This window comes from Cololabis saira, chromosome 21, assembly GCF_033807715.1.
Source record: "Cololabis saira isolate AMF1-May2022 chromosome 21, fColSai1.1, whole genome shotgun sequence".
Taxonomy (NCBI): Eukaryota; Metazoa; Chordata; class Actinopteri; order Beloniformes; family Belonidae; genus Cololabis; species Cololabis saira.
In genome coordinates this window covers 16,115,059-16,403,416 of record NC_084607.1, presented here as the reverse complement: position 1 = coordinate 16,403,416, position 288,358 = coordinate 16,115,059, and the positions used below count along the sequence as shown (strand labels likewise).

Here is a 288,358-nt window from a genome sequence, read left to right as displayed (position 1 = left end):
TATCTCATAATTATGAGTTATCGTGGGAATATTTGTGTTGATTAGTTTTTTATTTGCAATTTACAGCAAATCAAAAAGGACATTCTTACAGGCAAGACAACAGAGCAAACTTTTTCTCCTTATTCTCCCTCCCTTCCCCTCGCTAAATAAGTAAAACATTAAAACTAAAAAAGATAAGATGAAAATAAAGCAAAAAGAAAACAAAATAACAAAAAAATTAAATAAATAAATACATTAATTACATAAATAAGAGTAGACATATATTGCTAACAGTTATATGAAGAGTTTCAAGGGCGTTTCTCAGTTATTTACATTATATCATATCAAATTTTCAAAAATGCTTTTAATGACGATTGGGTTTTTTTTGTGTGTGTTTTTAAAGGTACAAACCAAAATTATAGTGTTTCTTGGCTATTTTTTTGTTTAGGTAATTGGCATCTGATTTCACTATTTTGTCCCAGTAAGGGTGTAAATTATGAGTTCCTTCACCATAAGATATTTCTTTGATTAACTACATGGCATTCAATGTTTGCCAGTATCCCAAAATTCAATTTGCTTGAGGAGCTAAAGATCAATATGAGATGATCACTCCTGTTTTGTATTTTCTGTTTGCACTTTAAAGAGACTTGAAAGTAAATATGGATATATGGATGTAAAACTTTGATAAAACAAGATAACCTCATGTGTATCGGATTTGAGTACAGTATTATACATTCAACATTTTATTGTTTTGCTTGACCACCAAAGAAAATATATTGCCTGTGAAAATAAAGCAGTCAAAATTAAATTCTCTTCTGTCATTCTCTTCTGACTGAGTATTCACAGATATGTTATATACCAATTGAGGAATCAGTCAAACATGCAACTAATTATGCTACTAAATAGGAAAGTGTTTCCAAACTTTTGATATTTGATAAAAACGATTTTTACATCTGACATTACCTTGTATCTTAGCTGTATTAGTTTAATTTCAACCTTAAAACTGTGGGAGTGACCACACCTGATGAGATATCACTTTCATGTTGTTAATAGTATTAAACAAGCAGTTCTAATCTGTTGAATGTTACAGGTGGGCCAAAAATAGTAAAGCAGTACTGCCTTTGGTGAATTTTAAATTTAATAAGTAATTTGCATTGCTGTACTTTTTGTGTTGTGTTCCAATGAGGTCCACATTTATTGATTTTTACCTCTCTTTCTCTTTTAGACAGATAGTGTAAATGGTGTACCATTCCCCTCCACTTCTACTCCAGCTCCCTCCCATCAAGAACATGAAAACAGATTAAGTTTGCCCTGGTCTCACAATACACAGGATGATCCTTTTGCACTGATTAGTTGTGCCCAGACCGCCATTAAAAGCAGGTATTCTCATTAATTAGGCTCCAATGTGTTCACATTAAATATGTTTTTAATCTGTAAATGCCTGTGATCACATGACACTACTGTCTACTCCAATAAAGCTTAAAGGCTAATTCTGTTATTCAGAGGTGGTGACAAGTACTGAGTAACAAAAAGAACCGGCTGATTGTTTGTCCAAGTCATGTTGAATGAATGTTTTCAACATTCAAACACTGCAGTTTTCAGGACATGTTTACCTTTCATTCTAGGAAACCAACTGACGGTGCTGACTCTAATAGTGACGCAGATCTGCAGGATCTCGTTACAAATATTTTGGACGAAGGACAGTCAAGGGATAGCAGCTACAGTGAGAGGTACGCCACATTCTGGGTTATCTTTTTACACTGTTCAAACAATATAGGCAAGGCAAGGCGAGTTTATTTCTATAGCACAATTGAACAACATTACAGAAAGTAGGTGTGACCCTGACGACCTGAGGGTTCTGGTGGGTTCATATTGGACTGGGAGATCAGACACGTATTTTGGCCGGAGAACATTCAGAAAGTTAAAATCTCTTCTGTGATGACAGTAAGCCAATGTAAAGATCTAAGAACTGGAGTTATATGGTCCACTCTGGTGGTCTTAGTGAGGACTCGGGCGGCAGCGTTCTGAACTAACTGCAGCTGTTCGATGGATTTTCTTGGGAGACCCGTGAGAACAGCGTTACATTCGTCCAGTCTACATAAGATAAAAGCATGGACAAGTTTTTCTAAGTCCTGCTGAGATATCAGTCCTTCAGTCAATCTACACACATATAAAAGAGCTGTGTGATATGGAAAAAAATTTAATTTCCCTTGGCTTAATACAGACACACAATATACATTTATATTTTCTATAAATTAAGTTCAATGGTCAATTTGAACTTAACATATGGTTTAACAAATATTGCCCATTATTTATTAAAAGGCACCTGAAAAGCTAATCATAAAAAAATGGAAAATAATTAAGTTAAATTAAAAATTAGATATATCTCTGCTCCAACCAAATTGTGCATTCGTACGCTATGATTCTGAAACTAGAAACTCAGAAATTGTGACTACATCAAGTCAGAATTTGTCAGAATAGTTTAATCTTTTCAAGTGACGCCAGCATGTTTGACAATGTAGATTTATAGATGTAGAGAAGGGATGAGATTAAGTAGACGGTATGAGCAGAGGTCGGTCAGTTGCAGTCTGAGGGAAAAGGAGAGCAAACGGCTTAAATAAAAAAATAAAATAAAAAACTCCCAGCACTAGCTTGGATTGTCTGTAACGGCCGCATAGTTTTTCAGTTAAACACATGCAAAAGTTATATGAACTGTGAAATTAACTTTAATTCCAACTTCTCTTTTAAAAGTCTACAGAAATGCAAACCTATCTGGTCTTCCATGACACCGAGAGAAGAACTTCTACAGTATTTGCAGACAGAGGCTAAAAGGCTTCATAGCCCTTCCTTTCCTTCATACCATCTGTCCCATGAGAATTCTAGCAAAACGCACGAACCACCAGTGGACAGAGGGATTGATGAGATGAATCAAGAGTCCATTCGCCAAGCGGCCAATCAACAATGGCTTTTTAATTTGCCCAATGGAGACAACCATTCCTTCCATCCTCAGAGACTGCCACCAGGTCTACCAATACCCAACGCAGTGAACACTGACCCATCACAGATGCAGCTCAATAAATACCCCAGTATCCCAGTTTATAATGACGGAGGGAATGATCAGCGTATGAATAATAATGACATCTTCAGACCAAAAAATAAAACTAACAGCTCCCGTTTTGATGCTTTCTCTGAAGACCAGTACATCCAACGTAGTGTAAAACCTGTCCGTGGAGAGGAGCGTGTGCAAGAAGACATGAACCAACTTGTCAACAGTTTTCAGTCAGTTATGGGTGATAGCATTTGCCTTGGAGAGTTTCCAAACATGCACAAGCAGACAGTGGGCATGCACGAGGAAGATGGCATAGCTGAACAATATAAAATCAACAGTCCTGTAATGTCAATGCCGAGTACTCCTACTATGGGAAGACAAGAAGGAGGGAAGAAACAAACATTTAAACTTGAGACTTTTCAAGATCTGTCTGATTTCCGCTCTCACCACATAGAGTACTTTCAGCCAACAAAGGAATTCTCCACACCTTTAAAAAATGCAAACCAACATCCAAACAAGATGACAATGAACAGAGAGAACGTCAGTCTAAGCAAGAACCAGCATTCAAAGCGTCGCCTCCAACAAAGCCAGGTACAGAAAAGTATCAAACCACAGATGCAAAAAGAAAAGAAGAGGATGCCCATGCCCGGATTTCTTGAAGATGGCTTTCCAAGGAAGCAACAGAACAACTCTCACATGTCAGAGGGAGATAAGCAGTCACAAAATCCATACTTTGATTTCTGGAGGACCATGCAGTCTCAGAGACTTGATGGACAAAATTACATGTTGGGTGCAGGGAACATGCAGCAGTTCACGTCTTTGATGTACCCAGTAAATGACCTGAGGAGAAACTCCAGCATCCCCGTGGCTTTGAACTTCAGCCCCAACAGCCCTCTGTCTCATGGAAATGGGGTTCCTGGGATACATATGGGAGGTATGATGTCCGTGAACGAGGCTGCAGCTTCAAACTACTGCGTTGGTGACAGGAGAAGCCCCAGAGGAGACAACACTTTTCATGGAACAACTTCAGCTCTGACTTCTTCACTCATGATGAATCAAGGAAGACCTATGATGCAGCTTTACTTCTACCTGGACGAGTGTCACAAACAGTGGAAGTGTTTGGAGATGGAGAGACAAAAGGTATTCTTTGATTTTCTCTCTACTAAGTTTGTCTGTTGGTGACTAAAGTAATCCTTTCAATAGATTCCCAATGAGAGTATACAGTTGTCTTTATTCCCAAACAAATGCTCCTAGCTGCCTACAATATTTCCTTAACATGGAAATAGAAAGTAAGCTCTGGGTATGTGTGCTCTGAACAGTCTCATTACTAAGGGAGGAAAATAAATAACTCTGTTTGGGTCGAGGTAAAACATCTGAAACACATGAAATTGGCTGGATATAAGGATAAATGTATTGATTACAGACATTTCTGATGTCTTAAAGCAGGACTAAGGAACTTTCACAATTTTTAACTCGGAGGCCCCCATTGTAATGTGGAAGTTAAGTGACTTTTATGAAATAGTCTGGGATTTACTCTTGTTGAGCATCTTGTTCGATTACACTTTTCTTGGATCCCTTAGTTGCCTCTGTGATGATGTGACTGTGGCTCTGTGAGCTACTTCCATCAATGTTGATGTTTGATGTAGTTCTGTGAAGCAATATGTAGCTGTTTCACAGAACTTTGCCAATCGCAGGCAAAGGACACTGTGAGAGTTAGATGGGACTATTTAAAAGTAATCAAATATTCTCCAGCCATCCATTTTCTATACCTGTTAAATCCTTGTACAGGGTGACAGGGGTCTGCTGGAGCCCATCCCAGCTCATTACAGGGAAAAGCCAAGGCTACAGTGTGGACAGGTTGCCGGTCCATCACAGGGCCACATATAGACGAACAGCCATACTTATTAATACAGCCTATTTCCTTTTTGGTTGCCATGGGGTTGGTTATTAGTGTGAACATAAACAAAAGCAGTAAATAAAAATGTCATCTTTATTATTCTCTGCATATTCTCATGTGTTTTCAACCGCAGACAGAGATGATCCTCAGAAAAACATTTCCTGGAAAAAAGATCACAGACGAGACCAAAACTAACCTTCAGAGCACGTCATCAAATCCTACGAGAGTTGACCACCTCACCATCAACCTGATGAAGGAACAAGTAAAGGTGAAACTCCTGACTCCTATACTGCCACCTCCTGGTAAAGTTTGTCACAGCTGCATTCTAGTGTGGTAAAGGTAATGTTTGCACTTTCATGTAGCAAACACAAGAGTTTTGTTAAGGAAACTACTATCTGCTACAGCCACTATAGGGAAAACTGTATCATAGCTGCTTCAAAAAAGAGGAAGAAAGAAAGGGCCAGAACTCAAATGTGATCTTTTTTACTCACCAAAAACACTTAACTGAAATTCAAATTAACTTGACCAAATACTTTTTTGTTTTAGAATGAAAATTGAAACACGATTTCTGTGTTTCTTTTAATACATTACCCTCTTTAGGAAGTGGACGTTATCCTGTTTAGACTTTTTTAGAGTTTTTGCTTGCATTGAGCAGGACAGCAACGCATCACAAAGCAATGCAGATAAAGAACCATGCACACTCGCGCTTGTGCCTGTGGTCACTTTAGTTCAATTATCACCCCAGAACATGCGAACCACACACACACAAAGGCATCAGTAGATATTTGACGTGGGAAACTTCTTCAGTGCTAACCATAAACACCACTGTGTTGTCTTGCAGGCACATCAATAGACTTAATGAGGGTAGCTTTAAAAAAAAAAAAACGTTCTGATGTCTTCTTGTGCAGATAGTATCTTTGAAAAAGGCTTTTCTAAAGACAGTTGTAAGAATGTAAAGTTTAACTCTGTGTGCTGCAGGTGGCAGATCTTCAGGATTTAATGGAGCATCTGTGTGGCGTTCCCTTACACATCCAAATCCACACAGCGCTGAGGAGGCATCATGCGGCTGTTTGCATTATGCAGGAAAGATGCACGGAATACATGACCAAACACCAGCAGCAGGGAATGATCTTCACAGAGGACACAGGTAATGCATAATGTATTCTTAGACCGGGGAACAGCAGCCAGATGTGGTCATTGTGGTCATTCTAGTTGATGAGTGATCCCAGCAGAACACTGCGGTGCAGGTTAGACGTCAGAGGTTTAGCAGCCACTCTGCTCCCCTAAAGAATCAAGTCTCAGTCCATTCTTCAACATTGCACTCACATGTGGAGGCCATGGTTTAACAATTTAGAGCATCTCAACAGGACAGGTTCATTTTAGATGTCAAACAAGCACATTTTATTTGACACAGCTCATCAAGAGCAGACTACCACGTGACTCATATAATGTTGAAACCGTCAGTTCAACTCATAATTTCGCTGGTTTAGCCGAGCAGGAAGCACGCAGATCTGCTCTGCTTCTGAAACGCTCCTGGGGGGACTGTATGAAAAGCCACTGCAAAGCCAGACCGCAGCACATCTGCACCCAGTGGGGCCCATGGGGGTGAGATATATTGTAATTCTCTGTGAGATGCTCCTGGGCCTAACTTGCTTTCTGTTCCACAGATATCTTGTTGATGGTCATGGCACTGGGCGACCTCACTGCGACTACCAGGAGGCTCCGCACAGCCTTGTGGTGCGCCCTGCCGGGCCTGCTGCCAAAACCTGTCAAGACGCACCATCATGTTTACAAGGAAGCGTCACACACACAGAGGTGCTCTTCTCCATTTCAGTGTTACTCTTTTCACTTATGAATTAGCTGGCTAAAAGTATGAGTTCAAGATATTAGGTGATAGAAATAAATGTTCTTACAGTAATTATTTCCTTAAAGAGAATGTTTTATCCGAAACACCACCACTGCAAAAAAATAAAATAAGCAATTTGAACTTGATTATTGAATTTTTTTTGACACCAAAGAACTTCCTTTTTGGTGCAAGAATTGAATGAAATGTAAATAAATCTGCTGCATCCTAACTTAATTTCATTTAATTAGTGTCACCTCTAAGTCAAATCAAACCTGTACCACCACTTTTCTATTTAAAGACACTATTTATGTGGAAGATTCCTTTGAAATCTTCATTTTACTTATTTATTGGAATATAATCAAACCGTAGTTCTGAAAATTCCCAAGCATTGATTGAATCATAAGTGCAGTAGTTTAAAGTTAAAATGCTAAATGTTCAAATGTTTTCCAGCATTAATTAATCACTTTGTGCTTGTTTGGGTTTGGATTTTTGAACATTGGCGTTCTGTGATCAAATGTTTTAATCTGTGATTTGATTTGAAAAGTATCAACGATACTAAAAGGTTCAGTGTGCTTAAATGTTTTAATCACATTTCCCATTAGAATGTAGCGTTATTATACTTTATTCATGAATAACATAGCAACGTTAAAATCGTTCCCTCTTTGCATGTAGGCTTTTTAATTCTTGCTTTATCTTAGTAGTTTGCAAATGAAATGCTTTTGAAACTAAATATTTACTGTTAATTCTGTAATCATATACGTGTTTAACTCTTCTGAAATTTGGTCAGAACCTTTATTATAAAATGTTGACATCTCAGCACCTAAAAGTAGATTGTGATGGTTTGTAACAGATCCCAACATGCATCCTGTCCAGAGCAGATTTCTCTCTGGAAGCATTTTTGTCAGGATTTACTTTACATCGGTGCAATGTTGCACCATGATAGCTTGTGTGGATAAATGGAGCTGTTCATTGTTATTTCAATGTTCCTGTTTTTCTTGCTAACTGTTCTGTGAGCTTGAGATTAAAAATACACAAACAAATTGTTGAAAATGTTTATTATTTTTAAAAAGATGGAAACAGACATTTCAATGTAGGTTTGTGGTATATGTCAGGTATTATTCAACATTCTCGATTTTTAGGTTTTAAATCATCTGAAAATCAAACGAAAACCTAACCCCTTTCTGTTGTTTTTCTCACCAGCAACATTTGCAGAAATATAAGGCATATTCTTGAAGTAGTTACAAATATCGGCAAAAAAAACTGAACTTTGTAGCCTTACAAGCGTTGCGCCATTTCACTGCCATCTTTGTTTTCTAGTTGCAGATTTTTATCTTTTTAAAAAGGTCAAATGTGAACGCCTAACCAAAGAATTTGTAGCACAATCTGAAGAAATTTCCATAACTTCTAATGTCATCCCAGCTGTCATCATGTACAATGCGTTGCCTTTTTATTTTTTGGGAAGAAATTTTTTTGTTACATCAATATTGAAAGAAAAACAATGCATATCTAGATTTCAGTTTGCACAACGTTCAGCGATTTGTCTTTCATGAATTTCAGGAGGTAAAGACGAGCATGCCGTTGCCTTAATGAGCGAGGTTTCACGGGGCTAATTGAATATAGTCTTTGATCTTCCTTTTATTTTCCACGTAACAAAAGTTCTTCACGAAAAGTGTCCATTCTTTTTATTTTATCTTTTGCGTTCACCTTTCTGTGTGCGCTTCTTCTCCTTGTCTTTCCTCTCTTGTTTAGCTAGTTTGTCCTTTTCCCGCTGCATCTTGTCCATCTCTTTCTTCTTATGAGAATCTTCACGAGCCTGTTCCCGCTTTTGCTTCTGGCGGTTAAACACCTCCTCCAGGTTGGTGTTCTTGAATAGAGCTGGCCCTCTGAGTGAAGGACAACTCGTTGAAAACCTCAGCACTCGGATCATTTATCATTAACAGATGTTACAGTATTAGTTTTTTTATTAGTTAGTGATTGGAACGCTACACAAGCAATTTTAATGTTAGAATTAAGTAGTAACATTGCAAATACGTTAAAACAAAGCTGTGATGACCATTTCCAGAAAGGATACATTTATCACTTGGAGTAAAGTCATTTCCAGTTGCAGGCTCCTCTTCTTCAGCTCCAGTACTTTTGTCAAGGAAAGAGCTCAACGTGTGTTTAACTTGAGTATCTCTTCCCATGAAATTGCTGGACTGTGTCCGCATGGCACTGTTGATAAAAGTGGAGAATATTGAACATTTCAAATGCAATTGCAGCCGTGCCGTCAGCTACTGAGTAAAGGATATTCCTCCTCGTCCGTGATGTTGGCGTACTGGGCCAGTAAGGCCTCTTTCCTTTTCTTTGAGTCCACAGACATCTCCTTCTGTTTCACCACAATCTGAGCCTGTTTTTCTATCATGCTGGCAATGGCCTGGACTTCAGCTGCAGAGAGGGGGAAAAAGAAGAAGTAAATGAATCTGAATAACATTTTGTGGCTGTGATACATCCTGTTACAAATGTAGAGTTAATATTATTCAAAATATAATACTGAAAAAAGAAGTCTGGTTGGACTTGTTTTTTTTTTTTAAACCACCAGTTTAAAACAAAAGTAACCAGAGTATTTTAAAGTCAAATTTAGTACAGTATAGTTCAATTGATTTAAAATTCAAATCAATTAAGTAATTAAAAAAATGTCTAGTTAAAGTCAATATAGTCAAATTCAGTATTTAAACAGTGTTAAAGTGCAGAATTTATACAAAATTGTCTATTTGAGGAATCTTGTTGATTGCACTGAATTTTAAGTTAAATTATCATTTGCTGTGAGCATGCGTGCAGTGAGTAAGGAGAGGAAGACCTGACCAGACTCAGAAGCCAACTCAGGGTCAAACAACCCCATAACTATACATTTGAGAAAGTTAAAAACCCAATCTCAAATGTGGAGCATGTTCCTGATCCCTAAACTCAAACTAGGGGCCAGTTCTTCAAACAGAAACCTGATAGCTGAAGGTTCTGCTTCCTGTTCTATATTTGGAAACTAAATGAACCATAAGGAATTTGAAGTGTGCTCTTGGGAAAACCTGGAATTAAAAGACCTTTAGTCCATGGAGGTGGTTGGTCAAGAGGATTTTTTATTGATATCACTATTATCCAATAGTGACAGACTAAAATTAATGAAATTCTTATTAACAGAACTCTCACTACAGCGTAATTGATCATCTCTTAAGATTATAAATAAAAAATATGGACTACTTTTGCTGTTTCACTCTGATACAATTTGGCTTTATTACATAAATGAAAGAAAGCCATCCAAGAGATTTGTTTTATGTGCGAGTTAAAAAAAAATATCGGTATATACGGTAGATATGGTATTTCTGAAGCGTACAGGTCCAAAAACAAAAACCTTAGTTGTACTGGAATTTAGAAACCCCAAAATATGTGACGTTCTTATCTCTTAAAGTTGTGCTTGTAGTCCTGGTAACTCATTTCCTCAATCAAGTTTTAGATGATTGCCACCTGGATAGGATTTAAAACGTCACATGCATGTTCTTATGATATGACCTTATATTAGGATATATAGTTTAGTTTATGAACAAGTTACAATGCATTGGATAAATGTCTTAACCAAACAAAATGTAGAAAAAATAAATAAATGAGAGGAGTATACAGATACCGTCGTCAGCTCTTGCTGCAGAGCGGCTGGAAAACTCTGCCCACTGCTTGATGATCTGTTTGCAGACATTTTCCACGGTGTCTTCATCCTGCACAAATAAATTTAAGTCAGAAGCAAATTAGTCATTCATATAGGGAATGATACATGACCTGGTACTCCGATCCAGAGGTGTCAAGTTACGAAGTACAAATACTTTGTTACCTTACTTAAGTAGAAATTTTGGTTATCTATACTTCACTGGAGTAATTATTTTTCAGACAACTTTTTACTTTTACTCCTTACATTTTCACGCAATTATCTGTACTTTTTACTCCTTACACTTTAAAAACAGCCTCGTTACTCTATTTCATTTCGGCCTTAAAAAAAACAAACAATCCAGTTAAATTGCTCCATCCGGATAGAGTGAATTTGGTTGTGGTTGTTTCAGATGTTCTTGTCCAGTTTTGTTCTTACATCCGTTGCCCTCAGATTCCTGCAACTAAACTTGGATGTACATTCCAATAAAGGTTAGGATAAATGATAACATGCCTCTGAAGTTTGACTTTTTGCACCATTACAATACTTATAGTCAATATATTTGCAATATACTAAGATACATTCATTTTCAATGGCTTTTGTCCTTAATGGCTTTTTCCCCCCTTACATTACTTTTACTTTTATACTTTAAGTAGTTTTGCAACCAGTACTTTTATACTTTTACTTGAGTAAAACACTTGAGTTGATACTTCAACTTCTACAGGAGTATTTTTAAACTCTAGTATCTATACTTCTACCTGAGTAATGAATGTGAATACTTTTGACACCTCTGCTCCGATCTCATAACTGATGGGTGTAAATTAGGGCGATGACATAATGCAGGCAGCACACGGATGGTCACATAGTTAAGTTGCAACTATTTAAATTCATGTATTTTACAGAACTAATTGGACTATTGATTATACTGATCGCACTTGGATCTCTGATCAATAATACTGCTGATTTTACATCAGTCAAGAAACCCAGAAACCCAGAAACCGACCGCGTCCTCGTAAGCGTGTTGGGGAAAGCCGCTGATTGAAGGCTGATTTATGGTTTCGCGTTACACCAACGCAGAGCCTACGGCGTAAGGTACGCCGTAGGCTACGTCGATTTAACGCAGAACCATAATTCAGGCTTAAAGCGATGAGCTAAAATTAGATGTGTGGCACCAGGAAAGCTCTCATAGTTGAGTGACGTGGAGCTCAGTTTAATAGCCAGACCTGCAGACCCCCAGACCTGCAGACTGACAGCAACAAACGAGAGCCGCTGAGCGTCAACGCGCCGCTTCTGATACTCACCAGAAATGCGGATAAAATTCCTTGAAGCGCATCTTCTTTCTCCTCGTCGCTCTCCTCCTCTTGCAGGATTCCTAAGATGTAGGCGCTGTACACCTCTCGGTCTACTTCCAGCTCGTCCAGTCGGTCATTTAACCAGCCTTCAAACTCCCCGGCGTCTCTTACGGGCGCCGCCATCTTGGCGCTTTGGGGTCTTTCGTTTTCCGCGTGGCTGCCCTTCGTTAGTGCCTGTGTCAAAAACCGTCAACAAATAAAAAAAATAAATAAAAAAATAAAGAATTAACAAATAACAACCAAGAATATTATCAAAAAGGGTAGAAACATGTCATGTTTTATGTCTGTGGATTGGCCTACCTCAAGACCAAAGAGCAGCAGTGGACTCTTAAAAGTAAAGCTATTAGTCTTATGGTTGGATTTTCGCTTTTAAAATAATTTTCAGTTCATAATTGAACTTTCGAGTATTTACAGGTATTTTAAAACTTAACAAAAACTACAAGCCCTTACCTGCTGTGTGTGTGTGTGTGCGTGTGTGTGTGTGCGTGTGCGTGTGCGTGTGTGTGTGTATGTATCTGTGTATCTATCTGTGTGTGTATGTATGCATGTATCCATGTAGCCTAAACATGTGTGTGTATGTACGTAAAGAATCGTTGTCTCTTTATAGAAGTTTTAAATTCTATTCTATTTGTCTCATCACCTTTTTAGTCTCTCTCGGTGCAAAATAACAGTAATTCCCCCCTTTTCCTTTTTTTACAATCTTCCCTACAAAGTACTGCTTCTTACCTGTATGTCATTCAATGTTATATGAGTTTAAAAAAAAGGTCTCCAATGTAAACAAGTGTAATGCTTTCTTGGAATAATGCCTTTTAGTTGACTTTGTATCAGCGAATCTGTACTGTCATGAAACTGTACCTGATCCTATGCAATTCTTCTAATACATTCTTCAATCAATCAATCAATCAAATGTCATATCTTTGCGCAGTTCAATCCTATATAGTCATGGGGATCTACCAGAGTCTATTTCAGCTGTCGCAAGACAATGGTCAGGGTACAATCTGGTCAGGTTGCCAGTCCTGTCAACTGTTTATCTAAGTGGGAATGGCTTTAACAACTCCTTTCTGCTGCTAATCTGGCTCATTATATCAGTTTTAGCAGTCAGAATTTCTGGCAGAGCAGCATGCCCAGCATTGGCAGTCACATAAGTTCCCAGGGATACTGCCACAAATACGAATGTTGCTGATTAGAAATCATTGTTGGAACATCCCACAGTTTACAGAAGTATTATGAACTCACTCCAAAGCTTTAGGCATTAGGTGTGCCAGTCCTACTCTAATGGAAAAACTGGTCTCAAAATAATGAGCTATTCTTTGAATCTTACAGGAAGTTACACAACCATGATTTCAACATGACAAAAACACAGCAACTGTTCAATGTTCGTTTGTCTGATGAGACAATGTTTTCTTATATTGTTTATTTGTGTGATTGCAAATGCTTGTTGCTCGGAGATGAAAAATATAGTTTTCATTGTTATCATACCCTTTTTTACGATCTCTTACCCAAAGTACTTCTTTCTTTTCTTTTCTTTTCTTTTCTTTTCTTCTTTTTCTTTCTTATTTTTGAATTACAGCACTCATTGTGCAGAATGCACTAAATTCAGTAGTAGTACTTTAAAAAAGGGTGACTTTCTTTATTTGGCCACTGGGTGGAACCAGAAGACAGAGTTGTTTATTTCTTTCTTATGGAGATGTGTTACCTTTGATGCGTGACAGTAGTTTGGACCTTATTTCGTACGTTATTCATTTCTGTTGCTCTATGCATATTACAGCCACTTTGTTAAAAGTATAATTGTAAGCAGAGCTGTTGGAGCAAGAAAATGCCCTGCCAGATGTTTGTTCGTTCTCTTTCATTTGACACTGAGGCAACAGATAACACCTCCCAGCTGTTTGAATATATTAAATGGTGTTTCCATGTGAATGGTTTGATTTTGCTTTTAGCTGGCAGTTTGTGCAAGGGTGCTTATTAGTTCCCCTACATCCTCTAGTTATAGCATTAACACACAGTCGCAGCTTCACATACGCATGAACACAGACACGCTGCCTTTCCCTTGCGCCAACATAAAAGCTTCACACGTTTCTGGCCTTACAGTAATGAAGTGTGAAGCTTCTGTGACGCCACAGGGAGGTTACCATGTGGAACTGTAACCTCTTTGTACAAAAACTTGTAGCCCAGATACACGGGCTCCAACATTTGGTCTGCTTTACTTCTTTTTTTTAAGGCAAAGTCATCAAATGTTCATCAAACACCCTTTAGCAATGCTAAAAAAAGAAGAAAAAAGTACTGTTTCTTTTTAAAATCCATTTGCATCACTTACTGTTTCATAATCGTGCTTATTGATGATAATTGCCTATATTTGTTAAAGATTTAGTATTAAAGCTTTAGAACCTTTAAGCTTTAGAAAAATACGTTTTTAAATACTATTTTTCAAATTAAAATTTGAAAATGAGCTTCTCCAAAGTTTAGTTTCAATGATATTTTTTGGCTGTCGGGTTTTTTTAAATACTGCAGCCAGTATTAAAATGGTGAAGTACATCCATTTCATGTAACTTACTGCCAAAATAGCTCCCTGTTCCCACAGAGTGGTGCACTAGTGAGAGGGAAACTTCCATTACAACGGGGCAGTGTAGTCATATTTCAAGCCAAGGGGTCCTGGGGTCGATGCATAATGCCATTGCCGCTCATAGTAGTGCGTAGCTTCAGGACGCCTGTCCTATTTATATTGAGGGGCTGTGGATTGATGCGAAATGACGAGAGCCGCGAGGCTGCTGAGTGGGTGGGCATCCACATGCTCTGCTCCACAGGCAACCCTCTACTTCTGTAGACGCATACACACACACACAGATGCACACTTGTCTTCATGTCCCAGTGCCACCAGCTCTGGAAGAGCCCTACAGTCTCAATGTGCAGTGTCCTCTCTCTGTCAACATATCGTATATCCCAGCCCTAATGTGACAGAATATAACCAGAGCCCTAACAACCAGGCAGTGCAGAAAAATGAAAAAAAAGAAGAAAAAAAAGTGTACCAGGCATGTTTGCGCATCTTCTCGAGGATTCAAATTTTTTGATCACATGTAGTAATATAAAACATTTAATATACTTGTAAAGCTGTTAAATGGCTGCTGATTTCCCCCCCCATTTCCTTTTCCTGTTTCACATTTCATTTAACACCATAATCAACTGTAATTAAGGACTTACTAGCAATGTTGCGACAATGTAAAACTGCTTGATACAAGTTATTGTACTGTTAACATTCTTGATACATTTTTCACCAATTAAGAGTGTCATTTTTGAAAGGAAACATATTTTTTCTTTGGCGTCTTGTTGTAAGAAGAGACAGAAGAACTTGGGGAGGTGGTTTTACAGTACAGTCATGAGTTGTGATGTCATTGTGATGTCAGTGGTGTCGTCATGTGATTTTTACACGTCGTTACGGTTTTCACTTGTTACTCCTCTGAACTACAGATGCAGTGTTTACTTTGAGAATGCTGATGGAGTGGTACAGGGAAGATTCAGGTGGAGTTTCACTTTGTTCTTGTAGAATTAGAGAAAGATTATGACAGAGAAGTGAAAAATTGTGGTTTTGAATGGGAAAGTCCGTAGTGGCAGAAAAGGAGTAGGGACAACAGATGGGTTTCAGGTGGAAGTGGGACTGCATCAAGGGTCAGCTCTGAGCCCCTTCGTGTTCGTCATGGTGATAAATAGGTTGACAGATGAGGTCAGACAGGTGTCTACTTGGACTTTAATGTTTCCAAGTGACACCGTGATCTGTCATGAGGGTAGGGAGCTGATAAAAGAAAAACTGGAGAGGTGGAGATCTGGACCAGAGAAAAGAGGAATGAAGGTCAGTCGCAGCAAGGTGTGTAAATGAAAGGGCAGCAGCAGGACACTGAGGATGTAGAGGTGAAGAAGGGATATGAGTTTGAGTGATAGCTCAGTAGCCATGAAAGTAAAGGGAAAGGTTTACAAGGATAGTGAGTCCAAGAGTTCTTTATGCTCAGAGACGATGGCACTGACAAAGAAAAATATTAAGATTTTCTTTCAGAGTGACGAGAATGAATAGGGTTAAAAACAACCACATCAATCATCATATATCTACCTCATTCTGCTGCACCTTTCACTTTTGTAATTGTATATATGTTAATAAGTGCCACATTTGTTTATTTACTGCTTGGTACTTTTTAAATATGGGTACAGTGAGCGAAATAACCAGAGTCAAATTCCTTGTCGGGCATGTTCAAACTTGGCCAATAAAGCTGATTCTGATTCTGATTCTGATCAAAGAAACTGTCAGGGTCAAACACCTTGGAGACAAAGGAAGAGAAGCCAGACTGAGACGGTGTGGACATGTAAAGAAGAGGGATAGTGAATGTATTGGCAGAAGGATGCAGGAGATGGAGATGCCAGGCAGGATGAAAAAGGGGAGAGGAGTGGAGTGAATACTTGTATATGTTGCGAAAGAGGATATGTTGTTAGTTTGTGCGACAGAGAAAGATGTAGAAGACACAGCAAGATGGAAACAAGTGATCTCCTGTGATGAACTCTAAAGGGAAAAGCTGAAAGAAGAAGACGACAGTTGCCACTCATCTGACTCTGCTGCACTGCCTGCCTTCAGGTGGGAAGTACACAATAACAAGACAAAAAGCCACCCCTGTTTGGACAATATGAAAGAACTATATAAACTGTATTCCCCCTGCTAAATGACTGTTTTGTACTTTAGATGTGCCTCTATATTAGATAAAACTACATATTCACCTGTTCAATATGCATATATCGTCGAATATGGAGATGGTTTCTGCCTTTGTTTCCACTGCTCCTTCTGCTGGAGCTCCGTATGTGACTTTTCTTAAACACTGTTGACATTTCAGCTTCACTGCATTAGCAAACCGGTAATGTGTATGCTAATGTTAAATAGCCACACAGTATAAACCTTGTTCTCAGTTCTCAGCCCAGGCTTAGCCTCTGGGTTTAGAGATGAGTTTCTTAGGTTTATTACATAATAATAATGATAATAATAATAATAAATCTCAATCGGAATCTTGGTTTTTCAATCTTTCTTTACTGGCAAGGTGAGGAGGCAAGGAGACAAGGCTTTCATATTGTGTAAAAATAACACAATATGGACATGTTAACAAGGTTAGACCAGGACAGACAGCGTGGTCCGTCTAGAAGAGAAGGCTGTAGCACATTGCTCAGTGTCTTTATTAAATGTTGCTGATGACTTATTGATTTTGCCACTCAACATGCGGATTATCAAATCCTGGTTGCCAAAAATGCCTCTCCCCATTTACTGTGCGAAGAGCTCGCTGATGTCATGTTAAAAAAGTCGCGTCTCAGCTTGAAGGTCTTTCTTGAAGTGTCACAACCGAGCCCCTAGAGCTTAAAGCAATATTTTGACATTTTTGTACACATCCTGTTGTGGAAATTAAATCACACTATCAGCGGAGATGAATAAAGGGAGAGCAGAATATCCAACATTTGTGTCTCGATTCAGGCCCAGACTTTATAAGGGGGTGATCCAACACCAGCAAGGTTTTAAAGTGAAGAAAAGCTATAATTTTAAATAAATAAATAAAATACAGTTATTTATGTTGCCTGAACATAGCTACGGCTTTTGGCGTGCTTCCCGTGGTTTCAGACGGCGCAGAAACCAATGCATGATATCAAATGGTGCCAATATAAGAAACAGAGAACACTCTGAAGAGAAACGATCTCAGTGAACTTTCATTTCTTCGCTACTTCACAGAATATAAGACATTTAAGGATTAAAGGCATGAGCTGCCACTAAGTGTTTGTTTTCCACCATGTACCCTAACTTACTTTTTGGCAGATCAAACAAGATCAATACTTTTCTCGTGCTTGTACAGCGTGAGGCTGTTAACTACCAGCTGGTTAACATAATGTAGCAACAGCAAAGAGGGAACTGCCTAACTGTGTCCTCTCTTTCTCTGGTGTAAAGCACTAATTGCACCAATTTGTTTATATCTAATAATATATTAAATATTTAAAGCCCAATATGTGACCCTCCTTTGAATATTAGTCATGAAGCTTCCATCAATGAGTTTGTTCTGATACACACATTCAGATATTTTCAGAGAGGTAAATTGAAATGTCCAATTATGAAATTCACATATAAAAAAGTGGCTCATTAAGATGCTTTCTTAAAAAATATTTTTGAAGTGTATAGGATGAGATGATCTTATTAAATATTGTGACTTTTTTTCTGAACTCATTTATGAACAAGATTTCTTTCAGAAAGTGGCAGCTGATTCTTAGACCCGTTTCAGACCTGGTATTATTTTTATGAATACACTCTGATCTCAACTGAATGAAGTTTAGAAAAAAACTGGGGGTTTTTTTGCATACTTTGGCACACTTTTTTCCAGCTGTTGGCTTTGGCAATGAAGAATAAAAATGTGTTTGGTGTTTTTGGTACACTTGGAACAAAACATTACATTTCTAGTATTTGCACCTGAGTTTAGCTTTTTCAACGCTGTTGCAAGCAGCTGACATGTATTCTTGGAATTTAGTTGAGTCTCCTTTTCTAGCCCAGTTTGATGCAATGAAGTTGCCTGTTAATTATTGAAGTTAACTTACTATATACAACATTTTAAACCTTATTATTACAACACATACACAACTGGTTCATGGGTTTCTGATCTTTGCATTTCCATGCTTCATCTTTTAAAGCTGTATTTCCTGTTTTATTTTGAAACATCATATGCTTTTGAGTTTTTTTTCCTGCCCCTGCTTCACACGGTTTCAGTTACTGATTTCTGCACCTGTATCATATTAGGCATCACTTCTCTGGGGAATACCAGGTTTTATTTGCTTGCGATCTGCCAGATCTTTGTTGTTGTTCTTCATGTGTGTTTGCAGGCCAAGTTGCCTTGTTCTGCTTCATGTTGAAGCCTTTTCTTTTCTGGGCTCCCTGCCACCTCAGCACCTTAAGTTTTGTTTAAAATTTCTCTCTTTCTTTTCTTCCTCCACCTGTGTGTTCCTACCAGACAGCGAAGCCTACCTCTCCTTGTCTGCCTCTTACTTTTTGCTTTGCTTTCCGATGAGGGATGGCCACAAATGTGCTTGTGTTTGAAAATCTCTACCCAGAAATTCAGACTGGTTTTAGTGTCCCAAATTACTTTTAATTTTTGCTTGGTTTGCTTTGCAGTTAAAATTATGTTGATTGCAGAAAGGCTTCACCTGAGTATCATTAAATCCGATAATCATTCATGTTTACTTGTTTGGAAAATCTGCGCGCTTCATTCACTTTTTATTCAACTGCTAACCAAATTTGAATCTTTGCTCATATCTTTGCATAAATTGAACAGATGTGAGACATCATATTGATCAGCTTTTTAGAGGACTCGGGTATTTTCTGAGAAGATTGACTCCACACACACACACATTACAATTATAATCACAAGCTACTAAATTTACACTTCCTCCATATGCTCCTGTCTGTTGTCCATCCACACGTGTCTTACATTTAATCAACAAGATATATAGTGTTGAAACACATCTTTTCTTCTTGAAATAAATGTTTATAGAAGTTAAATGTTTCACCTCCCACACTCCAATATAAGTATAAATACTGTTAAGTAATAACTTTTTGATTTTCTCCCTCACTAATTGCTTTCAAAAAGAGAAACAGAGCAGAGAGTAGACATTTTTTTAGCAGCTAAGTGTACATTTGAGCATATTTGGCTTTGGTATTAAACTTTTTAAAAATTATCAGTAAATTATCAGTAAATCTTTTATCTTATTACATTTGTCGTAGTTCGAGGTTGGGAATACACTAACAAACAGACACAACCCCTGACGAATCATATAGCATCAGCAGTCTTGAGAGACGTTCTAGCCACTAATAAATGACAAAAAACCAAACCAAAGATCACAGGTACGACAAAACTGTCTTACTTAATAACTGAACATTCTGGCTCTTTTATTTATTCACTTTATTTTGAGAAAAACGAATATAATTGTTGGAGATCTTTTGGACAAAATCTAATAACGGAAAAGGAGAATCAAAAAAATATGGAATAACTTAATTACGAGGAAGAAATATGGATCGGTGCAGTTGAAATGAGACAAACAAACCATTTCAATTAACACTTTGTCGGAAAAACAAAAATTCTAATATTTGTTGTCAATACAAATTGTCAGTGACCTCAATATTAAATGCCAAGTTCTGATTGATGGAAAAAGAAAACTGTGTAATTGAGCTGATTTTCTTTTCTTCATGTGGTCGTTTTTATCTGCTTTCAATGTGCATCATCTGTATGCCCCGTGCAGCGTCATCATTCATCACTGAATACCACTTTTATCCATCACCCACAGCCCCTTACTGCTCCTCTTCAGCCCGTACTTATTATCTTTCTCTTTAGGTGTAAATTATGGTTTATGCGAAGCTTTTCCGTAACTCCTGTTACCTCCAGATGATTTTGATCCCAGACAATACAATGCAATATTTTTTTCATATCCTTTGATGTGCATTTTATACTTTCAAGGCCGATCGCTCCGACTTCTACCCTTCCTGGGTCTAACTGTGTGTTTCCTGTATCTTTTTATAAGCTTTCCAATGTTTTGTAGGCGCTTCAGATTTTAGGTTGTTTCAGATTAGAATCTGAACTGCCGACATGGTCTGCCAGACTGGTTGTTGAATTGCTGTGCTGAATGACTTTAATGATCCTTTGCACTGTTTCACCTAACGGCTGCCATGTTGGGTTCATGGTTCCTGCCAATCAGCTGGTGAAGCGGCTTGTTAAAGTCTGCAAACTCGCTCTTGTACTTGCACCACTATTTGCACATTTGGACTTGTTTAAAAAAGAGTTTGCTTTAGAAGTAAAAATGACGATAATGTGGTCCTAATGATTATTTCAATATATTTCTCCTCTACTTAACCTCCACCACCAGCAATTTTATTGTTATCAAACATTCCAAATATATTCTTAATTCTTTTAGTAAGTTTCTCAAAACCAGACTGTCTAGCTGTTAAATAAAAAGGTTATCTGTCGTATCTGAATTCTTCTGAATTTTATTTAGTTTGTATTATCATTTTTCGCTCCTAAGCTCTTAATCTTTGTCATGAATCCGATTTGTGTGTAAAAAAAGAGAAAAAAAAATCACATTAGTAGTAAATATATTTATTTATTTATTTATTCTACCATTTCAGCTCATATTTTTAATCATAATAGCGCCACAGCCATGAATAAGTACTATTTTACTGTTGGCTGGTTAAATGCAGCGACATCCAGCCAGCCAACCGACTCAGTCTGAGGTTATTAATGCAGGAAGAATAAAAGACAAAGTCCAATCACACACTCACACGAAAGAAACAAACAACAATTTTGCTTTCTCTAATCTTTGTGCATTGGGTAGTTCAATTGTAGCTGTTTAGACTGTGAAACAATGTGGAAATTTGAGAGCAGTCATTTCTCATCATCGAGGAAATCTAAAGAGTTGATAGTTTTGGTAAGAGTTGTGATGACCTGCGGGTAGTGACCGAAAGAACAAGATCATGGGTACAAGTAGCTAAAACAGGGTGGACTCTGGCGTAGTGATGGGATGAGAAGTTCATTATGGGAGTAACTAAAGAGTAGAGTCGCTGCTCCTCAACGAGAGGAGCCAGTGGAGGCGTTTAGGGTATATTAGGTGGTCTTCCTGTAGCAAAGTGTTTCATACTTGTATAACAGAAAGGAGACCCTGGGATAAACTCCTACTCACAGGAATATTCAGGCCTAATTTAAGGATGTATGTATTTCAGTTACATACATTTCTATTGATTTTACATAGATTTATCATAAAAAGGCTAATAAAGTCAATGTGTTGCATATTTGTCATCCCTCCATCCATCCATTTCCTTCCGCTCATCTGTTACTGGGTCGCCGGGCAGCAGTCTCAGCTTGGTATATTTGTCAGTCAAATATAAATGAAACAATTAAGAATGAGATTTATGTATTTTAAATACGTAATGATGCATTTATGTATTTATTTTTAATAAAGCTAGTTTGTTTCAGAACCAGTGTACGATTGAATACATTCACTGGCTAAGAAGTAGCTAATGGATGGATAGCTTATATTTCAATAGACATTTATAACTTAAAAGTTATTAGTTTGATGGTGGGAGTCAGATAAATACTTGTAAGTACTTGGACAAGTGGAACACGTCCTTGGCCGCTCTTCCTGCGTCTGGTTCTGCCGGAGTGTTTTCCTGTCCACAGTCGCCTGGTGCTTGCTCAGGACGGGGGATTGTATCAAAGCAAAGTTTTGTTGTAATCTGCTGCTTTCCTTAGCGAGGCAGTTAATATCATTGTAATTTTAACTGTATTATTTGGACTAATTTGAGTTGAACTCTACTATCCGAGTTCCTCGAGATGACATTTATCGTGATTTGGCGCTTGTATAAACACAGCTGAATTAAACTGTCCTTTCACTAGAATGAATAAACCCTCCAGTGCTCTTGATGATAAAAACCTAGGTAAAATTTCAGCAGAGTTGCATAGTTTGAACAGGCAAAGTTCAAGGAGTCTGTGCTCTCACCTTCGGTTGAAGGAGACGAGCCCAGTCATTAAGTGGAGGAGGCTTTGTTTGACTTCATAATTTTCTTCATAATTTTGTCGGAGCCCATTGACTTCGAGTGTCTCGAGAGGAAAAAAATTAACTCAGCACTGATAGCGGAGGGAATAATCTGGTAATGTGTAATGAGGGTTCTTATTAGTAGTTATGCGTCTGTCGGGTTGAGTGTGCTGGTGGTGGACTTCCCATATCTCCCTCTCAGGAGGCCTGGCGCTTTCACTCCACTCATCTAGCTTTTTAGTCTGAATTGGAAGCAATTAAAACTTTACTATGTAAGTGGGGAGGAAAGGTAATGAATATGGAACACTAACTCAGAGAAGTCCAGGGAGACTGCTCGTTGAGTTCTGAGGGTTCCTTTCTCCAAATCGTCAGGAAGCACAAAGAACGTTTCAGAGTGCTTTTTTTCCCCTCCTTTCCGTTGCTTGGTGTGCACGTGACTTCACAAATGATGGCCCAGAGGTTTTAAAAATGCAAAGCCCATCCTTTCCAGGTTTCTGAACTTGCGCGACCTCTGGTAGTGAGGGGGAAAGTTTTTGGCAGCTTGCCCGGGTAACCATGCCAGATCTTGCCACTTCGAAGAAAAAACGGGGAAATGCCGGGAAGGCGAGTTTAGACGGTGCATCTAGACGGCCAAGTGGAGGAGGTCAAATATTTAGCCATGCCACTTGACGAGGAAATCCAGGACTTCTCCCCACTCCGAGCCATGCCACTTAGCTGCAGAATCAGGCCATGTCTCTACCCCTCCCGTGCTGCTTCCTACTCTGTATTCAGGGTCACGGATCTCATTTCTTGGATAGTATTTCAAGCTGGCAACAGATGGGGAATTAAATTGAAGACCTGGCTTGGTATGGACTATAAAAGATAGATTTTGGTGATTTTTGCAGAGACGATATGAAAAGGAAATGGATACAGTAGATTTACTTGTACAGAAGTCAACCATCAAGGGTCTCTCTGTGAATAAATGCAGGAAATGTTGACTTACTGTAGCTGTGAGCATTTGAGAGCAGAGCAACCCCCACAGTTATCCCCTGTTATCCCCCGGGACACATGTGTCACCTCATTTTAAAATGAATTGTTATTTTTCTCTTGACAGCTGACTGCGATTTCCCCCACTTTCCTTCACTAAACAGTGTCGGGGTGGGATTTGACAGCGCTGTGAGTGTTCACATGTAAGCTCCGTAATGTTTCCCAAACTTCCCTGCCAAGCCAAGCAAAGTGCTGCGGATTTTCTCCCCCCGCCTATGCCACATTTGATTGGTTCTGTAATCAGATGAATTGTCATCAGATGACTGCCTAACAAGGCTACACAAATCAGGGTAGCCACTGACTGAAGCAAATCTGGGTGTGACAGTTTGGAGTAACGATTTGCTATGCTGACAACACACTTCCTCCTATCGCCGATCTGTTGGTGGTGCCACAGAGGGGAAGCAGAGAGCAGTGTGACGAGCTTCATGCCGCCCTGTGCTACCCTGCGATTGTTGGTGGATGCAGCAGATGGGTGCTGGCTTTGCATCTGCCGATGGGCTATGTCAACCCTGCTCTGCTGGTAGCCGTCACTCACCGACATATCAGACAGGGCTGTGCGGTCTCGTGCCACCTGTGTTCTCACCGCTTCTCTGTGAGGATCTGTCTCTCTGGCTTCCCATCCTTTATTTGCTCCCTTTGGTCAGAACCAGCAAGAAAGGCTTTCCTCCTCTGATTTGAGAGACGCTGATGCAAAACCCCGGCTTCAGAATGGGGACGTCCATTGGGTGTTTCTTTAATAATCATTAACCTTCAAAAAATACAGAAATAATGAGCAAATCAATCATTAACAATCAGTCTATCATAAATAATGAATGACTGATTATCAGAAAATATCTGCTGGCATTTTATTAGATTAAGTGGAAGTCGAAGCCCCTTCTGGATGTTATCGTTTTAAGTTCTGATCATGTTAATCTGTTTTTTAACAACGATTACTTTGACATTCTTTTATAAATAATGTTTATAAAAAATATGATTTAAAAAAACAACTATTTTAACAACATGACCTGACTACTGAACAAAGACAACACATTTCCGTGATGACAAGAGACGCTGCAGCAGTGTACAGCATCAGATCAGTAATTTGTTTGTGGGAGTCTGCTATAATGAGTCTACATGTTTTTAATGTTTCAAACTATGATAATTAACCTGTAACTGGGTGAAGTATGGGCTCTTTAAAATTACGCAGATTTAATTAGAGTGTCATTTTAGCGGTTGTGAATTTCCTAGAAATGAATTTAACTCTCAGAGGTGTACGTTTCAACCTTTTTATTACTACGGAAATAGGGTTAGGGTTAGGGTTAGTATTACCATGTAAAATAAATGCATTTTAACAGTTTTTGCTCAAACTCTAAGACCCCGTCCACACGTAGCCGGATATCTGCGGATATCTGCTAAACCGGAGATATTTTCCTACGTTTGGACCTGTCATCCACACGAAAACGCAAATAAACGAAGGTTTAAAAAAACTCTGGGCAAAGTGAAGATTTTTGAAAACTCCGTTTATGTAGATGCGTGTAGACACACACAACCGGAGTTTTGCGTTTTCGAACGTCACATTATGCGCCAAAACAACAACAAATCTGCTCTGACGTGCGACTTTTGTTTACTATAGAAATACAGATGATCCAGCATCTGTTCTCCAAGCTATTTATTAAATAAATGGTCTCTTGACCGGCCGCTTACTGCGTTACACCGACACAGAGGGCTCCGGGGCTCCGCGGAGGCTGAACCTCCGCGGAGCCCCGCCGAGCCCCCCGGAGCCGCGGAGCCCGCGGAGCTTCCCCGGGAGCCGCAGATTATCTACAGGTTAGAATGCTTATGAATGTGGTCGAAAACGCAAATCTTCGGTTACGTGTGGAAGGGTTTTTTTTTTAAAATGATGTAATGTGGATGCAAATTTTTTTATAAACGGAGGGGGGAAATATTCGTTTTTAAAAATACCCGGCTACGTGTGGACGGGGTCTAAAATGTGGCTTTGCTTAAGTTTGTAGGTAACGCTTCTTTTGCACAAACCAATGAGCTCCATACTGAGATTCTTCACTTACTGTACAATTTCAGTTAGATGTACAACTTGTAAAATCACTCTTCGAGAAGATTTAAAAAAAAATTTTTTTAGAGTTGAAGTCAATACAGTCAAAGTAATAAATAACATTCAGTTCATCAACTTGCCACTAGGGGCTCCTAAAGCAGGTGAAGGTGCTTGCTTACTGACATTCTGTAACATCTACGTAAAAATGTTTGATACCGATTTACATTCTGGCTCGAGCAAGACAGAAAAATCCAGCAAAAGCGTGTCCTTAAAAACTCGAAACCACATTGTACTGCGTAAAAAGTGCGACCGAATGACGTTGTGAAATGTGACATAAGCGGTCATGTTCACTGTGGATGTGTGCGCACCAGTAAATCAAAACAACAATGACAGAGGACACAAGAATGATACCGTCAGCTTTCTGCATAGTCACGTGACTTTGTATGAATTAAATCACTGTTTTCTTCCTTTTGTTATTTAGTTATTTAGAGCTGACGAGTCAGAATAAAAATGCAAAGTGTTTTCCCTGTTTTCTTCTGCATCCCTGTGACGTGTGTACGACTTGATCTGAAAGTTGTTAGAAGTTCTCACATGTGTCACTCAGTTATGGGTTGGTGGCATGTCCCTTACATGCAAAAGGAGTTTTATTATTTATTTATTAATGCTTTTGTTGTCTACCTTGGGAGGTGGGAAAAAGAGGGGCCTTTCCAGAAAGTGGCTCTTGTATACCCACATTGTGACAGTGGAAAATAAACAAAAACACTGTTGTGGTCTCCATAGTTAGATTTCACATTCATGACAACTGTCTGGGGGGGTGATGTTTTATGTACATCATCAGGTAAAATCATGTAAAGCCACAAATGTATGCACAGCATGGTCTCCTGATCAGCTGCACATGTCTGTTGTGTTAAATGGCTGGCTAAACATTTCTTATTTAAAATATAATGTGCTTGCTGTCCTCTTAATTGTACAAAGACACTGCTGTGACTGGTTCTGGGATCTCCTGCAGGGGTTTCTCAGCAGCTACTGTATCTTCATCCGCGGTCGAAGCCTGCAAGCCATGACTAAATGGAAGACACCGCTAGCACATTAGCTTTTACCCCTTGCAGTAGCGGAGTCTTCCTATGTGGCAAGCTTCCTCAATTCATTTAAGGACCTTTTCCAAGTTGACTAACTGGACCCATGAGCCCATGATATCCAGCTGAGCTGACAGAACTCTGTCAGAGCTGAGACCACTGCCATGACTTTGGAGATGAGGATATTTGGACAGATTTGATCAAAATGAATGCACATGAGTTAGCGCCATCATGTGCTATGTTAGCATGTGCTCAGCCAGCCAGACTAGAACAGGTAACTTGTGTTTAACTGTCCCAGCTGGCTTTCAGGATCTAAAGAGTTCAAATCATATCTGAGGACTCTCAGATTCAGCTGGTCTGAGTTTTGTGCAGTCAATAAATCTGGTCTTTGATGATCGTAAAATTCTTTATGGGATTGTAAATTTGAACCCCCCCCTCCTCCCCTGCACATCGCTGCACGTGTAGCATAAGTGTTTCCCAGGCCCAATCTCATAAACTCTACATGCATTTGTAACTTCCACCCCTCCAAATTAATGGAAGCGTTTCTGCCACTTTATTGTAAAAGCTTGTAGGTCGACCCATCTGTCTCCACTTGAGCTGTTACAGTGTGCATCATCCGAGTCTGCGGCAGCAAATTACCGCTTATTAGTACCAGTACCAGCAGTGACAACATTTATCAAGGAAAACATCTCCTACTCTCTCTTAATTGTCCCCCTCAGGGCCCGCGGTTACGCGGACCCGTATCGACGGCCAGGCAGTCATTAGGACATCACACTTGAGCTGACGAGAAGAGATTTCAGGGCACACGTCCATCCTGATTGGTTAATTCGATGTGAATAGAATGACACCATGTCTGTATGCAAAGGAATATTTATAGTGCGGGCGAGGATAGTCAGACAGCCACAGTAAGTTTGTGTACATCTGTTTGTGAACTCCTGAGAAAGATCTGCCCTCGGGGGCTTTTGGCTCAACCGAGGCAGGCTGGGATGTGAATAGCAGAGGAGCTGGCAGGGAACAGGGTGCCAGAGGTTGAAAAGACACTGAAGTTTATGTTACTTGAATTTCAGCAAGTAGCTGATGTTGGAGTGTATCTGCCAGTGTCTCTTGTGGTTCGGCCCAGTGACTGAGTGACAAAGCGCAGGTCAAGTCAGCCAGCCGAGCTTTTCGATCTTTTTTTGCCTTAACAATGGCATCTTGTCTGATACAGATATGCTTCTGTCTGTCACTTTTACTCCGTGATATTTTGTCTCTTTTGTCTCGCTTCACGCAGTCCTGGGCCCTGTGCGAAGTGGACCTGTTCACCTTCGCATGAACGGCTGCGTGCGTATGTGTGTCTCTGTCCTCAGATTGTGATCTCCAGTCAGGTAGAAATGTTACCGCTGCCGCCGCTCTTTCATGGCGATGCCTTCCCCTCCGCTGCCTTCACATGGCTAACATCCGCAGGGATTTACCGATAGAGATCAAAGTCTCAGGCTCGCTTTCCGTAACTCAGCACCCATTCGAGATCTACTCCCAAGTGTGCTGATCTTTTAAAAGGCCTTTGGCTCTAAATCCTGAGCTCACAACCGTTCGCTAGTTCTCACCGCCATCTCGGACTTTGGGATTGTTGCCAGTATTGTATCTTCCACCAATATGTAAATACTTATCCTCAAGTAGTCTGGTGATCGAGATGTTTTTTTGTTTTTTTTTGCCACAAATGTAAAACATTGATGTCTATCAGTGGAATGAGTGAAGAGGGAGAAACCGCATGCTCTGCTTTCTCTTGCTAACCGAAGGCCAGGCTTTTCCTGCCAGAAGATAATCAGCATTTTTCAGACAAACACGATAAAAAAATAAAAAATAAAAAAGTGAGAGGGGAGGATTTACTCCCATCCTGCCTGTCAGGCAACCCACTGAAGACAGGGAAATTATTTTGGCAGCGGCACTAATGTGGCGACGGTTCTTGTTTCCTAAACTGATTTCCTTAATCCCCCACTTGTTCCACGCTTTGTAAACATGGGGACCAGATATTTGAATCTGGGAGGTCCCATTGATGCACACGAAAACACACACGCTCACACACACACACGCACATCAACAACATCCTTCTAACCCCTCTTCGTCAGCCACTGCCCTAATTAGTCAGAATTAAGACGAATGCCTGGGCCTCCCACGATCAATTGGTATCGAGCGGACCTTCGCTCGCCCCTGCCTCAGGGCCTCTCTCGGCCGGCAGATCATTTATATCAATCGCTTTTGTTTTTCTTTCCATCCACCTTCACATTCTCCCTTTCACGGAGAGCAAGATTCACTTTATTGGTCTGCATGCAGAATTGGTGGCAGGCGAAATGACTTGGCGCGTTGAGAGTTACTGTTGCAATGATGTCACACTCTTCGGAAATGCTCGGGGACAGATCAGCCTGCGGAAATGTGGCATGTGTCATGTCCGGTTGAGTACTGGAGATGTTCTTTGATTATCTGTTGTTTTAATGCCTCCTTTATTAAGAAGCTGACTCTTCTCGTGTTCATCTCTGCCTTTATTACGTTTGAGAGACGGTTACAAGACGCAGTGACGAACAACCTCCGAGACGTTCTCCGTCATGCAGGTAAAACAGTTCTGACCTGCTGTGGCGCAGACTTGAGTCGTGTCGTTGTAACATCCCATGTTAGAACCTATTGATTCCCCAGCAGAACATTGTTTTGTAACAAGAAAATCAATGATATTCATTTGACCTGTTGGTGGGGGGTGGTGTGGGGTGGGGCTGTGATTCAGGTGATAGATTGGTCATCTTCTGACCGGAGCATCGGTGGCTCCATCTCGAGTCCCTGTACGTGTTCCACATTGCTCCTGATGTGCACACCGGCGTGTCTGCTTGTAAATGTTGATCATTTACCATTTTACTCTGAATCTTGTGCCTCGTTGATGGATGTACCCCTCGCCGTACTGATTCATCACACGTGGTCCAAGATAAGAATCAGCACAACGCCATATTTTTACCTCCTGTTTTCTTTAGGAGCCAGCCTTCTCTCCTTGTAATTGCTCTTCTGCCCTCTCGACACCAAAGCTGGTGATGTATGCAGAGTTTTAAAAGACATCCTTTTACCATCTTGATGAGAGGTGGGCGGCACAGCACCGCCCCGCCGACCACGAGTTACGACATCAACTATTGATTGTCTTATGACATTAAAAAAGAAAGACATGTTCGACTTGTAGCCTCATGAAACCCAGTCGCTTTGACCTATTAAGCTGGCCATTACTAAATAATAGTGGCGGCTCCTGTTTTCTGCTTTATTCTCTGCACAGTGTCTTTTTTTAAGCTTTCCACTGCTTCTTCTTCTTTTTTTTATGGTCTTTGATACACATCAGAGTGGTATTTTCTGAGGCATGCCTTGTATCTAAGTGTATCTTGTATCTGAACCTTTCCAGACAATTTTTTTACTCTGCGCACTTTTACTTTCGAACTCGATACTTTGGATTTAGTCATGCCAATCTTCCAGACAAGGTAACTGTATTACTCGTGAGTCATTCTGAGATTAATATCATTTTTTAAACAAGTTCTAATAAGGAACATACTTTTACTTGGTACTCCCTCCGAGGTTGATGGTGCAGGGCTGAACTGCCACTTAGAGCAGATATGGCTCCTGTTTGTCCTCTGTGTATCTTCACAGGTCACTGAGTGTGTACTTGAGTGTACCACCTGTATATGCTGTTAGTACGAGACAGCGATGCTACCCTGGAGACGCGCTCAGACATCTTACTTCGGCTCTCTGTTCGCGTGGCCCGGGTGCAGTCTTGGTGCGTTCGCGATGCTACAGAAACCAACGTGATGCCAAGCTTGAACAGCACTCAACGCTTCACCCCTGCGTCAGCCGGGCACTGGCTCCATCACGAGGGTGCACCACCATGTAGTGGCACCAGCTTTTAGTATAATTCCCATGCAGCTTAAACCTTAGCTCACTTACTTAACTTATAGCTAACCTAAACCTCAGACTGCTTTAAAAGAGTATGGACACACTGTTTGTCGCTGTTACATAGATAGATGTCTCTTGGGGGGCAGATTTTGAGGAAATGTTTTGTTCATGATTGTCCGTGGTGGTTGAAGGACCCGGGAGAATGTTTTTATCCCCCTGCGTCTTTCCTCCGTGACTTATCCCTGAAGACCCAGCTGTCCTGGCATAACAAACCCCCCATCTCTTTCTCACGTACTCTTTTGTTCTCTATTTCTTTGCCACCTTCTCTTCAGGCTGGTTCCCTTCATATCCTGCCGGAGAGCCCTCATCTGTGCAAACACAAGCCCTTCTCTGTATTTCCGCTTTGAACCCAGAGTCATAGGGGATATAAAAGAGAAAAAGAAAAACACAGACACGGGGAGTATGCTGCTCTGTGGCATCTTCTTGGATTAATGGGTGTAAAAGTGGGACTATTAATCCTCCTCTTTCATTCTGTGCTGCAAATGGTATAAATGTTGGAGGCGAAGTGTCATGTAAATATTAACCTGTGTATGTGCTGCGAATTAGTTTATTATCAGGTCTGTAATGAGTCACAGAGGAAAGACACACTCGTTCTCCTTGTGGGTGAGCATATTTCTTTGATTTGGTTGGCAACCACTTCTGTTTTTCTGCCTAATTTGCAACTGTGGATGCTATTGAGTTAAGTGGCCTAAGTTTGCTCTACTCCCCAGCTCCCTGCTGCACTAGCATTATTACACCACTTCAGTAAGAAGTATTCAGAGAGAGAGAGAGAGAGAGAGGGGGGACTGAAAGGAACAAGAGCTGCAGATATCAGGAAAGGAAGCAAGGGACATACAAAGTGATGCTGAGATAGAAGGAAGACATGTCAGGGCCCGGAAATGCTGGACCCGTCTGGCTCTCAAGTGGTGGAGATGAGAGTCGTTCGTGGTAAACCTGAACCTCCTGCCAAGCCGAGTAGTTGTTTTAGTTGTCGCAGATGGCACCGACAGCAGTTTACACACAGCAGAGCGCACATTATGACCCATCTAGAGAAGAATATACATGTGGAAGTGAAACCTCGGAAGGATGTTTGCAATGGCCTCACATCTGTTTGATTATTCAATTGTCTACAAATGGGCAGAGGTGTCACAAGTATTCACATTCATTACTCAGGTAGAAGTATAGACACTAGAGTTTAAAAATACTCCTGTAGAAGTTGAAGTATCATCTCAAGTTTTTTACTCAAGTAAAAGTATAAAAGTACTGGTTTCAAAACTACTTAAAGTATAAAAGTAAAAGTAATGTAAGGGGGAAAAAGCCATGAAGGACAAAAGCCATTGAAAATGAATGCATCTTAGTATAATGCAACTATATTAAAGAACCATATATGTGTACTATTGAGCATTAACGTGGGTTTCAGAGAGCAGAAGATATGATGACTAGTTGCCTATAAGTATTGTAATGGTACAAAAAGTCAAACTTCAGAGGCATGTTATCATTTATCCTAACCTTTATTGGAATGTACATCCAAGTTTAGTTGCAGGAATCTGAGGGAACAGATGTAAGAACAAAACTGGACAAGAACATCTGAAACAACCACAACCAAATTCACTCTATCCGGATGGAGCAATTTAACTGGATAGTTTTTATTTAAAGGCCGAAATGAAATTGAGTAACGAGGCTGTTTTTAAAATGTAAGGAGTAAAAAGTACAGATAATTGCGTGAAAATGTATGGAGTAAAAGTAAAAAGTCGTCTGAAAAATAATTACTCCAGTGAAGTATAGATAACCAAAATTTCTACTTAAGTAAGGTAACGAAGTATTTGTACTTCGTTACTTGACACCTCTGCAAATGGGAAGAGGTGAATGGGTTACCAGGTATTTAATGAAGGGATGTTTCTTTTTTTCTCAATATTTGGAACATATTTGGACACAGTGTTATGACAACACTATAAAGGTACTCTGTGTAACAACAGAGTACATAGATGAGATGGTATTTTATGTATCAGCCCACAGTGTGCGACGCAACGGAGCACACCTCACGTGGGGCGAAGTGGGATTGCAAGAGGTGGCGGAACATCCTCCCTCATTAGCACAGTATTCTCAGGGGCTTTTCTGTCGGCACAAAGGAATGAAATTTCTCCATAAATCACACTGGTTGATAAACTCCGTTTCTAACTTTGCTTTAAAAAAAAAATCTAATAAATACATATTCATCATGCACGATGCTTTAACTCTTGCAGTAAATAACACATGGTGGAGTGATGAACCAGTAAATCAAACTGCTTTCAGCAGCGTGTACTTGGTGTTGTTGTTTTTTTCTTTTCGATGGGCAGAATCTGTTTTCTCCTGGAACATTGCTTGACTCAGTGAGATGTTAATGTGTGACAAACTGTGAATCTGATCTCATCGAACCCGTGTGTGTCCACGCTGCAACTCTCTTGGCCCTAAAGGGCTTGTGAGATGCAGCTACTTAATCTCCTTCTCAGATACCAGACCTGAGACTGACGAGGGCTGATCTGAAATTATTCCACATGCTTCCGTGCGCCTCTCAGGTTCGAGCAATATTTGCATTGAATGCCATGTCTGTTTTTAGACTGTTCATTTATGGATCCTAAAGAAAGAGATTTATTGAGTTTTGCGGAGCTGAACTTTTAATAAATATCAACCACAAATGATTTCCCCTAAAGTTTATATCAATATTTACTCGATATGTGATTTCATGGAGGAACAAGAACTGTTTCTGGTTGGCGGTGCGGTGCACGTTACCGTGAAGCAGTTGAGGGGCGTGCTCCTATCTGGAACGGTTTCGCCTGAATCTGCTCAGCAACGGAAAGTGCAGCACATCCAGCGAGAAACGACGCAAGACAGCCCGTTCCCCCGCTTCATGATGTATTCACAACCAGAGCATGTTTTGAGATCCACATGGCACATTCTTGTTAGCCTCGGTCCTGAATAATCAGTTGTTGCCGGTGCACCCGGCGGCAGCCTGTTGGGCCACGGAGACACGCCGGGGGAGCCGCGTAGGCCCCTCAGAAAGGGGTGAGGGTGCTGTATGACTGCTGCGTCTGTCTGTCAGGAGATTTGTGTGCACGCTCAGGGCACGGAGTGGAGACAGTGTCAGGGCAATACCCTTGACGGTGATGTGATTGAGTAGACAGCTGCGACCCGTTCCTTTCTTTACCCATCACCCATCCCTTTCCCCCGGCGTCCCAACCCAGCCCTCCTTACACGACAGCTCCCCAGGAGTGAGTGATCACTTAAAACGGGTTATTATACCTAAGAACATCCTGGTAATTCATGCATGATTGCCCGGCAATCTGAAGCAATTCATCATCCTCTTTCCTATCTTTCTTTTTTTAATCTGTTGGTGTCTTGTTCCTCTGGACTTTAATCTTTAGGGCTATTAAGAATGCCCGTGTGATAATGGCTCAGCTCAGGTGACAGCATGTCATAGGCGTCGTCAGGTTTCTGATCCTGGAGGACTCCGAGCAGCAAAAGAGGGAAGATTTGACTCCCACAGCTGAAAAGTAGTCGGGCTATTCTTTGTTTGCTTAAAAAAAATAAAATAAAAACAAGACCTCAACTGCAGTCAGGCAGATGGGAAAATCTATTTATGGAATTGAAAAAGGTGTTGTTTCAGTACTTTTTTTTGCAGTAAAAATAATAATATTTGCATGTAGATGATGGAATGTCGAGTCTCCTGTTTGCTGTTTTTGTGGGGACTTTCTGATGCAGTTTACCCATCACTGAGAAGTTTGTTTCATATTTCCATTTACTGATGAGAATGAGTGGTTTCACTGGAGCTTATTCTTCAATAACTTCATTTTCCCCAAATTTACAAAATAATCATTTTGATTTTCATCATCAATGGTGGATAAAATCTACATCAGGGTATCTTGCCAGTTTTGCTCATGCCACAAACATGCGGCATCAGTTAAGACGATTCATATTGGTGTTTGTTGCGAGTCTTTGTCTCTTCTCTGCATGTCTGTTTTCATGCATGCTGACAGACATAATGAAATGCGCAGTGTGGTTCAGGTGTGTTAGCAGCAGCGCGCGCTGACCCTTATGTTGTGGGGTTATCCATCTGCGACTTCCAGGCATGGCTAACGAATGCCGACCTTGCTTCGTGTTCTCCATTGGTCCTCATTCAGTATCCATCAACCAAGGGATGTGTCTTGATTTACCTCTGCGTCCCTCCACTACTTCACGCCAGCAGAGTGGCGCACCAGTGCGCAGCAGGGCCCGCGAGTTGCAGGCTAACGGGGTCTGTATGGGCTCAGTGGAGGCTAAATTAAGAACTAAACAGCATGAGGAAGAATTAGACAGCAGACGGCAGCAGCTCAGCAGACAATCAGAGAGAAAAATGGGCCCGGATAGTAACTCTGGCTTATCTTTATGATAATATTTACTTATCCACTTGGTCTGCTTTTGGGCTATTTATTCAGTGTCGATGGAAATCTGTCTTGCATGACAATAAACATGTAGCAAATTAAATTATACTTGGGTAATGTGTAGCGTCTCACACTTGCCTTCAGGTGTGTCTATCTCTACAAAGTGTTCAGGGCTGCATCAGTAAAGGGGAGCTCAGAATAGCTTCTGGATGCCGTATCGACAGAGTCATTTTTTCATGTTGCTACTGAAACATTACTATGACATTTTGGGAAATATGTATATTTGTTTTCTGGCCGAGTCTAATTGGAAAATCAATACCGCTCTCACCGGCGGTCCAGTGGGTGACCCCTGCAAGGCGACACGTTGAACTTTTTAAATGGTAAATGGTCAGAACTCATGGAGGGCTTTTTCTTTGTTTCTTAGACACGGCAAAGTGTTTTTCTCATTCACACACGCACGCACGCACGCACGCACGCACGCACGCACGCACGCACGCACGCACGCACGCACGCACGCACGCACGCACGCACGCACGCACGCACGCACGCACGCACGCACGCACGCACGCACGCACGCACACAAACAATACAACAGACATTTTTCTGTCAACAGAAGCAAATCGGTGGTCACAGCCTCGCCAAAGAACGTTCAGTTTTTTCGCTACTGAGCCTGGGATACCAGTTTTTGCAGTGTGAATGTGTTTGGTGTTTCAGTTTTACTTTAATCATATTTGTGAAGTTGCAGTCGTATTGAGGAACGTGCACACTGACACAGATGGCGAGGGTTACGTTATAAGCACCCAGACGGCGTTCAGAAGCAGTCATACTTCAGTCATTGTCACAATGCGGAGCTGCATCTTTCATCTGAATAAAAGACAGCCGTGTCCACAGGTGATGTGCTTAGTAGAAACATTTTAAAAGTTCAGTTTCATGCCTTTGTTTGAAACTGTTGTGCATTTTCTCATAATACAGAAGCACTTAAAGACAACCATCTCAAGGCTCCGAAGTAATCTATTATGAAGACACCCCATTGATTTGTTTCCGACTCAATTGTTGGTGTGTGTACGTGTGTAGCTGTATGAGACGTGCGTGCCCTTGTTTGCTTGTGTTTGTCAGCCACGTGGGGTTTTTTTTTTGATCGCATCTCCAAACATTTCATCGACGCTCACAGCAGCAGTCAGTGTATTGATTTCCCATTGGTCGATGCTGGTTGAGTTTACAGAAGGAAGTACAGGAGGAGAATGCATGCTTCCCGTTTCCACCCACTTTTTTTTTAAAGGCCCTTGTATGTAAGTTTCATAATATTATACTTTCTTGAAGACAAACAGCAAGAAGTGAACTTTTCAAATCTTTATGGAGGTGACTTTTACGAAAAGTACGAGTCAAATCAAACTACAATTGTACATATATTCCTGAGACCCTGTGGGGGAAAATGAGACCTCTAAATTGAGCTTAACTTATAGAATCGATCTTAGTCATTTCGTCCCATAAAGAGGACATCCTTGCTTTTGATACCCCGCATGTTGGGGGGGGCTTTCACAGCTCCTGAATGTCTCTTCAAAATGGCAGCAATTTCAACTTCCACATTTCAAGCAGACCAATTGATGTTAAAAATAAAAAAAAATCCAAAAAGCTACAGTGATGTAAACCTTTTTGAGCTGTCTGAGGATGAGGTGGAGGAGGGCCAGAGAGAGGAGGAAGTTGAAAGCTCAGAGGAGGAAACTGCAGCTGTGGAGGAACCTGAGCTACAAGAAAGTGATGGCACGTATCGTATATTTTAGATCTGGAGCTAAGAGCTCTGAAAAGTTGAGAAAGACAGAGTTTAGAAATGAGAGCAGGTTTAGGTTACACTGTTGATCACACACATGCTCAGAGTCACACTCACGGTCACAATCAGTTAAAAACCTAACTTGGCAAACTATGTCATGTTTAATGATACAGCTGCTAAAAGTGCATACACATATACTTCTGTCTTTACAACTGATATCAGTTAAAAAACATGGGGCACTTTTTTTGCCGAAGATTTTGGAGGCAGTGAATGCAGCATGGTGCAGAATATGTTTCTGTGTTTTCAAGAGCCTGCTGTGCTGCTCACGATCTGCTGTAACTTCCATTGTTTAACTCTAAAAAGTGAATTTACTTTGAGTTTGTAACTGTAAAACATTGAGGAGCGTTCTGCCAAAGTTCTGTTCTCTACAAGGGACAGCCAGTAAAACCTGAATAAATACTGTTTTTGAAAATAGAAAACCCCAAAAGAATTAATGCAAATTATTCATTTTAACCGCAATACTATAAAGCAAACATATTTTTCACTGGGACTCATTATAAAAATGAAGATAAATGTTTTCTTAACCATTTTGCATCCAAACATGTCCACGTTTCCTTGCACGTTTTGTTTTCTTGTAAGTTGCTAGGACTTAGTGAGTGTAGTGAGATAACTGCAGAGCAGGGTTAGCAGAGAGCATCTGACGGCAGCCAAGACTCGGTGTTAGAGCGAAGAAACCCATCAATAAAATAAAAAGAAGAGGATTCAATGGGAAACATTCAGTACCTCTGGTCAATGTACGATCCACTGGAAAACCAATAAAATGTTCATATATATATATATATATATGTGTATATATATATATATATATATATATATATATATATATACACACACATATATATATATATATATTTATATACATATATATATATATATATATATATATATATATATATATATATATATACACACATATATATATATATATATATATATATATATATTTTTTTTTTTTTTTTAATTTTTGAAATCCAATAAAATGTTCATATATATATATATATACACATATATATATATATACATATATATATATATATATATATATATATATATATATATATATATATATATATATACATATATATATATATATATATATATATATATATATATATATATATATATATATATATATATATATATATACACACATATATATATATATATATATATATATATATATATATATATATACACATATATATATATACACATATATATATATACACACATATATATATATATATATATATTTTTTTTTTTTTTTCTTTTTTTTTTTTTTTTTAATTCTGAAGGGGCAATAAGAATTTTAACATATATTTAGATAAAAACAAAGGTTTTAGGGTTTTTATATACAAACAGAAGCTCCTGTAGTTCCTGTTCTCTACAGTTTGAATAAATATCATGAGTTCAACTACAAGAGGAGTAGGAGAGTAAATATTCGACTGACGCACAGCTTGGTTTGGGAACCTCAACCGGCTGAAATGCAAGAGGCCAGAGGGAAGCACTGTTGCTCGGCAGTGTTGGGATGGGCTCTCGTTGCCCCCGGAGCATGGCTGCTCTTCTGAGGCGATTGTTGTGCACGGCATCATCCTCTCACATGGAGCACCGAGCCTGCCGGACACGCGGGGCTGCTAGGTGGCCCCGTGACAACTCGGTATGGGACTTTTCTTTCATCTGCATCGAGCAGTTTCTTCTCATCTGCGGTCTTTCATCAAACTTTCTCTCTGTATCTTACCCCCCATCGTTCGGTGCCTCCACTTGAGGGCCCCCCTCCCTTCACTCTGTTTTAAAAAGTGAGAAAAAGAGGACAGAAAAGGTGGCTGGGGTGCTGAGAAATGATTTGGGTTTGTACAAACACCATCTCCTGTTTCCCTCCTCACGGTAGCCTGCAGCTGACCTGATCTGTGAGCAGTTTTGGTGCTTGATGCGTCCTGCTGGTCGCAGGTTGAAGTGTCGGTAACAATTTGACAAATTCAGGGGCTTTTGTCACAGTCTATCCAATCCCACTTCACCTTTCCCTCTGACATTATGTCAGCTCTCCTCCGCAGACTCAGTCGGCCCTGGCAGACAGCTGCTTTTAGGACGTTTAGACATGTGATGTGGTCACAAAGATGGAAGGGTGATGCCAGTTACTGCAGCCTGAAGGCGCGCTAGATGGACGGAGGCTTGTCTCTTCCACCTATAAGTGAAGTTATTTTCATTCATCATCCAGCTCTAGCCTCCCACCTCTTCTCTTTAATATCTTAGTGTTAGTCACTAACAGAAATTGGACTTTAAAGTGACAGCCAAAACAATATGAGTCACACAATTACTTCCTTTTTGCAGTGAGGTATCCTCAATCTTGGAAGACACTCCGAAGGTTTCATTTCAAGTATACTTAGTGCTAACCTGCAAATGCCTCTTTGGCTTCAACACGCATAAATACAGCAGAAACTGATCACTATTTCATTGATTTTATAGGTATTTGATTAATGAAAGGGATTTTGATCATCCTAATGGTAACGTGATTATGCGATCAGGAGGCCATCATGGGACAGATTGAGAAAAATCACAATAACAATAACAGTGGGGCTTGAAGTTATAAACTCACCTTTTCTCCCTATCGCCCGGGGGTCCTGTTTTGGAAAGCACCTCGAGACAAACTCTGTTGTAACAGACGTTATATAAATAAATCGAACCTTTCTGTGGCAATCTTTTGGAAATAATAGACCAACATTTGGTGGCGTTATATAAAACATAGATCCTTTTCTGGTTTAGTACTTTATCAACTATTATTATATGGCAAGCGTTGCAGCTTATGCCCAGCTCATGAATGTTTTATGGTTTGCTATCTAAGCAACTGCTGTGTGCGGGAAGTAATGCATTTTACATGACTGAAATCAAGAACACAGGTGGGGGACTTCACCTGCAGATGCCAAAAAGAGAGAATAAACAGAGAGCCAGGCGCTCTGGATCCCCAAGACGAACACTCAGCTCATCAGTAATGGCCGCTCAGCTTCAAGGATGTGATAGAAATGTGAAAAGCTCTTGGACATCTTGAAAATAAGTATTTGGGCTTAGAAAAAAACAAACCAACTGGGTTTCAAAAAACGGCACTTAAGTCTGATAGAAGCTGGAAATAAAAGGTTTCAGTTCTATGAAATGACTCAAGAAGAGCTGCATTTATTTGAACATTGACGTGTGTCCAACTTTTCACTGTTTGGTTACAGTTTTTAATCAGCCGGTGTATCTCTGCTGTTGGAAGTTGGAAATGAATTAATTCAACGTTTTGATGGTATCAGTTCCTCAAAGCTTTAACTTCCAGCCAGTTCTGAAGTTTTGGCCATCTCGACAGCCGCAGTTGTTGTTGTTGGATCAACCCAGTCTCACACAAAAACGTACCCTGCCTACGTTGGTCCAAAGTGCAAAAACGTAGAGGGGCTACAATATTAGCCCTTGAAATGTATAACTGTTACGTTTTTTTAGCCCTTAAAACGTATAACTGTTACATTTTTCTGCCGATTCGTTTTGAGCCCAAGTCACGTGACTTTTAAGATTCTGGCCGTGATACCAACAAACACGGTGGACATTTTTCATTTTTGAGTGAAGAAAATCAATATTTTGAGTTAGTTTCTGCATAGAAATGCGTTTTGATTACATTTCTAGCAATACATATTTCACTTTCATAATATTCACTCAGTAAATGTATATAATCTCTTGCTTGCTCGTGGTTGCAAGGTTTTTTCAGATCTCGTCAGAATAATGTAAATCTGGAACGTTTTAAAAACGTGAAATGGTTACATTTTTGGTTGCTGTACACGCTGTGAAGAAAATCAATATTTTGAGTTAGTTTCTGCATAGAAATGCGTTTTGATTACATTTCTAGCAATACATATTCCACTTTCATAATATTCACTCAGTAAATGTATATAATCTCTTGCTTGCTCGTGGTTGCAAGGTTTTTTCAGATCTCGTCAGAATAATGTAAATCTGGAACGTTTTAAAAACGTGAAATGGTTACATTTTTGGTTGCTGTACACGCTGTGAAGAAAATCAATATTTTGAGTTAGTTTCTGCATAGAAATGCGTTTTGATTACATTTCTAGCAATACATATTTCACTTTCATAATATTCACTCAGTAAATGTATATAATCTCTTGCTTGCTCGTGGTTGCAAGGTTTTTTCAGATCTCGTCGGAATAATGTAAATCTGGAACGTTTTAAAAACGTGAAATGGTTACATTTTTGGTTGCTGTACACGCTGTGAAGAAAATCAATATTTTGAGTTAGTTTCTGCATAGAAATGCGTTTTGATTACATTTCTAGCAATACATATTTCACTTTCATAATATTCACTCAGTAAATGTATACAATCTCTTGCTTGCTCGTGGTTGCAAGGTTTTTTCAGATCTCGTCAGAATAATGTAAATCTGGAACGTTTTAAAAACGTTAAATGGTTACATTTTTGGTTGCTGTACACGCTGTGAAGAAAATCAATATTTTGAGTTAGTTTCTGCATAGAAATGCGTTTTGATTACATTTCTAGCAATACATATTTCACTTTCATAATATTCACTCAGTAAATGTATATAATCTCTTGCTTGCTCGTGGTTGCAAGGTTTTTTCAGATCTCGTCGGAATAATGTAAATCTGGAACGTTTTAAAAACGTGAAATGGTTACATTTTTGGTTGCTGTACACGCTGTGAAGAAAATCAATATTTTGAGTTAGTTTCTGCTTAGAAATGCGTTTTGATTACATTTCTAGCAATACATATTTCACTTTCATAATATTCACTCAGTAAATGTATATAATCTCTTGCTTGCTCGTGGTTGCAAGGTTTTTTCAGATCTCGTCAGAATAATGTAAATCTGGAACGTTTTAAAAACGTGAAATGGTTACATTTTTGGTTGCTGTACACGCTGTGAAGAAAATCAATATTTTGAGTTAGTTTCTGCATAGAAATGCGTTTTGATTACATTTCTAGCAATACATATTTCACTCTCATAATATTCACTCAGTAAATGTATATAATCTCTTGCTTGCTCGTGGTTGCAAGGTTTTTTCAGATCTCGTCAGAATAATGTAAAACTGGAACGTTTTAATAACGTGAAATGGTTACATTTTTGGTTGCTGGACACGCTGTGGAAAAAATCAATATTTTGAGTTAGTTTCTGCATAGAAATGCGTTTTGATTACATTTCTAGCAATACATATTTCACTTTCATAATATTCACTCAATAAATGTACATAATCTCTTGCTTGCTCTGGTTGAAAGGTTTTTCAGATCTCGTCAGAATACCCTGGCTACGTTGGTCCAAATGCAAAAACGTAGAGGGGTTACAATATTAGCCCTTGAAATGTATAACTGTTACATTTTTCTAGCCCTTGAAATGTATAACTGTTACATTTAAGGAAAAATAAAATTGCTGCCATTTCTTTGATTCTTGGTCTAAATTGCAATATTTTAAGATAGTTTCGCCATGAAAAGCAGATTTTATCATATTCATAGCAAGAAATATATTTTGGTTATTTTACCCTCATTTAATGGATCTTATTGACGGAAATGTATGAACCATGTGCTTGTTTTACTTCCTTTGAGTAATAAAACCACCAATTCTCTTGCATGGCCCCGTTATTAAAATATATGCCAGGCCCAGTGCTTAATTTCTAAAGTGGGAGGTCCCGGAGCGCAGACGATGAGTGGCTCCGGTGCGAGAGAAAAAAAACACACACACACACACACACACACACACTGTTGAACTGTCCGTTTTGACGTTAACGGCGATTTTCACAATGATATCTGCAACATTTCTTAAGGCAGAAACACCACTGTATCATTGTTAATTACACAACATTAGTGGGTTAATTTCCTGCACACCAATTTTCATGTTTTTCCCTTCAATTGTGAGAAAAAAAAGAGTTGTTTCACGCTGAGAGCATCATGCCAGCCAATCAGAATCCTGGAAAAAACATCAACAAATGACACGTGTAACTTCCAGGCTGATTTATGGTTCCGCGTTACACCAACGCAGAGCCTACGGCGGAAGTGATACTAGTAGCTGATTGGCCGATATGTGATCATCATCATCATCATCATCATCATCATCATCATCATCATCATCATCATCACCATCATCACCACCATCATCATCATCATCATCATCATCATCATCACCATCATCATCATCATCGCTACCACCATCATCATCATCACCATCACCATCATCATCATCATCATCAGTCAAGTCAAATTGCACGTGCGAGGTCCCGTTCATCGCTGCTTGCAGCTTTAATTTATATATAACTATTTTAACATTTCTAAACACAAAAACACGAAAGTGTCCTTGATAATTCAATAATACAATAGGTTCATGTTAAGGACATCCGTTTTAATTAGTTCTCCTTCGATTATGAGATGTTATTAATGCTCAGTAGACACAGGAGGTTTGTTATGTATTGTTATGAGGCCTATTTCGTGTCTATTTTTGAACAGTTCACTAATGCTTTGAGCTAGGAAGCTGAAATTCTAGACTCTGTATCAAGAGGTGACTTTCATCCACTGTGCGGATTTTCAGATCTCTGTGACCTTCGGAAGTGTCAAAGGTCACCCCGTCTGTTGCTTTTCGGCCTGCTAAGACTATTTCGTGTCTTTTTTTGCATAGTTCACTAACGCTTTGAGCTAGGAAGCTGAAATTCTAGACTCTGTATCAGGAGGTGACTTTCATCCACTGTGCGGATTTTCAGATCTCTGTGACCTTCGGAAGTGTCAAAGGTCACCGCCTCTGTTGCTTTTCGGCCTGCTAAGACTATTTTGTGTCTTTTTTTGCATAGTTCACTAACGCTTTGAGCTAGGAAGCTGAAATTCTAGACTCTGTATCAGGAGGTGACTCTCATCCACTGTGCCGAGGTCCAGACCCGTGCGACCTTCGGAAGTGCCAAAGGTCACCGTGTGTGGTGCCTTTTTCGTGCATTTTTTGTGTGTTTTTTGAATAATTCACTAACACTTTGAGCTGGGAAGCTGATTTTTGACTATGTTGCAATGCAGAAGGCCCTTTGCTAGGATCTTTTGGTCTTGTGGCTGTACGACTTCCACAGAGCTAGTTGGCATTGCAGAGGGTTTACAGAGTTGAGACTTGGTAAGCCCAATTTAAGCCCCATATGGAGGCCACAGGTCAAGTTTTACTTGGTTTGGTCAAATATTGTGGCAACGGTGTCCGTTCGAATGTTGGAAAAGGTGACGTTTCAAAGCCCCGCCCATCGAAAAGTACAGGTCTGATCTGCACCAAACTAACGTCTGTCTGATCAGGGGATGCCCCCAAACAACATATAAAAAATTCAGATTTCTATGACTTCTGCAACAGTGTTTCCTCTAAAACGTTCTGGCTGGTTAGGAGGGTGTAGAAACCTCTAGCTCTGAGAGCCTCCTGACTAATGGAACAGGGCCTATTTTGTGTCTTTTTTTGCATAGTTCACTAACGCCTTTAGCTAGGAGTCTGAATTTTTTATATGTTGTTTGGGGGCATCCCCTGATCAGACAGACGTTAGTTTGGTGGAGATCAGACCTGTACTTTTCGATGGGCGGGGCTTTGAAACGTCACCTTTTCCAACATTCGAACGGACACCGTTGCCACAATATTTGACCAAACCAAGTAAAACTTGACCTGTGGCCTCCATATGGGGCTTAAATTGGGCTTACCAAGTCTCAACTCTGTAAACCCTCTGCAATGCCAACTAGCTCTGTGGAAGTCGTACAGCCACAAGACCAAAAGATCCTAGCAAAGGGCCTTCTGCATTGCAACATAGTCAAAAATCAGCCTCCCAGCTCAAAGCGTTAGTGAATTATTCAAAAAACACACAAAAAAGGCACGAAAAAGGCACCGCACACGGTGACCTTTGGCACTTCCGAAGGTCGCACGGGTCTGGACCTCGGCACAGTGGATGAGAGTCACCTCCTGATACAGAGTCTAGAATTTCAGCTTCCTAGCTCAAAGCGTTAGTGAACTATGCAAAAAAAGACACAAAATAGTCTTAGCAGGCCGAAAAGCAACAGACGCGGTGACCTTTGACACTTCCGAAGGTCATAGAGATCTGAAAATCCGCACAGTGGATGAAAGTCACCTCCTGATACAGAGTCTACAATTTCAGCTTCCTAGCTCAAAGCGTTAGTGAACTATGCAAAAAAAGACACAAAATAGTCTTAGCAGGCCGAAAAGCAACAGACGCGGTGACCTTTGACACTTCCGAAGGTCATAGAGATCTGAAAATCCACACAGTGGATGAAAGTCACCTCCTGATACAGAGTCTACAATTTCAGCTTCCTAGCTCAAAGCGTTAGTGAACTATGCAAAAAAAGACATGAAATAGTCTTAGCAGGCCGAAAAGCAACAGACGGGGTGACCTTTGACACTTCCGAAGGTCACAGAGATCTGAAAATCCGCACAGTGGATGAAAGTCACCTCTTGATACAGAGTCTAGAATTTCAGCTTCCTAGCTCAAAGCATTAGTGAACTGTTCAAAAATAGACACGAAATAGGCCTCATAACAATACATAACAAACCTCCTGTGTCTACTGAGCATTAATAACATCTCATAATCGAAGGAGAACTAATTAAAACGGATGTCCTTAACATGAACCTATTGTATTATTGAATTATCAAGGACACTTTTGTGTTTTTGTGTTTAGAAATGTTAAAATAGTTATATATAAATTAAAGCTGCAAGCAGCGATGAACGGGACCTCGCACGTGCAATTTGACTTGACTGATGATGATGATGATGATGGTGATGGTGATGATGATGATGGTGGTAGGGATGATGATGATGATGATGATGATGATGATGATGATGATGATCACATATCGGCCAATCAGCTACTAGTATCACTTCCGCCGTAGGCTCTGCGTTGGTGTAACGCGGAACCATAAATCAGCCTGGAAGTTACACGTGTCATTTGTTGATGTTTTTTCCAGGATTCTGATTGGCTGGCATGATGCTCTCAGCGTGAAACAACTCTTTTTTTTCTCACAATCGAAGGGAAAAACATGAAAATTGGTGTGCAGGAAATTAACCCACTAATGTTGTGTAATTAACAATGATACAGTGGTGTTTCTGCCTTAAGAAATGTTGCAGATATCATTGTGAAAATCGCCGTTAACGTCAAAACGGACAGTTCAACAGTGTGTGTGTGTGTGTGTGTGTGTGTGTGTGTGTGTGTGTGTGTGTGTGTTTTTTTTCTCTCGCACCGGAGCCACTCATCGTCTGCGCTCCGGGACCTCCCACTTTAGAAATTAAGCACTGGGCCTGGCATATATTTTAATAACGGGGCCATGCAAGAGAATTGGTGGTTTTATTACTCAAAGGAAGTAAAACAAGCACATGGTTCATACATTTCCGTCAATAAGATCCATTAAATGAGGGTAAAATAACCAAAATATATTTCTTGCTATGAATATGATAAAATCTGCTTTTCATGGCGAAACTATCTTAAAATATTGCAATTTAGACCGAGAATCAAAGAAATGGCAGCATTTTTATTTTTCCTTAAATGTAACAGTTATACATTTCAAGGGCTAGAAAAATGTAACAGTTATACATTTCAAGGGCTAATATTGTAACCCCTCTACGTTTTTGCATTTGGACCAACGTAGCCAGGGTATTCTGACGAGATCTGAAAAACCTTTCAACCAGAGCAAGCAAGAGATTATGTACATTTATTGAGTGAATATTATGAAAGTGAAATATGTATTGCTAGAAATGTAATCAAAACGCATTTCTATGCAGAAACTAACTCAAAATATTGATTTTTTCCACAGCGTGTCCAGCAACCAAAAATGTAACCATTTCACGTTATTAAAACGTTCCAGTTTTACATTATTCTGACGAGATCTGAAAAAACCTTGCAACCACGAGCAAGCAAGAGATTGTATACATTTACTGAGTGAATATTATGAAAGTGAAATATGTATTGCTAGAAATGTAATCAAAACGCATTTCTATGCAGAAACTAACTCAAAATATTGATTTTCTTCACAGCGTGTACAGCAACCAAAAATGTAACCATTTCACGTTTTTAAAACGTTCCAGATTTACATTATTCCGACGAGATCTGATAAAACCTTGCAACCACGAGCAAGCAAGAGATTATATACATTTACTGAGTGAATATTATGAAAGTGAAATATGTATTGCTAGAAATGTAATCAAAACGCATTTCTATGCAGAAACTAACTCAAAATATTGATTTTCTTCACAGCGTGTACAGCAACCAAAAATGTAACCATTTCACGTTTTTAAAACGTTCCAGATTTACATTATTCTGACGAGATCTGAAAAAACCTTGCAACCACGAGCAAGCAAGAGATTATATACATTTACTGAGTGAATATTATGAAAGTGGAATATGTATTGCTAGAAATGTAATCAAAACGCATTTCTATGCAGAAACTAACTCAAAATATTGATTTTCTTCACAGCGTGTACAGCAACCAAAAATGTAACCATTTCACGTTTTTAAAACGTTCCAGATTTACATTATTCTGACGAGATCTGAAAAAACCTTGCAACCACGAGCAAGCAAGAGATTATATACATTTACTGAGTGAATATTATGAAAGTGAAATATGTATTGCTAGAAATGTAATCAAAACGCATTTCTATGCAGAAACTAACTCAAAATATTGATTTTCTTCACTCAAAAATGAAAAATGTCCACCGTGTTTGTTGGTATCACGGCCAGAATCTTAAAAGTCACGTGACTTGGGCTCAAAACGAATCGGCAGAAAAATGTAACAGTTATACGTTTTAAGGGCTAAAAAAACGTAACAGTTATACATTTCAAGGGCTAATATTGTAGCCCCTCTACGTTTTTGCACTTTGGACCAACGTAGGCAGGGTACGTTTTTGTGTGAGACTGGGTTGGTTGGATGTAGCAGAAACTCTGGCCTCTGAAATTTATGGATGCGCCATCTTTCAGTTTGCTGGAGTCCACTAAAATTCCCACAGAACATTTGGCCTTTCTCTGATTTTTATGATTATGTTTTGATTTGTTAGCTTGATAGATAGACCGCCGGTGCCAGCAAGCCTCATTTTAACTTTCTCCGCCTGACTTTGTGCTGCAATTAATCACCAACACGGTACTTATGAGATTATTAATACCTCAGTAATGGACAGTTAATTCTTACATCAGAGACAGGAAATCAGGTCGATTTTTTTTTTCCTGGATTGCTGTGACTCATTTTTCTGGCTGCACAATATTGACTCTTTGATTTTTCCTCCCTTAAAATTGCACCCGGTGCTTACAATATTCCCAACACAGATAGATCTTCATTCTTTAAGTCATTTCTTTTTTAAATGCTGTTATCTCTCCATACAAAAAATTGACTCCAGACAACAGATGAGTTTGAGTTTCATCCCATCCCCCTCGGTTTTTTTTTTCTTGAACCTTCCTCCTATTTTCTGCTTTTCTAAATTTCCCCCACCGCTTGGTCGTCCTCACCGTCTCCACACATCAAAAGGGCTTGATGGCTTTGACAGGATGGGCCCAGGAAACTGGTTGCGTCCCTCCAGACCTTCCAGTCTCTGCTCCTTCATCGAAACGTTATCTGCCCCATTTCTGGGCTTTTTCCATGGCAACCGCGAGCCAGAGAGTGAAAAAGAGTGAGGTCTCCGGTGGAAGCGGCATCTTGTCTCAGACAGCTGTCTGCAAGAAAGACAAAGGGAAAAGGAAAACAAAAACAGAGGAAAGGCAAAGTTTCAGGAAGTTAATCCCTCCTCTCCCCATCTCCTGTTTGAGATATAAACAACGTTAAGTGGCTGCATTTCACTGCACAATGCACATTTCCTGCTGACCGTCCCCGGTCATTGGGCCAGGGGGATACTTGCATTCCTGATTATCAGTGCTGATTATTGATATATCTCTGCTGACAAGTGCGCTCCACTTGATGGGTTCCTAAGCAACGTGCTCACTTGACACGAGCTGCAGCTACTGACTGACAGTCCTCAAAGCTGCATCCATGGGACCCCCTCGGTAGAAGTAACCCACATTTTATTCTATTTCCAGCTCAATGTCAGATATAAGGTCTCACCATAAACAAATGGGGCTCTCCCCTCAACACGGATCAAAATACAGACAGACCCTGGAAGCCAACGTGTACAACTGATTTGCTCCCCCCATGCGGCTTTGCCGCTTTTCACCCGGTTCTTCACTTGGATGTAGAGCGACAGGGCGACTTTAAAGTCAGGTTACGCCTGCGTCTTCTGTAGGATTAGACCAGAATCCCAATGGTTTTAAACAGTCACACTCTGCCACTCAAAGCTAGACATTTTTGTCTGGAGCATTTATTAAAAGAGCTTGGGATTCGGAGGTGACAAGCGAAGCGTTTTGCAGGAGCAGAATGAGGAATAGAGAACTCAGCAACAGGGTTTTTTTTTCTTTTTTCGAAAACTTTCCATCTCAGGACTTTAATTTCGTTCGTCACTCAGTTTAAGTTTACAGACGCAAACACAACGCAGGGATGCGGTGGCCCCGGGGACAGAGAGGTCTGTGGGCGGTGATAGCTGCGAGTTTAGCAGGAATGCTTACGAGGGTGGAGTCCTCCCTAGTGTCCACAGTGTTTGTAAAGCATGATCTAAGTGCATGAGTGCATTTCTTTCCCTTTTCACAGCCAGGATGATCAGAAAGGAGCAAAGAACCACACGATTTAAGATTTCCAAACTTTACCATCTATCTATCTATCTATGTAATAACTGACCATTTTTTGTAATTAATCTCATATCATATGACATTTGATCATATAAGTAATATGTGACCAGTTATCAAATTAACTGGCCTGTTTTGGTCGCTGGTTGCCTCCATGTCTCTGACTTTAGGTGGCATGTTTTTAGCTGAGTGTTGTTCTGAAATCATAGCTCATAGCTCATAGCTTTGGTTTTGTTTTTGGGTAAATCTTAAAGAAAATATCTGGGGTTTGCACATAATTAGTGACAGGTTCCCATCTCTGTGGCCGGTTCCGTATCAGTTCACACGGATTGGTGATCATCAGACTACAGAAGGAAACAGTGTTGGATATTTGGCCTCGTTTAGTTCTGACCCACGTACCATTATTCTTTTGTTTAGTTTTTTCCAAATAATTTTTATCACTCTGAAACCAAAGGCTTCACCATAGATAGAAGAACTACGGTGGCCGAGACCCGCCATTGCTGAAAATAAAAGTAACGCTGCAAACAGAAACAAACGCTGCTGCAAATAAAATAAACGCTTAGCAAATAAAATAAACGCTCCAAACAAAAAGAAAAGCCGCTACAAATAAAAGAAACGCTGAAAATATAAAGAAACCCCGCTGCAAATAAAATAAAAAAACGACGCAAATAAAAAAGCCACAACGGAAGTGAATTACCGGGGACTATTTTTGCCGATGCACCGGTGTTTTTATGTGAGAGGAAAAGAACACTCACCTTTTCACTTATTTTCTCGTTCGTTGTTCTTCTTATTCCTCGCTCTTCTTATTTCTTCCTTTTCACTTACGTCCTCTTCGTCTTCTTCTTCTCCTCTCACGTATAAAACACATCGGTGCATGAGCAAAAATAGTAATTCACTTCCGTTGTGGCTTTTTTATTTGCTGCGTTTCTTTTTATTTGCAGTGTTTCTTTAATTTGCAGCGGCGTTTGTTTCTGTTTGCAGCGTTACTTTTATTTTCAGCAATGGCGGGTCTCGGCCACTGTATGAAACTAATCATGATCTATTCCTCAATTCGAGAAAATTGCATTAACTATCCAAACAGCAACAACAACAAAAAAGGGAGCACATCCGTGTTATTTCTGGAGATCATTATTTGTGTTTACTTTTAGTCAGGAAGCGTCACAGACATGTTCACCCGCTGTGGACAGGTTTCACAGGTCACTGTACTATTTTTTTTTAAAGGTTTTTCAACAGAAGCAGATACTGCCTGCGGCTGAAAGGAAGCTTTGACGGCAAACGGAGAGAAACACCAGAAGATTGACCCCTTAAAGGCGGACAGATAAACAATGAGCTGCAACTATCTGCAACGCTCCGTTAATGCTTTTGGGAACCTCTTCCAGACCCTTAAGTTGTTTTCAGCAGGATTTCAGACATTATTGCTGTACAGAAATATTAATCATTGTCACTTTGTAGCATTCAAATAATTAAAGGTTGTATTCATGTACTTCATTCTGTACTTCACCTATGTGAGAGTAGTTAAAGAGAACATCAGAAACCCTGGTTTTTGAAAGTCTTCATGACCTTAAATATATTTAGAAAAAATATTTACAGTAGGTTTGTTTTTCGAAAGATATTTACTTTAGTTGTGTGTAAAATCAGTGGTGAAAACACTCCATAAAAAAGTAATTAATCACATTTACATCGTCATCTGTCTGGCTCGGCTTTATCAATCCAAGAGAAAAAGGGAAAAAAAGCCTTTAATTTTTCCTTTCACCACGTTTAACCATCTCGTCTGAATTGCAGCACTTATCACAGAAGATGCACAGCGTCAACTTTTGCCTCGCTTCACGGTTCCCTCGGTGTCTTCCGCCATGCGTCGCTCATGCAAGCAGCCAAACTCCTGCAAACTGCCTCCTCTGTCAGCTTTATTGTGTTTATCTATCCTCTCTGTCATTCCCATCAGCAAAATGGTTGGTGAGAGTATGGATCCAGTTCATTACAATCTATCATTCATGACAAGTCTACACAGTAATCTATTTTAAACAGCAGGGAATGATGCTGATGATGCATGGCAAAAGGGGCTGTACGGCGTTATGGGAGTGCATATTGAAAATCAATTTTCTTTGTTTTAACCACCAAAATGATCTTTCTCTCAGGTACAATCTGAAGTCTTTTAACTAACGTGCGATGTGATTTTTGTGTACTCTCACCGGGTAGCATTAAACAAACGTCGTCATGGAGATGTGACTAATAAAGTGCTTTAGTTGGCATCCCTCCGATTAGTTAGAGCACGCTGGAAGAACACTTTCCTCTGAAATGAAAAATGAAGCAAATGTGCCCAAACTCTTATTGTACATTGATCTGACACACACACACACACACACACACACACACACACACACACACACACACACACACACACACACACACACACACACACACACACACACACACTCAGATAAAACAATCAACCTCTCTTTTTGCAGTTTTTCCTGCAGCTTTTCTTGGTTTCCTTCTTGTTTAATTCTTGCTTGAATCAATAAAAAGCGTAAATATTACCATGGCAACCTGGCAAACCTCCAGCCACACTGTGCAACAGTCCTTGAAGTGGCCCGCATCATTTTTTAACACTGACAATACATCATCCCTCCTGGGAAACAAGGGCGTTACGAGCATGTATAAATCTGCTTTTTACATCTCTTTGACTGATTAAGTGGTAATTGACAGGTTTCCTTCAGGTTCGGTGTCCTCTCAGCCACCAATGCTTTTTTCCTCCCCGCGCTGTCCCTCTCGGTGTCCCATCGTCCCTCTCGGTGTCCCATCGTCCCTCTCGTCCCTGTGCTCTCTGTGGCGGCCAGCCCGTGAATTCCAGACCATTCTTTGGAGATACGGCTGGGCTCTCTTCTTGCTCCCAGTCTGCCTGCAGGTTTGAAGGGGCTGCCAGGTGCTTCTCGCTCGACCGTATGTCCTCTGCTGCTCAGTCTTGGGGGGATGGGGTGTGGTGGGGGGGTAACAGATGAGGCTTTCTGGAGCTACCTCTGAGAAAAATGTGCCCCAAGACTCTTGGCCGACATGAGGCGAAAACACAACTCACCAAAAACTAAAACTCTTTTCCTCATTTTTTTTTTTTTTTTTTTGCAGTTTCAGCCCTGAGAGGGGTTCAGATGTTGGGATAGTTGCGAATGCTTCAGCAGTATCCCCACGGGGTTGGAACAGCAGATCCTGTTTCGTGGAGCCAGTTGGCTTGGTGTGGCGCAGTGACCGCATCGCCATCTTCAGCTCGGGGTCTGTCAGTCAGTCACAGTCTGCTGGTCTGCGGCTCCAGCGCTCGGGCGAGAGTTCACTCTCTTCTACTTTCTACGTGTCTACATTACTCTGACTCGCAGACGATTCTGTCAACTCGCAAACTTCCTGCTCCGCTTCGGATCCAGGGATGTGATTCTGTGCTGAACTTGTCTCGCCCCGGTTCCAGCTGCTCCTCTCGCTTCCAGGTGAGGCCTGTGAGCCCACAGATAGTTCTGCTTGCACAAAGCCGTGCTTAATCACAAGCACACACACACACAAACGTACAAACACAGCAGAGGTTTAAGCCACTCACTGAAAAGTAGTCGCGTTAGCATCCAACAAACCTTTTTTGGATTTGCATCCTACAAGCCAGCAGCGCCAGAACCGACGGCGACCGTGACGGAGATTCCACCGCTGACACCGGCACGCAAGACTGTGTGTATCTGCCGGCAGAGGTGGACAGAGTACTCGACCCCAGTACTTGAGTAAGAGTACAAATACTACTGGTCAAAATTTACTCCGTTACAAGTAAAAGAAGCTCAGTCAAAATATTACTCGAGTAAGAGTAGAAAAGTACTTGCTTTTAAAGGTACTTAAGTATCCAAAAGTAAATGCTTTTAAATTTACTTTAAGTAAAAGTAAGAGTAAATTTCTTATTTTCCACATCAGTAAATTACTATATTTTTTCTAAATTAATTTAAGGATCTTTTAACTCTTGTTTCTGAGAATTAACTCTTTGAAACCAGCTGCACTGATGTGCTGCTTTTAGAACCACAATGTTATAAAACCTGCAGAAACACCAAAAACCAATCAAATGAATGGGATCATAAGAGGACAGCAGATGATGCAGAGTTTATTAACAATTATGAATCATGAGTCCGGCTCATTATCAGACTCAGACGACTCAGCGGATTGTCTTTCTTCTCCTGACGCAGGCGTAGCCATTGTTGCGGCTATGTCTTGACTTGTTGCGGCTCTGTCTTGACAAACGCAGGCTACTTTGGCGGTATCGTTTTGAGGAGGCTTGACGTATTTCCGCTTTACGTACATCCCAGTGGAGAGCGTGCACTGTGATAGGTCTCCTCCTTTGACAAAAACAGCTTGTGTCCAATAGGATTTTAGGGAAGAATAAAAAAGAGCAGACCTGAAAGTAACGAGTACTTTTCAGCCTTCCTAGAAATTTACTCGAGTAAAAGTAAAAATATTTGTCTTGGAAATGTATTCAAGTAAGAGTAATAAGTACCAAAGAAATCTAATACTCAAGTAAAGTACAAATCCTCTGGATATGTACTTAAGTACAGTACTCAAGTACATTTACTCCGTTGCTGTCCACCACTGTCTGCCGGACGCCCTTTTTTTTTTTTTTTTTTTTACATCCCTTTGTCACACCAGATGCACATTTTTTTCCCAAAAGGTCAACGCCGTCCTGAAGTTACCAGGACGGCAGAATGGCTTGTGACAGACGTTAAATGCGAGGAAGAGCCGTTCATCACCCATCACCTCTGTGAGATGAAAGGTGCCGAGAGCAGCCACCCGCCCCCGCTGGACACAGCTCAGCTGTTCCAGAAAGTGTTTGACAGGAGTGGCAGGTACTTGACCTTTTCTCTTGCTTTTTCTGACTCTCAATTCCTTTTTTCTTTTAACTCGAGCCTGTCTCACACACTGTTGTTCGGTGTCACTGCTGCTCAGCCGCTGGCCGACCACTCCCGTCCCCGGGCCTGCTGGGTCGTTGTCAGAGAGCCAACCGTCGCAGTCCGCTCTGCTGCGCTCACATCTGTTGTTTGATTATTCTGGTTGTTTTCAGTAAGAACTACTGAAGAAGCCTTGCCATGGCGTTGATCTCGCCGCTGTGCGGTCTCGGCTGTCGCACCGCGTTTATGCAGAGGACGGCTGGCTGAGTGACGGGTGAGAAGGAGAGGACAGACTGATTTCTGGATAAATAAAAGAACGCTGGGGAGTTCACGCTGCACATGCAGAGTTATATAAAGATCATGGAATTGTAATATGATCTGCCGACTCAATCATGAGCCTCGCAGTCCCAAACATGTTAACGTACCTACTGTATCCTGAGCTGAGATCTGCCTGTCTGCCTGGGGAGCGGAGCTGAATTTTTAACAGCCTTGATGCACATTTTCATTTCTCCAGCAGACAGCGTGCCATGTATTCATCTCTCCTAACAATGGCCAAATGTCAGCATACTTTCAGGCAACTCTAAATTAAACATTTATCCCCTCAGAGCACACAGATATAGAGCCTTTCTTGCCATTCCCTCCCACACTTTTTTTTCTTCATTTTTTATTTTCACAGATTAGGATTTGTCCAAATAAGTAACAATTCATCCTGAAACAGGTCGATAAGGTAGTTCTTAAACGGTTCTGAAGTTTTCCAAACATCACATATGTGAATTGTCTGACTATCCTTCATTGTCACATCGCGGTCACGTCCTGAAGGTCCCGGACCTCGATACGTGAGGAGGCCCAGAAAGTTGAGGACAAGACTTAGGATGAGAAGTGGGATATTTTATTAATAAGAACTATTAATATTCCATCGCAGGGGGACAATGGTGTGTTTCGTCTTGCAGAAGCATAATGAATAACTGAGTGCCTCCCTGGAACCTGATTCGTCAGCATGAATATTCAGGCGTTGGTGGTGGGTGATGGGACTGTCACATCTCCTCTCTGTCCCAGTCGTGGGTCACACCTGAGCATTTTGTCTCACTACTATATTCGTCTTTATTGCTTTCGAAGTCCACTCAGGTAACGTGAGGAAGAACCGGAGGTCTCGGGACAGGTACCTATATATGGAGCCAAATCAAGGCCAAAAGTTTTGCTAATTTGAAAATAAAATTTGAACCTGAAAATTCTTTTTTACAGTTTCAATTGTATTTTTTTCAGTATCAGATCTTTTTTTCAGTTTCAAATCTTCTTATTTCAGTTTCGAATCTTTTTTTTTTCAGTTTCACGTCTTTTTTTTTCAGTTTCACTTCTTTTTTTTTCAGTTTCAAATTTTTTTTTCAGGTTCAGACTTTTGGCCCCGATCTGGCGTGGGGGCGTGGCATCAACTGAGAGGGGCGTGGCATCATGAGTGACAGCAGAACAGAGAAGGCGGGGGACGTTCCTCAGTCATGTTGCCTTCAGGAATCGTAGGTTGCAGAAGTTATCAGTAGAAGTTTGAATCAACACTGTATATACACCATATTCACGTGATTGGCAGTGGAAAAAACTGATATTAGTGACACATTTCTGTTTAAAAAGCTGTTTTAGACGGTACTTGGTAGTATGTGGAAGTGGGAAATGTCAAACTTTAAAGTGTGGCTGTTGAACTGTACAGTCTGGCATAGTTTATTGCTTTTATACTGCGATTGGTGCCAAGTACGGTCTAAAACAGCTTTTTAAACAGAAATGTGTCACTAATATCAGTTTTTTCCACTGCCAATCACTTGAATATGGTGTATATACAGTGTTGAATCATACTTCTACTGATAACTTCTGCAACCTACGTTTCCTGAAGGCAACATGACTGAGGAACGTCCCCCGCCTTCTCTGTTCTGCTGTCACTCATGATGCCACGCCCCTCTCAGTTGATGCCACGCCCCCCACGCCAGATCCGGGCCAAAAGTCTGAACCTGAAAAAAAAAATTGAAACTGAAAAAAAAAGACGTGAAACTGAAAAAAAAAGATTTGAAACTGAAAAAAAGATTTGAAACTGAAATAAAGATTTGAAACTGAAAAAAAGATCTGATACTGAAAAAAATAAAATTTAAACTGAAAAAAATTTTCAGGTTCAAATTTTATTTTCAAATTAGCAAAACTTTTGGCCTTGATTTGGCTCCATACCTATAGCGCTAATGGTTGGTTCGGACTGATTGATTACACTGCTTTGGTTTTGGGGAGGTTTTTAATTGATTGATTAATTGTGGGCCTAGGCTGGGATATGATTGATCCCGAGTGCTCGGCATCGGGTCGGATCAGGCCGTCAAAGCCCCGGGGTGAGAGGTGAGCGTTTCTCTCCTGTCACTTTATGCAGCGACGCTTTGAAGAGCCACTCTTCGTCCTTGCCCTGGTCACTTCTCCGGAGCCCATTGTCCTCCCTCGTTTCCACAAACATGTGTCCGCACTCACGTGTGCTGTTGCCCGCAGCTCTGTACGTCCTGCTCCTGCCTGGAAATTGTTCAGTTTTTCTTGGTTTCAGACCTCCAGCACTCAGCACATGTGACAAGGACTTCCTTAAAAACCTCCAAGACCCAATCCCTGATGGAGCCCAGACGTGGAAACAGAAACATTCTCCAAAAGAAGAGAGAGGAAGAATGGAGCAAGGCTGTGACAGCGAGAGAAGAAAAATGAGAGTGACCTTTAGACATCCCATTCTGATATGACGGTGAATAAAAAGGACAGACACAATTGAAGGACTGAAAGAATCAACTGGATAACACAGACGAGAGAGGACAGACAGTTAAATACAGCGAAAAACAAGCATATCAACAACTGGACTGCCAGTCACATAAAACAGCGTCCTCCGAGGTGAATAAATGACAAAAGTCTACGCTTATGTTAAGTTTTGACCGGGGCGGCTGAGACTGAGGGCGCTCGTCAAGGAATAAAACGCATCACAATTATTTTGTCAAGTTCTACTGAAATATGATCAGTGTTTACTTCAGGCTGCGTAGAAGATTTCTTAGGCAGCGATGAAACAAACAGAGCAAATGTAGGACCAACAAATAACCAGCTGACGCAAAAATAAAGGGAGTGATAACAGATAAATGAAATAACGATGGGACTCTATAACTATATATCCTGGTCCAGGTTCTTATATTTAGATTTTTTTAAAGCTTATGTGGGAAAGTTGCAGATCAACAGAAACAAGATTCTGTAAATTGATCAGTTTACTTGTAATCAATGGTAGTGCTCAAGATAATTAACAGAAGAATGGATTTAATTAATCTACACTTCTGCAACACGTGTCACATGTAACTCTTGTTTGGGTTTCCAGATTTAATAAGATCTGTGAAAAAGTCTTGACACTGCTGATTATTACAATTTCATGAAGCACGTTATGCATCTCCCATTTAATAGTCTCACTTTATTAAGTCATGCATCTTAATGAGATGTTATTTGGAAGGGCAAATAATATGATGCATTTATGGCTGTAGGAAATTAAATTCTCCTTTCAAGGCACTCTCAAACCAAAGCTTTTTAAGGGGCCTCGCAAGCTCGTGAGGACTGAGGATTTCTCCGAAGGCCAACTTATGTTATCATATACTTGTTGCATTTGTACTGCAGATAATAACATGAAGGTGACAACAGTTTCCTGATGTTTTCTTCAGGTTTTTAGAGGTTAGTGTTGCTTAGTCTCCATGTAATTCCAAACACAGCAAGTGTTGATGCTGAGAACATATATTGTGCCTTGGAAAATGCATGTTTGGTTAAAAAATGAGTAAATAAATAAAACCTAAGAAGGTGCCTTTAGGTGCTACAACCCTCATACGAGTATCTGAGAACTGATGGGGCCAACAAATAGTTGTGAAATGCTTCTACACTCTTCTGTGACAGAGAGTTTCAGCTGCTCAGCATTATGGAGACTCTTTTTTTGCATTTTGATCTAAAAATATGCCAAATGTTTTAAGGTTTGGACTGTAGGGAGCCCAGTCCAGTACCGACAGCTACAGCTTAGGTTACCCTGAAAACCTTTTATAGTGCTTAGCAAGGAGAAGATTTGTGGAACCAGCTGAGGTGGTTCAGGCATCTGATTAGATTCCCTCCCTGGAGACGTGTTTCAGGTACGCCCAGCTGGGAAAAAAGGCCTCAAGGCAGACCCAGGACATGATGGAGAAATCACATTTCTCAGTTAGTCTGGAACACATCGGCACCCTCCCAGAGAAGGAGGCGGAGGGACGAAGTTTGGGCCTCTCTGCTTGGTCCCAGGACCTGGAAGATGATGGATAGATATTAAACCAAATGATGCTTTAACTGAATATAGAGATGAAACGTTTTCAAGTCAGTGCATACTACATAGTCTCCAAACTTTCTTTAATTATTGGCTTGACTGTCACTGGAGGGAGGGGAAACATGAATTTGATGAATCATGGGAGATAAACTCGATTTTTACTCCAAAAGTCAACAGTTAACCTCTACTTTATTGAACATCTACATTGTGGACATGAGCTGCAGAGAACTCACTGAAGTTTTTCTAATCTGGCTTCGGATGGAGGCCTGGTGAGGAGGTGGAGGAGGGGATTCAGGTAGATTGGAGGAAAAACAGCTGTTATTTCAGTAAAGGTCGGCTCATGAAGGACAGTCTCATCTTATAGTCGGCCAATAAAACAGTCACGGATCCACAGAGACGTGGAAAATAGGAGAAATATCTGTGCTCGTACGGTCTTATTTTAATTTCAAAGTCTCTGCACTCACGACCCGTCTCCTTCAGAATTGATTCCAAGATCCTTTTTATTAGTTTCTTTTCTAAAACTCTTCATGGTCTTTGTTCTACTTATCGGCGTTGTTTTCATTTCATGACCCTCCTCAGACACTCAAGTCTTCTGGTGGCCAGGTTTTAATTATTCACAAAGTCAGAACTAAAACATGTGTTGAAGCCTCCCTTTAGGATCGTGACCCGCCCCCGTGGACAGATCTGCCGTGAGACCTGAGGACGGCTGAGCGTCTGGACATTTCCAAGCCCACCTTTCACTTTTTCTTTAAATTGTGTTTAATTAACTTTGTTTTATTGTTTTCTAATTCAGTTTTGCCTCGACCTTTTTAGTGCTCTTATTTTAAAAAAAAACAAAAACAAACCATCATCCAGAAACGTTGCTGTTTTTATCTTAATCATCAAGCTTTATCAAATCAAAGTGTGCAAAACTATTCATTATTAACCCAATATTAGTATAACATCCAGCTAAATTAAGTCATATAATATAGCTAATACAAAGATGAAATAACATCGTATAAAAGATATATGAAAATATATTGTATCTGCATAGCTAATTTATTTTTATTTCCAATTAGAAATATATCTTTGCATTTGGCTGATCTTTGCCTTGACCTTTTCAAATCAACATATTTGTTGTCTCAACTATTTGTACAGGCCATCACATCAACCTTACTCATCTTATAAATTTTACATCAGTAAAGCAGCAGAAAAGCTAAAAATGCAAGAATGTATTCAAATCTGACATTTGTGCCGTTCAGCCGGGCGGCCAGAGGAGATGCAGACTAACTTTTCAGGAGCTTAGAGAGCATTAAATTGCTCATGACTTGCTTTAAACTCAAAGTTCCCCACAAAAGTCCACAAGACTCACAGGCACCATGCTCACATTCTGTAGTATTGACTGATTTTTTTCCTTCTGGACGGCAAGAAGAGATGCATGAGCAGGCCATACTGTATATCACAGCCATCTGCCAGCCTCACTCTGCCAGATGTGTTTGGTGGGCTTAAAGATGGCATCACAAGAGAAAAGTCACATGAACTCATTAAAACACACCATTTCAATGTTTCCTTCCTTAACAGTACAGTAATAAAAATGCCTTCACTCTAGGATTACAACTTTGACTTCCAAAGTATGGATTCCTGCAGTCGCAGCAGATGCTGCAAACTGATGCTGCAGAACAGCATCGCACACAACGATATGGGGCACATTCATATATTTCCCACAGTCTGAGTGGAAGTTAAAGCTCCTGAAAACACTTTCAGTTTTTAAATCCCACGAAATTTCTCAACAGCACCAAAGGCCCTCTTTTAAGTGCAGGAGCACTGATCGCACTATTCAAGCACGTCCTTCTCTTCTGCTTAATATATGTGCAGGAACATGCGTTTACTCAAGCGGGTGCACAAACAGCCGATCACGTCACCCCGCATGAAGTCTTACAGATAAAAGTATGAACTTTAATTTCACATTAACATCAAAGATCTCGCTCGGGAGAATTAAAAAAAAAAAGAAAAAAAAAAGGAAAGTGATTTGTGTGGTCTAGTAAGCTGAACAACACACTGTTGTAAGCTAAGAAATTTGAGGAGTATAAAGCAATAAATAGTCCAGTCAGGAAGTATTTTTTTTGTTTTGTTTCCTTATTTCAACACATTTGATAACAGTAAAGTGATGAAACTTTGGGTTTATCTTCCATTTCCACCATGATACTGCCCGATATGACAAAGAGATATCCCGGCTGGGTTGAGCTGAAGATGACATTACGCCCAGGGAGGCCACTGATGACCATAATAAAGAGCATTTGACTATATTAACATTAATTTGGCGCTGTGGAAACTGCTGAAAACAACATTTGAGGCTCCTTTAATAGCAGGCCTAAAGTTCCTGACAAAGTGCAACGTTAATATAGATTAGTGATGAAATATGTGGACAATTACGTTCTCCTGTAGGACGCCATTACTCACAGTTAGCAGCTGAATGAGAAAATAAGCCGTTTTCACCTTTAATCTAACCAGGTGCTCACAGCTGGCTGCTTTCCATACATTCTTTCCGAGTGAGAGACGTAATTGCCTGATCAGATAGCTAATGACAGCCCCGACCCACCCTTGGACCGTCATGCATACGATTTGCACTTGTCACCAAGTGCGCTGTAGGTTTCATTGACAGCTTGTGGACTAGCTTGAGCACTGCGGACAGGAAAGGTCCTGTCATGTGTTGCAACTCAAATCAACATCATCAGTATATAGCCTCGGGTCTGCGCTCTGATGGATAATGTTGCTTCAGTTAATCAGTGTCTGATGTTTCGGCTCCGTCCCCTTTCATTCCAGTCGCCAGTTGTTTGTCTCTCAGACCTGTTTTGAGTCCGGTATCGCTTTGAACAGCAGGTTCACGGACTAGGCTTTGTCTGTGGACCGTCTGAGGGTTCCCCGCGGGGGCCCAGCAGCAGAACCAACAACAGAGGGACTGTTGCTAACCCTTCCTGCTTGTATTAGAGACAGAAACCAGAGGATTACTGCCAGGGGCAAGGCTAATGACTGTATTGGCCACAGAAAGCCGATTTACTGAAACTGTGGCAGGAAGGCGTGACGCCAAAATCTTCCACTAAGTCCCAGTGTGAGGGGCCCTAATAAAGGAAACAGGAAACACTGCTCTGTCATCTCCTGTCTTTAGTGGAAAGTTGTAAAAATCATACAGAAGGGAATTTTATGCATCTCTCAAGTTTTTTCCACAAGCATTACATCAAATTGGAAGTAGGAACACAAATAAATGCTCATGTAAGATCATCGTAAATGACGCAGACTGAAATAGATGACAAACGTGCTCTTACACTCTTCTTCTCAGTGAAATCTCATTTTTAAAGTTTTCAAATTCCTTTTTAAATGTTCAAAGGTGAGAGCATACAGGAATCAATACTCCCCACGACTCACAAGACATAAATCACTAAAACATTTTCCTGCAATAATTCAGTGGGATAAAAACCGACAACGTGCCCCCTTCCATGTTACAGTAACAGTACAGCTGTGAGTCGCATGTGGTAGATGAGTTAAAGCGCTCACGCTGTTTGAGGCTGCAAGCAGGAACTTGACACCCTTTGTGTTTCCTAGGCGTGAGTTCGCTTGAGCAAATCAAAGCGTTTTTATTATCTAGGACATACTCATTGAAAATGGAGGAGATGGGATGACAAATTGGGGACATGAAAAGGTTTCTTTTATTTTTTGGGGGGTGGGGCATATTAGGAAGCAATACCCAGTGTGAAGGATGAACACTAAAAGAGACATCGCGACCACTAAAGACGCCTTTATGTTCCTCACAACAGCGTCGGGAGACACTTCAGCTTGGTGACATTTAAGAATATCTGATCTGAGGAAACTCTTATCATTTACAGCAGCTCATTCTTTCCCTCCCCCTCACTCGGTGTTGCACTCTTTCCTGCTCTTTTTCCTTTTTCTAAATAGCGCGCACGCACATACACACATACCTGGGGATCGATTTGACCGGTTCAGAATGTACTGGGGCAAAAGAGGGCACTCATGGAGAAGTTTGTACAATTGATCACTGGAGGGCCCGAGATGCGAGACTTTCACTGTTTTTTTTATTTATTTTTTTTATTCAGTCTCAAAGAAAAAAAAAGAAATCACAGGAAAAACAAAACAAGAAAACCTCTTCTCCCTGGAGGAAGTGTCTTGGTTGACTTGACAAGACAGCAGAATAGTGATTTCGCCTGTGTCTCTTTTTCAGAGAATTAAGGGTGCCGTGGTTTTTAGGTTGTTTGTCACGTCTCGTATGTACCATCACTCAAAACAAATGCTCAATCATTTTATAATAGCAGTGACTCACATGAATGTTTATCTTTGAAAAGCGATGCTGAACAGCTCAATGAGACATTATAGTGTTGTCACTTGATTGTTCCTTATTTTAATATTTTGATTCCCCATCATTACGGGTTAAAAGAACAGCAGGTACTTGGATGACCCTCAATATGACTCAAATGCTAATGCCAGTATGTCTCTCCGTTTACTGGATGCACTCAGAGATCTTCAGAGATAAGATGATGCGTTTCGAGCTTCACTATGAATGATGAAACGGCATGTACTCCTATTGAAGCATCGTGAACAAGGACGGATGAAAGCAGATTCAGATGTGCAATGCTGTTTTATTAACATTAGTAAGTGTGCTAATGAGTAAATCAATGTTTTATAATAGCAGGCTGCAGGTTAAGTTAATGTCACATACTGTATTTAGATTTCATTTTGCCAGGAGATATCTGTCTCATCAGACTTTGTAAGAGAGGGCTGCTGGGACTAAGACGGGCCTTTTTTTCCCAACCGAAATGGGTAAAGTCAGGCTTAACGGCGGGTTTCCTTAAAGTGGCCGTAGTCTGCTGATTTTCAGCAGACTAAATCTTCTAATCTCTTGTACCTCTAGAGTATGTTTGTACTCTGCATAATTCCAAACATATGTAATTCTTTCTGAACAACAAAGACCGAAAATCACTGTGACAGATTCTTCCTGCAAGCGAAGAGCTTTGCCTCAAGTGTTTTCTGGAGGAATTCCTCGAGGCTCGCTGATGGGCAGAGCTAATGGTTCATGAAGGCAGACACACATGTTTTCAGCACATAAATATGCTATCTGTGCTACAGCACCTCAAATCTTTCCATCCGTATTTGAACCGGAATCAGATCCAAAATACAAAAGTAGACACAAGACTCCCACCAACAAAAATTACAGCTGGATGTGTCTGTTTCCTAAACATTAGGCTCATTCCTGGCTCTGTGTTACGTGATGGGTTGTATAATATTTCAGTGTATGTTTTCCTGCAGATACCCATGTTAACAGGTGCGTATGTAGGAAGCGTGATGAGATGTCAGTGGAGTCAGAAAACATCTGCAGCCAATTCAGTTGTGTTTGAATACCCCTGCACTTTAGGTATGCTTCACGTGGATGTCACGCTATAAACATGTACCGCAACGTACTAGGCCTTGTTCAGGAACCGTCCTCCGGTAAGTGTAGCGTAAAAACAAACACGTTTGCTCCTTTGCTGGCTCTGGATGAACAAATTGCATCCACTGAGCTATGCTCCTAAAACACATCTCTATGGCAACATCAAACAAAGTCCCTATGCGTTGTGTAATGTACTAACAGATCTACATCGGTGTGCCGGTGTAAACCTCCACTTTCAAAATGACCACTGAAGCTCTTGCTTTTGTGGATATGCAGTACCTGGAGACTATGACCATATAAGGTAATTCCACCCTTGATGACATCATCAAGGGCTTACATTACAGTTCAGATGTTATCAGATAAATTTGAGGGTCATGTTAAATACTCAGCCAGGGAACCACTCAAGAGGTGCATTACTTTGTTTTGTTCCTTTCTTTAGTTTTTTTAATAAAAACTCTCACTTTCACATTGTTCACGTTATGTACACTGCAACCAAAGGATTTCTTTTCTTTTTATTCATATACAGGCACTGCAAAAGGAGCAGTTGTAAAACAGTAAATACATTTTTCTGAGTGCCACGAGCCTCACACAAAAGCCCTTGAGATCTTAATCTTAGCAAATTAGATTATTATTTTGATTTATCCATTTCACATGAGTTGGAAGTCAATACGACAGTCAAGTCTCTTGATGGGAATTTTCTGTGCAGTGAATTTTCTTGAAAGTGACAGTGCTTGACATTGTTTTCAGGATTTCTGGTCATATTTTATGCAGTTCACTCACAGTGGAAGGATTAATGTTATTACGTTATTGCTTTTTGTGATTCGGGCTTTAAATCTGAAAAGCCTGCAAAAAGAGGCCCAGCTATAAAATCAGAGTAGGTTATTTAACGTATAAAATAATCAACATTTAAAGAAGTGACACTTGTTTTTGATCAATTTAAAAAACTGTATGCAACAAGCTGGAACGTCTTTGTGACCATCTGATGTCTGACTGCGTTTGTCTTGAAATCTTTGTGTATTTGTGAAGGAGGAAAGTCTGGCGAAGGATTAAGGGAGAACAACGAACTGCCAAAATCTGCACGGCCTGTCAGAGTTTGGAAAAGAAAGAGACAAGGGGAAAAAAATGTCAAGAAGGAGACTGCAAATGAGGGTTCCTTCAATAAGAGGGATCGATGGGGATGCAGGAAAAGATGTTGTGTGCATTGATGAGGAGTGTCCATGGGCCAACACTGTGGGGTAAACTGTACGGCAGGATACACTGAGCTGTGAAAACAGAACTATAGAAATGAGAACAGAGAGTGCAGCGTGTAAAATTCTGCAGATATATAGCAGTCTTATGACGGGATTTCTGATGGCTGTGTCAGTTTAGGGCTTTTTTTTACGAATGTAAATTAAGGCCGTGGTGGATGTTAGACAGGAAAACAGATCACATCAAATAAATTCAACAAGACATGGGTTATCAATATAAAATACAGTAAATCAAAATTGGAAGTGTCCTTGTTGATGTAGTGTCGCTTTTGTGCAGCATTGATGGTGATCACTCATGTCGCTTTTATTTAGTGCAGAATCTCTACAGGCTCGATAATTATTTTTAAGGCTGTTGCCCTTTGTGTTATTCAGCTTCCTGGCCTTGGCCCTTTGTAGGGAGATGTGATCGTTAAGGACAGCCTTTCAGCAGTCGTCCATGTCACGAGCCTTGTGGGGTGTGCACAGACGAGCCCCAGCAAGCAGCTTTGTTCACCGGACACCTCACGTCCTCCTAGCTGCTTGGGCTTCTCCAGGCGCAGTTGAGTTTACTTGTGCATACGTTCAAGTGGCGGCTCGTGTTGGAGAAACCACCCTCGTGTTCCGCCAGCTCTGTCTGCTGTGGTACTCAGCTCAGTTTCTAGGTGTTGTCAGCTCGTATGATGAGAAGCTGCTGCCCCTGAGGTTATCCATGCACATTAGTCACTGGTGGCCTCCAGAACCTGGTCTAACAATGACTTAGCAATGGCTTTATTAACTGCGAGCTTGAAGACCAAAGAATTATAGTGCTGCGTCTGTTGACATTTAATCGTGATTATGTGCTCATTTAGGCCAGGTGGGTTTGCATGAGGAATATATAGTACAGTCAGAGACGTTCAATAAACGAGACAGCCCACTACGGTTCGGTTTCCTGTATCTGTGTCACGTGACTGCCACGCCCCTTTAGGAGACAGGAAGTAGGTCCTGAGTCTGTCCTATGGGAAAAGTGAACGTGAGCACAGATTATTACCAATTCCTTCGCCCCATAGTAACCTAAGTAAATATGGGACCCATTTTCCAAAAGCCACAAACCTTCTGAACATTCTGACACCAAAATTTTCAGACCGACAGATTAGGAGAAAATGAACTTTGTTTGAGACCTGTCTCTGTCTGAGCAACACACTCTCGCGAGATTTGGATCTCATTGTTTTCCCATCGGATAAAATGAAGTTTAAAACGAAATTAAAACTTGCTTCTTTGCTTAATAATACTGTTATTTTTATTATTTAGGTCTTTTTGGAAGAAAGTTGTACTGTATCTAGTGTTGTATGTTCCAAAACAATGTGGGGAGAGGGGCGGCCACGCCCACTTAGGAGACAGGAAGTGAGGTCAGAGGGGCGACCACGCCCACTTAGGAGACAGGAAGTGTATACCATTTCATACCATTGGCAGTAACGGTAATGCGCTATCTTCTGTATAGAGTATCTTTGGTACAGTGTATAAAAGAGCACTGCAGACTGTTGAACTAGAGGATATTAATGTTGTAACCAACCATGACGTGGGAAAGCTTCTTCTCTGATGTAGTAGCTAAAAAAAGACCCTAAACATTATCTTAGGCTTAAAGTTCTATGAAGCACAATCACCTGATATTCTACCCAGAAAACCAGTGAAACTTCCTCCAGTAGTGATCAGAACTATGAAAAGTACTTACCGTGTTTTTTCTTTTGGTCTGTGCTTACGGCAGAAGGAGGTCTACTCAAAGGTTCCCACTGGTCGCCACGGCTTATTTAAAAATAGCCACACAAACACTGAGGATGAGCCATCACGCCATGTTATTCTGGGAACGGCAACGTGCCAAGAAACCAAGGGAAACCTCCTGTTGATCCATCGCTCAGAAGGACAGAAATGCCATCCACCTGGGTCACGTTTGAAGAAATAGGCCAAACAGTGAAAGTCTCGGTTGTGATTATGTCATAAGAATCATTAACAGTCACTTCAGGTTTTACCTGGATTCATATTTCTACATTTAGTCGATGTCTGTTGATAATATTGTTATGTAGCACCCTCAGACTGTTGCATCTCATTCTCTTTTATTGATAACTGCCCCTTGGAGAGTGTCCATTTTGAAGAAGTAAAGCATTTGTGGGAAAACATTAAGCTTTTCTGTGGCAGTAACAACACCATCCTTTCATGTAATGCTCACAGAATGAAGATGGAGATGGCAAAGCCCAAATGTTCTCTCCTCTCCATCTACTGCCTGCAGTGGGGCTCTCGAACATGTTGTTCACACAGAGGCACATCCATCTTCTTTTTATCCCAAATTACTTGCCGTCTGTGATTTTCACTCCCCGTATAAATGGAGTAGGTGTAAGTGGGTGGGAAAGCAGAGGGCTGATGGATCTTATTAAAGGTGTTGCATTGATAATCAGTGAAGAGAGAAAAAGATTGAGGGTGAGAGAGGAGGTGAAAGAGAGAAGGAAGGATGCGAGAATCAGGGGAGAACAGCTGAAACGTCCCTGTTCGCAGAGGCAGGGTGTCCTTGAGGAAACAGACACAGAAAAGGGAGAGAGGATGATGGGGAAAAAGGATGGAAAATGTTGATCTGTCTCAAATGTAGCAGTGATGTCACTTCGGTTTATCTCCATCAGTGCGTCTGACTGACCAGAGAGGCATCTCACATGTGTGAGCTGAGTGAAACTCCGTGTTTATAAAGGGATAAACGTGTCTTCCCTCACTTTCCTATCCCGGCTGTCCTCTGGCTTTCCATTTAGGAAGTGAGAAAGTACATATCTTTATTCATAAATCATGGGAACTTACATATTTTCCACTTGGCCTATTTGGTTACAATAACTCCCTGATTCATTTGCTTCCCTGCATGCTCTCCAAGTTTCTCCTGCTTTTGCTAAAAGAGGAGTTTTTGTTTTCTTTGGCTTTACTTTGATTCATTATCGTAATTCTCTTTCAGTATTTATGTTGAAAATCGTGCCTATACATCAGAACATGTCAGCAGAACCTTCGCTTTACATTATCGGTACTCTGCACCGAAGCAACCATCATTTTTCTTTATTTTTTTTTTAAGTACGACTGTGACGGAGCTGGCTGCTTTAAGGGTTGTGTGTCATGCTCCCCCATCACTCAACAGGATCATCTCCACCTGCTAAGGTGTTTGCCCTGCAGAGTTTGTCTCTCTTTTATTTTTTTATGAGGAAGAAGTGTGTTTTCGGGGCAGATAGATTACGGATTCCTCATATCAAACTACAACGAGGTCACATTTTCCCACATGTTTTCTTCTCTGTGAACAACAAAGACTTGACCTCTTAAGATGTTGTTTTCGCTGACTTTCACTGACATTTTTGGGTGTGTTTACACACGCAACTTGTGACTTAATGATTAATTCATTGGTATTGATTATTTATCTCTTGCTGCTTAAGGATGTTATGTCACCATGTTACGCAAAAGGAAATCACATATACAGTAACAACAATTGTGTCATACAATTAAAAATATCATCACAAAAATGCGTCGTTAAAATCATCATTTACATGTTTGTAGCGTTTAACTCATTATGTAATGACCAAACTTTTCAGGTCCTGGAACTTGAATTGAAGTAATGTGGGATCAGGGGGTACGAAGAAGCACTTGTTCAGAAAGTATTATACACACCCTGCTACACTGCATGCTAGAAGAGGCACACTGAGCCTTTGAGCCGGGCTTTATTAGATCCAAGCATAAAGCAATGTCACTTACAGCTGGTGTGAAGACTTTATGTAATCACACAGCCTGAGACGGTCAAACAACTGCAAATGCACACACACAAATTTCATTTAATGTTGGGGGGCGGGGGGGCAGGAAGATGAAAGTTTTCTCAAGAGCAAATGCCGAAGGTGGGGAGGGGGGCACTGTTGGTGGCAGTGAGGTTGGAGTCATCTGCTGTGCCCTTGTCCCCTCGTGCCGTCACCTGAAGTCCCAGGTTTTCACCCTGACTCATACATCCACGCTCCTTACCGCCTTTGAACAGAGCGTCTCAGAATAGATGTGAGGTTTTTTTTTCTCCCCCCATACTTGGAAGCTTCTAGCACACCATTCAGCACAACAGTGAGACTTCTGTTCATGAGTTTGCGATTCTGAACGAGAAAGAGCCAGAAAACTTACCCAAGTCTCCGTCTCTGGCTTCTGTCTGATCCCAGCTCTCTTGTGTGTGCCGCTTTCTCCCGGCGACGCCATCAGGAAAACGTTAGGCCAGTAATCCTCAATACCGGTCCTCGTGGGCCGGTGTCCTACACGTTTTAGATGTTTCTCTGCTTTAACACACCCGATTCTAATTAATGGTCATCATCAGCATGTCATTAGGGTCTGCACACATCTCATAAGGACACATTGTCATTTTTATCACGGTGTGCTGAAGCAGAGAAACATCTAAAGCGTGCAGGACACAGGCCCACGAGGACCGGAATTGAAGACCAGGGCGATAGATGACGGTTGTGTGGACACCTTACTTACTTGGTGTTTTGGCGCACCAAAAAATGAAAGGATGCTGTTCTTAACAACAGTTGAACAAGCATAAATTAAAAAAAATAAACAAACATGAAAAACAAACAGCAGGAGAAGCAACACCTCTTAAACGGGGTAAATTAAACGTAGATTAGATAGTTTTGTCTGCAGATCACTAAAGCTTTTCACTCAGTTGGTGTTTTAAAGCGTTAAAGTGAACAATATGGAACCAATCAGACTTAACAACTAGCTGAAATGTATGATTGTATTGAACTTCATATAGATTAAACGATCACATGTGCAGAGTAAAACTGTTTACTAAAAACAATGTTTTTGAGTTTTTGCACAAAGGTTTCATTTCATTTCCAATGTGTCTTACTTTGTCTAAAAAGAAGTTTTTCAGAGTTAACCTTTCCAAAGAAGCTGCTCAGACCCTGAAGAGTGGAAACAGTTGAGCAGCCGGCTGAACCAGGGCCGCTGGCTCGGTGCATGTGGGTGGAGGAGCGCGGAGACCCTTGCAGCCACTTCCAGACATGCACTGCTCTCCAATAGTCTGGAGGCTACCCGACGCGGCTGGGTTGGATTTTTTTCAACCCATCGCTTTCGACGCGGCTCAGGTCCGAACTGCTGCTGCCACACGAACAGTCGCACACATCAGTGGCCGATCGGGTTTCTGCTGCCTAGAAGAATCCAACAGATTGTTTTGTTAGATAAATAAATAACAGCTTGGTCTGTACTTTCCTACTCGCTGGTTTTTACAACAATGATTAGCAGAGGCACCAAGTTGTTTTCTTCTTCGGCATCTTAGTTAAATTGACAAGAAAAGAAAAAAACAACTTAAGAGCATTTGAGGTGTAAATGAACCTTCTGCTCCCCGTCTGATTTTATTGGCTATCAAATCTTTCAACTGCTTTTTCAGCTCCTTCCATCCGCTCCCGTTTTTACACAATACACTGTGTTTGTTAGCCCATTAAACATGAAGGACAGTGATTATTTTAGCTGCTGTGCTTTACACAGCTGGCATGATGCTGCAAGAAAATAATTTATGCAGTTACATCTCACGTTATTTACTGTCCAGTCTTGTGCTGAAGGCAGGAAGTGCGCCGCAGATCTTTACGTTGCTTTCACAGCTGTGTCTGAATGAAGCTGCGAGGAACATCAGCGGAGTAGTGATCGGCGTCTGAAAGACTGAATCATTAATGTTGCATGTCATGTTTAAAAGGGCTCATTATTCCTCATAGCGAAGCCAAACTGCAACTGGTCTCCTCAGAGTTCAGTGGTTACTCACATGAAAAGAAGAAATGGATAAATACAATCCTCTGGATTAATTGAATTAGAACATATGGATAAATTATCACAATTCTTATTGCACAGAGTTGTAAAAACGGCATGATTAGGTGCACAACAAATAACTGTGGATTCTGGTCATTCATCAAAACTTGAATGAAGCAATCAGCGTCAAAGAAGATGAGCGCCCGCATCTCAGCTGTGGGCAGGGAGGATGTTGTAGTGGGGAGGACGGCATTAACCTTTCTCTCACATCACATGCACGTGTGTGATCCTGTATTTCATGGGCACCAACATACAGCAGAGTGAAAGTGTTTTTCCTGGTAATAAATTACACATGAAAACGCGGGGTCACCTTACGTTCACAGACTGCACACAAATGTCATTAAGTATTTAACGGTGTGTCTCTTAGTTGCTATCTATCACTGCTGCTGTTGTGCTGCCAAGTCTCCAACCTTTTCCCCTTCTTCACTTTCTGTTTTTTTTGTTTTAATATTCTTTTCTCCAGAGGAGATTAGAATAGCAGCAGTCGCAGGGGAGCTGTTACACGGGTTCTGTCCGTGATTATTTATGTCGGTTATCCACAGGTTAATGATGATTCCCTTGAGGTGTTAACACTGAACCACCACCGGACTATGTTTTCAAACTACAAAACACATTTAAAACCACATTGTTTCAATGGTATTAGTACATTTGAACTTTTCTGCATGAAACTTTTATTCTGAAACATTTACACTGCAAAAACAGCCCCTGAACAAAAAAAGCCAGATATTCCCACAATCTGGTCAAAATGGTCTCATTTTAAGTACAAATATCTTTGCAGATGAGGTAAGAATAATTTTAAATTACCAAAGATTTCTTGGACTTTTCACCTCAGGAATGACTTTTTGCAGCGTAGCCAGCGATGTAGCCTTATTGACATGCTCTTTTGACTGTGTTGTGCTACAAAACATCATTTAATGTGCTGTTTACAGGATATGCACAATCAAGAATGAATTTCACAAGTAACTGCAAACAAAGTCTGCTTTCTCCAGTTTGCAAGTGCTTTCTTTCTGGCGCCGGGATGAGCATGAGGGTAAAACAGCATAAATAGATGTTGCCCCTGTTTTTCAGTCCTGGTTCCCACAGCAGCACATCGGTAAAGGTCTGAATCTGCTCCTTTTGATTAGAGTAACAGGGAAACAGACCATAAGCAAGCCAGCATTATTTAGCTCTCATCTTTGAAACAAGAAAATTAATTACGGTATTATAGAGACAAGTTTTCTGCACTTTAATATCGATTAAGTTGATTAATGAACCTTGTGACATTTGCTGGAGGTTGATGCTGAAGAATGTCCTCAGATGCTGGTGGGTGAGAACGCGTTGAACAGTTGAAAGGTATTTAATGTCGCCGTGCCACATTTGGACGTCTCCCCAAGTTGCCCGTGAAGTGAGACGTGTGAGCAGACGTGTTCGGCTCCGTGGAGCGTGACTGCAGGTTTTCTTTTCGGAGGAGAGTAACGGCGCCTCGTGAAGTCAGCAGAGCGTGATGCATCTGTAAGGCAGCGAGTTGGGCCCCTGCACTCGCCGCCGATGCTGCGACACCCTGCTCCGCAAATGTCAGCCCCATCCAATTAGATGGTTGAGGGATGCCATTGCCCACGAGGGGATGCCACCAATAAAGTTCTATGTTTGCCATCAGACTATTGTTTTTCCCTCACAATTTTCCATCTTTCTCAAAGAAACTTCGCGAGCAACACTGCTGTGGGTGCCGGCAGAACACTTTCAGTGACAGAGAAAACCTGCGAGCTGTTACTGTGTCATATTTCACGCCACACCATCCTTGTATATTTTCTCTGATTTTCTTGGGTCATGCCTGTACTTGTTTTTCATTTGCAAGCAGTTTGGACCACCTACACGTTGGCTATATTTACAACAATGTCTGCAGTCTGCAGTTGACTTTACTTTGATTACTGTTGCTCTACTTGTTGTCAGGCACCTACATCATCTGGCTCTGATGCATTAATGAAACATTTGCCCGCATCCTCTTCTTATAGGAATAGATAGTCCCCGCTGACTGATCATAGACCAGTGAAAACACGGCTCAGTTATTTTCCATTACTGCTTCAAGACTGTTTTGTCTCTGGCAGTAGACAACTGCAACTGCTTGTTTTTCTTCCTTAATCTATTCTTCCTAATCTATTCTTCTCATATTGAAAGTCTGTATTAGGGTGACACACTATTAGAAATTGCATGAATATTAAAATAAGTCACTTTAAATTTCTCCTTTCATCTGTACTCCAGTCCATCTATTTTGCAGCATTTGGTTGAATATAAGCAGAATTTTGCCATAAACGCCTGTGAACTCATCGTAGCCTACTTCTTCTTCTACTGCTACTTCTTGCTGTGTCAGCTGTCATCAGTAGCCGTTTCTGACATGCCCATACCATCGCGTTTTTTTGTTTGTTTTTAATTTTCAGCCTAACGATGTGCTCTGTCACGCTCCGTGAGATCTCCTCCGACTTCATATCGGTAGCTACAGTCAAGTGGCTGCTAAAAGCCAAACTCGGCACCTTTCATTTTTCTTCAAGAGGAAACGAACCACTGCTGGACATTTTACTTAATTTTAGTTAATTAAAAACCTTTAAACCCCTTAAAAATGTTAGTCCTTTGCTTCAAATGGTTGTAACCCTATATGATAAACGTCATGTTTTTTTAAAACGTCTTAAATTAAGTCTGAAAGTCTACTATGATTTAAAAGTATGAATGAAACATCATAAAAACTCCGTCATTGTCCAATTACATATGTACAGTAGCATGACCATGGCGCCCAACCATTCATTTTTTTCTGAACCCAAACAAGTTGTTCTGATTTTGAGCCTGGGCCAATTAGTATTCAATTCAATTTCATTTATAAAGTGTATATTACAATATAAGTTGTCCATTCCCTTTCCAAAGACCAAGAGCAGAGTTTCATCGCCTAAACATGGAAAAAAAAAGTGTTGGTCTTGTTTCTCATCAATAAAGTAGTGTTTAATTTTGTGAACAAAGTCAACAATCCAGTTAACATGAGCTCAAGTCAAGGTTTGAAAGTGTTGTCAGCATCTGGACTGTCGATGCAAAGTTCATGTTCTCATTGGACCAACTTCTCTTCTCCTTTTCTGTCCTTTTATATATTAGAGATGTTGCCGTGAAGGACTTAACTGTTTGTTGTGTTTTCACATATGTACTTGACTTCAGTTACGCTTGTCATTTTGAGACTAGCGGTAGCTTGAGCTTGGCTAATGACATTTACATCAGGGGTCTCGAAATCCTCGAGAGCGGCTGCTTTGCATGTTTTACATATTTTACCTCAAGGTCTGCACAAGCCTGTTAAAAACACAGCCTTTAGAGGGAAACCTCTAAAGTGTGAGGACTGGAGTTCGACACCCTGCCGTAAAAGCTCGTACCTAACCAATGTACACAGCTAAAATGTTAATCGACTTCTTAACACATATTCTCTGTATGTAAACACCAAACTATTACCATGATGATACCTTTGCCTATGTGCTAACATCCATACCAAAGCAGGAATATCTCAGAATTTATCCTGCATGTCTCACGATTTTGAGAAGAAAAAAAAAAGAAATCTTACACATAGCTTGTGAACCGTAGCTTATTCCTTCTTGGCTGTTTGTCAAAGCAGAAAAGTGTTATTGGCGAAGGGGGAACGTGTGCTCATGCAAATCCATCATTACCCACCACAGTCATTTCCACACACTAATTAGTACAACTTACAAACCTGCTGCTGCTAGTAATTGTGCCAATCTGCTTCTCTAACACTAACAACAAGGAGATAAGGCAGAAGAGGAATACACAAGCTCTTGCTGTCCTTTAATAAGAGATTCTTAATTGGTAAATGTTGGAAACAGCATAAGGCAACGCTCGGATTCCAGGTTGTACAAATGCTACACTCGTCTCTCCGTCAGGTCTATGTTTCACACCTGTAGAAAACTCATTAGCCCAGCCACTTCACGTGAGCACCAAAAATCCCCCAAAGAAAACAGTTTGAGTTTGATGTTTTCCACCTTTGCTTGGTTTACATTTATTCCCAGAAAGGATTACCCAGAAAAGGAATGATTAAAAAAAAAGACCGCCAGTGTGGGACCGGGCCGGTTTTTAGCTCCCTAAAAGGAATTTGATGTTCACTCCGGCACGTTAACGGTCCCACTCTCCGAAGGCAGGGAGATGTTTTTTGAGAGGGGTGTGTGCATGGGTCAGCGGCTAATGCCAAGGAAAAATAAATAACTGCGAGGTTGACATTTATTTAGGGCTTGTTCTAAATCTGTTTTAAGTTTTGACTTGGAGGCCGCTGGTGTCAGTTTTAAGAAACACAATTCTCTTCAGTGCTTTCAGATTGATTTGTTGACAAAGCAAACATATCGAACAGCTCCAACTGTGTGTATTACAATGCTGTTTTGGGAGAATGTGTGCAATGAGCCAGCAGTTGTAGACATTAAGTGGTCCAACACTGGATTTTCACTGCTGACTCATGAAATGTTTGCTAATTGGTGGTGAAAATGCTATGCTGTCCTTGCCTTAGAAATGCTCAACCACCTTGGGACTTAGTTGTCTGCACATTCCAAGTTTAAGCTTAATGGGAATGAAACAAATGCTTACTCAATAAAAGTGTTAAATTGATGACTAAGAATGCTTCAACTAGATTTATCAAGACGTGTCCAAATAAAGAGTGTAAATTTATAGTTGTGACCTTTTTTCCACACATACAGTAGTAAGCAGACTACAAACATGTCAAAATAAAAATGATGCCCTTTTTCTGTTTATGACTCTGAAACTACATTAGCTGACTTCAAGATTAAAAAGCAAAGACTTGTCCAACAAGCTGAAGTAGACAAATAAAGCAAGTCCCCGAGGGGTTACAAAGTGTCCGTCAACTGTCTGTCTGTGCATCAGCCCCAAGCCTTTCCCATCCTCCATCAGCACGCCACCCTTCAAAGTGTCAAGTGGGTAAAAAGTTTCCTCAGACAGTGGAGAGTCCGGCGAGTGCAGCTGTGGCCTCGGGAGGATGTATTACATTGTAGTCTTTATTTTTCTCAGAATTGAATTAGACAGGAGAAAACAAAACACAAGTGACAATCAAGAGTTACGTTTGACGATAGATACAGTAGACTGTCTCACAACTCCTGAGCTCAACTTTTAATGGATCGACCGAAATGTAAAACGGTACAACACTGGCTTTGCTCTGAAAACGTAACAGATTTTTCAACCAGGAGCGATCAGTCGGGCAAGAAAACCAAAAACAAAAAAATGGAGTTCACTAAAAAGAAGGTTTGATGCAACAACTTTCCTCTTTGTGGTTGCCTATGACGACTTGAGCTCTCTCCTCACTGGGAGCGGCTGTGATGATCAGCACTCCTCAGGTTTATTGTTTGCACTCAGGTGATAACATTTCACAGATACCAATGTCTTTATTGATTCTACTTATTGATCTATTCTCTATTGATTTTCCTATCAATTCCAGCTTTTAGCTTCAACAAGGAAACAATTACACGTTCTCTGGTTTTCACAGCAGCATCACCACTATCTACTGTACACTCAACTGTGAGTCTGTCGCTCGATCGTTTCAAAATAAGTATCTTAAATCTTATTGATTTGCAACGTGGCATTTGAGCACTCGTTACCATTGACAGAAGTGTTAGTTTGGACCTTTTAGAGGCTTGTGGTTATGATGCCTCTACATATTACTTAAAGGAAATACTAAAAACAGATATTTTCACTCAAGTTGAATGTTATTTTTTCTGCATATATCCCAACTCAAGCTTACATCTCGTCTTAAATTAAATAAGTTGTATTTAAAATTAAACCTAAACATTCCTTGGCATTTTTATTGTATTTTTATTTTTTTGCAGATGTTTGTGCCGTCAGATGGTGAAAATATAAGTAAATGCAACCAAAAACCACACTAAGCATAGAGTTTATTCATCTGAATGTTGTAATCCAGATATTACCTCCATTTAATTTGACAAATACTTGCCAGGGGGATCAAAAGCATCCATCACATTTAACTCAGTCCAAATACAAGACCCAAGGTCTTTTCCAACATGTCTGAGAGGCTTGATCTGAAACATCAATAGATGTAAGAAAATATAATTGTGTGGTCTGTTTTTCTCTTTTTAGTAGTTTGTTCTTTCTTCTTTATGTTTTGAGCAAAACAGAACAGCTTTAGGAGCATGTTATTCACTTATAAACTATGACAACTTATTCAATGGGCAGAATTTAAACATTCGTGCATTTGTTAATACGCATATCCGTGAAACGATGGCTATTAGTTTATAGACGATATAACTAAAGTTTTGAATAGAGTCGGTTTAGCGGCGTAAAACAAGACTAGCAGGACGCATGGGAAAGCATCTCTGCTTTCGCCTCACAGTAATCTATATCAGCATGGATTTTCAGTACTTGTCCTGACAATTTCATCACGCTTCACCCTGTTACATCTCTCCGTACATGACTATCAGACTTCAGAGACAGTGCAGCCCTGCTTATCAAAGATTTCAGAGCCTAAAAGTCTTATCACGGTGCTGCATCACTTCTCACAGAAGCAGGGCGTTTATGAGCCATCACGCTTTTGATCAACGATAATGTAAATAAACCCGCTGCAAGTTGTTTTGATAGATGTGTTTTGTAAAACTGCCAAAATACGACTGAGTGTAAAGCTATCATGAAGCAGTTTATGGTCTTGCTTTGTTGGATTTAAAGATAATTCACACAACTGTATACGTATATATTTGACTGGATAATAGAAAATGATGACACACTCTTTCAGCTGGTTTTATGTGGTTAAAAAAATATCTTTTTTAAAAACCTTTTTGTTCATCTGTGACTTAAAATGTAGCAAATATAACCTCTGATGAGTAACTGAATGCACTACACAACAACTCTGTCCTGTTTGAGGACCAGCCGGAGGATGAGATCAAGAAGTAAAATCAAATTAATAACATTTAGATACAAAATTAGCTAAAGATGGTGAAACAATACGTGGAGCAATGAAAAATCTCAAGAGCTCTAGGACACAATTAGTTAGCATATTTCGTATGTCATTGGGTTAACAGTTTTATTTTGTCAGAATTCAGCGAGTCCGTATTAAATTGCTTCGGGCCTCACATGAGTTTCTCTATCTGAAGTCGGACCATTAGGCTACTTAGATGCAAGCGATAGTCAATCGTTTCAAAACCAGCCCTGGAAGTGGAGGCACATGATTAAATTTATGCAGGCAATTATGAAGCAATGAAAACTATAAATACTCTCCTTCAGTTTGCTGTCTCCCCTTCTCAGATGCTTCAATTGGCAGTTTTGTCACTGCGGGTGAATTAAAGTGTGATCTAAGAGAGGAAGAGCAATATAGAGCAAGAAAAGGTGAAAGACAGGGGAGAAAGTGAGACGACAGGGGACGGCGACGCAGACACATGCCTTTAGATAATGGAAAAGGCTTTGAATGAGACTCTGGGTAAAATGTCAGGCTGCTTTCAGCTGAGGGACTTGATGTTTTTCCAATTAAACACAGGTGCAAAGGCAGCGTTTTCCCACTTGCTATCATGTAGTCAAATAGCCAAATAGCGTAACCTCCGCTGGCGTTCTGTAAATCACAGTGTGGTGATTGACATCTTTCCGTGGTGTCTGTGCCAAACTTTCATCAGTGAAATCACCTTTGCATGAAAAAGAAGGTCTGATATATATTTTTAACAGAATATGGGAAGAGGTGATGAACCATTTATTAAAAATGGAGATTATTAGACAAGAGAAACTGCTTTTTCTGAATACCTCCTCGAAAGTAACAAAACGCGTTTTATCCGTCTCCAGTTCCTGCTTCTTTGGGTTCACTTTTTTACCAAGCCGCTGCCACTGCGACTAGCAGGGTCCGCGAGAGTGACACGTCCAGGTGCGGGCGGTTCAGCGGCGCTGCTTTGGAAGTGCTCGTAGGTGCTGAATTTGACTGTGTTTGGCTAGCTTAATGAAACCTTGATTTCCCAAACTCCCCCTCCCCGTATGTATGTTCTCTCATCTCCCTGCCGAAAGTCTCAGATGGTGCCAGGAGCTGCCATTTGGTTTTGTTTGTCGACTGCTCATAGCCAACTGAATCAACAAGCTTACTGATTAAAATGAAAATGGGCCCTGGCTCTTGGCCCTCCGTTTACGTCTCTTGCTTTCTTCCTACTTGGCTGACGGGACCTCGCTACAGAGATTTCTGTTTCTTGAAGGACATCGATGAACCTCGATATCTACTGTTCTGTCTTTTCAATAAAAATTCATAAAATATAAGTATAAAGTGGATGTCAGCGTATGGAACTGCTGTGTTCAGGGATTTCACATGCAGCAATCTGCAAGACTGGAAAAATAGTTCTGATTCAAACAGGCTAAAATCCTCATTTCATCAATCACCGATGATTATAGAATATTACAGATAGAGCTCTGTTGCAGTTTTTTCATTAAAATATCAGTTAGAAAAGTTAAAATTCGGTTCGATTCTTCACGGGGGAAGCTTGTCCTTTTTCATTTATTTAGATGTAAGAGAGCAAGTGGCAGCTTCGTCCACAGACACAGAAATCAGTGGGATGTTACACATTCTTCACGCATGCTTACCACATTAGAAGATGTAGGTTGAAGATTGGAGGTGTTTCAAAAAGCCTTTACGTCAACTCTGAGGCTAATTCATCACATCAGTGACTCCTGAGGAACCAGGGTAAATGGATGTAAGCTCTTCACGTTTCTGATGTAAAGCATATAATCATGCCACATGTGACTTTATCTTATTCAAACGTCATGACGATGTCTGGCCAAGCAAGGGTTTTTCTAAGGGTGTGTATCACATCACATCCCAGCTCTTTATGAGTTTTGTCAGACTGCAGATGCACCAGTCTGAAAGCTGGAAATCCAAAAGTTAAATATATTATTTCCAAGTGTTTTTCTCTGTAACAGCACTCCAAATGCTTATATACCCTCTCAGGTTCATGTTCAGACAAGTACGACGAGCCTCTTCAATCTTTCTGGGTGGCGCGCTCATGAAAGGACAGCCACCACCCACCTTTCCTCAGTGACAGCAGGCAATACCATGAACAGGTTCATCAGAACCATCTGCAGGTTTCAGTCGTGTCCGGTTCGGTCGACTGCACCGGCTACTCGCTGCTGCCTGTGCAATGGTGCTGAGCACACCCCTGCTGCCGTCACGCAACTTTGTCAGCGACTTTGTCCAGCGCAAAGTTTTATGGCTCCCTAAAATCATTCTTTTTCTTTTCTTTTTTTTCCCCTTCTGAATCACTTCTCTTGCTTCTTCTTCTTTACTTCTATAACCTCTTATATCTGCTTGCCAAAGCAAATACACATCTGTTCTGTTCTGGACGATGCAGTCAACTTCCTGCCTTTTGAGATTAAAGACATTTATTACATATATATATATATATATATATATATATATATATTAGGGCTGGGCGATATATCGAGATTTTAATATATATCGATATATTTTCAAACGCGATATGGTACGAGACAATATCGTTTATATCGATTTAAAAAAATATTTTTTTTTTAATGATTTTGATATAGCTTATTTTGTGACAAATTGACTTGAATGTTTTATTTGAGATTTGCACAAATGTTTTGTTATTTGCACAACTGTCAACCTCAGTGGAAAAGTCTGCCTGTTACTGTCTACATTGTATTATTTGCACAGTGTATTTTAATTTAATTGTTATGCAGGAAAGGGATATTTGTTTTATTTTATTCAAGAAGCATTTTTATTCTATATATGCAGGCAGTTTGTTTTTATTTCATTTGTTTTATACATTTTGATATTGTGCAGACATCTGTTAATAAAGGTACCTGTGTGATATTTGGCACGAGGCTTTGTATTAAAACTGACTGTTTTTTTAAGGGTTTGCCTCAGAAAAAAATGATGCTAACAGAGATGCTATGCTATAATGCTTTGGGGGAAACCGCAATTATGGCACAGAAAAAATATCGATATATATCGAGTATCGCCATTTAGCTAGAAAATATCGAGATATGACTTTTGGTCCATATCGCCCAGCCCTAATATATGTATATACCGTATATATATATATATATATATATATATATCTATATATATATATATATATATATATATATATATATATATATATATATATATATATATATATATATATATATATATTAGGCTATATAGTTTGCATGATCTCCTTGTTGCCGACATGGTTTTGTTTTGTTTTTCTTGGCAGTCCAGTTTCTTCCCACGGTCCGAGAACATGCACATTAGGCGTGAGCATGCATGGTTATTTGTTTCCTCTGTCTCTGTGTGACCCCGTGACGACCTGTGCAGGGTGTCTTGTCCAGTAGCAGCTGCCGTAGCCTTCAGCCCGCCCCCAGCTCTGAACATTATGAAATTTAAAAAAACGGTGTCCCAAATAAAGAGCCATTTTTACACAGAAACAGCAAAACACTTAGCTTAAAGCATTACCTATGTGTGATAGAGTCTTGCAAATTAACCATTATCGTGCAAGCACTTTTCCTCCGTCACCTTGTGGGACCGAGCTCACACTGAGCTTCTGCACTTGTCATGAACACAGACCTTTGTGTGATACCACAGACCACATGGGTGACATCCTTACTAATCAGCACCTGCTGTCTGCAACAACGGAGGTACATCGGCGGATGACTTGTCATGTGGTTCCATACTGCGTCTCGATGTGTGGGTTTGATAGCAAAGCGAAATAAGGTGTGAGTCTAGACATCGCAGACAGGAGAGCTCAGTAGGAGACGGAGAGGCAGGGGCTCACATGCAGAGCTGGAGGCTTGTGTGAATGTCTAATGACGAACAAAGTCATCCTGCAATTCTCATATGGGACAGGAAGTCATGGGCGTCTGCTAGCACCCTTCCAGATGCACCAAAGCGTGAATGTCTCCTGTTGGCAAACCGTAACAACACCTCCCACAGCTTGCTCAGATTTGTCTTTTTGTGCTGGTTGATGCAGCTAAACTTTCCTTATTTAGGCAAACCCTAACCATGGTGTCCAGTAAGAACAGTTTGTTTCACCTTTCTGAAAATAAAACCAAACACAGACCAGAAGTATTCATTAGGAAAGCGATCATCTGTGCTTCAGTTTAGGATTTCTCACCTTGTTCCCCAAACATCTTATTTCCCATCCAGCGCACAGGGTTTCAATTAAAACCATTTTTACATACCTTGGGGTTGTGAAACACAAATGTATCCTTTCTTTTTTACACATTATTCAATAAAAAAGTGAAACTGTTTGTCTTTGAAACGAAGAAACCAGCTGGGTGTGCGTTGCTGCCTCGCCTCTTTGTGGGAGAAAAGCTGCAGTATCTGATCACTGTGGAAGGTTTTGACTTTGGGAGGCTTTGACCCTCTGTTACTATATATCCCTGGGTGGAAATGGAGTAATTGGCTTCATTTGAGCTCTGAAGGAGTACAGACACAAACCCCCCCACAGGCTTGCACCGTCTGTGAGTATTTACTCAATGTTTTCCAGTCACAACGCAGAAAAAGTTAGTACAATATGGGCAACGCAAATGAACGGGAGCGAAAAGGGAACTTTATTCCATTTGTTACACTACACTACTTTCATTTCAGTCCTGCAACACGTGTTATCAACATAAATAAATGAAGTACAGTAAAAAAATTAGGTTGAAAAGCAGTATTTATGAAAGGCTGAGGAACAAAGATGGGCAACGCATCTGCACTCGGTCCACAGATCCACCAAATAGCACCACATTTCCTTCTGGCTGAGGAGCATTTAAGAAAAATATAAATTGTGAAATTTTTAAGTTTTTTCGGCCCATATTAACATTATTACCTCATTGATTTTAGACATTTCTAATGAAAAATAAAAGCAGCATCAAATACCTTATTTTCGGTTAAATATTGTTCCAGATAAATCATCAACTTTTAAAGTTATCTTTCAAAAGAATTGAGATTAAATAATAAGCTGGCATGAATTTCATGTCAATGATGGCTGTGTTTAAACTACCAACCATCATTATACTTATACATGATAAAGTGTGACAGTTCAGTAGGTCCAGATGTAAATGAATTTGTCGAAGGTGCAGATTACGGTGCAGCACCTCGTATTCACGCCATTCATTCCAGCACATCTGGCTATTAAAGTGCAGAGTACCTCCTGGAGCAAGCACTCGCGCTCTACTTCAGACGCGGTCTCAGCTGTGTGACGATCACTGAGATGCACAGAACTAAAGATACAGCTGCCAAGAGGCCAAATGGAGGAGCTAAGTTCAGCATGAGGTCAACCTTGAAACAATTCATAGTAAAATAGACAGCTCTGTCATCGAGTACTGACATTTCAGCGAGGCATTAAAGAGAATCATTAGGGTGTCATGTTGAATGTCATGTTGGCGACGCATGTGCTGTGAATTCATTGAGGCTGATGTTATTTTACTATTTTTGTAGTCCTGGTGCTTCATCCCGGGGGGACAGCGAAATCCTGCTGATAACAACAATTAAAGCAGTACCAATGCTTTTTTTCCCTGCAGTTCAAGTGTTGTGCAGCGCGGATGGAAATTCTGTGAAAATACAGCAAAACATTGTGATGAAACCACTGAAGCAGCATTTACGGAAGCTGCACTTCAATCCTGATCATTGAAAAGTCGACCTGAATTGAATCTGCCTCTGATAATTACTTATATTTTTTTTTTCCAGACACTAAACAAACCATAGAGGCAATCAAGGTCCATTTAGCACACCATGCTCCTGATTACGTATCAAATTAGTGTATGAGAAGGCATTCAGCATGCGTCACCAAGCCCTTTCCACTGATATATGGTTACCATTTCTGTTTTGCGTCCAACATATGTCGAGAGACACCGAAACAAGGGGTGTGAAGATAACCAGAAAGCAATCAACATTTGCTGGTGCTTGTCTACCAGTGAATGATTTATGCCGGATCGCGGCTCTGTTTTACCCCGCTGCCTGCCAGTCAGCGGCTGGTGTGTTGTTTTGAAGCAGACGTGCTCCTCACAGTTTGATTGGAGTGGCGTGGAGCTGCAGCACATGAAAAAAGAGCCAGTGTCACCTTGTCACTCTCAGGCACGCCGCCAAACTGCCGGTGGGGGGTTGGAGCGGGCATGTTGCCGAGGAGGGGTGTGTGTTGAGCTCTGTGGCGATGAATCATTGTGCTGTCTCTCCTGCCCCCTCCCTCCCCGGTCCCTCACCCCACCCTCCACCTCACCCCATCACTAACACTGTAATTATCCGCCTGCAGAGGGTGGGACATCTGCAATAACACTAGAGTTTGATCATTTGCATGTGTTGAAGACAAGGGTGACTCGCTTAAAATAGAGGAGGATGTTGGAGAAGGCAATTTGGGACTGAACCGGCGACTCTGTTGTTCCGTGGGATTGAGCAGCCTCATCCTCCTCTATTATTCGATCATTGTCAAAAGCAATCCAGTGATTCTCAATTCCTGCTTGTCAGCAGCAGGTGCACTGTTCTTACATCCTGTCAACACGATCCATCAGAGGGCCTGCGTGGCTGAAATGAGGCTCGCCACGACCCAGAGCTCTGCCCATTAGAGGCTCTCTCCTGCTGAGGCCCGCACGTACCAGAGACAGAGCAGCTGATCTGTGCGGGGTTTATGTGTGGCACATCTGATTAGAGACTGCAGGTCGAATGTGAAGTCACCCAAGATCAAGGCCTGTGCTGAAATAGAAGCTCCCATGGCAGCAGGGCTGTCACAACAGCCACAGCTCCGCGGTGAAGACGCGGGATGGGTGGAGGTGACCCTGAGGGTCTCTGGATATTGCCAACACACATGCTCAGTTGTGGCAACTGCTGCTGCTGGCGATCAGGAGCGAGAACTGCTGTTTCTGGTATTCAATCATCCGGTAACTACTGTCACTGGTTTACTGAAACAGATGAAGACATTCTTCTTCTGTAACACTTTATCAATCTGATTTAACTCACTACGAACGTTATCAATGCACTCAGGAACTTAGTTTGCTGAGCGACTCTTGGAATGTGGAAATTAGGGTTGCCACCTTTCAGAAATAGAAATAAGGGATGCCCTGATTTCAGCAGCGCAGGAGCCAAAAAAAAGCCCCTAAACTTCTAAACTGAATAAAAATGTGTTTATTTTATATGAAAAAACAAAATGCTTTGATTTAAAGTTTAAAGTGTTTTAATAGCATTGAACTTGCATGACTGTACAGACAGCCAGCCATACTAGCAACTGAAATAGCCTCCTATGCTATGAATGTCCACATCAGCCCAGATGTATAATATAGCCTACAGGTGAAGAATATGGTGTAAAAGTTAATTTATTTCAATAATTCAACTAGAATATGGTGTAAAAGTTAATTTATTTCAATAATTCAACTAGAATATGGTGTAAAAGTTAATTTATTTCAATAATCCAACTAGAATATGGTGTAAAAGTTGATTTATTTCAATAATCCAACTACAATATGGTGTAAAAGTTAACTTATTTCAATAATTCAACTAGAATATGGTGTAAAAGTTAATTTATTCAATAATTCAACTAGAATATGGTGTAAAGGTTAATTTATTTCAATAATTCAACCAGAATATGGTGTAAAAGTTACTTATTTCAATAATTCAACTAGAATATGGTGTAAAAGTTAATGAAAATACGGTACAAATCGGGACGGGTGGCAACCCTAGTGGAAATACATGTTAACGCTTCCCGAAGGACTAGAAGAAAAGATCATCCAGAAGCTGCTGGGTGAAGGATTACTGTTAAAACATAAAACAAACATGCACATGAATTACCGAAAGTTAATAAGAACTAATTACTTGACTGATTCACTGACACTATCGTTACTTTTTGTGATTATTGTGTGCTTTGTTCCACCGAACAGTGTTCACGGAGCCGATCCCAGCTCACAGGCCTGCCCAGTTTGACTTTGACTCATTGTGTACTTTATTTCTGTGTTCTCAGCTCAGATCAGCAACAGCTGTCCGCACGTTCCCTAACTTTCTTCTTCATGTGGGAAAGTGTACTGAAGCTGGAAAATTCCAGCGCTTTTTTTCTTCTCCTGGTCAAGCCCCAGCAAGGTCACTGAACAGCAGCGTTTAATTATCACCTGAGGGTGCTAGCTCTTCTCAGAGGAACCTGGACCCCCCGCCGCCCGCCACCCCCTCCCCCGCCGTCTGCCCAACTAGCTCAGTGCTGGCGCTTTCAGCATCTGTGTCCACTGCATGTTAAGTTTTTACTTGTGTTGCATGAGTTCAGCGTCTCTGCGGTGTGTTGTTTTGGTTTTTTGAGTGCGTGTATTACCGGATGAACCCTCTCGGATCGTCATGGTACTGATGTTAGTTAAGTGCTTGCTAAGACAGCTGCGCTATCTGTCTTGCCTCAGCGGATTACCCCGGTTTCTGTGGAATGAGACAATGTGAGAGACCGGCCGACATCTCATTTGAAGACTAATTAGGTTATTGGGAGGGCGGGTGGGGGGGCGGGCGTTGCAGTGATAGTTTAATGCCTGCTCTTTTTAGCTGACGAATATTGAGTCACATCTTTGCTACACGGATGAGTGAAAATCCATGTTACATGTTGCTGAGGTCCTGGTGGAAGCGTTTGTGTCGCTCTCAACTTTCATCTTCTCACAGAATAATTGGAGTCATAACCTGTATATAACAGCACAGCTTGTTTGCTGACACTTTACTAGTTTTTTAAAGTTGGGGAGAAAAAAAGGCGACTGTGAAATGTGTTTAGACAGAAAAGGCAGGGACATCGGTGATGCTGAGTGGAGATCACTCGTTTATGTGAGTCTCCTGTCTGACATCCTCTCGTTACACCGCGATGACAAGGTTAAGAGAAGGTTAAAGGAGCTTTTAACCTGTTATGTTTTCGCTCGACATGTGGGATGTTTATTTAGTCATCGCATGAGGGCGGAGGGCACCTGCTGCCCTGAGTGAATATCTTCATCCAGGTTGTCACTTTACCCCTGTTTCCATCTTCTCTGGAGAAAGAGCACATCACGGGACATGACTTTTCTTTAAACACGCACAAAAGGAGAGAGACAGCTACAAAAAGAAGATGCTTCAGAAAGTATCCCCGTAAAGGAGCAAGAGAGGAGTTAGAGAGAAAATCCACCTGGAGAATAAACACGAGCATCACTTCCAAAAGATTGGGACATTTGTAATTCATGCCATCTCATGAATTTCATATTTATTTATAGTCAGCTGAGATTACCGATGTTCTGATTGATCCGTAAGCACCGGCAGACAGGCTGAGAGGCTCTAAATACAGACAAAATAGTGGTACAGTTTAAAAACAAAAAAAGGGAAAAGAGACACTGATAACCTCATCCTATAACCTCCTCTGTTCAACCATCATTCTTTGTGACGCTTGTAATTAACACACAAAGCACAGGGCTGGAAAGCGCTAGCTTCAATTAGTCCCCGTGAGACTCTCCTCGCAGCCTACAAATAAGATATTGCCGCATAGACAGTATTTTACTGAAAGCAAAGAATAGATTTGTCTCCTGGCAGACACTGCAAATATTTCATCCAGGATATCCTTGCAGCTTAAAGCCTTGTTGGTATTAGCGCTCCTAAAACTTGTTGGGAGCTCACAAGTCCACATGGACTTATTTTCACAGCACTGGTTACTTCAAACACAGGCCAGGCACTTGCAGGGATTTGCACACAAATTCTCAGTAAATGGTGAAAGCTGTGAAAGTGGGTAGGAGAGTGCCATGGCAACTTACCTTTTTTTTTTTTGTTTTTCTAATTGGCAAAATTTGTAATTCCATTTTGTTACGGTGGGAAAACGACTGCGATGCCGCCGGGCCGAGGCGGCTCCGCGCTGCAGCCGCAGGGAGCGGAGGCCAGCCGGGTGCAGTAATTGAATAGCTAACAGCAGATCACTATTTGGCCGTCTCCGGTTCATTGAATATACAGGAATGCTTAGACAGCGAAGGCTGGAGAACAGCAGACGGTAGGGAGAGCTGCTGGAGAGAGCCTGCGCTTCAGACTGAGAGGGTGCACTGGCAGTCGTAGCGGACAGAACTACGGTAGAAGAAAGAGGCAAGAGGCAGTAATCTCAGAAGAGACTGCCTTAAGACCTTTTCTGAATACTTCTTATCATGTAATGACCATAATAATTTGTAGGAAATTTTTGAAGACAGTAAAAGTTTAAGTGAGTTTAAGGAAGAACTTTCAAGGGCAGGGATTTTCTTTCTCTCCCCCCCTCTCTTCATTAAAACATATCAAAGCCAATACCGTCCAGTTTTTGTGAAGTAAACTCAGAATTGTCATTGCAGCAATGCAAAAAGAGAGGGAAGTGTGTTCTGGTGTGGAGAAATGAGTTTATTTATTCATCAGGTTTTCACGTTCTGGCGGACACAAGGTTTCCTTGGGATGATAAATGGCATTCAGAGGAACAGGTGGATGTGGAAGAGGAGGGGGTAAATAATGGAATGGCCTGACAAACAAAGAAGACTCTGTGATGCATTGTCTGGATGTGAAACAAAGCCACAGGTGCACGTGTATGCGCGTGGGATCGTGTGCATGAGCAGAACTGATGGTTGTGGAAACTTTCCTGGTCTCTCCATCCCTGCCGGACCCCCGTAGGAGTGTTTGGGCGGATTTTGAAGTGAGCCTTGCGGCACCACCTCTGCAAAGTGACTGCCTGAATGAAGATGGTGCATCTGGGCAAGGATAGAAACATGGAAGAAATATATATATATATAAAAGACAGAACACCCCCCCCCCAAGAGTGGAAATGTAACTCTAATGCAGCAGGAGGAGGTGGACAGGAAAGCTATTAAGGCTAAGTGAGGGCCTAGGGTCCACTCAAGTTTTACACTCCTACTCTGAGCTGCATCATGTGTATCCCTGATACATTCACTGTCACACACACACACACACACACACACACATGCGCTCAAACGCACACATCCTCCCTTTCCAGCTCCGTTCCATCTGAACTCTTCTTCAGCGCTGAGCTGAGCAGACTCAAGGAAACGGTTCATTTAAATGTACATAATTTGCTCTCGAAGGCTCACTCATGGTCTCACTGTTCCCCCGTGGCGCCAGAGAGAAACAGCCCAGGAGAGATAGACATGGAGAAGCGATTTTATCCTGGAAAAATCCACTGGCCTGGACAGAAATACAGGCTGGTAAAAGCCAGGCAGCATGAGAGTTTCAGATACACTGAGCATTTACTCCCCGGAGACTGAGACGCCAGCACATGTTTTCATCTCGTCTGGTCCTTTTGATAAAACCCAAACGCAATGCAATGCAATGCATTTGTCTCAGTAAGGTGAAAACAATTAAATTTCAGACACAATATACACCTCATTATAAATATCCCATGTGCCTACATGATGTATAGCACCATTGACTTGCACAACTGTGGAAAAACTCTGTTAATGTAAATTATCTGGTTAAAAAAAAAATCTCATACCCCTTGAAAATATGATAATTTCTTCATTTTACCTCACTAAAGTCTAATTGCTCAGACAAATTTTCACCTTTCAGTCCAAGAACATAAGATTTATTAGATTAATAATTTCTTAGTCCTCTGACATTTTCCTAATGATTATTTGAGAAAATATTCAGCAACTACCAGGTCATGAAAAGAATACTAACCTCCGCTCTGAAAGTCTACCACTGGAAATATGCAGATCTGCCAACAGTATGGAAAAAAGGTTAATAAGTCGGCCTTTGGAGGTAACATAATGAAAGAGGGAGAGCCCAGGGTGAAAGAACAGAAATGAAAAGGATTCAAAAGAAAGTGGAGAGCGATTTGGCCTTTGTCAAACTCGACACTTGGCCTTTTGAGGATCAGATGGTGATTGTGTTGACAGTGTTGGACAAGCTAGCGCGTTGTCAGAATGTGAGATGCACACTGTGCAGTTGCTGCACGAAATCACAATATCTGTCATCTGTTTGCTCGTTTCACTGTGTGAGGGTTTTCATGACCTGTGGATTTGAAAAGCCTCCGTCTCTGCACTAACATCACCCCGTATTAGCCAAGGGAGCAGCTGAGCTTTGAGCACGTGTTTTCTTCACCGGGAACAAAGCAAATAGAGCACACAAATCTCTCTGATTGATTGGATTTTGGCTGAGCCAAGTCATATCAAACGAAAAGCAAACAAGTAGTGGGATAAGAGGGATAAAAGATGTGCCTTTTGTACATTTTGTAATTATTTTCTACAATCAGGGTGGAATTAAAAAGAATCAGCACCAAACTCCTCAAGTCCTTTCTATTCGTATTCATTAATGTGTTGCAGAAGTACTTACCATTTCTTTTACCACTGACAACTGTAGTGTGTGTGTGTGTGTGTGTGTGTGTGTGTGTGTGTGTGTGTGTGTGTGTGTGTGTGTGTGTGTGTGTGTGTGTGTGTGTGTGTGTGTGTGCGTGTGTGGAGGCCTGCCTATGAGGCACTGCCTGTACAGTTTTAGGCAGAGCCTCATTTATTAGCTTGTCTCATGGGAGAGAGCAGTTTAAATGGTCCCTGGACCTCCAAGGGATCAGACACACATCTAGAAAGGGTCTGAAAACGGTCCATGGGACGTCCCCGTCTCAGGGGCGGCACCAATGGTCGAATTTAGATCAGCGATCTACTCTTTGCCGGTTAGCACTACGACACGAAGACACGAAGAGTGTTGTGTAGAAGAGTAAATTAAACTTTAGCTGTAGTCTGTTGGCAAAACAGCAAATACATCTACCTTTCAAATCAATGATTTGAGCACTGTCTTCCAATCAATCTTTGAAGAGAATGTCTGAATCTTTAACTGTTGATGCCAAAGCCGATTCAAGCGGCCGCCAATCCTTAGCTGCAGTCTTAATCTTTTTTTTAATCTCTAACTTTACTTTTTCTGTTTGCAAATTGCCTTTATTTTTAAAATCTGTGTTTGTGCTTGAGTTGTGGGGTTGAAAACAATGCTCAGTCCCACTTTGAAGTGGACACTGATTGGCTGTCCTTGTGTTTGGGCTTGTTTAGCAACGCTGGCAGAGGGGGGGCGCGATGAGTAGCGTAGGAGAGAGGTGAAAATGGAGGAGCATGTGAAAAGTTGTCCATCCAGTGAATGGGGATTTTACATTTCTAAAACGCCCTGACGGCACCATTGATAAAGGTAGAGTGATATGTGTTCTTTGTGGAAAGGACTTTGAGAGAAAGACAAGAGGTTCTAATTTTACTTGCAAGGAGAACGGACAGAGTTACGGTCAGTTACATCTCCTACCGCTCTGAAGCGCTCTGCCGACCCCTCTTTTTATTTCCTTAGGGTGGTCCCTAGTTACAATAAGAGTTACAGCTCTAAGGGAGGGGGAAAACACAGCTGATATTCTTCACGTTTACATAACTCCTTATCTTCAACTTGATATATATTGCTCCTCCTTGACCCTGAAACAGCATGGTATATCTTCAACCGGGGGAGCTGTTCTTGCTTTGCACAGATAGCTCTTTGATGACTTCATCCGCAGTCGCATCTGACTTCTCCTATCTGCATAACAAACTCTGCAAATTTGAGTTGTACATACACACCAAACAAGCTTAGTTTATGTATGTGAAGGCAATTGGAGTAAATATGAGATTACTCTATGTTCAATTATTCTAACAGCTTCCCACCGAAGCAGCTCAAGTTTACCCACCACATAAACGCAAAGCACCCGGTCGTGAGCGCAGCCACAGCTTACGTTAGAAGCAAAGATGTTACCACGGCAACACTCTTCTCCAAACTAGAGTGGAGGAGAGCACCTCGCGCATGCGCACGTCTGCGACCGAGAGGCTGGCGAATGTTCTTGCCAAGTGGATGTAAATAGCTAGGACTGCATCTGTTCAATCTGTTAAAAAAATAAATAAATGACTTTATAAAGCCACCTTTATGTTGTTATATATCAATCTATTGATCTGCCACAATAATGTAATGAATATAAAGAAAAACACCTCAAGTTGAGGGCTTTTCTCAACAATTTTTAGGTGCGATTAAAAAAGAGATTGAGTTTAATTAATTAATCGCAAAAAAAATGTAATCGCTTGACAGCACTAATGACCGTAAGAGTTCTAGCTTTGTTAGCGGGACGTCTATATTTCTAGGCAACGGACTTCCCTCTCCCGAGCTGCATCCTGACATTCCTCCGGCTTTCCTGGGTGTCCCAATCCAGATAACATATAGAATTCTTCCAGTGAGTTCTTAGTCTTCAGGTTTTCCTCTAAGACCCACTCAGGGTGCCTCAGTTCCTCCCCCTGTACCCGTGGTTGAGGTCAGACATCCTTGAGAGGAAGCTCATTTTGATGGCTTTTATTATCAGTCTTACGGTCGCTACCCTCAAGCTCTCGACCCTACAGGTGAGGGTCGGATCACGGATCCAGCGGTGCATCAGCAACTCAGCTTTGCAGTTGTGCCAATACACATCGTCTCAACATACGGTCTAAAAAAACAACTTCCATTCAACCTAAAATACATTTTCAGGAATTTCTCAGTTACAATTTAGCCTTTCAAAATAAAAGTAAAAATGTGTAGTTTCTAAAGTAGTATAACAGTAGTAGTAGTAGTAGTACATTTACACCAGCCTTTAGCATCCCTTATATTTAAGTTAGCTATGATAATTTATTACATTTCCACAATAATCAACAAACTGTTATCCTCATATCATCCCGCAGAGAACGTTGATACTTTTAAAAGGAGGCTCAAGACACACCTTTTTAGCTTGGCTTTTATCTGATCACCTTTAATCCATTTGAGTGACTTTGTATTTTATGTTATTTATTATTCATCTTAAGTTTTGTATAGATTTTTCTAAAATTTTACACTTTTTAGGCATTTTTTACTTTCTTTTAATCTTTTAGTTTTTAGCTCCAGTGTTTCCTCAGGGGGGTCGTCCACACTGGGTGGTGTGTCTGCTCCGCCCATGGGGGTGTCGTCATGGGGGTCCCTCAGGCCTGGGTAGCTGGGGGAGGGACTCCACCTTCTGTGTGGGGTCTGTCCTGGTCTGTCCAGGTTGGGGGGGTCTCTGTGGCGATGCTCCTTGTGGTCGTGGCCGGTGGAGCCTCTCGGTGTGGACGGCCACCCATAGGTAGTGTTTTCCTCACCTGGATCGTTAGTGCTAAGCCATGTCACCAGTCCACTTATTGTGTGTGTGTGTGTGGGCGTGTGAGTGTATGCACATGTGTATGAGTGTGAGTGAGGGTGTGTGTATGCGTGGGGGGTGGGGTCGTATGGGATGTTTTAAATTGTACTTTTGATTGTTATTTTATCTCTGTATGTAAAGCACCATGAGTTGCACTTACACTGCATGAGTTGGTGCTATATAAATAAATAAAGTTTAAGTTTAAGTTCATACTCGCTTCCAGGGATGCAGCTGACTGCTGCTTCACACGGCTGCAAAGCACCACAAAAACACACGCCGGGAAATGTCACCCTGAAATAGGAGCTAACAATTTAGAGGACTGGATAAATAAATGTTTTAAAAATGTGATTTATTGTATTTATTTTTCCCAGTATTGTGTGACATTCAGGAACAGAATTAAATGCCTCCAAGTTTGAGACACTTAGAGCGGCCCTCAAGTTTAAAATGCAACCTCAAAAGAGACACAACGTCAATAAACAAGATATCGACCACAAAGAAAATCATTCCAGAAAATACAAGAACAAAAGAGAAAACATTGGTATAGTTTAGTGCCAGTAAGGGAGCGAAGGAAAAATGTAATGATGTTAATGTCAAATGGATTTTGATGTGATTCTCAATTACTTTTTCCTCTCATCGCGTATTATTGTTTGATCCACATGTTTTATGATCATCAGCCTACGCCTACTTACCGGTGTCTCTACGTGCGTCTTTACGGCTGATTAAATCCTACTTTAGTTGCTCTGTGCTGGTGTGCACCTACTACTTTAAAGACCTGATAGAAGCAGTATTTCAGTGAACTTTGATGAGCAAAAATATGACGAGAATCTCCACTTTGTTAACAAATACATGAAAAAAAGAAAAATCATGAAAATATTTATAAAACATAAGCTTTTCAAAATAAAGACCTTTTGCAGAGGCTTGGAGGAACTTTGCTGGACCATCTTAGTCGAAATCATGTGAATCTGTAATATAGAGACCATTTTTGGAAGAAACTGATGTCTCTTGCTCTGTAACAAAGGTGAAAATGATCATGCAGAGTGTTGTCAAGGAGTCCACAAGCCAGATTGTGATAGTATGAGGTTGTATCAATAGCCTTGACAAAGGTTATTTACAATTCTGGAGAAAAGTAAATCGAGACTTTAGAGGAACATCTTTTCCCAGGAGATCCATACATCATTTTTGCAGCAAGATGATACAAAACCACTTCTACAGACATGACATAGGTGATGCTGAGGATGTGTTGTCTGTGCCTTACACATGCTTTTAGTGACCTGAGGTGCTGTATCGATCAAGAGGAATTTGAAAGTTTCTTCTGCTGAATGTCCCCTCTTTCTGTGCTCAAAACCGCCCACAGATCCTATTTTGTTAGGGAAATATGTTTTTGCATCAGATCTATCCATCCATCCATCATCTGTACCCGCTTCCTCCTATTCAGGGTCAGGGTTGTTGTTTTTTTTGCTGGAGCCTGTTGTCTCTGGCTAATATTTTCAAAACTGCAGCAGTCCGTGACAGAATTAATGCAGAAATGTCACGGTCTTTTCGTGATATATCACACAAAGCAATGCATCATTTCCACTCTCATTACTTAGTATACTCTTGTACGACACGGAGCTAGAAACACTCGCTCAAATAGCTGTGGCGAATACTGGCCTTTGGCCGAAGTGCTTCAGTTCTTGCCAAACTTTGCCTGCTGTCATGGCAACAGGTGACACTGACATTTTCAGATGGGTGTGTTTATCACCTCAGTCTCTCTCCCTCCAACGTATGCCTCTGACATTTTGGAGTGGAGGGGGGGTGGGATCTGGCACGGGTTGCAGAAGTAGCTCTGCTGCTGGCTCAGGCGCCTCTGTTGGTGTCTTTATGTGTCAAATATTAAACAGGATGTACTGTATCTTTGCATGCCTGTGAATACGTGTCGTATCCGACTGATTTTATGTGTTTTCTTTCTCATTTAAAGCTTTTCATTGATTTCATCCAAATTGTTGATTTTTGAAATCCAGACAATTGTCGGCAAAGTGAACCGTTCTGGATGGGATATTAATGACTCAGTCGCCTGTGCCAGATTCATCTTATCTCATTTTGCATACATGTGTGAAAGAAATATCTGTTCTATTATCAATCTGTTGTGCGATTGTGTGCGTTACATTTTTAGTGTGCAGACCTTGTGCTTAAGCCTCGAGCCCAGTAATTGAAAATTAAATAGAACAGTGAAGTTGTGGGCTCATGGCTCATGGCCTAATTTGGCAGATGGCTCAATGAATCTCTCCATGGAGCCATTCCCTCAAGTTTGTGTGAGTGCGCGGTGTGTATTTCTGTTTGTGTGAGTCCGTCGAGGCACTGCGTCCTCTAACGATTTAAGTTTACATTAAGATCAGCACAATAAGTTTGCAGTCAGAAGAAGGATTTTGAGCACTGGTCTTGATTTGGGTTTGTTCTCTCTGTGGCCCCTCTGGCCTCCCCGGTGGTCTCCTTCACCTTTTAAGGGCTCATTACCTCTTCTGCTTATTTGAAACCTTCCAGTCGGCAGGTTAATGTATGCAGCTATTAAGTTAACGAGATGTCACCCTGAACGTTCGGTGTTGCTCCCACCCCACCCTTTTGCAGATAGGGCAGGAGATTTATAATATTTGATGGATGTGATGAGAACGTCTGTTTCAAGGCAACTCTAATCATATCCTTAGAGTCTTAACTGTATCCAATTAGCTCCTGATACCTTTTTAAAGCAGCATGAAAACTTTCTTTTGCATGTTAAAATGTTAGCTTCAGTTTACTTTGAAGGGATATTTGCTGGGTGCGGTGGCTTAGTGCTTACAAGTTTCCTTCTTCAACTCCTGGCAGGAGTCTTTCTGGGCAGAGTTAGCAAGATCTCGTGCTTGTGGGGGTTTTCTTCAGGTATTCCAACTTCCTCCCACAATCCAAAAACATGTATGTTAGGTTGAGGGTAATTCAAAAGTGTGTGTGGTTCTTTGTTTATGTGTGGCGCAGCGGCGACATGATCCAGGTGTCCTCGGGTGTGACCTTAATCCTGCAGCCATCTTAATCAGCCACACACGTTTCTATGGTTACGTTCACACTGCAGCCAAGTCACCCAAATCCAAATATTTTATTTTTTTTGTGCCCATATCTGATTTTCTTTTGGCTGTCTGAACAGCTCAAATGACACAAATCACACAACACAAAAATGTTTTTTTTTCTTTCACATCAGACCTTGGTCACTTTCATATGTGGTGCTAAATCGAGTATCTGATGTTTTCCCACTCCAGTCTAGACTGCCACGTCGCTTCTCATCCGTCTTTGATGTCACTGTTACATGACCGAGGTCACAACATTGCACTGTTGGGATCTTTTGGGGATGAAATCTGCTTCATTGAAGCTGGCCGTGGTCCACCACTCCCGACTCTGTGCAGATGTTGAAGCAAGCTCTCCTTTTCCTCAGATTTCTTCTCATCATTAGTTTATTAATTTTTCCACCACCACTGGACAAAAACTACTGTTTCCATCTGTCTAATCTGTCCAATACGTCTGACGTCATGCGGGTCACTTCATTTTTAGGGCCCGAGCACTGACTATTGTATCTGTAGGAGATTGTGAGAAAGTGAGCAACCCCTCCCCTTCTCACCCTCACCGGACTTTTTTTTAATGCATGTGGCAGAGTGGAGGATTGGGCGTGGTCTGCAGGGGAGCAGCACACAGGTGTGCCTGGTTCTGCTAATTGGAGCCCACCTGTGTCCAATCAACATCTCCACCCTGCCTGGGGTTAAAAGCAGCGGCTGGATACCAGAAAGGAGTCGGCTGATTTGGGATAGCTTGTTGCGAGGCTATGCCCCATGTGCCATTTTTGAAGACTACTGTTTTGCTTTCCCCTGTATGTCTTTGTGCTTTTTTTTTTACATTAAAAAGCCTTATTTTTTGGCATTCTACACTCTGCAAGGTTTCTTTACACCTCATCACCCAGCTCCAGTTTTGCCTTGTCCCCTTGTACGTGGGGAGGCCGCTCTGGTTCCTCACATTTGGTGTCAGGAGTGGGATCTTTGGCGCCACCTGAAAACTGGAGAGAAGAGGTGGGAAGCGACGCCGTGGGTTTGGCGGAGTCTGGGAGACCCGGTGACCAGCAGGAGTCTGGGAGACCCGGTGACCAGCAGGAGTCTGGGAGACCCGGTGACCAGCAGGAGTCTGGGAGACCCGGTGACCAGGAGGAGGTCTGTAACCGGCAGGATGCGTCCTCGGATACCGGGAGGAAGCGTCCTCGGATACCGGGAGGAAGCGTCCTCGGATACCGGGAGGAAGCGTCCTCGGATACCGGGAGGAAGCGTCCTCGGATACCGGGAGGAAGCGTCCTCGGATACCGGGAGGAAGCGTCCTCGGATACCGGGAGGAAGCGTCCTCGGATACCGGGAGGAAGCGGCCGGCAACCGGAGGAAATGGCCGTTTTCCTGTCTCGCAACGGGGTTGGCGAGACTCCAGAGGGGGAGGGAAGTGTGAGAAAGTGAGCAACCCCTCCCCTTCTCACCCTCACCGGACTTTTTTTTAATGCATGTACCAGAGTGGAGGATTGGGCGTGGTCTGCAGGGGAGCAGCACACAGGTGTGCCTGGTTCTGCTAATTGGAGCCCACCTGTGTCCAATCAACATCTCCACCCTGCCTGGGGTTAAAAGCAGCGGCTGGATACCAGAAAGGAGTCGGCTGATTTGGGATAGCTTGTTGCGAGGCTATGCCCCATGTGCCATTTTTGAAGACTACTGTTTTGCTTTCCCCTGTATGTCTTTGTGCTTTTTTTTACATTAAAAAGCCTTATTTTTTGGCATTCTACACTCAGTTTTGCCTTGTCCCCTTGTACGTGGGGAGGCCGCTCTGGTTCCTCACAGAGATGTTTTGTTTTTTTTCCTCGTTTTTTTTTTTCCTCCTTCTTCTGACGAAATGAGGGCCTTTTTGCCCCCCTAAACGTGCCCCAAAAGTCACCAAATTTTGCACCAGGGCCAGGCCTGGTGAAAAATTGGATATTTAATGGATTGCATTAATGGGCGTGGCAAAATGGCTCAACAGCGCCCCCTAGAAAACTTTGTGCCTCAAGCCCCACAATACGGTACATGCACGAAAATCGGTACACACCTGTATCATGTCGCAACTTAAAGAAAAGTCTCTTGGAGCCATGGCCGAAACCGAACAGGAAGTCGGCCATTTTGAATTAATCGTGTAATTTTGCCGCAATTTATGCCATTTCTTTGGCCGCTTCTTCTCCCGAACCGTAACGTGCACCCAGGTGTGTTATACATCAAAATGTGCGTCTCGATCCTGCGACTACGCGCATTACTTTTCTCTTTCAAAAGCGTTACCGTGGCGACAATAGACGCCAAAAAGTGCGCCCCCCCTTCATCTGATTGGTCCATATTTGATAGTTCCTACTTTCTGCTATAACTTTTGAAGGGTTTGACGTAAACACTCGTGGGTGGTGTCATCGGACTCGGTTTTGAGTACTTGACCTTCATTGGCATGAATTAGCCCCGCCCCTTCTTCTGATTGGTCGATATCTGATAGTTCCTACTTTCTGCCATAACTTTTGAATGGTTTGGTATAGAGAGTCGTGGGTGGTGTCATCCGCTAAATGTCCAGGCCTGAAGACATCTACATGCAAGTCATACAAGCGCTTCCACTGCAGCACGCCTGAACGCACACAAGGGTGCGAGGGCCCGTTCATCGCTGCTTGCAGCTTTAATTTTATTATTTTTTTTTTTTTTTAATTTTAATCCCTGATTTTTTCCCATTTTTTTCTCCCAGTGCTCCTACCTAAGTCAGTCCTGGGCATTGCTCCCTCTACCAACCCCAGGAGAGCCCTGCACTGAGCTCAGGTCTCCTCCTTAACCTGAGGAGTGAGCAGGCCGCTTCTTTTCACCAGACAGGGTCGGGTTTCTCTGGCCGGACGTAGCGCGTGTAAGGATCACATTATTCCGGCCAGATCCTCCCTACCCCATCTCGACAGAGGGGGCATGTATAGCCCAGGACTGTTGCATGTTTTTGTGAGGGTAGCTCACATTAGCTACCCAAGGGAACACGGGGAGAACATGCAAAATACTAACGTGAAAAAGGATCTTGACAACAAAAAAAAATCAATGAATGTAGCTTTTGCCCCCTCCTGTGTACTGAGGAGGGGGGGGGGGGGGCTGTTGGTGCTGGGCTTCACCCTGAACTGTCTGCTGGGTCCAGACATTAGAGCTGCACGGTGTTAAGTGGCAGTGGCTAATCAGTGGGGCAGCTCATGGAGAGAGGTCCGGATGCAGCAGTCGACCCGTTGGGACCAGCACAGCAGCCCGGCTTGTCCATACATCAGGGCAAAGATCCGTAGCCCCCCAGCTCGTAGATGTTTTTAGCCCACTGACTTTTAGCCTCAAGGGTTAACTAGTTCATATTTTACTCTGTATTTATTAATAAAGATTTTTTTTTTGCTTCGTGTCCAGTTTTTTGTTGCAGTCTTTCCCACAGGTTGGTCAATTTAGAAATAGAACTGCTTTGCAGATGGAATATTTGCTTACTTTCTTTTAGGAAGCTACATCTGCCACTTGCCATCTCATGTACCTGCTATCAGCTGAAACAAGCATCTCTGGACTCTGATCCCAGTTGTGTCTCACCAACAACTGCATGTTGCTTCACAGCACTATGTCGCACACCAGCAACAATATTGTACAGCACTGTAAGATAAACTTAACGTCTGCATCCATGGGAGGCCCACCGAGCTAAAAATAACTGCCGCTTTGAGCTGGCTGTAGTTTTTAATAATAAAACCATACCACATGTGTGACATGGGGGTGTAGCGGTTAGCAGAGTTTTATCCCAGTAAGACGGTCCAACAAAAGAGATAAAAAGAAACAAAACAATTGGTCAGATGTAATCAGAGGTGGACAGAGTACTCGACCCCAGTACTTGAGTAAGAGTACAAATACTACTGGTCAAAATTTACTCCGTTACAAGTAAAAGTAGCTCAGTCAAAATATTACTCCAGTAAGAGTAGAAAAGTACTTGCTTTTAAAGGTACTTAAGTATCCAAAAGTAAATGCTTTTAAATTTACTTTAAGTAAGAGTAAGAGTAAGAGTAAATTTCTTATTTTCCACATCAGTAAATTACTATATTTTTTAATTTTAATTTAATTTAATTTTTTAATTTTGTCTGTGGTTTGTCTGTGCCCTCGTTTTTTACTCGGTCGAACTCAAACATTGAGTTAAGATACGGCCAAGGATTTTGTGAAAGTCTCTGCTCCGAGTCCGGCTCATTATCAGACTCAGACGACTCAGCGGATTGTCTTTCTTCTCCTGACGCAGGCGTAGCCATTGTTGCGGCTCTGTCTTGACTTGTTGCGGCTCTGTCATGACAAACGCAGGCTACTTTGGCGGTATCGTTTTGAGGAGGCTTGACGTATTTCCGCTTTACGTACATCCCAGTGGAGAGCGTGCACTGTGATAGGTCTCCTCCTTTGACAAAAACAGCTTGTGTCCAATTGGATTTTAGGGAAGAAGAAAAAAGAGCAGACCTGAAAGTAACGAGTACTTTTCACCCTTCCTAGAAATTTACTCGAGTAAAAGTAAAAATATTTGTCTTGGAAATGTATTCAAGTAAGAGTAATAAGTACCAAAGAAATCTAATACTCAAGTAAAGTACAAATCCTCTGGATATGTACTTAAGTACAGTACTCAAGTAAATTTACTCCGTTACTGTCCACCACTGGATGTAATACAAGACACCTTGCGTACTTCAACTACTGTTTCTCTATTAATAATTGGCTCCTTCTGTGTCAGTTTTCCCGTGCTGAACCATGTCTATTTCTCCACGTGTATACAAACGCATTAAAAGAAGAATGCATGTTCCAGATCAAGAATCAGTAAATTAGATTTTCTATCAGCTTCACGAACCAGTCCTGGTCACAGATCAGGCGTCCTTGTCACGCCGCTGCTGCTCCCCCTTCAGAGATTCAGCTCCACATTAATTGAGTGACACCCCCCCCGATACACACACGCGCACACACACACACACACACACACACACACACACACACACACACACACACACACACACACGCACACGCACACACACACACACACACTCTTATTTGCAGCATCCCGACTTTGTTGGATCATCTGTGGAACTGGAACGACAAGAGCACTGCATTCGGCCATGCCGGCTTACTGTACCTTTGCACACAGAGCCCGCCTCTTCACCACTACCTCACAAGGTGGAACAGAGGCACCCAAAAACGCCCCACTGTTCTCAGCCAGGAGTCTGTTGTGTAAAAAGGCCAAGTAAATATCAGTGGAATGGCTTTAAAACTACTTTAACCCCAGAAATCTAAAACCAGACAAAACGTCTCCAATAAACCCCTCTCACTTTTTTGTCTCCCCGTAGCAAGTACAGTAGGGGAAAGTTGGGACACTTATTCCATGCCTGATGGATATTTACGTTACCCCAGTAGTTGTTAGATTTAGCATTTAAGGGGGGGCACGGTGGCGCAGCTGGTAGTGCAGCCGTCTCACAGCAAGACAGTCCTGGGTTCAATTCCCGCCGGGGAGGCTGTAGGTGCTGAAGTGCGTGTTAAATTCCCCCATGACTTCAGCGCCCACACCCTGGGGTTGGTGAAAGGGCCTTTCTGTGTGGAGTTTGCATGTTCTACCCGTGTTCCCTTGGGTAGCAATGTGAGCTACCCTCACAAAAACATGCAACAGTCCTGGGATATACATGGGGGATATACAGGGGCACTAGATCGGATGGGGAGGATCTTTCCGGAATAACGTGATCCTTCCACGCGCTACGTCTGGCCGGAGAAGCCCCACCCTGTCTGGCTCACTCCTCAGGTTAAGAAGGAGACCTGAGCTCAGTGTGGCCAGTGGGTTGGCAGAGGATGGCATTGCCCAGGACTGACTTAGGTAGGAGGGGTGGTAAATAATGGGAAAAAATCGGGGATAAAAAAAGATTTAGCATTTAACAAAATCTGGCTATTTTAACTAAAGTCTTGATGATCATGATGATCATGTAGCTGCATTATCACTGCTCTTTTGGTATTCATGTTTATAGATTCAGAACATGTTACTTGGTAAAAATCAATAGATGAATAAACATCTTGCAAGAATAATGTGTTGCTCTGAGATGTGTCAGAAAAGAATGACTGAATTATTACTTTAACGGCTGACCGGTCCAAATGTGTCACCTCTCCAGTGGCTCTTTCACGTTTCCAATAAAACCTATAAACTGTTCACTGCTGGAACGCAGGTCAACAGGAACTCACACACATGTGCACACGTGTGTCTGTGCATGTGATTTTTAGTGCACATGCACTCGTACAGACAGCCAAAAGCATTTCCCACTGCACCTCCAAGCGAATGCTTCACATTGACACATGTCTGTATGTGTTAATCACAGATGTCTATTTCTCCCCCACTTTGGCCTTCTCCAGACCTCCCATGGCTCTTCCCTCGTCTCCCTGCCCAGAGCAAGTACAGCACAGGTGACACAAGGCGGCATGACTCGCACACCACACATCCATCAGTCTGCGAAAATCAGCAGGAGAGCTAAAATGAGCTAAAATTAGTGATTTATTACTCAGAGCAGGCAAACTGCTCAAAGTTATGCAAGAATGTACTTGGCTTATATGTTTTAATTATATTTGGCATAATCAATATTTTCTGGTTTGTGCCTTCTCCTTTAGACATCTCGCAGAAGATTCATGTTTTATTCAGGATATCCTAATTTTCCATTTAAGGTGACTGCTTCTCTCACATTTGTTTTATCAGTATGTTAATATCGGATATAGAGCGGTGACCTGTCTTGTTTAAGTGGGAGTAATGGGCAGAGTAACATCTTCGTTCTGACATGTGGCCTCTGGATTTCTGTGCATCTTTCTCAGTGCTGTAGGCCCTGTAGCTCTGTCTGATGTCCGCTCACGCAAACACAAGCACTCTCCACGTACAAGAGCGTGCCCACTCGCACAGACGCACACATAGATTTGCTGCAATTAGAGTCATATGGTGTGAACTTACAGCCTCCCACGATTTTACCCAATAAGGTCACTGTGTGGATGAAGAAAAACAAATATTTCCAATACTGCAAGTTGCCTGTTTTTCTAGCCCACTTTGCAACCGAGGCTCTTTCCATGCACCAAACAGTGAATTTAATCTCTTTTTTTTATACTTTTGAATACACTGCATCCTCACCTCTTCTTCTTATTTCGTCTTATTTCCCATTTGTGCAATATATGAAATGTGAAAGAGGTTAATACAATGTCGGGGATATTGCTGCAGATCAAGAGATAAAACAGCAGAGTCACGAAAACTGATGAACAGAAGTATAAAGCAGCAATCGACGGTGCGTGTGTGTATAAGATGTAAAACCGGATTTGCAGTCATCGTCTTTTTCACATTTTATCCTGTGTTTGCTAACAAAGATGTTTGTTTTTCTTGCCAGATAATTGAATTCCATTAATGCAGCAAGTACGCAGGTCTTTTAACTAAGAAGTGGTTTGATCTTTATTTAAAGTGTGTCACTTTTGAGCTCTATTAGGCACTGGTCTTCTTTCGGATGTGCGCAAAGCACTGGGGACGCAGCACTTTAAAAGGTCACTAATGCACTCAGCCCGCTGAAGGGGAAAAAAAGGTATGTTGGATGTTTGTTTGTGCTTTTTTATCTTTCTTTACAGTGAGCTCTCCAGAGATGCCGTTCCACAACATACAAAGATGCGGCGGGACTGCAGCTGTGAAACGGGGCAGAAAGGGAGAAGGTGCGAAACATTTGCTGCAGCGGAAACCTGCCCGTTCCCGCCTGCAGCATGTACTGTAAAAGGCCACGCTGAACATCAACAGACAATAAGTAAAAATAAAAATGCACAAATATTTTGTGCGGGAGACGGCAGATACGAGTTAAGTGCACTAAACAGAAGGAGGGTTAACGGTGTCTGGTGTTCTGGGAGTCGGCGTTTATTCCGCTGTGGCTGCTGCAGAGTTAAACAAGTAGCAGGGTAGTGGAGCTGAGAGCCGGGGGTCACAAAGCAGCACTAGGTGACGGCGGACCTGCAGATAAGAGCCTGCGCGGCTCAGCACCACTCGTTTCCCCAGTTCAGCGAGTGACTGCAGAGTACACCTGCCCTGGCAGCTTCAGACCATCCGGGGACAACTGGGAAATGCTTCTTTCTCAACCGCAACCCAAACTGACAAAGCGAATCATCTGCAGCGGTATGAGCAAACAGAGCGAGGGTGGCAGTACTGTGTTTACGCGTGTTTGTGTGCGTATAGTAAACTCCCCAACTTGGCGAGACGAATCCGGTCCACCAGCAGCTGTCTGCTTACCTAACCTTTGTGTTTGTCATAGCGAGTGAAAGGTAAGGGCACAGTAAGGAAAGAAGAAAGTAGGTGAAAAGAATAAAGTGGGAGAAAAAGGTCAGGCTGGGCATAAACAGGAAGTGATAATGCTGGAATGCATGTGCGTCAACTTTGTAGTAAATGCCACTTCACAATGAAATAAATGTCAAAGTAGGCAAATAAAAACAAATCAGGATGCTTCAGTAAGACCTGGATGTTAAAGGTCCTAAAAAAAGAGATCACTTAATCATTAGTTAAATCATTCCAAAAGCTAAGGAACATTAAAAAACTAGAATATAATTCATCGATCCATCAATCTAGACCACTGTTGTTCCTCATAGAAAAGTATTATCAATTAAGCAAACTATATTTAGCTCCATATTTGCAATAAGCAGTAATTTCAGCATTTGCAACATGTGACAGTTTGCATTGTGGGCATTTCAACTAAAAATAGTGTTCATTTCTTGAACCTAGCATTTCACGATGGTCTCCCCTCAACTGCTAAACTCATACATAATGTATAAAATTCAAAATTACAGCTCCCGAAATAATGGCATATGGTAAAGATGCTGCGCTATATATACGTGGTAAATCTGGCGTGCTGCTGAGCCCAGCCTGTGCTCGTCTGCAACGCTGGAATAAAGCGGCCCCATCACGTTAGCGCACAGCGTCAGTTACGTCAGTTGCTTCTCAGAAGTAAACGGGCAAACGTAATGGAGAAGAAGAAAAAAAAATCATCTGCCACGTGTCTTCACTGGAAGAAAAAATGTTCAGTCAAAACACTGGAAAAAAGAAAATAGAGAAGGTTGTTATGTAATCAGACTTGTTTAAGAAAGATGCTGCCTGGACCACAGAAGGAAATGAATAACCCTCTAGATAATTACCTGAAGCTGTGTTTGTTGTTTTGTCTTCAATCTAATCATTTACACAGTTATAACAAAAGCAATGTTGCATCAACTCTTGAACAAAAACAAACGGTTTAGATGCTGGCAGTGACTTCACACACTTTCACCGCTCCAGTACCTGTTTAACACCCCCTTCCTTCAGCGTAACAGCAGTTTCTCCTGCGCCTGCGGGTGCAGTTTTTCTTTTGTGTCGCTTCTCATATGTCACACTACAGATTAATGATCAGATAAATTCTGATACTCGTGTTATCGAGATTCTGCCTCAAATTACGATTTTCAAAAAATGGAAAAAGATAGAAATAAATAAATCAAAAGAAGGAAAGCATTTTGGAACTAAGTTCTGGATGACAAAGTTTCAAAAACAACATAGTGGCGTGCAAGTTCAACTTCGTGGTGTCTGAAAGAGAGAAACCACTGGCTGGAGACTTGAATCCAAACTAGGAAACAAGTGTGTGGCATCAGTTCAGTGCCAAACGTATTACAGGTCAAAACCCCAAATCTGAGAATCAAAATTCAAACTTTAGGATACAAAACCCAGAACCAGTAACCAAGAGATCAAACTCTTTAAACGTGTGAGGTCATCTTTCTACACCACATTCTTCTTTTCTCACCATCAGTTCTAAAACAACAGTTTTTGGACCTTCCTACAATTGCACTTTTCTTCCTTTTGTGGTTGCAGTTCTCAGGAATTAGTGTCAAACCAGCACCATGTCAATCTACAGCAGGGAGGCGGGACATAGTCGAGATTCAATTCAATTCAATTGTATTTATATAGCGTCTATTACAACAGAAGTTGTCTCTAGAGTCTGGGCGCTTTCCAGAGACCCAGGACATGAGATCTAGTACCTCACCGGCTACTAAACAACTTTGTCTAAGATTAACAATTTTATCATATATGATAAAGAAGTGACATTAAGAAAGACATTATTGCCTCGGCATTGCTGGTTCTCCGTGTCTGAGACAAGCAAGTTTTTGCCGCTCTGATGCCGACTTTAAGGCGCTGAGTGAAGGCAAGAATAAAGATGATTGCACTCTGTCTTAGAAATTTAGATTTCTTAGTTACAAATTTTGGGATTTTGATTCAAAATCTACTTGGTGTTGAATTAACACCATACACGTGCATCCGTCACTTCATAAGAGTCGTTCTAGCCCAGTCTAGGCTCTGGTTTGACCCAGACCTGTGGGCGGAAACTTCATCTGATTGGTTGTATGCCTGACCCGAACCATCCAGAGGACGTTTCTGCTGCATCCATCTGCATTTTTATCAGTAGGAGGTTCATGGTGGCAAGATCTATTCAGTTAATTGGAACTTCACTGGTAAATGACAATGTTTTGTTTTTATGCTTTTAGTTCTGCCCGACGAGACTCCCGCCGACTGGAACACGTGATGGGGCTGCTTCATCTTCAGACATCGTGATATCTCCTCCGAGTGTGGATGCTATGACCGTGATGACTCACCGTCTCAGCACTTGGAGACAAAACACGTGATGACGTTCAGCAATAACCGTCTGCTCCTCCTCTCATCAAGGACATGAATAGAAGCAGCTCTGGAGGTATTGGGAAGACTTAATGGGACTCCTTTGAAGATGTGGGGACTTCTCTCCTGGTGCCGCTGCTCCTCGAGGACACGGTTCATCCTTAGCCAGTGAGTGGGGTGAACACTAAGGGTGCCAAGAATGTGAGAATTATTTCCCTGACAGAGCCCGGTAAACCACTCAGTAGTTTTTTTCTCGCCCAGAACAGTTGATGACTGTATAGTGAATCAGCAATAACAAACTGTTTCAAAGGTCCCTTGATTTATGAATTAAACTCCAAAGTTTGCTCGCATCACTCCTGTCATCTGCCCGTAGAGATCCACACATGGATTTTATAGATAACTGTATCCTATTCTGGAGCCTTCCCTGTTTACATCAATGAGTAGCATACAATGATGATGTTAGGTTCCTGAAATCTGTAGACAACATGGCAGATACTGAGAATCTGCTCAGAAGATGGGTGTTGAGCAGGTGCTCTGTATGCTGCTCTGATGAAAACCTCACACTCAAAACTCACAAGACCATGGAGAGGATATCAGACTTCAGGAAGTCCGGAAGAGCCTTCTGCTGGCTGTGGAGTCCTTTAGGTTCTTAGGTATCCTGGTCACTCGAGGCCCAACGTGGACGGTCAGAACAGACGATCCCACGCGATCCATTTACCTCATGAATGTTTAGGTGCCCTACAAGTTTCAGGAGTGCAATAACTACTCGCATTCTTCTCAGACACAGATCCTGTTGATTTGGCTGTTTGCTACACAGCAGGAGGGAAATAAATGTGACCATTAAGGGGCCTTTTAAATCCCATTAAAATAACATTAGCTCGGGATACGTTAGAGCACGAATCAACACAAGACGTGTAAAACATGAGATGCAACATGCTAAACTGCTGGCTTTGTCTCGTACTCTGCAAGTTTTAAAGGATTACCGTGTGAGTTATACCAGGTTTCCCACGTATGCTTCAACACCACACTGGGGCTAGACTGGTTCCCTCCATCTATCAAACAACACTTTTTATTATTATGAATATTCATTCAATACTGCTTAGATTATTAAACAAACCAAGTATCATCAGCACACTGCGTAACTTTGCACATACTGTATGCTACGTTGCCCCGAGCTATTTGATTTTTTTTTCAACTTTTGATTACATTGTTGCTTCCAGTTATTTTATTCTTATTAATTATAGTAACTTCATAAGAGCCTTTCAGACTTCATTAACTGAGAAAAAGAGTCCAAGTGCACACACATACCTGGTAGCAAAGTTCTGATTGTGAAATAATTTCACTGTCAGAAGCAAACTGCCTGTTTGCAGCACAATGTGTGTTTACATCCCATCGCTGCTGTTTGGATGCGCTCTCTTCCTTCTCTGTGACTCTGTGAATTTTGCCTCCTGTGACCCTGCTGATGAAACTTACTACAGATCTGTTGTAACATCTGCCAGACAGACACGTCACAAAACCATCAGGTAAAGAACCTGCAGATGGATATTCTCAGAGTGCCTTCAGAATGAATATCTAATTCCAAAAACATTGTGAGGAAACAATTCAATACTCCCAAAGAAAAGATCAGTTTCTCCAAACCTTCACTATTTAACACCCTTTCTAACTGATCGAACTGTTACCTTGATGTATCTATGTCCTCTAATTATATCATCTTTCACATACAGTAGCCCGTAGCACTCGCAGATGAGTAGTGGCAATTTAGGGGTGCTTCCCATTTGTCCTTTGGGGGACAAAAAGTGCATCCACTTTCAATTCTTTCCTTATTACTAAGTCTTTGAATTAGGTGAATAAATCCTGAAAGGAGCTGCAACATATGACATGTCTCGTATCTAGGTGTCATTATTTATTTAACGAAACAGGCGTGTGTGTGTGTGTGTGTGTGTGTGTGTGTGTGTGTGTGTGTGTGTGTGTGTGTGTGTGTGTGTGTGTGTGTGTGTGTGTGTGTGTGTGTGTGTGTGTGTGTGTGTGTGTGTGTGTGTGTGTGTGTGGACAAACTGAGCATTCTTGCGTGGCTTCTGCAACAATAAAGAGGGATAGTTGCCTCCAGGTGCATCTAATCAAATGCATGTGATTAATGGATCATGAGCAAATGTGACAGTTTGTTGGTCTGGAGCATTCAGGTGGAGCGTTAACGATGCCAAGAAAGAAAGAGACATCAGCGGTGATCTTAGCCGTCTAGTGGGAAGGTTTAGAAATCCATCGTTCTACATGGAAACCATTCAACACAATTTTGACATTGTCAGGAGTGAATGCCTCACTAAGTTCACTCAAAGGACAGAAGACATAATCACAGTCCAAATAATGTTCCGACCCAGGGCACAGGAACAGAAACAGCTGCTGTTTTTTCGCAATTCTCTTTGGGCCGATCCTTTCGCCTTGTCCATCCACAGCAGGAAAGCCCCAGCTGGATCCTTTTCTGTGTTCTGGCCATGACGTTTGGGCTTTCTCATGCTAGCCACATGTTAGGTTGATATTGGAAACATGAACATATGTCGTTTGTGTCGCCGCAGTTTCAACTATCACCTGATAACAACAACTTATGCAGATTCCAGAGCTGAAACTAAATTTTTATTAACTTTTAGTGCAGTATTTACTTTGATATGTTTTTTTCAGGTTGCTTTTTTTTCAACCATCCCTTCATCTTTTTTTTTGCTTTGTTTGTATTTTTATTGATATTTGACCACCATTTAGCTCTATTTTACATATTGCTTTATTTCTACACTTGTCTTCTTTATATTTTGACGTTGCCCTGTAAACCACTTTTGGATTGCACTCTTGCTTATAAAGTATTATATACAGTAACTACATCTGAATTGAATCCTGTGGACTTAAGAAGCTAAAACACATCTTGAATGAATAAATTAGATTTTTGAAGAAAACAGGTTGCAGAATTTAATTAAAGCAACAATTCTCTGGTTGTTACTCACAATATAAATAAATCATCATCTGGGCCAGTTTTGTCGTATGTTTCTGGTAAGAAAGCAGTTGCTGATCATCAAGTACGTTCTTGCAACAAACATCACACCATCTGTTTAAAAAAAAAGAAAAAAAATATGAACACCATCAATGTCCAATGGCCTTTCCCGTGGTATTTTTTATGTTCAGTATTTGCCAAAAAATAAAAAAAATCAAGGCCTGGGAGGCACCGACTTTTTATTCTATTAATTTATTTTTCTAAGCTGAACTGGTTGAAAACATACTCATAACTTTATTAACTGTGTGTATCTAATAAAATGACTAGTGAGTGAAATGGATGTACACATATTTTATTTTTAAAAGAGGGGGGGGGGACCCCACAATGGTCACTGAAATAACTTGAAACTGACAAAAGTAATACTACATCATTTACTGAAACTCACATATAGCTTTTGAATTGTGGTTCAATAATGAAAGTAGCCTAGAGAAATTAGGTACCACTGGAAAATAATGACATGTAGAACTAAAGTGTGTCCTATAATTAGCCTCTTCAGTCTTTCAGTCAGTCATTCTGCCAGTCTAACACACCTGTGTGTGTGTGTGTGTGTGTCTCTGTGATTAGACTGTTGGATGCCAGAGGAAAATGATCCACTGAGGTGTGAATCCCTCCCTTAAGAGCAAGGCAGTATAGACTAGCATAGCAGCCAGTGTCACATCCCATCTCTGCCAGGTCTGAGGAATGTCCAGTGCTTGACGCTTGTCCAATCTAAACTATCTCAAGCTCTCCCCTCCAGCTTCGCGCTGGCTAATCTCTCCTGACACCTTACACAACCCCAACAGGGAATCACTCTACCCTGAAAACAATCCTGCTCTCCTCCCTCTTCAATCCAAATCAGCAACAGCCTGCCTCTCTCTCTCTGTCTGTCTTCCTTAGATTTCACTTTCCTTCTCCTTCCCTATCTTTCCCCTCCCATTACTTCCCTCTGTGGCTTACTCTTTCTCTTGCGTTTCCATCTGTCTTTGTCAAACTATATTCTGTTCCTCGCCCGTCTTGCTCCGTCGGTCCCCTCCCTGTCTTTTCTTTTCTTTTTTTTTTTAAACTCCATCGTCACTTCCTTGCGAGGTATACCTGACTTCTGTTGATGAGTATTTGCTAAGGCACTGTGATTGGAGATTGGGGAACAGCTGCATTCTCCTGGGGGCTCATCTGCATTCAGAAACTGCTTTTTACTCCACTGGTGGATGTTGCTAAAGTTGGAAGGTCTTCATCTGCGAGTGCACCTTTTCAGACGGAGCGAAACTCCACAAGAATGCTTGAGGGAGGGATAAACACAGACATCTCTCCCTGGGTACTCGTCTCCCTAAATATACTTTTGTTTTTTGAGGGGGAGAAAAAAAGGAAAGATGAGGGACTTGCTGATGGGATCTATTTTTATTGTTTTCTCCAAGTCCATTATGAAAAGATGCCACACAGAACAAGAGAGGCGGATTTTTAAACCTATTGTTTGCTTCACTTGTAGTAAGATCCTTCCCAGATCACTCTCCCTCATTAGTGCATTCAAGATTCAATTTCAAGATACAAATTCCCATGAGACAAGTAACTCAAAAAAATCCCATTTATTATTTAAATGTAATCAACTTTTCCAAAAGATAAGATAAACAAGTCATAGATTTCAATTACAAGCTGCTTGTTCTCATATTTATAGAGGCTCCACCCTACAGAGCACAATCTCATTGGCTGCTGAATAAAATATCTGTCATTGGCTGTAGCACAGAATACCGCAACTCTGAAAAAGAACAATGTAGTTATGGCACAGCACATGCTAGAAATGCAGACACACACACACTGAAACGCACGTACACAAACACACAAACACGCACACACTCCAACGTGCAGTCAAAGTAGGCAAAGTCACTCACCCAATCATTTTCATTCTCAAGCAAGTTGTCAGGCCGCTATGTTGACTAAATATTACCATAATTCCTGTATGTCATTGAATATGCAGCTAATGAATGGATGACATCCAGTGAAGACACTGAAATGGAAAAATTGCCCATTCACTGTGGTTGAATGCCTCCTCTGCCTGCCCGTCTCCTGTCTCTTCCCTTCTGTGTGTATTTGTGACTTCCTCCACCTCACCCTCTGCTTCAGAAGTAATACTTTTTTATCTTTTTTTCCCCCCCGTTTTATTTGCAGAGCAGGATAGCTCGGAGGTCGGCTCAGCAGAGGAAAAAGAAAGGATCAACGCCCTTCCACCAAATTACCTCTGAATCTGAAGATTTACTTCTTCACATGGCTGCTTGTGCCAAGTGGAGCATCTGCATGAAGCTAGAACAATGAAAATATGATTTCAACTCCACTTTATTCCAAAGATCAGCAGGACATTGTGCGACAGTGTGAAAAACAGTGTGAGGTGCTTTGTAAGGGATATTGTCTATAAGAGATGCTTACTTTTCCAGATATATTGGAAGTGCAGAATGTATTTTATTCTCCACATTGATAACATATAGTTGTCTTTTTAATACCCAGCGATAAAGAAAAACACCCACTGCAATAAAATACTGAAAAGTCTTCATTTAAATACTTCTTTTCCAGTTGTTAGATCTTTGTGCTGCATACAAATAACATCTCTCATTCAAACAGGATATCTTCACAAGGGACAAATATGTTCTCTTTTTTTTTTAAATCTCTTTTGTATATAATAGTATTTATGTCTACAAATTAAAAGCACAATCTTAATTGCACAGAACGACACTACATGTTTCAGTCAGTCATATCCACTGATGGTACAGCTGACTGCTGCCACTGTGGAGAGAAGAGGTGCGATCATCCACTTTTGGAGGGTTTTTTAGTTTTGTTCATATTTCTGTGCAATGGAGCAGGGTTAAAGAGGAGAGAAACTAAAAGTGAGGAGCTTCTGACACATGAGTTGTGGCAAGGAGTGAAGAAAAACCAGCCTATCTAACATCCCACTCCTCCCTTGTTACCCGCCAGCCCTTCTCACTGCGTCCTCGGGAGCTTTGCATCCAGGCTTGGCTGCAGAGCCCAGATATCTTGGCTGATGGATATGTAGCAGAGGTGTCTGTGATGATGGAAAGAATTAGGAAAACTAGAGCATTCCAGCTTTTAACACTTACACACTCTCCCCCCGTCATACAACTCCTGTCTCTGAGTCTCTTTCCTATCTGACAGTCTCTGTGTTTGTCTTTTTTCTCAGTCTGCATAGAGGATGAAGCCGGAGAAGGTGCTGTATTTGTTGTTGTTGCCACCGTGGGCTTTGCCTCCATCTAGTTTGATGTAAACCTCATCGCCTGCATCCAGGTGGAGGATGACACTGTTGGAGGCGTAGTCATAGTTCTGGTCCGCGTCTTGAGCGATGGCGCTAGCACGAACCTGCAGAAACAGAGGAGGACGATTATGTAGAAGGACGGCATTGTCGCATATAAGCCTATACCTAATCAGGACAGTAGCCTTATCCACTACCTAAAACTGTCCGTTGGTCACCATTCTGTCTTCCCATTCATACAAATGAATGTGTGAAGATGTATAAACCATCCATCTATCTGTTTTCTACACCCACTTCTTTCTGTTCGGTGTCACAGAAGGCTAGGACTTATCCCAGCTGTCACTGGGTGGGAGGCAAGCAAAAAGGGATCTGGACAGGAAGTAAACTTGGAACAAAGGCTTCATAGAAAGAGAGGACAGTGGGGAAAAACTGTGGACAAAACAACATGGTTCGCAGTATGAGGTGCTCATCAGAGAGAAAATTGAGGAAAAAATAGCATAACATTAAAAGAATTATAAAAAATCAACAGGGATCACTTCAAGAAAAGCAAAAATATTTTTTTTTCAACAAGAATCTTGGGAATTTAATCTGCATAATGTAAAACTAGAGTTTATATGTTGGTCTGTGTTTGCTGTTGTCTTGCTGAGTGTATTTTTACATGAGCATGCATGTGCAGCACGCTAGTGTGACTACAGGGCGTTTGGTGCCGTTTCTTAATAATCTGTCCTGGGTAAAACAACCGACAAACACGGTGCGTCCCTTGGGCGGAGAGTATAGATTCAGAGCCACTTGAGTCCTGAAACAGTAGCTTTTATATTCATGCGTTTGTTTGTGTGCGAGAGAGGCAGGAATGAAAAATGCCAAAAGCAGCATGTTTCAGAGACAATAGCTGCTAAATGTTTTATCTGAAAATGTCATTTTATATACATACAATTGCCCCTTAGCCTGCTTTTGTCAACATAAAAGCTGGAGAATGTTCAAGTCAACAGACATCAGCAGGGTTAGGGGCCTTAACAATATAATTTGTATATTTAAAGATTATTATAATTATTATTAAAAGATTATTATAATTTGTGTATTTAAAGATTATTCTGCATGCTCCAGGAAGCATGTGGTTCGTTGCAGATTATATTGTTTTTAGACTTCAATTTTAACGCCTAAAATGTCAAATTCAAAGCTCTACATTAGGCTTTACATAGCTTTTTAAGATCATAATGACAGTGTCTGAGATGCATGTTTTTTTTTAAAAAAAAGCCCCTTCTCTTAAAGTATATAATATATTTATATATAAGGAGTATACAGACTTTCTGCCTTTTTTGCGTGTGTTTCATATTATATTTCTGTGGGACAGATTTCCTGAAGTACAGACATCGATGATGACTTTTACAGCGTAATGGTGCCACTTTATTTCAGACTGGAAGCAATAAACTCCTGAAACAAACAAGATGTGGCTTAAGCTCATTCCAGGTGGAGTATCGTCAGTGCCAACTAATGTTTACATCTCGTAAAATGTCAATACTAATTGGGTGCAAATTGTTTTAAAACCAAGCATTGACTTAATTTCCACAGCATGTTTCCACTTTGGCTATTTTCTGCCTGCAGAAGATGAACATTTTAATATAATTGTGTACACTAACTAACTAATCATGTACAGTTGTGGAGCTACAGCCTCTTTCAGAGACTTTAAAAGTATAGTCTGTGGTAATTGTCTTCTGAATTCAAACAGCTCCCAAGGGAAGTAGGCCGGCTCTGTGGTAAATAAAACTCTATATTCATCCACTAGTTACTAATTGTGGAGAACTGGTAGGTTTGAGGGGAGTTTATTTTCCGTCTCTTTTCTTTTTTGGAGCTGTTATACTAAAAAATGTGCCCAAAAGCAGCACAATGAAATGTGTTAGAATAAACAGTGAAGCTGCTGCCAGATAGACAATGAGCTGCAGCCTCTCATCAACCCTCCATCACTGGAGGTTCATGTTTCAGTTCTGTCTTCACTGATCGTTTGCACCTCTACTGTATTTCAAATTACAGTTTGTCATTATGAAATCATCACAAGAGCTCCGATGTGCAGCTTGTACAAAACACGACAAGTACAAATGTGGCACAGTGTCCTTTTAAACTGTTAGAATGAGAGGAGCAGCCTCTGTGACCTAAATTGAGCGCAATTGAACAAGAAAATCATTATTTTTTTTATTTTTTTTATAGTGGGGGATCATGTTTGTCTTTGAAAGTAGGCGGTTGTTAAATAAGCCTATTAGTTATTTAGTCTGGTCAGTAAGGTTGAGTCAAGATCGATAGTTTACATGCATTTGAAAAGTTTCCGTGGCTCATTATGGGGACTCTAAAATCAACACTGGTCTGGTCAGACCTGCTCAGAGTACAAAGCTTTAAATTAAGGGCTCTTCAGAAGGATGGCAACCGGCCGGGCCGACACGCATCATAGAGAAAGCTCAATAATTAGATGGTCTGCTAATGCGCTACGGACACCAGGCACATTGACAAATGTGAGGAGACGAGAGGTGAGCTGCTGCGAGAGATCAGCACCAAAATAAAACCAAACGCCTCAACCTCGAGGGCAGCTGAAGCATGCTCTCATTACATTCAGATATACCAAAAATCAATAAATGAATGAGGTTTTAAATATATATTCACAGTATACTGCTTAAATGTTTTTCCTAAAGTTTCTTTTATTTTTTGTAATTTTCTCTACAACCTTAATGGCCATAAAGCATGAACTCTTCCTCCTCTTCTTCTTTGTAAAAAGCTGCAACTGAAAACATCAAAATGTGCGGAGGATGTGCAGAGGCGTGAAAAGTCTTATTAAAAATAGCAAATGTAAAGCTTTCATGAACTCATTACCCAGCAGTTTACATGACAACATTGAAACACCCATCTTTGTGACATAAATACTTAAAGAATAGGTTTATGATTTATTTTATTTATTTATTTTTAAGGGTGCATTTGAATTGAGTTTCAGAGAAAGCGGGACAGCTCTTAAGGCAGCATCCCCTCACTGGTTTTCATGTTTGGGGATAATGTACATATTTCTAAGATCTTGCAGCCACAACGTTCCTCGTGATCCTACAGCGAGAAAAAACATGACGTGATTCTACTTTAACATGTATGAGAAACAGTTTTAAATGTAATAAAATGAGTCTAAATGTTAAATTAGTTCAAACTGTTTTTTTTCCTTCCTCAGCTCAGTATTATTAATTTAGGCACAGCTTTTCCTGTATTTTGAATTTTCTGGAAAGCCCCCTAGAAATGATCAGATGGTAATTTCTCAGAGTGATTCTCTCTTCTTTTTCCTTTTCCCTTTTTTTCATTTCCTTCAGCTCATTCAGTTAAACATGAGGCAGGAGATCCGGGCTGACTTCTGTTCTTCTTCTTCTCTACCGTCGACTTAAGGGTTTTAAAAAAGAAAAGCAAAGAAAGGATGTAAAATGAGTTTCAACCTTCACGGGGACGGAGTTATTTGTGCATTGAGTTATTTCTGTACAGGACATTCATGTCCTAGAAATCTGAAAATAAAAAGACTTCACTGCCACAATTAAACCTTTTTAAAACACAACAAAAACTTGAATCTGTCATTGGAGCCTTCGGCTTAACAAACACGAGTAAAAAGGAAAAAATTAGGATTTTAAATTCAATGCCAGTGAAATAAGTAAATACATGTTTGAGGAATAAATAACATGAAAGATTTTGCAGTCCTAAGATTAATAGTTAAAGATGAGGGTGTCAGGGTTACGTACAAAAAGGAGCAAGAATGGGTGTCTCTGGCCTTTGTACTGAACTATCAAAGAATCGAAGAAATTTTTTTTTAAATGGCAATAAACGTATGTTTTTATACATCTCCAGTGAGTAATATTGAGTGAGAATGTTTAGGGAGACTATAAAGACCAAGGACGGCTGTCACTGTTGGAAGCCACTTGACCCTTGAACCCTCAGATGGCACTGTACGGGAAACCGTCACGCCTCTGTGGTCAATGCGTCCACATCGGCGCAGGGTAACCTTGGAATACCGCTGTTACTCAACACGGCCAATCCTGAAAGCTAACCTGAAAGCATATTGAGTAAAAATAAATCCACATATCAACTCAAAACATAAATGCTACCAAGATTATTTTTTCTTTTGCGATTTGGGAAAAACAGGTGACGTTTCTACGTGCCAAAGCTGGGAAACCGCTCAGGGCGGTTACACGTTTAATGTGATAAAACCTCAGTTTGTGTTGGTGTGATGGATGACGTGGTACAAGTCCCAAGGGACAATTAGTAATGTGTGTTAGTAGTAATGAAATTATATCTCATATTATACAAAAAATAGGTATATTAAGTTTTCTGAGCCCAGTAAGTGCAGTAAATTAACAGTTTTTAAGTAGTTTTTTGTGAGATTGCTTCATTAAATGTTGTAGATCTGCATAACTATTACACACTCTGGTGTGATACTGCATTCAAGAGATGTGCAGTGGAATTTAGGGACACGCACTATCAAGGCAACATTTTTTCGCAGGATGTCTGTGGTTATTTCAGCACTGCAAGGCCAGACTTCTTTTTGCAGGACTCACAACAGCTAGCGTGGCTTCCTGAATGCAGAGTGCGATGAGGAAAGGGGTCAGACATTGACAAGTACAGTTCAGCTATCGAAATCTTTCATTCAGCAACAATGATTGAAAAGGTGTCACTCAACACCAGGGGCGGGAGTGGGGCCTACTCCACCCGCGTTCCCTCGCCGGCCTGGGGCGGGGTGGTCGCGGTGCCCGGGTCCTGGCGGGGCTCGCTGTGCTGCATGGGGGGCTACCTGGCGGTGCTGGACAACCCCCGGGGAGTGGGAAATGATGAGTGAATGAGTGTCCTTGTCTTTGTCGGTGAGTGTGGGTATGAAAGGGTCCTGCGATGGAGGACGCACAAATTTTGGGCCTCCATCGGCAGGACAAAAAAATTAATAATTAGGGCCCGAGCACTGACAGTGCTGACTATTGTATCTGTAGGAATTTTTGTTTTTTTTCGTTTTTCTTTTTATTTCTCCGACGAAATGAGGGCCTTTTTGCCCCCCTAAACGTGCCCCAAAAGTCACCAAATTTTACACGCAAGCCAGGCCTGGCGAAAAATTTGATATTTAATGGTTTGCATTAATGGGCGTGGCAAAATGGCTCAGCAGCGCCCCCTAGAAAACTTCGTTCCTCAAGCCCCACAATACGGTTTGACGTACATGCACGAAAATCGGTACACACCTGTATCATGTTGCAACTTAAAGAAAAGTCTCTTGGCGCCATGGCCGAAACCGAACAGGAAGTCGGCCATTTTGAATTAATCGTGTAATTTTGGCGCAATTTATGCCATTTCTTCGGCCGTTTCTTGGCCCGAACCGTAACGTGCACCCCGGTGTGTTATACTGTACATCAAAATCTGCGTCTCGATCCTGCGATGATCAACATTACTTTTCTCATTCAAAAGCGTTACCGTGGCGACGCTAGATGCCAAAAAGCGCGTCCCCCTTCATCTGATTGGTCCATATTTGATAGTTCCTACTTTCTGCCATAACTTTTGAATGGTTTGACATTAAACTTTGGGTAGAGACCAAAAGGACAAGATCGCGGATACAAGCGGCCGAGATGAGTTTCCTCCGCAGGGTGGCTGGACGCTCCCTTAGAGATAGGGTGAGGAGTTCGGTCACCCAGGAGGAGCTCGGAGTCGAGCCGCTGCTCCTTCACATTGAGAGGAGTCAGCTGAGGTGGCTTGGGCATCTGTACCGGATCCTCCTGGACGCCTCCCTAGGGAGGTGTTCCAGGCATGTCCCTCCGGGAGGAGACCCCGGGGAAGACCCAGGACACGCTGGAGAGACTATGTCTCTCGGCTGGCCTGGGAACGCCTCGGACTCCCCTCGGAAGAGCTGGAGGAAGTGTCTGGGGTGAAGGAAGTCTGGGCATCCCTGCTGAGGCTGCTGCCCCAGCGACCCAGTTCCGGATAAGCGGTGGAAAATGGATGGATGGATGAACTTTTGAATGGTGTGACATAAAGACTCGTGGGTGGTGTCATCGGACATGGTTTTGACTGCTTGAACATAATTGGTGCAAATTAGCCCCACCCCTTCTTCTGATCGGTCGATATTTGATAGTTCCTATTTTCTGCCATAACTTTTGATATAGAGAGTCGTGGGTGGTGTCATTGGACTCGGTTTTGAGTCCTTGACCTTTATGGGTGAAAATTGCGTGCTCGAGGGCCCGTTCATCGTTGCGGCCTCGCAGGTGGTGGGTTGCTCGCTCCGCAGTTTTGGGGGTTAGATAGTCACTCTAGCATAGCCTAGCTTTGATTGGGTCCCGGGATCTGGGATAGTTGCTGCTCGTGTCTCTGCCTGTTCCCGTGTGTCTGTTTGTTCTCTTGTAGATTTCCAGTGCTCGTTATGCGCTTGCACAGTGGATGTCACCCCCCCGCCCCCAAAAAAGGATATGTATGTATATATATGTATATATGTATGCATGTATATATATATTAATAAAATAAATATATGTGACATATTTAAAAATATATCATATATATTTTATATCAAAAATGCACATATATATTCTTTAGGTTCTTACCAGCATGGTATTAACCATTAATATATGTGCAGACAAGGTAAAAAAATAAAAAAAAGAAAAGGAGAGAGAAAACTGCAACTACGCTCATCTTCAATTCTCAAAAGAGTAAAAAGGGAAATTTAAAGGGAAAGATGTTATAACACAACCTTAAGCGGTGTCTGTCTTTAATTCTGCTTTTAAACTCTTACTTTTGAACGCATCTTTTAAAATGTTTTTATTTGAAGCACTTTGAGTTGACTTGTATATGAAATGTGCTAAACAAATTAACATGCCTTGCCTTGTTTTTAATGTCTTAAGACACAATGTCAGTCATTGAATTCCTTTTTCCTTTCTTTATTTTATGGAAAGTTCCAATGATTTTTAAAATATTGCAGGTTTTAGTTTTGTTGCATTTTATAAAATGTCACAACTTTTCTGTAAATGTGTTTTTTTACTTCTTGGTTATTAAGTGACTCACATCATTGCGAAGAAAATTAGGTGTCAAGGTTTTGCAAATTTCTTAAGAGCTGTTTCTGTTGAACTTTAAGTCCAGGATGATAACAGTGTGATCAGCTTGGATACACGGGCGATATAGAATATTGTAGATTTTATTTTTTGTGTTTATCCAGATGATTAAATCTGGGACGGCTCATATCAAAGTGCAAACAAAGCCCCCCGTTCTGATTCAGAGATTCCAACCGTCCAGTGCTTCTTAATATGATCTGACGTGCCACGAGTGTGCAAAGTCAACACCATGTTATTAGAGGGTTAGCGCCTCGGGCTGCGGGAGAGGCAGGTGATGATGGCTCTGGAGGATTTGTCATTTGGGATTTTAATGAAACTTTATCAAAATATTTGCTTTGCTATACATACATGCACCGAACCAGGGAACCTTTGACAATGTCACAGATGTAAATTTCAAACATTTATTTTACTTTAATTCTGGCTGTTGAGAGAAACAATAATTTGCCTCAGACAGAGACAGGATAATTTCTCGAAACCCCTCTTTACCCGCATTATATTTTGGATTGATTTTATTTTGCTCTAATGCTTTTTTCATGTCTGCTTTTCGAGACGAATTGCCGCAGCCTCGCCTCCTTTGTTTGTTTTCAATGATGCGCATGCATGAGTAAAATTTACCACTATTTTTAAAATGATGATGAGGAAGCTCCTTCCGGAGTAGATGTTGTTTTGTTTTTTTTTGTTGCCCCCCCCTGTGTGTCTTTTTCTTTTCTTTTTTCTCCACTGCACACAAATATATTGTTATGGATGCAAGCCAAAGGTTCAAATGCAGGGAATTGCAGATATGCAGCCAGAGATGAGCAGGACAAACAGCCAACTGGCAGTGCGTGACCTTGAAGCAGAATATGTAGAGGAACTTTGACAGAACAAACAAGCGTGAAGCCGCAGGCGCTTGCTCCAGTGATGGCAAATGAGGTGTCAGCGATGTTGTCTTCCTTGTGGCTGCTCTTGCGTGTTTCAATCCGTCATCTCACCAACATGATGGCTTTGATTGAATAATTTTCTGAGAGACGACTGCAAATTCGAGGCTGTGCTCTGGCTTAATAGATAATGCATGCCAAGGGTGGATTTCCCAAACTTATAACTTGTTCAGTGTGTAACTCTGAATATGAACATTGCACTTATGAAAAATGAAGCATTCGAGTGATGACTGGATGCCAAGTTTGAATTCATTCCACAATATAAGGGACTGTCACTCATCCTCACAAGGATGAAAATATGCATTCACAGTTACATTTATTTATTTTTCAGCAGCTACAGAGGGATGTGTTATATGTTTAAAGGTTAGCATTAACTATTGAAGGGTTTTACAACTCTAAAATCATGCCAGTTTTATGTTTTATCTGTGATTTCAGCTGCAGGAAGCGGCTGAGACGTCTCACTGGGACAGTTATCTCACCAAAAGGCTTTGTCTCAGTGACAAGGGCATGTCTTGTGGTTCGGGTGACAGGGATTTGTTGACTTGGTGTTGATCCTCCATTTCAGATCAATTAGTCTATTGGTCCTTTTTAAATCAAAGCGTACTGTCGTCTAATTGTGTTTGAACATTCCAGCCGTGAACCGCATGCTTAATGGCAGCTTAGATGGCTTGCCTCCGTGCTTGATCCTGATCCAACATTTCACTGCCACACGAGTGAATCACAGAACATTTATAAGCATTTTCTTCCACACACACACACACATACACACGAACACAAGGGATGCAATTTTACTGAAATAACGGAACAGGAAATTATGATGAGTTTTGAGAGATTTGATGTGCCACAAAGCACCATGTGTTAAAGGTTCATTTGTTGGAGGAACCTCAGTGAAAATATGATAAGAGAAATGAAATGGTAACAGGAGATTTGCCATCTGTCAAACGAGACTGGCAAAAGGTCTCCTGAATTAATTTCACCAGCTGTTCTTTTTCTACCTGCACAGTCTACTTGAAATAAAGTACATTAGCGGCACAAACTTTTGATCTTCACTGCCTTTGGTGACTTTAAGGGTAAGTGTGTCAACGAGCATGAGTCCTTCATGATCAGAAATACTGCAGAAGCCTCCCAAGGGCCAGAATACCTGAAGAAGTCAGAGGAGGAAACAACTACTGCTCAAAGAGCCATTGAAAGAGGCTTGTCAAAGGAAAAGAAAAAAGAGAGAAAGGCATCAACTTTAACCTGCAATCCAGCCTTTCTTCTCTTTTTCTTTTCCTTCCTGCGACTGAGGCCTCACACTCAGTTCATTACCGAGGCTGTCTGCCAGCAGCACCAAACCCTCGATCATAGCTCATAGCACGACTGAAACCACCCTTTGACTGGAAAATCTCCATCCTTTGTTCACACTGAGCCCATTTTTACAGTTTACTTCCTTACAAACCCTGAGGCGCAAAGATGCACGAGAAGACCCCCCTCCGTGGCCCACAGTTCTCATGCACCGAGCGTGACTCTCGAGAAGTTCACGCTTTTCTCATGCTCTCATACCACACACATCATTTATGTCAAGCAGTCAGAAAAAAAAGATTCTCACCTCACGATGTCACGGCATGGAAAGAGAAAACGAAAGCAGCACATACGGATGAGACAAAGCAGGACTGTTGAGGTTTTCAGACCTATGAGGACGGATCTGAGAAACATCTGCACGCCCCTAAAACCCTGCATCAGAGCTGAATTCAAATTGATTTTCTCCCTGGACCAATTTGGATATTTCAAACTTTTTTTTTTTTGAGTGGGGAGGGAGGTGTTAAACACACTTGGTTATGTCGCAGAAAGTGAGTCACTTGAATCCACTGACTTGCAGCTTTCCTGTGAAGAGGAAGACGATAATTGCTGGTATCACTGAAGCCAGAATTCAGGGGACGTCTAAATGTCAGGGGCGTGGGGAGAGGCAGAGAGAGATGTTTGCATAAGAGGGCCAGGGGCACTTGTCTATCTCCCAAATGGCCCTCATTATAATGAAAAAGCCTTGTGAGTCAACATCATTGCATCCTTGAGTCAGCCAGTCAAAGGAGACAATCCATCGCTTATTTTAGACTGTATGTTGTGAGGTCTCCCGGTACATGAGACCTTAAATGTTAAGACACTTTATGAGCTATTTATTCTAAATGCAAGCATGAGAAGTGTTTGCACTGCCCAAGGTTCCATGAAAAGACATGAAATGTTGTTTTTTTTTCTAAGTATTTGAATCATAACAGACAAGTGGTGGGCAGCATTCAAACAAGTTCTGAAACTTCACCGGCAAATGATAGATTTTCTTCACCGTGCCTGCAGATGACAGCCTGATGTCATCTTGACATTTCCAATCTGTGTGGTATTTCCTAACAACGTGGGCTGATCTTCATTTAATAGTCTTCGCACCTAATTAGGCCAGCTCTAATGTTCCACTCGGCAAAGTGTCAAATCCAATGTCCAATTACACAGCAGATCAAGGCCAAAGGTCCGCCTCCACTACTTCTCAGGCTGATTATAGAAGAAGTGCCATGATACACAGAACATTGAAAGAAACAGGTCTGTCAGAGGAAGGGAAGAGACACGGAGAAACATGCACACACGCTTACACTTACACGTAAGGAGATCAATACCGCAGGCAAAGAGACCGAGGGACTGAGGGTGGCTTTCTCAAGCCCTGCCTGTCCATTTCAGACAGAGTCTCTCTGTTACACCCGGCGAACATACAAAGGCTTCTCAGTGCTGAAGTTGCACCACGATGAAGAATAGCAGGTCTGAACATTCGCAGAATGTTAAAATCAATCAAGTCTGAGTATTGCTGTATCAGGGTTTCGATGGCTCATGAGTGTGCAAGCATCGCTCACAATACAGTCTTTTATTTTGAAAATGTGAAAAAAGGGCTGTTTTTTGTCTTGATTGATTTGTCTTTGTTTGTAATAACTTTTTTTTCTGTCAGTAATAAATCTAAACAGCAGAGCCCCTTAGATTGCTCAGCTTGTTGGAATTGCAAGATCCAGTGCATGGGCTTCATTTAGACACAGAAACGTCTGTATCAAAGCTGTCGACCCCTTCGGAATTGTTATGGACGGAGGTGGTCTGAGGTGAACGGTTGGGCAGAGAAATGTCAGCTGGTTTCACTCCAGAAAGTGTAAAAGCTGCACCGGTCCACAGCACAAATGTTTACAGCTTCACCATAAAGTCTACAAAACAGGTCCAATTATTGCACATTCTGGGTTCCAAAAACATTTTAAAGTTGTAAATAGCCTTTCTTTTTAAAATGCATGCTCAAATAAAAAAAAATACTCTAGTGCATTACTGCATTATGTAAAACTGTCACAAAAGTGCTTGGAAAGTGATATTTAACTGCAGACTCACAGCTGAGCACTGGGTCTGAGCTGCATTGGACCCAATATTGTCCAAAAACCGAACATCCCGACCCTCAGATGAGATGGGTTAGGGATAGGCATAATAACCCCTGGTTAAGGCTCGATAAATGATGAAAATGACTAACATTGTTATAGAAAACTTTGACATTCATCCTCGTCAATGCAATGCGCTACTTGAAAACATTGAACATTGTGTGTTACAGATTCAGTTCAGTGACGTTTAATCCAATTCTTCCCTTTTCTCTGAAAGGAGTTGCTCTTATTAAGATGAAAACTTTCTGTCTCTTACAGAAGTGAGCATCTGTAGACCTTAGAGGAGAGATGGAGGGCAGTGCACAGTTGGGGTGGGTTCAGGCAGCGGGTTGTGGGGGGCGGGGGGGCAAGCATGTGCGTATGTGTTTGAGGATGTGTGAACGTGTGTGTGTGTATGTAAGGAGGAGACTGCAGCGGTAATTGCAAGGGAAGAGCCATGTGCACAAAGGACATTGAAGCTTATTAAAGGAGGAGACAGAGTGATTATTCAATATGGTCCTCTTGAGAGACTGACGCTGAAGTCATTGCTTTTAATTAACTCTGAAACTGTTTTGCGGATTAATAACAATATTAAGAAGGGAATGGAGAGGAAAGGCGCGAACACATCCTGGAACTGTTTCAGGCTTTTTAATTACAAATAAATAGACAATATGGCAAGATTGCACAGTAACAGGTTTGTTTTTTTATGTTCTTTTGTTGTTGTTTTTTTTTTGTCTTCCTTCTGCACTGTGCATTAAATTTGTCTCCACTGTCACCACCTTGTCTCCCTGAACGTATCCAAGAGACATTGCAGCAAAGCACTGATTTATGAGAGGAAGTTTTAAGATTGCTAGGAATTGGCACACGAAGCTCGCAGAACAAGCACTGAAGAAGCCAAAAAAGTGCAAGGAGAGGAAGATGGAAAGCTAAATAATATTCTGTGCAGGAAATAGACTTCTTTTATTTGTTTGTATATCAGGAAGTTCCCTTTCTGGTCCAGGTAGAAATATGTCAAAGTTCTGGGGAAATGCGTGGATTCTCACGTTGCACTGTGCCAAGTATAAAACGGGCACCAGGAGGGCTGGAGGAGAAGTGTAGTAACCTATAGATGCTGATTAGAACTACTAGAGTGGGCGGAGCACATGCTGGGGGATAACAGCACTGCAAACACAGCAATTCACCGAGGCCAAAAGATGATAAAATACTAGTATTGTTTGCAATTCCCTGGCCTTCACTGTCCCAACTCACGATGTAGCTTTTTGCAGCTTTAATGAGCTGAGCAAAGCACCCATGCTACCACTGGAGAGTCAGGTTGACTCTCAGCACTTCATCAGTGGCTTGGCAAATGTTGACCAACATTTATAACCATTCACAGTCATTTAACCAAACTTGCGCCCTAGGGCCTTTTCTATCAACCAGGAAAACAACCTAATAAACACCATGACAGGGCCACTCGCTTATGCATACGCTTCTGAGAGGACGGAAAAAGATGAAGACAGAGAAGCAGTTGCCACTTTATAAACATTACGTGGCTCTCTGGAGATGAACGTGGTGCACATCTAACTTAAGTACTTGCACGCCCTCCTCTTGAGAGCACAATGAAGCAGGAACAGAAGGCGTTTTATAGGAACATATGTTCTTCTTCCCCTTCTATATATCATTGCTTTTACACCCACCCATAAACATTACTGTTGAGTGAGACATTATACATAGAAGGTGATTGCTGTAACTCTTTTTCTTCCTGGGTGGAAAGTTAGTGAGGTTAAAGGATTGAAACCCCTCGCTGCTGCTGGTGAGTATGCAGATCAACGATGATAACTAGATGTTACCATGTGTCATGATCAGAGAAAAAGTAGGTTCTTGTGTTTAACATTAATTTTTAAGATTCCAAACAAAAGCTGTAGTAATTTTCAGATAAATTGAATGAAGAAGAGGTCATGCTGCTCTGACCATACCAGATGTTTGATGGAGTCAATCTTTGTTCTTCCTTTCTTGGTTTATCTCATCTCTTTTTTTTCAAAGTAATAGCTAACATGTATATTTGCAAATGACAACAATAGGTGTATATTTTTTAAATTATATTTGTGGCTTCCAGTTAGTGAGTTATTGAAATGTGAGCAATTGCAGATAACATATCTGTCCCTTGATGCATTTCTCACATCACTGCATATATGTTTGTATCATTCACTTTTATTTATTTATTTATCAATCTATTTATCTGTTTAAGTCTTGCTAAATGTATTAAGCATCAAATGATACATTGGTGATGCAATGTGGAAAGAGAATCTCTCAATTTGTAAATTCTAGTGATTTTTTTTTTTAATCATAAAATCTCAGACAGAGAAATGGTCGACCTTAAGTAAACTCACTTAACTTTTGATTTCCTTTAAGTCACAATTTGGGATTATATTTATTTTTTGGTGTTTTAACAGTCATTATTTGGATTATGGACAAAATCAGACTGTACAATAAAAGCAGACACCATTAATATTATTTTATCCTAAAAATAAATAAATAAAAAACAACAACAATATTAATAATAATTAAACGTGTTTTACAGTTGGAAAGGAGGGAATAATTTATACAAACAATGATATACTTCCGACTTCCGAAATCCGATTTTGTGAGTCATTTTTTAGATAAGAGATCTAAGTGTGATATTTTAAAATCAGAACTGCTGGTATGCGGAATGCAAATAAATGATCCGGAGCGCACAATAAGAAAATTAGGAATTAGAATAAACTGGGAATAAATGTAATTTAGGATCTGTGAAGATGGACACATTTGGCGAAAGCCAGCAGCATCCGGCAATCCTGCGTGATCCGAGGCTGCTAAAAATCCCCCCCGTTTCTGCAGTTGCAAAAGTTGCATGAGCGTCTATTCCTTAAACAAGCCAATAATAATAAAATCGCCCTCATTCAACAAACCGGCTTATCACAAAACACCTGATAAAGTATAGTCATTCAAATGGGGGTGGCTCGGGATAAAAGTCATAATCCAGCATCTTCAAAACGTTAACAGCTGCAAATAAAAATATCCTAACTTTTTTTTTCTCCTCACAAAATGTATATTTAAATACCACCGCTTGTTTTCAATTCTCAAACAGCTGACAGCTCGTCCCGAACTTCCATTAAATTTAAGCCAATTTAAGAGAGAAAGGAGAGGAGGAGAGGAGAGACCGGAGCACCTGGTCGCTGCAGCCGCGCGTCCTCCGGTCCCCGCTCAGCGCCGCGGTGTCGCAGCGCATCAAGGCTGATTTATGGTTCCGCGTTACACCAACGCAGAGCCTACGGCGTAGTGTACGCGCACCCTACGCCGTAGACTACGCCGTAGATTTTTCAGGCTTCAGTTCGAGCAGGGTCGCGGCTCTGCACGCTGTCAACGCGTCTTTATCTGCAGGCTCGCTGCGCGCCACAGTTGCAGCTCGGAGGCGGACGGGAGAATGTCACTTTTTATTAGTAAGTGTTATAAATACTCCACTTTTCGCAGAACATGGATCTTTAAGAGCAGCAGAAGAAACTCCAAGGGAGAGAAAAAAGAGCACCAAGAGTCAGAAAAGTGGGAGTTTTAAAGTACTAACCTGTCCATTCTTGCAGAGGTCAGCCCACATGCTTGTGCCGTCCCCTCCTCTCATCAGCACATGGTAGATGAAGAAGTATGTACCAGGTATGCTGCAGATGAACTTGCCTGAAATGCCATCGTAGTTGTTGCCGAGGTTGGTGACCACGTCGTCAAACTTTAGGATCTCGTAGCCTTCGTGGGGGTTCTTAAGTCCAGCATAGAAAGCCACCCGAGGCACCGTGCTGTAGGTGGCCGTGCTGATAGCTCCATTCCCCCCGATACCCAAAATCCCAGTCCTTCCCGCATCCCCTCTGTCACCGGGAGGCCCCGCTGGTCCCGGTGGCCCCGGCTCTCCGGGCGGTCCAGGGGGTCCGGGTTTGCCCGGCCTGCCGGGCTTTCCCTGCGGTCCCTGAAGCAAGGTTGACGGCGGAAGGACGTTGCTTTGGTCGCTCAGTGCCTCCGCCTCAGCTTGGAGACCGGTGGAGCTGGTGCTGCTGGCCGGAGTGCCCTTGTTCTGGTAGGGGTCACACACCATACGACAGGTGCCCAGCATCTCATAGTGGCTGGCGTCTGTACTCACGGAGCTGACGAGCACGGGGATGAGCACCACCAGCACCAGGACCAGCATAACCCCCACAGCAGCCGCCACCAGAGTCTTCCTCCCGATGCTGAGTCGGGGAAGGGGCTGCGCTGCCAGCGTGGGTCTCCCGGGGGCGGAAATGGTGACTGCTTGGTGTGGGGAGCCTCTCAGCCAGGAAAGGGACCCAGCGATCCCAGCAAGAGTTGCAAGAGTAGCGGCGAGTGTGTGAGGGCGAGACACAGACCCACATACACTTGATGCGGCTCACAGCTCCACTCAGTCACACTTAAGTAGGCGAGCAGTCACTCACACATACGAGCAGACTTATGGAAGCCCAGGCGGACACGGGAAGACACTCAGCGCGGAGTTACAAACACAATGTGACTTGTGGTAAGAAGCAAGAAGTATGCAGAGCCCAGAGGAATGGAGTGAGAGACGGAGGGAGCGAGACAGAGGGAGGGAGAGGGAGAGAATAATGAGTGGGTGAGTGTGAGCGATACAGAGCAGCCACTGGATCTGTGTGTGTGTGTGTGAGTGTGTGTGTGTGTGTATGGTGAGTTTGTGATGCTGTGTTCCCAGGCTTGGCTTTTTATACGGCAGTAGCAGTGGAGCCCCCCCTCCCTCCCCTCTGCTCTCCCAATGAGTGAGAGGTTGGTGTGGTTACATCCTCTTCTCTCTGCAGCTCACTCAGAGGAAGGACTCTCATCATCATACTGCATCTCTCTCTCGAGCAGCCTCCAGAAACACAGAGGATCCAGCAAAAACCCCCTCCTGACCACCTTGCTCACCCTCTCCTCTTCACTCGTCCCTCCTTTCCCCACTTCTGATCTTGCTTCTCACACTCATCCTTTCCCTTCTCTCTCATCAGCATCCAGCCTCTAAAAATAAAGATGGAGCGGTGGAAAGACAACCCTTTTTTCTTCTTCTTCTTATTTCCTTTTCTTTTCCTGGAGGTAGATTCTAAAGATTGTTGCATATATGCAAGCACACAAGGCAACATTTAAATCTCCTATGCCAGGAAGTGCTTGCAGGCTCTCAGAGGAAAAAAAAAAAAAAGGTGCTAATTACAAAACTAAATTCTCGGACGGAATCAAAACTCCAACAGACCTGCTAATACAATTTTAAAATACAACTTTTTAAGTGACAAACTATCTTTGCATAAGATAAGATTTTTTTTTTCTCTCCTCCTTGTCAATACATGTACTTCCCCCACCTGAATGTGCTGAAAAGATTTCTTATTGGTGTCTTTTTTGGGGGGTAATCGATTTCATGGTTTTTATCAAATTAAGGGTCTTCTCTGGGAGAAAAAAAAATCTATACGGAGCAGTGATGTCGTTTGTTTGACATTTTCCTCCCTTGGACCGAGGCTTGGAGACATGAGAAAACAGATGACTAGGTGTGAAGCTGGCAAACATTTATTATAAAGGGTCGTGTTTTGCAGACACTCTGGTTTAAGTGTTTAAGGTCATAGTTCAGGGAATATTCAAAACAAATGCATACATATAGGCAGACTGGATGTGTACTTGTCCCGTTAGAGTAAACTAAACCACAAAACAAAGGTGACCAATGTTGGAATATTTCAGGATAATGTTTCCTGCTCTGCTGTTGCAGGTTTGAGGGTGTAATTACACATTAAGTTACGTGTAGCACACGCACGTTCATATGCTGGCAGTTTTATCTGCACTCAGTTTTGTTTATGTGTTTGGACAATAAATGACACCAATCTGTTTTAAACTTCTGTCAGTTGGTGAAGTCATCTGAAATGGTCCTTTCTTTTTCTCAAAGTTGCCTATTTCTGGATTGGGACAGTTTGTGTCTGAGCTCTTGTCAGAGATTAAGATGGATCAATGAGCAGGAGGCCTGATTATCTGTCACCACTATGCGTGACAGATCACCAGCAATTTTGCTGCATTTCGATTCTTCATCATCATTAAACTTCAGCTGCACCCTCGTGGCACCGGTAGGTGGTTGCTCTAGTTTATCACCGAGCAGAGTGTCTGGCACACCAGGTGTGACTCTGATGCATATTTGCTTGTTTTTGTTTTACTCCTCATAACAGGGTTTGTCGATATGAGGAAGCACACAAGCCCTAAATTGGTTTTTGGGGTTTGTTTAGTGGAGTGGGGTGGGGGGCTTTATTTGTCTTCTGAATCTGCCAGCTGTAACTGACAGTCACGTGACTGTGACCCAAATCTTTATATCTCTGAACCACAGAGATCAATACACTCGGGAGTGGACAAACAATAAGTCAGAGTGATGGAGGAGAGATGAAAAAAATCCCAGCGTGAGCGGTCTGGGACGGGGTAAGAGATACAGTTGAAGATGGCGTCAGATCCTCGGAAAGCAGATCATTTAATCAAGGGAGCTCAACTGTTTCCTTGGAAATTTTTTAGTAGAAAGGGAGTGAATTCCTGAGTGCCAGTGGGAATCGACTTGTGGTGAAGCTTTCCTTACAAAAGCAGTGGCACGTAGCAATAAGTCAGTCGTTGTCATGTAATGTGGCGTTTGGAGACCTTAATCGTCACAGTCTGCAGTTTTTGTAGATTACTAAGAAAAACACAGTCTTCGTCAGTCAATATCGGAAACCTTATTCCGGGGGCGCAATCTTTGCCGCTGTGGATCAAAGTAGTCATTTCATTTCAGAATTGAGAGAAGTTGGTGATGATAAGAAAAAGAGATTTATACAATGAAACTGTGTTTGTGCTGCACCAAAAGCACCAACAGCAACAACAATAAGGCAATAGGAGGATGTTTTGGTTATTTTTTTTTTAAGTGGATGAAGGTTTATTTATTGTAAAGAGAAAGCTCACAGCTTTACTGCTGCTGATCTCGCTGAGCTGAGAGGGAAAGCGTTTGAAACACAATAGTTGAGCAGATGTGATGACAGAGAAAAGCACAGGAAACCACAACCTCAGTAGCGGCGTGTCCAGACATCAGCCACATCCAAACACACCTCAAAAGCTTTTCATCACTTTGTTGTCCTCCCTGGTTACAGAGAGATCGGAGGCAGAACAAATGTGTTTCCAAGAGTTTCAGAGCTGCACAAGGGAAAACCACAACACATGAAAGAGCAAAAAAAAAAAAAAAAGGAGAAAAAAAATGAATTTCACAGATTTTTTCTTTTTTTTAAAGAGGGAAGTTTAACAGGTCAAAGAAACAAAACAACATCAAAACACACAAGCAAACGGCATCATTTCTAGTTGAGTTTGTGTCTCTGATTACTTCCCTTGTGCTGCTGCAGGCCAAGGCTTATCAAAGAGCTCCTTTCATAAATGCCAGAATCAAGCCACTGCTGTGACTGCTTGGCACCCACTGAGGTGGTTTGGATATGGCAAGTAGGGTGGGGATGGGTGTGTGTGTGTGTGTGTGTGTGTGTGTGTGTGTGTGTGTGTGTGTGTGTGTGTGTGTGTGTGTGTGTGTGTGTGTGTGTGTGTGCGTGTAGTTCAAAACACAGAAGGCAAGGATGTTCAAATTGAAGAAAAGGACTGAGCATTTGTGCATTTAAAAGAAAAACTGGGAACTGAAAAAAAAAAAGAATTTGAGAGGGGAACTGCCCTTGGCTTCGACAAAGGATCGGTGGAATAAATGTGAGTGTGCGTTGATTTGCTCACAACAGAAAAAGAAAGGGAGAAAGAAACCAAGCTCTGAGTCTGGGGAGATTTTGAACAAAATTAATATTTATTTGCTTAAAGCTGTCTCTGCACCAGTGATTTCTTGCTGACGCGAACCACAGTGCGGAGAATATCCAGGTAAAAGCCGAGACAGTAAAGGACATGACTCCAGAGGAAAAGAGCAACACAAGTGCAAACACAGACACACACAGAAAAAAAAACCTACAGTAAAACACCCGGAGGCCACGTGTTTCCTCTTCAACGCTGTAGCCACACTTCCATCACGCCTGACATCTGCCCTGTTTACTAAAGCGTGCAACAGCAGTGCATTTTTCCAGCACATGATAACTGAGACGGTGTGGAGGAGAACCCATCGACCGAAACACAAATCGGTCCGGCGTTCCTTTGTGCATTCATCGATGTCGCGTCGACGACATGCTGTAATCACTTAGCCCATTACGTCATGTGCGCAGTCAAATCTGACTTTGAGGGCACGCCCCCTTTACTGCTATAAGATGATGGCAATTACATGCTCTGTTTGCAACACAATGAAATATTTACTAGACAATTACACAGACATCTGTTAGGAGCAGGATTATACAATATTAAATGAAGATGTTTAGTGCAGCTGATTTTTTGTCACTGAAGAACAAGACTTGGTTTTCAGCTTCTGCCTACTTGGCGTCTCTTCTTTCCCGTTATTGAACAAGCAGCCGAGCAACGGAGAGAGTGTTGTTTGACTCTTTGTCCTACAGTCTTTAAAACTAAGGAAAGTGAGAACGGGCAGACCTGCACTTTGACCCACACTGCTGAAGGACCGACTGATGTATCTAAGAATCATAATGAATGTGGTAATGCGGTGTGTGTGTGTGTGTGTGTGTGTGTGTGTGTGTGTGTGTGTGTGTGTGTGTGTGTGTGTGTGTTTGTGTGTGTGTGTGTGTGTGTGTGTGTGTGTGTGTGTGCGCGCACACTCACGTGTGTCCTCCCTCTGTCTGCCTTGCCTGCAGCGAGCTAGTTGTTGCTTCACTCACTCTTGACTCTTCTCCCCTCAGGCTCCCAAATGATGGGATGACCTTTCCACCTCAGCCAAGGCTGCAGTGTCACTCACAGCATGAAATGAAAACTCATCACCTTGCTAAACACTGCACATCAGTCTTTGCTCCGCTTTCCCCTCACCCTTGCATCTGATTTGAATCCTGCCTTACAGGAAAGGTCAGACCGCTCTATTCTTAGGAAGGGTTAGATGTTCAGTGCTCATGGCCTCTGTTTTGGGTTTTTGAAGTGGTTAAAAACTGCGGAGCAGAAACAGTGAGTAGCTGAAGTTATGGCTTTTAGTATAAATTCACCAATGATTAATGTGGATCATCAATATTTAAATGTCACCAATGAAAATCAAGCTTCGTCTGACGGATGGATTGTTTTTCTCTTTTCTCTTTGTGTTTGTGTTCCTTCTTGTCTGACTCAGGGGGACATCTGATGGTGATTTCCTTCATCCAGTCCTTGAAGATGAAAATCTGTCAAAACCACAGCTTGAGTCCAGACAAGCCTCTCTGTGGTCCTGTCTTGCTCCCAGCATGCAAAGCAAACACCGAGGGGCGTTCAGTTCTGAGGGAAAAGGATCAAGATTTGGAACTGACAACCTTTCCACCAGTGACGTGAGGAAGTGAGCCAAAAGGGTGGATCAGTGGGTAGAGTGGGTCATCCTCCAAAGTGGAGGATCGATCCCCAGCGCCAGCGTGGGTCAAAGTGTATCTGGGCAGGACTCTGAACCCAAACACCAAAATGTGCTGTATGCTCGCTTGGATCTTATAGAAATAAAGAGCTACTGCATATATAAGCATATATAACCAGTAAGAATGGGTTTGAGGTTAAAAAGGTGCCACAGTTTCCACACATAAAGTTGTTACTCAGAGGATCTAATCCTTCAGGGTTTTCAGCTTCATATTTATTTATATAGACATTTCAGAAATATCAGCATATATATATATATATATATATATATATATATATATATATATATATATATATATATATATATATATATATATATTTTTTTTTTTTTTTTTTTTTTTTTTTTCAGAAAAGTAAATTGGGGAACATTTTTAGGTGAAAGTCTACGTTCATGAAGGATGCGCTAACATTTTTCTTTTTTCATCTTTCATTTGTTTTTCTCATGGCATGGCACGACGGCCCTGAGATGAGTGATAAAAAGAGAGGAAGAAAATGGATAAAAACAACCAATGAAAAACCAAAAAAAGATGTATTTTTTTTCTCTGAAAATGGAACAATGCAGCAGAACTTTGGAAAAAAAAAACGAGCTGCCGCACAGCCCAGTGACCATTCATCCACTTTCTACAGCTTACTTCCTGTTCTGCGTGACGGGGGTCCGCCGGAGCTGGTCCCAGCTCTGTTCAGGTTGGGGGGGGGCAGGGGTAGTGAGAAGCAACAACAGTATCCAGAGAAACCCCACGCAAGCACGGGGAGAACATTCACCCGGAAAGATCCCAGCTGAGACTCATACATCTCTATCCATCAAGGCGGGGTGCCGACTCTGAGAGGCAGAGGGAACAAAACCAACAAAGCCAATCTGAACTAATTCATAATCTAACACATATTTCACTGAAGATGTTTTTATATGAGGCTCTGTTTTCTGAAATCTTGCAATGTTTTCTGTTTTCCTACCAGTTGTAGTTAATTTGTTGTTTTTTTACACCTCGGGGCAGCTGTACTATTGCGCCCCTCTTCTTAAATAACCTAAAGTAAAACTCAGTGAACCTTATTATTCTAAATTATGCAAAATGATGAATGTATTGTCTTGTAGTCGGATTTATAATAAAATGACTAAGTCATAAGCTAATAATTGCATCCTACTACTTCACAAGAACACTAAAGGTCAGGACTTCACCGGTAACAGATGCATACTGAAATCACCCCATATTTCATTGGAAGCTGTTGAGCCTGCAGGAGCAAGAGGAGGTGTGGGTTTGTGAGTGTGTGGGTGCAGTGTGTGGGCGTTTTGGGGATAGAAGCAATAAAGCTGCTGTTTAAGCATCTCCTTAGCATCGAAGAGGTATTAATACGGAAAATGTTAACTCCATCTACATATTTATCAATCCAGAAACTGAAGCAGAAACATACCTTGCGGGATTTAAAATCCATCCACGCTGACCCCAACGTTCTCCGTCGGTCATCATCGAGAGCTCGACCCTCTGCCTCCGGCTTCAGCCAGCTACTCGTGCCAGCTCGCAGCCTCTCCCTCCTGGCACAAATCCTCCACACAACATTAAGAGATATGCAGAAAAAAAAACGTACCAAAGTATACACAGTTATCTCAACAAATTATGCGCGGCATTGAGTGTGCTTCTGATGAACTCTGGAGAAGTTTCTGTCCCTTAAGCTCCCGTGTCATCCTGGCACAGTTGCGTATCATATAGCCATGAGGGAGGGTAGTACAGTACAAACATCATTAGTATGAAAATCATTCATGTGGGTGAGGGAGCAGGGTGAGCACATCTTGAAATAATGAGAAACCCGTGATTAGCGATTCTGTAGCCTCACATTTGGACCCACATCTATTATTAATCATCCAAAAATAAGGGAAGGAAACACTGTAGATTTTGTGTTTGGAAAAAAAAACACTTTTATCGCAGCTTCTAGAAAGGAATAAGTTTTGGTCCATATGACGAAGCACCCTTGGAATGGTTGTAGTAGCTCCCCTTGACCTTGTGTGACTTTTTTTTCTTTTCTTTCCTTTTTTTGTCATCACACCTGAATAAAAGAGAAAAAATCTACAAATTTCTCCCATGAGATCGAGCAAGGGGGAGGGAGAGAGAAATTGAGAGGTGGAGTGCAAAGGGGGACCAACCCAAAAAGCAAGTGGTAGCCTCCACTCTGCCTCTGTACAGCGTGGCAGTTAATTTAAATTCTGCAAGGAGACAACCCATAAATCACCTCCATTCTGACTAATGGCTTCTGCACTGAGGGGAAAACTCTCGCCTCTACACCTGGAGACTTTCCGTACTGCAAAAAAGAAGAAAAAATATAATCCAGGCTGTATTTTGTTGGTGTGTACGGCGTATGTATATAAATATATATACAGTTTATACGAGAGCGTCACTCAGACAGTTTTTTGAAAGAGTCAGCAGCACAAGTAACCTCATGTCCACATGAGCAGCTTTCACTGGAGGCAGAAATTCCCGGGTGCTGGTCCTTAATTAGCCCCCCATAACTGCAACTGTCTGACGTCAGAAGTGTGTGACACAAACCTAACCTTGGACTGGATTTGAACGAAAAAAATAAATAAAAAATTACCCTGGGTCAACTCACAAGCACGACTCGCAGGTTTGTAAGCCATGTGAGTGATAAAGGTTCTCTAAATCCTTTTTCTTTTTTCCTCTTTTAGCCAATAAACCCTCAGGAACGTTTTTGTCAAACGTGACAGCGCTGATAAAACAGATTATAAGAGTTTATGGAATTACAACAGATTTAAACTCCTGATAAATAATAACTCAAGATGATTTTTTTTTCTTTTGTTTTAAGCAGACAAAGTTATGACTTTGTAGTGGCCACTCACGAGCAGGACACTGTTTAGTTTCAGTAGGTTACAATTCACAAGAATCTAGCCGTTATTAATGATGACGATGTGTTTTCTGTTAGTGTTCTGTTACCGTTGGTAATGGGCGGTTAAAACGAGAGACTGAAATAAACAACACAAGTTTTTTCTTCGTCCACAAAAAGCGTTCCTCTGCTCTTTTGTTCCCAAACTCCTACATTGGTGAACCCGATTTTCTTTGGACATTTCCAGAGTTAACTGGACAGACAGCAACATGGCAACAAATGCAGTTTCTCTCAAATTAGTTTTGGGAGCAGAATGCTAACGTTTGGTTTGCTGAGGCAGAGGCGCAGTTTGTACTGTGAGAGATTACGGTGGACAGCACCAAATACTACTATGTAGTAGCAGCTCTTTCCAACTCAACTGCGGCGAGGGTGGTGAGTTTCATTGAAAATCCACCGGCAGCTGACAAGTATGACACCTTGAAAGCGCATCTTAAGGAGACATTTGACCTATCTGAAGCTGAGCGCGCTCGCCAGCTGCTTTCCCTGCCTGGGCTTGGTGACTCACTCACGAGCAGGACACTGTTTAGTTTCAGTAGGTTAGAATTCACAAGAATCTAGCCGTTAGTAATGATGACGATGTGTTTTGCTGACCAGCATTTCACCTGGGATTTTGTTCTGGCCAAGGTGTCCACTCCCCTCATAGGTGCTGACTTTCTTTGTGCCAACGGCCTCCTGGTGGATGTGGGGCACCGCCGTCTCATAAATGTTAAAACGTTTGGCTCGTTGGCATGTAAGTGCAGTGATATGGCCGCAATGAAGCTGTCCAGCACCGTCTCACCAGCTGACGTTTTCTCCCCCCTACTGTTAGAGTTCTCTGACATCACTACACCTAACTTTTTCGTCCACTGCCACGAAACACGGCGTGGAGCATCACATCTCCACGGAGGGTCCGCCTGTGTATGCCAGGGCCCGCCGGCTCGATCCACACAAGCTCGCCATTGCAAAGGAGGAGTTTGCCTCCATGGAGAAGCTTGGCATCATTCGGCGTTCCGACAGTCCTTGGGCCTCTCCCCTCCATCTGGTTCCCAAGGCCAATGGCGGCTGGCATCCGTGTGGTGACTACCAGCGCCTTAATGGTGCTACCACCCCTGTACCCCACATTCAGGACTTTTCAGCCCACCTGGATGGAGCGTCTGTTTTTTCTAAGGTGGATCTCGTACGGGGCTACCATCAGGTGCCAGTCAGCCCACAGGACATCCCCAAGACTGCGGTTATAACTCCGTTTGGGCTTTTTGAGTTTTTGTGGATGCCGTTCGGCCTCAAGAATGCTGCACAGACCTTCCAACGATTGATGGACGTCGTGCTGCGTGACTTGTCATTCGTGTTTGTGTACCTGGATGACATCCTGGTCGCCAGCGCATCTGAGGCCGAGCACCTGTCGCACCTCCGTCTCCTCTTTGGTCGTCTCCGTGAGCACGGTTTGATCATCAATCCTGCAAAGTGCCAGTTTGGACTGCCTTCCATGGATTTTCTCGGCCACCACATCACCTCTGCTGGGGCAATCCCTCTGCCATCCAAGGTGGAGGCTGTCCAGCAGCTCCCACGCCCTACCACGGTCAAGGCTCTACAGGAGTTCCTGGGGATGGTGAATTTCTACCACCGCTTTATCCCCCATGCAGCTCATCTGATGCGCCCTCTGTATATGGCCCTCAAGGCAAAGACCCCCAAGCACATCATCGCCTGGTCAGATGTCCTGCTACAGGCTTTTTCAGACACCAAGACGGCCCTTGCGGGCGCAACTATGCTGACTGACCCTGTGCCTGGGGCTCCTGTGGCCTTGACGACTGATGCCCCTGACTATGCCGTTGGTGCTGTTTTTGAACAGTTGGTTGTGAGGGTCTGGCAGCCTCTTGTATTTTTCAGCCGACAGCTCCGCCCTAGTGAACGAAAGTACAGCACTTTTGACCGTGAGCTGCTCGGCCTTTACTTAGCAGTCAGGCATTTCCGTTTCCTGCTTGAGGCCCGCCCATTCACTGTTTTTGTGGACCACAAACCGCTGATTTTTGCCATGGCAAAAGTGTCTGAACCCTGGTCTGCCAGGCAGCAACGCCATTTGGCTTTCATTTCAGAGTTCACAACTGATATTCGGCATGTGGCAGAGAAAGATAACCCTGTGGCTGACTGCCTCTCGTGCAGCTGTCGGTGCAGTCCATCTCAGCACCGATTATGCTCGTATGGCTGCAGATCAAGCCTCCGACCCTGACCTTCAGGCATACAGGACAGCAGTTTCCGGCCCTCAAGTTGGCGGATGTCCCTTTCGATAATGATGGCACAACGCTGCTGTGTGACGTGTCTATGGCACAGCCACACCCCGTGATTCCGCATGCGTGGAGAAAGCGGGTTTTTGATGCTGTACATAGCCTATCGCATCCGGGCAGGAAACCGTCCCAGCGCCTGTTGGCCTCAAAGTTCATCTGGCACGGTATGAAGACGGACGTGGCGAGTTGGGTGAAGACCTGTGTGGCATGCCAGCGTGCCAAAGTCCACCATCACGTTAGAGCCCCACTGGAGCGTTTTTCTGTCCCTGAAAGGCGTTTCGACCACGTCAACCTGGACCTGGTTGGGCCCCTTCCCCCCCTCCAGGGGCTACACTCATCTCCTGACGATGGTGGACAGGACAACTTGGTGGCCGGAGGCGGTCCCGCTGTCTGCGACAACTGCAGCTGATGTAGCTCGCGCCTTCATCAGCACCTGGGTGGCCAGGTTTGGAGTCCCCTTTGACCTTTCCTCTGATCGGGGGACCCAGTTTACTTCTGAGCTATGGACTTCCATTACCCAGCAGTTAGGGGTCTCCGTCCACCGCACTATGGCTTATCCCCCGCCAATGGCCTCTGTGAACGCTTTCACCGATCCATGAAGGCTGCCCTAAGAGCTAGTCTCCGGGATGATGGCTGGGTCGACAAGCTCCCTTGGGTGATGCTGGGGCTCCGTACCGCACCTAAAGAGGACCTGCTCTCATCCTCTGCTGAACTGGTTTACAGCCAGCCCCTCCCAGTCCCAGGGGATTTCCTTCACTGTACTACAGTCCCCTGGTCGGCACCGGAGCAGCGAGGCGCTCTGCTGGACAGGACCAGGTCATTTCTGCCGGTCCCAACATCATACCATGGTGCTCCGCAGGTGCGGGTCCCTACTGATCTGCGGGCGGCGGAGTATGTGTTTGTCCGTCACGACGCCCATCGGGGCCCTCTGCGACCTCCCTATGATGGGCCGTACTGGGTTCTGGAGCCTGGCGACAAGAACTTTTTAATTGACCTGGGTGGTGAGGCAGAACGCATCTCAGTGGACCGCCTTAAGCCTGCTCACCTTGACTTGGACCGCCCCGTTGTGGTGGCCCAGCCTGCTCGCAGTGGTCGCCCCCCCCCCAGCAGGCCATCCCCATCGTCAAACCAGACTCATGCTGACATCCCTTCCTGCCCTCTGGAGCCTGCTGGAGAGCCGCAGAATCGTTTTGGACGGGTCATAAGGGCCCCAAGTCGTTATTTAGGGCCAGTGCTTGTGAACTCTGGGGGGACGTGTGTAGTGGCCACTCACGAGCAGGACACTGTTTCAGTAGGTTAGAATTCACAAGAATCTAGCCGGTATTAATGATGACAATGTGTTTTCTATCAGTGTTCTGTTACCGTTGGTAACGGGCGGTTAAAACAAGAGACTGGAATAAACAAGACAAGTTTTTTCTTCGTCCACAAAAAGCGTTCCTCTGCTCTTGTGTTCCCAAACTCCTACAACTTAAAGATTAAATATTTTAGAAACTCCCTTTCACAAACTTTTTTTTTGAAGTGGAGACTCTTGTGTATGTCTGTGTGTGTTTGTGCGTGTGTGTGTGTCTCGGAGGGGGTTATCCCTCTTTCACGGGGGTCTCTTCCAGGCTGCAGCAAACGGGGAGAGTTTTGGACAGCTTGTGACTTTATGCTTTAGGCCTGTGGTCACTTTTTTTTCTGATTCCTGACAGCATCTGCCCTTTGCTCTGTGACGAGAGACAGAACCCAAGGGCCCTGTTTGCTTCTCTGCTGACCCTACATGACCTGTCACAACTCATTTGAGCCTGTGCTTATATGACCGACTCAAAACATGCTCCAGTCTTGATAAATTCATCTTTCATATGATCTGCCTGATGTCTTAGCGATCAGAATGATGCTAATTGTTGCTGACAGGTATTTGTTCTTCGCTTACAGCTGACGCTTATTGTTCAGAGTGGGGTGGCAACCTAGCCACATGTGTGAACAGCTTTTGTTCAGTGAAGTAAAAAGTGAAAATAAAAGTAAAATTCAAAAGCAATCCAAATGTTAGGCGGCGGCATTGCGTTAAAAATAAGCTCAGGCCGACGAGGAACATCCGCTGTTTGTTCTGTTAACAGTTTTTAGTAAAACATCTCCTAATATCCTTCAGTGCTAATAAACAAGATACGATAAATTAAAAAAAGACAGCAAACAAAACGTTCATTGATATAAATAGCTGGAGAAATCCAGATCCTCACCTCTTCAGATGTCAGACACAATAAAAAGAGGAGAGGAAGGCAAATCGCAAATGCATTTGTAGTGTGGGAACCAAAAAGGAGGAACAAAGAACATCTCTACCACAGTTAAAACAAAACTTTATATAATTATTACAGTCAGCTAATATGAATACCATATAAAGTGACACGCACAGGTATGTCTTTTCAGCTCTCTCAGATATCCATTCAGAGGAGCAGGGTTAAACACTTCCTGCTTTCTATCTGTGGCACTCTGCAGGCATGATTCCCACACCAGATGAATGTAGCTGGGGCAGTGACCTAAAGTAACCAGCTTTTTCCCTCCCAGTAACGGCCGTGACCTCCAGCTCTGATTGGGTCCTTTAATCCCCCTTATGGGTCATATATGTTTTTTTTAAAACTCAGTGACACCCTTTCTTCCAGCCAGTTCACCTCCTTTTTTTACCATTTTACCACCCTCATACTGTGCTCAGTCTCACATCTCGCACCTTTTTTCCTGCTGAAACAAACGTTTGAGGCAGGTTTGAAGCTGTGAGCCGTGACACAAATTGCCAGGTCGTGGGAAAATTCCAGTCCTCTGAACCTTAAGAGCCGTGTTTTTGTTTCCCCACCATTGATTCAATTTCCAGATGCAGAGAAGCGATTCGAGTCTCTCAAGCCTCGGCTGCTGCACATATAAACGCGCACTATACCTGAGCATTTTCCCGGCACTCCTCGGCCAAAAACAGCTGTGCTGTGGGACACGTTAATGGCTGTGGCGGCTGCAGTGGCACAACACAAAAAGCCCATTCACTGCCTTCCCGTCGCACTGACTAATAATAACTATGATCAATCAAACGTGAGAATTCACTGCGAGAAATATCACCCGAGAAACGAGCTGATATGTGAATCCCCACCAGCCAGGCAGGTGTTGAGCTTTAAGTCCCAGTCAGAAAAAACAGCAGGAAGTATCAGTCAAACACCTGATTCAAGGTCATATATTACACACTTGCCGCCCCCTACCCCCCCAACACACACACACACACACACTTTTTTTTTTTAACCTTTTAACTCTTTCAAGTATTTCCTCTGCTTTGTGGAGCCTCTGTCCTTTAATCCAATATCATTAGCTCCATGAATGGAAGCTCTCGGTGTGAATCTATTTAGAAAGGCTTCTCTCTTGCCCTCACTCTGTGATCCCTCTAACCCTGTGGGATTAATCACCAATAGAGAACAGAAATCGATCCAGTTATTCACTAGAAGATGTGACAGAAACGTTCCCTAACCCGGGGATATGGTGGGAAATTATTGGCCAATTGAAATTCATTGGACAGAGACGTGCAAGACTTATAGAAAACAGTTCTTTTGTAGCCCCTGTAATGAGCCAATCGTTCTGCTTATTTGTGCAAGGTGTTCATACAGAGAATGGATTCTTTCATTTGCTCCGAAAACCGGCACAAAACAAAGCATTAGACAAAGCAAATGAATCATTAAAAATAAAATAGCTCCAACAATGTGTTTGACCACGACAACCTCCTCGTGTGTGTGTCATATAAACATGGCTATCACGAAGGAACAATCATGAATTATGAATCACGCTTTGTAACGCTCACTTTGTTTTGTGCCGCTGCATACTCAATATTCAAGAAATGAGGACAAGATCCACGGAGAAGTGTTGTAACATTTATGATTTGTTGATGCCCCCATGAACCCATAATGAGGAGGAATGGGGGTCACCCAGTGATGTTAACCCACTAATAAAACCCGCCTTCCTTTAAAGTCAGTAAGAAAACCACAATTACCCTCCTGACATTTTTTTACTGCATGATTTATGAACTGAATATTGCATCCTCCCTCTGACTGTTATTCTGGCTGGTGGAGCTATAAAGGGAGGTTGGAGTAGTATTGATCAGTTAAAAAGTAGTCTTTGATATACCAAGGATCAATGAATAAGAGAGAGAGAGCTCAACTATTGATGAGCTTTCCTCTCTCATGTGACCCTCCACCGTTCAACCTCTGGATGTCTGGACACCCATAACGTGTGAATGAGCCCTCAGCTTTCATCATCTTTTCAACTTCCACTTATACTTGGCCATATGTGTCATTTGCACCCCGCTGCTGCTGCAGCTGCAGCTGCTGGAGGGAAGGAGAGGAAGATCACAGCTTTCAGATGAATCCTGGACAGGACTTCCTTTCACATGAGAGGTAGACCTCATCTGAGAAAACACACCTGAACTTTAAATCCCTCATGTGATAGAGACAACCCGAAACATTATTGTATAGCAATAGACAGCATGTATATATAACTATTGCTGAGCCTCATTGGCAGAAGAATTGTCTTCATGACATTACATACAGTATGTAACAGTGAGTGTGTAAACTTTAACCACTTTTCCTTTAGGACAAGCGCTTGTCCTTATGTTTATATAGGCTAAATATAATGAGGTAGTTATACTCTCTCAAGAGAAAAAAAGTACAGTAAAGCGTAAGGAGGCCAACCAATGAATTAGATGAATACATAATGCCCCAGACTGGTCCACTCCGTGTGGCATTCAATGAGCATTCATTAACCTTTTCCGCAGCTGCAGCAGTTACCTAGACTGAGTAAGGCAGTTGGGGATGAGACTTGGACAGTTTACCCAGTAAAGATCATTGATTAAACAAACTCAAAAACCCAAACCAATGATGTGTATAACCCTCAACATCTCAAATGAACATTGGCTCCAGTGGTGTTGTCGAGAGGCAGAAGGGGCGGGGTAAAAGGTCAGAGACTGGATCTGTACCCCTTTTCCTTTTTCCAAATGGCGAATGCCACTTGCCACCAGCCTGCAGAAAAGCTGCAGAAAGGCAGGAGGGAGCAGGAGAAGGGTTTAGTGAATGGGCAAGTCAAGTGAGTAGGGTGAGAAGCGGAGACCGAGGAGGCTGAAGACAAGCTGGTGAGGATGGGAAGACGAGAAATGCAGCTGAGATGCCACCGGGCAGATGCTGAGAGGCGAGCGTGGAGTGGTGATAGCGATCGCACCAAACAGAATTGCTGAGCAGCCAGTGAAAGGCAGCTGGGGAGTTTTGCCACAGGGGAGATGTGGGGGATGAGTGGTCGGGGGGGGGGGCAAAATGCACGTGAAGCAGTGACATGAATATAAAGAAGGTTTAATGCTCATTTCCTGGGGAAGAACTCTGGTGTAATTTATCTAAAAGGCACATAAACAACTTTCATGCTTAAGTTGTTGAGCATTTGGTGTTAAATGCTTTTCTGTACTGCACAACTGAACACACACAAAGACACATGCACACACACACACAAAAGAAAAGTATAGTAATGATGTTATATGGACAGTCTAAAAATACTTTTTCAACCTCAAAAGTAGCCCATGACTCCTGGAACTTGGCAAATTCTACAAATAATATGGAAATAAAATAATATTAAAAAGTGAATCTTTGAAATAACAAAGCCTTTGTGTCATGTAACTGCATTTCTCTGCAGTGTCATCCATAAATGGCAGTTAAAGGATTAAAGACTGTTGATTTTACTGAGCAGACACTGAAGGAAAAACAAGTTCCTGACCTTAACAAGTCTTTGTGATCGAGGTGTAACTGACATGCTGGTGCTCCTGCAGTCCAGGTTTCTTTAACTTTAACATGAACTTCCTGCCTTGGATAAATGTTATATTTAATTATCTGCTGTATCTCTGTAGTTTGGCATACTGTCTTCACATCCTAATCAAATTGATCAAACTTGTTTACCTGATAATTGTGAGTTTCAGGAACAGATAAGAGAAAAGAAAATTACTTGTAAATAATTCAATTTCATATTTATTTTTAACTAATAATCAAAGTAACATGTTTAAAATAAAGCGAGCAAAAAAGGGCTGGAAAAACAACTTATAGGGACTATTCAGAACTAATCGCCCCATAGTCCAAAAATAGCCTGGATGCATATTGATTAGTGATACTAAACTGTCTTTAGGAATGAGCGTGAGCGTCCGTGGTTCTTCACCTCGTTTATTTCTGTGTAGCGCAGTGATGACCTGGCGCCCTGTCTGGGGAGTAAGAGCTGGGACAGGCCCCACCCCCTTCTTGACCCTGGACAGGATGAAGCGGTAAAGAAAATGGATGGATGATTTCAAAAATGAAGCCTCCTCCGGTCATTTAAGATGAGCTGAGCTGAAGTGAGAAACTGTCCCAACATTTGTCAAATCAAGAAATTATTTTGGGAAATCACGGATCCTCAGGCGAAAGAGGAGAGAGAGGAGCGACCAAGCTCAACACGCAATTGGCCCAGAGCGTACACTGACCGCTTTCACTTGCAGACAGCTAAAAATATTTTATTATCTAGAAATATGTGATTACTATTGCTTAGTATTATATTCTGTATATCTTTTTTTTTCTTACAGATCTTTTAAGTTATTAGCAGAAAATGTGTTTTCCTTTTCCTGTCATATAGATTACATCACAATCTCATGTTCAATACTACTAAAAGGGATAGAAATGGTCAGAAGAGTGCAGCATTTTCTTAATTTGATTTATATTTGTGCCATCAGCGGCCAGCAGTCAGTGTGAAGAGCGAGTACTTTCAGCATGATGCAGTGTTGTCTTCTGCGCCATGTCAACACATTTCTGTCTATCTGACAGAAAAGCATGTGGTGTGATGAAGGTTGTGAGTCCATGCTTGCTCTGAAGCGCCCTGTCCCTCATGCATTTAATCTCGTGATTATCTGTTACAAGGCTGCTCCTGCGATTTGTGAAAACCACACACAAACTATTGTAGCGATGTTAATGAGACATTTCTCTGAAGGATATTAAGATGCTATCTTCACTCTCTGACACAAGATGTCAACAGCGCAGAGTGTGATGATCGGGTGTGCACAGCGTCTAATAGCGGAGTTTCAGCAGAACTAAAGATATAAAGCCCCATTAAACACACAATTTGATTATCAAAAGCTTTGAAAAGTCAAGCTGATATCGTTTTGGTGACATTAGCTCAGCATCAGGTTTGCCTCTGCCCCAAATAACCTAAATAATCTAAACAATAACCTACAGAAAGCTCAACTGTTTTTTGTTTATGTGTTTAATCCCTTACAAATATAGATTAGAAAAAAAATAGCTTTCATTATGTTCTTATTTGTTGGTTTAGATCAAGCAGCTCTTTAACTTTACTGGATGATTAAGTCTTGTGAGCTCATGCATTGCAAGAATTTTGTTTATGTTCTTCATCAATCTTATTGTCGATGATTAGATTGCATCTTTAGGTGACTTCGTATTTCACTAAACCGCCTACTAACAGAATGATTCATTCCTAAATTGCCCTTCAAGCTATACCCCTCCTTATTACCGACACGGAGCAAGTCCCATAAAACACTGCAGATGTGTTTTTACCTCGTACTTCGGGTAAATCACTAGGCAGTGTGTTGTTTAAAGGTCTGATGAGGAGATTGATGACGCCTGATGGCTAATAACTCTTTCAAAGACGGAGAAGTGAATTCCTCGGTTTCTCTGATGGCAGACGGCACCTGAGAGTGTCCGGCATCCCAGCAGTACAGGCAGAGCAAGACTTCAGAGAGCTTAACTGAGATGACTTCACCTTCTGAAAGAATGGCAGAGGAGGATACTGGCAGTGGGTCAGGCCTCATGACTTAGACACGGTACCTCTGGAGACGGGCCACCATCTGCTGTCTGTCACCGAATTAGCTCAGAACCATGATGGAAAACACAGAGGCTTTATGATCTGTGTGTTTGCCTCTTTCTTTATATTTGCATCATTGACTTAAACACATGAACTCTCACGAATGCCACCACCCTGCTGTCAAACTACCATCCCCCACTCGCTCTTGCTCCTCAGCCTTCTCTATATATCTCTGTCTGGTCTGAAGATAGACAAGAGTCTGCCGAGGGATTATGTACTGTGAGCTGCTAATAATGTTGAGGAGCCTCCTGGGCTCCCACTCCCGAAGCAACGGTGCAATAAAGCCTGGAGCTGGCAAATACATGGCTATTTAATTGAAAGCGAAGCGTCTGAGTCGCTGTGCTATATTCACAGGTTGCCTCTCTGTCTCAGTTTTTTTTTTTTTCTGCATCTTGCACTTGTGCGCCTTGTCTACCCGCCCATCAGCCACCTTGGAGGAGACCTGACATCTGCTGTTCCTTGTGACTCCCCCACAGCCTCCCACTCTGTTGCCACAAGCACGCACTCGGCTCGTACAGGCAGCGGCGCGGGAGCTGGTGTGAGTGCAGCCACCCTGATTGTTGCTAAAATGACACGGTGATATGAAGCCTCAAACAGGTGACAAAGACAGGAAATGCTGGAGCTATCCACTAAATGTGGAGGAAAGGTGCAGAACAGGATGTTCTCTTCATCACCATGTATTGTTTGTTCTGCTCAGTGCTGCTGCCCAGTTTCCAAACTATTCAGAACTTGCCATTTAGTCTGTACCATCTGCCTCACGCCGAAGTTAGAATGAGTATGACACAACAGGGCCACTTTTTGTTGTCTTGTTCTATTTATTCCTCGATAATGAGAAATCAGCAGAGGGACTAGCATGGTGCTTGCTGCCACACGTATACACCCAAGGAAGTCTTCCTGGGCCATATGGCTTGTCTACAGGGGGCTACTTGACTCTTGACTCTCTTCTACTGACTTTGTGGGAGCAGCAGAGTCACTGATCTTCGTCTTTCTTCTTCAAAGAAGGCGCGTCCCATTTGACATGGAATAACTTTCTTTTTTTTTCTGCAGTTTCCATCACCGTTGCATGCTCCCTCATCTTCATGCGTGCTTCACAGCAACTGGCAGGTGACTTGATTGTGAAGTCATTAAGATGTTTTGAAAAGTCATGGTAGCCATGGGGACTAAAATGAAGATTAAGCTTCCATGATTGTCCTTCATCGTTGTAAGACACGTTGTCCATATGCAGCAATCCGGACCTTGTGTGTGTTGAGCGTGTCATTTCTTCAAAAGGGAAGACAGCACAATGTGACTAATTACACACTGTTGAAATGTTTGAATGGGCACAGATTGAGGATGACATGCATGCAATGTTTAATTCAGCATCCCGCCATGATGACTTTTAAATCTAGAGCCAGCCTGACTGCAGCACTGAGCTTGGCCACAGACAAGACTCCCTTGTAATCCCTTGTGTCACAATGATACACACTCATGATAGACACGAGTGTTTATCGTGGGCTGTACAGTGGACTGAATTTTCTAAATATATACAGTGTACGCTCCTCTTGCTGCAGAGAAAGATCCCCTCAGTTCAGTGATTCATCTCCATGATTGACATTGCCCACAGATTTAGTCAATGACACTCGGAGGTGACGGAGGTTACTAATTGAGAGAGACATCATTACACAAACCTTTTGTCACGGCTGCTGTATCCCCTCTCTGTGAGCTCTTCCTCAGGTCTCCATCTCCATGACTATTGTCTTGCATGGAGGTGGGACGCACAACTTTACGTTTCTACTGGCTTGCTGCTGCTACTTACCCTCAAGTGAGCAGCGTCCCATTGAAAAAATAAAAGAATACAGCTGATTTCTTCTTTTTGCATTCTGTGTGTATTCACCACAATCTCTATAGGAATTATTCCAGGAGTCAGCAATTCATTACCACAAGCTGTGTTGTATTCAAAAACGCGTGGAATCGAATATTTATGCAGAGCTTCCCTTTTTTTTTCTTCTTTTTTTGCATATTATGTAAAAGATATATGAGGGAAAATATCAATTTATAAAATGAGAGCTGAACGCTACCAATCAACATGCGTTCTTTTCACATTTGTTCACTCATTTGAGAGCAAATTGTGAAAAAAACCTTGCACGAGAATGTGAATTTCTCCACATGTGCAAGACATAGAGGTTTTGCAGTACCTGGTGGAGTACTTAACACCTGCAACGTTTGCAATAACAAAGTGATTGAAGGTGTTAAAGAATAATCCTACAGCATTTTCCTTTGAACACTCTTGCCTCCATAATCATTCCTACAGAAGGAAGATATGAGCGCAAGCTTCTGTAGGTTACAGGTGTGATAAATCTAGCCCACATTAGCATGCAGCATGGAGAAACAGACTCACTATGAGCCAGAGAAGAACAAGACTGTCCTCGTGTTGTGTTCACGTGGCAAAGTATCAAAACCAAAAGGTAAAAGGACAAGTCCCTGTCCGACGGACATATGGGCACCATGGCATCGTGTTTCAGTCCCATCTGTTCCCTTAGTTATCCCCACAGAGGAAACACACCAACTTTAATCCTCATTTTACTTCTTGCACCACCCAGTTTGAGTTGTTGTTGTTTTTTCTCTTTTACTGAACAGGTTGTATGCTGTAGTAGTTAAACAACCTTGGCCTAAGTCCTTCTCGTTGGTTCAAAATTCGCTCTCAATAGGACTCCTATGGCACATTTCCACTAGTCCCCACTCGGCTCATCTCATCTCATCTCAGCTCGGCTCGACTCAACTTGGAGCAGAAGTAGGCGGGTTGGAGCGAAGCTTCGGATTCCTTTTTAATTCTCTCCTCAGCCACCAGGTTTATGAACATCTACACCTCAGAGTTGGATCATGAAACAGGCTTTTGCGCTGCCATTGCCTGTTGAATAAAATGAACAAGAAGCCGCCGTAAGAGTCACTCTTTCGCTGATGTCACATCTGACTCAGACGTTCGACTAGCCAACCCTCCGACCAATTGGTTTTTTTCTTCTTTTTTTTTTGCTCTTTTAATCGGTGTTGTGTGCACTGTAAAGGTGACCTTGAGTACCCTGAGAGGCACCTTAAATAAATTGAATGTATTATTATTGTTATTATTAATATCAAATCAAATAATTAGGTGTGCTTTTTAGTCTCCCGGCCTCCAACCGATTCTTTAAGTCCTTTGTTGCTATTAACAGTTCAGCGTTAGGCTAAATTGTCATAATTTTTAAAAGCAGCTGTAGAAACGTTATGTTTTAGGGGCTTAAAAAATGAATTTTACACTTTTGAGCCTGTTTTATGAAAAAGTGTGAGCAAATGTAATAATTACATATTCTGGAGTCAGGCTGCTTGCGCAGTTCACACAGCCTTTGAAAATAAAAGTCAGTTTGATGAAACTTTAATCAGAAAATAAAAGCTGAAATCCTGGGGGACTGATATTACAACTGCACAACTGTGAAATAAACTTAAAGCTTAAACGAGACTGGAATACTAACCCACACAATGAAACAGAAGAGCTCTTTGCAGCCTTGTGCTGATGGACATCAGGATGGGGTTTGAACTTGTTCCAGATCACTGCAAAAAACTGCAAAAAGAAATATTTAAAAAAATAATCAAGCAACAGAGGTTACAGGCTTTTTCAACTGCACATTATGAGAATTAAGTTAATTTCCTTAAATGCGTTTTTTTTTACCTCATTAATGTGTATATATTATCAGATTTTCACAATTTTGTGGTATGGTATGTTTAAGATATCGCTTGCATTTCCACCCTAATGACTTTATTTTGTGTCATCATTGATTTCAAAATAAAACAAACACTCCACCGCACGCTCTTATCCACATGAATCCAAGTTCAAGTTGACCGTCAGAGAATGCAGCAGTGAGAAAAAAAACCCTGGCAAATTATGCAGAGATCATTTGTCTTTTACTACTCAGCCGAGAGGAAAAGGGTTGTTTTCAGCCCAACAAACATTAATTTTACTCCCTCACATCTGGAGGAGTCCAGATCTCCGCAGAGAGCCACCTCAGGCAGAGTCGTGCTGAGCGGGTCGCCCCAGCAGGACCAATACCATCACAAGCAAAGACTGGAGCCCCACAGAGCATGCATGTGGAGAGAAGGTCACAGATCGTGCTGAACCAGCTGGACATCAACAGAGTCATCCTCCCCGTCTGAGACCACAACTTGGAGAGCTGCCCTAGGTTCACATTCTGGACGTCCCTTGGTCGCTCCATGCCTGTCTGGGTTTATTATTGTCATGCTTCTACTGTGTGGCCTAATGTTCACCCTGATAAAAATGCATGGAGGCATTTTAGTCACATGAAATCTGTTATAGAGAGATGTGTGTCATATGGAGGGTGAAAAAGGAAAAATTCATGAATTTGATCTGTTAATCCCTATCATCTCAGATCTACCTGAACCTCAAATCTGGTTCACTTTCTCCAAGAAGAAGGGTTCTCTTAAAATGATGTTTTCTTTAACAAGGAGTCAGAACTTTAGAAAATCTGAATTTTGAGAACAAAATGCAGTTTCTCTGACTGCAGACTTTCACCCAAGGCTGTTTATCTTAAACTGCTCAAAAAAAAAATAAGGAGGACACTTAAACAGCACAATGCAACTCCAAGTCAATCACACTTCCATTTGCACAGGCGCATGGAGGCCAGAGCCTCATTTTGACGTGTTTTAAGGACATTACAGCCTGCAGTGTGTTTCTCCACTTCATTTTTTTTTACTCCAAATCCAGAAGGTTTGCTAAATTTGATTTCAATGTATAATTTTTGTGTGCTTTTGTTGTCAGCACATTCAAGTATTTCATAAGAACATTTCATTCATTCAGATCTGAGATGTCTTTATTATATCTATTTGAGCAGTGTCCTTTGATTCAGGCACAAAATCATTTTGGTGAAGTAAATGGGAACGTTGACAAAATTACGTAACAATATCATATCCGTATTATCTATTATATCTTGCATCTAGTGGACATTTTTATGTAGTTATGAAAGTAAATTTGCACGATGCTTACTTTGAGCAGAGCTCTGCTTCAAAGATGTGGCTGTGTGACCTTTACACTCACCAGCTCCTCATCTCGCCAGACCCACCTGTGATATCGAATGCAAGCTTTCGGGAGCTTCTGCGTTTTCACTTCTTATCAATAATGCTGAATTATTACCCACGGTAAATCCAATGTTTGCACCAGCTTCCAGTGGAATATCACAGAGCACTTGGACATGCTGCAGCCAGTTTCGTAAAGGTGACTCCTGGCTTTTTCAAAAACATATTTTTAGTCTTAAAAAGCAGTTTCTGAAGAAGTCATGCGTCTCCGAGTTTAATGTTGTTTTATATCCTTAGTTCCACTCAAGGTTTCTTACTGTCCCTTCATGTACTCAGGAAGGAGCAAGTTTGAATGAGAATCAACCGGATTATAACTAGAGAGTATTAACTTTTACTATAATTGGAATTCCAAAGATTGGAGATAATGCAGATTCCTCTTAAAGGAGCTTGAGGCAGGATTGAGGCAGGATTTATGAAAAAAATCCGTATACGTTTTAAGTTTTCTAGTAATAATGTCAGATGAAGCGTTCCAAACCAAAAAGAATGAGCCCTCTGTATCTCTCCGTTGCCTTGAACAGGCTGTGTGCTGCAAAATGTGCTGCAATTCGGAGGCCAAATTTCCTGCGCTGTCCTGCGGATGTGACGTCACATGACGCTGCATGCGCTCTCCCCGTTCTCCCGTGCCGGCTTCGCTGTTGACTGCAGTACCCCCGACGGCCGTCGTGGCGAAGTGTGGCGCTAGAGAGTCTCATTTCTTAAAAGGAGCCTCATGCTCCTTTAATATGACATTATATTGTGAAATATCATCATGTCATGTTACGTTGCATTGAGATAAGGGGAGTAATGAGGAACAAATGACACACAGAGCCATGGTCGGTGTAGTGGTGGCGGTTTTTTAAGCAGCAGTGAGCTTGGCACTCGTACGGCGCTTGGCAAGGCAGGGATTGGCACCATTTTGTTCCTTTTAAATAGACCAGTGATTTTGATGGATTTGATTGTAAGTGACCTGTAAGTGACCTACAAGAACGTTTGCAGGCATCGCCGCACTTAGTGGCATTGTAACGCACAATCCAAATGAAGTAACAGCTATGCTTTCCTTGTCATTTCTTGTTTTTCTGATGATATTAATTTCATAAACTAAATATAACAACAGTCAATTTAGCATCTTGGGCCTGTAACAGTCCAAAAATAGCAAATAGAGGAACTTCAGAACAAGTAAGGCAGTGATCTGGACAAATGTCAGCGAGCACAGGGCACAGGCCTAAGCTGGTGATTTCTGACACCCCCATAAAGGGATGGCATTGATCAGTTGCTCATCTGAACACACTGATAAGGGGATTAGTTTGGGGAAAACACACTGCAGTGCAAATCTACTTTAACAAATGCCACTTAAAACTTGTACAATAAAAGGAACCAAGCGCTAACCTTGTCCAGATGTGGTGTCACCATCTCTGGGCTCAGAAGCATCTGGAGTGGACTATCACACAGTGGAAATGTGTTTTTTAGTTTTGAAGAAATTGGTGCCTTGCAGAGCGATGACAGGGACCATCTGTCCCTGTTAACAGCAACAGGTCCAGAAGTCAGGCTCTCTGCTGGGATGGGACTGCATCAGTGCAATCAGGGTAATTTAAACAAATGTGGGGGGGGGGGCGGGGTTCGGTACATTGAGCTTTAAGAGCAGTGTTTGAATTCAAGACCATGCAAAACTGCATTCTGCCCTGATTGTGAATAAAGGATGGGTACTGGACTGGCATGACTGCAGTCGCCTCGACCTACAGCAGAGAATGTGTGTAGTGCTCTGAAACAATAAACGCCACACAGATGAACTCCTGTTGCATGACTTCAGATGTGTTTGCAGGAAGAATTGAACAAAGTAATAACTGAAAGGTTCGTCACTTGGTATCTCGAACGTCAGGGCAGCAGGTAAGTGGCGTGAGAAGGAATGGCAGCATGACAAAATAGTGAAAGAATTATCACCTTTGTAGTCCTGTCAAATGTCCAAATGGATGTAAATGGAAGTAAAATGAACATGACGAGAAAAATTATTAACCGTCTTTTTGGTCGTGCTGTCTGTAAAGTAATAAAAGTGACACAAAATGTAAAACTCTCAGTTGCTTCTGTTTTTTTCATTTTTCATATCTTCCCATCTTATGTTTAGGTGATACCTCCATAATTGGATGTGCATATTCCCCAAACTACATACTAGATTGCTTCTGTGTGAATGTTTGAACAGATATGACGTCCACGGGATGTGTGTGTTTTTGGTTTTACATTGGTTAAGTTAACCAGGCGTTAAGGAAATGGCAAATCCTCAGGTTTGTCGTTCCAGCCACCCTACAACTTCCCCATTTGCCATTTGTTGTTTTGCTTTTCCTTTCTTTTTTTTCCTTTCATGAAAAAAAGGTTAAACATTAAGGTCAGTTGTGTTCTTTAGTAAATGAAAGTCTGAAAAGTCCTCTCATTTCAGGGTGCGGGGGTATAATAAAGTGTCAGGATCCTGCAGGCTGACAGGGAAGAGATGAATATCCACTCAAACATAAACTATGCTGATGTGTGAATGTTATACACCCAATCGCCCTCCTTTCTTCATCAGCTATTTGAGACAGGTGCTGTTGTGCGCTGTGTCATGGGACTGAGTGGCATTTTAAACTGAACTCGTCATTCTTACCTGCACCTGTATTGTGTCTCCAGAGCATCCACTTTCCCATTTAGCGCCTGACAATATCCAAGCTTTCTATTCATTTCCCGTCTTTCAGGCGGGAGGAAATGAATCACGGGGCTGTCAAGGAGAGGCACAGGAGCAATAACAGAAGTGTGTGAGAAAAGAAACTTTGATATGTGAGGTTTACTCACTCTTTATTCCTCCAGACCCTTGGGGTGGGTTGTGGGACATCACACTGCAGGACTCTGGCTGCTAAAGCTAACAGACCTGCAGGTGTAATTTCATCTGCCTGTCGTTCTCCGTCTTTGCTCCACCTGCTCTTTGCTTTCCCTCTCACTTTCTGCTTTTATCCTCCTCCACCTCTTCTCCCTGCACACTGGCTGCTGACGGTCCACGCTGTGTCTGTCAATGAAATTGCAATGATCTAGTCACATATTCTCTGCTGGGGCTTTAAAAACCAGGCATTTCCACATTAATATCTTACTATTATGTTTGTGTTGTTTATGCATGCTTGTGCAATTTTAAACTCCTGTTTTATGTGTAGAACAAAGATCTATTTGTAGTTCAGATTGCCGAGGCCAGACCATTACTCAATGAAACGAATATATAAGCAAAATATAAAATGCTTAGAGAAAAAAAAATATTAGCATATAATCCCACAAATAAACTGCAAGAGTAAACTTTACATTTTCTGGATGGCACAAAAGGGAAATGTTGGAAAGTATCCAACGATAATATATTTCCAGCCGTGAGTGGCAGCCCAGAATTCAAGGCAATCCATCAAACAGTCATTTAAACGTTTCACTGTTTCTGACAACTCGCAGAGCAAACCATCCACCCCAAAACAACCTTCCTTGTAAAGCTAAAATGGCAAAACATCAACAAAGCAGCAAAGGGGAGTAAAAGTTCATGAATGAGAAGACGACCAGTCATGAACCATTTATCTTTGATAATCAGGTAACAATGGACTTTTTTTGGTTGTTTCTTTTATTTATTTATCTATTTATATATATATAGTCCATGTGTGCGTGCGTGCGTGCGTGCGTGCGTGCGTGCGTGCGTGCGTGCGTGCGTGCGTGCGTGCGTGCGTGCGTGCGTGCGTGCGTGCTTGCGTGCGTGCGTGCGTGCGTGCGTGCGTGTGTGCTTATGAAAATCTGATCATTATGATCATGTTTTTCATCATTAACTGCAAGACGCATTGGAGCTGAGGACCGTCTTCCACCAAATAGGGCTCTACCCTATTTGTCCGTTTGACACATTTGGAGCAAAGGTTTACAGGTATAGAAATATTAAGTTAGAAGAATGTACTGTCTACAGTATATTAGGGATGGGAATTGTGGACCATGTACATGACGGACAACCGGTTTTCCTTTTAAAGACTGAGAAAAACAAAATCGGGAAACAAGCCGTTTCCCAATTACCAATAATAAAAGCAGAAATGGGAAACGACAGATTTTTCATTTTTTATTTTCAAAATGAAAAACGGTGAACAAAAAAGGAGCTTTTTTTTTTTCCGACAGCAAAGACGGGAAAATTTGTCAATATTTATTTATGGTCTGTGACTTTTTGGTGGTGACCCGGAAGCTGTCTGTAAAAAAAAAAAGTGAATAAAGAATTTTTAACTGACTTGTCGCATGAATTTGGATGAAACATTAATGCAAAAACAATGGCATTGCATGAGTTTGCTGATTTTATGAAGGAAAAACGGACCAATGGAATGACGTGTGGTGATATTTCCGCCACTTTATATAGTCAGTTCGGAGCACCACTGCAGGGGTTTTCAGAGAGAAATGTAAGGAGGTGGTGCGCTGAGCAGGGACCGACAGACTTGGTCTGGTAAAGTTGGACAGATATTTGCAGATTCCCACTTCTGCGGTCAATACCTCCTACATAAAGACACATAAACGCATGAATGTTGCCTCTGTACACCCACTGAGACACAGACAATGAGCTAAAAGCCAATTGTCATCAAAACGAGACCTGAACTGCACAAAAGACATTGATGTCAATATGCAACTGGCTGTACAGTATGATGCTGACTTAGGGTCTGTCTACAAATTTGGATCCCCAAATAAAAATTTTAATTGGCTTCCCTACCACCAACTGTGGTGTCACCAAAATGAATGCAGGCAGCCGTGTTCTGTTGAGGAGTTGAATAGCCAACCTGTACTTCGGCTTAGTACTGCTGGCTTCCAGTGAGAATTTTTCCCATTTTTTCTTTTATTATTGGTAATCGGGTAATGGATACTCATTTGCAAAAAAGGGTTAGGGTTGCATGCTGTGTGCGCAAATGTTTTTGCATGTTGGTAGTATTTCCTCCCTTTGACGAAATATCCACTTGGCAAGTATTGCAAGTTGCCCTGTTATCGTCTTTTTTACTGACATGTAAGCAGACTTTTGAGCATTTATATCACTTGGGCACCATGTTTACTATTGACTGCTACGCAACGTGCATGATGACGTCATTCCCCTACTGGAATCGAAAAGGGAATCGTTTGCAAATCTAAGGGAAACACTCGATTCCTATGCACTTCTCATTTCTGCTGCAACATTACAACTTTGTTTTTGTCATGATTCCGCTGTGGAGCAAATTTTCCTTTCTTTGTTTTAAACAAACACAATGATGGAGATTTTTTGAGTGTGTTTTTACTGCTTTTTAGACCACATTACAGCATGTACACTTGATGGTTTTCGATGTAGGTACATTCTGTTGTATGTGGATAGAAAAGGCAAACCATAAAGACCTACTCACTGCTATTCACTACTATTCACTAGTATAACATTAATACTTACTTTTTACACATTCAAAAGCAGAAGATCCTGGGTAACACATTGTGAAATGTTTGTAATCTCCCATGACTTTCTAGTGTGAGTCTTATTCTTAAACCCGGTGCTTCACATTCTCAGGCTCTCACCTCTTAGATGAAACTGATATTTTAAGGTCTGCCATCTGCACAAGTGTCAAAGCACCCCTCAAGTTCCAGTGGCTGCCTATGGATCAATCCAAGATTATTCCCCTGGGCCCCACCGGGAAAGGAGGATGACCTGTCATGCACGTTCACTCGCACACAGAGACAAAAACATAGTGATTTTTCTGAAGTGAACAAAACAATTAAGTAAAGCCTGAGGCATCAAAGTCTTTCAGGTAAAGCTCAGTAGCCTGTAGGGAGGTGTAGTGGAGAGTGAAGACAGTCAAAGAAAATCAAAAAATAAGTGAGTACAAAGGCACTGCATGTTTATTTTGTAGCCTCAAGCGCCAGTGTTGAGGTTACCTCAGAGGGATCTCCACATGTTCCCCGAGCACCTTTGTTCTCCAGCATAACACCATCTGTGAACTTCTCAACAGCAATTTTGCACCAATTTTATCACTAAAAGTTGTGTTATTTTCTTTTAATAAGACTTCTGATCCATTTTTGTTTGTCTTTATTCAAGAGTTAAAACCATAACAGATGCCATTTGGGGTGAAAAGATAAAAAATCACCATGAAGATGGAAGTGATTTTTATTTATTTATTAATTTATTACAGTTTTTCTCTGTAAAGATGTTTACCAGAGCTCAAATTAAAATGTCAAATTTGTGTTCATATTTACATAGATTTCGTCTGTGGTTTAAAACTTGATTACCAGAGAACCCTGTACAGGGGCCACATGTGATTTGTGAGCAGTAGTCTTTATTGTCTGAGCTGTACTCAGGGCTTTAAAACATCAAATACTCTGTTCTATAAACACATACAAATACTTTGTTTGACCAGTTATTCTGACACAGCCAACAACATCATTAGAAATTCCGGCTTACATTGTAAAAAAGCATATTGATTAAATCTGCGATGAATTTCAAGGCCTGAAGTTCTTCTGAGGGATGTTAACTACAACCAACTGTCAGTTCACGTAGATCCAGTCTGCTCTCAGGAATCCAAGCAGTAATAAAAGGAAATGATGGTGGCACTTTAAAGCTGATGCACTCTTATATATGAATTATTGATATCACTGTTATTACTATTATTTTGAAGTTAAAATATCTGTTTTGTGTTGAAAGAAAGATATATAAATGAAATACACCTGCCTAGTTAGCAAATACATTTCCAAAATGGGGAAATGCTCAGAGGCAAAACAAAATCTCACGAGGCAAAATGCACAGATTTTTCACTTACTACAAGCAGGGCAGCTGGTGAGAAAGTGCATGAAAAATGCAAAAGACACCAATATGTTATATTTCTGACAGCAGAGAAAAAATACTATTTTGGAAGGCAGCACAATAAAACAGCAATAAAGGCAGGTTACAGCTGGCTCGACAACCATAATAATAAAATATCCAATTTTAGCTCAGATTTGGGGAAAACCTGGTGATTAATTTCTCAGGCTTGTGTTTTTTTGTTTTTCTTATGTGATAATCTTTTCTGGACATCATACAGATTTCACAAAAGTGTAGTCATTTTCAGAACAAACAAAAGCACATGCTTGATAAACCGCTTGCATTAAAACATCATTTGTAATTCAGATAATCTAATACCACATCGTTTGCTAAATGAGGGTTACTATTTACCAGAAACTACTGGACTGACCTGTGCCATTTTAAGTTTGATCTTAATTCAAACCATATTTGTTATTCTGTCTCTCTTTCCAGATCTTTATTTCTTTTACCGTCAGAAAGTGGGCCAGTGTGTTTGGAGATGAAGTGCAGGACGGTCATAGTATGATAGCTCTCTGTTTATTGCTTAATGAGAACATTGGTGAATCAATAATCCTGATTAGTTTTGTTGGGTTTTGATGGATTAATAGCCACTTGTAATTTGCCTGTTCATCACAAAGGACAGAAAATCCTCTCATCTCATGCATAAAAGTATAATAAACACGTAAACCAACATTTTTATTTATAAGTCGTGTTGTCCTTTGCAACAGGTCACAGGTAAAACTGGAAGGGAAAGCACTCCCTGGTGAGCACAGCAGGCACCCCGTACCGGTGTTTTAAAAAAGGATGCCACCAGCTTTTTCTGTGTCTGGGCCGTGTTTGCAGAACTATGAAGCAAGCCGAACCAGGAAGAACCGGACTTAAAGTCGACAACAAGATTCATGTTAAAGGTATTCTTATAGCAGCTGTGCAGGCTGGCCCGGTATCACTCCCTGTGAGCCCCTCCAGGTAATAGATGGCAACCCGGCAGGTGTAGTGAGTTATGCAGGTATACCAAGAAACAGAACTCCTCTTCCAGCTGTCTGAGTCTGGAGTATCATTTTGCGAAGATATTTACAAACAGAAGCATACTGTATAGATTCGGTGGACATTGGAATACAAGAGTCCTGGAAGTTGTATAAGTTTGATATTGAAGCCTCTGGAGAGTTTCCATGGAGACTCGACACTGCGTTGAGCGAGTTCATGGCTTCAGTATTGACGCCACTTTATACCTATAATTTCTTTCTAGGTCATATGCAGAGCGTCTCGGCTCCCTGGAAGATTCTACTCGATACTGTGTCCGTGTCTGTGAATGTGCCGATATCAGCGCACGGGTCAATGTTGTCAGGCCAGCACTTTCCGCTGACTTTTTTTCTTACTTTGGCTAGACTGCTTAGCCAGACTTTTAGAATAATTGTCCCCACTATGGTATCAACTGTTTTCTAAAGTTATGTATTGTTTTTACTATCTCCAATCAAACTTTATTTAAGCATGAAGTGATATTTATTAATTTATTTTTTCATGAAAACAGTTCTCAGTGTCTGGGACCATTTTTATATAACAACATCATACTCTCTCCTCCCTCCCAACGTTTAACAGATATTCTTATACATTTCTCTTCTGTGACTCATTTTTTTTCCCTTGCTTTTTTTTCATCATATTTTCTAAAGTGTGATCAATAGCCTGACCACAAAAAGCCATTACTGCCTCCAGTACACTCTGGGCATCGCCCAGCAGTGGCTAGAGATGGCCCAGGTTAACCCAAGTTCACTTTAGATGGAAGAGGTAAATCCTGTTCTTGGGTACAGTGGGATTAAAACGACACCACTGACCCTCTTTGCTAAAAACCCCGCAGCCACAACCAATCCTAATTTTGCACCTTTCACACATCGGCAAGTGAAAAATCCTCCATCTTACCAAAGTGTAGGTGCCTCACTCTCACGGTGACAAATGACCTTGATACAGAAGCTGTATAAGTACAGATAGATTCACACACTTTATCAAAAACACAAAAGGGTAAGGGTTAAGAAAAAGAAAATAACCATGGAAACACGGAGAAAAAGCCATCTATTCCTTTCTGCCCTTTTAAGCTGTCAACAAATGATTTAGGATGAGTTGGGGTGTGGGGCACCATCCCTGACAACTAGGACCCTTCCTATCAAGAAGATGCAAAATAAGGCAGAGGAGGCAGGGAAGCACACAAAGGAGGGATTGTTGGGAGATTGTGGAAATATAAGGAAAAATAAATCCAGATTGACACCAAAAATACTGTCAAAACCAAAATGTCATATATTTTATATGTTTAAAATGAGCTGTGTGCTTTTAATTGCTTGGATTAGACCAAAGTGAACCCTGGGCAGGGTTGGGAGTGAGCGTAACCCGGAGTAGGAGCCCCAGGTGAGGGGCCGAGGTGAACAGCGACAACACAAGAAAGCAATAAAACTGATAAATGATTGCAGGACACAAAAACACTGAGACCTCCACTAGCTTCATCCATTTTTCAGTAGTTCCTCTCACAAGCACGCCTCTCCAGCAACGGTTGCCCTATAACACCACGTACCCAGGCATAACACCAACTCATCCCTCCGTCCTTCTATCTGGAGGACTGGGCGGCTCTTATTGAGCACTTGTCTGTTTACAGATCAACGCTTCCCATTGGGTTTTGGATCAATAGGATTATATTTCTTATAAAGGAGGACGGAGTGGGAGAGGGTGGGGGTGGCGGGAAGGGCGGGACAGGGTTGCGGGCGTGTGAGTGACAGGCAGCGGCTCGAGCCTGAGAGAGGCTGCATGAATGCTGCTCGAGGATGCAATGACAGAACCACAATTTGGTGAAAGCGGGGGAAATTGGGGGAGTAAACAGGAGAAAAGCCAATGCCAGATGGGATAGAGGATGGGGAGCTTATTGATCTTCTGTCTGTTTTCCCTTCAGAGGATCAGCGGTAAACAGAGGCCTTGGTGTTTATCATTTAGTCAATGCAAGGATGAGGACGCTCTGTTTGGGGATATGGAAATGAATGTCAAACGCTGCAATATTGCATGTTTGCATGATGCAGGTATTTTCTCAAAACCTCATTGAGATAACATCTCCACAAAGAGGAGAAGACAAGATGTTTTGTTTTCAGAAAAAGCAATGATAGAACAGAAAAAGCACAGAGTATTTACATATGATAAGTAGCAGGAATGAAGAAGAATGAGACCACGGTGATGGAAAAAACACGTTTTCATTTCTTTCTCCTTTTTTTGACATTCGCCTGACAAACAAAAAGGACGACCGAGACATTTCTGTTCAGCTCTGAAATCACTTATCTCTTTGTGTCCCTCGTGCTGTAAACTAGCAATGCATGTGTGACTTTCCATGTGTTAGTTTAAAGACATGGCGTGGGCTCCCCAGTAATTATAAATGTAGTGAAATATCCCTTAAAAAAAACTGCTTAGAGTCAAATGAAGGAATTCCAATGTCAAAAACTAGACATGAAGCTTATTTGAAGCTTATTTGAATAATAAAGGATAGAAATGGTTAATATATTCATATATTTTGAGATGTTTAAAGTTAAAACATGGAGGAAAAAATACAGATGGAGAGAGATATTGTGCAGAGAAAGAGACAAAGATAATGCATTTTTAATTACTAGCTGTATCCTGGACTGAGCTTTCACACCAGTTTAGTTGTTGCTGGGTTTTAATCATTTTGATGTGCATTGTGTAAACTCGCCTCAACACTGTGTTTTCACTTCCTTGTCCCCAAGCAGTGACACAAATGTATTCCTATTGCACACGGTGCTATTGATTTTTCTTAGTTGGGGGAATTAATCCGTGCTGAGCAGAAATCATCTTTGCAGCAGCTCCCTGGATGTGTTTTGTCGCGTGGTAATTTGAGCGGGTGGATGCGCTGGCATGCTCTGTCAACTTAAAGCCCTTGTCTTCAGTCTTGCCCTCTTGAAAAACGCACTCCGGCCTACATAAACATACACTCTTGTGCGCATGCATGCAAAGAGACACACAGACACACAGCGATTAATGTCAAGGACTTTCCTATTTAGAATTCTCCAACATTATACATGCAGATTAAAGCCACATTTAACCAAACACCTACTTTGCTGTAGGATATTCTGCTGGCTTGTCCCCGTTATCCCCCACTCTCCTCAAAGTGGCACTGAATGTAATCCTCCCTAATGGATGTGTAATATTTATACTTATACTATAATCACTTAAACATTCATTTACAGGGCCGTATTTGGTTTTTCGTGGCCCTGACAGCCTATTCATCAAAAAGTAAATGCGCAGAACCTCGCGCCCCCTGCAGCAATCAATCAATATGCTCCTCTCCCGGCTACCATCAGTGCAGATACATCTCAGACCAAAATTAATCACTCTGAAGTTTGCATAAACCCCCTCTGCCTCCCCCCACCCATTACCCTGCCTTTGTGAACCTTTACCTTTGAAGACCATTTTGATGACTGAAGGGATTAATCAGAATCTCTCATTCTCAATGCTGATTAAATTGTAAGAGTTTTTTTTAAGTGAGTAATATGATTAAAAATGGGTATTAATATTCATTGATTGGATCTGTAGCTTAAGCAATTGTCCGTTTTTTTTTTCTTTTCTTTTTCATTTTGTGAACCTGGACACGCTTTTTTTTAATGATAAAAGCCTGAACCATGTTGTATTGAACCATATTTTGCAACGTGTCAATCTTGTGCAAAATTTCAAGAAGCAATTTAAAGTTGGCGTCTGAGGCGAGAGGAATTAAGAATCCTGTTATTGTGATTATGAATGTCTCTCTTTCTCATTGATGTAGCTGAAGACGTTTGCGCAAAGAAACACATCTGTTAATTCTGTTTGACTGACAAAAGATTAATTCCTCTGACTTTTTTAGTTTGTCTCAGTATAAAGGAGAGAGTTTTGAGAGATCTGCACCAGAATTTCATACATACTTTATGACCTAACAACTATCATTACCATGGTGACAAAATAACCTTTATACAACAATAAATGAAGCAGGTCATTTGCTTCTTTGACAAAAGTATAAACATTACATTCCTATTGTGAAATAATACTCACATTCCATGATTATTTGTAGCTATCTTTATTAATGTTTTACCGCAGATCAACAGGTAAAGTAAAAAATGTTCAAATTATTGCATAATTTGAACATCAGCAGAATAATGTCCTTGGATGAGTCAGTGAACATGGCATATAGTGAATACAGCAGAAGAACAGAAAGCAATGGATGAACCATGGGGATTAATACAAACCAAATGACAATGGACCAGCAGGGGAGGGAGGAAGGTAATTCAAGATTATACACATGTACTCAAACACACAGCTGATGACAGTTTGGACAGAGGGGTTTATTAAAAGAGGTCCACTACTTTACTATTCCTCTGTGGGTGGGTTGCCCTCCTTCAGGTTTGGGTCTTCTACCCGAGATAGAGCTTTTTGCTGTTTCTAGGACTGCCCTCTTTTGGACTGAGATCTCTGATGATATTCCTGGGATGGAGACACGATATTACGTCATATATGACATTTTATGGATAAATATCTTCCTTCCAGTTAACAAGACAACAATTTTTCAGTTTAGAACGGGCAAACCTGGCAGAAATGATATCATTATCAATAATATTCAGTGCAGCACACAGTATTGCCCATTATAATTATGAATGTGTATTTCACATCTCTATCCAACCTGAAGCAAACAATCCACGGTGAACAAACTTTTCATTTACACCCTTTTAGAGCTGTTTAAATGATGTGTTGGATTTAAATGCGTGTCATTTTAGTGCACTGGGGTATGCCGTGCATTGCTGCACTTACAATAAAATGTGAGAAATTAAAACTGACATCTGGTTAACTGCAGTAAGTGAGCAAAACTGAAAATACCTTAATAGACATGATTGGACTTACAAGGAGCAATAATTGCCACAGGAGTATCAGAGGAGATAAAAAAAAGAGGAAGACAGAAGAAGATTGTTCTTTCAAGATCCAGAAATGTCACTGACGCTGTGCATCATTAGAGCTGCAAAGTAACCGGCTTCTTCTGCTGCGCTGGAGAGACGGGTGGAATGTGAACGAGACATTAGTGTTCAACTGAAGCATGACTTATTCGCGTTTTGGTCATTTTTCTATTACTACTTTGCTACATTAATTCTTTCATGTAATGACTTGTAAAATAAAGTTTCAAGACGATGAAAGAACAGCAAAAAGATAAACCGTGAGCTCCACTGCATCCTGCCTTTCTCTATGTAAAGCTTTTATATCAACCTGAAACCAGTCTGGCACATCTGCCGACACCAACGACACAGGAGCAATTTACAATGATTTTTGTTTTCACACTTTCTAAGTGACCCGTTCAGCATCCCAGAGCTCCGTAATGTTGAAATCACATTTGGAAAGGAAAGAGTGATTCTGTGAAGAGGTCATATCTAACGCAAACATCCAGCATTGGATAACAGGCTGGTGATGGAAGCGATCTTTAGTCACATTAAAAGAAAAGCACTTCACACTCAGCTCTGTTTTGTCAAATGAGTCGTGCTCTTGAAAATATTTGCAATTATTTCAGTGAATTACAAATTCTTTGTAAGATATGAGCCATCTTAACTCTCAATGGGTCCTAGATTGATGTGTATTTGTGAAGATTAAGTCACAAGGCAAAATCATTTGACTCATTTTGTAAAATGTACCACTAATCTGCTAGTATTCAGACTTTAGCACGGGGGATTTCTGCTGATAAAAAATGAGTTATCGGGGCTGTACCTGTGTTTTTCTTTAGGCTTCTTATTAGCACTTGAGATCAGTTGTGAAAAATTCTCGCTGCTGCATCTGATCTGGAGATGAATATCATAAACCAGATTAGCAGGCCTGTTTTGATTTGCTAATGTCTGCATGGCAACCACTGCTCCTTCCTGACGACACCTGCACTGCTCTTTGACTGGTATCAGTCAGAAATCAGAAATGCCAGCTAGTTACACGATGGATCCAAAGATCTGGACCCAGACAACCGTATTTATTTTTCTGTGTTCAGGAGAGAGAGCGACACTTGCCCTCCAGGTGTCAGTCTCATAAAAGCAAGCCTGCACCTCCCGGCTCATATATTCTGCTCCCATTACTCTCAATTGATTTAAACACGGTGGCTTTGCTGGCTTTGTTTGTTTTGGATGACACAGTTTCTCTCTCGGACAACAGCAAAGCTTTTACCTGTCATTTCCGTTTAAACTGTACCTATACGTTCCTGTCAGTCTGTGTCTGAACTAAAGTCTAAGATGCTCCTAATTAAATTTCTCTCCAGAAATGACGACTGTTTAGTGACTGCTTGCAGACAATAAGTGGTTTAAAAATAGGTAAGCTGGTTTCATTGATTATTGCTTCAGCTGAAGAGCTGATGTTGCTTTTCTCGACACCAACCAGCCCTGCAACTGGCCACGAGTGAAAGTCACGCGTTCAACGTGCATCTCTAGACTGTGGATGTTATTTTGTTGCTCCATCTTTAGCATTGTTTTGCCTTTTTCTCCTCTTTTAATTGTCCTTTTGTCTGTTCAACCTCGTTTAGACTGTAGTGTGACAAGTTGTGCCAGCATGTTGTCGGCAGAGAACGCTTTGCTGTGCTGAAAAGAGCTGAGACATCAAATGAGAATGTGTGAAGAGATAGAGATTACAGCACAATCTGCCTCTTGTTCATTTACAGTGACTTCACAGAAGGAACTGACTCCACTGGTTTAATGCAGGATCACAAATAACAGTTAAATGCAACCATTTTGATTCAGTTCATGTCATCTGTGAAGCCTACTTCTGAGGAAGTTTGTAAAACTTTTCTAACGATAATGATTTACAGTGTCACTTTAAAAAAAACTGACACATATAAAACAGATGTAAAGATAGATGTCAGGAAATGTGTCTAATGGATTTAAGCAGCAACGGGAGTGGCACGGGGGTGGGATAATCGTGCTGCAGCCACTATAATTAAAAACGGTCCAGTCCTCAGCGTACATTCATCTCTGTCCGAACACGTTCCCACCACCTTGATTGTCTCTTGCTAACTATTCCCAGAAAAAACACCTCAGGTTCAACCGAATCGATCATGTTTGCTTAATAAGGAAGATGGTCATGCAGGATGCAGGAAGAGTCTGTGTTAATCTTTAGTCTTGGTCATGAGAGGGGAGCAGAACAACTGGAGACTGTAATAGATAGATAAATAAAACAAATATCAAATAAATAATGTGTGGCCTGGGGGTGGCAGCAGAGGAGAGGTCATGCCAGACGCATTTTTCATCTGTACGTTGGTTATTTTAGGACAATTCAGAGGATCAGGATTCGCTCCACATTGATCAATTAAATCTTCATCAAATCAAATTTGTATACATAAAATGTTTTATTTTTTATTTTAGAAGCAGTTCCTATAAGTCATTTTAATGTTCACTGATTGTATCAACTCTGTTTTATTCTGTTCAGATGAATAAACACAAATCGTTGGTGTATATATATACAGTCACATTTATGATATGAGCCCTACTAAGATGGGAAACACCAAGGGGCATGATAAGTATATTTGCCAGAGACTTCCTGCCATCATCACTACCTAATTATGAAATGCCAAAGTTTAACTGACAAAGTCTGAGTAATGCAAATGCATTTTTGTAAAAATGCATGTTTGGTGCCATCTGGTGACTTCCAGCTTCAGAGTTGAAGGATGCCTATCAGACATCCATTGAATGCGAAAGAACAGCTGCCATTACAAGCCGGGGATGATTGAATGACAAACACACTGCAAAACATATTTAATTGGGAAGACTGTGGTCCTTACAGTCGCACGGACGAATGTAACACGACACCGGACTGTTCTACGTTATGCAATGCCTTGTTTTTGTAAGTTACTTGGGAGTGTTTGCTCCGCCATTCCTCACTTCAGTGGGACAAGAGTCGATGTGTTAAAACGTGTGAGCAATCTTGGAAGGGAGGTTGGATCTGTCGCCAGCCCTCACCTGCAACAAAAACTAGTCGAGCAAAGCCAGAAGATGGTGATGCATTCTTAACAAGACACAACATGATACATCACACATGCCTGTTACAGAAATACAGTTGATAGAGCCCTCAAAAACAGCAGATAAGTACACTGAAAATACAGTAAATTAAACCAAACCTACAAAGAAATTACCTCATTGAGAAGCGGATATAAAATCTACTTGACAGCAGGGGAAATAATCTTGTACGATCTTGTCAATTAAGTACTTTTTCTTGACGCCAACTCTTAAATCAAATGATGGCAATATTGACATCAACCACATCAAACATTGTCTAATTAATGAATGAATATGGCTAAAGACTACAAAAGTCATGGCATATGCATAAAAGTTACCCAGGATGCTTCTTGTTGAGGAGAATGTTCCAAAAAAGGCTGGTGCATTTCTAACTCACCTCGGCCCCACCCATGTTTGCTCTGTGGAGGAGTAATCACAGATGAGCCGCTCTCTCAAGCTCTCTGCAAGAAAACAACTTGACACTGCGCTCCAGCACAACATTGTTGCTTAACTCTGAAAAGTAAGTCTAATCCAGTTATCTTAACAAAAGAATATCATCTAATTCTGTCTAGATCACCGTGTGTGGGGGAGGGTTGATTGTATTTTATTTTATAGAAGTCCATTTAAACAGTTCTTTCTGTAACTAACAAAAAAATAAATACGTAAAAAATACCTCTAGCAATTCACAAATGTAATCAACCTTTCACAGTTTAACGTTTTATATGAATGCTATCTTAAAGTTTAAATTCCAGGTGAAAATATACTGCATATTCTTTTGTACTGTGTCTGTAAATTGTGATCAGTCGGAAGATTAATTGATGTAAGTTTCCTTTTATGCTCCTTTTGCAGTCAGGATGCCAGAAACTGCAGAGGCTGTGTCAGCCACTCTCACCACCAACAGAAACTGCACCATAGAAATAACCAATGTCAGCAGTAGCTACTGCCTCATCAACCCCAAGTAAGTTCGGAAATGCGGCTGCAAGTTTATAAATTGTATAACTGATCTTAAAGAAAAGGGAAGTCATGATTGAAACCAAACACTGAAATAACCTGAATGAACATGCATTGCTGAAGTATTTACCAGACATACTGAAAATAATGACTCTCCATTAGTTAGACAGTTTAGCATTGTCTAATTGTAGGTCACCACAGGACCAGGAAAGCTCAGTGAAGAGTGTGTAGTAGTTTTATTCAGCCAATTGCCTTTTTTTAACAATTTAATGTCTGATTTTGTAGCTCAATAACAGAAACTAAAGAGAGGAATGAATAAGGTTTGTCTGTGCCTATTATAATGTGTGTCATGCTTCTGCATTTATCCCGCTTAGCTAGGACAGGGCGTGTTCTGGATGAGAGGTTTTACATGTGACATAACTTTCCCGAGAACATCTCCTTATCCATCATACAGCGACATGCGCTGCCTCATTGCACATTGTATGCAGGTACACTCACTGTTGCTTAGAAGTCCACAGTAGTACTCCCAGTCACCCTCCATCCATCAGCATAAGCTGTTTCACCCTGGAAAGTCCAGCACTCAAAAAGTACACTGACAAGCCCTGCAAAACTTTTTTTTTTTTTTTTCCTTCATCAAAAGTACCAGAAGGATGTTGTCAGGGGCGCCTCCAAAAATGTTTCATAGGGGGGGCCAGATGGGGCCACTTAAATTCTTGGGATGGACACCAAAACTAAAAGCCGTCATTACAGGATTGTATTATACTGTTGTAGTATAAGGCCTCAGAAATACTTAAAAAAACGCCTACTGATATACTTGGGTTTATTACGGAAGAGTATTACGGCCATGCAAGAGAAAAAATATTTGAGAGGGGAAGATTTTTTTTTATTGTGCACTTCGAGAAAAAAGTCGAAATGTCGAGAAAAAAGTCGAAATGTTGAGATTAATGTTGAAATACAATTTTGTGAATAAAGTTGAAATTTCGAGAATAAAGTTGAAATACATTTCATCTTTTTTCTCGAAATTCTACTTCAACATTAATATCTACATTTCGACTTTTTCCTCGACATTTTGACTTTTTTCTCGAAGTGCATAATGAAAAAAAAATCTTCCTCCTCTAAAATATTATTTTTATTTTTCTCCTGCCTGGCCCTAATACTCTTCCGTAGGGGGGGCCAGTGGGGAGGCCAGCAAATTTGTAGGGGGGGCCGTGGCCACCCTTGGCCACCCCCTGGTGACGCCACTGGATGTTGTAAAATTTGTCCGCTGATTAGCGGTGATGACAGAAATGTATCTTGTTCTCTCCTCCATAGGGTGTACATGTCCAGTGGCTTCAGCTACCACCCACCCCAGCCTACGGTGCGGCCCACAATGACGGAGGTGTGCTCCTTTACGAAGGATGACAACACTGTCACGGGCGCCGTGGGCCTGCTCACCTACGACCTGTTCCACATGCAGAGCCGGGTCTGCTCCGACCGCTTGGCCATCATGTTCTCCGTGCCTTTCGACGGCAACTTGTACAAGAACCGGCTGGCCGCGGGCGTGGTGGAGCAGTCCAGGTCCTGCGACAAACATCTGTACGACCAGATGTACGATGGGAAAGACCTCAGCAACTTCACCCGCTCCGAGGGGAACGGGTGCGGGCTGGAATATAAAGCAACGTATGTTGATGTGCGAGCCACGATGTCTTCGGTTGGCAGGGCTATTGTTAAAGTGGAGCTCTATGATAAAATGGGTCATTAGTGTGCACTATTGTGAGCTTCTGTTTTTCTTAATGCTTTGTTGTTTTTGTATCCACGGTGAATAAACTTCATTTGATGTGACCACTGTTGTCATCTTGAAAAAACATTCAGGCGATGAAGACTGATTTTGCTGTCATCTTTATTTTGTGTCTGCCGAAAGATATCAATATCTGACAGCCAGCTCATTGATTCCACATTAGCTTATGTCTTTGGGCCCATGTACGGTGTACTCTCCTTTCTCTTTGATTATGGCAATAAAACATTCAGACTTAATGCCCGTGTTACTTTGTGTGTAATCTGTTATCACTCCATATGCTTCCATTATTACTGATGAACAGTAATTATTTTTTAATCTCTTATTGGGATCCATCCAATTGTAATGTGTGGCAACAGATGGAATATCTGCATAGATCTTTTTTTAATCGACACAATAACAATGTTGTTCTTTACTGGCTACGATACTTTCCGTCTTACATGATTGTGTGGGATTGGGAAAAGAAAAGGTTCAGGAGAAGAATGAATGAAAAACTAAATGAGCTGTAGAGAGATCTGCCTCGACTTGAAACATTTGCTCAGACTTTGTTGCACAACACTGCAGGAACTGGATTTTTAAACCACCTCACTTAGTCAGTGGGACAATGCACAGTACTGTGGGACACAGTGGATGTGCCTCGTGAACGATCGAGGTTAGCTAGAGAGGATGAGGTCCCACGGGAAACTGTTAGAAACCGTTCCACAGACAGGTGTGGTTGTTTGATCAAAGATGTGAAAAGCGCTCAAATATTTGTTCTCATAGTTTTCTATGCGTGGGAGATGGCTTGATAATAATATATGTGGAAAGAGGGTGTGTCCGCGATGAATCAGGGTTGTGGTGCAACTGGGAGGGTGATGAGTGTCATCCATGAGTAAAAAAAGAAAAGAGAAAAAACTTTACCACCACCACTCAGCAAGGTACCGTCAGTCTTGGAGCTGTTTGAGTGTCTGAGCAGGTAAGAATGCTGCCTGTGAGGGGAAATATGTTTCTGTGGAGAGGATAAAGTTAGATGAGGCATGTGTTTGATTGTATCTTGCATTTGTTCATACAACGGGAGATCATTTTCTTCCATGCGTTCAGTGTCTCTTCATTATTGCGTGGTACTTAGTGCTGTAATGAAACTGGTGCACGGTTACAGTTCACAAGTGTTTTGAAGTCTCATTAGTCTGTGAAACGCTTCGTTGATGACTTGCGCTAGTCGGTGTGTGGCTTTGAAGGTCAGCGTAATGCCAAGCGAGTGTCAGCGGAGTATATCAGTAGAGCACAGGTCAGGCATATTTTTCCTGTAATGACTGCATTTCTCCGGGTTCCCGGGGAAAGACCCAGCAGTCACACCTTTCTCGTTGTGTGGTTCAGCAGGTTTGCATCCAAATTACCTCCGTTTCACGAGCAGATCTCACAACTATTGTGCCATGACGGAGTCGGCTGAAGCTGTAGCTGCGGATGTGTCCAGCAGGAGAAGCAACACCATTGAGATCGTAAATCTCACCAACAATTACTGCCTCATCAATCCCAAGTGAGTCATGGGGGGGTGGGGGGGTCAGAGATTTTGAGACCGACATAATACATAACATGAAAAAAAAGAAAGAAAAGTACCGTATTTTCTGGACTATAAGCCGCACCTGTATATAAGCCGCATCCGCTCTATTTAAAAAAAAAGATATGCAAGCCGCAAATATTTATGTTGTTAGATTAGATATTTACTACATGTACAGAACCATTTTGAACTGTAAATGATGTACATGTTTGTACCTAAATAGATCTATCCTAACAGTGTCTTTTAACACGGCAGCAACTTTGCTGATTAAAACTGGACAGAACCAAGAGAAAATAACCAGTATTTATTTATCTATTTATCTGTTTGAAATCTGCTTCTACCTACTTCTATCTGCTAAAGAAGAAGTAGCGTATTCTTCTTTGCATTTATTTTGTCTTAGTTTTGATTCTAATTCCGGTTAGAGCGCCCGAGCGGTGGAAGAAAAATCCACAGAATAGCCGCACCTTTGTATAAGCCGCATGGTTCAAAACCTATGAAAAAAGTAGCGGCTTATAGTCCAGAAAATACGGTAATCTGTGTATTTTTTTATGTTCCTGTTAGAGTGTACCTTGAGAATGGGGAGACGTACAACCCACCTCAACCAACAGTGCGCCCCCTGAAGACAGAGGTTTGCACTTTCACCAAATCCAGCGGGAAATCGACCGGAAGTGTCGGCGTACTCACGTACGACCTTTTCGAGAGGTCCAAGAACGACTTCATCGAGACTCTGGCCATCATGTTCTCCGTCCCCTGGGACTACCACCTGTACAAGAACTGGTTTGCAGTGGGCATCTATAAAAAAGGCCGTAACTGTGACAAAGATCTGTACAAAGAAATGTACTATGAGAAGAATGAGAAAGCGCATGGCTTCGTCAGGGCTGAGTCCACGGGGTCAGGAATCAATTACGTGGGCGACCACCTCGATATCAAAGCCACCATGTCTCCCATGGGCAAGGCCATCGTAAAGGTGGAGGTGTGGGACAAGCTTTTCACAGCCATGGGCCAGCAGGCTTATTAGGGAGCGCTCATGACGAGTGTTTCTGAATTATTCCCTCCACCTCATACTTTCTAAGAATGCATGTGTGATTTCACAGATGTTTTGTTGCAGCCATATTTCTGTCTGCCTGGGTATTACCCTTCAGTAAATCTGCTTAAGATCAGAGTTTCATTTGTTTTTAATCCTGGTAGAAATACCCTCTCTGTGAAGCCAAAGCCTCTCTGTTTTTTCAAAAGCGTTCAGTTTTTACGTGCCATCTTTAGAAATGGAAATCAAATGATGTGTCACCAAAGGATGAGTTCACATGGTTTAAGGAAATAAACAGAACGCTTGTGTGATGTTACCTTGACACAGCAGTCCGAGGAATGAAATAAACCTTGTTGTTGAAACAATTTGTGTACACGTGTCTGCTTAGTTTAGAAAAGTGCTGAAAAAGAAGTGGGATGGATATATTTGAATACAAAATGTCTTTTTAGCATTAAATACCATCCAAGGTAAGCTCTGTGGGTTTACGTCTTCATAACGATCACTCTGAGGGCTCCAGTGTTAATACCGCCATATGCTAATACAGTATTTACAATGCAATGAGATGAATCTCATTTTAAGAGTTTTATTTTATTCTTATGGTTGATTTTATATGCATGAAAAAATTAATAGCCTTATGGAAATACAATATTAGTCATGTCATTGTGTAGCTATTGTGGTTTAATCAATTCATTATATTGGGATAAAAACTTCAGAGCAGTCAGTTTATCTGCAAAAGCCTACATTTGAAAGGAAAAATCCTGCTCACAATCCTCACGTTTAAGCCTACTGTACTGCTATTAATTGACATTTTCGACAATACTACTACTTTCCATTAAAAACTATGGTGGCAAAGTAAAACAACAGAGCCAGAATCCAGTTTTTCAGCACATAACATCGCCGCATTCATTACATCTGAAAAGCTGAATCCTAAAAACACGTGCGTGCGACTCCAGCATCAGGCTGAAGACACAGATATTGCTCAGCAACTCACCACACTCATAAAAAGTATTTAATTGGGCACATACTGCAATCAGGATGTTTCATCTTATCATTAAAGATCTTATTTTGCCGTGTCTATGTGGATGCAGCTATCAACCTTACCAAAATCTTGGGCATTTACAGCAGGAGGCACACTATCAGCTCCTAAGCTCATCGGAAAATAGCAGATTCCAACGGTTGTGTTCCCAATCTCCAAACTGCCTTTGTGATTCTGATTTCCTATTAGCTCTATGTTGCTTTTGCAGCATTAAATGTTCCAGCCACAAAGACACGCAGATCAAAGGTTTTGCTCACTGTCATCACTAAATTTGCATAGCAGCCATACACAATAAAAGTCCTGAACTAGTTCTGTTCAGACACAATCCCTGAAGCTTTGCTGAGTGTCATATCGGAGTACTGAAGCACAGACAAAAAAAACACAAGGGGGCAATGAGCAGAAGCTTGTTTGTTAAAGGTTTAAAAGAGTTCAAACATTTGTTTTATATTTTTGCTTCCAACCTGTTCACTGTTTATGATACCTGGACTTAAGTCTGCTTTTATGCTTTGTATTATGTTGTTTACTGCATATGTTTGTGTGTGCTTTTATGCATGCATGCTTGTGTGTGTGTGTTTGCATGCTTTTGAGGTGAATATCTCTGAGCAGGAAGAACCCCGCAAGCAGATGTGGATATTTTATATCTAATAAATGCTTTGTGCTTTCTGTGATTTGTATTTTAGAATATTTTTTTTTTAAGTCATTCAGGAACAGAGCAGGCTTAGATGTCTTAAGCTGGCAAAATAAAGATGTGAGAAAAATGTGTCTTCTGGTGACGATAAAAGTAAGGAGCTCAGCGTTTGGTGCTGGAAACAGATGTTATTTACCTCTGAACAGGAGTGAAAAGATATTGTTCCTGGTAAACGCTGCAGTCTAAATCCGTTCAGGGTGTTAAAGAGAGAGATGGAGTTGGCCAAGTTAGCGCACAGGCGTGTCATTTCATGAGACTACAATCAGCTCATCGCTCTTGAAATAACACTGAGGTTGACACATGGTGTTAAGTATGTGCTTTTTTTTTACAGGGTTGATGGATGGATGGGTGGGGAGATGAACACAGCCATAGAGATATAGGTAGAGACGTCCAACGTCTACAGAAAAAAAGAAAAATACTCTTTATGCAACTGAATCTCTTAGGCCTTCCAAACCTTGCAATGTTACAGTTTAAGAACATGTTCAAGTTTGTTTAAATATATCTGAATCTAACTGATTGATGCATTTCTGGGACCTGACAGTGAACTGCAGCATTTTTAACAGCCAAAACGGCTGCACACCAAACACCAAAAAGCCACAATTAGCAGCGTCCTGTATAGTGTTCTCCCTCAGAGTGCAGAGACAAGGAGGAAGAAAGAATAGAGACAATGTCAGACTCAAGTCTACACAATATGCTCTCAAAGACTGCCATCTAGCGGCCGTCCCTGATCACAAATCAAAGATTGATTTCATCAAACACTCTGAGCACATCTTGGAAATAAGATATTCTAAAAATAAAATGAGGTAACAATACATTTTCTAGACCTTGTGGAGGAGGATGCTGCCGTATAATATTTTTATTTAAAGTGTGAAAAGACAGATATTTGGCAGGTTTTCATCAGAAAACTCAACTTAAATACAAAATCATCACCTGTTCGCCCTAATCGCTAACTTATCTTGACCTCCAGCTGCGTATTCAGTCGTTCTGACCTGATATATGTGAGGCTGAAGACGGGTGCCAACAGCTTTATCACCGCAGCTCACTTTCACACTTCCGTCTCGGTCAGTTTCACCTCTAAAACAACTGCAAAAGGAGAGCAAAAAACACAGAAATAGATTCAAAGGCCAGGCTGGAGTTTCTCTGATCTTCATTTCTGTTTTGTTCTTCCTTATTTATGCAGGTTATTTTTCGCAGACTCCTCAAGATTCCTCCAGATGATACCCCTCATGTTTCCCCTCATGTTTCTCCTGGCAGGCCCCGGGAATCACTTCTCCATTTTGGTTTGTTATTATTTTGGAAACTCAGCATGCGGGATAACACAGATGTGCGTTGTGTAAGAGTGAAGATAATATGGGGAAGAAACACAAAAGTTATCTCTATCTATACTTTAAAAATAAACCATTTATATGCCTGTAAAATTACAGGTACTCATAAAGGTCTCTGTTGTGATTAGTCGTAGTCATTTTTAGACTTTTAGACGCTGAAGCAGAAAAGATAAGATCTTGGAGATGATCAGTTATAACTCATCAACAGTGGATCGTTATTGAGTTTGAAGATGAAAAAACACCTTCACAAACACCTGCAGTAGAAATGTGCACTTGCAGAGATGACCCCAGAGAAAACAGCCCATCAGCTGCTCTCTCTCTTTGTTGTGTGCAGCGTTCCAGTTTTATCTCCTGGCCTGCTTTTTCACCCTGAATTCTTTCCCTTTCCATGTTTTTTTCGTTTTTTGTTTTTTTGTGAACAAACCCCAGCGTCTCATGTCTGCCCAAGGTCAATACCGAGTACAGTTCACGTGTTCAATGTAAACGCATATTGGATTTACAATCTTAAAGGTAGCCCGCTGAAATAAACGCTGATGCTTGGCACGGTCGAGTCTAGCAGCTCTGCTTTGTCAGCTAAAGGGTGATAGCAAGTCAGTGCTGTGTTTAGCACTTGCTTCCAGGTTGTAAAAAGAAGGTAATTATCGCAGCTTTGAGCGCAGCGCTCAGTCGTTTATCATCATGCTGCATGTTTTTAAGTTCATGTTCATTGCTTCCCTTGTGTCCGTTCCCTGGGATTTTCTTCTCTCCTCCCTTCAACACGTCATCTTTATGGTTTTAGTATTTGTTTGTTGGGTCTTCTCACCTGCTCCTGATGTCTGCAGTGTATGCAGTATTTCTAACTCGACTGGTAAGTAGTTGTGCGGGCTACTGTACACATGTATGTACGTGTATTTTTTCTATCTCTCTCTTTAGATGTCTAGCGCCATTAGATGTCGATTTTCCTCATTATCCGTTTCAAATCCGTAAAGTTGACCGTCAATTTGGTGCAGGCCTTTTCCTTTTCCCGTCACCCTCGGAGAACTGAAGGATATTTCTACTTCAAGTCGTTCAAACGCTCAACTCGCACGCCAACAAGGTTCCTCATGCCGTGTACTTCTTTGAATGTATTCTGACTGATCATTGGGCAGTTCTGATGTGGAGCTCACTTGAACGTGCAGTCATCTGGTGCCAGCGAGATGTCAGCCAGCTGAAGGTTCGGCTCCGAAACGGCAGTGCCAGCTGCCCGATGCTCACACCGCAGAGAAATTACACATGTCATGTTGAATGACTCGCATCAGTGGTTGTAATCTTTTTCATTTTCATCAGTTCTGGCATAACTCCAACTCTTGCAAGTGGGCATAAACTAAGTAAAACATGGAATATAAAGTAATCATAACAAATAAAGACCTCCTATCAATAGCTCATGGATACCTTGGGGTAGGTTGTTTTATCCTGTTGTTGAACTTAACCTGATTTGACTGGAGCCCCATATAAAGCCCAGAAGCTGACACTGCCAGCATCAATGCCAAACTAATGCCGCGCTGCTAACTCTGCCAAAACAAGGAGCAGACGACACAGGGATGCTGTTAACTGCCATGCTCCGTTCATCCAGAGCTGTGCGACGTCACAGACATCTTCTCCTAAGCTGAGGAAACCCAATATCACCAGACACCTGCAACTGTCCGTGCAGCTGAGCCTGTGTCTGCAGGGATAAAGGAGAGCCGTACAGACACTAACTAATAACTAATATAATATAAGAGTAGGGCCATTAAGTACCTTTAAGTACCATCAGTGAGATCAGCTAGAAACACTTCTGTCTTAAAGAAGTCTGAAATGTGCTGCTGTTATAGCTCAAATCTAAACTAACGCCGATGGCACCGTTCCTGATTTGGATCATTTAGAAATAATATTTTTTTCATTAATTAAAGGTTCTCAGGGCGTAATTTCATCCCTGCAGCTTCAAGTCCATCCTCTTCAGGCTTAAGAGACTGGAATCAGATGGGCTGATGGATACAAGTTAAAGCAGCTAAGTGTGTTAAGTCGTTGTGATGTGGTCAGCTGGCAGGACCAAGAGTGAACTACAGCCTGAAACTTCCCAGATGACCGGATCTATTAGAGCATGCTGTTTGGTTTTATAAGGCTTTACGAAAACTAACATCACTGTGTGGTCACATATTTTAAAAAAGCATCTCTATCTCTCTTCCAGACGAGTGCCAATGTCGCTGAAGACAGAAAACACAAAACGTGATGAAATAAACTCATGCAAATGCACTTGAAGCTGATCAGCTCTAAGTCGGCGTTGGGGTGAGGTAATGAGGGTTAGGTAACTGAGCACTTCCCAACAGTTATAAGTGAAATGAACACATTTTGTGACATATATGTCCGATAAACACATTTGATCGTATGATAACTGAGAAACCTCAGTGACACAGGTGACGTGCCAAAATCAAGCACCTCGTTAGGACCTGGTTGAGACAAACATCCCGGCTCGGTTCCTTCCAATTACTCCATCTAGCTCAAAGATCTATTTAAAGAGAAGGAGAAACGTATCTCTCACAGGCCGTCTGTCCATAGCCGGACAAAAATCCCAGCTCCACCCGTAGGCTCTGGGTCAAGGTCTGCTCATCACGTCCATGATCTCTACATAGGTCTGGTAAGTGGGGATTGAATAGATCGGACTCTAGATGCCAAATCTCCCATGTTTTTATGATTAAGGAAGCATTTGAAGTCTTTACTCCAAGAGTAGACAAACTGAAACGGCCAATTTGGGGAGTCTATGAAAACATTTCTACTCACAACCCCCCCCTAAAAACTCTGTCTTACACAGTGGAAATCAATCATTGTTTATTAGACGGTGAGACGATATAGACAGATTTCTGAAGGGTTTAGGAATTAATTTTTACATAACTCTCAAAAATGGCAATATTTTGTCAAACAGAGAATTTTTGTCTTAATTTTTCCTGTTTCATTTTCATTTACTCTGGCCTGGTAATCATTTATCTGTGCCTTTGAAAAAGTCCTAAGCAGCCCTTATCTTTTTATTCATTGATTTATTAGATTAATCACAGTTTTAATGACCCGACATAATTATATGCACAAAACATTTTCTTTTTGTATATTAAATAGTCTGGAAAATGAAAATAGATGTAATTAAAACTTTATTAAAACAACAAGACCAGAGTGTTACAGCCACTAGGGGGTGATGTTTCCTGCCTAAGGTGATTTTGAAGCCCTCATGTTCATTAATTTGAGTTCGGGTGGCCTATTTGACGTGTATAAAAGGCAAACACGACTTGTTTAGCAAACAACTGATCTGACACGAATGGTAAACTATCATTTTCATGTTTTGCGCAGTCATATTCAGCATAATGGCACCAGAAATGGAGTCTGGTTTGCCCTAAAGATAAGGAGCGGAAAAGAATTGGATGAGATTAGAAGGGGGGTGGGAACAAGGATGACCCGACATCTAGAGAGGAAGAAGGTCACCAAACACACTTTCCAGCCCATCCCAGACACACGCAAAAAAGAGGCCCACAGGGTAGCGTTGTGTGTGCCAGATGAGGGTGTGATACATAACTGCTGTCACTGCTTCCTTCACAACGTGAGCACATGCACAGCATAGCAACTACGCCTTAATATACCGCTCGCTGAAGACACAGAAACACTACCTGGAGCAGGAAAATAAATAAATACAAGGCCATCTGCTTTACACTCAGGGAAAAAGAGTGTTTAATCAAACACTGACTGAAAAGGTGAAAGGGTGCCTTCAGTAGAATGACGCAGCAACGCTGCTGATGGAAATCCTTGAGAATACGAGTTCTGGGGAAAAAAACAACAGATGACGAACCATTTGTAGTGTTTTTATGGTTTAAAAAGTATATAAAATATACAGGTTACATTACATGGTGTGAGAGTAAGCACACTCTACAGTAAGGATCCTGGGTCCTGTCAATAACACTTATAACAAAGTATATAAATACAGTTTGTTCCAAGTCTGAAAGCACTTATGATTGCTTTATCGTCAAATATGAACAATATACGCCACATGATCATAACACAAGCGAAAGATAACTTCTATACCTTCTTGTCTTCACTCAGTGTTTAACATTTTTCTGCACAGACAATCGTCTGAAATGTCTTCTTAATAGTGATAAACTTTTCAATCACTTCACTGTCACCACTTGCTCTTAGAGGGAAGGAAAAGGACATATTTGTTGACGTTCAAGAAAAAAGAAAACAGGCACACAATACCAGGAGGTCTACCACCGTGGTCACACCCGCTCATTGTGTCTTATCTGTAACCTTTAACCTCAAACTTCCCTCATGCTTAGACTAAACATATCCTCCTCATCCTCTAAGTTGTCGACCAAAGGAAAGTTACATTTGAGCAGCAGAGAAAAAGAGGAGCCGCAAATGAAAAGTGAAGCAATTCATAAAGGATTTATGGTGTGTTACATATTGAGCGTCAACAGCAAATAGATTTTACTTTTAAGTTTGCAAGCTCCTGAGCTTTTGTCATCACAAATCACCCTGATCACAAGTTTTCCAGTATAAACAAAGCTCTGTTTTTTCTGAATATCATGTGCAAACTGGTTCAGTCGATCCTTCGATCTCCAGTCAGGTGGCTGGAAACCGAACTTTTGTCACATCCTTATCTGTAAAGTGTGGATACAGTAAATGAGATACAGTATTTTGCAAGGCATAGATTTTACCCAAACGAGTCTCTGTGAACAACGGGGAGAACAGTAATTATTGATACGCCACAAGCTTTAACTCCAGATGTGGTTCTTCTGTGGCTGATCAGTTCCGAACTCTTCAGAGCTGTGAAGCAAAGGTAAGGATGTCAGAGACATTTAGATCTCTGCAAGGTCACTGGTGGGATGAAAGTGCAGCAGCGGTCGTTATGGAGACTAGCAGTTTTCAAGGGAGGAGACGAGGCGAACAGAGGCCAATCCGAGAGACTGTGAGCAGAGATGTTGAGAATAATCAGGAGTTGCCATCCCCATTTTTCGTCTTGAGCACCACCAGGCTGACCATGAGGGGTATCAAGCATATGGGCGTGATGACCAAGGCGAAGACGACGGACGGTGGAGGGTCATTGAACTCTTCTGTGGGGCATTCCTGGAAATACGTGGAATGGATGTCGACAAAAGTCTGTTCCACCAGTGGATTGGGCCATGGGATCAGAAGACAGTCCGACATATCCTCGGTGCATTGGCTTAAGTTGCTGTACAGCCTGGAGACGACAGGGATGACGTGGAAACCCAGTCAGACAGAGGCAATATTTTCAGCGCAAGTGAAATGAATCGCAAAATACAATCCCACAACTCTTACCTGTTCACCTTACCCCAAATGCACCAGTCAGAGCTGTTCAATGGTTCCATCTCGTTTTTAAAAGTGAACAGGCATACATGGGTCAAAAACAAGGCGAGGCAGTCTATTCTCTCTCCATGGAACTCATGATCGCAGAAGCCACAATATAATCCACAATCTATTGTTTGTTTATGTCCACAAGCTGCAATAATGAAAAATTTGAAGAAAAGGAAGAAGAGAAAGTGCACGGAAAAATAATTAGAACGTAACAATAGAGAAGATTTGGACATTATACTATAAAATACAAAAGTTTACAAATTTTGACACCTACCAGATGGCACGGTAGAGTTTCCAGTGACATCTAGTAGAAATAAAAGCAGGGGGGAAAAAACAAGGGTTAAAGATTAGAAACATTTACATCTAGCATTACTTTAAGTGTCAAACACAAAAATTTGAATTCTGCTAAATAAGCAACTCTGACTTAGTTCAATTTGAATCAAGTGAGCGTTTTTGTCCATCGGAGCTCATGAATTCTTTCTCCTCCTCCAGCACTAAGACAGGCATTTGCAGCTGTAGAAGGGAGACCACACACTCACCAGAGAGAAAGGAGAGGAATACCCCAATGAAACCAAGTGCTCCCTTCATGTCAGAAAAAACGAATAAAGCTGCCTTTCCTCCAAAAGGAGACCATGTATTATAAACCTAAACTTTTTAGACTGTGTACAGCGAGGCATAACAGGAAACCGTACAGGATGGAAGAGACGCGGCGTAATCTTCGGTTACCAGATGTCCAAACAATTCAACCCGCGTTACCAGATGTTCTTCGAAGATCTGTCTGATGGCCCTGCGCCTTGGCAGCAGCTCTTCCCCTCTCCAACACACGTTTCTTCCTTTTTAAAGGGGTGGAGGCAACAGAGATTGTCCTCTCCATTCTCCCAAATAAAAGGAGCACACCCAAGCTGGGGCTGGACTCACATCTGAAAACCCTTTACTCTTTAACTCTTGTTCTGCTTTTTAGTCTCAGTTTCTCACAGTCGAAGGCCTGGCCAGCGCACAGCATGTGATTTATTTGCCTTTTGGGCTGCCTCTGCCAAATAGGAAACATAAGTAAACATTTAGGGCTTAGCGTTTTGGGTGGATGTAATCATGACTCTGCAGGGTGTGCTGTGCAGGCAGCCATGATTTCATATTTAGGTTAATACCACCAAACCTGGAACAAGTTGTTAGTCGCAACTGATCAGCTGCTTAAAAAGGCTTCCCGCTACACATGCATGCCTGAAAAGCGAGGACGCGCTTCCCACCACAGGTGTGGCAAGCAATGCTTTTTTTTTTGTTGTTGAGTCAGTAAGAAAAAGGGGTGGATAGTTCATGTTTTCTCAATTACTGCTTGTAAATTTATGTCGCAGCATCTACATGTCGGGGCTAACAGAACATCTGTTTGCTGAGCAGCATTTTGATTTAGTAATGACATCAGGAAATGTGTCTTTTAGCAAAGGAGGAGCTCTGAGTTTTGGGGGAGTTGGCAGGAGAGGGGGTGGGTGGTGGTGGTGGGGGTGGGGGGGACAGTCAGGGAAAGAAAAAAAAAAGAAAAAGGGAAGGCACAGGATGAGGAACAGGGAAAGGGGCGCTGCTCCAGAGTTCCAGTTGTTTCACAACTTGGAGTTCATGCGTTGATCACAGACGTTGCATGGGGTAGATGACGAACAAATTCAGGAAGTCGAGCCAGGTGGGGGGCTGTTTCTGATGAGGTTTCGTTTAACCTGTAACCCCACACCATTATGGGCCTCACGTCTACTGCTGCTGACCCCTCTCCTGCGGAGACCTCCTCTGGAGTTTGTCTTGGATCCTCATGATGATACACACAAGGAGATGTCTTGGCAGAGAACGGCATCTCTGAACTCTTGCTTGTTCGTTCCAGGCCAAGCAAATCAGTTTAAAGACCCGCTCCAAAGCAATTCCCACTGGGCATATTTATACGATCACTATTTGGAACTGTAAAACATGTCAAATCTGAATAATATTTATGCATTTCTTCTAAATTATGTGAACAAGATTAAATTAAAATCGGGCCACTTTTGTTAGCTCTGTACAGAATTATTGCAGTCAGTGTTTAATAAGGACTGATAGCTTTAATAAATATTAATAATACTTTGCAAACTTACTGGTGTGAGTTTCCTCCGTTGAGTTATAACCTGCATACAGAAGTGATGTCAGGTCACATTGCCAGTCACAGATAAGCTTTTGTCTTTCCTCACATTTGAAGGCTACACCTACCTGCCGTCGTGACCGGTTGAACAGTTACCTCGCCGTTGGCCAGACAAGCCATTGCTGCACGGGAGAAATGAGAGAAACTATTATTTAATTGCCGTTATTTGAAAGTATATCCACAGCATAATGAACACAATTTCAACCTGTGATCATTTTTCACCCCACTTCTTGGACTTGGATAAGGAAATAAAAAGGAGCTTGTTTCAGGGAAGTCAACACATCAGTGTATCCTCCCTTTGTCTTTTGGTGTTTTAGGGAAGTCTAAAGTATATTTAAGTTTAACTCCAGATGAGGGTTCCCCTTTCACAATGGTAAAATAGTGCAAGCAAATAAATAGATATAAATAATCACAGCATAAATTCTGATAAAAGCACTATTTCTGCTGATATTCTCATAAAGGGATAGAAAAAAATCTTTTCTGAAAATAGTTTTGTTGTCTAATGTTGATTTAAAACGACTTTATGATCCTTAAACTAAACTAAACTGATTGAGGAATAAAAATTGCCAAGAACTCTTCTTGAGAGGTGACCCACAAAAAAAGAGGAACAGCTTAAAGGTAAAGAAATAGACTATATAGATTTATATTAAAAAAGAAAGAATGTACTTACCCCAGATGAGAGGAACCACAAATCCCCCTGAAAACACAGGAGAGGAGCTGGGGACTGCCATTTTGCCCAACAATGCTCTGCTCATTTGGTGTGCAGGGATTATATCTGAATATTTTTGCAGGAAGGCTCTATATGAAAAAAACAGGAAGCCCTCATTTCCTTGTATGGGCGGATTCACAGAATGGGGCAGAGAGTCTCTGATAATGTTGGAGCTCCTGTGGTCCATTAGTAAACCGCCATCACTTTCTCTCTTCATATACTTTTTTCTCTAATCCCACCTTTTATTTTCACAGCAGAAAAAGTGAAACTGGAGAGAAACACCAATGCTCCTTTTTTCTTCTCTCCTCCTCTCTCTGGCTTGACTTTTACCTTGATTATTATATACACAAATATTGGCTTGAGCTCAACATTAGATGTACACCACGACAACTTGTTGTTGTAATAATTGGACAAAATGTCAATAAATATAGTGTTCAAAAAAAAGAAGTGAGATTAAAAAGAAACTGTCACAACTTTCAATAGAATGTGCAAAAAGTTTTCTGTATTTTCTTTCTTGTATTACAAACATTTTGTTAACCCACAATATCTATAGAGAGAAATTTACATGTAAAAGTGTTTAATTTTTCATTGGCAAAAGTTTCTATTAGATTACGGGTAGCTGTCTTTGCTGCTGTGGAACAAGATTTAGTGTGTCTGACTGGTGGTGTGAAAGGAATGTACTTTTTCTGCCTGTGCTGTGGTATATCATGATGCTGATGACAAGCATCTCCTCTTTTTTTTTTTTTCTCCCAACATCTATGGTCTGCGTCATATTGAGCTTCTGCGGTAACGAGAGGTGGCTCAGACTCGCAGTAAGAAAGCAAAGCACTCGCCCACGTCATTAAAGGATGAGTGCTCTTGCTCAGCTGCTGGGCTTGGAAGAAAGCCATCCAGCTCTGGCCAAAGCTGCTTCCATATTTCACTTTGCTTAACACTGGGAGCTCCATTTTATGCAATGTATATAACTTTTTAAAATCCAACTAATAGATCACTTCAATATAAAACCTGCAGTGGGAGTGTGTTTAGGTAGCTAAACGAATTTACCCATGAGGAACAGTGTGAAACATGTTTCAAATGCTGTTCAGGAAAGGTAAAATAAATAACTTTTTTATGTGGCTCGTATGTCTTTCATAAATTTTGAGGCAACGGACTGTTTAGATGGTAAATTAATTTAGAAGTATTTATTTTAATACCCATTCTGTGCTTTGTTTTTCATCTCTAGGCCCGTGTCACAGGGCATATATCCTGTGACATATTTTAAGAAATAAGAGCCAAAGGCAGGTGCCAAGATCAACAGGCTGAGTTTGTAATGTGAAACTAAAAACTTCCGCCTCCTAATAGCCCCACTCCCCCAAACTCATCCTCCGGCACATGTTTGCTTTCCTTTGACAGTTTAGTATCAACACAGCACTGGCCACGGCTAACACCACTGTTTAGATGCAAAACATGTTATCATCTGAGAGAGCTACTTTTGCTCACTGAATGCGTAATTAGTAATCAGGAATGCATAAACAGCAGGGAACAGATGGGCAACAGCAAAACAGTGACTACAGGAATACACTGAGTCAGTCATGTTGGTATTGCAAAAGATCAGGTTTCCTTATCTTGATAATGCAATTTGGTTAAAAGTAGCAAAACAGTGCCATCTTGTGTGTCAGAGAAGGATCATTTCTAGTCACGAGAGACTGAAAACACTAGATGGATAATTAGGGTGTAATGCAAGATATAAGATACTCTCAAAAAATGAAATCAGTTCCTTGGAACAAAGTCTGGATCCAACAGGTAAGTCAAATTAAACATTAAAGCTGTATTTGTGCGGTTTGACTAGTTGAAGACAAGTATTGAAATAATCCATGAGTGGCACATACACATGAACTGAACGGTGTACCATTTTTTTCATCCTATTTTTAATAAATAAGATATGAGCAGAAGTATGCAATAAAATGATGATCAGATTAATTCTTGGGTGTATAAATACAAGTATAATGTGCGGACCACAATGTTTTGGGGGGGTTTTTTTATCGCTCAAATGCTTCTATTCTTGACTGTTTACCTGAGCCCGCGTTTCTGAAGGAATGACATCATAATTTGAGCAGCCCACCTGACGCCATCAATGACAAGATCACTATTTCCCGTAAACCCGGAGGATGGAAGGCGCCTGCTGCAGGAGGAGAGCGGGACCGCAGCTCCAGTTGTTCCTACAGCCTGATTTATGGTTCCGCGTTACACCAACGCAGAGCCTACGGCGTAGGGTACGCGGCGACCTACGCCGTCGATTGAACGCGGAACCATAAATCAGGCTTACCAGTCAGACCAGTGGAATGTCAGGAAACTGTCGTTCCCAAATCACGCGCATATTTTCTGTTTTTCATTTCTAATTAATGAGGAAAATTGCTATGGTCTTTCCTTTTTTTAGCCAAAATCGTTATACTCAGTACTCGAGTTGAGGGGGGATGAGGGGGGGATGGCATCCCCCCCTGAAATAAAAACGGTCCAAATCATCCCCCCTGTAAAACTGCCATCCCCCCTTTCCATCCCTTATGTCATTTCATCAATGAATGTGGTTTTACTGCTATTTCAACATTTAGAGTCATCACCAGAAAAATAACACCAGAAAAATAACTTATTTGACAATTTTCACCTGTTTCAAGTAAATTTTCACTTGAAATAAGTAGAAAAATCTGCCAATGGGAAAATATTTATCTTCTTATTACAAGCAAAAAAACCTTGTTCCACTGGCAGATTTTTCTACTTATTTCAAGTGAAAATTTACTTGAAACGGGTGAAAATTGTTGATTTTCCAGTGATGACTCTTGTTTTAAGTGTAATGAGATGTTTTTACTAAAATTAGACATTTTAACTAGAAATAAGACAAATATTCTTGTTAAGATTTTGAGTTTTTGCAGTGATCCATTTTGTTTATCCTGTGAAGGACAGAGTCATATTGATAAGTTCAGAAAACTGTTTTTTTATTGCTGTGTTTTGATGTATTAGATGTAAGCCCAGTGGATATTTAAAGCTTACAGAAGGCTGCATTTAACTGCTGCTATGTCATTCCTGCAGTGTTTCTGCAGGTGTTTTGGTCAGTGCTATTATTTGTAATATATTATATTATTTGTAATCAGCACAAATTATCTGTTCCCATATGATAAAATCCACCATCCCCCCTGTTTTTTCCTTACAACTCGAGTACTGATCATAACACATGTATTTCAGAACAAGGACAAAAAAAGCCCATTACGGTGGAGGAAACAGTACTGGTTATACTATACATACAATCACGGTTCTTGTAAACTATAACTTGCTTCTTTTCTTTTTCTTATTTCCGACCTCCCATAAATAGCCTATATTATAAGAAACCGTTCGGAGCGTTCAGCGTGGATTTAGATAGCGTTTGGGATAGTTGCATCAGTTCCTGTGTATGTGTGTGTGCGTGTGTGTGTGAGTAATGGCTGTGCTGTGGCTGCTCCACGCTACTTTTTATTCCCAGGATGCAGAATAGTCATAAATTGTAGCTCCTCTGCTTGGAAAGGCTGTGATCATAATAAAGACGTCACCCTCTCCAGCTCGGGTTGGCTCAACCAAGCCAAGTGCGCAGCTATTTGCGAGCGACCACAACAACAACCTCGAGCAGCATGCCCATGGATCACGCTGGGATTTCTCTGAGATCCCCACGCCGCTTGGAGACGACATTTGCGTCAGATCCACTGCAAAGACACCCTTAGATCGCTCTGGATCCCCCCCACCCTCCCAAAAAAAAGAGCACGGACGGATTTGATAGCGTCGCATGCTGCTGTCGCAACCAACGGGACGCAAGACGTGGATTTGAAGGTATTTAATAACTGCGACACTGGATCTGAACGAGCTCGGGCGAGAATAACGCTCGGTCATTGTGAATCCGAGTGCGCAAGTCTTTTAAAGTGTTTTCTACATTTAAACGGATAAAATACAGCGTATAGCCCCGAGAGCTGCGCCCTCCAGACGCAGCGCACTTCACGTCCGTGCGGAAACGTGCGGACACTCCGTCGGCCAGGGGAGGAGGAGGGGGAAAAGCCACTACTGCCGTTTCTCCAGCTCGGTTTTTGCTTTTCTGCTTATTTTTGTTAGTGTTTCGGCTCGTGCGTTTAAGTTGATATTCCCAGGCGGTTATGAAACACTGTAAAAACTGTACTACGCACTTTTCTGCTGAGCCGAGGCACGCCCACTCCTCAGCAGTGTGGATGCTCCTAAATACGCACGTTGGTGCACACATATTACAGGCTTGTTTGGCTGTCGTTTGGTCAGTTTCCCCCCTCTTATAAAGACCAACAGACTACTTGAAGCATTTTAAGACATAGGTGTGGGAGGTTTTTTTTTTTTTTTTTCACCCATGGATGTCAATGTTGTTTTCCTAACAGAGGGGGGCGCTCTTACGGACGGACTCAGTGAGGTTTATTAGGGAAGTGCAATGTTTTGTAAAAAGGGGGATTATATAATACCATAAGCAGGCCTAATTCAGAAATAATTAGCTTACTAAATGCAGTGTAAACATATTAAAATAAAACTACTGCATTTTCAAAGTACTACAAGTGGCAGCGGTGGATGTATGGAATAAATTAGATATAGATTTGAAATTATGTAGAACTTTAACTTTATTTAAAAAAACATTGAAAAGAGGGATGATTTCCTTATATTAAATTAATGAGTGACTTGATGTTGATTTGGGTATTTATTTAATTGGTGATTTGCTTTGATTTTTTAAGGATGATGGTAACATGTAGACTGCACCTTTATTTTAAAAATCTTTTTTATTTTTTGAGGAATGTTTGTTATCCCTACAGAGGCAATTTGTTTTACGGGCAGTCTTTCTCTTACTTTTTGCTTTTATTTTATTAGATTAATTAATCTTTTTGAGGGTAGGCAAATAATAAGCTTTGCTTCAGCCTACCCCTTTTTCGGTCTAGATGTTATTTGTTTATTTGTATACTGGAAACTTCTTTGTTATGTTTTCTTTGAACAATTGAACATTTTCTTGTTGTCAGTTTTATTCTTGGTTTTTTATTTATTTATTTATTTTTTGTGTCATGACCGAAAATAAACTAAACTAAACTAAACTAAACTAAAAAAAAAAGTTAATTCTAGATGTCGTTATTAATAGTAGGTGCTGTCACAGACTGATGAAAACAGTCAGACTTGCATTTTAAATGAAATTAGACTTGTCTGCCAAACTTATCCTTGCTTTTTTTTTATATTTTAAAGAATCATGGAGGACGCAGTCTCTGCAGCCTCAGCAGCCTCAGCCTCTGGCGCCACCGTTGCACCATCAGCTCCAAGACCTCAGCTTTGCTCCTTTGCCCCTACCCGCAGCCTGTTGGAGTGGAGACGCAGGGTTAAGTCAGAGTACATGCGCCTCCGCCAATTAAAGCGCCTTAAAAAAGCAGATGAGGTCAAGGTGGGTCAAGACATTTGACTGGTGGAGCACTGAGGAGTTCAGTTTATGTTTGTGGTCATGGTTTCACATGCAGCGCTCGGTGTGTATGTTTATGTGAAGTATATATTTGTTGTCTCGTGTGACAGCCTTCTTTTGTCTTTCCTTCCAGGCCCTGTTCATGTCCAACCGCCAAAAGATTGACCAGCAGACAAATCTCCTGAACACAGAGTGGTCCAAGCTTAGGATTCAGACCATCCCTCTGTCAGTTCCTGGTGGAGCTTTGGCCAATAAGAAGGTGTGTGTGTGTATGATTGTGGGAGAAATTACAGCCTGCACTACCCAGCTGTATCCAAGCTGCTCCGGGTCATCCAGTGGTCTGTCTATGTTTTTACCATGTGATTGAACTTTAAACAAACTCTTTAATGTCCATCGCGTTGAGTTGGATGATGTGGCAGTCTAACGATGAATAGCGGACCTTTGGGAGCTCATCAAGCAGCCGGTCTTGGCTCATAAAATCACTTTTCTCTTCACACATGTTGTTGAGACCACTACATTGTATTTTTTTTTTTTCATCCCCCTGTCTGATATTAAAGAGCATCTGTATTTGATTTAACATGTTAGAAAATCACCCAGTTATTCTGCGGTTTGTATCATCAGCACCGCCCCCACTTCTGATTCTCTTTCAGATGTGTACTGTGGAGTTCGGCTTCCCAGAATTCAAAGCTCAAGCCATTGCCATGAGACCGCTGTCAACCGTGGCGGGGATTCCCTTCATGTACTCTTGGTCACCTCTGCAGCACAACTTCATGGTATGAAGTCATTATTAACATCATTGAACATGTATATTTTTATATACTGTCTTCATCGAGCGCTTGGCTCCTGGTAGCTGGCTCAGCTTGGTTTGGATGATTTTATTTTACTTTATGTAAAGCTACATGTTTCTATAGGGAGTAATACAAATCCAAGTGGATGACCATGTGATCAATTGAAGAATTATTGGGTACAAACATGATTGCATTGACATTTTGGTCTCTTCTATACACCCTTGAAAGTGTCTCTGGTGTTGTTGTGACATTTGACAGCAGGCAGCTTCATACGTATCTTTACATGTGTTTTTGTGTTCCAGGTGGAGGATGAGACGTTCCTCCACAACATCCCCTACATGGGTGATGAGGTGTTGGAACAGGATGAAGCCTTCCTGGAGGAGCTCATTGACAACTATGATGGTGTCCATGGCGATAGAGGTTTGTGTTATACATTAAGTTCCTATAATTATGCAATCAGTCATCCTATCGGTCTGTTGTCAGTCTGGCTTTACATTGAACATTCAATTCATGTGAAATAATTCTAGTAGAATTGGATTATTTGTTGAGCTACATGAGATATTTAAGAAATGTGTGTTGACCGTTTTTAAAGTTCTGACATGCTGATTGTGTCCCAGAGGGGGGCTTCATCAGTGACGAGATCTTTAAAGAGCTAGTGGATGCCTTGAGCCAGTATTCTGACCATGAGGAGGAAGAAGAGGAGGAAGCAGCAGCAGCTGCAGCAGCAGCGGCAGCAACAGCAGCAGCAACAGCGGCGGAGGCTGCAGGCAAGAAAGAGGAAGAGAGGATGATGAGGAGGAGCTCGGTGGAGGGTTCAGAAGAGACTAAAAGTGGAGCATTCATCAGGAGGAAAAGGAAAAGTACAACCGAGGGTGAGCTTTGAGTCGTGCATCTGTTGTGTTTACAGTGGCTCGGCGTGAACAAGGCTCGTACTGTTCCTCCCAGTGCTCTGCACAGCTGCCACAAGGTCACCGTGCCACAGCAGCTCTTCCTCTGGCATTGCTGCCCTTGTTTTCCTGTTTAGTCCCTGTGTGTGGGGGAGCCCGTTTGTCCATACATTGATAAGCTGCAGCATTAAATACAGAATCAAGTAACCTCCCTTTCCAGCCTGTATGTGAAGTTAAGCTGCGTATACATGCTTTGACAATACTTAATAATAGTGAAATAGTTCCATTCAGTCAAGCGCATGCAAATAATAAGGATGTAACAAAACAAACACCTGTCATCACCTGATCTGTGCACACATCTTAGTTATTTGTATAACACTCTCTCTCTTTTATATCTTCCAAAGTGAGAGATTTGACCAACAGTAAGAGGATCCCCAGCGATAAGATATTTACAGCCATCGCGTCAATGTTCCCCTACAAAGGCACCACAGAGGAGCTGAAGGAAAAGTAAGAAAAGTGCTCTCAATACAAGGATCTGCATGCACGAACCTGATGAGACTGTTGCTAAGAGTTCACCATGGAGATGTTGGCTGTCAGTGGGTAGAGTAAGAATGGCACCACCCTGTCAGGCTCTCTGACTCTCAGTAGCAGTTGCATCAACATATGAAAGAGCCTGGAGACTTTAAAAGTGACACTAATGAATGAACATTACATGACTGAGGCGTTCTCCACATTCTCCACAGGTACAAGGACCTACTGGAGCCCCCCAGCCCGGTGAAGCTGCCTCCGCTCTGCACCCCCAACCTGGACGGACCTTTTGCAAAGTCTGTGCAAAGGGAGCAGTCGCTGCACTCCTTCCACACGCTCTTCTGCCGACGGTGTTTCAAATACGACTGTTTCCTCCACCGTAATGGGCTTTTTTTGTCCTTGTTCTGAAATACATGTGTTAGGATCAGTACTCGAGTTGTAAAAAGAAATCAGGGGGGATGGTGGATTTTATCATATGGGGACAGATAATTTGTGCCGATTACAAATAATATAATATATTACAAATAATAGCACTGACCAAAACACCTGCAGAAATACTGCAGGAATGACATAGCAGCAGTTAAATGCAATTCAATTCAATTCAATTCAGTTTATTTGGGAAGGGACAGTGTACATTCATATACATTTAGAATTAAAAATGCAAATGCACCCAATTTTAGCTACAGAGCTAGTTTCCATTGGCAGTCCCCCGGCTAAAAATATAAAAGAAAGACAAGTTAAACAACAAGTTAGAACAAATTCAAATGAAGCATGCAAAAAGTTTCTGTTCTTGTTATTTTGCTTCTATTTAAGTTAGAAGGAACAGGAGAACAACCTGACACATCAATCTTAATACTTACATGATCTTACAGACATTTACATATAAATGCAGCCTTCTGTAAGCTTTAAATATCCACTGGATATCCACAGTTTTCTTGAACTTATCAATATGACTCTGTCCTTCACAGGATAAGTAAAATGGATCACTGCAAAAACTCAAAATAAGAATATTTGTCCTAATTCTGGTTAAAATGTCTCATTTTAGTAAAATAAAATCTTATTACACTTAAAACAAGACTCATCACTGGACAAAACAACAATTTTCACCTGTTTCAAGTAGATTTTCACTTGAAATAAGTAGAAAAATCTGCCAGTGCAACAAGATTTTTTTGCTTGTAATGAGAATATAAATCTTGTCCCACTGGCAGATTTTTCTACTTATTTCAAGTGAAAATGTACTTGAAACAGGTGAAAATTGTCAAATAAGTTATTTTTCTGGTGTTGTTTTTCTGGTAATGACTCTAAATGTTGAAATAGCAGTAATTCCACATTCATTGATGAAATTACATAAGGGATGGAAAGGGGGGATGGCAGTTTTACAGGGGGGATGATTTGGACCGTTTTTATTTCAGGGAGGGATGCCATCCCCCCTCATCCCCCCTCAACTCCAGTACTGGTTATGATTATACGGTGACTTTTAAAGCCGTTTTTTTTGGTTTTTTTAGTAAAATGATTATCATAATATATGTATCATAATCAACAATAGGTAGTAAAAAAAGATGTTTGTCTCTCTTAATGAAGCTTTTCGAGCTACACCCAATGTTTACAAGAGGAAAAGTAAGGAGATCCGCATGGAGACTGAACCATGCGGTGTGGACTGCTTCCTGTTAGAGGTATGCCCTCAGTTTCACATCTGTTTCATTCATTTTATACTCAATAGCAGGGCCTGTTTGGTTGCTTATCATATTTCTATTTCTTTTTCCTGCCTCTGATCACTGCAGAAAGGGGCTAAGGAATTTGTGGATCAGAATATGTTAAGGTCACAGAAGTCTCGCAGGCGGCGGCGGCAGCAGCGTCACATCAGCTCCAGTTGTCCTGGACCATCTGGGTCAGCCGAAGAAGCCAAGGAGGGTGACAGTGATCATGAAACCACATCCTCCTCAGGTAGTCTGATCACTGATCACTGATCACACGCAGAATCTTCTTCTTTTTTTTTTTCTTCCTTCTGGAACCACAAAAACATTTACCGTCTTAGCGGCTCTTAAACAAATGTAATAATGTGGTCATTTCTGGTAATGCAATTACGGCTGTCTGCCCTGTGGGTTTATAAACTACATACTATTTGTTTTCATGTATTCCTGAGAGTCTGAATCATAGTTCTGGAGGGCTGTCTGGCCTGACTGACTGCTCCTCTTTTAAAAAAAGGAAATTTGGCGAGAAATGATGGCTTTCAAGTCATATCCTGCTTTCTCCTCAGTCTCTCCTCTCACATCTCCCCCCAATATCAGCCGTCGCTTGCCAAGTAAAATAAACCAACCATTATTTTGCATGTTTCAGTCCTTACAAAAACACTTATTCCCCCTCCTCCTCTTGCCTTTTTCACCCTTTTTTATTTTCTTTTATTGACATTTTCACGTGGAGAGCAGCAGGGGGGGAAATAAGAGAAATCTCCTCCGTTTCTTTTGTCTCCCTCTAATTCACCCAGGACTTCTCAGGTTGCCATCAGTGCCTCGCTTAAAGTCACTGTTTTCTCTGGAAACAGCTGGTGTTCAGCCAGTGACTCAGCAGACTCTCGCATGGGTTGAGAAAATATGGAAAAAAAAAAGAAAAAAAAAAGATTGCTGAGCAGATTATTAAAGAGCATAAAGAGCTGGAGCTTGGCCTCAGCTGCATTCAGCCTGTTGCCTGGCAACACTTGGCTCTCTGCCTCGAACTGTGGATGCAAAAGCATCAATTGTGAATATCCAAAAGCTTAAGTTAAAATTCATGGTCCCTTCTGTGCGGTGAGGGATATGCATAAATGGATGTACAAAGAAAATAGCAGTGCTACTTCTGTGAGATCAGATAGAACCGGTCAAAAACTTTGCAAACACAAAAGAAGGAAAAGTTTTTGCTAGGGCAGTTACATGTGTGCAGACTCAGAGAGTGTGATTTAAACCCTTCTGCCAAACCTAATCAGAGTTGAATTTTTTTTCCTCTCTGCGTTTATGTGAAATAGAAGAGAATTCTCGGTGTCAGACACCCACCAAGCTGCGTCCAGCAGATGATGACGGCGAGCAGCAGCAGGCGTGCAGCGTGGCCCAGTGGAGTGGGGCCGAGGAGTCTCTCTTCAGGGTGCTGCACGGCACATACTTCAACAATTTCTGCTCCATCGCTCGCCTGATTGGTACCAAGAACTGCAAGCAGGTGATCATTTTCACACACTTGGCCATTCTCCAAACCGTGTAGTTTGCTGTATTTAACCTCCGTGACGGAAAGGGTCCTATTCTGATTAAAATTTCATCTTAAGTACTTTTTACAGCATGCTTTTATGCAGTTTTAGCATTATTACATAATGATTAACTCTTGAAAAAAGTGTTAATGTCTAGTTTATGGTGTGTTTTAATGAAGTTTTCCAACCTGACATTGTTAAGAGACTCGCTGGAGGCTGTGTGTCCGAATGAGGTGTTTCATTTAAAATTCCAGCTTCTGACATAACTAATTGTACAAAAAAAAAAATAATAATTTAAAATCAGAAAACTATAAAAACACACATAAAACAAAGCTGTGACAAGATAATGTTAACGTAGACAATAGAACATATCTGAGTAATGAGATCTCAGGATTTGTGGGAAAGCACCGACAACAGTCTTTTAGTTTTCACATCTGTTGTTTATTGTTTATTAACTATTATATAAAGCTATTGGAGGATTATTCCATAAACTCTAGCTAAAACCCACTCAAAGTGAGGCACATTTGTTTTGAAACAACGTCTAAAACATACTTCGTCGAGGATTTCTGTCGCATTTGCGTCAGTGCGAGTGTAATAACGCATGCATCCCGTGCCTGCGGTTTTATGATGTGGATAATTGGGCCGGCTGGAGAGAAAAAGGCCTGTGGCATCATAAACAGGGATGCTTACCAGATGTGACGTTTCTCATAGTTTCTCATGATGTAAGAGCTCAGACATTCCCAGTGTCATTTTTTTTTTTTTTGCATCATTCAGGGTGTACATAAGATAGAAAACATATTGCAACTTTACGTAATTTTCATGCTGCAATCTTGAAGCGCTTTTAAAAATGTTGAGGCCCTTGGATGGAGCCTCAAACTGGCCCCCTTCGAGGCCCGAGTCTGGACTGTTCTGTCGTAGCTCCGTTGACGTCCAGACGGCCCTGCCCACAGCACCGCTCAGACCCAGCTGCATCATTACGTATGTGTGTGTGTCCTAGGGAATAGGCCAAATCAAGGGTTTTGGCAGCCAAACGTGGCTGAGCGTGTGTGTGTCTGGGTGCACGTGTCCTTGTGCGACTGACCTCTGCACTGTAGTTTTGAAATCTGAACTGTAGTTTGGAAAGCGCTGGACTGAGCGGGGGCAGGACGTTCTGTATCATAAACACTTTTTCCTGCTTGCTTGCACAATGTTGCACAACACAGTTGTAATGAAGGCAGCATGGTGGCTATGCTTGTGTATCTGAGTGACGAATTTGCAGGATGAGATGTGCTTCTCATCGTCTCTCGCAGGTGTACGAGTTTGCTGTGAAAGAGGTTCTGATCCATCGCATTCCTTTGGAGGACGGAGGCATTTTGCCCCAAAAGAAGAAAAGGAAACATAGGCAAGATTGTGCCTGTTTCATTATATTTGTCTTACTTTCGGATGAAGTTTTTTCTCTTTTAAGGAAAAGCGAATTCCTCGTTTTTAAAGCATGTGTTCCATGTTGCAGGTTATGGGCAAAGATCCAGCTAAAGAAAGGTACATTGTGAATTTTACTTGATTCTGGCCTTTGACATACAACGCAGCTCACTGTGCCGGTCTGAGGGCTCTGTCCTCTCTTGCTCCAGATAACTCGTCCAATCAGGTGTACAACTATCAGCCATGTGACCACCCGGACCACCCGTGCGACAGCTCCTGCCCATGTGTCATGACGCAGAATTTCTGTGAGAAGTTCTGCCAGTGTGAGCACGAGTGTGAGTGTCACCTTTTATTATTTACCTGTAAACAATCTCTCAAAAACTCTATGGTTTTATTTCTTAAAGTAAAAAAAAAGAACACAAAAAAAGCCACTGCAGCAAGCAGTTTCCTCCTCAAGGTCACGGCCACAGTTTTCCACTGAAATCTGAGCAGTTTAAAAGCCCTTTTTGCCACAGTGGCCACAACGGAGCAGATCTGCAGAATGTAAAAGGACTCTGCAGCGTTCGGATGTCAGATGAGGGACTGTGCTCTGGCGAGGATAGGTGGGTGTCTGTTTAACGCAGAGCTGCATTCACAATGACACATTTGTTGCGGCAGAGCCGATTCCAGAGCTCTGTTTTTCTGAAATGCCCACAAAGTGAAGAAATGTCTTTTGGTGCCTTGCCCTGCTGGAGCGTTGACAGTAAAGAGAGGGAAACGTGAAGTAAACATTTTTTTGCCACAGTTTACGGAGAATGATTTTTGCCCCGTTCCTTCACTTGTTGTGGTTCAGTCACCTTCTCTCTCCCCTCCTCCTCCCCGTTTTCCCCGCCTTTTCCCGTAGCAGAGGAGAGCCCGGGCCAAACAGGAAGCAGCCCCAAGTTCCACATGTGTGTGCTCTAAAAACTTGGAGAGAAATCAAAGGGATGTGACAGGCTCCGTGCCTGATATACAGCACCATCAGTATGAGTCAAACAGCTCCAGCTCAACAAAGCTTGATGATACAGACGCACAAAAAAAACCCACACAGGCTTGGAAAGGGGGTTTAAAAGGCACCATGGGGTGGAGAAAGTCTGGACATCTTGTTGTGGAAAGCTTTCTCTCAGGAAAAGCTAATGGAAAGACATTTCGGTTATTCTTCCCTGAGCTTTTCTTTACCTGCCCAGAGGGTGTAACATTACACTTTTCAACATCTTAACTCAGCAAATCTGCCCTGAGAGGTTTTTGACTGATGAACCTCTGCTGTGCTGCAACTGCATTTTCAAGTGGAAGCATTCATCATCTTTGCAGGGCTCTCTGATAACTCGTATAATGTTTTACTTTTGTATTACTGCATACAATTCCCTTGTAAAGGCTGTCAGCAACTTCCCTGTTCGAATAAGGTTTGTGTTTGAATGTTTTGCAGGCCAGAACCGGTTCCCGGGCTGCAGGTGTAAGACTCAGTGTAACACGAAACAGTGTCCCTGCTACCTGGCTGTGAGGGAGTGTGACCCAGATCTGTGCATGACCTGTGGTGCTGCAGACCACTGGGACAGCAAAGTGGTGTCCTGCAAGAACTGCAGTATCCAGAGAGGCCTGAAAAGGGTACACTGGAGGACACTTTAGATTGTTTAGGGTGTTTTTTTGTTCTTTTTTTCATAATAAAAAGTGAAAATTAGAGGCAAATGGCATGTGATCTAATTCTGAATTCTCCTGAAGCACCTGCTGCTGGCTCCATCAGATGTTGCCGGGTGGGGTACCTTCATCAAAGAATCTGTCCAGAAGAACGAGTTCATCTCCGAATACTGCGGCGAGGTCAGTCCGGGTGCTTCGGTCTGATTTTAGCGGTAAATGTATTATTCACAAGGTTTCAAAATGATTGATGTTTGTTATTTTTGCTCTCCGTGAACAGCTGATCTCTCAGGATGAAGCCGACCGACGTGGAAGGATCTATGACAAATACATGTCTAGCTTCCTTTTTAATTTGAACAATGGCAAGTATACCTCTTCACCTCGGTTTTATGAGCTCGTCATGTTACGACAGCATATTAAGAAGTCATTAATGTACTCCGTGTCTCTCAGTAGACTTTGTAGTGGACGCAACGCGGAAGGGGAACAAAATCCGCTTCGCAAATCACTCAGTCAATCCCAACTGCTATGCTAAAGGTGCGTCGGTTTGATGTGAACATTGAATTTAGAATATTTAAAAAGCAAAAAAACAGCTCTGTTGTCTGATGTTGTGTTTCCTGCCGCTGCAGTGGTGATGGTGAACGGAGACCATCGTATTGGCATCTTTGCCAAGCGAGCGATCCTGCAAGGAGAAGAGCTCTTCTTTGACTACAGGTAGAGTCACGGGGCCTTTTCGTGACTCTCCATCAGTTTGAAAGTAAAACTAAAAGAAGAAAGGCCTCTGCGCATTGCGAGATAGTAACTTGCATCATTAGATAACATTCTCTACCTTTTACTGTGTGTTTCCTTCCTCCCACAGATACAGTCAAGCCGATGCCCTTAAGTACGTGGGAATAGAGCGGGAGGTGGACCTGACTTAGCTTTGGGAACCATCTCCCTCTGCACCCTTCCATGACCTTCTCAAACCACCCACTCAAGCTTTTATTCCTCTGCTGTCACATCTTGCTGACAAGTGTCTCTCAACGGTCACTGTCTCTACCATCTTTTCTACACTTCCTGCTGTTTGTAGGTGGTCCTGCTGTACAAGCATCACGCCACCTCCATCCGTGACAGCGATCAGCCTCCCTCTCATCCATCTATGTACAAGACTCTATACGCCGAGCTTACTAAACTATTGAAAATGGAAATATTGCTAATTCATATTGCTTTCCGCACAAAAGAAAATCATGCTTTTGTTTTGTTTTTGTTTCTTGTCAAAGGAAAGATGCCACAATTACTCATTATATAGCGTGTTACTCTCAGTAGTCTTATTTCTGAACTTGTAGACCGGCTTTAGTTTGACATCTCGGTAAGTTATGCAAGCTTATACAGCATATCTAATGATGATCCGTCAAATGCATGCTCTGTCTTTTCTCAAACCATTCACAAACGTGTGATTAGCTTCAGTCAGACAGGCGCTGCTCCTGTTGCAGTATCGTAACTGGAGGTATGCTGGGCTGCATGTTGTGTTTCTCTGTCAACCATTTCAGCAGTCAGTGCCACATCTCTGTGGTTGAAATAATAATAATAATTAAGCATCTTTATCATTGTTTTACAAAAGAAAAAAAAGGCAAACTAGATGAGAAACCGACTGACTGAATGTAACGTGTAGAAGACTCACGCTTCTTTTCGTCCTACACTTTATTTTATCGATGGTACTCGGAGCAAAGTACACAAAACAGTTGACGTGTTTACGTGATTGCACCTTTTTTTTGGAAAATAATTGATGAATAAAATAGTCACAGATTAATCGTCTTCCTTTTAAAAAGAAGGAAAAAGTGCCAAATTATTCCTGTCAAGAGAGGTGGTCTTGTCAAGAGTATGACAATGACAGAAGTAAAAATTATCAGTGTTTGACCAAATGTTTTGGTCTCCTACACGTGAATGTTAAAACACCGTTTCTCATGTTTTCTTTATTTGTTCATTTTGACATTTATTACATCCTCCGTACTACATCTGTTGATCTTCACATTTAAAGCCCAATTTTAAATGAGATCTTTCTCAGTAGAGCAGAAAACGATGGATTTCAATGCTGTTTATAGTGTATGCCTATAAAAATAAAAGTTTAACTTTATACATTAGAAATGTTCTCCCTGTCCTCATGTGTGTTAACTGCGTCAGACTGCAACATTACGAGCTCCTGATGTAAAACGACATGCCGATAAGTTCATTCAAGCTTCTTTTATTGAGATGACAGTTTGGCTTTGCCTTGGTTTTACACAGTCATGGTCATTTACAGTGAAATTATTACAAAACAAACAACAGAAATCCTCCCAAAATAAAATGATGTGTTTTTCATTTGTAGTACTTTTTTTAGTTTTTACTTGGTGGTGCAGAGAAGTCTGAGCTAACTTGCCTAGTGATCACTCCGGTGCTTCTTCATCTGGATCCCACAAACGTCACTCTTGGCAGGGTTTCTGAGGATTGACTTCTGTAGATTTGAAAAATCTCTTAAAGTGTCTCTAGAACAGATTCGTCTGCAAACCTTTATTCCCCTTCAGACATGATTTCTGTTATGTAAATGCTGATGTTATTTCAAGTGTCAACTCCAGGAAAACGATGAGCTTGTCACTTTTGAAGATTGTCAGCAGATACCCTGCCTGAAGGCCTGAACCCCCAACATGAAGCTAACTAGCTCTCTCTACTGGCCATTTTACCATTTTACACCCTGTGTTATTTCCGTCCCGCTGTACTTGTGTTGGTGCACTACAAGAAGCAGGTTGAATCGTTGGCATCGGTGCACATTTGCTATTATTCTAACATCGTTAGCCGGGCAAAAAATATAAATGCACAGACATCAAGACATTCAGTTTGTCACACAAACACACACTCCAGGGACCACGTGTGACTTATGGTGTGAGATGCAAAAAATGTGACTATGCTATGCTCAAAGTTTATATACTATTACCACTATTTACCATCAAATACAGTGAGGTGTATTTATTAATAGAATAAATGTACGCCGACTTTTCCCTAATAGGCAATAAACTTACCAGACTCAGGTTTGCTAAACCTAATAATAATAATTTTGAGTGGTGACTGTTAATGTAAGAAAAACACAAATCATTCTTCATATCCATCACAAACCACCATTTTCACTCAGTTTCTTCAATTTTCACTTTCATTCATCTGGTTACAGAACTTTCTTTAAAAATATAGCCTGTTATTGACATTTCTGGCCATATATGTACAGGTTCATACATTATTATCAGGTCCTGTCTTTACACTTGTTGCAATCTTTACATCGGCTGTACATCTTTTCACTGTACAATTTTGCACAGTACTGTCCGTGTATTAAACTACAGAGAGCGAGGACTGCACTTCATTATCCTGAGCTATCATCAATGGTACTTTCAAAGCCAAGCAGTCTACAGCAGAGATGTCGTAACAGGTCTGCACTGTAGAGTCTGCTCATACATTACAGAGTCAAAGGATTTACATTCAGGGCTCACCGTTCAGCTTGTTTTGTATAAATCCTTGAAATTAAAAAAAAAAAAGCCATTCAAAACATCAATATATATTCACTTATACACTTGTTTTCATCTGTTTTTATACATTTGCAAATTAAATCAAGACATCTGCAACACTGTTGGCTGAAAGAAGCTCATATTATTTGCATGTTACTGCAAAGTGCGCTCATGCTCTACATATGCATAGCTAATATGTTGCAAGTGTATTACTTTTTTATTGTTTCTAGCTATTTTTCCCACACATATAATAGTGCTTTAGTGTCAAGAGCTGCAGTGAGTGATGATAGACGTAAGCTTTGGTTGCACCACACATGAAATAAAAAATTATTCTTGCCAGCACAGGAATTTCCATTGGACTATAAGTAGGATTTTCAACTTTTCACTGAAAGCAGCTAAACGAATAACAGCAGCAGTGGCACTGTGGCCACCTACTGTCCTACAACATTATGCAAAAATATCCTTGCAGTGTGAGTTAGAAGTAAAATATAAGCATTTACAGTCTTGTGGTCCGCTGTACATATGTCATTATTGTGTGTGTATCTGTGTCTATAAGTATGCTTCCCATATGGCCAGGAGCAGCTGTTCCCTGAAATTTGTCTGTAACTATAGATTGAAGATTGTGAAAGGACTGATTTTTTATTTTTTTTTTATTTTTTATTATTATTATTGGAATTCTGGCGTTACACATGTCAGCTGACTCAAAAACTCTGTAGCACCAAGCTGCTGGCAGCTTGACTGTAACATAAGCAATCAGAAATAAGACAGGAGGAATGAGAACTAGGATGTTTAGGTCTCTCTGCCCCCGGCAAGCTTTGTCATCTTGACTTTTGCTTCGATTCTGCATTGCGCCAACAATCTCACCGTCTCACACCCAGAGGTATTGTGTCGTCAAATCATTGAGAATGTTTTGTTAATCTGAGCATAATATTCTGCAAAGCTGATATCTACTGACACTATGGCAACTCTGAACCACTTTAATTACCATCTTGTATAGGTAATGCACTGTACTAGGCTGCAATACAACAAATATAAGCATATATACCTGTTACGATCTTTATATGTATCATCTCAAAGCGTAAAGCTCCATGCTTGTCAGTGTGTCCTCTCATCAGTTGTTGTTCATGAAAACCAGTGTTTTTTGTCTTTCTTTGCACTGGTTAATTTCTATAAGATAGACTACCAGCTATCTTCTATGAGAGATTGTCATCAAAAGGTATAATTTAGATGGCAATAAGTTGATACAGGTCAGAAAAATGGCTCAGAAAGGAAATGAATCAATAAAAGCCCAAATCCTTGAAACTGAAGTTCCAATTAAATTTGCCTTTTTTCTCCCACAGTGTCTTATCTAAACTCTCACTGAAAAAGCTTTGGTGCTTTCAGATCGAGCTTGCTCAGATGAGGCACTTCAGGATTTCACCCTGCAATACAGCGTGAGACTCGTTGGCTACTCATGCAACATGTGGCTTGATTTCAATTTTGAACCCAGCGAAACTACAACTTACCAAAATACGAACTGTGTAAAATAGAGCACCAGGCATCATATCCCACTCAACCCCGGGAAAAGGAACACAAACCAAAACATAAGAAAAGGAATAATAATAATAATAATAATAATAATAATAATAATAATAATAATAATAATAATAATAATAATAATAATAATAATAAATAGAAAATTTACTACAGGTATCTGTGGTTTTTGTATGTGCTATTTCCCCCTCTCAAACCCCGCCCCTAAACCCCACCCATTGTCCCAAAGGTCCTGTGATGCTAACCACTCCTGAACTCCTCTTCAATTTCTTGGAGGTTCTTCTTTTCTCTTCTCAGGGTATCGGTCAGCGGCCTGGAGCTGCTGGGAGACTCCAGGTTTTTGGGTTCATTCGTGTGGTAACTACCCTTCTGCTGATAGGCGTAGACGTAGATGCTGTAGAGGCCTCCAAAGAGCAACAGCAGTGCTAAGATGATGATAACTGCAGAATAAAAGTACAGAAAATAACACAGTTGAGATAAGTATGACAGTGAGGAAACATGTGATCCTTAAAACACTGATAAGGAGGAGGCATGTTTGAATTTCCATCCAACCATCCATTTTCTTCTGCTTATCCAAGGCCGGGTCACTGAAGCAGTAGCTTAAGCAGGGAAGCCCAGACTTCCCTCTCACCGCCCACTTCCTTTTCCCTGGCCAGCCAAGAAACATAGTCCCTCCAGTCTGTCCTGGTTCTTCCCAGGGAGGCGTCCAAGATCTCACCAGATACCTGAGCCACCTCATCTGGCTCCTCTTTATGCGAAGGAGCCACTCTGAACCCCCCCACCCCATATGACTGAACTTACCCTATCTCTAAGGGAGAGCCCAGACACCCTGCAGAGGAAACTAAACTAATTTCCGCCGCTTGTATCCACGATCTCACTCTTTCGGCCAATGCCCACAGCTTGTGACTATAGGTGCTAAATGAAGAACAACAGAGGGTGAGGGTGTGGAGCTGGTCCACTGTTCCACAACCAGGACAAAAACCACACTGCTCCTCCTCAATCCAAGCTATGATTATCCGCCCACATGTGAACCAGGCACCAGGACACCCTAGGTCACATAGCGATGAACAACTTTGTAGTTGTGTCATTGGAGTTGCAGCCACGTGTTGGACACTCCGGTGAAGAGAGGAGAGGAGCTGTCAACTGATCGCCAGCTGGTGGTAAGTTGGCTCAGATGTTGGGGGAGGATGCCAATCAGACCCTGTATTGTGAGGGTCTGCTGGGAACGAGCGTTTCAACTCCCATCTCCGGCAGAAATTCAACCAAGTCCAAGGTGTGGGACATTGAGTCAGACTGCACCATGTTCCGCGCCTCCATTGCTGGCCAAAAGCTGTAGCCGAGTACCTATAGGGCCTTTTGGCCTGTGGGACTCCAGAGACAGCAGACAGGTACCAGCAGGCCAAGGGTTCAGTGGTTGCAGAAGCAAAAACCTGGGTGTGGAAGGAGTTTGGAGAGGCCATGGAGAATGACTTCAATGAGATTCGGATCCGACATCCGGCAGCTCAGGAGGTGAAAGAAGTGCACCACCAATACTGTGTGAGGGGGGAGGGGGTGCTGCTGACCTCCAGTATGGAAATTGTGAGACGGTGGGGGGAATACTTTGAGGGCCTCCTCAATCCCTCTTAGGTAAATTGAAAAAAGGGAGGGATTACTCTAGTCAGGAGTAAGCAACCCTGGTCCTCGAGTGCCACTGTCCTGCATGTCTTAGATCAGGGGTGTCGGACTCCAGTCCTCGAGGGCCGGTGTCCCTGCAGGTTTTAGATGTTTCCCTGCTTCATTGCACCATGATACAAGTGACTGTGTCATTAACAGAATTGTGCAGCCCTGGATGACAAGCTGATGACGATGATTAATTAGAATCAGGTGTGTTAAAGCAGGGAAACATCTAAAACATGCAGGACACCGGCCCTCGAGGACCAGGATTGGTGACCCCTGGTCTAAGACATCTAAGATAGTGGCACTCGAGGACCAGGGTTGCCTACCCTCTATCACAGGTGCCAAACTGAATCCCAGAAGGGCCGGTGTCCTGCATGTTTAGATGTTTCACTGCTTTAACACACCTGATTCTAAATTATCATCGTCACCAGCTTGTCATCAAAGTCTGGATAGTTCTGTTGATGACACAGTCACTTGTATCATGGTGCAATGAAGCAGGGAAACATCTAAAACCTGCAGGGACACCGGCCCTCGAGGACTGGAGTTTGACACCCCTGCTCTAGATAGATAGAATTGGCTCACTTTGAACATGGATAAAAATAACTTTACAAAAAAGAGTGAATATAAATAGAATATATTAAAAATTGTGCAAAACAACAATGCATAACAACTTAGGCTACTTCCTGTCTCAAAATAGCCAAAAACAAAACAAAAAGGAACAGCAGTGATTATATGATACAAGTAGAACAAATTACATTATGTATAGAGTTAGAAACATGAGAATTGGGTCTTTGGGTTCAATACAAGTCACTAATATAATCTAGGTTTTTATTTAGTAAAAACTGAGTGCAATTTAAGCAGATTAAAACTGAGAAGACATGAAGGAAGGGGTCTGCTGTGTTTCTAAGTTCAGATCATTATCTGATGCGGGGTCCAGAGAAAGGTCTGTGTGCTCTGGGTTTTACATATCACAGTGGTCCAGAGCATGCAGACCTTGCTCTGGACAACGCATTAGATAATGATCTGAACTTAGAAACACAGCAGAGCACTTCCTTCATGTTTTCTCCGTTTTCATCTGCTGAAATTGCCCTCAGTTTTTACAAAATAAAAACTTAGATTAGATCAGTGACTTGTAATGAATATATACGGGGCAGCACGGTGACTTAGTGGTTTGCACTGTTACAGCAAGAAGGTTCCTGATTCGACTCCTGGGTCTTTTCATGTGAATTTTACATGTTCTCCCGGTGCTTGCTTGGGTTCTCTCAGGGTACTCTGGGTAGGCCTGAGTGTGAGCGAGCATGATTCTTTGTCTATATATGTCCCCCTGTGATAGACTGGCAACCTGTCTAGGGTGTACCCCTGTAATGATCCGGGATAGACTCCAGCAGGTATAGAAAATGGATGGATGGATGGATGGATGGATGGATGGATGGATGGATGGATGGAGATCCATATATATATATATATATATATATATATATATACTGTATGATCTTGCAACAATGTTGTAAAGACAAATGCTCAGGCAGCTTTTGTTTGAATTTGCAAAAAGAACTGAGGAGACCCAGGGTGGTTTCAACCAATCTAGTAGTCGAGTAGTTTCAGTCTTCACGAAAATTTCATCATCATCACAAAGAAATGACCTCAAACTGAATCATGAGTTTCTAATGTGGTGATTTAAATTGCGAGTAGGTACGTGTTTACTGACCGTCAGTCATAACTGTAATGGGACGGTGAAATGTCTCGATTGTTTGACAGCATTTCTGTTAATGTATACCAGGAAAGGCCTATGGTGAATGTGTTTAAAAAAGAGACTGATGCTGCTGAATTAAGAACATGTGCTGCTCTGAAATATTTTGCTTTTCTTTAACCTCATGTAAGTCATAAGACCAATGCAGGAAAAACATATGCCGTAATATCACTGTGAGCAAATACACAAAGTGAACAGTATCTCAGTCTTAAGCATTTTATCTTCAACAGCACATCAGAAAAGAAACATGTCTGATATCCAGAGGGGACTATTGTTAAGATGCTGAATGGTGCTCTAATCTTTACTGGCATGCTGATGTCCTCCATTAGCATAATATCTCCGGGCTAAATGATCTATTAAGCTGAAGCGTCTATCAGTGATGCGCAGTAAGCTGGGCCCAGGCAGACTAAATATAGTTGATCCAGTGAAGGTCTCAGACAGGGGTGGAGCAGGAGGTCTCTGTGCTGCAGTTTCATTCAGAGCCCTCTGCCTCTCCTACACAGAATTTGCTCTCATTTTTTTCCTCATCCGTATTATTGCTCCACAGACAGAAAATCTGTTCTCATAACCCTTCCTGTCCTCTTGAAATACCGTAGGTATTATGTAGATTGTCGTGGTAAGTATGTTTAATACTGATGTCTTCTGGAAGGTCATATGTCATATCTTAACATGTTTACTAAAATTAATTTGGTACTCATCTCATTTTTGTATGTTAGATGTAAGCTTATAGTCAACTAGAATAAGAATGTAGCCAGAGCAATAAGATTGATGGGATTTATTTTCTATGATTTAACTTATTAAAAATGGCTTTTCTCTGTAATAATAGTCATCCTGCAGTAAGATCCTCAATAAATACTCTTAAGCTTGCTTGGCTCTGATAACCCCACTCTTATATTTAGGATTAAAGGATATTATGAAAAAGAGTAAAGAATTTCAAAAAGCTGATTTGTGTCATCTAGGACAGAACAAAAAGAGTGAATACATTAGAAATGAGTTTAAGAAGGATGTGTTTTTGAAGGAAACAATGCAACAACATGCCACACGCAAAATATTTGCGCAATCAGTGAGTATTACAAGACATAGGTGTGTGAATGACCTTACCTATTATCCAAAACAGACCAAGGTCATCATGGATATAAATGTACTCTGTAAGAGAAAGATCCAGGTTTAAGTGGATGAGCACATACCTGTCTCTCCATTTTATCACACATGCTCAAACATACAAAACTCACCTATAGTAGTAAACCAGGGATCGACCTCCCAGGGTACATAACCAAGGACAGGAGGGAAAGCCCCACAGTTAGACTCAGACACATAGCCTTCTGTTGTTACCGGAGGGTCTGTTTCATTTGGCCGGAATAAAGATTTAAGTGGGGCGTAGACATTGTATCTCACCCCAGATATGCATCCTATGAAGCCTGGAGCATTATGCCTCTGGATCTCATAGTCGATATCACCCACCTCTGAAACAGAGGACACACGCTATTTAGCAACATACGAATTCATATAAATCTGTCTGCAAAACCTATACATTGCATGTTCTTGTTGAAAAGTAGTGAGACTTTTACCCATCACTCTGCCCAGGAACATGGACTTCGGAGAGTCAAATCTGGCATCCTCCACCAAGGTTATCTTCTCCACGATGGGTTCCATGTAATCCACCTTTGAGAAGGGAAACATTTGATATGAACTTCATATTCAGAGGAGCAGCCATGATGAATTAAAGGGAATAATGTATTATTGGATATTTATCACACTTCCATATAGCGTACATGCATGTAAGACTTCAAAAAATTGTACATCCCAGTGGAGGGCGTGCACTGTGATAGGTCTCCTCCTTTGACAAAAACTTAAATAAAGGTAAGGATCAACTAATTTTTAAATAAAATCCATTGTGCTGCATCTGAACTTAAGAAAAGTCAACATTTTGATGATGTGTGTTAATTTACGTCTTCACCAAAACTAGACAACAAGATTTCTGCAACCGTTACATCTTTCCATGTGATGTTTCGGACACTGAAGACTGAAGATGAGAAAACATCTTTAGCATTGTTAAAAGACACCAAATCATCAAGGTCGTGGAGCAGTTTGATTTCCTTTCAAATACAGTAACACAAGTTATTTCCCTCTGATTGAAGCCAAGTATAGGAGGACTACAGATAGGACTGTACGTATGCATCAGATATTTCTTGTGACCTGTTTAAAATGATGCTACCCTTTACTAAGATTTGACATGCTGTTATAGGTGAAAGCAGCGTAGCCTTTGGATCCTGGTTAAAACAGTGGCAGCAGTGAAAGCAAGAACCTGTGTTTTGATGGTTCTGTTGTGTCTGGTTATGTTCACATAGTGAGGGTATCCATCCGCCAGGTTTCGGTGAGTCAGCTGGTACTTGTGTGTTATGAGTCCCAGCTTATACCTCAGATCAACACTACCTGAGGGAACAGAGAAGAGAGATGACAGATTAAATAAAGAGCATATACCTTAGCAGGGTATCTTTTGGGCTTTCATCAGTCTAGAACAGGGGTCGGCAACCCAAAATGTTGAAAGAGCCATATTGGACCAAAAACACAAAAAAACAAATATGTCTGGAGCCGCAAAAAATGAAAAGTCTAATGCTGAAGTACAATCTCAAGAAAAGTCGAAATGTTGAGAAAAAAGTCAAAATGTCGAGAAAAAAGTCAAAATGTCGAGAAAAAAAGTCAAAATTTGGAGAAAAAAAGTCAAAATTTCGAGAAAAAAAGTCAGTTTCGAGAAAAAAAGTCAAAATTTCGAGAAAAAAAGTCAAAATTTCGAGAAAAAAAGTCAAAATTACGAGAAAAAAGTCAAAAGATCGAGATTAAAAAGGAAAGGAAAAAGGACGAAAAAAGGAAAAAATGAAGAAAAAGAGAAAAAAAAATAAAAAAAGGGAAAAAAAAGAAGAAAAAAAAGGAGAAAAAAAAGGTCAAACATTTTTGAAAAAGCTCCAGGAGCCACTAGGGCGGCGCTAAAGAGCCGCATGCGGCTCTAGAGCCGCGGGTTGCCGACCCCTGGTCTAGAAAATCAAACTACGCATCCTTTCACTAACCATCAGTCTTGAGGATGATGGCGATGTAGTCTTGAACGAAGGAGCTGATGTAGAGTAACACCGCTGGTGTGTGAACAGTGCTGAAACTGAACTCGATGTCATCTGCTGTGTCATTGTAGCCGAGACTGAAGTTGTCGTAATGCGGGTCGATCCAGTTTGCCCATGCTGCCTCATCCGAAATGGGTTTCTTTCGTATGTTGTACCTCATCCACGATCCAATCTCAAAGTAAGCTCCGATGTCTTAAGAAAAGATCATTGCAGGATCAGGTGTTCTGCTTCACAAACTATGGCATTTTCTGAGTTCATCCATATGACTCTGAAGATAAACGTTGAACAAAAACGTACCTTTGTGGCAGTAGAAACCATCAAATGCTGTGTTGTTACAGTCACAGGTGTAGGACGCATATCCCTCCATGCACTGGCCACTGTTTCGACAGGGTATGGTGGCATTGAGGCACTGTCCAGTGCAGTTCCTCCTTATACCCTGTTCTTCATTTACTTTCCCCTCTAAATCATAGGGAACACCATTCATACGCAGCCCCCGAAGGCACCCTAGGAAAGGTCGCAAGGTACGGTTGGCTGCACCTGTATCAAAGAATACTTTTGTCAGTGATTATTGAATCAAAGAGCGAATATGAAATCTCATTAGCTCATTCTGTTTGTTCAATTTTTAAAGTTTCCTCAGGCGACCTACCTATAATCAGAGGATGTGTGAACACCATGCTGACAAATGTCTGAGCCGGGAAGCGTTTCACAGCCCAGGGCTGATAATCAACCTTGATCCGGGCCAGTTTCACGTTCAACTCGGCCTGAACAAAGTGCCACTCATTGTCATTGAGCGGCATAGGGGAGTGCAGGGTCACATTAAGGATGCCATCTCCGACCATAAATATAAAACAAAGATTCTGGGTGGCTGAAAGAAGAAATAATATATGCATTTGTTAAGTTACACAAATCTTTAATTTATAAGAAGATGTAATGACAAAAATCCCCTCACTGTTGAGCTCTATTCTTATAAAGCTTCTAAGCCAGTCATCAGAGTTCTCCAAGAAGACCCCATGTTCCCGGTAGGTTTTGAAGTGGAAGGAGATGTCAACAGTTGACCCAGGCCTGAAGGTGGGGAAGGTTATGTAGGTGGGCTTGGTGAAGGCTATGGTGTTCCAGATGTTCCCTGTGGAACACATTACCGCTCGTCTTATGAAAAAACTCTTAACGCTTCACAACACTAAAAGGTCAGTATGCAAGAGCAAGCGTTCAGAATATATTAGCTCACTGTCGCCATGGCAGCGGAGTGGCCCGACTGTGAAGCGCGCTTCTGAGCCGGTCCTGTTGGTGTCCCCAATTACCACCCTCCTGACTGGCAGATGGTCTCTGAAGTCCAAGTAACCCTTATCTGAATACCTAAAAGGGCATAAAGTGGATGTTACAGCATTATTTTCAAAGTGACACTCAAAGAGGGGAACACGCTCGTTATGTCTCTCTTTTACCATTGTCTGTAGTCGGCGTCACAGTTGCACTGAAACTTGGAGTCAACACAAGTTTGGTTTATAGCGCAGCCACATTTTTGGACTTCTCTGAACGTCCCACCCCAGTAATAGTGAGTTTCGTTGTTACGTCCAATCCAGTAACCAAAAGGTCTTCCATCTAATTTAAAAAAAAATACATGGCATGTAAGAGGTCATTTAAGTCCTTTTTGAGTTCTAGCCAGTACTCGAGTTGTAAAAAAAAAAATCAGGGGGGATGGTGGATTTTCTCATATGGGGACATAGATAATTTGTGCTGATTACAAATAATATAATATATTACAAATAATAGCACTGACCAAAACACCTGCAATACTGCAGGAATGACATAGCAGCAGTTAAATGCAGTAACAATAAAAAACTGTTTTCTGAACTTATCAATATGCCTCTGTCCTTCACAGGATAAGTCAAATGGATCACTGCAAAAACTCAAAATCTTAAGAATATTTGTCTTATTTCTAGTTAAAATGTCTCATTTTAGTAAAAAAAATCTCATTACACTTAAAACAAGACTCATCACTGGAAAAAAAAACAACAATTTTTCACCTGTTTCAAGTAGATTTTCACTTGAAATAAGTAGAAAAATCTGCATGTGGAACAAGATTTTATTGCTTGTAATGAGAAGATAAATCTTGTCCCATTGGCAGATTTTTCTACTTATTTCAAGTGAAAATTTACTTGAAACAGGTGAAAATTGTCAAATAACTTATTGTTCTGGTGTTATTTTTCTGGTGATGACTCTAAATGTTGAAATAGCAGTAATGCCACATTCATTGATGAAATGACATAAGGGATGGAAAGGGGGGATGATTTTGACCGTTTTTATTTCAGGGGGGATGCCATCCCCCCTCATCCCCCCTCAACTCGAGTACTGGTTCTAGCACACTACCAGACTAAAAACCCAGCTGACTCCACTCACTTGGCGTGTTGAGGAGACGAGACTTATAGCAGGAGTAGTCGATCCACTGCTCACAATACATGGAGGTGTTGGCAAGAGCGGTGACTTCATCCCAGGAGGCGTTCCAGTAGTTGACGCTTCCTATATAAGGCCGGTCTATTGAGCTCCCAGAAACCTTGGTAGCCTCCACTCGATCATGCATTATCACTGTCCAAGCTTTGTATGCTGCAAAGACATAAGACAGAGGTAGGTTACTGTCACAGGAAGATTAAGAAAAGGCAATATATGACAATTACACAAGAAAGCAATTTGACATTGGAAGGGAAGGAGATCATTTTCCATCACAGTGACAAACAGCAATCTCTGCTTCTATCTTGGTATATAAACCCTTTTTAATTTCCCATGGACTTTCTGCCCACTTATCTCATGACAAACAAAATGAACTCCTCTTCTCCAGTGAGTGAACCAAAAAAAAACAAAAAAACAACCGAAGGCACTGGTGATAAAGCTGTACTTTTAATGACAGTGATTACTTACACTTCATTTTGCAGTACACCTCAAATGGTTTCAGTGGCCCGCTGAGATCAGGATCGATGGTGTAGTTTCCAGACCAATATTTGCCGCTTAGTCTGTACGCCTCGCATGACTCTTTATAAACAGCTGTTGGAGGAGGGAGAGACAATATTTTTCATCGTTTGGGAGAACGATCACACGGCCAGGTGTAATTAACCGTAAAGAAACGCTTCATAAGAGCACCGGTCAGCACTTACACATGTGGCACACTTCTCCTTTATAGCCTGTATTCTCACACAAGCAGATAAAGTCATCCCAGGACTGGATGCATCTGCCCTCATGTTCACACGGATTTGGAGAACATCTGCAACGCAGATGCTTACAGTTACATATTGTAGGTAGATGATTCGTGTCATATCACATATTCTCCCTTTTCTCTATGATAGTTGTGTATTATCAAGAGTCAACTCTAATCTCATTACAGTGTCACATTAATTATATGTTTTCCATGTTGCATTACCTGTCTGTGATTCCACAGGTACCCAGCAAAAGCTCAGCATACCGCCCCCACTGTCGCTGCAGAATAATGTCGATATCAAGTTGTTCATTGTCTATGAAGATGTGTTGCATGCATCCGTGGAAGCGATTCAGCTTGGTCTCGCACTTCCTTATTGTGTTGTTGGTTTTTGGACAACCTACGGGCAAGAAAGTACATGTTTCTGTGAATTTAAGTGAACGAATTGAGATTCCTTAGGTGGTATCTGTAATTAATTAAGTCGTGGCCTCGCCTCCAAAAAAGTAGCGGTCCCCAGTGCGAATGGTGAAGGGGTTGGTGATCCTCAAGGGCGAAGCTTCCTCCTCATCGATGGTGAGAGTCAGGAGGTTGTCTCTGGCGGCCAGATCCACTGAATGCCAGTAACCATCATTTAGTCTGTATCCTGAGAAACAAGACAGAGTAACGTTATAGTTATCTGGGTTCTGTAATAGATGTTCGTAATGTCCCATCTTTCTTGCGACAGGGTTTGTACAGCCACAATTTAGCTCAAAGGAGACGTACTATCCCTATTTTATCCAAAAGATGAAACCATATACTGGATAATCCTAATCCTAATAAAGTCTGTGAAGTCACGCTATCCTTAACTTTCTGAACAGCTCACTGAATGATACATTTTTAGATCGAAGTGACCCTAAAGTGTCGGTGTTACACCACATCAAAACCTTTTATTTAGTAGCCCTTTCAAGTACCCAAATATAAACCCTCAAACACAGAAACCTAGCTTTTTATATAATATGGCGTCATTAGGTTTTTGAATGCTTGGGATACAAGGATAGCTATATTTAGTTTGGATGTAGAGTTGAACTGAAGCTTAGCAAGCAGTCGAAAAAGAAAGAAATGATTCTGCAAATTTCCAAAATCTTTGATTCTCATGCACAACAAAACCTCACCTGCAGCAAACTGGATTTTCTTGTTCCCTGGCTGGAATATGGTGACATTGATCTGACCCTCGCTCAGGCCGAGCTCCAGGGCGCCCAGGTCATCAGCAAAGCGGGTGAACATCAGCAGCCCCGTGTAGTCCCACGAGCGGAACTTGAACTTGACAAACATGCGAGGCCTTCTGAAGAACCCTGGCACTTGCAGATAGTTGTTAGGTCCGGCAAAGGTCATGGGTTTGAGCAGAATGTCGCGGCAGGCGAAATGCATCTTTTTCTAGAGAGAATCAGAGGCTGAGCTTCATAATTCACAGTTAAAGGGCTCCCAGTGTTGTCATGAAGTACATTTATTGTTATGACAAAGCCCTACCTTTAGAGGAATGCGGATTTCAGGTTCTTGTCTCTTGGCCTTATAGATAACGTTGACGCCGTTAATGAAGACATTTTCCAGGCAGCCACGGAAATTCGGCGTAGTGGGGAGGTGAGGCAGGTTTTTCTCGATTACTCCTCCTACATACAGCTATGTGACATGCATCACAACAGTTAGCCTCATTGGCTCATATGGTCATCCCAAATTCACCAGTGTTTATGTCATAGTCTTGATATGCTGGTACCTGTGTGTCCAGATCGAGGTGTGTAAATTCTCCATTACAGACAGCTGTCACCGTGTGACTGTCCACCGTGAAGTTCACCTGTCGGCCGTAGCGCTTGATAGTGACATAGTGCCAGTGTAGATTATCCAGAAGGCTACCAGCAGTCAGTGTGGTCCGACCGTCCACCTTGTGTATAACGCTGCTACCTAAAGGGAGCGAGAAAAGGCACAGAGGAGCTTCTAATAAACATTGCTCACAGAAGACAGGGAACTCCGCTTTAGCTCAGAATGAAGAAAATCTTGCTTTTCTATTATAAAACTGTCCCTCCTACATATTGTTGCTCCCAGGCAGTACTCGAGTTGTAAAAAAAAATCAGGGGGGGTGGTGGATTTTATCATATGGGGACAGATAATTTGTGCTGATTACAAATAATATAATATATTACAAATAATAGCACTGACCAAAACACCTGCAGAAATACTGCAGGAATGACATAGCAGCAGTTAAATGCAGCCTTCTGTAAGCTTTAAATACTGGGCTTACATCAAATACATCAAAAACACAAAAATAAAAAAACAGTTTTCTGAACTTATCAATATGACTCTGTCCTTCACAGGATAAGTAAAATGGATCACTGCAAAAACTCACAATCTTAATAAGAATATTTGTCTTATTTCTAGTTAAAATGTCTCATTTTAGTAAAAAAATCTCATTACACTTAAGACGCATCATTGGAAAAAACTACAATTTTCACCTGTTTCAAGTAGATTTTCACTTGAAATAAGTAGAAAAATCTGCATGTGGAACAAGATTTTATTGCTTGTAATAAGAAGATAAATCTTGTCCCACTGGCAGATTTTCCTACTTATTTCAAGTGAAAATTTACTTGAAACAAGTGAAAATTGTCAAATACCGTAAGTTATTTTTCTGGTGATGACTCTAAATGTTGAAATAGCAGTAAAACCACATTAATTGATGAAATTACATAAGGGATGGAAAGGGGGGATGGCAGTTTTACAGGGGGGATTATTTTTGACCGTTTTTATTTCAGGGGGGATGCCATCCCCCCTCATCCCCCCTCAACTCGAGTACTGCTCCCAGGTCTCACCGAGGCTGATGTGCAGGTAAAGACGGCCTTTCTTCAGCTCCAACGTGAACACGTCTCCTTGAATGCCCTCACTGTGTAACAGCAAACCATCCTGCTCCAAAGTCTTGAAGTTTATGGAGATGTGGTCATATAGCGTGCGAGACCTTTTCTCTGGGTACATGTAGATCACGGAGTCGTCTCCATTATACTGCAGCACATAGGAATCTGGAAAAGGAGGCAGATTAAGCTGCAGACTGGATTCAAACTGGACAATAGAGAACTACGGTGCCCTTCCAGCAGCTTTTCATGCATGTCTGATATAAACTGTGTTGATTAGGTGGTACTATGAGGAGCAAAGTGCTGTGGTGAGTGCTTTATTTAAAAAAAACAATGACTGAAGACCGAGGTTGTAGATTTTCTATGGATGAGAAACTAGATCAGTAAATCCCTGTGCAGCATCCATCAGTCATTTTTACCATAAGTGCAGCCAAAGAGCTCCAGTCTGACACCGATCTTCCCTCCGCTCTCTGTGTTCCAGGCCAGAGGCAGCAGACGAATGTGTTTAGCAGTAAAGACATAATGGAAGACATTCCTCTTCACCTGATAATAATTCCAGTTTCCAGGCAGCGTCTACAAACAGTAGAAGGAGGGAAAAGGGTGGAGAGGATTTGAGTCACTGCAACAGTGTCAGCACCTTATTAAGATACCGGAGAAGAATCGGGGATGAGATTAGTTTTGTCACTGCTGGGAGAGATAACGCCCTGTAGTGTCTTTGTTTCCCCACCAGTGACGACAAATGTAATGGAACGTCCCATGAATCCAAAAATCGGCTTTAAAGATTACATTTGACTGGTAAATCCTTAACTCATCCCTGTTATGGCCCTCGTCCCACCCAAACCATTCTGGCCCAGTAACACTCACGGAGTTGCCTCCCATCATGATGTACGGCGTCCAGGAGTCTGGTCGGTCTCCGTACAGAAGTGTGTACTTGGAGACCCAGTCGTGGGAGTTGAAGGTCCCTTGGGTGGCGATCGCCTGCAGTCGGTACTTTCTGCCCAGGTCTATCTGCAGCCATGGCTGTCTGTCTCTGGGGGACGGGGACCAGCCACTGCTGCCTGAGGGGAGAGAGGGGCATGTCGAAAAATGAAATAATGAATAAATTGGTGTCAAGCTAATCAATTTAATAATCCATTATCATAAATAATCTTGCATTTGGCTTGGAGGAGCAAAATTATTCAGATTCATTAAAACAGATAAATATATTGCCAATTGTATGCAATCAATTGCATCTTGATTCAAACACATATTGCAAGAATAGAGATTATAGTCTTCACTTTCCAGCAAAAGTGAAATGAAACCTATGAGGAGATGCAACTTATGAGCTTTGATTTAAACTGATCCAGTGAACTATATTTGTGATAAAAGTAGTATTTACTGATTAAAATGCAGCATTTTCCTGTTTAGTTCAGTGTTTGGTCAGTAGCTGCTGACATTCTCTGTAAATCTGTGTAAAAGCTTCTTTACAGAGATTTTCTTTGCTTCCTTCACACAAATCTTTCAGGAACAAAAGTAGCTTGTTATGTTTTATTTTCTTTTTGTAGCATTTACTCTTTTTTTATTTCTTTTTGAAAAGGATTTTTAAAAATTACACATTTCCCTGATTCAAGTCAGCTTTCTTAAACAAGTGTTTCCTCAAATTTGGTGGTTATTTCTTTAAAAACAAAAAAAGAATGGTCATTTTATAAAAATAAATTTCACAGATGCTCTTTTCATCCCAGGAGTTACATAAAGGCCTGTGTCCCTGAAAGGTTTAATGCTGATAGTCATCTCAGTAATGCATATTTCTCATAGGTGCTTCATTGACTTTAAAGGACAAACATAGCTAATAATGGAATATAATCCATTATAGCCACATTGATAATGGATGTATTCAATTCGGAAGTCCCAGTGCCAGGCCTCAGTTGTTGTGCATGTCGACACACTAACGTGATTTACTGGTACTCATAAACGGAATGGAGCCATCACTGACTGTATTAGTTACAGCACTTTCTAACTGGGATAAGTAACATTTTCTGCCCTGAGTGAGGTATCAAACGTGAACTAAAAGGCATACAATGTTGGACGAGGTCCAAGTAATAAAAATCAGCTTACCGTAAAGTTTGGCAAAATTGGCCGAGTAAAGGAAGTTGTATCTGGAAGAGGCCAGGAAGGAGGAGGCGTAGAGCCCAGACACGAGGGGATCAACACATTCTTCTGCAGTATGGACGACACCAAGGTCAGGAGTAATTAGAAAAGGACTTCTCATGATGGAGCATTCAAACATAACAAGTCTGACTCAGACTAATCATTTGGATTAATTTATTACATAGCAAAGTGCAGCACATGTGAACACATTTGAGTGAGTTCAAATTAAGGTCTATTATATCGCAGTAATGTGTAGCAAAGGCAGAGCTCATAAATTTAACCAACCGTCCACACATTTCCTCCTCCGTACATTTACTCATCCGCACATCTCTGGTTGTTTTTAGCTTGGGTGGGAGTAACAGTCATAGATAAGAAGGAAAAGCACTATTTATGCGCTATAGCTCAAACTAAATACACTGGGCTATTGTAAATGCTATGCAGTTGCATCACTTTCCTTTTTCAAAAGAGGAGGAAGATGCTCTTGATCTTGTGTTATTGCAGAGACAAAATAAAAGTTGCAGCATCACATAAATAAACATGTCTCTCGATGCCTGACGGGTGTGTTATTTTTAGGTACACTTGTTTGGAAAAAGAAACACCTGCGAGAGCAGAAGTTATAACAGAAGCTGGGGTTGGGAGATGTCAGGTTGCTATTCTGCATGTGCTTGTGAGACTTATAGGACCATCACCCATCTGCTCATGCTCGTTCTCCATCCCAGGGCTATTAAAAGTGACCATAATTCTACCTAATCTTTCTTCTGGAGCAGCTGAGGATGAATGTCCGGTGCCCTCACCTTCAGCTGCAAGGGAAACACTGTCTGGTTCTAAATGCAGAAATACTCTCTTTAATACCCTCAAGAGATTTAACATACAGTAGATAACTAAAAATAGAGACGGATGGGGTTTAGCTTGAAAGACAAATCAGGTACACACGGAAAGTTTGAATCTAAATACTGATATGAAATTATACAAATCATTTTTTTTCTTTTTTTCCCTTGTCTGCACATATATTAATGGTTAATACCAAGTTTGGTAAAAACCCAAAAGCAAATGAAATCTGACCTTTGTCTTTGACAGTTATTGACTAGCAAACAGTTTCTTGTTTTTTTTTTGTTTTTTTTTTTAATTTCTGTACTTAAATGAACAGAGATGATGGAGAATAAGAGCAGCCTTGGTGGTGGCAAGAGACTGGCGTGGCGACATGTGCAGATTCAGTGTGCAGACTGCAAATGGATCAAGGTGAGGGAGGGTGCACAGCAGCCTCGAATTTAAAATAACTTTGTAACAGAGGACTTTAACCCAAGCAGATCTTTACAATGAAGGACACAAAACTGTCCTGTCACGTGAACTACACCAGCCATGTTCCTTCATACAGAATCTACATGCACTTTTCTATCACATCCAGATGTCTCCAGAGGATATAATGTTCTTCACGCAAGTCAGACTTCTGTCATCATGGAAGGACATGCTGCACATTCAGGTGGAAGAAATGTGCTGAGCAAGATAAACATGACCTTGTTTCTCTGCCTTTGTCTCGTGTCTGATGACGCTCTCTTTTTCATAAAGAAACCCCCGCTATGCTGCAAAAGATCAATAACAGATCCATAGCTGCGTTAGTCTACCTCTCGTGTAAACCTACAAAACATATACAGAAGTTCTGTGGTGCAATTAGACAGGCAGAGCTTCGTTTGAGCTGGGGGTGTGTGTGTTGATTTGTTATGATTCCTCAGTGTGTTTGTAAAGGCAGAAAAGTTTGACTTTAAATGTGAAGAGCAGTTCCAACCCAGACTGCAAATGTTAACCGAGGCCGATCAGCATCTCGGCCCACCCTTGCAGCAAGACTGTCACGCACTCTGCATCCCCGCCCATTCAGTATTTCACTTCCTTTACCTCACTCTGACACTTCCCTTCATCTCTATCCAAGCTCTGAAAATCACCCTGCCTTCAGCGGATCACAATACCCCTTGATCATCTTGCCATTTCTTTAATTTCTCTCTTCCCCACAGCTTTCCTTTCTCCCTCCCTGGTGGATGCTGTCATTTAGCAGCAGTAAAGGTGCACCTGGAGCCTGTGCGGTGCATCCAGGCTCAAGACTCCTTCTCTTGTGATTCTGCACCTCTCTCATTTCTCTGCACTGCACAGCCTCATTCTCCATTCATCATTCAGGAGCATTTGACATCAGAGTGGCTCTGAAGGCCTGTAGCACCATTCCTGCTGAATCATCAGTCTGCTCCAAGAGTAAGCTCGTCTGTCTGAGTTGACAAATCAGTACTGCTGGTTACATACAGTATTCAGGTAGGCTCCTCTTCAGCCTGTCACAGAGCTGCAAGGTTGCTGAGGAGCCAGTTGAGTGAAGACATCTGCTGAATGCCAACATTTTATCAAAAAGCATGCAGCAGAACAATCCAAAGAGGTTGAAAAACTAAAACATGTGCAGTGAGAGGGGTTTCACTAAATAATTCATACGTGGGCAGACATGACAGAGGGTGGTGTCTACAGCCTGGGATATAAAATGCAAAACTGTGCCAAACGTCAAAATCATATTCAGATTTGAATTCCATTCGTAATGATGGCATGATTATGTTGAATATTATGGATGAACTGTTTCTTTAGCTAACAGTGCTCCTCGCTGAGCCGACAGTCTCCTGCTGTTTGTGCTGTTAACCATGACAGAATGCACAAACCCCCAGATTTATGAACAGGGATTACACACTCCTGATTCAAACACACCCAAGCACCAGAGAGCACGTCTCTCAGCCCCACCCAAGGATGGGTCACAGCGTTCTGAGAACTGACTGTCCATTTCAGTCTGGCAGTGCTCCATCATACACATCCATACAATAGATATACTGCTGAGTCACAAAAAAACAAACAATGGGAACTTTTACAGGCCAAACATGTGAAAGGGCCTCCACAGTGATTGAACAAGGCACACAATCTTCAACGGACCGCACTCATCTCTGTTCCAACAGCATCACAACAGAGAAAGATGTCAACCATGCAACAGAGCCACTTCCAATCATATTATTGTATGTAATCTTAAAAGTCATTACTGAATGGAAAATTGGCTGAAGAAGAAAGTTATGTATCTTTAATAACGTCCACGTTATTGAAAATGTAAAACTGTAAACTCTGTGAACTTTTGTTTCACTGAAATGAAATAAAGGTTGAATATTCACTGATTCAGTCCATTGGGTTCACATTATTTATTAACCAGGAACATCTATCGCCTGCAATATGAACCATCCCACATCCCGTATTCCAAGATGTCCAAAGTCACGTGACAGCTCATCCCTCTGTATTGATGAGTCCAAAAAAAAAACCCCTCTGAGTTCATCCTGAGCCCAACATCACGTAGACATCTATTCAGTAAGCCTTCAAACTCTGTTATGGATTCACAGCATTTTCTCTCACCCTCAACAATAAAATCCCCACCTGATTTGTCAACTAATTCTACATCATGCCGAGCTTCAGCGGTTTTGCAGTGGTAAATAATTTCCTTTACATGCAAAACGCAGGGCGCGTGTCTCCATGGACAGGTGATGGGAATGCAAGCCCCACCAAAAAAAAAAGTACTGCAGTGGGCTGGTCCTGGGGAGGACTGAGCCCTGCTCTCGCAAACACAACTGTGAAAATGTGTTGAGCGCATTTTCAGCAACGATATAGACACAGTCCTTCTCCATAAATTCTGACGGTAGTTATTTGGGAAATAATAAAAGCAATGCCGTGCTTATGTGAATAAGTAGCGTGCCGAGCCCGCACGCTGCAGAAACTTGCGTGCTGGCTGAGAGAAAGCACTGCAATGCAGTGCAGTGCGAGCGGGACCACCATGCGCACCCTCTGCAGGACCGACGCGGTTTGCTCCTGCACTTTTCGGTGTTATTCCGCAAACCGATGCTATGAGATTGCAATAAGGACAACAAGCTGTGAAAAAAAAATGATTGACGTTTGAACAATATGTCTGATTATATCACAGCGTATGTTGCCCTTGAAACATCCCAGCATCTCCGGCTACATTTTACCCTCCGGTAGTCGGATCATTTTCACCTATTCGGCTTCAGAATGTTTATCAATAACTTTTTTCAAACATATTATGCGAGAGAAAACCATTTACCCATAATAAAAATATCTCTACTCTGAGATGAGTCTATTTTAATGATATTCTAGCAGATCATATGAGATGAATAATTGCTGCTTGAGAAGACTTACGTGATGAGCAATGTTGAAAACCCAAAATCAAGAGGCATATGCTCAGTATTTTGCAAGTCATCCTTCACTTAGAGCACGTTTATCCACATAGACTATGTTAATTGGATCGAAGATTCCTCTGCAGCATCCTTTTCACACCCCCTTTGGCCCAACTTTAACTCGCACAGCTCCAACTCCTCTTCCCGGGATCTTGAGCAGCCTCTACCGGGGCGGGGACGCGCATCGGATGCTGGTGCTGATGCTGGGCTTCGCCGAGAGCGCGCTCTTCTTCTTTTATATCCTTTTAAATTGTCCAGTTTACATGATCTGTGATGCTCTCGGTCCTGCGTGCGACATATCCGTACATGTGATGAACGAGCAGCAGAGGTTTACAGGCTAGGTGACAGCAGGATTGTTTTGCGTCCTTTCCGCTGGAATCTGGGTTTCAGATGCAGAGGATGCAGGGTGGGAGGAAAGGGGCAAAGTTTTTAAGTCCACTGCCGATTGATAGCATTTTTCCTGAAGGCTTAAGAATTATACTAAATAACTCTCAACATCCACATAAGAGTTGTATTGCCAGTCAATCATATTTCCGTTGGGGCTTTGGATGATAAAAATGAATGCAGAAAATACATTTTTGTCTTCATTGTCTCTTGCAGCTCCTATTCTTTGTTGGCATAGTTTTCATAGCAATAAATAGCACAAGTGTGCATTGTAGAGGTGAAGACAGTTAAGACCTTTTCTGTCCAGGATCCCAGATCTGAATTTATCCCAAAAGTAAGTTAAAAGTCCTGAATATCCGTTGAGTGCAGCAAAACCACAGAGAATGGCAGTTGGACCGCCCGGCTGAAGATTCTTGCTGGCTGCCTGCTTGACCTTATCCAGGTACTGGCTCGAGTACGCCCACATCAGAAATGGTTACAGGATGGGGGTTCCAGTTGTGCCTGAACTCAGAAACATCCCCAGCAGACATACACATGGAATGAGGCGGGGGGTGGAGTGAGGCAAAGAAGGATTTGTGGCAACGGGTGGCACACTGACCATAGAATAAAAAAGGCTTGGGGATTAAGAAGTGGATTTACGGGACGGAATTTGTGTCAGTGATAATGTGAGATTGAATGCTTGGGCCAGCGTGGGATTTGCAGTTTTCAATCAAATCAGATTGTCAGATTGTAAGCTCTCTGCCACCGTTTTCCTCACAGAAATAGCACAATAGCATGAAGTTATCTTATAAAGAAGTACAATGAAAAACAGGAGGACTGTCAAGCACAAACAGAGTTACATATCAGCAGGGAAAACTGGCTTCACACAGGCATAAAGAATGTATCTAACTAAAAAGAGACCGGTTCAAAAGTGACTGGGTAGAAGTGACTTAATTTAAATTACAGTGGAAACTGTTATAATCCTAAATCATACCCCAGACCCCTAGACTTGTCCTTAGCAATGTGTTTACGTCATACCCTGCCCATATTTGGGGAAAGGACAAGATTCAAAGGTTCAACAAGCATCAACATATCGATAGTTATATAGATTTTAACCTATGCTACTAAATTAAAAGACCATGATCAGGTTTTTTTCACTGATTTTTAAACTGCACGTCGAACAATATCAGTGTGAAGGACATCCAGAACAAGGACACATATAAAACTGATCTAACCCCCTCTCTTCCCCACATCTGCACTTTTTAGATGTGTTGCTGTTACGTTGGATCACCATCTGCTTCGCATTGCTCTTTACGTGTGACCTTGTGGTTACTATAGAGGTTTGTTTAGACCACCAATACCAACTGGCATGCGTCAAATAACTCATCTGGTACTTATCAAACATTGACAGTGATCAACTGATAAACATGAGCAATTAGTCTGCAATTAATGATCAATAAAAAAATCCAGAGTATTGAGAGAACAATATTATTAAGTGAAACTAATTAATTTCCCCCTGAAGTGTTCATTTACGTGCTCTAACTTATAGTGGATCTTTTATGTTCTTTATATTGCCATGATTTATATTCTATGACACTTCCAAGAGAAATTAACAGTATTTATTTATTTATTTATTTATTTATTTATTTATTTATTTATTGTCAGTCAAGAGTGATTCAGAATATAAGAAAGAGAGAGAAAGAGGAATCCTCATTCCAGGCTGTCGCACCAAGGCTCTGGATTGATACGTTCGCTGGACTCCATCAACGCTTTTAAAAGCAAACTTAAAACCCACCTGTTTTTCTCTAAGCTTTTAACCTCAGTAGTGAGAGGTTGTTTTATTACCATCATGTTGATTTTATGTAAATTTTTACTCCAAGAGGTTTTATTGTATAATTTAATTTTTATTGTATATTTTAATTTTGATTGTAGTTTACATTTATTGTATTGTGTTTATTCTTTTGTTAAGAGCCTTGTGACACCCCCCTGTCTGTGAAAGATGCTATATATAGATATAAACTTTACTTACTTACTTACTAAAAAAAAAACTTAAAAAAAACGTATACAAACATATATCTAACACGATATCATTCACAACTTAATCATACCATGCATTTGAATGTGGGACAATCTTTTATGTTAAAAGGACAAGAACCATTTCCGGAAGTACAAAATCAAAAACAGCTGTAGTTCACAGAAGTCGCCACTAGATGTCAGGCGAGGCTCACGCTTGGATCTGCTTCTTTCACTTTATAGGAGATTGAGACTGTCACGCAAATCTACCCACGCAGTCACAAAGTTTATTAATCATTTTGGCTTTATTTGGCAGTCTTACATTGTGTCTTATCCATGTCAAGAGCAAAATGCATTAATACTAATGAATGATTATAAATTGATGGCATTCTTTACACCATATAAACAGCATGATAATGTTCAGAAACTGTTAACATGTACTACAATATGTCTGCTACAGTTTTCCTGCTCATCTGCTCATATTAAGTGACACACCAAACAAACAGCCAAACCGTAAAATGAAATGTGTTCTTATCTCCTTCTGGTGTCTTTTAAAAGCACAAAACAACCTGACAGGTGGAGACCTCAGACGGGCTTGTTTCTCACAGTTTACATTTCTTATGGTGTGTGTTGGAGGGGGGATCAGATTTTACTGCGGTCTACCCACATTAACACTTTGGATTTTCCATAGTGGTGCCACGCCACCCTGGATCACATGATCCAACAAACAGAAGTACACAGTCAGAATCTCAAACACACAGACACACACGTACTCACGAGTACGGGTCAAGTCCTGAATCAGGCCCAGATGTTTCCAAGAGATAATTTTGCTGATGTGTTAACATGGATGAGTGCTAATTGTCATGAAGATGGATGAAGGAATCTTTGAAGGTTTGTATGGTGAACACAAAACAGAAGCGCACATTGTTGATGGTGGTTGGTTAAATATGAGCGCTAGAAACTGGAGAATTCAGCAAGATTGTGTTGTAGTTGGCTGCTGAGGAGTGTTTCTCTCGGTCACCACCTATGGGAACCTGATGTCGCTGAATATGTGTGGGAGTAAACAGGCCTGCTAGAGCAGCCTCCTCTCAGGTGTCCATACCCCGCCATGACCTCCCTGTTACATGGAAGGCTGAAAATAAAACCAGCGGGAGATGTGCGAGCTGGTATCCCACCTCTGAAGATATCCGTTGGTGTGAGCCAAAGTGGTGTGTCCTAGACAGCTGCTACGACCTGTGTGTCTGCTTACGCTGCAAAGCGGACACGCCATCTCACCATCCTTACAGACATGCAGACACACATGTCAGTGCACACGATCGCCTGCGTAGGTTTAGGGTTAGGGTTGGTGTGTAGGGTACGGCAGGAACAAAACAACATTTCCACAAAGACAATCACTCAGACACCTGCGTCAAGAGTAAATACAGACAGCTGGAGCCTACTGGAGATGTATGGAACACTTTTGTTTTTAATGTTTGCTGCCAACATAAGTACACATACATAAAAGTTTGTTGCCACTGCCAGAGTCACACACACACACGCGCGCGCGCGCATACAACGAGATTGTGTTTTCCTTGCACAGCAAGCAAGCCACAGTTATTTAGTCTGCTTCCCAGTTTGTTTGCCCACTGTCTTCTCTCTTTCGCCGCTCTGCCTTGGGCTTTGTTTGAGGTAATCTGCTGACTCCAGCTAGTGACAGTTGCAGCTGAGAGGATGATGAGAGAGAATGAAAAGGGCCGCGCCAATTGACAGAATATGACAGCAGTTGGGCTGGGTAAACAGAAATGTGTCCATATTAGTGTTCGCAAAGTGATAGTTGGAACAGTTCTCATTGCATTTTGATTAAAGGAAAAACATAGAAGCAATCAAGTGATTGCCACGTGGCTTAAGGCCTAATTTTTCTTTAAAGTTTTCCTGAGCTCTTTCTGCAATGCACTTTGCTCTGCATACTACACTTTGAAATATCTGGCTGGAGGTGCAAACTATATCCTTCCCCTCCCCAGATCAGTTCCTTGGAGTTGAGCTCCAGTAAAGTACCTTTGGCAGGGCAGTTACAGAACAGCTTGTCCCTTCGATGCTGGCCCCGCTCCACTTACAGCCTGCAGGTGGAGTGGGGGTTGGAGCACTTGATGGGCAGCTAATGGAAGGGAGCGCTTTTCCTTGCAAGAGTTTCTAATGTATGAAATATTCAGTGCTAAAACTGTTGCCATCAGTGAACAAGAAAGAGAGCCTCTTAAGGCAGGCGTCTGGATGTGTTTCCTCTATTTTATAGCGAGAAGGCGGCTCATCAGTGAGTTACCAGAATAGATATTGTTCCTAATGATGAACTATTAGAAAACAAGGTCAGCCACAGGCCAGAACCGTGGGGAGTTTGTGGTGTACAGTGCGTGTTTGGGGGGTGGCGGGGTGGCGGAAATAAAATACAGCCCTGCTCCTCCAAGCAGGGTTCACCCTCTCTTGATGTTGCTCTTGGAGGTCACAGCACCTAGCAACTGCCTGGATCAAACCCCGACAGAAACGTGAGACAACACACAGGCCGGCACACGACTAAACGCACACACACACACACACACACACACACACACACACACACACACACACACACACACACACACACACACACACACACACACACACACACACACACACACACACACACAGAGTTCCTGTAGTGACATGCATTTTCTTTGAAACATCAATAAACTAACTTTCAAAGTGCTGATATCGAATTACCAACTGAAGATTCTCAGGATCAAAATCATTATAAATAATTCAAGAAAAAGATATTTGAAGACATCTTAATTAGGGTAAAAAAAAAAAGAAAAAATGTTCTACCGAGATAAGCAGCTATCCAAAACTAAGAGAAAAATAGCTTTCCATCATTTTGAAGTTGCGTTCTGGCTGAGTTGATTCCTGTTTGAAAAGTCATGTTTACAGTAGCTGTTGTACGTGTGGCGGGACACAGGAATGCATGAGTTTGTTTCGAGGTGGGTTTTTCTATCGAGGAGGCACCCAGACATGAACCAAAGGAAAAGAGCTTTGCTCGGTTGCTCTGTGAAAGGCTGCTGCCCAAACTGAGGTAAAGCAGTGGGCACTTTTTCCAGATTCAGTAATTATACTGCTTGTACTGCTAAGAACTACTCTCAAGGCTGATATCTAAACACAGGAAACAAGCACAAGTCCATGCACAAACACACATGGCTAGACTCTCTCACAAATGGGGGACTGTTTAAAAGTGATACTGCAAATCTTTTTTGACTCGGCCATCTCTGAGGAGCCCTCCTTGGTGGCCACTAATCACTTTTACTATGCACACATAAATCCAACCACTCTGCTCAGCATTTGTTTTTTGTTCTTTTTGTTCGTTTGTTGTTTTTTTTTGCTTTGGGTGCATGCATATACCCATGTCTATGAGCTAAAGCACACTTTTGCACATGTTTGCCATGCACACAAGCACACGAGGAATTGCAAGCACACAGAGATGCGGCTAATTCGGCGCAGGTTCAGACTTTGGCAACGTGTCGTTCAATTCTGCATTGAGTGTACTTTCACACACTCAGCATCCTAAAAATAGATGAAGGACTCTGGCTCTCTGCCCAGCCTCTCTAACTGTCAATACATTATCTTCTCCCTCACTCTGACATTCACAGTTTGACCGGCGTTGCCACAGCTAGTGACAACACTGACCCACAAGTACTCGTATACAACTACAGGAACCAACCTCAGGCATGTTATAAGACTATTTAGTTTAGTAATATTAGGAAAAATCTAACTGAAAATGTAAATCTGTTTGTAAAGTTAAGTGACTTTAAACGTGTAAAGGAAATGTTATCAGCTCTTCTTTGATGTGAAAAATACCAGACAATAAGAGGGCATATCTCAACTGTGTGTTTGCATTGTTAGTTGTTGAGTCTGTTCTACAAGTTGTAGTCTAAGCTCTCCTGGTTGTTTATCTGCTCTGGTTTACTATTGATCCTTATCAATCCCGAATCTTTCTCTGCCGATTGTTGCTGTAGAACTCCTCGTCTCTTTGCTTTTGATAACAGCAAGCGATAACAAGGTTTTTTTGGCTTTGTGTCCGCTCTTATTTTCACTTTATGCCAAGCAATCCTCGGTTTTCCAGATTCCAGTAGCCGGCTGATAACGATCCAGGGTTTTCAAAGACCGTGTAACTGCAGTTGATGATGGGCTTTTTGTTTAAAAGTATGTATGTGCTTATCTGGTTAAAGTCTGATAATATTTGTCAGGACATATTTGCAAAGTTATTGCCCACATATCCCAAATAGTTACATGGTACAAGAGAATTAAATAAAGGTATGTGTCACTCTAGTTTCCAGACTCAGGATAAAATACAGTCAACAACGAGTGCAGGGAGCAACGGTCCTCACAGTAAATGCCTCAGGTATAAAGTATCACCAAGTCTCAAAATCTGAGAGGCCTTGTTGCAACACATTATTCATCCACTACATACAAGTCCTGCAAGCAGCTGATGTATTGACATGCTGTGTGTACAGTAGTCTAGAGTGGTTTTACTCTAAAGTAGTGAGGCAAGCAGAGGAAACTCAAGGGCGAAAATGGTCAAAGGCTGAATCTCTCAATGTTTTCCCTTGCTTGGATTGTAGCTGATACCATCCCGATGCAACCGGAGATGCAATCTCCAAGAACTGTTGTACCAAGAGCCAGAGTTAAAAACGCTTTATCTTTATGGTGTTGTCACATGTGGTCCCTGAATCAACGCAACAGGAAGAGCACCCAAAAATTCACCCACGTCTTCGTGGTTTGACTTGAAAATCCTGTAACAAAGCTCTAAGTTGAAAACGGATCCAATGACTGAATAACCCTCTGAAATCCTTCTTGAGGCCCTTTCCACATAATAGTCGACCTATCACAAATAAGTCATCCTGCCCCAGCTGAATGTTTCACAACGGAGCTTCAGGTCAAACAGTGTTGGTACTTTAAAAGCTTCGTCGTAGACTGATCTCATTACACGGACCAGCAGCCATCACACAGCAGTCCTCTGTCCACTAACATATAACATAAACTTTGGCTGGACCTAAACACACCAGACTGGTGATAATAGGGGCGTTGTCGCAGCAGGATGAGGGTTAGGTTCAATGCTGAGCACAGCGGGGGAGGAAGTCCTGTCTGAGTCATGGGTGAGGGTCACGGGGGGCTGGTTCCTCGCCTGAATCCCTAGTTTGGGATTGTGTGATAAACTTTCACCTGACTTCTATCGAGAAGCTGCATCACGGAAGAAAGAACAGCCTTCTCAAACCAATGGTGGATGCATTCACAAAAGCTTTACGGCAGAAGTATCTGCAGCACTCAATTATCCACCAGACAATGCATTAAAAAAACTTTTAAAAAACAGAGCAACCACCCAAAAGCAAACCATCCGCACGGCTTTTGGACGGTCCATCCAGAGACTTCATCTCTTTCTCTGTTGACAATCTCTTTGGTTCACCAACACAAGAGTCTGGCTGTGATGCGGGTTGCAGTGAAACTGGATCCTCCAGGCAGAGACTCGAGCGGGAGACGGAGAAGTGCAGGAAGAAAAAAAGGAGAGTGGATGGGAACAGCCCTCCACTCCTCCCTGTCTCTGATCAAACTGACGCGCTCAATTTGTGTGTGCTATATGTCTCTGCTGGAGACGCTACGTGCCAACTTCAACAGACTGTGTTATAAGGAATCATGGACAGGAAGTAGGGGGTGTGTGGGGGGGGGGTTGGGTTGAGGCAGTTGTGAGGAAGTTTTGTTCCACGGTGAAGGAGAAGAGTTTCTTGAAAGCAAAAGAATTGTGCCGTTTCATTTCATGTGCAAGAGTTCTCAAAATGCTCTCCCAGCAGAACCCCACGCTCAGCTGCAACGTCCCGTCACGTTGTAGGTCCTCAGTAAGTGCAAGTTTATGCCAGATTCACACTTCCTTCTCCCCTGTCTTGAGACCGGCGGCCAGCCTGTCTTGTGTTCATTCTGGGAGCTCAACCAAATCATTTGCTCTACTCCTGATCTGGTGCCTCACCCTGACACAGCGTATCAGGTTATCTCGCGTGTATCCAAGTGTGTGTGTGTGTGTGTGTGTGTGTGTGTGTGTGTGTGTGTGTGTGTGTGTGTGTGTGTGTGTGTGTGTGTGTGTGTGTGTGTGTGTGTGCTAATAAAGAATCATGTGTCAACCACTGGAAAGAGGGAAGAGAGGAACAGAGGAGGGGGTAGAGGGAGACAGTGAAAGAGGCTGAGAGATTGGGACAAAGCCTGTAAGAGAAACTAAAATGCAGCTGTTTCTCCAGGTGCTTCATTTGGCACGAAACAATGTAGAAGTATTCAAGGGGAATGGAGTTTATTGATCTTTGAGGATTATAATGATAGACTTTTGCTCTATGTACTGACTTCAGTTCTTTGAGAAACCATATATGGAGGGAGGGCTATTCTTTTTTCTTTTTTTTTTTTTACTTTACTAGTGTGGGCTGAGGGAGTGAGCTCTAAAAATAAAACACATGTTCCTCCAGGTCTGTGGGAGCAGGGGCCCCAAGCGTATTGTTTTGGAATATGGGGGAGGACAGGGAGGATCTGGCTTGAAGATAGATGTAAAGACAGAAAGAGGCTAGTGTAGTTTCAACAGGACGACTCTGGAAATAAGTGTCATATGTGCCATTTTTTTTTTGCACTATAATTTAAAGCTACATTTTTTTATTTGCATTTTTTATATTTTTGAAAAAACCTGAAACAGAGTCGGCTCACGCTGTTTAACTTTAATCGACTTATGCGATGTGGAAATGCCTGTGGCTAGAGGTGGCCGCACTTACAGTCCATTACCTTTCTGAAAAGGACCATCCATGAGTCTCACCGGTTTAACCTCTGAGCGGGCCGAGAGCTGAGGGCTCCTCTTGGTGAGGAATGAGTTAAAACCAGCTGACTGAGATGTGTGGGGGGAGTCTGCACAGAGTGGAGAAGGGAAATGAAGGGATGTTAAGGGAGAAATAAGCATGAGTTCTGATGGGGCTGGTTTAGTCACGTGTTTGGACTTAGTATCAGTCCACCTACCTCCCACTGCTGCATCTTTGCAGACTGCTTATAAGAACGGGAGAAACAAACAGGGGGGGAGAGTGCGCATCCACTTGAAAACAAGAGAAGCAAAGGCAATCACAGTTAAACAACATGACACATTGAAAAAAAGAGTGTGTGAGAGCTTCTGATAATACTTGTTATATAATTCAACTACAAGGATCACCTCTTCAAATAATACCCATAAAACCCTTTCCCCAATGCTTGCTACTAATGAGACTCTATTTCCTCTTGATAATCAAAAGCAGTATACTAAGTCAAGTGAAAACATGTTTTTATATAAAATGCTGGATACTTTGGTATATAAGGCCACGCTGATGAATCCATGCAGGTGCTGTACTAACATATCAAGATGGAAACCACAGCAAATACAGGACTAATATTAATCTCCATGAACACTGATCACAAGGATATTTTAGTTTATAGTTATGAATAATGGATTTGGATGATAGAAAAATGAAGCAGTTTGGTTGCGGAGCTACCGTGTACCACAGACTGTCCCCCCACCCCACTCTACGTCATATTAACGTAAGGACTCCACTCCTGACCTTATGCGTCACATTAACGAACATCCTAGGTCACCTTTGTACAGACTCATTACTCCGGCACTTTAAAACCAACATGTTGTACATTTTTTCTTTTAATATTATTTGCTCTTTTGTATTGCACCAATCACCACAACAAATTATTTGTGTGAGTTAAACAACTTGGCAATAAACTTCTTTCTGATTCTGATTCTGAGCTATCTTTTGTTTCCATTTAGTTAATTATGTTCATTATGACTATCTGAATGCGTGATTTTAAAGTAGGTTATTTCCATATTTCCAGCCACACAGAGGCCGTGCACAGGAGAGGGCAGAGCAGGTTGCACTTTTTAAGATGGTTGCGTTCTTTTAACATTTGTAAATCATTGCTGTGCTCTTTTTATAAGACTGTTGGGGCCAGTGCTCTGTTTTTTGGTGTTGTGTGCTGGGGTGTGTGTGCTCGCACTTCACACAGAAACAGACTCAACAAACTGATTAAGAAAGCGAGCACCACCATGGGCATACAACAGGACTTTGTTGAGCAGGTGGATGAAGTGAGGATGCTCAGGAAAATGAACAATATCATGAACAATGACACTCACCCACTTCATGCCCTGGAGGTGTTTCGGCGGAGCAGCTTCAGTGGCAGGCTGATCCCACCACGATGCAAAACCGAACGCCACAGAAAGTCGTTCCTTCCAGCTGCCATCAAGCTCTATAATGTGCAATAACTGTCCTATGTGCAATACTCCAGCACTTTATTCTTAGCACTTTATTACTCAGCACTTTAGCACCCCAGCATTTAAATCTTAATTTTAAATCTAATTTTAATTCTAAGTGATCTGTTTTTTTTTATTGGATCTGTTTTTTGCATGCATGAAAAACGCACTTAATTTTAATTCTAAGTGATCTGTTTTTTTTTATTGGATCTGTTTTTTTGCATGCATGAAAAACGCACTGATGCTGCTGCTGTAACACTTTAATTTTTAATTAAAAGGATTAATAATTTCATAATTTTTTTCTGTTATCATCAGATATTCATTCTTATTCAGTTAGAGGTGGGAAGAACTTTCATTTACCTCTTTGTCATACCTGCAGTCACCAATCCTTTATCAAATTCCATGGCCCTCAACTCTGGAACTGTTTAGATAGATCTCTTAAGTTAGCGTCATCCTTAAAAATGTTTAGGACCAGCTTGGTGGGGTATCTTTTATTTAGACAAAATTAACAGGCTATTCTTACTGAAATGAAATTGCCATTTCATGGATATTTTTGTTTGTGTACTTATTGTATTTCTCTTTGTTTCTTTTACCTTTTCTTTTTCCTTTCTATTCTTTTGCTATTGACTGATTTGTTTTGGTGATTTTGTATTGAGGGGAGGATTTTTTATAAGCCCTTCTTCGGCTTCTTTTCCTCTCCTGCACAAATTATTTGTCCTTGTATGATAAAATATATATATATATATATATATATATATATATATATATATATATATATATATATATATATATATATATATATATATATATATATATATATATATATATATATATAAAAATAAAAAAAAAATAATAAAGTATCTTATCTTATCTTATCATATATATTATAGGTTCTTTAGAAAATAAAAAGGGACAAAGGACAGAACATTGGAATACTACAGACAGCAGATCAAGGCACACTCAGAGGGATTCATCATGATATGGTAAATAATGTGGGACAGGAGAGGGGCGTGGCCTGTGGCCTGTCAGCGCGGGGAGTGTCTGCGATCAGCCAATCAGGCGTCAGACCTGAGGTCAGTGGGCGGGGCCTCGCCGTCCACACAATCCTGAGCCAGCTGCTGCCGCACGCTTTTGTTCAAACTGTGAAGACAGTCTGTCAAGAGCAGAGCTTCCCTTTCATCTGTTTTAGGAGAAGATGCCCATATCAGCAGACACCGTCTTGTCAAACGGACAGCTCGGGAGTGGGAATTAGTTGTTTTTTTTTGTTTTTTGTTGTTGTTGTAGTAACAAGTCGTGTGAACTTTAGAATAGGGCAAGTGTCGCGCAGGCAGCGAGCAGCTGGACATACGAGGGGAATCCTCCAACCACTTATCTGACTGTCCCGTCGCAGTATGACTGTTGCCGTGTTCAGTTTAAGAGACATTGTATATTTTGTCTAAGGGGAAGGAGATTATAAGCTTATGCTCCCCGTCATCCTCCCCGTTGGACACCTATGGAGAGGACACTCTGCGTGCTGTCGCGCAGCTCCTGGACCCGTCTGCTGCGTGGATGTTGAATCCACCGACCTGGATCGCGGAAAACGACCACTTAACCTCATTTGAATGCCTTTGCAAGGAGTTTGCTGGTTTTTTTGCTGCAGGCAGGACTTCAGTTTGCTGGGACGGGACTATGGGGAGAAAGAGGAGGAAGAATCGTTTGAATTGCGCAACAAGGAGGACTTGACTCCCAATGGACGGGTAAAAACTCTCCACCTGCACTCTTCAATATTCCCTGTGCATGAATACTTGGATTAACGCAGATTGTCGATTTACATAAACTGTCATTTTTAAAAGACAGTAAAAGAGTTTTATTAAATAGTACTCTTTTTTTTGTTTTTTTTTTTGGTTTGGCACAAGTACATTTGTGAGGGAGCACATGTTGAAACTGTTAAACTTAAAGCAGCACAATGTAACTTTCAGCTTTTGTTGAGTTTGGCGTCTCCTTTGGACAAAAGCGGTAGTGCTTTACCAGTAGTGTGGAAGGGTTCCTACCATCCACCTCAAAGTTACATAGTGCCAGTGAAGGCGATACAGACCCCTCAGACCATGACAGAGGTTCATTAAACCTGTTGTAAGTTGATGTACCATAACAATGACTCTGGAAATATTATATTAAGGTGGAAAAGTTACATTGTGCTGCTTTAAAGACCTTGATTTGAAAATGATTACTTTTCAAACGTAAATATTGAAACGTCAAGGTGTGATAAGAAAGCCTTACTTTTAGAGTTGGTTCTGAAGTGGCAAACACACGTGAGTGGACATATTAACAGTTAAGGCTGATTTATGGTTCCGCGTTACTCCAACGCAGAGCCTACGGCGTAAGCTCTGCGTCGATTTAACACAGAACCATAAATCAGGCTTTAGCATGCGAGAATGGTTGGGTTGAACAGTGCACGACTCTTTCATACTATGTGGGAGGCAATGCATTGCTGCCTAGTTTGATTTTCAGGTTTGCATGGCCTCTGAGGCCTGGGCAACATTGAGCAATCTCACGCACATGCTCTGATGCAAGCTGTAAAACTCTGCGAGTTGAACTGATCCTGTGTATTTGGCCCTCCATCCGCTCAATTGCTAGTAAGACTGTGGCCTTGTCTCCTCTGTAATGTTAGTCATCTGATCAGCCACAGAGAGTTCAGCATTGTCCACCCACTTGTGAGGGGGCATTGTTGCCTCCAAATGAGGTAGGCTCTTTCTGTATAACCCCTCCATGCATCTGTTTATGCACAATGTTTCAGAAAAAGAAGCTTCACACATTTATCGGGATCTTTTGAAATGTTCATACTCGCTCTTTTAAGAGCTTTTAATCATTTTCTGGGCTCCTGTGCAAGGCAAGTCGGCCATTGTATGTATTTTGACCTGCTGAGATGAGGCTTTCCAAACGAAAGTAATGCCACCCACAGTCACAACTTGCATATCCTGCTTTTCTATTTACTGGCCCTTTTGTGCATTTGCAACCAACCAGTACGTGACGACAGAAATTTGCATGAAAACGTTCATAGCAGATAAGTTTACACAGTTACTGTCTCAACAGAAGTCCAACAGCAAGAACAACCCCCCCCCCCAGATAAAAGCAACATCTGTTGCTCAGGGTTATCCAGTGAGGTGTTGGTTTTGTAGCACACATATCTCGCTTATGATGTACCATCTGGATGCCTATTGGTGGTCACATGGACCAACTGTGCTCCATATCTGCAATCAATACTAGATCATTGCAACATGTCCCTGTGGAGATGGCCTCATGAAGTGAGTCACAGGCCTTTTCCCTCTGAGTTTCCTGGGTAAAAATGCAGCCTGTGTAAAATGCTTTGGGTTTATTTTTAATTTTTTTTAGAGAAGAACAGGCAATATTAAATAACTTTGAAATAATTTGTTTCCTTTCAGTAAAAAGATAAAGATAGCGATCTGCATTGCCTGATTTAACTCTCATGGCAGAGCCCGGTGAAAGCCTGGAACCCACTCGATCATAAAAGTCTCTTAACCGTGTATTGTTTTTTTGGGCTATAGTAGATCCCCCGATAAACATCTTAACTTATGTGAGCAGGTGTGTGGCCAAATAGTAGATGGAACAGGAAAAACTTGTAATAAAGTCTAATGATGTTTAGTTTTGTTAGTCATCAGTTTTCAATCACTGCACATGCCAAAGCTGCTGAACCCAGTGCTTTGGAGTCAAATCTGAGGGGCTGAAACAGCCTGCTTTGATGAAATATCTCATGAAGTTATGCTGCATGTGATTACCGACTTTTGTTTTGTGTATATCATTACACACTTCCCTGTGCTTGTACCAACAATTTTGCGTGCCATTAAAGTCGTAAAACGGCTCATAAAACCCCCCGAAATGCAAAGAAATGAAACTGCATGACACGCGTCTTAACTGGCACGATTTTTATATTCTGTATCAGGAGATCTTGTTTGTTGACATGCAGATTTACTGGAATACAGTAAAAATAGTAATAATCAGTGTTGCCAAGTCTGAATTATCAGGTTCAAAAGCAGTTTACTTCATGGTGAATTACGTATGAATGTGCCCAAATACTGAGAAAGCCCTACTGATACGTACGCAGAAAAATAATATGAATTGTATTGTCTTAAGTCATGAAATGACCGGTCTGCTTCTATTAATCTTTGTGATATTTATCTCTATCTTCGTCATGTGGCCTGTTAGGTTTATCAGATTACTTCTTAATGGGAGAAACCACTTTATCGGCTGTTGCAATTGAATGCATTTTTGTCGAGTAACCGAAGGCAGTGAGCTATTCTGTCGGTGCGACAAGGCTCATGTCCTAATGATAAATAGACCAAAGTGTAATAGAGGACTTGATTATTGATTCTTTGATGCTCCCAGTCAATTTTATCTCCTTCAGGAAATCCTGTTTCCTCTGAATTTGTGACACTGATTAGTGATGGACATTGTAGCCCTGCATCGATAGCTGATGCTTTGTCGGTAATTAAGGACATGACTGAACCACTCTACGCTAATATCATCAGCTGAACAATCCAAGCCATCATAAACTGCTGCGCCTGCTCAGAGTATGTAGATCTAATTTAGCTTTCCATGAAGTCAGTAGACAGGATGGGGAAGGATAGATGGTTAAAGATGGACTGCAATGGTTCCCAAGGAAATCCCTCAAGGAAACGTTCCATCATCTGCCCGTTGGTCCAAAAGTTGACAAGTAAGATTTTTAGGCAGCAGGTCAAACCCCCCGCCCCCCTGGTTCATGTGTGTGAGAGCCTCTTTTGGGCTTTGTAACACTGAAGCGCTCCATTAAGTAGGCCTCTCTCCAGGGATGACCACAGTGACCCACAAAACCGGTGGAGTCTCTCTCCCCATGATTCCCAAAGTCCTCACCACAAGCTGCATCGTTTGCCAGCGCGCTGCCAGAGAATACTACGATGTGTGGCATCCATATTACCAAAGCCGTGGGGGACTAGCTGTTCTCCGCCAGGGCTCTCCTTACTGAAGTTGAAAATATGAGTCAGAGTTGACGTTTGTGTAGGTTTGGCCCTGAAGAGCACAGGGCCGTGTCAAAACCTTTCCCCCTCATGTTTACAGTCCTCATTCAAAGAAACTGCTCTTCAACAGCTGCCCAAACAGCCACTCTGAGCTGAATGCCTCCACTGTTGAGACAGCTTGGCACTAATTTTAAGACAGGACATCCGTCATTCACCTTCTGTTCTATGTTTCCTTTGAAACTTTTCTTCAGTTTGTAACATTAAGTCATATAACCTAATAAAATACTGCCACAGACCTGGGCAGCTCTGAGTCTGGATTAGAGCGCAGCGGCACATCCTGTTGCTGGGAACAGTCCTGCACAGTCCAGCCTGGGTGAGACTGGGTCCCATCAACCGTCAGTGCTGCCCTCTGCCTTCAGAGGTGTCACAGTACGCTGGTTTATATTTGGTTTCCGTTGCGTCTCTGGCTCACCACCTCCAGGCCACACATCTGGTCTTCAGGCCGATACTAGCTGGGCCCAAGCATTTCCTCTTGGTTACTCAGCCTCCCGGGAGAGCTGAAGGGGGAGAGAGAGAGAGCAAGAGAGTAGACTGGGGAAAGCGAGAGCGGAAGTCGGCTACGGAACGAACACATCACAGCATCTTTCCCTCCATGCTCCGCTCCAGTCTGGAGTGATTCATCCTCTGCCCGTCCAAAGGGAGATCTTTTGCCAAGGCTCTGGATCGCACGCTATCCTTGTTCCTCATCCCACAGCCCATTAACTCTATTGGATTGCTATTTTTCTGTAAACTGTCAAGTTTTATGAAGACTGAGTCAAAATATTCCAACCCTATCTACCTGACACCTTACTTTATATTAATGATCTTATTAAATTTATCTTAATTAATCTCAGCTTGTCTGACGTTGTTGTTTTTGATTTAGCTGAGTTGTTTTTAGGCATGGCTGGCTGAGGTTTCTTCTCTGTTAGCTTTGCTAAATCATTTAATATATGGTTTCAGGAAGGGGGTTGGGAACCGCACTAACGCTGTCTTCCATTCTTAAGTCACTTTCTGACACAGTTCACTTACTCTTTCATGTCTGGTTTGGTATTTACTGTACCTCCCCTGAGTTAAACATTAATGACATTTCATTATCCAAATTTTAATCTTTTTCCTCATTTGCCTCAGAGTTCATGTGCCTATTTTCTTTATTTTATTTTAGTGTTGTTTCAGTTAGTGTTTTTCTTTGTTATTTCTGAGGCTTGTGAAAAGAAGCGGTCGACTGTTTCTGCGGGGCAATGGCTATACTTAGGACAGTTTGCCCAGTAGTAAAGTGTGGTGTGTGTGAACTGTGAAGGGCCCAGCCCTGACCTGGATAGTGTTTCAGGTGTAGGCCGACTTGGGCCGGGGCAGCCACAGGAGCAGGCTCAAGGCTGTGGTTCACAGAGACAACAACCTAAGCCACGGGGGCACACAGTGCCGCTCTGCACGCCGGGGAATCAGCCCAGACTGCACATACGGGCGAGCTCTGATGTCGGATGGTGTTTTCCAAGGTCGGGTTGGGAATCTGGGGGCAAAAGCAGTGTGAAAGGAAACATCCTCTACTGTCTTCTCCTCAACAGGGGAGCCCCCTAGAATGAAAATGCTGTTGTTCGACCGGCAAAAGGTGCTTTTTAATATCCTCCAGTGGAATCACTGCAGTAATTTCAGAGCCAAACTAATATTCCTGTAATAAATATGTTATTAATGATGAATAGCTGCTTTCCTGATGTGTAACTTATTAAGAGCTGTGGTTCATGACCCAAGTATCATTATTACACCAAACGCTGAACTAAAGTATTGTTTACATACATTCCCTCTGGAGTCTCTTAGTCAAACAAACAGCCTTTCTGCATCAACTTCCGGACAGAAAAGATGAAGGCGAGGGTTGCTGTTACGACGGCAGTCTCCAAAACAGGGATATTTATACTTGAACCTTCTTTGAGAAAAGGCCAACCTGAATTAAAGCATTATTGGGTGTGAAGATTGAGTTCCATACGGCTTCAAAACAAAAGACCCCTCTGTTCTGAGCCTTTACTCTAAATTAGCCTGTTTTGCATGCCATATTCCTCTCCACCAGCTTACTACTTGCAAGTGAAAGCCAAGCATTACAGGAACGGTGCAGCTATGTGCTCCGACTGCCAAGAACAACTGCATGCTCAACTTTAACATGGCCACTAAAGGCAAACCTTTGAGAGATCCCTCCAACCTGTGGATACTTAGATGGATAGATTACTTTTTGTGCCTCATTATCTTCTATTTACCATTTTTCTCTCTCTTCTGTTGACAGACTCCAGCTGAGGTGATCGTTTCTCAGCCAACTTGTACAACCAATGGAACAAATGGGTAAGGAAGGAGAAAATCAATTTCCCCTCTTTAAAAAAAAAAAAAAAAAAAAAAAAAACATTTTAGGAAATAATAGTTCCCTTTTTTACTTGTGCACTTCCTCTGAGTGCTGGTGGTTTCTGTATTTGTCCTTAGGCAGGCACAGTTGTCAGCGCTTGATTTTTTTTTTTCTTTTCACTTCCTCTCCAGCAGCTCATGAGTTCTCTTTTTTTTTTTTGTAAAAAGCGGTACAGATTTGTTAGATGTCGCCAGTTAAACTCTTCACTGTTGGAGCTTCTCAATTCAGGGACTTGCCCGTCCGCCGCTGAGGCTGCATTTGTCAATAATTTGTTGTCCTGAACCAGGATGATTGTGACTAATAACATTCTAACCAGCCTCCGCATAAATAAATCGCATTACTTTGACAGTTCAAAGGCTTTTGGCTCAACTATTGGCTACAAGGATCCATTATGCATCCCACTAAATAATAAAATTCAGATAGTGACGTGGTTTACATGCGAATCCTGGTGTGATTCATAAAGGGCTTTATCCAGACTTTTAGTGCGCGGCTCTGATCTCAGGCAGTGATCTAGCCACTCTCTGCTGCTGCTCCCTATCTCTGGCATCATGCCCTTATCACCCCACCCCTCCCCGTCCCCCCCGATCCACCCCCCGTCCCCCATCCCTGTCCCTGCGTCCGCAATCTCTTACTATACATCTGCTGACTAACTGGCAGTGAGTCACAAAGCTCAACGTGCGGGACTATCTCGCGCCACCAATGAATAGAGGAGCGTCTGCGACGGCTCGGGGTGAGAAAAGAGCAGCCATTGGAAGCTGGAAGTTGGTAGGTGAGCTGAAGCAGGGCTATTTTGCGGCAGTCACACAGGACAAGTTGTCTCTGGAGACTCCAAAAAAAGGAAGGGGAAAACGTGAAGACTGGACTGCGTGACTCAGTTCTACCTTAGTAGCACTCCCAGAAAAAATGTGTGTGTGTGTGTGTGAGATCAGTCGCCTTGGGCGACACGGCATAATTGCCCAGTAGTTTTGAAGGCAGTGTGTTAAAAGCACGTCTGTAATCATCACACCGAGTGCCTGGATTAGAGAGAGCAGATCTTGGTCATTACCTGGCCAGTGAGAGGACACACCCAGATGTTCAGCTGTGCTGAGATGAGGACGAGCACTTCTCTGATTTGTCAGCAGGAAGCGGTGCCCTATCCACTTATTTTACAGTTGCACATTACAGGAAAGGCGGCTTCCTTTTGCCCGTCGCGGACTGCGGTTCTTCAGATTGAGAATGAATCTGTTTTACAGATTTAACGGGGATGAACAGAGGGGATTTTATTTGTTCTATGGGATTGAGGTTGACATAGTAATACTCAGACAATTAGTCACACTGAAGGCCTGATGTGGGTGAGGGTTGACACTGATGGCTACAGATGTCTGCCTGTTGTGAGCTATGTCAGGGTTTTCAGTGAGGATACCATCAGTTTCACTTAAATTACTGTATGATCAAAGAAATTCAGACTCTATACTTGTCATCAATAAAAGAAGAAAATAACACGCAACAACGTTGATTTATCTTTTTTTCTCACTGTACTATAACCAGATGGAAAGGTCAAATAATGTACAAATTACAAGAAGTTTTTCACAAAAATTAACTGGTTTTATGATGATAGTTGCCATATTTGTATTATTCATTATCGCTTAAACTATCTGATATTGCTTTTTCACTTAAAAAGAAGCACAATCTTTAAGCATCCTTCTTGCATCATCAATGCCTTTTTTTTAATCACTATTTTCTTTCCTTATTTGCATTAAGTGACAGTTGAGAGGACTCCTTTTTCTTTTAATCATGAAACCATTGTTTTTATTTGCTCCATTACTAGTTTAGTGTTTTATTGTTAACGTTTTTGTTTTATCTGTGTGATTTGTACAGCACTTTGGTCGACCCTTGTTGTTTTTGTCTTTGACCTAGTTCACTTTCCTCACTCGGGATCAAGGCAGAGTACAAACTGTAGCAAAAAAAAAAAAAGCATTAGGACTTCATCAATCTCTCTTGTTCCATTTGCTTTTTATTAGATCCTCCTCTCTTCTTCGACAGCTCTTGAGAGTCAAAAGCTTTACACTTTTTTTTGAAGTGGGTTATTAGCCAGTAATGACTGAGGGGAAATGGTGTTTGGGCATGTGTTTCACGGCGGAGAGTCTGTCTGCATGTGTGAGAGAGGGTGTGGATGCTCCAAACAAGTGGCTCCTGCTAAGTGTGTGTGTGTGTGTGTGTTATCCTGTCAGTCACCCATCAGAAACGGACCCCTGTTTACAGTACAAAAATACATACTGTATGGAAGATTTTAATTCACATCTCAAAGCTGACAACAAGAATGACTTAATTCCAACTAAAATGTTGCTTGCTCTGTATCATAAAGTTTTCCTGCCGACAACTCGCACGTCTTCAGTTACAAACTCAGATTTCCTGTCACACACCCCTCCTCCCCCGGTCTCAAAACATGACTTTTTTTTCCCCTCTTCCCTCTGCCTAGAATTTCTTGGCAGTGGTCTTGAGTAAACAGTGTATTTTTAGCTGGGAGGTCATATAGGCCCAATCTTAATCACCACATTCCCCATTTTTCCCACCAGCCCAGTTTCAGCTAGAGGCCCATTCAGCCAGCTCATGCTCTGTGGGGGAAGAGATGCATCACTACTTTGACTTGCTGTTTTTTAGTTTTTTTTTAAAAGTTCTGCAGTAAAAGCCACTGTGATGAAGATTATTTGTCCTTTATGTCTGTTAATGGCCATTGAACAGTCTAAATTACTCTCAGATCTGTATAAACTGTAATGGAGATGGGCATTGGTTTTAAAATTTGGATTATATGGGGGTTTGTTTTCAGACAAACCTACTATAAATATATTAAAAACACACACACACACATATATATATATATATATATATATATATATATATATATATATATATATATATATAATATATTATTCCCGTGAAATGGAATATGCTATTCCCGTGAAATGCTTGTGCATAGCTTATTCTGCGATTGTGGTGCAAAAAGGGCCTGCTTTGTATGCTGGGATATGTTTCCACTGCGGTCATTGCAGCCCGAGAGCAAGGACACCACATTTTTTTTACTTTAATTAGTGTCTCAGCCTTGTGATTAGACCCTGTACTAAAATCAATTACTCATCACTCCAACAGCTACCACCAGACTGAGGGCCAGAAATTAATCAACCTGTTGTGGCGCTCCGGCTCTGTACTGCTGCATTTAAGTGTGTCACTATCGCTGTCGCCATCAGACGTCTGCTGGCATTTGGCTCGTTAGTCGCGATGACCTCTGTGCTGTATGTAAAACTGGGCGTTATATTGTTGATTTGAGCCAATCCATTGTGTTATAGTGCCAATAAATTACTCTGTCTGTTGAACAGTAAGCAAAAGGAACCTTGTTTACTTCATTGTTGGCTCACTACTCTTCCAGTGTTCACTCTTGACATGAATATGCATTAACTGTAAGTTGCAAACTGCAAGTTGGATAAGAAATAAATAACCTAGCTTCTGTCCAGAAAAGGTGATCCGGATAATCAAAAAAGAAATCAACAAAACTTGCTGTGAACAAATTTCAGATTTAAATGTTTACATTCTTATATAATGACAACTATTTAAAATACACAATAGGATAACTGCTTTCCCTTCACTGGAACTGGAGGAGCAAGTTATGGCTTTGCTCTCCCAGGGCCTGTTTAGGGAGTCAGTTCACTTTATATTTGATCCCAGTATTCTGTGAAGACCTGTCGTCAAACAAGTTTTCAAACTGGCAGGACAGTGCATAGGAGTGAAGTAGGCTACATGGCTAAAATACTTATTTTGACCTGGATATTACCAGCAAATATGCAGCATTAAAACTGAAATTTGAACAGAATTTCTCCAACTGTCAATGATAAGCCTTTGGCTCATAAATGCCGATTGGGAATCTCAGAAGGGAAATTGAGAAAGATAAAGTTCACCACCCTGCAAACATTTAATTGACCCCATTTAGTTTTTGGGCCTGGTAAAAGCCCCCAAACTAAAACCTTTTCTTGCGTGTTCTCAGCATGCAGGGAAAAGGCTAGCTACTTAGTCCAGCGGTGCTCGGCTGCAGTGACACCGTTGACACACGGAAGCAGGGGCCGCTCTTGTCTGTGCGCCTCTGCGGCGGTGCTTTCTCTCCCATTGGTCATGAGTAAAACCAAATGAAGCAAATCCCGCTATCTGGGACGAAGGTGAGAGAGATCTCCACAAATTTGTAACATTTGTGTATTATTCACCTGCATGCTGTCAAGCAGATCCAGGGAAGGCAGGGAAAACAAGCGTGTATTCTTTGCTTCTGGCAATGTGCGCACGCAGGCGGGTCACACACCTAATGTGTGACTAATCATACAGGGAGGCTCTGTTTATGTCCTCTTGAAACTTTCTCAGTATTGCCGATAATAGTTTGTTGGGTTAGGGGGCCACGCTTATGGAAAGTCACGGATGTAACCACGCTCATGATGAAACCTGGGGATTCAAAAGAACTCCACAGTACGAACTCCACAGACGTTTTCTTTCTTTTAATTCTTTGAACCTGTTAGCTACTTTTTGTTTCTCTATTTTTGCATTGAAAATGACTATTCGGGACGTGCTTACTACTGACCTCAGTGAGCCACGGCCAACTAAGATGCAGGTATTAACATGCAGCATAAAGTGTGAGCTCTTGTCTTTAACTGTAACATGTCACCATCTTGTCGTGGACAAACTAAAATGATGCCTTGAAATGGTAAAGCTAAATTAAAGTTTCTTCTAACGCTGTAAAACTGCCATGTGTCTCACACCTGGAGGTTTTGTGTGAAGATCTAGCCCCTTCATAGAAATAGCCCCTTTTAAAGTCTTTTATGGATCAAAAGACACATAAGTTCTACATTTATACATCAGTTTTTATACATAATTAAGGAGCTACAGCTGGATTTGGAAGTGTACAATTATCAAATGAGATTTTAGCGTTTTAGGCCATGTCATCTGTTCACATTGTTGGTACTTTGTGGCATTTCTTAGACTTTGGAGATTACTTTATGTATATTGATAAGACTAACTCAGAGGTCTTTATCAAGTTTCTTGTAAGGATATTTCAATGATCAAAATTGCTCATGTGACCATAAAGATGATCTAAAATCATGCGACCTGCAGCCACATTCGCCTACGTCGTGTTTTATTCAAATATAATAGACATTATGTCACTAATTACCGGTAGTCAAATTTTTCACTGATCCTGACGCATTTTTCATAACAACCTTATTCTAACTAACTTTTTCTAATGTTAAAGGCTGATTCTTTGTTTTGATATTTTTATTAGGGGGTAAGGCACAGTTGAACAGGAATAAACAAAAAAAGATATACAGTCTACCTCCTTTTTTTTTTTTTTTTTGGATTAAGAACAGAACAAAAAATCCACACAAAATAATGACAAATACATGAAAATTATTATATTCTTATATATAAGTAATATTTAAGTATTAAAGCTAAACAGTATGAATTAAAAAATAGATGAATAAAAAGGGGGAGAAAAAAAAAAAAAAACCCCAAAAACAAAAGAAAAGTAAATAAAAAGATAAATAAAAAGGAGGAAGAAAGAGAGGAATGAGAGAAGAGAGGGAGGGGGGGGGGGATCCGTCAGTCAGGAGGCAGGGACTGGAGAGAGTGTTAAAGGCTGATTCTTATACAATGAGCAAATGCCTCATGTCGATGGATGTACTTTTCACTTTGTGAACAGATAAAGTTGACAGTTTTACTTCAGTTAAAAAGTCAGTTTCCTCTCTGAAACTGATGACAGCAAAGTGTGTGAACGTTCTTGCTTGGCCGCTCCATCCTTTCTGGACAACTACACAACTGCTTCATTTAGAGAAAAGGAAGAAAGTTGTCTCCATAAACAGACAAGATTAGCAGGAACTGAAGTTTCACTGAGGTAGTGAAAACCTTACGAACGTCAGACCTTGCAGTCACGCCGTCCTCACCTGCTTCTGGTAATTACAGGTCTTTTGTCGGCATTCACGCACCACACGTGATTGACGTCTCGCTGACACTCCTCCTTTGTTGTACTTGTTTGGGTGGGACAACGTTTAAGTTCGCGCCTTACTTCACTACCTGGAATTTGGTGACGTCACTCATTTTCACATAAATCTCTTCACAAGTAAAACCTGATCAGAGGCTGGTCAGATTTAATTGGACACACCTAAATGGGTGTACATGATTGTTGATAAAGCAGTGGAAAAGCATTTAATGTGTCTTTCTTGCTGCTCCTGTTTGCTCTTTTGTGACTGATGTCTGAGTTTATAAATCTTTTTTTCTTCTCACTCCTTCGGTATGTTGTTTTGTCACCACAGATTTTTTTATATTGTTCATCTGGCCACCCATTTTCAAATGCTATTCTTTTTTGTGTGTGGGTTGGGGATGTGAAAGACATGTGTTTATGAAAACGAAAGCGCAGAGTTGCTGTGCAGACGGTTTCACTTGACTCCCCTCAACACGTTAGTTTGAAATAAATGAACACATAAGTATTTGACCTCTCCCGTTCATGTAAAGTAATTACTTTACGTATGACATTGTCAGTTCTGAATAAGTTTGCTGGCGTTCATTTTTCACAGCTTTCTAAAGGTTCCACAGCTTTGAGGTTGGGACTTTAGCCGTGTCACCAAGACACTTTGGCTGCGTCTGAAATCACATACTTCCACCCTAATGAGTATGCAAAATGAGTATGCGAGACTTTTTAGTGCGTCTGAAACATTAGAACGTACTCAATAGTATGCTCTATCCGTACTCATTCCGGAGAATTTTTGTACTGTGGATTGATGGACACTAGCCAAAGATCTTCTATACAAAAGATAGCGCATTGCCATTACTGGCAATGGTTTGAAACGGTATACACTTCCGGTCTCCTAAGTGGGCGTGGCCGCCCCTCTCCCTACATCGTTTTGGAACATACAACACTAGATACAGTACAACTTTCTTCCAAAAAGACTTAAATAATAAAAATAATAGTATTATCAAGCAAAGAAGCAAGTTTTATTTTAGTTTTAAACTTCATTTTATCCGTTGGGAAAACGATGAGAGCCAAATCTCGCGAGAGTGTGTTGCTCAGACAGAGACAGGTCTCAAACAAAGTTCATTTTCTCCTAATCTGTCGGTCTGAAAATTGCCATTTTGGTGTCAGAATGTTCAGAAGGTTTGTGGCTTTTGAAAAATGGGTCCCATATTTACTTAGGTTACTATGAGGCGAAGGAATTGGTAATAATCTGTGCTCACGTTCACTTTTCCCATAGGACTCAATAGACTCAGGACCTACTTCCGGTCTCCTAAGGGGGCGTGGCAGTCACGTGACAGAGATACAAGAAACACAACCGTAGTGGGCTGTCTCGGTTATAGAACGTCTCTGCACTAGCCGAGCAGAAACCTCCCACAATGCAATGCAGCGGTGTTTGGTTGCTAAGTGATATGTATAATTCATAAGTATAATATTAAGTATAATAATATTATATAATATTAATATTATAATATTCGTATATAATAATATTATATAATGTCATCTTGTTTCGACCAGAATAAACGGGAAAGAGCAGAGCGGAGCGCTGCTACCGCTGCTACTACCGCTGCTACTACCGCTGTGATACATCACTTCCTCCCAATGGCAGGAAGTGACGTGTGCGCTCTTAATAGTACGTCTGAATAATGCATACTACTGATATTTACTCAAAAGTGTGCCGGACTTAAGTATACTTTTTAGTATATACTTTTTAGTATTTCGGACGCACCGTTTGATTCTTCTCTCTTTCAGCCATTCTGTTGTAAATTGGCTGGTGGAGTCGGGATCCATGTCGTGTTGCATGATCCAGCTCCGGTCATGTTTTATTTCCTATGCAGAAGGCCTCACGTTTGGCGCCTAAGCCCAAATCTCCACCTGGTGCTTTTGTTGAGTATCAACATGTTACTAGTTTGCATGAGCTTCTCAGCAAAATCTGTCTGACCTGCATTTTCTCTCTGATTCTTAGATAACAGTTTCCTAACTAACATTTTGATGGGGTTTTTTTTTTGGGGGGGGGGGGGTTTAAACCACACAGCAGGTTGAACTTAATCTGTGAATCAGAGAAATACCCACATGTTCAACAGATGTGCTGTGTGACATTAAAGTGAATCATGTCCTTGTACAATGTGCTCTCTTCCTTCCTCTCTCGCTGCCTCGCACATATCTATGGATGCACACCTTCGGTGGAGGGGGGGGGCTGGAGAAGGAGGTGCTGTAGATGTGCACTCAGTCTATTCTTTGTGCCGTCTAATCCCCATGTCAAATTGTTTCCTGCCCCACAGGAAGTTGCACTCTAAAGGCCCCACCGTCATGGCCTCTGCTGGGGCTTCTGGGAATGTGGGGACTGTAGCGTTGAAGGACGGGGGGCAGGAGGGAGGGGTGTCTGTGTGTGAAGCTGTTGGACAGCTGTGCACATCCAAAACCACTGCATCACTTTTACACTTCCATTTGCTTCCAGCTGTAATTTCTTTTTCTTTTTTTTTTTTTTTTCTTATCAGCCGTTGGTTGCCCCTGGGGTGGGAAAAAACAACAACCCTTTTCACGTATAAAAGTGAAACGTTTCAATCGGCCAATATCCAACCATTCAAAAAATGGTGCAAAGTATTAAAGTTATTCAGTCATACATCATTCGTTCATTCATCCAAAACAAAGTTCATTCTCTTGAAAAAGAGCTGGAACTGTTAATGAACAACTTTCTTTGTTCAGTAACTGAGTGCAAGTGTGTCTGAAAATGCTCACCTATTTCTCAATAACCCATTTCCTGAAAACCTGGGAAGTTATATAAAATGAAAAAGGGTGAAAAACAAAACAACTTAAACCTTGTAATTGTTTTAATTTGAACCCTTAATTTGAAAGATGCAAATGTAAAGCAAGGTATTTCTTTAGCATCTTACCTGAAACTGCAATCACATGAATCTTGAATTGATGTCAGCAAAAAAAAATAAAAAATGAGAGCCATTTTATTCCTTTTTTTTAATTGCACCTTTGCAGTTTCAGCTGCTCTTTGATGTTTTATTTATTATTATTTTATTATTTACAGTCATGCTGTTAAGGACATGCTGAAAGAGGTCTGGCAACGTTCTGCTGAAATAGTTTCATTTTTAGTACACTTTAAAATGATCTGATGTCAAATCATTAGTCCTGATGCCGTATTATAACAGGTTGTAAGGTTATCTCATTTGATAAAGTAATGGGATAGCCCCGCTGCGGCTCTCGGTGAGAGATATTGGACATTGCATTTTGGAGGGAAAATACTCAACATGACCCCAAGGCTGGCTTTGCATCCACAGTGTGGCGTGTTCACGGTGGTTGGATTCTTAACCTGTTATCACAACTGTGTGTGTGTATGTACAGTATGTGTATGTGTGTTCACAACATTGACCTTTCTGTTACAACGCCGCTGCAGTGTGCTATTGCCTGAACAATCTTTACATAACCTTTGTTAATGGCCATGAATACATCATTTTGCGTAATCTGTGGTTCATATGATTGAAGATTTAAAAAAAAAAAAAAAAAAAAGGGGGAGTTGAAAACAGTTACATTCAATAGCCAAATTTAAAAGAACTTAACTCACTTCAATAAGTGATCCTTCAGGAGAAGTGGGGTTGTGGCGGATATGAAGTCGATATGACAACCAACAAATTTTTTTTTTATGCGTGTATTTTGAGAGAGAGATAGCTGCTTCCATGATACTTAGAGTGTGTGTGTGTGTGTGTGTGTGTGTGTGTGTGTGTGTGTGTGTGTGTGTGTGTGTGTGTGTGTGTGTGTGTGAGACACAGCTGGTGGTGATGCTTCACTGGGAGCTGGAGTAAAAGTCCACACACACACAATGAGCTGCTTGTGTGAAGCTAGCATTAAGCTACATTTTGGACTGAAGGTCAGGCATTGTGTAGTCTGAAACTGTGGCATGCTGTTGTGCTTCTCTCTGCAATACTGTACACCACATCTAAAATTACCTGTTAAACTAAGAGTTATTTCTTTCATTTCTCTAAAACTACAAGGTCTAATCCTGCTGTTGGTTAAACTAATTGATAGGGGTGGGTATTGCCAAGGACCTCACGATACAATACTGAGATATCCAAATTTTGCGATACATTGCAATGTTATATATAGTTCGCTGATAACTGTAAAAGGCATTATGTATCTTAAAATCCTTAAAGTTACAACATATTTGCATATGTTTTTCATATTATTTGATTAATATGAAATTAACATTAACTATACTAACTAATTATTTAAGTCCAAGTACATAATAAAGTCGTACTGGATTTACAACCCGTCTGAAACATGATTTATTATTTGGAAAAAAAAGAAAAAACGATCTTCAAATTTTGAATATTGATATCGAATTGGCCGGCAAAGTATCGTGATATATTGCCAAATTGATATTTTTGCCCACCCCAACTAATTGACTATACTTTCAGAAGGATATGAGTTAGGATGGTCTAAATCATGGATTGAATCAGTCATTTTAAAGCTATAGCTATCGTCTGTCTGTCTGTCTGTCTGTCTGTCTGTCTGTCTGTCTGTCTGTCTGTCTGTCTCATATATTTATATATATATATATATATGGGTCAGACAGCCTTAATCTGTAACTGAGCAGTCCAACTGATATGGTATAAAATTAAATCTTAATACAAATGAAACTGTTTTACAAAAATCCATCCCCTGTAAGAGATGCAGAGAGAAGGGACATTGGCTTCAAACATAAAAGCTGCTGTACCAGGTTAAAAGCATGTTTATATTTAGCATTTTAAGTTGGGAGTCTGGGGAGATGGACCTGGGTGCAGCTCTGAGTATTGATTGGAAGAACTGTCACTCTCCGGTACTCCAACGTTGGCTCAGCTTTTGAACTCCTGCAGCTGGTGCTTGTTTCTTATATTATAAGTGCACCAAAGTGGGTCTAAAAATGGAAACAATGGCACGTATCAATCCAGTAACGTTTACTTTAATATCCCCACTGTGTATGCCAGGCCCTATGCTTTTCTCAGGGGATTTTTATATGATCCAGTCTGCATCCCAATTCAGACTCCCTTTCTCAGCGAGTGTCTCCGTTTTACAGCAAGGATTATTAACAATCCAAAAAAAGAGATGTCCTCATACTTATGTCTATTTTAATGCATTTAAGTAGGGTCTGCACATGCAGAGCTCCTCTGCTGCAGCAGACGAGGTGTAGTTATACTGCATGACTTGGTATGACATGTCAGGCTCCGAGTATCCCTCACTTCTCCTCTCGGGATATCTCGGACCAGTTTACTGCAGCAAAATTCTTCCAGGCAGAGTCCCACAGTTTGAATATAGGCGTAAATTACCAATGTTGGTCGGTTACAATCAGCAACTGCAAATGTGGTTTTTAGACAGAACAAAATGTGCACAGAGGTCAACCAGATAAACCATGGCATAGACAAGATCGGCTCAGACGGCACAGAAAGAACGGAAATGCTTTCAGCATTCATGTAAGATGAGTTCAGGGAGATAAGGCTAAATTTGGCCATATTGATTATTGCTACCTTCCGTGAGGAGGAGCCTTCGGGCGTTATCAGATCAATAATGACATAAATCAGCTGACAAAGCCGTAAGTAACTGGAGGCCAGTAACCCTCGGGGGCTGGGCTTGATTCATTTCCACTGCAGTGATCAGCAGAGGGGGAGGATGGGAAGCAAAGAGGGATTAGCCACTTCAGCCTCACATGCTATTTACACCAAGGAAATTGAGAAAATAAGTAAGTAATTACATAAATAAATGAGGAGATATAAAACATTAAAGCATTATATTAGACTGGAAATGGGACCTCGGCCCAAGATAAAAGTATTTATTTGTCCTTGATATTGCCTGAACAGATGCTGATCAGTTACTGTTTTTTTTTTGTTTTGATATTTTTATTAGGGGGTAAGGCACAGTTGAACAGGAATAAACAAAAAAAGATATACAGTCTACCTCCTTTTTTTTTTTTTTGGATTAAGAACAGAACAAAAAATCCACACAAAATAATGACAAATACATGAAAATTATTATATTCTTATATATTAGTAATATTTAAGTATTAAATCTAAACAGTATGAATTAAAAAATAGATTAATAAAAAGGGGGAGAAAAAAAGAAAACAAAAAAAACCCAAAGCAAAAAAAAAAAAAAAAGTAAATAAAAAGATAAATAAAAAGGAGGAAGGATCAGCCACTGTTTATGGAAATTGATCCAACTCAAATCTGATGGGCGCGTATTAATGAGAGACGGACAGAAGGAGCAGCACCATCGTAGATTCCCAGATTTTTGCATGTGGTTTAAACTATCCGAGACTGACCTGTTGAACCTTCTGCCTTCCTCTGACCGGCGGGAGTTGGTTGGCAGGGGGTCAGGCCGGCGTCACCCTGTCACGTTTATTTTTAAGTCGCCCGCACGGCTCGCCAGCCGAGGTGATAAAAGGGGCAAGCTGTCCCCGGTGGCGTGGTATGCGTTTGTGGGCTTTGCGTGCTGCTAGGGAGGGAAAGTGGTAAAATGCTGGAGGACAGATATTTGTGGCACTTCTTCCAGGCCCCCTGCGTGATTGACCCCCTCCCCTCCCTACCTAATAGTATCAGTGAGGCTTGGAGTTGCCAGGGAGTCACATATAAGGGTGGGGGGCCACAGCCCAGGAGCGTGTCTCTGAGCCAATTACAGTAATGGGGAGGGAGAGTCTGCAGGAAGACTCCAGTTGAGAGGGAAGTCAGGTTATTTACATTCTCTTGCTGTTCCTCCACGCAGGCACGCTGTCTCACCGCTGTCTGACGAGACCAAGAGCCTGATTATTGAGAAGAATAAGATGGGAATGGAGGAAGATGCTGAACTGTTGGTGAAAGGTGAGTCTGTCCTGAACAACAAATGCTTTCACACTTTACCGGCTGTTTAGTAATCGTAACTATCTCCGTCATCATCAGGTAAAGGTGACGAATAAGTCAGAAAATGTATGAAAAGCTCTGAAAATTGTAAAAAAAAAACAGTTTTTTCTTTTTAACTAAAGTGATTGATTCATCTGTTAAAGTTAGCTTTAAAAGGATCAATAAAAAAATAATCAGCTGCAGCTGCGGCGCTGCTTGCCTGTCGTGAGTCAGTGAGCCTGTTGCCAGGATAGGTCATGCTTTTTATGTCATTAAGTCTGGTGTACATGTCATCAGCCTCGTCGTCGACCGTCGCAGCTCCCCGCTGCGCTGTCCCCCCTGCAAGCAGCCCCTCTCTGACCACATGTGGCACACAGCAGCTTCCCCCCCCAGTTCCTCCTCCTCTATTTGTGTAAGGATAGCTACTGGCGTCAGAAGACCTGTCTTGCATGTCTCAGGCTTTTGAGTAGTGATCTCACCAGATATTTCTGTGCAAATTTGTTTTCTCTTCTTTATTCTTGGCCCTACCGAGAGGGAGCAGTAAAATGCCAGCGCTCGAATATGTTGTGTCCCGTTTGGACTGGCGACAGTCAGATTGCCTAATTCTGATAGCAGTTGCCATGGGCTGCTGGGTAACGCTCCTCTCTCGCTGCTGTCCTCATTCTTTGTGGGTTTTTTTCTCATAGAAGATGAGAGTTTAGTTCCAAAACTGACAATGGGCTGTTATCCTTGCCAACCATCATTTTTTGATTTTGCACCAGCATTGCTCCCTGCAGGTCACATGACCCCACTATTGAGCAAACAAAAGTCGCAGGGCACCTAAGATGCGAGATGATGCATCTTGTTTCTCTGTTTCCTGCACAAGAATATGTGTTTTAGAGGAAGAAAAAAAGCCTCATTTAGAACCTTTGCCCTTTCGTGTGTTGTTCCTATTCAGCAAGACATCCTGGGGCTACATGGGCTGAATATTGCCCCAGAATTTAAAATAGGCCATCAACATGGCAGATATAGACTGATGATGTGAGGATGAATTGTAAAACCCAAAGAGTGGTGACAGAAAGAGATGTTGACATTGGTTTATTGACATACCTTTTGTTGATTTACAGTTAAAATTACTCCTCACATGATGTGCAGCCTTGCATGCTCCAGCGAGCTGCAATCTGGCTCTCTGGATGCGTCTGGGCCAAAAAGAGAACGTGTTTAGCTAGTTTTAAACAAATCCTTGTTTAAAGTGATGAGATCATTTATTCGATCATTTCTGTCTGTTCAGATGCATACACTAAGGAAAAATCTTAAATGAGCAAAATATCACTCGTATAATCTTTTTACACCTCAGAGATTTTGTTTTTCTCAGACAAAAAAAGAAGAGACTACATGCTGAGACTGACTGAAGGCAAAAGGACACTTGCTGTTTTTTAACAATTACATTTTTGCAAAGATTGTTTACTTAATCCATGTTTGAAGGGGGCAGGGCCCTGAAGGTCAAAGGGTCACAAATGAAACAAATTAAGGGTGAGCCGTGGCCCCCGGGGGAGACATTAGCTGGCTACAGAGATGGGAGCCAGATGGAAGCTCGTGGACGGGGTTCACGCAGGGGGATGTGGGGACTCTGCTGCTCTTTCTCCATCCATCTTTGCCTTTTATCAGGTTCCTCAAAAAGAGCATCTGTGGGACATCCTGTGTTTATGACAGAGGTGTCAGAGTGCCAGTCATGCTCTTCTTGCAGCGTTCTCAGTTTGTCTAGCCTCCACTCTCGCACATCCACCCTGTCAGAAAACTAGCAAGCTCAGTCCTACTAACCTCACCATTTTTTTTTTCTTTTTTAGCCGTTTCACTTGACCCCGTCTGATGTGGTGTGAAGTACCTCTCGGGTTTTTACTTTGGGCTATAATGGGGCCTTTATGATAGGTTCAAAACTGCCACTTACATCATGTAGAGGTATTCTCAAAGAGGAAACATGGCCTGAGAGGCTTAGACTTCCACCCCTCCTCTGCGTTGCTGCTTTTATTTTTGAGCAGCAAAGCAGCGAGATCTTTGCACTGCCTGAGAAAAACCAATCTGAGGCACGGCTAAAAACGGGAGAGATGGGAACTTGGGCAGATGAAAGTAAAATGTGAAAAGCGTGAGAGCAGGAGGAAGAAGGACGCGGGTGAAATGAACATTGGCTAACAGGTGGCACACAGCTTGCAAACCACATAGGAAGTTGTGATGCTGTTGTGGCGTCATTACCGTTTTCATGGGCTTGGAGGCTGGAGGTATATTGCTTAATTGTTCCTTTTTTTAAAACCATTCTCAAGCAGGCATGCACAAGCCATATGCACTCGCATGCACACTCGCTCCACATTTGGTATATCCCTAGTCTATAGCGGTAGCTAGTGTTGCTCCAGGTGGCCTTCAACAACACTCTGCAGTCTCACCATCAGCTCTCTGGATAAACTTTAACCCCCACCGTTGCCAGGACTCTTCAGTCATCCTCTGTATGTTTGTCTACATCTCATTTATCCACTCTAAGATTAAATACTTTGCACACATAACTCAGAGGGGAGAAGTTCACTGTTTGGGAACAACGGGTCTGGTCTGTTGCAATCTTTCCAAAGCCTCAGAACTTTGGGAGCACAACAGTCTTGCATTGTGCAGACAGGCTTGGCAAGTACAGAAGGCATGCCTACAAGCATGTCTGCTGTACTCGCTTTGTCTCTCTCTGTCACACTGCTCCAGTAATGCCCTGTCTCCTTTTTCTCACTCTGTCAACCTCAGTAGTGGTAATTATGCTGGCTGCATGTAGCACTTAATGCCTATGCTATTAGCCGGCTGTATTTTTATCCCCAAGTATTTACCCCAACAAGGCAGGCACACAGACGGCAACGAACTTTATGGACAATTACAAGCCTTTGGGATTATTCTTAGTGAAACGTGGTGTAGTAGCTCCACGTTTTTTTTTTCCCCCTCCTTCTGCCTAAAGCTTTCAAAGAAATACTTGTTTTCATGTATAGGTGCTGAGGAGATAAAAAAATAGAATTCACCACTTGGTTATACTGGTTCCAGGTGCCTTCACCTGTCGGTTTAGAAATAGTGACATCTTGATCGTGTGTTGTTTTTTTTTTCCTTTTAAAAAAAAAAAAAAAAAAGACAAAAACAGCGAGGGTATGGAGTATGTTTAACCTACTAAGACACTGGCACTTTTATTATTTTGACATCAAAACCAGGATGTTGGAGCTGTATACGCTTTTTGTATCTATTTATATCTGATATTTATTTAAAAAAAAAAAAGTTGTTGTTGTTTGACTAATTAATCAACCTAATAATTGTTGAAACTCTACTGACGTGTTATCTCAGTTTGAATTTGAGCTGTCATGTGTGTTGAAGGTTGGCTGTTACGGGAGGTGCGGGGCAGCTGGATCAAGCAGCGCCGCTACTGGTTTGTGCTGAGCCAGGACTCCCTGGACTACTACAGCGGACCAGAGAAGGGCGCCCGCAGACTGGGCACGCTGGTTCTCACCAACCTGTGTTCTGTCATTTGGCCGGACAAGCAGACGTTCAAGGAGACTGGTGAGCCTAACAAACATGCGCTCATGTGCATGAATCACATTTGAATTGAACTGATTAATACATTAGAAAAACCCAAACGGGGAATTGCATTGTTGCAGAGTTTAAAAAACACAAACAAATCTATTCAATGCAAATGGTTTAAAGTGGAGAAGTATATTTTTCTGCCGTAATCCCCAGTCACATGTGAGGTAATTTCCACTGAGATCTGGTGATCATTGACACAAAAAATCCCTGGAAATAGCTCCAGGCCTTTGATAGGTAAGTGATGTCCTCTCGTCCACTTTTCCTTCCCGTATTTACTACAGTTCTGAGTAAGTTTGGGATGTCCCAGCTGTGTTTGGCCTACAAATGCGGCTCAAGGTTTGGGTTGAAACCTCTAATCTGAGTAATAAGGCATCTGTCTTTCCTCCTTTGTTTGTTTTTTTGGATGAATGAAACAAAAGAGTTGAAGATTTAGGAGGAACAAGTCTTTGCTGCGTGAGGAAAAGACACAGGGATGAGTTATCCTTTTTGGTTAAGTCCTTTCTCAGACACGTCTGTCAATGGAGCCATTTATGTTCCGCTGACTACTGAAAAGGCTTAAAACATTGTATAAATCGAAACCCAAACATAGTTCTCGCTAACTTAATAAACTTGGGGACTTTTCTGGACAGAAGCGTGCTTTCAGCAGTGGCTTTGTCACAAGCTCCACTGGCCATTTTCATTACTGAATAACTTTGTGTTCCCTTAAGCCACCGAGAAATTTGTCACATATGAGCCGCATGAAATCTTTACTTCCTCTGTGTATTTTCTGGTTGTTACCAAGAAATATTAGTTTTCTATCAGGGCTCTATTTGTGGCATTAGAGTTCATTTAAAGCCACTTAACTGATTCAATCTGAACAATGGAAATACGTACAGGTTATAATATCTGTAGGTTATAACATAATAATAAAACCTTTGTACTTCACCAAGAACATACAGAAAATGGTGGTGCCGAGTCACATAGCAGCCAGAAGGCTGTAAATCAAGCCAGGCTGCCAGAGGTATGTCTAACACTTCCTCTGCACAAGGAGGAAGCATGCCTTTCTTTCACTTTTATTGCATGTTGTCCATGAATAGTCTCAGTGGGGCTGTGTCCTAACACATCTGCAAAATACTGTTCTTGTTTGGATTTGGTGTGGCCTGAGGTTCCTCTCGAGGTGACCTTTGAACCTCAATGAAACTGAGAAAGGAAGTCGGGGAGAGGGAGTCTTGGCTGACTTTTTTATAAAGAGCTTACTTTCTTATTTTCTTAATTTACACCGGAGCTCTTTGGATTACTAATTCCAGTCACTTCAGTCGGATTTTTATTTCTTTTATTTCTGTATTTCCCCCAGGCTACTGGAGCATTACAGTCTATGGACGGAAACACTGCTACAGGCTCTACACCAAGCATTTCAACGAAGCTGTGCACTGGGCATGTGCCATCCAGAAAATCATTGATACCAAATCCCCCGTGGAAACGCCAACGCAGCTCCTGATCCGAGACATTGAGGTGAGCACACTTGCATGTACGCACAGTTGCTGCCAAAAAACCTGCGATGAGCACCGCTAAACACGAACAGCCATCGAGCTACACGCGGCTTTATTCACCTGACTCTGTTTTCATGGAAACCACATGGTAACTCTGGCCCGAGTGTCCAAAGTTTACTCTTGTTACTTTTCCCGTTTGATTTACCCCATCTTCTTCCATCGGTTCATTTTTTAAAAAAATAATAAAATAAAGGTATTTGCAGTTTTTACTGCTCAGAAAATAACCTGCCAGCACGTAGAGAGCGTTTATCTAGCAACCCCTGGTCTAAAAATACAGCCATGTTTTACAGAGTGTGCTGGAATGTCATTGAGCAGACAGATGCACCACTTGTCTTGCATCAGTTCACCCCTGGGGTGAAGAGAGGGGCAGTTCTTGGCAGACGAGGTGGAAGAGGGCAAGGCCAGAAGCAGCAGGACCTGATAAGCAGTCCTCTGCCGGGCCTCCTGCGTCAGTAATCCCCCAAACGCGTGTGTAATCTCAAAGAAAGTGGTTAATCTGCTCGCCTCCATCTCCCCTGCCTGCCTCAGCCAGTGGGGGCCAAGTTTACATTTTAGACGATCAGAGGAGGCCTGCTTTTTAAACTTTCAGTTTTTCTCTCTCCTCAACCTTTTAAATAAAGGCTTCTTTTTCTTTTTTTTTTTTTTTAATATAAGCAAACCATTTTCCCTCAACTGTGCGTGCTGCAAAGCAAGGAAATCTTCAGGGGACAGAAAGGAAATTGGAGAGGATCTGAAGAACTGTCAGTGTCTTTATTTTAGATTTATTGCTATATTAAAACTTTGGAAAAAAAAAAAAGAAATATGACAAGGATTGGAGCACAAACAGCAAAAGGGATCTTGCAGCCAAACCGACCGAAAAGAAAACACTTGAGAACCACTCAGATTTAAATAAAAAGCTGCATTATCCTTCCGAGGCTGTGAGAGATTCACAAAAACACCAGGAAATCTTGCCATGCGTCAGGTAGTGAGCTTGTGGGTTTCACAGTTTGCCGTGATAGATGATTCAGCCGACCACTTGCCAAGTTTTTTTTTTTTTTTTTAAGTGTCTGTGCTTTCTGAAACGGATGCCAGGGATGTCTGTTTAGATGATCAAGTTATAACTAACCCACTTAGTTGTTCACAAGAGGGAAAGAAGAAATGGCAAGCTTGACTGTGTGCTCTACGGTAACCACCTACTGCCTATAAAACGTATTTATTCCACCAGCATGTTAATCATTTCAGTCTTTTTGTAATGAACTGTTTTTACCATGTCCATTAAGCGACTATGGCACAAAACCTTAACAAAACAGTATAATATATCCAGCACTTCTGACCTTTGTGATTGCTGGATGTTTCCAAACTTTATGCCAAGCGGAGTTGGCCCACGACTGGCAGAACTTTCGTATTTGCCTTGCAGACATGCAAGTTGCATCTCATTTAGCTTTTTGGCAGGACTGAAACTCGTACTGCACACGGCAAAGTAGGCTTAAAGGAAAAGGTTATGGATCTGTCCTGTTTGAATATCACCTCGGATGCTATCCGCGGTGCAGCATCTCATTCCCAGCGTTTGAACCGTCAGTTCTTTCACCAGGATGCAGCAAACGCTTTGGAGAATGCGTCAACTTTGTCCCCCTTAGGAGGGGCGGGGAGAGCTGGCTCGCCTTTTAGCCTTTGAGAGAGGGTGGCGGGATTGGAAGAGTTGCAGAGTCAGGAGAGAGCCGGAGCTGTGGCAACGTTACTAATGAGCAACAGGTGCTGGAGGGTAGTCGCATGGAAGCCATCTGTACGACTGGAAGGCATCTATCCACATGGGCAGTGAAAGACAGAAACGCACGCACAGTAAACTCATTGACACCAGCGGATAAAATATAACATGTCAGTTGTGCTGCTGTGGTTCGCTGGGTCATCGCTTGACCTTCCTGCTGCTTTGAAAGTTGCCAGAGCTGAATTGTGACACTGGTCAAATGGATCTGGGTCACCCCAGACACACACTTGCCGACTTTTCTCAGTTTGGTTTCAGCCACAATGAAGGATAATGAAGTGTAGTTTCACACAGTTCTTTGACGTTCCCAGCATCATCTTCCCCTGACTTCTGCACACAGGAGAACAAGTTCAATCCGGAGGTAGTGGAGCACATCTACCAGCACAACCCCATCCTGAAGTACACCCAGGGCCCCCTGTACGCTCCTCTGCTGCCCTTCCCTTACGGCAGCCTGGAACACACGTGTAAGTACTCATAGCAGCTAAATATGAAGTTACTGTTACAAATATACAATGAGGAATCTGTTTTTTTTTGTCTTCTTCAATTCTTTGAGTTAGTTCTGAGCAGAATTCCTTTTTTAAATCCGTTTTACTTGCAGTAACCCTATTAATTCAAGCAATAACTGCTTTTGAACAAATTCCTTATATGCAACTCATTGCATGCTGATGAAGGTTCTTGTGGGGTCCGTGTGTTGATGTGGAAGGGTGAATGTGTCTAGAGATATATATATTTATTTTATTTGTTTATATTTTAAATTACATTTTATTGGATTATTTTCAGTTATTCCATTTTGTTTTATATATGATGCGCCGCTGACTGGAGAGCACTTTTAATTTCGTTGTACATAAGTCATAATGACAATAAAGAACTATCTATCTATCTATTAATGCTTAAATGTTAAAATGCTCCCATTTTTTAACTTCTACAACAATAAAGGTGACAAGGTAGGGGGAGGGACAAACGAATCAAGGTATAACCTGCTGTCCCTCTGCGCCTCTGTCCAGACCACAGTGGGAAAGGCTACGGCTCGGTGCGCGAGGAGGCCGTGAAGCTCTTCAACTGCCTGCAGCAGCTGGAGTCGGCGCGGGAGCCGGTTCCCATCATCCAGGGCGTGCTACAGACCTGCCTGGACCTGCGGCCCCTCCGCGACGAGGTCTACTGCCAGCTCGTCAAGCAGACCAGCTACACGCCTTCACCATACACTGCTGCGCATCTGCGCTACTGGCAGCTTCTCACCTGCATGAGCTGCACCTTTCTACCGGGGCCCACTGTGCTCAAATACCTGCGATTCCACCTGAAGAGGTGAGATACACACAAGAGCTTCGACACAGTATGAGACTGAAACACTTTGGTTTGCTCAGATGTAACCCTGTGTAAGAATTTTCTTATTTAAACACGTCTAATCCCAATAGTGTGCTTGAGAAGCAGACCCGAGCGCTATTTTTAAATTTGAAGCCTTGCCCTGTTTTTAAGTTTTCCAATAAATTATGTGTGCAGTATTCAGGTCAGTTTCTTTTTCTTTCATGTTAAATTTAGAACAAATAAATCTTCCTGACTGAAGAAAGCTGTTGTCATCATCCCCTACTTATGATTAAAAAGGATAGCATGGAATTTTTCTTGTTTTTCTCTGGTTCTGATTTGTTCTCCTGGGAAACTTGGCTTGTGCAGGACAGGTGGAAAACTCTACGGCATCTACGGATTGTAGCTGTCGTTTAATCATTCAAATTGTTTTTAAAGTCATTTTTACATGAGTTTGAGCCAAGTTGAAATGGATAAAATGTGAGACCGGGAGCCACTTGATAATGATGATGATAATGATGATGATGGAGCGAGAACCTGCGATGGTGAACAGGTTTAGATTGGTAACCGAGGCGAGCCAGCAGTGGCGAGTGGCAGCAGGGATGGCGTGGGAGTCTAGACGTTGGACAAAAAGGAGGCGCCAGCATTGCTAACCACCAGTTTAGATATAGTAGCATGATATGCCTTTGCGTTGTTGACATGCTCCCCTAGACAGATCCTGTGTTGGAGGCCTGGATTTGCAGGTCTGAATTAGCCCCTCTGTCAAGCAAACTAATCTGAGTTGTTAGCAGCACGACGCGCCTGCTCTAGCTTCTCTGTCTAACACCATGCCATCAAACCCACTACAATTTTCTATCTATATTTCTGTACTGGGAATCGCCCTCCAGCTAATGGAACAGTTGCATGCAATGGCAATTCATAATAATACTGTGGAACTCGCTGGCTCGGTGTTTTGATATGTCTCGCTGTCGCTCTCACGAACTCTCTCTCTCAGTGGATCAGCGTTAAGGCTGCAGCTGGGCAGAGCTAAGACTGAGGCCGGGCAGCGGGCCCAAAAACAGTCCTCCTTCAGTCCCCCAGTGTCCTGAGAAACCCCCAGGGGAATGTCTGCTGTCAGAGAAAATAGGCCAGAAGAAAGAAAGCAGAGATGGAGGGGGGCAAGAGAGCAGGAAACGGCAGAAAGGGGCAAACAGAGGAGAGTAAAGGAAGGATCAGAGAGTCAGTGGAACATTCCTGATTATGTTTCAGCAGGACAAATCCTTCCCTGTGGCCATATAGTTATGAGACGGCAAGACACTGGACTGAATATGTGTGCTTCTTTGTGTCCGTTATAGACTCGCTTTGCCTCTTTCTGTTGTACATGTTTTTTTATTTATTTTAAGTCACAAACATTTCAGTATGATTGCTTCCTTCCTGTTTGTCCCTCTGTGTTTACACAGCGGGTGCGCTCATAACTCACGCAGGCTGCATTTCACACCTTTTATGCTCAGTAAAGGGTTCTTTTTTTCTTCAAATGAACCGCACGCACACGCTCCACCTGGAAGAAGCAGCAGGGTCACCCCGGTTCACGGCAGCGGAAGCACCTTTTCCCGCTCAATGTGCTACACAAAGTCAAACATATTTTCTTTGCCATTTTCCTTCTCCTCTAAGGATAGAGGGATGCTCAGTCTTTTTTATGTTTTTAACAGCTACAGTGAGAACATTTTGTCATTCCTCACCTCATTGACTTCCTAGCGTTGCCAGAAAAAATAAAATACAGAGTTAAATCAAAAGGATGACACAAAGTTCATAATCACGGCAGCATTTCACAGATTCAGAGTCTCTTTTCACATCAGAAGCATTAACAAATCCTCTTTTTTTTTTTTTTTTTTTTAAACTGGAAGTTTTAATGACATATTTATTGCACAAACACACACACACACACACTTGCTAATGTCACTCTTTCACACTCCGTTTCTTACAGAATCCAGAGCCAGAGCCCAGAGTCTGAGATGGATAACTATGCGTCATTCATCAGCGAGGCTTTGGAGAAGACCAAGTGTCGGGAGTGCGTGCCATCCTGGGAGGAGATCCAGATGCTGATGAACCGGCAGGAGATGCTGTGCACTGTGCACTATCCTGGCCCCGGGTCCTGCCAGCTCTACATCAGCTCACACACCACTGCCAATGAGGTTTGGGAACATTTTCCTTTTTTTTTTTTTTTTTTTGCAATTCAACTTTTCTCAGTATTTCAGTTTATCTCACGTGTTTCTCTTCAAAATGTCATGCTACTTATTTCGTACACACTCGTGGCACCGCAAAGCCTCGCCAATCACAGAATTGAGTTTGTGCCTGAGGTCTAATAACCCCCCCCCCTCCTCCCTCCCCTCTCTCATCAGGTGGTTCGAAGGATCCAAGAGAAGCTGGGCCTACAGGACAGCAAAAACACGTTTGCACTGTACGAGCAGAATGCACTGTGGGAGCAGCCGGTCACGGGGAGCGCTCTGATTGCTGACATCCTGACCAGGTTTGGAAAAAAAAAAAAAGAGAACAAAATGATACGCACTCTTCCCTGTGAAGTAGAGAGGACAATTTAAGGAAGTCCAACACAATAAGACCAATCTATTCAGGAATGCTTTTAAAACATCCTAAAGAGTTCCAGAAATCTGAACTATTTGTCACTTGTTAGGGGGAGTACTGACAGAGCGGCGGCACAATGTGCATTCAGGCCGTTCGGTCCCACTTTCACCCTGAATGTTATCCCGGCTGTTTGATACGTGGTGACCTTGTCTGGTCTCGTTGGCCAAACACGACGCCGTGCTGGGAAACTGGGCTTGTGTCACCACGTCTGTCAGTAAAACCGGCCAGCTGCTAGATAACAAGGTGAAGCTGATGTCATTTATTTGGACAAGGGAAAAAAATTAAACAATAAGACATCCAGTCAGGTTAAAAATGTATCTCTGTTTGTTTTTTCTTTCCCTTATCCCCCTCTGCTCTGGGGCGATGAGGTAAACGTGAAACTGCCAGGTTACTAAACAACAATATTGCACTTTAGAGAAGCGGTGTCTCGTAACGTTTTAACGGGAAGTTTAAGGTTTTTGGATTGGACCCTTTTGTGTAATACTTTCTCTTTTTTTTTTTTTTTGACCCATTCTCCCCCTTTATCCAGCCTCACCACCAAAGAGTCGGAGTCTAAGTCCCAGTGGAAACTGTGCTTCAAGCTCTACTGTCTGCTAGACGCTGACGGCATATCGGTGGACAGCATAGAGTATTTATTCCTCTTTGAACAGGTAATGAAGCAGAACACAAGCCTGCAGTGGACAATATTCTCTCCTGACAAAGTCGTTAGGCGTTAACATTAAAATGCTGGTATTGAGATATTATTTATTGCCCCGCAGTGATTCATCCCTCCTATATAACTGGATTATTTATGTTTTTCCAGAACAATCTGCAGTCACAGCCAGTGTTCTAACTCACTGTGATTGTAATAAAATGCTTTGCATAAAAGTCATGACTAAGAGCACTGGCTGGAGTGCAGTAAAGGCATCCAGGACAGGCTTCATTATAGCATTTTTCCCGAAGACTCCAATAAAAGAGTTATGAGACAAAATAAAGCAGGGTGGGGTGGAAAGGATTGATGACAGGGCTGATGTTATTACTGACAAGCTTTGCTTTCTTTTTGCTCTGTCTCCATGTCCTGGATTCGGCCTTTTGTCACCGCAGTGCCATGAGATGGTGGTGCGCGGCCAGCTGCCCGCCTGCGAGGAGGACCTGCAGACGTTAGCTGCCCTGAGGCTTCAGTGCCTGATGGGTGATTTCAGCACGCACGCCCCCTGCCCGCCTCTGGACGAGCTCTTCCCAGGCTGCATGCTCGAAGCGCGAGTCCTGATGTCCCTTTCGGCCCCGCAAGCGATGCCCCCTTGTCAGGTGGCGGGCCAGGGCTGTCCCGCGATGCAGCGCTTCCCCACGGGGCTCCTGTCGGGGACCCTGTGGAGCCACACGGCCACGGCGGTGCACAAGCAAAAGGTGGAGCAGGACATGCGCCTGCGGAGCCGGCTGAAGGAGGAGTCGGCGGCTGTCATGGCAACCATCTTGGAGCGCTGGAAGGATCTGACGGGCTACAGCCGTAGGGACAGTATGGCGGCGTACCTCACAATTGCACGCCAGTGGTCGGGCTTCGGATGTACTCTTTATGAAGTGGACTTTTATACCGTGAGTAGTTGTGTGGCATGTGGCTTCGGAAGTAAAGTGGTCGGCTCTAACAGGCGATCTCCTCTCTCCTCTGCCTCCAGAGTTCAACGGGGAATTTTTCCCAGAAGCTGTGGCTGGGTGTTGCTGCTACATCCGTGTCTCTGTACAAGCAGGGTGAATCGGAGGCGCTGGAGTCCTTACCTTACGGTCAGATCTGCTCCTACGGGGTGTTTGACAGCAACACCTTCAAGATCACAGCTGGGGATCGAGATCTGCTGTTTGAAACCACCAAGGTATAATGCTTCACGTCTCAGACATACAGGGTGGAAAGGAGGGGGGGTGACACTTTCTCAGACATAATCTGCACAGAACCAAGGAGCCTTATCGCCAGGCAGAGTTCTGCAGCCACGGAGAAAGACACTAGTTGTCTGCTTATGCACCCCCCCCTCCCTCCCTCAACCTCTTTGGCTGGCGTTAAAAAAAACACTCATTAATTTGGTCTAAATGGAGTGCACACAACCTGCCTCTGCCTCCTCTCCCCAACCACCGTTAACCACCACAAGTTTAACTTCCTGGTATTAAATGGCATGGGGGTGAGTTTTATTGCCGTGGTTAGATTAAAATATTAGGCTAAACATTTCTCAGAAACATGGATGTTCTTCCAAATAGATATTTTTTTTCTTCCCCCTGTTGAGAACAAATCTTGCCTTTCATTGGGCTGATTTCCTTGCATCTTCCCACACGGAACAAAAAATCCCTCTGTTATCTCTCACGGGGCACAAAAGTGGCTTTTATTTATTGGACGCGCAGGCGAATTGAAGTGCAGCTCAGAGAGACTTCTGCTTTTATGAATCCAAGACCCTCGCATTTGCTCTGACATTAATATGAAGGATTTTGAGCAACTGGGCACCGAAAAGGAGCAGATTTACAGGGAGTGGTTATTGTAAGGCTTAAAAGATGAATATAATATTGGCTGCTGATTCAAGGATTTATTGTTAAAGCTGGAGAGCAGGTGACTGTTTCACTCGGGGCTATCATGTTTAAGCTAGCGTTACAAGACTAGCTAGGGCCACTTATTCTAGTCTCAGTGAGAAAGTGTATAGTAACTGTTAAAGCAGCTTTCGGTGGATGCATGATTATGTCCATCAAGGTCAGAAAAATGGAGACGCAGACCAAATCCTCCACTTTCGTGTCCACATTGTTTTCTACAAAAGCTGCTGAACAAATTCTGTCAGTGATAAAATCTTCACACGTGAATATATGCCTGTGTTGTTCTGATGAACGGGTGTGTACTGTATGTCCTCTATAAAACATCATTCTCTGCTTCTCCTGGAGGTTTTTCAAGCAGCTGGATGACATCATCTGCGTCCGACTTCTTGTGACGATGCCAAACCCAGAGAATGCTACCAGTCTGACCCCTCTGTCTCTCTCTTTCTCTGCACCACAGCTGACTGAGATCATGCAGCTGATGAACGCATATTTCAGTGCCATCCATCGCCACCGAGGCAAAGGAGAAAATCCGGACATCACCATAAAAGACAGCACGGGAGTTGGCTTCCATCACCTGGCCACGCCCACACTCCTGGAGCTACCTTCACACCCCGTTTGAGAGGATCTCACACCCCCCGACCCCCTAACTTCCCCCCCCCGCCTATGGGGCCCAGTCCCAATCCTCAGGACCCTCCACCTCCTCCGCTGGGGATGGTGCAGCAGCCAAAACAAAGAAAGGACTGTTTTCACTTCCCATCCATGAAAATAAACCTTCGTCCAGCTTTCCAGCTGAAGGAGCCGGTCGTATAATGGGAGGAGATTAGGGAGGGGATGGGAATGCAAGGGGGGGGTTCAGCTTTTGCAAGTGAGCCCAGAAACCAGTGCTGTACGTAACGAGGTGTCACCTCCACCTGACATGGCGACAACTCCCCCACCCCCAACAATGTGAGATGTCGGTGCAAGCCTTTTTTACATCAGGGAGAGGAAAGCATCAGAAATGACTTACAGCAACGATAAGCTGTGGCACTCCCTCATAAAGCTGTAGCTTAGAGTGAAAACATTACCCTTTCCCCTCCTTCCCTCTCGAGGTGTGCCATATTGGCTTTGCCTTTCCTAGAAGGCAGTCGTCCCTCGTGCACTGCTGGAGTACTGTTGAGAACGTTCAGTCTCTCTCTCTCTCTCACACACACACACACACACACACACACACACACACACACACCCTCCCCTGTCTTTACTGCTCTGTTTCTCAGCCACAAATACACTCGCCCCTCTCTCGAATGCCCTTACGCTGACATGCTCATCAGACAGTCAGTTTTCATAAGGTCCCAGCTGGGCTTGCATTACCTGGAACTGTTGATGCAGCGAGCCATGTGAACTTGGAACTGGAAACAGATGTTGAACTCTGCAGCTAAGTCACTCGGGCTGCCGCAGCCGCACGGCCTCTTAACCGTTGGTATATGTATCGGTCTGATCATAAAAAAAAAAACATTTCCGTGATGACACATTCAGAATCTGGTTTAATTGTGTTCTAAGAGAAATCAAAGGTTTTTGGAGACGATTTCACCACATGCTCTCTTTTTTTTTTTCTTTTTTTCTTCCCCTTTGTTGGAAGAACAAAGCTGCTTGTCTTGGCTTTAGTCCGGGACATGAAACTTGGATAACACTTGACTGTCTATAATTTTGCTTAAGTCAGTTACTATCCTAATGCAGCTCTGTTCTGCAGAATATAACAGGTGCTTCTTTATAATTGTCACACGTTGCGTACATAAACAATATATTATGGAGGAACTTCCACCAAGCACGCCCCCCCCTTGTCAGCGAGGAAGATAATCTAGAAACTGACTTCATATTCACCATGCAGAGCCCCATCTTCTAATCAGGCCATATACACGTTTGTAGCATTTATGCAAACATCTTTTTTTTTAATGTCCTTTTTATGTCTTAATTGCAGACCCAAACTTCTTTAGTTATTATTTAAGCGATCGGAGCCATGTTCTTTTGGTTCTGCTCCTTAAAGCACCTTGCGTGTAACTCCCGTTTAGCTCTTTGTGTTCACTATTTGAGTATTCTTGTGAAGCCAAAGTTTCACCAAGTTATGGGTTTAAGCATGGACCAAAGATTTTGTTTTCTTTTTAAATAAGCTTTTACAACAAATTATCCAAAACGCAGATTCCCCAAAGTTGTATTCAACCATTATTCATCTTCAAACTTAAATACGACATCCTGTTGTACGACTTTTTTTTTGTAGTAATGTAGGAATATGACTTAGACACAAACCTTGCAATAACTAGCCTCAGAACATTTTCTTTCTCACCATGGAAGGCCTTGACAAGTCGTTGCACAGTCACCCCTGTACCCTGCTCAGAAGTAGGTCTTCAGCTTTTTCTACTGCAGCTGCAGGCAGCTCCAAGCTTACATGTATTTAAAAAATATATTAAGTACAAAAACAAAACAAAAAAAAAATGCAGATATCTTTGCTTTGTATTAAGCTTATTTGTATGCTGCATGGTACCTTTTTTATGTAATGTGTATAGTCAATTGCACTATTGTTTTTAAACTAACTTGAAAGTGCAATAAATCCTATAAATACTGTATGTAATTAATAAACAAGCACCATTTTACCATTTTGTGTTTGGCCTCATCCCCGACATGTTTCAGTTGCAGAAATTGTTTTGTGTCCAGATTTGCGAAGTGTTCAGGCTGCATCATGAAACAAATGTTTCTCATGGTTTTCAGTTCTGAGTTAAAGACATTTCTTTCAACAGTTATGACAATGAAACTCCATGATTCTTTCCCTGCTAGTCAGATGTCGTAATATGTCAGTTTACACAGTAGGATGTCTGATTTATGTGATGCTGAAAAGGGGTGCTTAAATAAGATCTGACTTATACTGAATTTCTTTTGAGCCTTTTGGTGGGTCTAACTGTCTAACTTTTAAATTACAGCAGGAGAGATCTCTGCAGCAGGTTAACGCACCGCTGAAGTCTGCTAGTTTCTCCATGTTGTACGGGCTCCTTGACTGAGGAGGGTCATTTAAAAAGAAACAAAGTGTGATAGAAAATGTTTATTCTTCTTAACAGGTCCAACAAGCAAAGCATCAAGGAACAATATTTTCACTTCAACAATACCGAGGATTGCAGGGAATTATCTATTCTTTAAGTATATGTACAAGCAAAGAGAATAGTGTTCAAACTAGTTTAATATCTTTACACTGCATCCATCTATGCAATCAAGGACAAAAGCTGTGGAAATGTAAAGAACCTGCTGTTTAAACTACAATAACACCATTTATGCAAAGTCCAACTGGAACTTAAACTGCCCAAAACTACTACTCTGTATAAAAATAGAGAAAACAAGGCAAAGGGTCGTTTAATATTTCTGAAAAGTAAAATAGGCAACAAAGGGTTCAGTGTCGGAGAATATAGGTGCTGATATTTACAGACAACAGATGAAGTTGCTTTCTGTAAAGATGTAATCTTACCTTCACTTATCTGAACAATCAGGTGAGAGATCCGTATCAGTGTAACAATCTTCAGGATATGATACGGTCGAGGATTAAACACTTTGGTTAGTATGATGAAAACTGGTGTTTATATTCATCCCCCAGTCTCTTGTTTTTAAGACAAAACACCATCATAACATGCGACTACAAGCCCATAAATAATTTTCATTATATCAGCTAGACAGACAAAGGTCTACCGTGAGACATGTTGGAAACATATTGCGGAGAGCCAAGATGGGGTAGACGGAGCATGTATGTTGACTGGGCTGGAGCAGAGATGCAACAGAGTGTGCTCACTGTTCTTGCGTGCCCCAGGAAATGTAGTCCGGCCGAGTTGCTGCGCTGTACTCATCCACCAGCTGCTGGACGACTTCGCGAGAGTTGTCCAGCTCGTCAAAGTTGTCCTTGAAAATGTCCTCCTTGCGGAACTGCTCCAGGAAGGCCTCGCGCTTACGCAGTTTGTCATACTGCTTGCACGTCCGCTCAAACAGCTGTGGGACAGCGAGAGAAGAGGAAGACTGTAACCGTCAGAGGAACAGGGCAAGTTTCGGGTTCTTATGATGAATTCCTTAAAAATCTGTTTTGTTTCGTCACCTCCAAAGAAATGAAACAGAAACTTCACTTCAATTCAAGATCTGAAGCAGTAAATTTTAGGTCTTGTAAGGGGCTTTCACAAACATTTTACAGATTAAATGATGTGATGACATCACATGAGTCCAACTTTGTTTTAAAGCAGCAAAAGGGAGGGAAAGTTTGAGGAAGTGCTTCATTTGGCAATTCAAAACCTATATTTTTCTGGAATTCCCCTGCAACTTTAGCCTTTGGAAAAAAACAAATCCTCCAACAAGTCAGATTAAGGTCTCTCCATAACTAGACACCAGAGGGGAATGAAATGAACAAGCTGGTGGGATTTAACTTTATGATGAAGACTCACATTGGAGATACTTGTGTGGTTGGCCATCATCAGGCCGCTGACTCTGTGAGCAGAGGGCAGGTACGGAGACTTCCTGGACAGAGCCACCTGGATGCTGGCAGGACCCCAGGGAATGAAGTTGGCTAGTTTGCGCTCTCGTATCCTTTGGAGACTTTTATGTACCTTTAGAACAATCAGTCCAAATTAGGGATGGGCGGTATGGACAAAAAAATGTATTACGATAATTTCTGGCATTTATCCCAATAACGATAAAAAAAATACCAATACAAAAAGTGTCATCAACGGGAATCTTTCTTTCTTTCTTTCCTTATTTCTTTCTGGCATTTATCCCAATAACGATAGTCCTTTCTTTCTTTCTTTCTTTCCTTCTGGCATTTATCCCAATAACGATAGTCCTTTCTTTCTTTCCTTCTTTCTTTCTGGCATTTATCCCAATAACGATAGTCCTTTCTTTCTTTCTTTCTTTCCTTCTTTCTTTCTGGCATTTATCCCAATAACGATAGTCCTTTCTTTCTTTCTTTCTTTCTTTCTTTCTTTCTTTCTTTCTTTCTGGCATTTATCCCAATAACGATAGTCCTTTCTTTCTTTCTTTCTTTCCTTCTTTCTTTCTGGCATTTATCCCAATAACGATAGTCCTTTCTTTCTTTCTTTCTTTCCTTCTTTCTTTTTGGCATTTATCCCAATAACGATAGTCGTTTTTCTTTCTTTCTTTCTTTCTTTCTTTCTTTCTTTCTTTCTTTCTTTTATCCCAATAACGATAGTCGTTTCTTTCTTTCTTTCTTTCTTTCTTTCTTTCTTTCTTTCTTTCTTTCTTTCTTTCTTTCTTTCTTTCTTTCTTTCTTTCTTTCTTTCTTTCTTTCTTTCTTTCTTTCTTTCTTTCTTTCTTTCTTTCTTTCTTTCTTTCTTTCTTTCTTTCTTTCTTTCTGGCATTTATCCCAATAACGATAGTCGTTTCTTTCTTTCTTTCTTTCTTTCTCTCTCATTTCCTCAATTTATCGTTTTTACCGTGAGATGGCAAATTCTTACCGTGGGGAATTTTATCGACGGTTTATCGTGAACGGTAAAATATCACCCATCCCTAGTCCAAATATATTTGAAAACACTCACAAGGCATTTGCGACTCCAAAAAGGCAAATAAGTGGACACTCATACCTGTGTGGGGTCAACCTCTCCTTGGATGATGTTGAGGATGGCGATGTAGCAGTGGCTGGGCTGCCTCTCTCGACCCGTGGACACCATCACATTCTTCGGCTGCAGAAGCCGCCTCATCACATCCAGCACTGTGGTTTTCCTCACGCTAGCAACCTGAGACACAGCAAGATGATGCAATTCACTCCCGACATCACGGGGTGATTTAATATCGTATTTCTAAATCAACTTACCGACTGGTCAGTAGTGAGTGGTGTGTATCCTGTCATGAGGAAGTGGAGGCGGGGTGTGGGGATGAGTGAAGCAATCAGGCCTATAAGGTCATTGTTCATGTACCCTGGGTAGCGCAGGGTGGTTGTGCTTGCAGACATGATTGTGGAAACCTGCAGAAGATTTCAAAATAAACTATCAAGTAAAACCACACAATTTAAAACAGATCTATTACTGACAAACCTAATATAAAGTATTTATGAGAACCCTGCAGTTGGTTGAGGCGTCTCATTATTCTTGCTCAATTGTTTGTTACATAAACACAAAAATATGGTGCTTTTTTTACGTTCTTAAATATAAAATATGCAGCACATAGAAGTGAATCAGCCAAAAACTTAGTGGGGGGGTGGGGGGGGGGGGAGACAAATAAATGCAACCAGTTTTGATTCAAAGTTTATTAGTGTGGCTCCCCTCAAATAAACTATCTGGCCATCTGGAAAGTGCAGCCATGTGAAACTTATTTCTAGTAAAGCTGTAATACAGTCTGACGTGCAACTAACTCGCCAAACTAGTTTGGGAATGTCATGCGTCTCACATTGTGTCTGAACAGTTGTCCGTGTTCAACTAACAGCCAGGTGGATTGCAAAGTATAAAACTAAAACCAACGGACTTAAAAGCCAAAAAAAAAAAAAAAAAAAGAAATTGTGAAATTGAAAAACTCACCAGCTGATTGATCTGGGAGAACGAAGGGTTCTGGATGTGCAGCCTGTCCGTGGCGATGCGATTTAGAGCCGTGTTATCCAGCACCACCTGATTCACCGCACACAGTGCAATTATTAGACAAATGACCACAGGAGCAGGTCAATACATTGATGCTCTTTCGAGGAAACGGGGGGAGGGTATCACAGTGATGACGCAGTCAGGGAACCTCTAATGAAGCCACACAGTGTGCTGTTGTTAGACCAGCCAACTATAAAAGCCACATTGTACAGTCACAACAGGGGGACCAATTCTTAGGGAAGATTGTATTAAATCTCGCCTAATTCAATCAACATGAGCCCTTATGTAAGAGGAAGGTGAGATTTAATAAGTTACATTTTTAATAGCCGTAATACACCAAGCTGACAACTGACAGTTGGGAATGTTGGCAGAATCTGTCTCTGTTGTAGTTTGGTACGCCTGACCCAGTTTACATTTCTCTGTTTCAAGCCGATTCCACATGCAAGCCCCTTTCACACAGAGATTCCGCAATATTGGTGTAAAGAAGTCCTGCCAATACGCCGCCTTTGTTGGTTCACACAGAACCATACAACGCCGGCATAACGCCGCTCCCGTCTGTAAATTCACACAGCATGCCGGCGTTCCGCAATCAGAGGCGTGACGACAGCGTCAGTCCGACCGTCATGTCAGCGGCATGCCGGCTGTGACATTCACACAGACCCCGTTTCGTCTCTGTGACGGCTCTGTGACTACCTCCGCTGCCGGCTTATTGGTGGGGCCACTTGGCCCCCCCATTCCGCCTCCGTGACTTTCACACAGAACAGCGAGGCGGCTTAAAGGCGCAACGTTCCCGCCTCGAACTGGCTGTGTGAAAGGGGCTGCAGAAACTCTGTCCATCTCTTTAACTGGCCGTTCAGTCTAAAGAAAGTGACAAACAACTATTTCTCCATGCATAAAGCTCAAATGCTTAACAAACCATGAGTACAAAACAATCCATACATTTTATACGAACACATTAAAAGCATGTCTGCGACACTAAGAAAAAGTGAAACGTTGATTACCTGACTATAAACTAAGACGGCTTTGTTTACACGTTCTCATCTTTTTGTATACGTAACATGCTCTCCTCAGCAGTGCAGAGTTATGTTACGCCCTGCCCAGACACACACTGTCTTCGTTGTCAGCTGGATGCCGCCTTTGTGGTATGTTCAAGGGCTCTATATTCTCCCCAGATGCTAGTGACGTGAGGAAACACAGCAAGGGTCCTTTTGTCGCTTTGTTATTCACATCAGTTTGGTGTATAAAGAGCCCCGAGGCCTCAATGCTGCCACTGCAGTTAGTTTATTAATTAACTGAGACTGTTCCTTTCCTACACAAGCAATGGTGACGCCTGAAAAGCTGATTTTTTACAAAGGACCAGTTAAGAATGAAAGAAGCGTGTATCTTTGAAAATGGACAAGACATGACAAGATGTGCGAGGAAATCTTTAGAACCCGCTGCTATATTGTTGCCTTACATTAAACAACTGAATAACAGGGAAGTCAAATTGCCTGACATCAAATTTTGGAATTTGATGGTGAAGGAACAATGTAATTAAAGTTAATAGTGCAGTCTAGTGGTAGTTTCTATTAAGAACGAGCAATGTGACAATCTTAGTTGGGGATGAGATTTTCTTTAAATAAACAACAGTCCTATCCAAATGTCTGTGCTTCACATGAATGGCACATTAAAAAAAATTTGGTCGTTGGATCACATTTCTACCCCAGAAGTAAAATCAAATGACATTTTTGGCTACATGTGCCAGCACTGGTTTCTGTAAAAGAAAAAACTAAAAAACAAAAAGCACGGTATTTACAGAACTCCTACTGGGCAAAGGCATGGGTGTCTTAATCATTTTTAATGTGTTTTTGATGTCTTAACAAGGTCTGACATTTACTGGCAAGGACTTTGACTGTGAAGATCCTCGCCTTTTAAGTCTGAACACACAAGGCCAATCCAACTGAACAGTGATATCACACCACTTTTCCCTTGGCAGTAAGATTGACTTCTCTTTCTGCTAAACTTTTTTTCTTGTTTTAGTCCAATGGGATTAATCAACACAGACTTAAGAGCTACTGCTCACCACGCAGTCTGCGTTCTGCGTAAGCCTCTTCAGCGTGAGCAGTGAGTTGTACGGCTGAACGACCACGTCACTCATCTCATCCTGGTTTGGGAAAACAGAGTATGTCTGTACCAGTTTCTTTGGGTACCTAAAGAACAGGAAATATGCATTATTTACATGCACCGCAGCACACTAGGTTGAAATGAACAAGTTGCATGCGTTTGTGAACCTGTCGTTGAGTTTCTCCAGCAGGTATGATCCCAACCCCGAGCCGGTTCCGCCAGCGATTGAATGACACAGGACAAATCCCTGTGAAGAGAGAGGGTTACTTATTAGCTGTGCTTTCAAGCTGCAGCATGTGCCACATGCGTATAAAGCTTACAGTGCTCCACCAGTGCAGAAAGCTGAAAGTGTGTGGGTGAATAAATGCCTTGCTTCCTAAACAGTTATATAAATGGTAAGTGCAGCCCCACCTCACACATGGGCTCCCTCACCGCCCCCCTAAACCAGCCCTGTAATACCTGCCTTCAACACTCGCCTGCCTATTATCACCAGACACACTCCACGCCACACCCTGCCAACGTACACATGCCAATGACAGCTCAGCCCACCTTCCTATCCAAGGCACTCGCCTGCACGCACTAAATAATAATGTGGGGTCACACTGGGAAGAAGGAGTTGCAGAAATTGTAGCGCTTTGACAGGAAATGCGTGTGTTATTTTATGGGAGGCTGCAAGCTGAATTAGGTTTACAAAAGAAAAAATAATAATAAAAGAGGCTGAAAAAAAAACGTCGCTGGTCTCAAGATGACAAGCTCTGGCACCATTTTAACAAGTTAATTGCATCAAATCATTCACTTCTACATGCGTGCCACCACAACAGAAGTACAACAATCTGCCTGAAAAACTGAATTAAGCAGGAAAAAAAAAAAACCTTGAGTAAAATTCAGTAATCCATGTCATGATTCGGCAACTAATGGATAACTTGACAAGCCTTCAGGGCTCAAGATGAGCCCCAATTGCAAAATATCACAAAAAATAAATAAAATGAGGCACAAATTAACCAAAAACTAACAAAATTATCAGAGTGATGCAAAACGACTTCAAATGGGTACAAAACGATACCAGAAACTCCACTATAAAGCACAAAATGTTACACAATAACAAAAGAGACTCAAAAATGACCACAAAGAGATAAACAACTTCATCAAAGACAGAAAAGAACCACAAACTGACAAGAAATGATTACAAAAAGATCAAAAAACGACCACTCAACTTTGGGACACACACATGTAGTTATTATACATATTTAGCTTAATAAAATAAGCTACAAATACCCCCCTACCCTACAGGTCAAGTTAGCAGTAAACTGTGTTACTGTTTCTTTCGAGGTTCAATGGCAGCTGCTCCAGGAGCAGTCTGCATGTGATACATGTTAAACTTGCCTCCAGACTGTCGCTGCCATCCGCCTCTCGGTCAATGATGTCAAAGATGTCTTCTTGAATTTTTTTGCCCTGAAGATGAAAAAACAAAATCCCAGAAGTCAAAGTATTAAACTGCTATTATTTAAATGATGTAAAAGACATTATTTCCGGGCATCACCTGTGAATATCCACTGGCCCAGTTGTTCCCTGCACCCCCGCCGTGCTCAGAGAGGTAGATGTTCTCTGGGTTGTACAGGTTTGCGTAAGGCGAGTTGAGGATGGAGTGGATCACACGGGGCTCCAGATCTAGAAGAACTGCTCGAGGGATGTAGTGCTCGTCATCAGCCTGTGGAGTTTGATCAACAACCAGGGATTAGATGGCGATCCTGCACATCCTGGATGTTTCAGCTGAGTTCTTTCAGTTTACATGAGAAGTGCGACACCTGGTGGCAAAAAAGTACTATGCCGGCCGGGAAAAGTGAAGTGGGGAAATGAGGAGATACAAATTATTAGATGAATGAGTGTGTGAGCATTTATTTCTCTCGACTGCTGCATTAATTTTTCACCAACATCTTGTATTGATGAAGAGATTTGGACCGTTGTATAGTATTTTTCTCACTGCAGGTCAAGTCTGGACAAGAGCTGAAAAATTTGGGGAAAATATCTAAAAGCGATCATCTGATAAATCCAAATTTAATCTGGAATCAAACTCAACACAATATACACTAGATTAGATTTATAAAGTGCTGGAGCATTATCACACTGATCCTTATCTAAATGACAAAAACAAATGCAACTCTTTATTTACTGTAAGTGTGTACAAAAACAACCTGTAACTTCGACCATCAGATTAGGAATATGATGACTGTGATCAGGTGAATGTCTACTGTAATGACGAGTGCAACAATTAGTTTCCCTTTGGGGATCAATTAAAAACTATTGAATTTGAATGTCATATTCATTCTTTTTTTCTTTAGCCTAATGTTATAGTAACCTTTTTCCCCAAACATGCTCATACAATTCAACATAACACAGATTTTGATCTGAACCTTTCACATCTTAACTACTGATTATCAGAGTGCATTGGTTGGCCAGCAGCACAAACCAAAAACCAAAGGAATTTTAAAAAGGCCGTGATTCTTTTTTTCCAGCGGGATCAAGGACATGAGGGATGTATGGAGGGAAAGAAAATGGAAGAGTAGGCAGAGAAGGGCAAAACCAAATGGAGCATGATAAAAGGAAAAAAATTAAATGAGAGAAGAATAAGACTCAGATCAAGACAGTGGGGCAAATGATCCAGGGCCTCGTGTTTTTATTCTGTGTATAATCTATAGGGCCATTCCAGACAGCTAAATAAATATAGATTTAAATGTGATTTCATACTATCTAACTTTATTAGTAATTATTTATTAAGTAAAGATAAAATAAAATAAATGCACAAATTGTGGGAGAGTGACAACAGGAACAGTATCTATACAGTGTTAGTCAATCCTCTAAACTACTTAGACTCATGGAACCATTTAAATACAGTAATGCAACTTCATTCACGGCCATACCCTGGGTCACGCACATCTGGGCGCTTTGAAATTTTATAGGTAATAACAGAGTTGGGCAAAGCTTCAATTAGCTAAACTACAGAGGTTAATCATAGGATTAGTATTTGAGAAGGCACAACAGCCATTTCACTCTAAACATAAATCACAACACGACAGAAACAAAACAATTAGATTTATCCATTTATATAACAATGCATTGCGTTTGTTGAAATCTATTTACAAGTACAAGCTGTTTCAAAATATGTGCCAACATTTACAAGTCAGTTTAAACTTCTGTAAGTGGCCGGCCCATGAGTGTTGTTTTAGTGTTTTGTTTTTTTGTCTTCCTCTGGCCAGTATTTGTCTTAGGTTTGTTAAATGGGTTGAAGATGGAAAGATGTGCCCCAAACATGACAACATCATGACTTTGTAGGTGTGCGAAAGGTAGAAGTTAACTGTTGTATACAACCTTCAACGGCACTGCTTTATTTATTTACACCAACATGAACCTGCCGAGGTGTTTAAAATACTGTAACAATCCACGTGAGAAGTCATCTGAACTGGCTTCTAACTGAGTTCTGACCAATGATTTGGCTTTGTTTTGATTAGCTATTCTGTGTTACGGGGATTGACATCTAAAGACAGTGTTTTTATTTACATTGTAAGTGGCCACCATGACAGACACTCATTAGCAGTTAGTGACCAGTGGTGGTGTTCAAGAGTCAAATGTAGAAAACTGTGTGTGCGTGTGTGTGCGCATGTATGCACGCACGCACGCATCACATTTTTATACATTATTTTATGATGCGTTATATCTGATAACTTTTATCTCTGTTTTTCGTGTTGTGAAGCGTTATGATTTGACGCTATCCAAATAAATTGAATTGTTTCATTTCTTGCTCAGCTCCAACAACCCTAACTTTATTTCTGAATGTAACCTGACAGGATGTGGGGAGCCAGAAAGAGCTTGGCAGTTGTTGTACACCATAACGTTGGCTCTTTCTTATCATAACTGTGTATAAACATGAATTTGAATTTTTTTAAGTTTTCCTCAGACATCCATTCATATCAGACATGACACTCAAAGGACTTTCACCTTCCTTTATGCAGAACTTCACACAATCAACGCACTTTAAAATACAGAGGACCGTCGTTATGGAATAATTTACCTACATCACTAAAATCAATATCACTGGCTTTGTTCAAAAAACACTTAAAAAAATCATTTTTTAGTTAAGATCAGAAACACATCTGGAGTTTTTAAATTGTACTTTTTTTCATGCAATTATCCTACATTTTCTTCATTTTTTTCCATCTTTCAGGAATTCCGTAGTGTTTTTCTTTTTCATGTTAAATTGTCTTTTTCTGTCTTATATTATCTATTTCTATATTGTGTTTTTGCATTTGCTGTTGTTATTGTTGTTTATGTTTGTATTATAAAGGGGAGGCATTTTCATAAGCCTTTTTTGGCTTCCACCTCTCCTGCACAATGCTTCATTTGACCTTTGTTTTTTACTGTTATGTTTTATGTGAAAAATAAACTAAATTAAACTAAACATAACACATCAGCTTGTTTTAGACTGCTCCGTGGGTGAAAACTAGTGGCTGTTACCTGATAGAAAAACACATCCTTTCTGTCGGTCCCTTCTGTTGCAAACTCCTCCACGATGCCCTCGGGACTGATGCCGTGCTCGGCACACAGCTGCTTCCAGAACTCGAACCCAACTGCAAACCAGGCGGAAACGACAGGGAGAAAGGTAGTGTAATGGGAAATTTTGGTATAACATACAGTATAAATGCTTTCACAAATCCTATTTCAAGTGAACATTCCTTGTAGAGTTCATGCTCCTTTGACACAGTACGGTTGTCAGGGTGATATGTATGTTTTGTCTTTGTTCTCAACCTGACTGAGACTATAAGGTAGCATGGGCGGAAAACATCGGAAGGGTATTTGTGTGACCCACCCTCCATTCAATTGAATGTAATTTTTCCTCTTTTCATTAAAACTTCAGAAAGACAGCTGAGGTGTCCTGACATTCATTTTTAAACAACAATTTTTGCCACCACAGTAGTTAATATGAATTAATCGATAATAACTTTAGGTTAATCAAACCCCCCACAGAGAAGACTGACAGGTAAAGTCACTACAGATCCATCTCTGTGGAGATGCCATTAGCCGTGTGTCATCACTGCCATTAATATCCCATTATTTTATTTCATTTTAGCACAGCTTTGAGTTTGAGCAGCGAATTGGCGACGTTGAAACGTCTTTCACATACTTTGATTTCCACATTGTCCCAGCTGAAGCGTTATAATCTCCCGCGGCATGTTCAGTCTGCAGATGCTCCGTGTTTAGCGGGCTGTTAGCCGTTAGCCCGCTTCCCGCTTCCTGCTACTCTTCTTCTGCAGTTGCTAAGCGACAGCGCGGCTCCTGCGTGCTGCCACCTATCGGCCTGAAGCACAAAGCGCCGCAAAGCCAAATTAATATTTTTAGAGACAGAAATATACCGCCATTCCCGTTTACGTGACGAGATTTTTCTTTTAACTATGTATTTCTCAACAAGACGTGGTAGTTTTCTAGCCATATAATTCTTTTTATTTTTGTTTTTACCTTTTATTTGTATCCTTATTTTTATTTATTTATCTTTTTATCTGGTGTTTGGTTTTTGGAGTGTTTGGTTTTCCCCCGAGGGAATCTCCCAAAGGGATTAATAAAAATCTGAATCTGAGTTACGTTATTTTACCTTGATGTTCATGGAAATAGAGAATTATCATTAAATAGATAAGACAAAATACAAAATAGTAATAAGACAAAAATAGTTTATCAAATCATTAGCTTTGCTGCCCTCCAGTGGTCACTGTGGAGAAGTGCATATATAAATCCACATGTACATTATATATAAATATGTCTATAGAACATCAAATGAGCAGTTCCCGGTAAATACCATCAAAACAAAAGAGTTTAATCCGTATCATAACTGCTTTATTGTTTTGTTATGGTTGCTGCTATTCATAGTTTTTAAAAGATGAGTGGAAAACATATTCACATATGTTAACATGTTATATCTGTTCAATTATTTTTAAAAATAGACATGAGGAAAAAAATATATAAATAGCAATACAAGTATAAAGTATAACAGAATGTGATTTCTCCTAGGCCTACACTTATATATATGAAATGCAGTTTTGGTCTGAGTTATTGGACAGAGTATTAACTACTGCACATTACTGGCACGTTAACTCAAGAAACAATTGCAATATACCATAAAATCCTATTTTATATTGATATATCAATCTATCATAATTAGAAAATTAAAATAGTGCATACAAACGTTTTATTTGTTAATTTCTTTTTTCATTGGATTTTTATATTTTTTATACATACCGGTATATTTGTATTTTTCCAGTTTGTATTACCATAGTTACAAACATTCACCACCCTAGGACAATAGAAGTGCATTTTTGACAGCTCTTAACAGCTACAAAAGACAGTACATCACCGTGTCCTCTGAAGTCATACAATCTGTGGACAGCAAAGCCGTTTAATCAACGAACAAAAAAAGTGCCCCCTTGCAATCGTAAACCGCGCCCTCTTTCCTACTTTAAATGACTGCAGTAATTTTTTTTCAACACAATTCAGATTGAGACTTTATTAATCCCTTTGGGAGGTTCCCTCGGGGAAATTGACATCTCCATATCACACACACAACACTGTCATTTACAAATCAAACACCCATGTAAAGATAAATTAAAGCTGCACGCAGCGATGAAGGGGCCCTCGCACGTGCAATTTGCACCAAGGACTCAAAAATAAGTCCGATGACACCACCCATGAAAGTAGGAACTATCAAGGGGGCGCTTAGGAGCCATTTTGCCACACCCATTAATGCAAACCATTAAATATCAAATTTTTCGCCAGGCCTGGCTTGCGTGCAAAATTTGGTGACTTTTGGGGCACGTTTAGGGGGGCAAAAAGGCGCTCATTTCGTCGGAAGAAAAAAAAATTAAAAAATAAAGATAAAAAGCTGGAGGAAGTGTCTGGGGTGAAGGAAGTCTGGGCATCTCTGCTGAGGCTGCTGCCCCCGCGACCCGGGAACGGATAAAGCGGCGGACGATGGATAGATGGATAAAAAGATAAAAGCAAAAATAAAAATAGAATGTGTGGTGCCATAAAAAGAATTATAAGGATATAAAAAGTGTTGTGTAATATTGCACAAAGTTAACGCACATTCCGGTTTGTTGTTGGTCAGACTGACTGAGTGACTGACCCCCCCCACACTCCCTCTCTTCTTCAATGTTTGACCATACACTGGAAAATTGAGGAGTTAAACAAATATTTTAATCAAAATAAACAACTTATTCCCAGTGTACGTGAAATGTAGTTTTAGGAAAAGCTGACACTTAAGATTTAGTCATTTTTTCTCGTTGTGAGAATGTTGTTTGGTCTAGAGACAGTTGAATTATGAACAGATACAAAACGGTATACAAATCTTAAACAAAATATCTTAACATGTACAAATTTGAATTTTTTTTACAAATTTTAAACAATATTTGTACAGGTATCAAAAGCTGAATGAAAACGAAATATCTTCACATGTCTAGAGGTTGCGGTAGACAGGGCTTGATGGCCCTGGGAGGGCATGATGGTACCAGGTCCGGGGAGGGCATGATGGTACCCCAGGTCCTGGGAGGACATGATGGTACCCCAGGTCCTGGGAGGGCATGATGGTACCCCAGGTCCGCTTCCGGTTGTGGGTTGGAGGTCATTGGCCGTGAGGGCGTTTGTGTTGGATGGGGGGTGCCAGAGGCCACAGGCTCCTGATTTCCTCCAGAATTGCTGCAAACATGTTGTTTGTGCCCTCCATATATGTGGTCAGCAACCGCTCCTGTCGCTCATCACGTTCACGAAGCTGCTCTCTCCAAAAATCCCTCATCTCACCCATTTGCTCGCATATCAGAGCGACATGGCCTGTATGCCCCTGCCGCCTCCGACGAGGTCTCTGGGCACTTGTCTCTGAAGACAGAATTGGTGTAAAACTTATTACATGTCCTAACGTGGGTATACGTGTAAACATATAGAAGTATTGTTTGTTGCAGCCAGCATATTGCAGAACTTACCAGGTAACTCAGAGTTCCTCTGCAGCGGGGAACTGCTCCTTAAGGTCTCAGCAGCATCGCAGCCATGCTGTGTTGTGCTGCCTGTTGAATCATCATGGCTGCCCATCTCTGTTGCGTCTACCATCGCTGCTGTTGACTCTCCACCCATCTCTGTTGCTGCTTCTGCAGAGGGTTACAAAAATGAAAAATGATTTATATCTTATTCATTTTATGTCAGACATATGGATTTCTGTCGTCTAGTTTTCAGAATAATCACATCATTGGTTCCATATTATGTTCTTTGCAAATATAATCATGACTACTTTCATTAAACTGTGTTTTAGGTACTTTGTTTCTTAAACAGTCACACCGGGTTCATTTTGACCCAGGAAAACAGCTGTGATTGGTTTTAAATCAGTATTCTGATCAAGGGTGCAGATCCGATGTCAGGATTGGGGGGGGGGCCAACGTAATTTTAATTTTTAGCCAATATGCAACTCATACCATGCCATAAATTGGTAAAGGCTTGCCAAAAAATACTGCACAGGGAATAATTTATTGTGCTTACCGTTCTTGTTTATTTGTCCTAAACAGCCAACAGTGTGTGTCACTGCTTACTTAACTGTTATATTCGTAAATCATAATTTTAAGGGTTTTGGGCATGTAGTGTCTACTCATCTCAAATTCTTCTCACCATCTTCCTTTTATCCTATGGGACTACTTTATGAACAATCAATTGATATATGGATGAAATATGGAGCCCTAAACAAGTTGTTTAAACCAGCTGATCATGTTTTACTGTAACACAGTTATGGTGGTAAACAGTTTAAAAAAAAAAAAAAAAAGGACCCATTGCTTTCTTTCTGTACACCTCAAAACGCACTGTGGATGTATTATTTTTTTAGAAATATATTTTTAATAAATATTCTACATATTCAACCTTTAAGTCTGAAAATACATTTGTTCAATTTTGAATAATTTAGGCTATTTTTATTGGGGGGGGGCAATTCATGTTTTTCAGAAATTGGGGGGGGACATGTCCCCCCCGGGATCTGCACCCATGATTCTGATTAAACCTGATCAGTGTGTTATAATATAAACGCATTTTCATTAAAGTCAGACAATAATGCCCAAAAAAGTACTGTAAATGTCATGCTGAGTGTCAGGCTGTGTTTAATCGTTTTATTGTTTTGGAATTTTAGTGTAACATTTTATTTGCATGCATGTTTTGTTGCTTTGTCTAGTTATTATTGTTTGAAATGTAACTTCTTCTGTTTTTGAGTTGGCATGCAATCACCTTTTGTTTGAGTTGATTAGACACAGCTGAACACAATCAACTGAATCCTGACAGACAGCTGCAGTGGCCAATAAACCACTGCAGGCTGGCCCCCCTAGACCAATGGGGAACGAGGGGAGGGTTTCCTTCCCCTTATATATTCAAGGCAGACATTCAAGCTGGGAGATTGAACGGACGGACAGAGGCCCATGAGGGACGAGAGTTGATGAACAAGAGTGGATGGACTGACGTACAGAGGCCCATGGGGGCCCAGGTGGTTGGGGAGCCCCCGGACCGGGGATCCCTGTTGGCGTGGGCCAACAGGGAGGGGGCACTGAGAGGGCACTGGAGGACAGTGAGCCCAGAAAGACTGAGACTGTTCATCTTTAACCTTTTAACCTTTTATGGATTGGCCATTTTTAGAACAGTTCTATTTTTAGTGACTCCCCCACCCCTGATTTTATAACCGTCTTGGAGCAATAAATGTCTGTTGCTGCACCCCTGCTTTTTGTTGTGGGTTACTAAGCGCTGCTCACCCTCGAAAGTATTTAATTGGGGACTTGAACCACCCCTGTGACATTTGGCGTTGTTGGCAGGATTCGAGTTCGTGAGCAGTGCTGGGTACCCACAAAGTTTTAAAATGATAATTTATCCTGGTGCCCGTTTTTTGTTGGGCCTTAAAGAAGGCCCTCTGCCCCAAGCCCTGAGGATGTTTTGACCGTCGTAACAGTGATGCGACCTTTGCCCATATGCAGCAAGAGAGACCACCGGAGGCTACTGGTGGGGCTGATGGATGCTGCTGAGAGCTAGCTGCAGCACGAGACCACCGGAGGCTACTGGTGGGGCTTTTGGATGCTGCTGAGAGCTGGCTGTGGCACGAGACCACCAGAGGCTACTGGTGGGGCTGATGGATGCTACTGAGAGCTGGCTGCGGCACGAGACCACCGGAGGCTACTGGTGGGGCTGCTGGACGCTGCGGAGAGCTGGCTGCAGCACGAGACCACCGGAGGCTACTGGTGGGGCTGATGGATGCTACTGAGAGCTGGCTGCGGCACGAGACCACCGGAGGCTACTGGTGGGGCTGCTGGACGCTGCGGAGAGCTGGCTGCAGCACGAGACCACCGGAGGCTACTGGTGGGGCTGATGGATGCTACTGAGAGCTGGCTGCGGCACGAGACCACCGGAGGCTACTGGTGGGGCTGCTGGACGCTGCGGAGAACTGGCTGCAGCTGCTGGGATAAGGAACCGCTGGAGGCTGCTGTTGGTGGACATGGGGATTGTTGACAGGGACTGCCAACGGTAAACTGTGGGGGGATGTCATGCTGAGTGTCAGGCTGTGTTTAATCGTTTTATTGTTTTGGAATTTTAGTGTAACATTTTATTTGCATGCATGTTTTGTTGCTTTGTCTAGTTATTATTGTTTGAAATGTAACTTCTTCTGTTTTTGAGTTGGCATGCAATCACCTTTTTGTTTGAGTTGATTAGACACAGCTGAACACAATCAACTGAATCCTGACAGACAGCTGCAGTGGCCAATAAACCACTGCAGGCTGGCCCCCCTAGACCAATGGGGAACGAGGGGAGGGTTTCCTTCCCCTTATATATTCAAGGCAGACATTCAAGCTGGGAGATTGAACGGACGGACAGAGGCCCATGAGGGACGAGAGTTGATGAACAAGAGTGGATGGACTGACGTATGGGGGCCCAGGTGGTTGGGGAGCCCCCGGACCGGGGATCCCTGTTGGCGTGGGCCAACAGGGAGGGGGCACTGAGAGGGCACTGGAGGACAGTGAGCCCAGAAAGACTGAGACTGTTCATCTTTAACCTTTTAACCTTTTATGGATTGGCCATTTTTAGAACAGTTCTATTTTTAGTGACTCCCCCACCCCTGATTTTATAACCGTCTTGGAGCAATAAATGTCTGTTGCTGCACCCCTGCTTTTTGTTGTGGGTTACTAAGCGCTGCTCACCCTCGAAAGTATTTAATTGGGGACTTGAACCACCCCTGTGACATAAATAGTTATTCATATTCGTTCAGAGCATGCAAGCCCATATGGTGTGTGCCCTAACCACTCGCCCATCGGGGTAGGCAAAACATTCTTTGAACAAAGGCAACAAGTTTTATGCTGCGTTCGATTTACCTCGGAAGGCGGAACTTGGAACTGGGAATGACGTCACAGCCGAGTTATCAGCGTTCCAGTTACAAAGTAGGTAAACAAGTTTGTAGTTCGCATATACCACATGAAAAATGTAAATTACACTATAGCAGCATATATATGCCGAACAATACTTGTATACGACTGATTTAGTGTGACCAAAACTAGAATGAAGTGCTACGAATTTTTACAGAGCTCTCTTCTACTGTTTACAACCGGGGCAGCCATCTTGGAATGGTAACTCGGGGGTGGTGAAGACCAGCCCCCGGGTCTGGCAGTCAGAAGGCGCGCCGATTTTTTCCAGTGGCCAACCGCGGTACTGCAACCAAAAATCCCATGCGGCCCAGAAAGCTTTTTTCCCATAGACCGCAATAGTAAAAGAGAAGCCTCTAAAACGGTTCACAGGACACCTCCAGCTGTAATCCCCGGCAATTACTAATCTTTGTATTCTATATTTTTAAGTCATGGACTTTATATCCGTCAAAAATGTTTTATAACGGCCAGAAAAGTAAAAGAAAAGTCTCTTTCTGGGCGTGACGTCACGGCTGACGTCACAGCCGTGTCCGTGCATTCCACGGATGTTTTATATTAATATATATTATATAATTATATTATATTAATACATTAATAATATATGTAATGCTATACATGTAATAATATACATTAATTAATATATTATATTAATACATATTATATTAATATTCGCGTCATTGCCCCGGGGCATGATGGGAGGCCCCAGAGCATCATGGGAGGTGACTCAACTGCGCATGCTCTATGGGCCGCTGTATGCGGAAGTAAACCCGGAAGTCAGAGATTTTTTCGGCGGATGCGCTGGCTGAGCAGAATGCATTGAAATCTATATAATACATCCATGATTGAAATGAATGGGCGGCCATTTTTGACGTCCGATCCAGTTTCTATAATACATCCATGGTGAAGACTCTCCCACTTTCCCAGTGGGAAATCCCACTTCGAGGGGCGTTCCAGTTGAAAATTCCAACTGGGAACTGGGAAATCCCCACTTCCGAGGACAAATGGAACGCGGCATGAGCAACTAAGTTATCAACTCACCTTGGTCGGCTGCCGCTTGGGACAAAGGTCGACTCCCTAGCAGGTCATCCAAAATATCGTAGTATGGACAACTGACCGGATCATGTGCACTGCTGGAGTTGTTTTGTTTGGCACCAATGTACGCCAGCCGTATATGTTTCCACTTGATTTTGATCTGCTCCGGTGTCCTGATGAAGCCTGCATCTGCCATCTCTTTCTTGATCTTTTTAAAAAGGTTCGCGTTTTTTGTTTTGCGCCCATCCATAAATTTAAAAATGTTTAGCTTCTGTATTTGATGGAGCATGAACCGGGTCTCCTTGTCCGTCCAAAGGCGAGTAGATCTTGCTGAAGCCATGTTTGTGTTTAAACAACTACTGAACACGCCGCGCCGTCTCCTTTTCAACTACTGAACACGCGCCGTCTCCTTTCACTTCCGGGGGAGTGCCCCAGAGGAAATTCTCTTTTTTTTTTTTTTTTTGAACATACAATAACACAGTATCATAACATTTTCTCGTAAGGACATTAATACATTTTAAACATGAAGTGAAATGTGGTCATCAAGCATAAGCCATGTACAATATATATATATATATATATATATATATATATATATATATATATATATATATATATATATATATATATATAAGATAAGAAATCCTTTAATAGTCCCACAGAGGGGAAATTTCCA

At 41.7% G+C, this 288,358-nt stretch overlaps 10 protein-coding genes across 15 annotated transcripts; 4 read left to right on the top strand and 6 right to left on the bottom strand.

Annotated features, from left to right (window-relative positions):
• Positions 1-7,921: 7,921 nt before the first annotated feature.
• ccdc43 (coiled-coil domain containing 43) lies at positions 7,922-11,925 on the bottom strand. Its single transcript, XM_061711424.1, has 5 exons — positions 11,740-11,925; positions 10,424-10,511; positions 9,060-9,195; positions 8,843-8,898; positions 7,922-8,646 (listed from the first exon to the last, which is right to left on the bottom strand). Exons 1-5 carry the CDS (start codon positions 11,911-11,913, stop codon positions 8,459-8,461), a joined length of 642 nt encoding a protein of 213 aa, XP_061567408.1. The 5' UTR covers positions 11,914-11,925; the 3' UTR covers positions 7,922-8,458.
• Positions 11,926-111,371: 99,446 nt separating this feature from the next.
• Positions 111,372-129,129, bottom strand: LOC133422345 (C1q-related factor). The gene is made up of 2 exons (XM_061712308.1): positions 128,022-129,129; positions 111,372-113,148 (listed from the first exon to the last, which is right to left on the bottom strand). Exons 1-2 carry the CDS (start codon positions 128,628-128,630, stop codon positions 112,969-112,971), a joined length of 789 nt encoding a protein of 262 aa, XP_061568292.1. The 5' UTR covers positions 128,631-129,129; the 3' UTR covers positions 111,372-112,968.
• A 39,075-nt stretch (positions 129,130-168,204) lies between these two features.
• LOC133421929 (uncharacterized) lies at positions 168,205-170,794 on the top strand. Its single transcript, XM_061711731.1, has 3 exons — positions 168,205-168,343; positions 168,673-168,781; positions 170,086-170,794. Exons 2-3 carry the CDS (start codon positions 168,678-168,680, stop codon positions 170,513-170,515), a joined length of 534 nt encoding a protein of 177 aa, XP_061567715.1. The 5' UTR covers positions 168,205-168,343; positions 168,673-168,677; the 3' UTR covers positions 170,516-170,794.
• Positions 170,795-171,269: 475 nt separating this feature from the next.
• Positions 171,270-173,474, top strand: apnl (actinoporin-like protein). 3 transcript variants are annotated; one of them, XM_061711451.1, is made up of 3 exons: positions 171,270-171,503; positions 171,905-172,064; positions 172,647-173,474. In XM_061711451.1, exons 2-3 carry the CDS (start codon positions 171,961-171,963, stop codon positions 173,101-173,103), a joined length of 561 nt encoding a protein of 186 aa, XP_061567435.1. In that variant the 5' UTR covers positions 171,270-171,503; positions 171,905-171,960; the 3' UTR covers positions 173,104-173,474. The 3 variants fall into 3 exon arrangements, with proteins under 3 accessions (XP_061567435.1, XP_061567434.1, XP_061567436.1); XM_061711450.1 differs by having other exon boundaries at positions 171,271-171,503; positions 171,908-172,064; XM_061711452.1 differs by lacking the exon at positions 171,270-171,503 and adding an exon at positions 171,698-171,815 and having other exon boundaries at positions 171,908-172,064.
• A 6,507-nt stretch (positions 173,475-179,981) lies between these two features.
• Positions 179,982-184,453, bottom strand: ramp2 (receptor (G protein-coupled) activity modifying protein 2). 2 transcript variants are annotated; one of them, XM_061711776.1, is made up of 6 exons: positions 184,327-184,453; positions 183,725-183,778; positions 183,613-183,642; positions 181,782-181,811; positions 181,472-181,652; positions 179,982-181,373 (listed from the first exon to the last, which is right to left on the bottom strand). In XM_061711776.1, exons 1-6 carry the CDS (start codon positions 184,409-184,411, stop codon positions 181,124-181,126), a joined length of 630 nt encoding a protein of 209 aa, XP_061567760.1. In that variant the 5' UTR covers positions 184,412-184,453; the 3' UTR covers positions 179,982-181,123. The 2 variants fall into 2 exon arrangements, with proteins under 2 accessions (XP_061567760.1, XP_061567761.1); XM_061711777.1 differs by lacking the exons at positions 183,613-183,642; positions 183,725-183,778; positions 184,327-184,453 and adding an exon at positions 182,047-183,589.
• Positions 184,454-187,816: 3,363 nt separating this feature from the next.
• ezh1 (enhancer of zeste 1 polycomb repressive complex 2 subunit) lies at positions 187,817-200,592 on the top strand. Of its 3 annotated transcripts, none has more exons than XM_061711774.1 (20): positions 187,817-188,196; positions 189,604-189,796; positions 189,945-190,070; positions 190,462-190,584; positions 190,902-191,019; positions 191,217-191,471; positions 191,891-191,993; positions 192,230-192,393; positions 193,596-193,687; positions 193,796-193,958; positions 195,013-195,200; positions 196,515-196,606; positions 196,715-196,743; positions 196,833-196,958; positions 198,068-198,246; positions 198,361-198,456; positions 198,554-198,635; positions 198,727-198,807; positions 198,900-198,984; positions 199,130-200,592. In XM_061711774.1, exons 2-20 carry the CDS (start codon positions 189,608-189,610, stop codon positions 199,188-199,190), a joined length of 2,352 nt encoding a protein of 783 aa, XP_061567758.1. In that variant the 5' UTR covers positions 187,817-188,196; positions 189,604-189,607; the 3' UTR covers positions 199,191-200,592. The 3 variants fall into 3 exon arrangements, with proteins under 3 accessions (XP_061567758.1, XP_061567757.1, XP_061567759.1); XM_061711773.1 differs by having other exon boundaries at positions 198,724-198,807; XM_061711775.1 differs by having other exon boundaries at positions 198,724-198,807; positions 198,900-199,027.
• A 570-nt stretch (positions 200,593-201,162) lies between these two features.
• On the bottom strand, positions 201,163-223,143 carry cntnap1 (contactin associated protein 1). The gene is made up of 24 exons (XM_061711772.1): positions 222,219-223,143; positions 217,977-218,078; positions 216,747-216,940; positions 216,302-216,455; positions 215,847-216,050; positions 214,760-214,944; positions 214,516-214,665; positions 214,161-214,422; positions 213,503-213,652; positions 213,235-213,409; positions 212,972-213,078; positions 212,739-212,861; positions 212,223-212,426; positions 211,268-211,424; positions 211,054-211,181; positions 210,778-210,951; positions 210,475-210,693; positions 210,126-210,365; positions 209,781-210,020; positions 209,021-209,148; positions 208,284-208,377; positions 207,948-208,178; positions 207,817-207,861; positions 201,163-203,749 (listed from the first exon to the last, which is right to left on the bottom strand). The coding sequence occupies exons 1-24, from the start codon at positions 222,277-222,279 to the stop codon at positions 203,550-203,552; spliced, it is 3,927 nt and encodes a 1,308-aa protein (XP_061567756.1). The 5' UTR covers positions 222,280-223,143; the 3' UTR covers positions 201,163-203,549.
• A 10,934-nt stretch (positions 223,144-234,077) lies between these two features.
• On the top strand, positions 234,078-267,446 carry plekhh3 (pleckstrin homology, MyTH4 and FERM domain containing H3). Its single transcript, XM_061711746.1, has 13 exons — positions 234,078-234,667; positions 240,228-240,283; positions 253,096-253,190; positions 256,575-256,757; positions 258,115-258,272; positions 260,392-260,515; positions 261,056-261,353; positions 263,314-263,521; positions 263,729-263,856; positions 264,499-264,619; positions 265,053-265,541; positions 265,622-265,813; positions 266,968-267,446. The coding sequence occupies exons 1-13, from the start codon at positions 234,533-234,535 to the stop codon at positions 267,127-267,129; spliced, it is 2,349 nt and encodes a 782-aa protein (XP_061567730.1). The 5' UTR covers positions 234,078-234,532; the 3' UTR covers positions 267,130-267,446.
• A 2,116-nt stretch (positions 267,447-269,562) lies between these two features.
• tubg1 (tubulin, gamma 1) lies at positions 269,563-280,523 on the bottom strand. The gene is made up of 11 exons (XM_061712015.1): positions 280,368-280,523; positions 279,701-279,813; positions 276,732-276,899; positions 276,575-276,643; positions 275,359-275,438; positions 275,151-275,277; positions 273,032-273,118; positions 272,332-272,481; positions 272,102-272,254; positions 270,950-271,111; positions 269,563-270,506 (listed from the first exon to the last, which is right to left on the bottom strand). The coding sequence occupies exons 1-11, from the start codon at positions 280,414-280,416 to the stop codon at positions 270,309-270,311; spliced, it is 1,356 nt and encodes a 451-aa protein (XP_061567999.1). The 5' UTR covers positions 280,417-280,523; the 3' UTR covers positions 269,563-270,308.
• A 2,220-nt stretch (positions 280,524-282,743) lies between these two features.
• Positions 282,744-288,106, bottom strand: LOC133422102 (myb/SANT-like DNA-binding domain-containing protein 7). The gene is made up of 3 exons (XM_061712005.1): positions 287,689-288,106; positions 283,207-283,368; positions 282,744-283,102 (listed from the first exon to the last, which is right to left on the bottom strand). The coding sequence occupies exons 1-3, from the start codon at positions 288,020-288,022 to the stop codon at positions 282,852-282,854; spliced, it is 747 nt and encodes a 248-aa protein (XP_061567989.1). The 5' UTR covers positions 288,023-288,106; the 3' UTR covers positions 282,744-282,851.
• Positions 288,107-288,358: the final 252 nt, after the last annotated feature.

Excerpts from the sequence above, each read along its gene's own strand:
- LOC133422102 (XM_061712005.1), bottom strand. The coding sequence starts at position 288,022 with ATGGCTTCAGCAAGATCTACTCGCCTTTGGACGGACAAGGAGACCCGG. Across the intron at positions 283,369-287,688 it reads CCAAGCGGCAGCCGACCAAG|AAGCAGCAACAGAGATGGGT; the intron begins GTGAGTTGATAA and ends AACCCTCTGCAG. Across the intron at positions 283,103-283,206 it reads GAGGAACTCTGAGTTACCTG|AGACAAGTGCCCAGAGACCT; the intron begins GTAAGTTCTGCA and ends TTCTGTCTTCAG.
- ccdc43 (XM_061711424.1), bottom strand. The coding sequence starts at position 11,913 with ATGGCGGCGCCCGTAAGAGACGCCGGGGAGTTTGAAGGCTGGTTAAAT. Across the intron at positions 9,196-10,423 it reads TGCAGCAAGAGCTGACGACG|CTGAAGTCCAGGCCATTGCC; the intron begins GTATCTGTATAC and ends CCCTCTCTGCAG. Across the intron at positions 8,647-8,842 it reads CTTTACTCCAAGTGATAAAT|CTCTATTCAAGAACACCAAC; the intron begins GTATCCTTTCTG and ends TCAGAGGGCCAG.
- cntnap1 (XM_061711772.1), bottom strand. The coding sequence starts at position 222,279 with ATGACTTGCAAAATACTGAGCATATGCCTCTTGATTTTGGGTTTTCAA. Across the intron at positions 213,410-213,502 it reads GGACCGCTACTTTTTTGGAG|GTTGTCCAAAAACCAACAAC; the intron begins GCGAGGCCACGA and ends TCTTGCCCGTAG. Across the intron at positions 212,862-212,971 it reads AGGAGAAGTGTGCCACATGT|CTGTTTATAAAGAGTCATGC; the intron begins GTAAGTGCTGAC and ends CTCCTCCAACAG.
- plekhh3 (XM_061711746.1), top strand. The coding sequence starts at position 234,533 with ATGCCTTTGCAAGGAGTTTGCTGGTTTTTTTGCTGCAGGCAGGACTTC. Across the intron at positions 258,273-260,391 it reads TCCTGATCCGAGACATTGAG|GAGAACAAGTTCAATCCGGA; the intron begins GTGAGCACACTT and ends TTCTGCACACAG. Across the intron at positions 265,542-265,621 it reads ATGAAGTGGACTTTTATACC|AGTTCAACGGGGAATTTTTC; the intron begins GTGAGTAGTTGT and ends CTCTGCCTCCAG.
- LOC133421929 (XM_061711731.1), top strand. The coding sequence starts at position 168,678 with ATGCCAGAAACTGCAGAGGCTGTGTCAGCCACTCTCACCACCAACAGA. Across the intron at positions 168,782-170,085 it reads TACTGCCTCATCAACCCCAA|GGTGTACATGTCCAGTGGCT; the intron begins GTAAGTTCGGAA and ends TCTCCTCCATAG.
- LOC133422345 (XM_061712308.1), bottom strand. The coding sequence starts at position 128,630 with ATGCTGGTCCTGGTGCTGGTGGTGCTCATCCCCGTGCTCGTCAGCTCC. Across the intron at positions 113,149-128,021 it reads ACCTCTGCAAGAATGGACAG|GTTCGTGCTAGCGCCATCGC; the intron begins GTTAGTACTTTA and ends CTGTTTCTGCAG.
- ramp2 (XM_061711776.1), bottom strand. The coding sequence starts at position 184,411 with ATGAGCAGAGCATTGTTGGGCAAAATGGCAGTCCCCAGCTCCTCTCCT. Across the intron at positions 181,653-181,781 it reads AAACTCTACCGTGCCATCTG|CTTGTGGACATAAACAAACA; the intron begins GTAGGTGTCAAA and ends TCATTATTGCAG. Across the intron at positions 181,374-181,471 it reads ATTTGGGGTAAGGTGAACAG|GCTGTACAGCAACTTAAGCC; the intron begins GTAAGAGTTGTG and ends TGTCGTCTCCAG.
- tubg1 (XM_061712015.1), bottom strand. The coding sequence starts at position 280,416 with ATGCCGCGGGAGATTATAACGCTTCAGCTGGGACAATGTGGAAATCAA. Across the intron at positions 275,439-276,574 it reads ATGGCAGCGACAGTCTGGAG|GGATTTGTCCTGTGTCATTC; the intron begins GCAAGTTTAACA and ends CTCTCTTCACAG. Across the intron at positions 272,255-272,331 it reads CACTCACTACTGACCAGTCG|GTTGCTAGCGTGAGGAAAAC; the intron begins GTAAGTTGATTT and ends GCTGTGTCTCAG.
- ezh1 (XM_061711773.1), top strand. The coding sequence starts at position 189,608 with ATGGAGGACGCAGTCTCTGCAGCCTCAGCAGCCTCAGCCTCTGGCGCC. Across the intron at positions 198,247-198,360 it reads TCCAGAGAGGCCTGAAAAGG|CACCTGCTGCTGGCTCCATC; the intron begins GTACACTGGAGG and ends ATTCTCCTGAAG. Across the intron at positions 198,636-198,723 it reads CCTTTTTAATTTGAACAATG|TAGACTTTGTAGTGGACGCA; the intron begins GCAAGTATACCT and ends CGTGTCTCTCAG.
- apnl (XM_061711451.1), top strand. The coding sequence starts at position 171,961 with ATGACGGAGTCGGCTGAAGCTGTAGCTGCGGATGTGTCCAGCAGGAGA. Across the intron at positions 172,065-172,646 it reads TACTGCCTCATCAATCCCAA|AGTGTACCTTGAGAATGGGG; the intron begins GTGAGTCATGGG and ends TGTTCCTGTTAG.